At 39.0% G+C, this 266089-nt stretch overlaps 3 protein-coding genes across 4 annotated transcripts in view; 2 read left to right on the top strand and 1 right to left on the bottom strand.

Moving 5' to 3' along the window:
* Positions 1 to 973, top strand: part of arpc3 (actin related protein 2/3 complex, subunit 3) — a 4139-nt gene extending 3166 nt beyond the window's left edge. Inside the window, exons 6-7 of the mRNA XM_084935024.1 lie at positions 244 to 338; positions 742 to 973. Of these exons, the coding sequence (XP_084791150.1) occupies positions 244 to 338; positions 742 to 804 (158 nt within the window). The 3' untranslated portion in view covers positions 805 to 973. The remainder of the gene's footprint in view (positions 1 to 243; positions 339 to 741) is intronic.
* A 147-nt stretch (positions 974 to 1120) lies between these two features.
* On the bottom strand, positions 1121 to 6011 carry LOC146383642 (ubiquitin-conjugating enzyme E2 G1-like). 2 transcript variants are annotated; one of them, XM_084935026.1, is made up of 6 exons: positions 5715 to 6011; positions 5236 to 5338; positions 5042 to 5139; positions 2652 to 2830; positions 2275 to 2381; positions 1121 to 2031 (listed from the first exon to the last, which is right to left on the bottom strand). In XM_084935026.1, exons 1-5 carry the CDS (start codon positions 5755 to 5757, stop codon positions 2286 to 2288), a joined length of 519 nt encoding a protein of 172 aa, XP_084791152.1. In that variant the 5' UTR covers positions 5758 to 6011; the 3' UTR covers positions 1121 to 2031; positions 2275 to 2285. The 2 variants fall into 2 exon arrangements, with proteins under 2 accessions (XP_084791152.1, XP_084791153.1); XM_084935027.1 differs by having other exon boundaries at positions 2275 to 2385; positions 5715 to 6003.
* A 48532-nt stretch (positions 6012 to 54543) lies between these two features.
* LOC146383641 (transmembrane protein 132C) lies at positions 54544 to 241024 on the top strand. The gene is made up of 10 exons (XM_084935022.1): positions 54544 to 54978; positions 55430 to 55621; positions 116761 to 117682; positions 158005 to 158148; positions 198727 to 198916; positions 216737 to 216880; positions 224164 to 224372; positions 228694 to 229003; positions 237944 to 238135; positions 238748 to 241024. Exons 2-10 carry the CDS (start codon positions 55573 to 55575, stop codon positions 239828 to 239830), a joined length of 3243 nt encoding a protein of 1080 aa, XP_084791148.1. The 5' UTR covers positions 54544 to 54978; positions 55430 to 55572; the 3' UTR covers positions 239831 to 241024.
* The last annotated feature ends 25065 nt before the right edge of the window (positions 241025 to 266089 follow it).

The following is a 266089-nucleotide window of genomic DNA, read 5'->3' as shown; positions in this document are numbered from 1 at the left end:
ACTCCTGAAAATATCGAGTTATTTTATTGAACTCCATATCCAAGTGAATCCTCTCAATCTTTTACAGCAATCTTACTCCTAAATCTAAATGCCTGGATCTTTTTTTTGTTTTGTTTTGTTTTTTTTGTTTTGTACAGTATTATGTGGAAGGTCGACTACTAAAGCCATGCCTTCCTGCTGTTAAACAGTAGTTGTTGCTGTCTGTGGCTGGACTGATAATATTTGCTCTTCATCCTTCTTTAGAGACTATGAGGGCCTACCTCCAGCAGCTCCGACAGGAGACTGGCTTGAGGCTATGCGATCGTGTGTTTGACCCCCAGACAGATAAACCCAGCAAGGTAAGTCTGGCATGTCCAAAGTGATTGGCTGTTGCGGTCTGTAAACATGACAAGTAAGGGAAATGTCTCAGGGCTAATGCACCCCTTGTTCCTTAATTACTCTGTCTGATGCATCCAGTAGGATTTAAGTTGCAATACAGAAAAGAACTTGCATAGCTCACATTTGGATCAGAGACGAACGAAAATTAACTGTTGTTCCTGTCTTAATTTCCTGCCTCCTTTATCTGATTTATACAACTTAATATCAAAACTAGGTCACCACACAGCCAACCCAGGAGGGATACAGGCTCAAATGCTAGATTTAAGCTGCTTTCTACAATCTAAATATGTGCAGGTTTCAGCAGTTAACACTGAAACATGTCCTTTTGACTGAAAAGTTTAACAACTCTTTTTTTTCTTTCAGTGGTGGGTTTGCTTCGTCAAGAAGCAGTTCATGAACAAAAGCCTGTCAGCCCCTGGACAGTGAGCAACTAGGACTGTTTTCTACACTTGCAAGATGGATTTTTGGGTGGGGTGGTAAAGGAGGGTCTGCTTTTGTGTTAAGATTTTATACAGTTTATGTTCAAGCATGTCTTCACTTGTTGATTATATTGAGCTGGTGCTTAATTCAATAAAGCAATTATGGAGACGCGAAACTAGTGCAGTTATTGCCGTTTAGTTTTTAACCAAATGTGCTGTATTCAGATTGTGCCCCTAGGTGTGAAGATAAATTTCAGTGACTTGAGGTCTGTTTAAGGATGTGTTGGTGTACAGCGGAGGGAAGAAAAGGTTTCTACAGAAAGAACAGTATCTGCACGACTTTATTCACACTTATATCAATACAACTATATTTCATTTGACATATCCATGCTATTTTAACCATAAAAAAAAGCTGTTACATATAAACTTCTGTAAGAGGTATTAAAATAACTGCTGACCTGTGACCTCTTCCATAGGAATGAGAGAATACATTTACTCTACATATGCAATCACAAGGATAGGAAGACAGTCTGTTAATTTAAAAAAAAAAAAAATTAAAATCACAGTTTCTCTTTGGTTTGTATGAGACACCTTTTTCCTTGAGTTAAAAAAAAAAAAAGGCTCTTAAATAGTCCTTGCTGAAGATGGCTGAAGTTAAGGCAGTGTTCAAGTTCACCAACAAAAGAAAGAAGCACCTGAGAAAGAGGAAGATGTTTCTAGATTTCCATCTGATCAATGACTGTGATTAATGAAAAACTGCATATATAGTGAAATGAGTGGCTCAGTGTTGCAAGTTGAAGGGAAAAAAAAAAAAAAAACGAGCAGTCGACACGCAACAGCTTCACTACAAATAAATAGATTAATATAAACAAGCTTTAGAGAAGGTGCATTTATCCCGGTGCCTTCTCCAAAATCTGATTTTTTTTTCCATACACAGAATTTAACATTACACTAAATATTTAGGATGATTTCCATAATTTATATTAATACATTTACTTTGAAAAAAAAAAACCCTAAATAGCAGCAGTGTACTGTCAAATTCCATAAGTATGCAAGCCACACAAAAAGGCTGCACATGTCCTGCTAGTGAAATGCTGATAAAGTGGTAATGATATAAAACTGCAGCATTGATGTTACTGCTGTTCAGCAATATTCATGAAGAAGTTTCTTCACTGGCAAAAAGTTGCAAAGATCTGCCAGCCATCTCCCTCAACGGGCAATCCACATCCAGCTCCTACCCAAGAAAAAAAAATAAACATTTCAGTTTCTGTTCTAGTTTCATAAGGAAGTAAATCACTATGGTAGAAGGCTGTGAATTCAGAGGGCTCTAAAAATCAAACAAACAAAAAACACAAAATTTGTAATGCATGAACAATAAAGCTTCTTCTTGTCATTCCTTAAAATGCAGCTAATGCCAAACTTGCTCAAAGGCAGCCTAGCAGATGTGAAGAGGTTAAATCTGGGTGATTGTACTTACAGAACTGATGATCAGACTGACGCCTTAGTCAAAAGCAGTGTCTTGGCTTTTCCGTACACAACGCGCCACCTTTTTCTTAAAAATTCCTGTAGGATCTTCTCTCCACTCTTTCTGCCAGGTATAATAGACACAGTGATTGTATACAGTGTCATTTACTCCCTCCATCACTTCTCATTTCTACATCTTGGCCACACAAGCTGCACAAATCAGAGATGCCTGTAACACGTTTACTTCATTTCTCTTAGAGCTTACACGTTGTCTGAAGCTAGCATCTCTGAAAAATGTGATTTCATTTAACCAAACTTAGAGCAGACAGATTAAGATGTTTCCTGTAAACAGACAGCATCCAGTATCGCCTGGAGAACATGAGCACTTACAGCTGCATCCACATTGGCAGGAGAATCTACATTGGGATCTGCCAGCATGGAGATGACACTGATCATGATGGTCTCCACTGTATGGATCGGTAGCCAGCGCTCCTCAGGCTTCTCGTAGCCGTACTTGTCCTCACCAGGTTCGTGCAGAATGGAAATGCAAACTTCGCCATTTTTTGCCACTGGCATAAAAGAAAACAGGAAAATAAACAGACTGTTACAGTGCTGCAGATATAAAATAAAAGGTAAAAGCTCATTAAGAGGCTTTTACCACAAGTGGTGTGGTATAGGCTTATTCCATACCACTTGTGATAAAAGTGGCTTATGTCATACCACTTAAAAGTGCACGATTGATGGATCTATTGATCCTCTCCCTACTGATATAGTTAACATACACAGACTACCAACTGAAGAAGCAATCATAATAACAAAATAATGATAATAAAAGCAAAACATGTTTCTTCTTAAAGTGTTATTGGTTATGTATTTAATGTCATTTAAAGTTTTTTTTCCAGATTTACAATTTATTTATTTTATAAAATGAAAATTTGAGTAATTTAATTATAAATATAATTAATTAGTTTTTGTCCCAAGTACAATCCACATTATTACTTAAAAAGCAGATTTACCATTCCTTCACTCTGGTATCACTCAATTTCAATCATTTCAACTAAATATTAATTGTGTTATGTATATATGATGAAACCAATCAGCCAGCTGAGAGACATAATCTGTCTAGTGTGTATTGAATCAGCCCTGGGACCCAAAACATGTCACCTAGAACGGGCAAAGGAGACATCCTGGAAGAGAATAGCAGCTCTACTCTGAGGTCCTCACTCCATTTCTAAGGCTGAAAGATGACACCATTCGGAGAAAACTCATTTCCATCACTTGCACTTGTGATCTTATTCTTTCAGTCACTACTCAGAGCTTGTGACCACAGGTGAGAGTAAGGACATAGATCAGTCGGTAAACAGACAGATTCACTTTTACACTAGTCTCCTCACCACAACAGACCAGTACAGCACCCACACTGCTGCCAAGACTGCACCAATCTGCCTGTCACTTTCCCAACTCCCCTCTCTTGAGAACAAAACCCAGATATACTTGAACTCCTCGACTTGATGCAGCAACTTGTCCCCTACCCAGAGTGGGCACTCTCTTCCAGCTGTGAACCGTGGCCTCAGACCTAGAGGTGCTGATTCTCATCTCGACTGCAAACCACTCGGGTGTAACCTGAAAGTCATTTCTCAATGTAGCCAACAAAACCATATCATCTGCAAGAAGCTGAGACAAAAGACCCGATATCCTCCGTCAATTAGCTGTGTCTAGAAATTCTCCCCATAAAACGAGTCTGTGACAAATAAAAGCCTTGGCGGAGACCAACACCCACTGAGATCGAGTCTGATTCAATGCTGGGAATGCAAACCAAACAACTAAAAATACCTAAAGCTAAATGAATACTACAAGTAGCTATAATACACAGTTTGCCTCTTGCTTTGCTCAGGGCATGCCCGCATGTCACAGAAGATAACAGTTGCTACTTTCCCATCTGTGTTTTGGGAGCAAAGTAAACATTTTTTTTATGTAGGTCTTCCAGTTGAGTGTTGGACAGCCACATCAGGTGTTTTCACTGTGATTTAGTGGTCATTAAAATGGGTTCAGAAATTGCAAAATGATAATGATTAATCTTGTAAATCACACACGCTGCTCTCCGGTATATAAGCTGCATTTATAGGGTAAAAGTAGTGGTATTGGCAATGCTGGCCCTGTATTTTCTTCATATCTGGGGCGATCGTGGTTCAAGAGTTGGGAGTTCGCCTTGTAATCGGAAGGTTGCCGGTTTGAGCCCCGGCTTGGACAGTCTCGGTCGTTGTGTCCTTGGGCAAGACACTTCACCCGTTGCCTACTGGTGGTGGTCAGAGGGCCCGGTGGCGCCAGTGTCCGGCAGCCTCGCCTCTGTCAGTGCACCCCAGGGTGGCTGTGGCTACAATGTAGCTTGCCATCACCAGTGTGTAAATGTGTGTGTGAATGGGTGGATGACTGGATATGTAAAGCGCTTTGGGGTCCTTAGGGACTAGTAAAGCACTATATAAATACAGGCCATTTACCATTTACCATATCTGATCAATACTAAAATCTGCAGTATTGCACAGCACTACTGTACATACCTGAGTGGTAGGCTAAGGCTCACATATTCTTAAAACTCATAATTATTGTATTTTTTTAAATAATATAAATTACCATCTAAGCCATTGGCTGTGATTAGAAGTAATGTTTGCATAATCATAACCACAATTTAAGACCCCCCCCCCCCCAAAAAAAATGCTAATTTCCTATCCTTTGATGTAGATTACATAAAGAGGAAGAGGTTCTGAGATGCTTGCTCTCACCATTTGGATGCCAGATTTCAGTGACGAACTTCATCTTAGGAGGCTTCAAAGGATAGTCGCGAGGAAACGTTAAGATAGCTTTGAAGAAACCTCCTTCACTGAAAATGAGAAAGAGGATGGTGTTAACAAGACCTGCTTTAGCTTCAGATGGATATAAATCCATTAGTTAAGATCAATAAACAAGAATCACTCACTATAATGTGTCTTGAGGTCCAATAACGACCACTTCCCATTGATAGATGTTATCATCGTCCACGAGCCCGGCAGAAAAGCCGTCCACTGGGTTCTTGATCAGTTCTGCAGATTCAAAGTGATCAAACGTGTTTAAACTCACCACACTGTGTGTTTCGAATAACGTCAGGTAGACATGGAGAGAGTAAGCACATGTAATGAATGGGGGTGTACTGACTTTTAAATAGTAGCTGTTGAGCAATAGCAGCTAGCCTTACTTATATGTCCGCTAGCTGTGTGACACGCTATCTACGCGCGACACGTGCATTACAACTACATTTTCAAGCTTTTATATATAAAACACACAGGTCACATATGACAAACACTGCTACTACTAAACAACAACCAAACGAAACACGTCTGCTTCTCACTTGTGACAGACAATAAAACAAAGTGAAATGCTAGTGTCCACAGACTTAGCAGCAACAGTTAGCTAACTTACCTGATAATTGTTTACGCAATAACAACGAAGACTGTCCCGTCATTTTACAAATGTATGTCTTCGAGTAAGAAGCAACTAACACAAACTAAAGCTGTGGAAACGATTTAAAGTACACCGTCCACGTTTCTTCTCTCTCAGACAACGCCGTCAGTGACTTATAAAAAAAAGTGGTCTGAGGAAGTTGGTGAGCTATTTTTACCCTGAGTCAGATCTCTCAGGCAAATCTTCCTCCCAAGGTACATAGCATACCACAAATGTCAGGGTAAAACTAAGCTAAAACTGTGCTAAAATATTAAATCGAATAAAAATACAACTGGGTTTTAGAAAAAATGTAACGTAAATTAAATCATGTGCACATGTAATGACAGTTAAACAGCCAAATGCCGTGCATTTAAAAAAAAAACAAAAAAACTCTGTTATCTGCTAGCTTAAAAAAACCTATCATTTTTACCTCTAATTTAACCAGGGAAACATTAAGACTACAGATATTAAAAATCTCCCTAACGAACATATAACTGACTAAAACACTTTGTTTCTCCTTTATGCATATTAATGTATAATAATAATATAATAATAATGATAATATTAATACATTTTAATTATAGGCGCCTTTAAAGATCGTCAAGGTCACCTTACATTAGTACAGCAAAATAAAAACATAAGGCCCTATATATATATAAGCCCTCTGATGTGTAACCTTTACTGTTAAGAGATATACAGTATGCATAAAAGCAACCCACAAGCCTGTTAGATCATTTATCCTCATACCTGCTTGAGATTTAAGACATTATTAAGTACAGGTAAGTATGATAAAGTCCTGTTTGCTGTTGCATCACTCACTATACACTCTTACAGACACTACACAACAGTATGGGCAAAGTTGACAACTTAGCACAAAATATATTGACACAAAGAACTTTAGAAATTTATACTCTAAATAATATATTCATACAATAAAAAATATTCTCAGCCTTATTTTGATATGAAAATTTTTAATAAAAATCTTAATGCTCGACAAGAAAAAAATGAGCATGGATTTGTGTTATATGGAGAGCAGGTAAAAATCCCGTGTTTGTCTTGTCAGACTTACTCTGGATAAAATTGTCCACAGTAAATTCAACCAGTCAAATGTAGGCAAATGTTGCCACAGAAGACTGAATTACAACTGTTCTGTCAGGGCTGTGCAGAGAGGTTTAAAGGGGCGTGTGCTCAAAGTTAAAAAGGGGCACATTGAACCAGGCTGAATAACAACAACACACATTCATCAAGAATCTAATATGGGCAACAAGGCAAAGCAAACGTAGCTGATGTTTTACCTGATGGGTACAATGTTGCTGTGGATAGTGCTGGAGGGCAGGGCTGTGCTGATCTGAGACTGTAGACAGTAAAAAGTTCATAGGAGAGATGGTAGCTGATTAAACAAGTGTTATGAGATAATAACAAAATGCAAAGATTAGTGACAGCGCTTGGAACCATAAGGCAACAAAAAACTGTGAGAAATAAATTAGGCTCTGCCTGTGAATCACTCTTTGCTTCTCTTCTTCCTTCCATCCCATCATTTCATATATCACTCTCCACTTGCTGTCTATCTGAGAACAAGGCACAACTTGCTATTGCAATAAACTATAAGCTAATTATCCACACCTAACAACTCTTGCACTTAATCTATAATAAAATGATGACAGAAAAATGTTATAGCACTGCCTTTAGTAGCCTCACACAGCTCCTACTGTTTCCTCCTCATGTCCTTACCAGGCATGTCTGGACAATGTTATATCATGAGTAATTTTTTTTTTTAAATCCATCTAAATAAAACACACATATGCACACACACACACAGTGACATTTTAGACCTTCTTCAGAATACTGTATATACTATGGGCATCACGGTGCTGATCCAGAATCCTTACATTATTATTTATTACTAGAGCTACAATAATAAAGCAATGAGGAGGGGGAAGTAATAAATATGAAATCATGTATTTATGATGATTCCATTTGTTTCACTATCCACTCTTTGCAGGGAGAAAGCTTATTACATTTTTAAACTGTAGAGATACAATAATTTTACTGTTGTAAAATCCAAATTTTATCTTATTTAAAATATAAATCTAATATAATCTGCTTCTTTTGTATGTTCTTTAAAATACAGCGTGTGTTTTTTTAAAATATTATAATTATAATAATGCATAATTATGTGGACATGCATATTAGATCGTTTTTAGTGAAATATAATCCCCCCAGAAAGGCAGGAAAAGCTCTGTAACTTACTTTAAAACTAAATATGTTCACTAAAACGGTGACGGAGCTACAGACCCATGACAGCCTTACCCAGGTAGCCAGCAGCTATTACCAGCACTACTTGTGCAGTTAATAAAAGAACAGGTAATGTTTGTCACGCTGTTGCACACACAGCACGCTCGTTTGTTTCAGTTCGTCAGTTGCAACAAGACAGCTTACCAACGTGTACATAATAAGCTAATACTCCTGTGTGCTATACACTACAGTGTACGCTGTACACCTACTTACTGGTTTTGTCGCGTCAGTCTGTGTCTCTGAGTTAATTTGTGTTCCTCCTACAGCTCCGGACTGCAAAAAATGCGCGTGCTCTTTGTGAGCTCGTTCCCGGCTCGTAACCAGCGCGTTCTGCCGTCAAGGGTGATCATTGGTTAAATGTGATCATGTGACTGATGCAAGCCAGATCCTTTTATTTAGCAAAACTGTGATTAATAGTTAAATATTATTGTTGAGGGGCACAGACAGGACTCCGCACGCACACACACATTAAAAAAAAATAAATAATTTTTTTTTAAAAAGTTGCCTCAACAAAAGGGCACTTTGGGCACCCATCAGGAAAGGGGCGGGTGCTCAAGCCCCTCTAGCCCCCCCCTCTGCACGTGCCTGTGTTCTGTGATATAAAAAAGTGGAAATCAACACACAGAAATATTAGTCAGGGTTAGCAATAGTTGGAAAGCTTTCGTTACATAGTGTTTATACTTACTACATAAAGGCCATTAACAAGAAGACTGTTTTTTCTATGGTACTTTGAAGACTTTAAAGCCTTTATATTTCTGTATTGGATGACTGAATTCGCAGAAATGGCCTATATAAAAACTTTGCTCTATTCAGGCCTTTTAACCTGAACTAAACTCCATATAGTGGGATATAATAGTGCTGGTTACCATCATCAACTCTTATCTAGCATATATGTCCCTTCTCTCCTCCCACTCCCTCTACTGTCTCTTTGTTACTTTCCTTTATGATTGACCGCTTTTAAATCCCTTTAAGTCAGATTTCAAATACACTGATCTCATTTTGCTTCTTTACTTGCTACAGCAACATCTTCATAGCATTACACGCCTACATGTGCTTTGATCTCTAAAAATACCATTACATTCCAAAAACACCCAATACAGATCTTCAAAAAACCTCTAAAATGACTCCAGGCTTGACCAAAAATTATCCCTTTATCATGCTGTCAATGCATGGGCTTAAAACATCATCTGTGGTTGTAGCAGCCTTCTCTAAGAAATAGATATCCATGTGTTATACTGTGAAGGTGAAATGCTTAATTCTCTTTCAGTCATTTTACAGCCTCCACATATTTTGCCTTTTCACCGTCTTGGCTATTATTTTTCCTCTCTTCTTAAAGATTTATTTAAGGCTCCATGTTGTTACTCAGGGCATGTATCTTTAGCTTGCCATCATTTAATATTGTCTTCATTATCTTACACATTAGAGATGCTGGCAGCACAGCGGTGAAGGGGTTTGCACAATAAGAAGGTCAGAAGTTTGAATTGACTGGAAACCTTTTTGTGTGGGGTTTGCACTGGTTCCCTGAAGTCCAAAGACTGCACAATAGGGTAACTGGTGGTTTTAAAGTGGCAATAGGTGTGGTTGTCTGCCTATCTATGTTAGCTCTGTGATGGACTGGCGACATGTCCACGGTGTACCCTGCCTTGTTCCCAAGTGACAGCTGGGATAGGCTCCAGCCTCCTTGCGACCCTGAATTTGATAAGAAAATAGATGGATGGAAACTAGCTGTAGGTGTGAACATGAGTGTGAATGCTTGTCTGTCTCTCCTTGCTAGACCTGATTGAGTGGCGACGTGTCCAGGGTTTATCCATCCTCTCGTCCTATGACAGCTGGGATAGGCTCCCCATCTCTGGTCCCTGACTTGGATAAGCTGATTCATTAGGTCTGTATGCATGTTAGTATGTGGCCACCTTTCTTGGTTTGAAATTGAAAAACTGCATGCTATCCGTTGATATTTCACACTGCTTTGCTAGTCCCCACACCTAAGGCCATTCTGGTGTAGTAATTTATTGATCTAATCATTTTGTGCAATAAAATACATGTTTAGATTCCAGTTCACCTACTCTCCCTAATACTTATTACTTGCTTTCCCCGCTGATATTTTTGAGCCTATGACACTGTAATACAATGCAAAAAATTTTTTTATAGTTGACTCTATTGCTCTAACCATCTGCATTATCACATGAGTCATTCCTCCCTAGAAGAATGTGTGAAATCTGTGTTTATCTAAAAAGATATCATTAGATTCCCTGCCTACTGACAGAAACATAAGCACATTAAATGTCATGGACTTTAACTAACTAGCACCCTAACTGACATCCTCACTTTTTTAAGATCTCCCTTAATCTCCCTTGTTTTCCTTTCACATGTTTGTGCAGCTCCTCTAAAACTTGTGACTTCTCCAGAAACTTTCATGCTGCCTGAACCAGCACTCTAGTCACCCCAGGTGGTCCTTTACAGACTTGTTTGGTTTTGGCCCACAGGCACCCATTATAAATGCAGAGAAAAGACAGTTTTTTTAATCAAATATGTATCAGGAGGAGTTTCTACTTCAGTTGGTCTTAAGGGTGATTTTTTTTTTTTTGCATGCTCACAGATGCTGCTGTCATCCTGACTAAAAAAACAACAAGAAGAAGAAGAACTGTCATTTTACATATGCTGCTTTCCACAACTCCCACATTGCAGGAAACTGCAGAAAACAAAAACACATCTAAATGTCCAACATTTAAAATAGGTAATTAGATGTGTGCATCTTTCTCTGTGGTGGTTCATCCAAAGCACTGAAGTCAAGCTTGCACTAACTAACTGGTTGCTCAGTTCATGTTTTACATCCACAGTCTCATCCTGCAGCTGCTTAGCTATTTGCTGACTAGTATAGAATCATAACTGTGCAAATGTACAATGTGGTAACCCTAAACACACTACAGCTGGGTTCAGACTGTTACTGTCTATACCAGAAAGCCAAAAACTTAGACCTAAATTGCATTAGTCAGAGTGAGGAATGAAGTGGGATTTGGTTCTGGTCAGGAGTCAGTGAACAGTAGATTTCGAGTCATGTGAAAAAGAAATTTTTACAGGACTTTATGCAGTCCTGTGGAAAACTAAGCACACAGTTGGTAAACAGTCGATATGAGGTGTTTGTGCTCATATGCTACATTCGTTTTTGACCGATGTAATGGTCTTCATTATAGCCAAATGTTTCAAATGTTGGTCTGTTTAATAGCTCCACGGCAGACCCAACCCAATTTTCATGGTTTTCCACATACGTTATTATTACGGTTGCTGTTTTCACAATCAGCTGCAACTTTGCAGCTCCCAGTCAACCAACAAGAACACTGCAGGACCTAGTTCACCCTTTAAGCCAGCGAGACATGATTGCGGATGCCGCTCAGGTTAGTCCGCCTACCCCCCCGCGAGCGGAAGAGGCAATCAGCCCTGATCAAGGGCGCCCCCGGCCCCCGGTCCCTGGCCCAGCGACAGGGAGGTGTTAGTTCAGGGGGCCTGTTGGGTTTTTTGCGTTTTCTCTGAAAACTACATGGTCTTATCTTGGGGTGAACTTGATTAATTTGCAATTAATCAAGTGCATTTGATTATCATGACCTGTCTGCTATTAACCCTCTTGATTCAAGCTGAAGTAGAAAGGGTAAAAAAAAAAAGTCTTTTTCACATTTCTATATGCAAAAAAATAAAGCAATAATCATTCAATAATTAATAATGTCCACTGTCACATAAAAGGGGCATTTGAAGAATGTATCCACACACAAATCAAGCATTGGTGGTAGAGGGAGGAAATCCGCAAATAAGTTTATCTTTAAGTAGCGATCCTGGATGAAATGTCAGCATAGAGTGTATGTTCATGTTTTTCCCGACTTTCAATGTTAACCATAGCCTGTGTGAGAGAAGTAGACATAGTAGCCTGTTTTTTAGTCTTAGCACAAGGCAGCCAATACCACTCATGCCATTGTTTGCTTATAATTCTTGTTTCTTTTTGTCCAAAAGAGAGCAGTATTGTGCAGGAATCAATGTATAGTGTGTCAAATCAACACAAGAGTTAAAAAAAAATGTTGCAGTCTTATGTCAGTGCAAGTGGTTGTTTCTCTCTGTGTTAGCCCTGCTACAGACTGGCGATCTGTCCAGGGTGTATCCCGCCTCTCGCCCTATCGTAGCTGGAATAGGCTCCAGTCCCCCCGCGACCCTGACAAGGATAAGCGAAAGAGAATGGATGGATGGATGGCTGTTGTAGTCTTAACCCAACATAATTTGCAATTTATTATTTATTTAACTTAAATACAATTTGCATGTGCTGGTGTCAGCATCATAAAATACCCCCTCTCCGTTTAACAGTGCCTGGAATGTAAATGTAAGCTATGCTTCCTTTGAAGAATGATGCAATACTTTGATGGTTTTGGCCTGGTTGGGTATCAACTGTTATTTGCCTCTGACTGTGTGAAAAGATCCAAAGCTTTTACATTTTGCAACATTAGATGGTGCTGTAAGCAAAATGCAGATTAAAGCAATCAATTTCAGACACATTTATCTTTTACAATGAAACAGTAAATAAAGACAAATGCACAAACAATGGGTCCAGGAGGGGCAATGTTGCAACATCCATTTTATAAGTGAATGTAATGGAGCTCTTGGGAAGTGTGATATTAACTCAGCACACTAAAAATAACCATGGTATTAAACAGAAGCTGTACTTATTGTATATATGCTGGTTTGATTATTGTTATGGTACTATTAAATGCCATATCATTAGACTATGATATAGGATGATGATGGTAAAAATGCTGCATACATCTGCATCTGTGAAAGACTGCACTGGGAGAAAAGACATAGAGCCTAGGGCAGTGGTTATTAGAAAGTAATTTGTTGCACTGATTAGAGTTGTCTCAAAATCACAGTGGAGTTTGCACTGAGAAGGCAAACTAGCTGCTGACCTATACCTCTTACTTGATAATTTACTTAGACCTCCGTGACAATGGTTGAAAAGTGCCCACTCCTTGTAATTCAGCTGTGGATGGCTGAAGCCTGGAAATCAGATATACCATACTCACTGTGTTTCACTGAAATGTCAGCATGTTCTGATGAGGAAAACGATGAAGTGGCAGGTTATGAGTACCTCAGAGAAATGATTTTAATTACTTGTGTTTGTGCTTGTCTGGTTTATTAGATCTTATCGGAGCACCTCTTAACAATAAAAGCTGTTTTTTCCTTAGAAGTGGTTTTAAGCATTTCAGTCAGGTACACTCCTATCTGGTGGTGTTAGACACATCACACAAACAACTTTGTCTTTATGGTCTCAGGCTTTGGCTGTTTGTGTGATCTCTTTACCTTGCATGGCAAAGGCGCTCTAAACATCTTTAAAGAGTTTTCTTTTTTCCTCGTAGTCACGCAGTGTATCGCCCTCTGAACTCAGTAGGTAACATTGTATCTTTGAATGGTGAAAGGCAAGCACAAGTTTGAGCCTTAGGCACTCCTTCTTAAGAAAACAGTCCAACACTTGCTACTTCATGTGCTTCTCAACACAGATGGCAATGTGATTCCTGACAGTATTATCAAAGCTAAAGTAGACACCAAAGGTTGTGCACAGTTTCACACAGTTTCACACAGTGTTTTGGCCTGAATAGATCAGAAGTCTTAACTTTGAGTTAAACCATGTGCACTGTTGTTTTTGATGTGCTTTAAATGATCAATGAGCATATCTATATGCATGAAATTGCTTGTTACTAAACTTGTTTGTGCCAGTGTAACGGTAGCAGCAATTACTCTGCGATTACTACTAAACATGGTGTCTGTTCCATTATTTCACTATTTGTTGAAACAATTTGAAATGCACTGGTTCAGCAGACTGCTTTTTTTTTTAAAATATATATGTATATATATATAAAGAATGCAATTACAAGTTAGTATAACTTTTCTTAATTCAGTTATGATTGTGGTCATGGAACCATTTACAGTTTTGGGGAAAAAGGGCTAGATAAAGCATGAAGAATATCTTTGACCTTTATGAAACTGCAGAATACTGTGATGGAAAGTCGCCATGCTGTTGCTGAAGCAATTAGTGAAAAGGTTGTTCCTAGTATTGCACTGCAGAGCTAGTGGGATTACTTACTCTCATGCGATTCAGATTGCTGTTAAAGGTTCACAATGATTCACTGCCTCGAACAAGCAGTGCCTGTGCCTATGGGTAGATTAAACTTCATACACCTTATTATTTAGGAAACCAAGTGAAAGCTCTGCAATTATACACTTGCCTCCATATGTTTGTTTTTATCAATGCGCAACACACATTTTGCCAAGAAGTTTGCAATGTACCTTCAGGCACTGAAAGAAAATAAATCTGACCCCTTGACCCTCCCTCTGAAAGTGATAGGTGCAAGTTATAGGCTCAGGATGAAGATTCTCACTTACTGGCTCAACTGTTTTAACTGATAAGAACAGATTTGTTTCAATAGCTCTAATAAGTTAAATAAAGCCACAATAAAAAGCTGATTAATCTGCACTAATTCAATAAATATTAGTTGGGGTCCTTCTATAGCTCCTGGGTTTAGCAGGTGACCCATTTGCCAAAGACTACTGGAGGGGCTGGGTTTGAATCTTCACCGGACCCTTTTCTGAATGTCGTTCCCACCAATTCTATCTCTCTGCTTTCCTGTCTACTCTCTGTACTATCCTGTCAATAAAAGCTTAAAAAAGGGAGACATTAGTTGTATTCAGCACCGGAACAATCTGAAACACCGTTCCAGCACCTTAAGTTAATGAGCAATTAAATCTGGCAGGTTAATGCATATTACTGTCAAATTATTTAATTTTTTATGTGCTGCGGCCTGGCATTACTTCCAGCGATGGCATGAAGATATTTGCACTTGCTCACTAATAAGAAAATAATTGCATCCTACCACTCGCTTACACCTTCAACGCATCTCTTTTTTTCCTTCCCTTTCCTGCGATGCTTTCATAATTCAGAGGCAAACAAAAAGTTTTGGTTGTGCTACTCAGCGTCTAGCTAGCGCTACAGAAGAGGAGTAAGCGTGAATGGAATAACCTTTTTAGAAAATGCAGTTTTTCAAACAGCTCAACAAATTTCACCAAACACACAACCAATTTCTGCACAGATTGTCCCAAAATTTGCCTGCCAGCTAAATGTACAGTTGCGGTAGCCATTTCCCATAGAGAGAAAGTGAAATGTGCATCACTCAGAGATGGAGAAGCGTGAGAAAGAGAAGACAGGAAAGGAAGATGAAAGACCATTTTCAAATGTAAGGATTGCTTAGCAAGTGAAATTTTATAAACTGGAAATTTAAATCTTAGATGTATTGTAATAGTCAAATTAAAAGCTTTTAAATCAGATACAGGATCTACACATGATTGATGAGGTATGTTTTTTTTTTTTTTTAAATCTTGCAAAATAAAATTAAGTACGCTTATAACTATTCTGTTGTATGTTATATGAAAATACTATTCTAGGCAGTTTGATGCTGATTCAATTCACTCATCGGATTTCACCTTTATATTAGCTTTATACTGTCTAAGGGTTGGAAATCAGCCATATGGCTCATAAAACATCTGCTCACATCTTGTTGAATTAGAGCAATGAATATGTGAGTAGCAGCACAAGTCTGATGAGAGCCAAAATATAAAAAAATCTTTACTAGAACTCACAGTACAAGATATTATGCGACTTATTTCTGAGTGATTCTTTTCCTCAAACTGCACTGCTGCACCCGATCTTATGGTTCCCCACCCTGCCAAATCCCATTTTAACTCTTGTTGTATTCATCAAGGTGTAATGAGCCAATGATCTCCACTCAGAATACATATTTAATTGAAACATTAGCAATACTACAGAGGCAATGAAACACATTTTCATGTATAAAATTGCTTTAGCACAAGTGCCGCTGACACGCTCTTACTTTTTCTGATTACCCTTCGGTGATTGTTTGATTTTGAAGCGAGGTCATTTTATGAATCCTTGAACTTTTTGTACACCTGCATATAATCCTGATCAAGTTCTCTCTATTCTAACAATCTTTTCACATTTTAATCACTGTGTGAGTTTTGCAATGCAGCACTAGTCTATGCCTGTGGTTATTAGTTAAAGAATTTTTGTATTTATAATCACTGATTGGTTGCGATAATATTTCATTACTATGGAGAAGACACTGGGGAAGGGCATTATAGAACCAACTGCTATCTTTGTTGAATGTTTCAGCACCACAGGAAGCTACAAAAAGAGAATATGGATTGAATATGTAAGCACCGTAGAGAGATACAGTTTTAAGCACTCATCTCATTTACATTATTATCTGCATAATAGACAATCATTCACTACATGCTGGTTTGTTTGCTTGTAACAACAATGTGTAGTATAACGCAACAGGAGTTTTATTCATCCAGAACAAAGCATTAAAGTTTAATTTAAAGCAGTGGTAGTTTATATGGCATTTAAAATTTACAAGTCATTCTTAATTACTTTTTTGAATGACACACTGCAGTTTGGCTAACAACCTTCATTCTCATGAGACTGATACAAGGAATTGTTGCACAGGCTAGTTTCTTTATCACAACCCACACACAGCCCCAGCAGCCATCAGTCAGCGAGAGCCACTTTCTGCTGGATTAAGTAAACATTATTTTCTTTTCATTCTTTTTTTAAATAGTACCATCTTTCCAGGAGCATCAAATCACATTGGCTTATTTGCTATTTGCAGATTCTAAAGTGGTTAATAGGAGAATTCGATTTCCCTGTTAGTGAAATTATACATTTACAGTATGATAAAATGTCAGTTGCATAGCTTACAAGCCCCTATCAGGGACAGTTTGTATGCAACTGCCACAAAAGTGACTTTAAAATAACATTTCTAACAACATGCATAATACTTTATCGTTTTGGTGTGTAAGATTCATATTCAATTAAAAAAGCTTTCCTATTCTGAAAAGGTCCACATGTGGCAAGGGTTGATGTCACCTTTCAGTAGATGGCAGTGTGAACCAAATTTTACACGGGAAGGTTTTGCTTCCTTAGATTTACAAGTTTAAGACTATACAGGTTGAAACTTACGTGATTTAAATGATTTGACAGCTTATCTATTTGTCTGGTATTTTTCATCAAGAGAGAGGTTGCTTAGTGTACAACTTTCTGTACAATTTTGCTGGACAAACACACTAGAGAAAAGTCTGCTGCAACCACCAGTGATTCCTGTAAATGTTATAGATAAGAACTTTGGACTCCTCCTGCTCTTTTGGTGAGCTACAGTGTGAATCTTGCCATCCCAGAATAGATTTTCCTTTATGCTGTACAAATTTAAATTTTTACAACATAAAGGATTTCATCTTCAGTTCACGATGAGATACAGTGGAGCAAACCGAAAGAAAATAATAACAAAAGTCATTAAATAAAACTAAATGGATCTCAGTCTTTATTAGTTCTATGGTTAAAATGGGCCCCCTCCATTGATCATCAATAGGTGCACTTGCAGTGACAGCCCCCTCATTTCCATTATAAAGCAGAAAGGCAGAAAGGAATGTAAAAAGAAAAAGTAGAAATAAATTAGTTTGGGTAAATAAATGTCTCCATGACATAATACATGAATAAATGGATACATGTAGTATATACTTAACAGTAGTAAATCGGTAAATAGAATGCAAAATTAAATTAGGATTTTAAAAAAAGGTTTTAAAAAATGGAATGGCAGATTGGTTAACAGTGCCATTCAGTCCCATCCTGCATGTACTCCCTGCATGTGCCTGCATTGGTTCTTTACAGGTACTCTGGCTTCCTCACACAGTCTAAAGAAATGTATCTTTGGTTAATGGCGGTGATCCTAAATTGGTGTGAATGGTTATCTGTCCCCCTCTGATAGACTGGCAACCTGTCCAGGGTGTAACCTGCCTTTCACCCTGCGAAAGCTGGAATAGGTTCCAGCCCTGAACAGGATAATCAGTTAAGAAAATGGATGGATGGATAAATAAATACAGAAGTAATTGGAAAACAGGCATTTTCAGATAGCTCAGACTGATTCCCACCAGATTAACAATATAGGGCAACTCCAGTCACAACAGCAGCACAGTTGTAGATATGAGCATAGGGTGTTAATTTGGAAAGAGTGTGGATATGTTTTGTGCCTAAGCCGTTAAGACATCATTCAGAATGTGCGAGAAAAAAAAGTGCGCTTTGAGGAAAAAGAAAATGAAAGGTTACAGCAAACAAATAGTTTTTGTGATAAAAGTGTGAGGTTTTAAATTTTATTCATGGAGAAATGTTCCAGCATAAAAGTCATCACAAAAGATTAAATATTCCAGTTAAAAACACTAATCTGATATGTTGTCAAATTACAAATCAGGTGTTTTTTGTTAGTCTGATGTTTGACAGCTCGGTGCAACCTTTGCCAGTTTTTTGTTTTATTTTCACAATGATGGGGCCTTGCTTTAAATAATGAAGTATTAAATCCCCTCGGGGACAGCGCAAAACCCTGCATGGCTGATTACATCCTGCTTTGATTTAAATGCACTCATCCCTCACAAACATCCTCGGAGTCTACCCGTTCTGCCCGGAAATTAGTGAGCCAGTCAAAATGATTAATAAATGGCTGGTAAATAAATCTAATTTTGTCACTGTATAGGCAACACATCACACTGAGGTTTTCGTATTAGGGGTGCTTTACAAAAATGTGTATAATGAGTCACCAAAAAAAGAGAGATCCAACCTGAATTCTTGCTCTGCTGAGATAAAAAAACAAATACAAGAAGAAGTCAAAGAAAAACAAACGCCTTTCTTACTTAAAAGATTTCTTGTGAAAAAAGACTTGCAAATAAATACAGCACTTCAGCTCTGTAAAACTGCTTGACTTTTAAATCTAAGATAAATTATATATTAAATGCAAATACACACGATAACACCTCATACGCCCCAGACAGCAGACAGATTTCAGCTGTTATGCAAAACAGACTTCTAATGCGTTTTTTATTGCTTCCTGACATTCAGTACAGGACCTTTAGAACTGACAATGTAAATACTTACTGTCGAAAACCAGGGCAATACTCACTGCTTTGTGCTTATAAAAGCCAACTGCTCTATCGCTGAGCATTGTCTAGCAAAGTAATAGACAGGGGCCCCCTCAGGCATGTGACCAGGAATAGCTGCTGTCCTGATTGTCCTCTCAGCTGGTGACCGTGAATGAAAGGCTGCATGTGTTCAATGTTCATCAGTGTTCCTATTTATTTACTTACACGAATACGCAACGAGCTATGACACAGGAGAAAGCTGAATTGATTAACATGATTACAGGATGAAAACAAAATTGGCTCGGATAATGCAACATCTAACGGAGATCATTCATGCACGCAAATGGCTTGGGCAGCAGCCGGGTTTAAAATTAGTTTAATATCCCACTGAAAGAGCGTTACACTTTGAAATATTAATCTACTTTTGGGAAAAAGTATGATTATGCCGTATTATGTCTAGTTGAGGAAGAAAGCCCTCGATTTAGGGTGCATAAGTACCATTGATTTTAAATGGAAGATTTCTCTTTTCCTATTTCTTCTTCTTCAAGTGTTTTAAATTAGACCAGTGTTAATAGGGGAGATATTCTCACACTTCTGTTTTTTTTTTTTGTAGACGTTGGTTTTCGGTTGATGTTTTGAAAGCATTTTAATATATTGAATTGTTTTCCGTGTCATTCGCCGTGTGTCTGTAAAAAAATAGGCTGAATGACCAATTCTTTAAAATTCATTTACCATCGATGTTTCAGAGTGCACATGGAGGAAATTCTCAAGCATAACGAGACTCAGGAGGCAGAAACAAGATTACTAATAATCTCTGTCTGAGAAGCTGAGTTTTGATGTATTACTCCACAACATGACTTTAATGAAGGCAGGTGGTGCAATCAGAACAATGGTTAGTGTAATTGCATTTTACATATTGCATCAATATGTCTGAATTTAAAGTATTCTCGAGGATTGTAAAAAATTGTAAAAAATCACATATTTTTATATCACATCTTACAGAAGATCATGTCACTTCTCTCTTTTGGCACTTCTCACAAATGGCAAACACACTATCGGCATAGTATCACTATAGTGTTTCATTCATCTATGGACGTTTCTCAAAGATGGATAATATACTTGATGCTTTCTGTCCAATGTATACTGAACTTATAGCAATGATAGCATTTCGAAATTCTTCAGATAAATGGATAAATAGCAAACTATTTTGGTAGAAAACTGGTAATAGATGCAGTGATCTATTGAAATCTATAATAACACACATGGAAATAAAGTATTTCAGGTAAAACAGAAGTTGTACATTTGTAACAAGTTTGAAAGTCAATATTAAGCATGACCATCTTTCGTCTCCAGCACAGCCTGAACTCTTTCAAGCAAGTTTTCTTCTTCAAGCAGTTTTAGACTTCCTGTCCTCCTCCATACACATGAAGAGAATTTAAAACAAACACTCTCCATAAACCTGTTGCCACTGATTTTCAATTTGTGTAATTTGTTATACCTCAGCCTTTTGTCCCTGTTTCCTTTTCCTTAACTATGGCTACTTGTCAGCCACTCTTTCATTGAGACCATTTCTAATGAGGCTTTGGCAAACAGCAGATGGATCAACTGAAGAACTAGATGCATCTCTTAGGTCTTGTCTCAGCTCATTGCTTGATGTTTTCCTCTTTCTTAATCATGTAGGGTTCAGATACTTTTCTTTTGCTAGATAGTGTTTTTGAGGCCTCTCACTTTTCTTTTGTCCTCCACATGTCTGGTTTTGATATGTTTTTAGAGGACACACTGCACACCCTGCTAAGATATGCTGAGTGTTTTGATAATAGGTCTTTAAGAATCACCTTGTTGGTGCAAAAATGCCGTGTTTGTCAAACTGTGTTATCTTTGGCATCTTGTGTAGATTCAGATAAAGAAATGGGAGCAGATGATGTAGTAGTAACAAAAAGTGTCTAAAGTTTTTTTTTTACACTTGAATGATTCAACAGATCAACGTTAAGTGGCTCAACAAACAAAAAAACAAACAAAAATTCCTCTGAACATAGCCAGGCATGAGGAATAGACTACTACCTTTGTACGGTACCGTAGTTAAAAGAATAAAATAAGTAGATGTGAACAGCGTTTCAGATGGTTAAATAGTCCATCCAATTTTTGTCACTCAACTTATGGTACTATGAATTACCTGAGTCCATCCCCACACTGCTCAGGTCACCGACTGGAATTGTTGGAAATCGCTGACATAAAAGGAAGAACTGGCTAAATAATCAGTTTCTCTTTTCCAAAGACCAAGCTAACAGCATTCAGAATGTGCAAACGTACAAGTCCTCAGTGTCCTGAAGCCAGCTCCTGGCAATCATAAACTCTTTTTGTCACTGTTGTTTTTTTTTCTTGAATATTCAGCATTTCCACACGAGCCCTGTCACCCACACCAAGAGCGTATTTATTTTGCATCACATGCCCCGCTATGTGACATGGACTGAATAAAAACAGAAAAAAAACTTTAGAGACTCTCAAAAGCACAATTTTTGGGTCTTTTTTTCTGATCTCATAGTGTGCACAGCATACTTAGATGAGGAATGACATTAACGTGTCCTACCACACTTCCTTGTCCTCAATTCTGGTAGTTAAAGAATATATAGTCCTAATTACTACAGATATGTTCTGGGAGTTAACACAGAAGACTGTGCTCCCAAAGGCTTCTGGCAATTTTGGGTGCTTGACTCCTTCAAATTGAAAAGATGCATATACAGCCTCTGGATCATGGATATCTCCAGAGATTTCAATCAGTATGCTGCTGCTTTAGTGTAATTTGGAATCCAGAGAACTCGATCCAGGTACTTCAATCGTAATGACAGGCATACCCTCTACCTGACATCAATTCTGTAGATTTCTGATTGGCAACCAAAGTTTGACACATCTCCCTACTTAACAGTTATCCAGTGTAAGCTTAAGTCTAGAGGGAAGATTGACAGGAGGCTGAAGCGGATCCTTTGGTGCTATCTTATTTTACTACAGCTGAACCAGGCCTATCGATTGAGACATTTAATATTCCATGTATACCGCTGAGCAGCCTAGCCCCTTAAAGATGTTTTTATTGTCTTTTCTGCCATTCATGTAATAAAATCTGACTGTTGCTGTTTAAAGTAACATGATACGCTCGTGATCAAAGCAAACCTCAGACTTAATCACAAGCAAACAGAGCAATATTCCATGAAGATTAATTTTTAGAGTATCTGTTTTGCATTATGTGGTTCTTTCCCTTCATCCTTGTTTTTGCTATGGATTGAGGAGAGGACAAAATAAAGGCGACTGCTGCAATTTCATCCCTATTGGCCCAATGGCAAATTGGCCCTTTATCAAACAAGGACCTCATCTATCAAGCCAAAGATGGGTATTGAAATTGTTCTACTGGCTACAAATCAGGCCAACGGATCGCCCTTTATCTCAGACAAGGCCGTCATCACTCTGTAGTGGCTGGAAGGGGAGGAACCAGGCCACTTAAGAGTCTATCCTGCCTTCCTTTGCTGATGGATGTGGCCTACTTGACCTCTCCGTGACCAGGAGCAGCTGGACAAGGGCCAAGCCTGTGATTAACCTGCATCACAATCGGGCTGCATGTTTTTTCTACTTTCACACTAAAGCCCTGAGTTATTTTGTTGTTTTTCCTCATCCTGACATGCTGTTGCTATCTATTTTTTCACCTTTCTTTTTCTTTATTACTGTTGGCTTGAGTTTTTCTACCTTTCTAATCTTGACACTATGTCTTTGTCTCCCCCCCATCTCTTCTTTGCACACAGTTCCTCTTTTTTTTCACTGTTTTGCTCAGTCTTCTCTCTCACTGCCAACATTCATTTTCTGTAGCCAATCAATGCAAATTGAGAAAGACCATAATGAAGGACAAGACAAATGGGTGCTGTGTTCTTAGCTGTGCCTCCCTAGTTTTATATATTGTTCTGCTTGATATGATTGATGGAAGTCTGTCCTCAGGTAATACCTCACTCTTGCCAGATTGCACACAAGCAGCTATCCATAATGGTTAGATATCCAAACTCCCCGGCTAGCATAATCCAACTTTGTGTTTCTGTCAATATGAATAACATAGATTTTACTGTATATCTCTACCTTTATATTAAAACTGATGAAATGGTTCCCTCTTCACTACTGACTCAAACTGACATCAGCATCAATTTACCAATAGGTCAAAAGTTATGACAGCATTTCCAGCTGACATCTTTTGATAGCAGAAGTGCATACCATAATGATGCAGAGTGATCAGCCTGACTTGTGATCTATCATTCCCTGACATCCATGCTGGGCATCCGGTATCTTTGCTCATCTTCCCTAATCAATTTCATGACTTATGGGTTTAACTGAAAGCCCATCTACAACCAGATCCCCTTCTTAATTATGTTTTAACTGCTCTGCTTTCACTTGATTCGATTCAATCGCAGTGCAATTAACCTCCTCTGTTTTTATTCATACTCCATCATAGGCAGCAATATTATCTTTACGTGAATAGTCATTAACATAAAGCTGCTTTGTGTCATTGGGCTGATTGGAGACATTACCTGGGACATAGGAAGCGCCTATACACATCATGGAGGCAAGATGTGTATGTATGATTAACAGTAAGTTACTCCTTGTCATTATTACTTTTATAGATGACTTTGGTTTACCTGATTATTGTGGGGGGGGTTTGTTTTTTTTTTTTTTTTGCAGCACTTGATTCTTTTTAGCAATGTTGAAGAATTCTGAAATCTCAGAAATGAAAGCGGTTAGTATATTCTGATGTAATTATTCAACTCTAGCGATCCAGAATAGGATCATAAAGACAGCAGTTTACAATGATTTGTGTGGAAAGCTTGGGTTGCCTTGACATGCAGCACACATTGTTCACACTGTGTCCGATATTAGAGTAGTAATATTCTCTTTAAACATTACAATGCACCCAGTTCAGCCTTGTTTGAAGAACACTCAGATTTCACAATGGCCCCACAACTCACAGGTTCCAAAGATCTGCTGCCAAAAATGGTAGATTTAATGTTGTGGCTAGTTGTTATAGCCAAAGCAGCCCAACTGATCCAATCCCTTGCCATTTCTTCTTTTACCCCCTCGGGGTAGTCCCAGAAAAGAGCAGAGCAGAGAACCTGGAGGCCATCGCCAGATCCTCCGGTTTCAGCAAAACCATGCCCATCACAGGTGCACCACCTTTTTGACTTGTTGCCCTCTGGTCAGCGCCTCAGGTCAGTCAGGTCCCAAACCTCCAGACTCACAAACAACTTCTTCCCCTGGGCCATTCAGACTGTTAACGAACACTATCCCGTGGGTGGCCACACAGTCTGAATTGTAGAGTGAGTAGAGCAGTGGCGAGAGGACACATCCCTGTGGTGCTCCTGTGTTGATGGTGATGCTGTTAGAGACGCATCTACCCACCCTCACCACCTGAGTTCTGCCAGTGAAGAAGTCCAACACCCAAGCACACAGACAGCTGTTGAGTCCCAGATCCCTCAGCTTTGTCTGCTGGGCACTATTGTGTTAAATGCTGAACTGTAATCAACAAACAGCATTCTCACATAGTTACCCTGTTTCTTGTCCATGTGGCTGAGGGTGGTGTGCAGGACGTGGGCCATGGCGTCCTCTGTGGATTGGGGTTATGGCCAAAAGGTACAAAAAAAGAGAAAAATTCTGGTTTTGCTCAAGAATAGATGACACAAAGGTTGGTAATCAGGGAATGCTTTTTTAACATCAAGAATTTAAAAAAACAAACAAACATAAAAGAGTCAAATGTGTTAAAAACCATACATAACCAAACCATGCATCATACCAATTCAAAATGGAAAATTATAAATCGTAGTAAAAATCTAACCATCAGGTGAGAGAGTGTCTCTATCACCCCAAACAAAGCTCTTATCCACCTCAATCTCACATTCTCCTCTGTTATGGAGCAGTTGTGCCTGTATAACTAAGAGCTCCTGGTAAGTTCTCTCCTGGTCCCAGGTTGAGAAGATGGACTGCCCCCCAGAGGCTGCCAAAACTTCAAAAGACAAATCCAAATTATGACAAAGCAGAGCCAGCTACCATCCTGATACCCCTTCTATGACTCATTGTCACTAGCACTAAGCCACTGCCACCCCAAGCACTTTGAAATAAATGCAAAGTATTTTTGGCCAACACTACTTTTATGTGTGCCTCGCATGTGCGTAGCAGACTGCATAATCCCACGGCTTGCCCTTGGTGCAGGGCAAGAAAATTGAGCACTATGAAACGCTAATCAAATTTAGGGAAAACCATTTCTGAATTCTGAGAGACTTATCCCATCCCATCCCCTTGACTCAGTATGTGTGAGGTGTTATCAGTCCCTTGGGGGAAGCGGGGGAACCTCGGCCTGCACAGTGTTAAGGAAAGGGAAAAAAACTGAAGTCTTCCGGGAGAAGAACACCCACACACATAATGGACACCTGCAGAAAGTAAAACAGGTCAGGACTCCAGTGGTCTGATAAGGCAGAGGACTCATGAATTAAAGAGTGGTGGGGGGAAATATGACATTTTTCTTTTCCATTCTGTCTATCAGGAGTACACTCGCTTGCCAGTGAAATTACCTGGAGAGAAGCTGGTCCGATAATGGACTGGCAGAGGAGAGATTCACTATAGTAATTTCTCTCTCCTAGTAAGGGCAGATTGGCATTGAAATTTCAAAACACTTTCACCGTCTTTTGGGAAATCCGAGAGGCAGAGCAGTCACATTATCATAATAGATCATTTGTATCTGCTTAAATACCTATTTTTCTATCGTGTAATAGGAGCTGGTCTTCCACAAATCATATTGGGTGAATATTGGATTTACAAGACTCATTGTGCATAATTACAAGCGCCAGTGTTCATCATTTCCAGAAGTTATATATTGTTCAGGTTATATATTAAGGTTTCATATTTTACAGCATTTTAAAATCTGACCATTGCTTTGACTTCACATTAGTTTGAATCAACTTCGTCATGCAGACAAAGTTTTGCGTATTGTTGTTTTTGGGGGGGGGGTAAATTGGAACCTTTGTTCTCTTTGTCCTTCTCTTTGCAGATGATTAATATAGAAGTGGTAATGGAAGAGAAGGGCAGAGATGCAATGGCTCTTCTTTCTCTAATGATTGGTTTAAGTGACTGCTGTAATGGGCTGGGATGTCAGGGCCAGTGATTTACAGAATGTCGTGCCAGTGACGCTGCATGAAGGGGCAAACCAGAGATTTCAGCCTCTATGTTCATATATAATGCACTTTTTTCAGTCCTGCAAAGCCAAGTGTGGTTCTACATGCTGAATGCTAAATAAAGAGAAGAGGAGTGGCTGTGTGCCAAGTTAACCTTTCACTGACTGCGTGGGTGATGCCATGGAGGTGCGTACTGGCAAAATGATGAATGGGGCTCACAGAGAGAAAAGCTGGATGCAGTTTCTTACCATAAGCCTTGAAGTTGAAACTTTATGAAGAACCTGCCTATAGTGGTAAGCCGAACAGGAACTCTGAACTCTAGATTTATCAGATACCTTTGGAGCAATATTCATGAAACAGTATTATTTCTCATTTTGAAAAAAAAAAAAGGTTATTTTGCCCTCTATGGGGTCTTTTAGTGGGCAAACAAAGTGAAGGGGAGCCTGAGGGGAGGAAAGGTGGGTAAATAGCTTCACTAATGGAGTCCTAATCTGCAGAGGCAATCTGCAGAGAGATGCCCCCGGCTGTGCCAGTTGGGATGATGAGAGGTGAGGTGACAGCGTGGCAGTTATTATTAGTGGTATCATTGATCAGACGGCTGCACCGGCAGAGTTGGAGAAAGATGATGGATTCGGTGGCTCCAGCCCAGCTAAGACACGAAGGCTGTCAGAAGCCGGTCAGGGAGGGGCTCAACACATCCATGAAGGGATAAAGTGGATGTGGGGTGTTTATGGTGTTGTTCTGCACGTTCATGTAAATCAGGTGGGGTCTTGGCCATAGTTCAGATGGGGGTTGGCTCTTTTTGACAGAAGTCATCTATCTCAGGCAAGGACATGTTCCAGATGAAAGAGTTTGTGTTGTTAAGTTGGAAGTCTTACTACAAGGATTGTGAAGGAAAAAAAAACACTGATTACTATCTTTCCATTTCTCTGTGTGAAAGGCTTGTGTACTCTAATCCAAATAACTTTTCTCCTGACCTACCTTTGCCCTCTGTTGTTCATGATGAACAACTGGTAATGTTGTCTATCACTGAATTTTTACAAGAACTTGGAAAATGGTAACAAGTATGCTAACAGAAAAGGAAGGTTAAGGATCTAAGGTATGCAGACCCCCTTGTGTAACTATAGGAAAAATTCCCATTATTGCCAAAGACATGGTATTTAACCACTGAAGAGTTTGGGGAATTTTCACAGAAAGCTAACGACAGAAAGATCAACTTACATTTCCATTCATGCTGATCACACTGCTAAAAGCAAAAACTACTGTCTGTTATAAAGATCATTAGAGCGTGGGATATAGTTATACATTTTTGTTATTGTTGTATGTTTACCAGTTTCTGCCTGGCACCAATTCATCATGTCAGAAAAGCAGCTCTGTTGTTTCTGCTATCTTGGAGCATAATTCATGATGTCTTATTAGAGGTTTTTTAGAGAGCTTTTTCTGGAAGTCTTTTGATGCCCGAAGGTATGACGGCAGGTGATTCTCTTTGAAAGACTCAAACGCAATCCTCCCCAACTGAGACCAAAGACAGCGGGATGAGAAGCAAAACAGAAAATGACAAAAGGTAATGATATTGATTGTTCTGCGTTTATATTCATATGCCTACATTTGGCAGTCATATTCAGTGGTTTCGTTTACTGAGTAATAATACAGCCTTTGAAAGAGATGTTATGGGGTCAAAGTGAATACACAATTTCATTTACATTTCTTTTCTTTGCTCCGTTGTAATGTTATGTCTTTTTCATGTCTCGAATTCAGTCTTCCGCTCCATCTTGGGCACTTACAAATAATATAGCTGCAATGGTGAATTGACAAGTGGAATTCAGAGCCATAGAGTCAGACTGTTGCCTCAGCTCAAGTGTAATAAACACATTACTTCTTGGAGCTTTGGCATCTGTTTGAGTTTCATTTGAAACTGCTATTCTGCTAGCAAAGAAAAAAAATATGTAATGTAAGTGCACAGCTATTTGAATGATTACAACTGACAACTGAGTATGAAAGCGGTAAGCGACACACATAAACTCATTGCACTGCATCTATACTTGCTCTTAGGCTGCCTCAGGCTTGTCTGTTTATTAGACATCAGTCTGGGAAAAAAAAACCACACATTTCCCCTGTTATTAGATTTTTCTGAATGATTTTTGATTGCTGACTGTAGTCTTGTATCTAACTATTAGGTGTGGAAAACTGAACAACAGCTGATGTGTTTAGAAACTTAATTTTTTCTCTTTTTCAGTAAATTGTACCACTATTGAAACATGCAAACAAACAGCAAGAAAGTAAAGTATTTGGTTTAGATGTTTCACAAAGTGTTTTGATATAAAATATAAAGTGAAAACAGATGATTTAGCCACATCTAGAGTTTTTTAAAGGGAAAATTCAATGAAAGCAGATGTTCAATCAATCAATATAGTTTTTTGTGCCAACTGGGGCAGCTGGTTATACTAGTGAGGGCGTCACACAATTAGAAAATGCAAATAAAAGGGCACATTGATGATGATGGATCAGTGATCAACATTAAAAAACACATATGGGTGAGGAAATATTCTGAATGATAAATAATATGATGTACTAGAATATTTGCAATTTAATAAAACAGTTACTAAAAAAAGCAGATTTTCAATTATTTCAATTTTTTGACCAATGACCAACACTTCTGAAGGGATAAGCTCATGCCTGCTTTGGTCAGATAGAGAGCAGAGTTGCTCTGGAGCTGACGCTGGGCCAACTCAAGCAACTCAAAATTCCCTATTGAGATGCGACACATCAGAGTCAGTCCTATTCATTTTGCTGGCTCAAGCCCAATAACTATAGGTCACTATGATGTGATTACTTTGTAATGTATTTTGTCACCACAGAGAGCAGGAGTAAAGAGAATGGAGCAGATCTTTGTTTTCTCTTTCTCTGCTGACCCCTCCAGTGATTTTTGCTGCACCAATCAGTCAAAGCAGGCTGAATCCAGCCTTGTTGAAACACTGTCCTACGCTGATGGCACTCTCTGAAACAGGGATGTCAAACTCAAACAGCCCAATTTGATCTTAAGTAGTACTGAAACTACATGATAAATGTGTAAAATTACAAAAAGTTGTGATTGTTCAATGCACAGGCTGTCTATAAGTATAAAACATCTAAGTTTTTTTTAATTTACTATAACATTTAATATAAACAGAGTGTCCTGTAATTACAAAAGATTAAGTTTTTGACCCATTAACAGATGAAAAACAGGAACTTTCCTTTCATTTTACTGTTTATTTGTTACTTTGATGTAGAATGAAAAACAATAGTGGTTGGTTGTTTTTATCATCAGGAAAACATGTAAAACTTATGAAAATAGTTCAAAATCTTTTCACTCCTTGACCTAAAGCTGTCCAATTCTGGTGGATTTGAGCCTCCACCGGCTTGATCCTGGCCCCCGGGCCTTTTGTTTGACACCTCTGCTCTAAACTGTCTCTGCTTCATGTTCAGTCATGCTGCGTTCCTTCTTCAGGATGCTTTAGTTATAAATTGTTTTCGCCATAAGAGATACAGTGGAGATGGGACTAGAAATCACTTCCTAACCTACCCTATAAACTAGGCATTTTGATAGTAATAACTATGATTTTTGTATTTCCTTTGTGTCAATTGAACATTTTGGAGTTTGACCATGCAATTCCTGCCTTCACTTCTTTAGACCAGCATAATGGCAGATTGTCATATAATGCAAACCGATGGTGTGCATGACTACTGAGAATAGGAGCCAAATTGTTTTCGAAAAAGGAAGAAATTTCATTTTACAGTTCTTTAACACCTCTGTGCCCTCAATTAATCCTTTGTACCTCTTTCTCCTGCCAGATCTCCTAAAGCTGTTCCTTGTCACTCATGTTCTTCACTGTCTTTCATTAAGACAGCTGGAACTGTTCTGCATACTTGACTTAGCATTTGCTAAAGGCTTAAGTTGTAATCCCATCTCTGGGTCCGGTTTACATCATATATTCATAAAGTTTCTTTAGTAAAAAATGTGTACAGTTATGCAAATATTATGATTTAAACATAGATGCCCTGCTGGATGGAAGGAGCAATGTCTTTTGTAGCCTTTACTCTGGCTCAAACCCATGTGGTGCTCTAATGATTGCTGCAGGGAAATTGTTCACTCCATCTTGATGCCTTTCTGCAGATGCTGCCCTTCTGTAGTGAACTCTGTTATTGTGATGCACATTTGAATATTTTCAAAATATGTTATGCCTTTACTCATTTTACTGTAAAGTCCAAAGCTCCTTGTAAGATGTTAGTGAGCCGGAGGCGTTTGCAAACCCCACCACAGCGAGGCATTTATCTTTCCTTCACTCTGGCTGACTGAATGTGATGGCAAATCACATGTTTATATGTCATTATACTATCATAAACCCTCTAAACATTACCTGATTACATGCTAGAGAGGCCTTTCTGGGCAACACATATTCTCACTGAAACAATTTTTTGGCGTCTAAAAAGTTGATAATTTTCCTTTCCTGTTTAATTGCCACATGATTCCCTTAAACGCTGTACCTGCATTTTTGTTGATGGGGGTTGTTTTCTTTTGTAAGTTTATCTATTAAGGATGAATTCTGGATTTTGCTACTAAACATTTCTAATCTACAGCATGTTGTGATCTTCTTCAACCAAGATATGAAGAGTATGCAAAAAATACACAGAGAAAAACTCAGCTAGGTTATTAGGTTATGCTCTTGTTGTAGCCTCAACTGAAGGATGCATAACATTTACATATTGCTGTCTACAATATACTGTACTTATTTATACAAAAGCCAATTTCAAGTCAGTCACCCAAGGATGTTGTACAAATCACAATTAAAGGTCAACGCTTGCATACAAGTAGCAAAAAACACTGAATAAAAGCATTCCTTTATTCAGTCAGGGATGGCCAGATGAATTTGTATGTATGCAGGTTAAAAACCAGGCAAATAAACAAGCACGCACACACACACACACACACACACACACACACACACACACACACACACACACACACACACACACACACACCCAACACTACAAAACCAACAAATAAAGAAACAGATGTATACTGACACAAGAGCCAGAAGGAGAAACTGGACAAACCACACGCAAATTTAGAACCTATGAATAACCTCTTACTTAGCCACACAGTTATCATACATTAAAAAATGGCTTTCAGGACAAAGTCTGGCAGAACAGATTAAAGCAGCTAGTTTTAAGAGCACTTTTAGGATTAATTTTGTGGAAGGGTATATTTTAAACCAAACAATAGTCTGACCAAGTAATTTTTGGTCCTTTAAACCAGCCATGGTTTCCACCTGAAAGGTATCCCATGGTTTCCTGCCATGATGCTAACTGTGTGGCACAAACAAAAAAACAGGACTGCACAGGTGCCACTCACGCTGTAGGTGATACCACAAAAAAAGAGCAAGAAAGCAAGAGACACTGGCAGTTTTTTCCCCAGGATAAGGATTAAGAAAAAGCATTTGATTTCTGGGGGTTTTTCTGTATTATTGTAGGCTCTTTACCTTACAATATAAATAAAATGAACTTGAATTGAACTGAACCTAATAAAGCTTCAAGCAAAATGAAAAAGCAAGTGAAAATAAATTAAGCGACACCCAGCACAGCTTTTTTCGTGACTTTCCCCGTTCAACATCCATTTCAAGAGAGAACCATTATTTATTGGTATCTAATAATACCCTCACTTTATCTCTGAGACACCAATGACATCTGTAAAAACAGCACTATTTGAAGCCCTGTGATTACGAAACATAATCAAAATGTCTTTAGTTTTTAGTCTTTGTCAATTTTGTCAAATGTATGAGCATAAACGGGTGTTTATATCATCCATGTGATTGTTATTCCCATTTTAAACATTTCTAAACAATAAAAGCTAAAACTCTTTCCCAGAAAATAGTTGGTGCAATAGGACATAAGTCATGATATGACTCACCTTCATCTTTGTTTCACTGTAATGAACCGCTGTATTAAGAATCTAATATTGTGTTTGAAAATATCTTCTTGAGCACACAGATAGATGAATCCATAAGTTAGTCCACATAATAATAATTGAATGTAGGCAGTGAAAGGCCAAGTATTATCGGTGAAGATAACTGTATTGGATGGTGAATAAACTGATTAAAGCTTGCTTTTGTGCTTGTGTCAGTCTAAAAAAGCAGACCTGTTTCATCTTTTCCCACCAAGAGCTTCTGTTTACAATTCAGCATGATGCTGCTAATGAATGATACTCTTAATTGCCCCGAATCCTCACGAGCTAAATGAATCATAAAATACTTATGTGACTGTGTCACCACTGTGCCAACTAAACAATAGGCTAGGCTGGCCTGCATTCATGTCATGGTGACATAGTAAATAACCTGTTAGCTAATGAGCCAATGGTGCTTGTGGACTGCTGATCTGTGCATACAAACCAAGTTTTAGATTATTTTACTTTTAACATGCTACACTAATTTTATTTTTTCCTTTCTAATATATCCATTTTCTTCTCTTCATCCAATTTAGGGTTGCAGGGCATACCGTCGGCAAGTTGCAGGGCTGACACATAAAGACAGACAACCATTTATACTTATGGGCAAATTAGAAGCCAATTAACCTAACCCCATGCATGTCCTTGTACGGTGAGAGAAAGACAGAGTACCTGAAGAAAACATGCAAACTCCACACAGAGAGGACTTGTGGAGTACATCCTGATGATGTTTGTTATAGTGTCTTGTTGCATGCTCAATCATCAACCCAAAAAGTTGATCCTGTTCATCTGGACGCAGTGTTTTTACTGGGAGAAATTTTTCATCACTCATCCAAGTGACTTGAGTCTCAGCTGCAGGTTTCCCAAACCTTTTAAACAGTACATTTGCATAATGATTCACCGGTAAGCTAGTACCACTGGCAAACAATGGGCTGTGAGGTCAGTTTCTTCATCATTCTACCACTCAAAACGCCATGTCCAGAGGAACAGAATCAACTTTTGGGGGTGTTAGTTTTAGCCTTAAAGTGCAACAGCCAGTGTGTATCTATCTATCTATCTATCTATCTATCTATCTATCTATCTATCTATCTATCTATCTATCTATCTATCTATCTATCTATCTATCTATCTATCTATCTATCTATCTATCTATCTATCTATCTATCTATCTATCTATCTATCTATATCTATATATATTATTGGGGTAAACCTCAGTGATTGTACACGGTCATTGGCTGACAGATAGTGCACTCCTGGTGATTGTGATTAGCCGGGGGCTTTATTACCCTCTGTAAAACATTCCAGACCTTAATGTGCAATAGAGCTCTTTCTTTATACTGCTGCAGTGCACCCTGTTCTTCTCATTATAAACATGCTGCTCCTGCACTTGAACACCTTTTCAACTTTCTCGTGAATAGCCACACCACCTCCTTGGGTTTAACAGGGTTTAAGTACTTTCATATGTCACTTTGACACAAGCAGGGACTGCAGAGTAAACACTCTGTCAGGCATTTCTTCCACAGTTAGACATTTCATCTGATACAGTTTGATGTCATGATTAGTGAGGTGGACAGCAGGCATTGTATTAGCTTGTCTAGACATTGTGACACAAATCTAGACGACACAATTTTTCCCAATAATATCTTCTTTTTAGAGTATTTGTTGCTCAGAACACATTTTGTGGCTTAAGGTCGATGCAACTGCCATCATGATGAGACAGCATAAAAAAAATTACATTTTTAGATCTGGTTGTTCTTTTGCTCCAAACCACCTTTAGTAGACTAGCTTTACAAACCATTAACATGGATCACGTGTGACTGGATTGCAGTAACATGTGACCATATATAATAAAAAGCACCAAAAGTAGAAAATGTGATCCAGCTGCATTAACTACTATGTGATCAAGGACATAATTTGGCAACGATGAAACACTGTAAATGTGTCTCTGTTGTTGTCTAAGAAGAAAATTAGAATGCCCACTGAGGGACTCTTGTCCCCAAAAAGTCTTTGAATTAAATGATTATACATATAAGAGAAAAGATGCCTGCAAAACTTGATTGATTGCATTGTCACCATTAACTTTCACTACAGTTACAGACATATTAGGGGAGAATTTGAAGAGCTTAGTGTTATGCGGCTGTCCTTTGATCAAATCAGTGCAAACAATGGGGATGCATAATGATGCCAAGTTCAAAGAAAACAGTCTGATTATGTGATGGAGTGATGGAGTCTTACACCCCGCTTAATGACTTAAAGTGCTGTATTTAGATGAAGTCAAGTTCAAAAGAGTTTTAGCCAGTACTGACTGATATTAAATTTTGTCTCTAGTTGTCAGTTTATCTGCCCAAAATTAATTTGCAAGATACCAATTCAAGCAGTTATGCTTGAACAATGAAAGTTTGGCAAAACAGAATGCCAGAGTTACCAACATGGTGATTAAAATGGCATGAATAGCTTCGGAAAATCTATGGAAAATGATCCATCTGCTCTCTTGATTTCCCTTGACCTCTTTATAACGTTTCCTGATGATGGTCGCAGTATTAATAAAATAAGTATTAATAAAAAAGAATTAGGTTAACTGGTAGGAGTAACATGACTTCTTCACTACATGATATCACAAAAATTGGAACTCTATAGAACACAAGGGACAAGGCTGAAAATCAGCATCGGAAATCTGAGATCTCAACTCTGTATTAAAAAGGTGCATTATTGACTGTCTGTGAACACAGTTCACTGCAGCGATAAACAGAATTGTGAAATTAATTTTGAAAACTATGGATGCTGCATCATCCATACTATAGAGAAGAAGGACGTGCAGCTGGAAATGGAACTAGAATTGGTAACGTGTACATCTGGAAAGGCACCATCAGTGCTGAAAGTTTTTTGAGAGCAACATATACTCCCATCCAGACAATTTATTTTTCATAGAAGGCCTTGCCTACTTTAGCAGCTATAGTGTCTTTAGATGCAAGACATTTAAGTACTATTTATGAAAGGGAGTAAAAGTAAGCTAATATTTTCTTTTAAAAATTGTTTATTTAATCAGTTTCAAACATTTGAGATGTTATATTGAGAATAAATTATGGGTCTGTAAGATTTACAAATCACTGCTTTCTGACTTTATTTAACTTTCACACGGCACCACAACTCTTTTTTTTATTAGGTTTGTACTAAATACAACTTGGAATTTGTTTTGTAAATGATGGTCTTCGTATAGTCAAATACGGGCCTTAAACACCCACCATATAAATGTGAAGATTTACCATGATCGTTGTCTTCAAAGATAAAAGTGTTATTCTCAGAGAGAATATAATTGTTTGGTATAGTTCAAAACACAAACAAAGCGACAGGCAGGTAAAACAAACTTTCATGAAAGTTACTGAAGAAGAAAGGCAAAAGATGCCTCAGGGTTCAGGCAGGAGAAGGATAATGAAGAACAATCCAAATCATGCTAAAAGAACAAACTCAGGAATAAAGACAGGGAAGGATGTTAGCAAGCAGACGTGCTGACAACTAACAAAGGGAGGGATGGGATATAAATATACATAGATGCAGCCAAGCCTAATGAGGGAGGAGCAAACAATCCAAAAATGAAGGGAAAAACACAACGACAGGAAGCAAAAGCATTAGAGACACAGAAAGTAAGTGATTACCAAAATAAAACACAATGATAAATGGAGTGGTACTTATATAGCACCTTTCTACTCAACTGAGCACTCAAAGTGCTTTCTGCAGCAGTCACTTTTTCTGTGCCTAAGTGCTTTCTAACAGTCACATACATGCTCACATTGGGGGGAAACTTGGGATTCAGTATCTTACCCAGGGATACTTTGGATTGCGGCAGGACGATTTGGGAACTGACCCATCCTATCACCTGAGCTACAGCCTCCTCAGAAAGCACCAATACCAGATAGAGACATAAGATGAACACTGTTGGTGCTTTTCATTATGTTAAGCTTTTGTCTCCTCCTATGACCTGCAATGTTTGCTCATGGACAGTATCATGCAATCATGGACAGTATTCCAAGGTGCATCTAATATATAGGACATTGTGGCACAAAGTAGCCAAAACCTTTTGGATGAATAAGAGTGAACAAAATCACTCAGTTTAATATCACGTTTCTTTGCATATAAATGCCAAACTTTCATACTCACTGTTTTCACAGGCCTAACTTTGCACTGCAAATGTAATACAAACACATATATAAAGGAGATGCAACCATCACTTTGTATTTTATAAATCTAACACTTCATAATTGCATCATTTAATTGGCTGGTTGTGGCTGGGGTTGATATTATCAATATTATTAGCATTATCTTTTGAGCTCTTTGCAGACTCCTCACTTCACAGATATCACGGATGCTTTGAGATGGGTGTCTGTGATCCTCTGCGCAGTTTTAATCACTTGCTGCACAGCCTTCAGGTCATACCAGTTTGTGACATTTCCCGTTACGATGCTTTCTATTGCTTCTTTGTGAAAGTTAACTTCAGATGAAGAACTTGACTTCTGTTTAGCCCTTTCAAGTTTCTTTCAGAGGTACAGACATATAGCAGCCTTCTTCACCATGGTTAAGATGTGCTATGGCCATAGCAGGTTCTTTGTGATGTCTCAAAAACACTAAGGGATGGCTTCCAAGACATCAAGTCAAATCCTAGACTAAAATAACCATCTAAAAGTTTTCTCAATCATGCTTTGAAATTCTCCTAGACTACGCTTAGTCCTGAATGAAATTGGCAATTTTCTGAAGGAAGATTGGTGCTTCTCTAGGATTAAATTGAAGCTTAAACTAAACCTCCAGGGATGCAGGTTAATGTTTGTCGAAGAAAACATATGGATTACTTGGACTGCATTAATTAAGATAAACAAGAATTTGATGAAAGGAGTTTTCAAGATCATTTTCAAATGCATGAAGGAAATACAGCGGAGATTATTTCACTTCTGTGAACCAAAGAGGACAGCCTGTACCAATTTGTCACCAGGTGCCTCTAAATTTAAGGTGTTTTTTGGTGGCATCAATGAATGATTCGTATGTGAAGTCATTCACAGTGTATCCAGTGCTACAAAAAGGACAAGCCATAGACTTCCTTGAGGCTAGCTAGAAGTTAAAATGAATATCCATGAATATGAGAGCTTCCCAGAAGTCATAGCCTCATAGAATTAAAAACAAACAAACAAACAAATAAAAAAATGTATGCACCCTTCAGTTATAGTTTTCCACTGTTAAAAGGTAAAGTGGACATTGTAATAGAGTACTGCTCAGTGACAGTGGGTGTGCTCAGACCACCATGCTTGCACCCCATGACAGTTGAGTAATGGCACTATAACCAGGCTCATGCACACACTTCATTGCAGCAACTGCACTGACCTCCCTCCCTTCATCCTTGGTTTAAAACAGTCTGATCCAGTCCAGATGTAGAATTAATTACCACAGAGAAACAGAAAAAAACCCCAGAAATCCAGCATCAGTAATGAAAACGTCTACGTTTCTGAAATGAGAGGTGCATCTCTCGCCTTCATTTCCAGATCTACTAGCAGTATCTTTATTTTTTCATTTCCTGCTCCTCCCTAAATTACCTTAATTTAAGTTCATGAAATTCAATAGCTGGGCTTTCGATGGATAGTAAATGACCAGCACTAACCTTGCTACCCTTGCCTCTGAGGATTTGAAGTTTAAACTGCTTTGCAACCCTTTAGTTTCCTCCATGTGTTTTGTCACCTGAGAAATAGAATAATTCATACAAATTTCAAATAAATGTAGATTAAATGAGGAGATGGGAACACACATAAACAACAGAAAATTTAACAGGAGAAAATGTGTGCAAACTATCTAGATGGACATAACCTGGTGTTGTCCAAAGGTTGCTGGCACTCCAGTATTCCTGTCAGTAACTCATCCAAGTGGTCTTCATTTGCAGGTCCCCCACCAATCTATAATGTCTCTATTGAGCCTTCAGCAGCAGATATCTTTAGATTAATGTTTATATTCTTCCCCAACAGCTGTGTGGCATAAGTATTATAATGTGAACATATTTGTTTCACAGAAGAATAAGGAGATACTTGAAGTTGTTTAGCTGTTTGATCTCAGTGAAGTCCTTACAAATAGACATCCTGGCTTTCATTTTCGTTGTTTCTACAGCTGATGCGTGCAGTTTATCTTCCATAGACTGTGCAGTTTTTTTTTTTTCAAATAGAATTGTTCACATTATGGTACAATTTTAGGCTTTTCTAAATTCGTTCATTGTTTTATAAGAAACCTTGTTCCACCTCATTCAGATTAGCATAGGTGGTTTTAGTTAAATCTTCTTATAATTCAGTACTCTACAGTCCAGAGCGGTGTAGCTTGAAGAAACTTAAACATGGCTAGACATTCTTTACTAAAATAATGGTGTCACAATTGTGAGATACTTGCTGCTGCCTATCTTGGCCAGGTCTTCCTTGAAAAAGAGGTTTTTAATCTCTGTGGGATCTTCCTGGTTAAATAAAGGTTAAATAAAAATAAAAATAATGGTGGTTACCAACTGTCTTTCTATACACAAGCTCTTTGCTTCAGGTTATGTGTGAGCTTACAAGAAGGGAGGCTTGACTTTGACTCTTCTTCTGTACACAAGGGAACAGCAGAGCATCGTTCACTCGAATCGGGACATAATCAGATGATTGGGTGATAAAGATCAAAAACAGTCAAATGCAACACTGTTGCTGCAAATAAAGGACTAATGCTCAAAATGATTTATCTTGTGAGTTTATGATCATCAGAAGCACACTGAGTGGAAAACATATTATTATCTCGAGTTATATTTTCTTTACTGCTCAGTGCTGCTGTTTAATATCAGAGCTACATGTTACAGTTTGACACTCAGTGTCTTCAGGTCTGTCACTCTCCCACAGCCTAATAAAGGAGATGTGGAAATCACTGTAATTCTTCAACAGAAATTAATTTTGAATTGTTAAGAAGGAGTGCTTCCTGGATTTGAAACACTTCAACTTCTTCTTCAAAAAAAAATCCACTGCACTTTCATATAAAATGAAAATATCTTTATTCTCCATAGTGTGGTTAGATTTCACATAAAAGTCTTAATCGGGAAGAAAACAGAGTCCAAGAACACACTAAATCTATTCTCGTGCTGTTGCACCAGTAGCAGGTAACTGAAATTGATTTTATTGATAGTTAATTTGGGTGATAAATAGCCTACAAATGTACAAATGTGCTAACCCATTAATATTGCTTCATATTACACCTCCTCAGGAGTCAGTAGTCAGCAATTGTCTGTTTGATAAAGCTATTTTTATTTTACCCTCGAATTAAGTTTTCGATTAGGACCTGTTCCTGGCTTACTTCGTCCTCTCTGGAAAATCGCCCCAAAATTTTCATCTATTCCCTCTCAGCTCCACTGATGGGGTATCTACTACTTTGTAAAATAATAAAGTAAACTCCCTAGTTGTGTTTTTATGTTGTGCAGTAGGCTGTAGATACAGCTAACATAAGTTCAAACCGGGATGCAAATGCAGATAAACAAACTTGGTGAATGAATCCAAAGTTGAGCTTTATTTACTGAATAAAAGGAAGGGGGAAAAAGCTAATAACCACAGTCACATAGGACATACTCACAAACCAGATGATCCTAAAATAAAAAAGACAAGGAAAGACAAGGTTAAATGTACTCGCAGGGCTAATTTGGAAATAAGACACAGGTAGAAACAATTAAGGCATAGCAGACAATCAGGGAAGAAAGAAAAATAACAAAGGTAAGACCACAACGAAACATATAAGAAAAAATTACCATCATCATCAGACCAAAAGGTATATAGCTAACACTGAAAAATGAAAACAGACACAGAGGAACAAAGAAGAGCAGAAGGAAGATGCTAGTAGCAGAGAGAGGTTCAACAACCCCAACAGATAACAAGGACCAACCACTTTGTGGTCTAGTATAGTCTAGACAAAAATGTTAATGTTTAACACTAATCCAAAATCAATAATCTAATGTAATCTAATGTAATATAATATAATATAATATAATATAATATAATATAATATAATATAATATAATATAATATAATATAATATAATATAATATAATATAATAATCTATTTAAGACACTGCATGAATTTTAATCATAGCTGGCCTTGGAATCAAAGTATCCATTGTAAACATTGTTATTAATTACCACTCAAGCAGAAAAGTATTTTATTACATTTAGAAAAGAGTGTTTGTGATTTGCGCTCAAGGTTACAGGCAAAGTGTGTTACAGTTAGCCTCCTAAATGACTCTGAGTGGATAACTGAGGCCTTTATTACCAAAGGTAAATGGGCTGCAGGGCAATCTGTTGCTGTCGGTCCCATTTAGCCAAGCACTGCAATGGGGAGCTCATGTTTGGCGGCGCTACAAAAAGTGAGATTACATAGGTGCTCAAGGGGCTTTAGGCACCTTGGCAAATACAGGGCTATTCTCCATATCACAAAGCTGAAAAGGAAAATCTCCTCACTCTCAGATAAACCTTTTTTTTTTAAAGCACCAACATTAGAAATGCTCTTTCTGATATATTTCCAGACATGTCTGGTATTTTCCTGCTATTTTCACATGCTGCATGATGAGAAAATAGTGTGTATTCCTTCTTTCAGTGGGACAGGCTCTTTCGTGATAGTGTCAGGTTGTGGTAACACATTGTATATTCCCCGTAGCTCTTCACTTCTGTGCTTGCAGTAATAATTTCAGTGTATCTGACTTGTCTCGCATGCAAATCAAACACCAATGATTATCTCCTCCTACCTGATGTTATAAAATATAAAGTTTTTTAGTTTTTTCTGACTACAAATGACTTTGTGACAATGACTCATCAAGTACTTTCTAATTGAAGTGTAAGTCTCTGTCTCAAGGTGTATGAAAATAGTCTGAAGGCATAATTTTTTACTGTCTGGAAGATTATAAGTTAATTCAAAGGTTGCGGGTGCTGTGTGCTCAAAAGTAATGCCCTTCCCACTGCAGTTAATGAAGCCAGGTTTTCTTTAGATGATTTATTTTTAGATGTTTTTTTTGTGTAAGTGACTCAAAGTGTATGCTGTTTATTATTATTTGCAAGTGAATTCTGTGTGATTTTGTGGAGTCTGTGGGTACACAGTGGCACGTTTCTCATCAATTCTTACACTTCCCATCCATCTTTCCAAGAGCAATCACTAAAAGTTAATGAAGCAACATTCACCTGAGAGCTTCCCATCAAATACAGCTTCACTTCAGATGTAAAATCGTTTATACAGCCAGAGGAGCATCAACATAAATTATACACTTTTAGCTTTGCTCACAGCTCGCCTACATCTTTTTCTTGTTTTTCTTGTTGTTGTTTTTTTTTGTTGTGTTAAGCGATATGACAGTGTTTTACTCTTTGTTTCATTTACACTCCACTGAAACCTGAACCTTATGATTTTGCTAATTAGCATTCATGACAAATGGTCTGAACAATAGCAATTCAAGGTTCTTACAGTTTAGTGGTGTGATATGTTGACATGTCACACATTAAGTCTGAACCATATAGTATGAAAAGGTTTCCTTTTGGGACTTAAATATAGAGCAGAAGAAAACAAGACTGGAGAAACAATTAAACCATTTTATATTTAGTATTTTGTAATATTGCATGTACTGGTTTCTTGTAGTTACAGCAATAAAAAATCTGTTTGGAAAAAGAAGAAAAGGAAAAAATGGGCCATTTGCTATAATTCTCCCTTTTTTCTTTGCAAGCTATTAACACCATTTTCTTAAACTAAAAATCAGGTATGCACAAACTACACTCAAAGGCAGCTAGCATTTTAAGTGGTCAGTGCCCATAGAAGAAAAGCAGTGTGTCATGTTAGGTTTTTGCTCTTTTTTCCCCCTGTTTCTTAAGGACATGATTTTCAGATACCTTTGGTCTGCTGCAGACGGGTTTTTTTAGGCCTACCGCTTTTTCTTTTGTTTTTCAATTAATCAATTTTTTAGTTTATTTTAGTTATCAGGTATCTTTGGCATTTTTCATAGATTCAAATAAATTGGAAGTAGACATTTTTGCAACAGGCTGCTTGCAACAAATCGCTTAAAGATATCATTTTAAATTTGTTCTTTGGTAAACTGTATGTTACGTGTAGACACAACACACATTCAATAATACAACTTTTACTCTGAAAATGCTGAAGTCAAGGGCTGGACTGAAAATGAGTTGAAAAACAGTCAATAAAATGTCCAATTAAAAAAAGCTTTGAAGGACCTTTTGAAAGCTAACTAATGATTTACACAGCTTTAAAAAATTACAACAAACTCTGGCTGCTTGGAAACAAAGTATAAAAAAAAAAATGAGGGGTGGCTCAAGACTTTTGCACAACAGTGTAGTTTTCTCTCGAATGCTCTGCTGTTACTCCACAGTGCCTGGAGCTTTCAGTGTACGCTTGATAATAAACAGCATGTATATTTGAACAGTGAATAAACTGCAAAACAATGAATAACATTAAAAGGAGACATACATTGTTAAAATTAAGCAAAACGCAACAGCGAGCTTCTCCAGTTATCAGGAGTTATATCCACAGGCTAAAAGTCTGAAAAGTCAACAAGAGAAAATCTGAGAAATCATAATGCTTGTATCTTCATAATTTATATATTTATTACTTTATTTAAGGTTTACTGTCTGGTTACATTTTATAAATATTCATAGATGTCAGGAAATTTGCTTTTTCTAAATTCATTAACAGATCCTCAGTGCAGACCGACATACGTCATGTTTCTACTGTTTTTATCTGGAATGCAGCCCACTGTAGTGTCGCACAGAGTGAGCAAATCCAAATTAATCACCACAGTCACCTCTAATCTCTTTATTGCACTGTACACTGTGGTTTCTGCTGGAGTATAGATTCCTAGCTTTTTCTATATTATCCAGTTGCAATCTTGCAACCAGCTGAAAGAGAGAGAGAAAAGGCTATTCAGTTCCCGTATTCAAAACAAAACTCAGATATAATGCAGATAACTGATAAGACTCTCTCATATATAATCATAAATTCATCCTCCTGTGAAAGCCTGTCTGTCAGTACTTTATGGTAGCCAGCACATTACCAGATGGGATCAACCTATTAACTGCACTCATAACAAGGTGAGTATAAAGTGAGGTATTTTCTTTTTATGCAGGGCTGGTAATGATAAGGCAGTTTTAATAATATTATATTTGAAATTTATCACTACTTGTATCAGTGCACATTATATCTGATGGCTGTATTGCTGGTCATGAACTTTCCAAGTAGATCTCACCATATCAAATTGGCCAGTCACTCAGTATTAGCAGCTCTACAGAATATAATGGCAGCTAATGACAGTTCAGCCTTGATATGAGCTCTTTCCCTGACCGTCTGTTGTTAGTAATGGCTGAGGGAGTGGTGTAGTGGGCAAGTAAAGACCATGGCAGGTTAGACATCAATCTCCTCTTGTGGGGGAAAGGTCTCTCTTTGAGACTGATAAATGTTAATTACTCAATCCTGACATCAGTCAGAGAGCGCAACCCAGGCAGCAAATTAAGGAGCTGGTGATGGAGAAAGGGGAATTACTTGTGAGTATGAGGCATTTTTTTTCCATATTAGTTTGTATTTTAAGTATTTATTTTTTTTATTACATTTTTATAAATCTAATTAAAATCACATTCTGGGTCCAAAGGAACTGAATTAAAATGCTGGACGAGTGCAGTAAAATATTCACTTTGGTCTACTATCTATTTGGTTTATTATCTGGCAAACTTTAACAACTCGTCTTTACCTCACAAAGTCCCGTCTGAGTTTTTAAAGGCCAGTCTTTAAAATGCACTTTGCATTAGTTTCAGCAACCAAACTTAAGCCATATTTAAACTGCCCACTCTGAACAATGCATGCTTATGTGGATGCTTGTGTAACTATAGAGCTGTGCGACTGACAGATTTAAATAACTGGTCACTTTGTTAGGTGACGCTTCTGATAAGCCAATTACATGGCAGCAGCTCTTTGCATTTAGGGACGTAGACTCTGAGTGTGGCTGGTCTGAGTGTTTCAGAAACTCCTGATCTGCAGTAACTTCCCCACTCAACCATCTCTAGGGTTTACAGAGAACAGACTAAAAAAAGAGAAAATGCCCAGTGAGTCACAGTTCTCTGAGCAAAAATATTTTATTGATCCTAGAGGTCAGAGGAGAACGGCCAGACTGCTTCATGAAGCTAGGAAGGCAACATTAACTCAAACTTGTTACAACCAAGGTATACAGAAGAGCATCTTTGAATGTGCAACATACTGAAGCTTGAAGCAGATGGGCTACAACAATCAAGAACAGGAAACTGAGGCTACAATTCACATGGATTCTGGCCAATAGATGAAAATTTTTACCTGGTCTGATTGGTCTTAAATTTTTGCTGCAACATTCAGATGGTTGGGTCTAAATTTGGTGTACACAACATGAAAGCATGGATCCATCCTGCCTTGTATCACAATTCAGGACTGTGGTAGAGATGAAAAGGTGTGGAAAATATTTTCTTGGCATACTTTGGGCTCCTTAGCACCAAATCGAACATCGATTCAGTGCTATAGCCAACCTGAGTATTGTTGCCGACCTTTTCGATATTTGCCCATGGCTGCTTCCAGCAGGATAATGCACCACATGACAAAGCTCAAACTGTTTTTTTGAACATGACAGTGAGTGCACTGTATTTAAATAACCTCCACAGTCAAGGGATCTTATTAGAGCACCTTCGGGATGTGCCGGAACAAGAGATTCTTATCATGGATGTGCAACTGACAAATCCACAGCAACTGTGTGATGTTATCATGTCAATATGGACAAAAATCTCTGAGGAATATTTCTGGTACCTTGCTGAATTTAAACTCCAGAGGTGCATCTAATAAAGTGTCTTCTAATTGTGTATTAAATTACAAAAATTGTGCCCTAGGATTGCAAAAACAAGAGTGGTACATTATTCAAGATAAAACATTTATTTCTTTTCATAATGGTGCTCTATTTTTTTATGTGTGTTATAAATCCAAGGCTCCCCTTTAAATTTATACACCTCTTTAAAAGGTAAAACTGACAGAGTGGCTGTAGCGGGTTTTCAGCTAGAGCTTTTGAAACAAGAGTGTCAAAGGAACAACAAATATGAAAAGTATTAGGGCAGGAAGTTTGACAAACGCGTGATGTTTTAGAAGTTGTGCTGCTGTGTTAGTATAGTCATGGTATTAAAACTGACAGAAATAGAAGATGTGAGGAATAAAAGTGAAAGAAAAGAAATTTTCACCAACATTGAAATATAAAAATAATAAAATCGATAGAGCTGTACTGTCAGCACTTGAACACACTGACTGTCAAGCAGTCTACATTGGAAACAAACAACAAGAACTGGTTGACATCTACATCTACTACTGGCTATGGGTAGCCAGATCTTAATAAACCCATGCATATTGTCAGAGAGCAAATGATAGAGGTATCCTTAAAGGTTTTGAACAATGGTGGAGCTCTGTGGCACAAACCACGCTTCTCAGAAATACATACAAAATAATCAAAAATGACCTTTCAGCATGTCCCAATAAATGATCATAAAGCAAATTAATCAGGAGTAACTATGATTTGAGGTTTATGAACCAGAACCACTTAAGTCAAAGGCATAAAAAATGAAACAAGTATTAACCGGGGGAATTAAATAAGTATTTATTTGGTGCAGGGGCATATCGTCCATCTATTTGTCCTCATTAATCAATATAGCAGCTAACAGCCTTGCTCTGAGTCTGCCCAGTGGAAGTGGCAAGGATGTGATACAGCTAATCAATACTTCAGTGATTTTGCCTCGAAGAGAACACATGCTCTGTGAGTGAACCAGCTGATGAGTCCTCAAGAAATTCTAACACTAATCACCTGAAAAACTAGAACCGCTACAGGAGAAATCTTTTCTTCAAATTAACACACAACTTGATGCAGGCTCGACATTTTTGTGCATGTGAGCTAGAAAAAGAGAGACACAATTAGAGAAGAGCAGACAGCCACAAGGATAGACTACAATTAGAGCTCACTGTATGTATAGCAAAAATAGGATCAGGACTAAACTGATGTTAATGATATTAAGATAAGTGTGTGCTAATTGAGGTTTCTTTGGCAGTGTTTGTGGACATCGCCCACATCTGTGCAAGCTGTTTAAATTGGTATCCTGTATATGAAAACAGCAAATAAGGGAGATGCGTCTCTTATATTTTATTTTATATGATGTTTTGCAGCCTGTGTTAATTCTCTTCTACCATGGAAACGCGCTACAGTCAAAAGGAGGGTTGTGCACTGATGCGGTTTAAATGTTGTCATCATTTGTTAAAAGTCTGTTCGTGGGAAGTTTCATCCTTGCTTTCTCTTTTTAGAGTTAGCTCTTTTCTGTGCTCTGTGCACATATATGTTTTGAAAAGAAAAGGCTCCATCGTGTCTGTGTAGGTTCTCAGTCATCCAGGTCATGTTAAGGAGCTTGGAAAGAATGGACAACTCCCACTAGGGATTAAATACTTGGGACTCGCCACCATTTGGTTTTAGCACTGAAGAAGCTTCTTCAGGAAACTTAAAGAAGTCCAGCTGATTTCTTTCCAAACTCCTTACACTAAAGGCTTCATCTTTTTTCTGAACAGACAAATGTGGGTGACTTTCAGTAGTGATTTGGAGTATATCCAAATATTGTTTGCTTCAAGATGAGCAATGAAGCTGGAAAATATTGGATGCACTTACAAAACTGTGCAAGCAGAAACCTGACAGAGGAGTCAAGATAGATTTCTAATCAGGCCATCAGTAGGACTCAGCAATCAAAGAATTATGGTTTGTAATTGAGAAATGTGTTTATTTGTATTCGTGCAACCTCACAATGACACCACACCTAGCTAAAAAACACTGCTGTATGTGTCCCCACATTCAAATTATTATTTTTTATTTTAGTTTTTTTTTCTTCCACTAAACAACTGAATGAGGCGCTCCTACAGAGATCACTGTGAACCAGGCTATTCATTTCTTCAGTTCTGTATACTGAAACAATACAATAATTTGCAGGTATTGATCTCACCTAGCTTTACAAGACAGTGAGCAGTCATTTTGCCTTTGAAACCTTTGGCTTTCAGGAGCACTCTGTTATTGTCAAAGTTCAAGCTGGCAGGAATCTTCCAACATGCCGTTAACTTCCAACTAAAAGACGGCTGGATTGCTTGGCGGTAACACTTTTTCTGAGAATGAGTCTGAAAAAATTTGACCCCATCCATTCGCACCATCACATTATTGCATCAGGTTGGAGGTATTTTCCAACCTAGCACAGATTTAGGGGAAACAAATCCCTGTTCTAGTAGTAGTAGTGGAAAGCATTGTGATGAGATAAATCAGCTTGACAATATGTTTCCTTCACTAATGGTTTTCCTCTATCTCTTTCTCATTCTCAATGAGTTACATTGACACTCTGTCTCTGAACTCTTCGGTCCTTCATTTGCATTGAAGAATACCTAAAAGGTGCATCTCAATGTGAAGGAAGACGGGTTTCGCAGCAGCATCTGATCTTTTATTCATAACGCATCGCCGTCATTGTGCGTCTGTCTTTCCACTCTCATTCATCAGCACATTATGATATTGTTTTGTTTGTGTTGCCCCTGCTGCAAGAAGGGCATAAAACAATTCTCTTTTTAAATCCCTAATCAGGTCAGCCTCTGATAATGACCCTAAATTGTGTGTGTGTGTGTGTGTTTATGTATGTGCATGTATGAGAGAGATATTGGGGGGGATATTTAATCATATCAGTGCTTACTGACTCACTCCTTTTGTCTCCCCTTTACTCTTTAAGTAGGAGGGTTCAGGTTTTACTGCATTATGAAGAAAATGCATGAACTGCGGTATCTTTTGTTGTAAAACCTTAACAATGGAGCTGGGCTCACAGCTAACCAGCTCAATTTAACATTTATAGAGAAAGTGCAGTGCGATTAATACTCCACTCAGCCTTTACACTCACCGTTTAGGATTCTTTCAGCGTCGCCACTTATGCTGCTCCGTTATGATGTATGGGTCACTGACAGAAGAGATGCTTTACTTCATTCCACTGCTGCATAAGAAGCCACACAGACTTACCTGAGAATGGAACCGCACCAAAGAAATACCACATAAGTGTTTACCAATGGATCCCATCTCACAGGAACTTTAGTTGTAATGCCAGCAGTATAGGCAAACAGATCGAACACGGCACATTATCCAAGGCTGGCAGAAAGCTGTCAAATACATGACTGCAAGCAAATTCGCACTGCAAGGTCTGTGCACTTTAACGGTGCCCATGCCAGACGGACGACCCTGTAAAAAAGAGATGAGACTCTGAGTCGTGTTTATCAGAGTTCACTTGAAAACTTGTAAGGACTGCTGTAAACCAGACACAAGCATCTTAAGTGTCTTGTAAAAATGATAATTTAAGACATTACATTACGATCTAACTCGGGTTGGAGGGAAGACCCCCTCCATCCCAGCAGCAAAACAAAGCTCTGCACAGTGTGGCTCCTGCACTTGCCTCCTAAATGTTGAGAATATCTGCAATTCTTTAGGATTGTAAGCAGAAAAAGAATCATTTATTTAATTATTTAATTTATAAAAGCCGATAAAATGCCACTCATACATACTCAGACAGGAGTGTTTCGTTTTTGCTTCATAACTGGGTCTTTTTTAGGCAAGAAAAAAAAAACTATATTAATATGAATTATGAACTCATACAATGACTCACTCTTTTGCAAAGGTAATTATCCCGCCAGACGCAAATGCTCTTCTCCTCTGATGCAGTGTGCATGGAGTCAGGTTGATAAGCATGGAGGAGTCTGAAGAGAAAAGGAGGTTGTTATATTAGGACATTATATGGATATTATTACTTGAGGAAAGTAAGAATTACAGAATGCTTACTGCTGACTTATGTGATATTCCATTACATTGTGAATTGCCACCTTCTGCCTGTATTTCGTGTGTTCCATGAATTGACACATTTCCATAATATATCGATGTGCACATATTGCATAAATTTGTGCGTATCAATATGCGATAGAAAAGTCTTACTGAGATTACCTCCATATATTTTATGCACAAATCGCATAAAAATTTGATGCACAAATTGTATAAAATTTTTATGCACCAATTTTAGGCACAAATTGGTGCATAAAAATGAGCCATAATGCAGTAACTGAAGGATATGATGCTTGAAATATCCACGAGGAGCCCCTCTGGATGCCAGTTTTATGCATCCATGCCAATGTTCCATTAAAACCTACACAAATGCATACTGCTGACAGGACATAAAAAGTTCCTGAACTTAGTGGATAAGGGAGCATGGCAATCATACAGAGATCATACATATATCTCTGGACAAAAGTGTTGAGCCATGCCTCTTAATTTTAATAACCACAGGAACTCAGACACCAAGTGGACGACCAAAATTAAAATTACAGAGCAGGGTCGCCAAGCACTGAGGTGCATAGCAACCCCCCCCCCCCCACACACACACACACACACACACACACACTCACACAATAACTGCAGAGCTGTGAACTACCTCTGGCATTAACATCAGCAGAAAAACTGAGCACCAGGAGCCTCATAACCTGTTTTTTTATGGCTGAACAGCTCCAGTGTGCAGGTGGCCCAGTACTTTTGTCTGTATGTTGTAAGCAACTTCAAGAAAAATGCAAGATAACTGAGAGGCACAACTAATCACAAATACACAGTTAACAAAATATACACTTAAAAAAACTAAGATATGAGTAAAATAGTTGTGCCTCAATAACTACAGTTGCTAGTGACAGGTAGATCTTTTTTGTCTCCAATCCACAGAGATCATTCGTCGTGTCACTCTTGTCTTGATGATAATTTAAATGCATAGCTCCACTGCTGAAAGGCTCTGTACTGTTCAATGGTTAATGGGTATCCACAGTGTGTAGGGGTGGATTGGATTTCCCTGAACCACCCTTTGGTACTATATACTATTTTCTACTATAGGGTCAGATTGCTGGAGCAGTCCCACAATGAACTGAGCAGTTCTTCTCCACTCATCTCTTTTTCTACTTGGTCCCATAGTTTATGTTTTATCCTGGTCTCCCAAATGTTCTACTTTTTTTCTCATCTCTTTCAGCTGCACCCTCCCACCCCCACCAGCCACAGTAGATGGCAGTGATCTCTTCCTGTTTAAAGGGAATTCTTCCTTTCCACTATTGCCACCTACTTGCTCATAATCATCTGTTTGTCTCAGATATTGCAGGGCCTTCACCTTGCAACTTAAAGCACAGTGAAGGAACTGTTATTGCCTCGAGGTGAAGTATAAAAGGTAAAGTGTGAAGTATATAAATACAACTGACTTGAACTGAATACTTAGAGTTTGTCCTTCTGGTCATGCCTGTTGCATGAGACAAACATCACAATTTTTGCTGCTCCTTAGAAGAAAGGGAAAAAAGAGAGAGAAATGCTAAGAAAGTCAACCCATTCAGTGAACCTCTCACCATTTTGCAAGCTGAGCTGATGCCTTGAAGCATGCAGCATAGCAACCAGTCCCAGAACAAAATCAGGAGACGCTCAGAGCAAACAAGTGTCATCTCATGGGACTCATGCTCACCAGGAGGAAAACGGCAGTCAAGCTTTCTCCTGGAGGCTGTGTGTCTGAGCAGGATCATGCCCAAACTCGTCTCTTGCCTTACACTGGCATCAGATAATCTGTTTAAGTGTATTTTTGCCTCTTCTATCATTTCTTTAAACACTCACTGTGCAAACTGTTTTAGGTGAAACCGATGACTTTAGTTCTGTAAAATCCACAGTAGTTCAATTCTTCCTAATGCAGCTATATGCAAAAATCCAATTCATGAACACCTTGCGTGTGAGTCGCACAGTTGCTCAAACCAGACGTTTAACATGTGATATGTTCTCATCAACTTGCAATGCAAGTGCAATAAACTTCTCACAAGCAGCCATAAATGATTAGTTTAGGTCGCAGCCACGATGTTTCAGAATATGTCTGTGACTGTACAGGGAGTGCAGAATTATTAGGCAAGTTGTATTTTTGAGGAATAATTTTATTATTGAACAACAACCATGTTCTCAATGAACCCAAAAAACTCATTAATATCAAAGCTGAATGTTTTTGGAAGTAGTTTTTAGTTTGTTTTTAGTTTTAGCTATTTTAGGGGGATATCTGTGTGTGCAGGTGACTATTACTGTGCATAATTATTAGGCAACTTAACAAAAAACAAATATATACCCATTTCAATTATTTATTTTTACCAGTGAAACCAATATAACATCTCCACATTCACAAATATACATTTCTGACATTCAAAAACAAAACAAAAACAAATCAGCGACCAATATAGCCACCTTTCTTTGCAAGGACACTCAAAAGCCTGCCATCCATGGATTCTGTCAGTGTTTTGATCTGTTCACCATCAACATTGCGTGCAGCAGCAACCACAGCCTCCCAGACACTGTTCAGAGAGGTGTACTGTTTTCCCTCCTTGTAAATCTCACATTTGATGATGGACCACAGGTTCTCAATGGGGTTCAGATCAGGTGAACAAGGAGGCCATGTCATTAGTTTTTCTTCTTTTATACCCTTTCTTGCCAGCCACGCTGTGGAGTACTTGGACGCGTGTGATGGAGCATTGTCCTGCATGAAAATCATGTTTTTCTTGAAGGATGCAGACTTCTTCCTGTACCACTGCTTGAAGAAGGTGTCTTCCAGAAACTGGCAGTAGGACTGGGAGTTGAGCTTGACTCCATCCTCAACCCGAAAAGGCCCCACAAGCTCATCTTTGATGATACCAGCCCAAACCAGTACTCCACCTCCACCTTGCTGGCGTCTGAGTCGGACTGGAGCTCTCTGCCCTTTACCAATCCAGCCACGGGCCCATCCATCTGGCCCATCAAGACTCACTCTCATTTCATCAGTCCATAAAACCTTAGAAAAATCAGTCTTGAGATATTTCTTGGCCCAGTCTTGACGTTTCAGCTTGTGTGTCTTGTTCAGTGGTGGTCGTCTTTCAGCCTTTCTTACCTTGGCCATGTCTCTGAGTATTGCACACCTTGTGCTTTTGGGCACTCCAGTGATGTTGCAGCTCTGAAATATGGCCAAACTGGTGGCAAGTGGCATCTTGGCAGCTGCACGCTTGACTTTTCTCAGTTCATGGGCAGTTATTTTGCGCCTTGGTTTTTCCACACGCTTCTTGCGACCCTGTTGACTATTTTGAATGAAACGCTTGATTGTTCGATGATCACGCTTCAGAAGCTTTGCAATTTTGAGACTGCTGCATCCCTCTGCAAGATATCTCACTATTTTTGACTTTTCTGAGCCTGTCAAGTCCTTCTTTTGACCCATTTTGCCAAAGGAAAGGACGTTGCCTAATAATTATGCACACCTGATATAGGGTGTTGATGTCATTAGACCTTCTCATTACAGAGATGCACATCACCTAATATGCTTAATTGGTAGTAGGCTTTTGAGCCTATACGGCTTGGAGTAAGACAACATGCATGAAGAGGATGATGTGGACAAAATACTCATTTGCCTAATAATTCTGCACTCCCTGTAAAGTGAACAAGAGAGAGCAAAGCTTTGTGAAGAGACGCATAAGCAAAGAGGAAGGAAGCTAGACAGAGAGGCTTATGTAAGAAACAATTCAAGGATACTTCTTTATAGCTGGGGACATTGTTTTGATTGCTGTGGTTCTAACATGAATATTGGCAAACACCTTCCGCCACTTAGCGATCTGTAAAGCATTAATTTAGCATCATTCAGGCATCCTTTTTTTCTTTTTAGAGTAATAACATATTACAGGACATATAGTGGCTTCTGTAAATAGAGTGCAGGAAATGATAATTATATGTTTGGATTTGCCGCTTGAGAGAAGATGTGACACGCCAAGATCCTGAAAGCAGCTGAAGCCGTACATCATCGTGGAAGTCAGCATAAGACTCCAGCAACAATAAAATGTGCCGTTCATCTTTTATGTTAACCTCAAATCAGATGTGTGTTATGGGAAGATCTCCTCTGGCGCTGTGCTTTGCGGGGGAAAAGCACAATTTGTTTCTCTTTTGATATCTTATTCTACTTGAATGGTGCTATAGGAGCAGAGAGCAAGAAGCAGGAAAGGGGATAAAGGAGGGAACTTTTCTCCTTCAACCCCACAGGGTCCCTCCATTGCTCTGCTGATGGTCTGTAATCGGTGTTTGGCACTGATGTGAAGAGGCTGGAGCTGCAGGGTCACCCTTTTGATACTTTTCAACATGACTCTGGTTTGTGTGCCCCATAATGGCCTGTTCACTTTTCTCTTAAAGAATAGTCAATGTGAACACTGACAGCTTGGCCATTGGGCTTTCACCCAGCAGGGAACGCTGACTTTAAAATCTTCACTAGCTAACCTTTTTACATACTAACAAGAGTACTGTGGCGAGATTTTGGGATAAACATTATTTTTCTTTATTGATCGGCTCCATCCACTGAAAAAGGCAGAATAGAAAAACACGGTTAAATGCGCCATCTTCTAAATGTCACTGATTTCTTTAACCCAGAGCTCAAGCTCTGATAACAGTAGTGTTTATGGTGTCGTTGTGCCATGTTAGGTTGGCCATCATGTTCAGCCTGCAGCTGATCTAAGACACACTCATAATTATGCAGCACTCTCAAGGTCTGAGTCACGAAGCTGAGCCAGGGCAGCTGTTTGCAGTCAGAGGTGTCCCATAGAGGGCACTGTTGGTTCTCATGAACGACCTGTGGCACAACAGGTTGCAGTGCTCCACTCTCTCTTCGCCAAGTGTACATTCGCTGTCCAGCCAACTTGACAGGCACGAGCGGAGAAATGTAAAATGATGCGGTCTGTTTTGCCATAATTAACCAGCTGAACCTGATTTTTTATTTTTAATAAAATGCTTTAAACGTAAACGCGTGCCTCAAGATGTCTTTTCCTGCAAGGCAGTGCACATGACATTGAGCTTTTCATGTATAAATCGGTTTATTCCAAACAGTGTTAAATAATTCCTATCTCCATTCCCCACTGGGACAACTGTAATTAGTGTCTATTCCGCCGTGAGTCACGTGTATATGTTCATTTTCGACCCGGAATCAACAGCGTAATTACCCTGCATCGTGAGGTGCCAAGCTCCTTTCTAATGTGCCAACTTTATTTATTATGATTACTATTATCTTTATTTCCAACGATGTGGGACAGAAAGCACAGTCGTCTCGTGATCTGAGCTTTAGAAAACTGATGGGACTATACTTGCTGACGTGACTCCCGCAAACCCGCTAATTTGCCAATTCAGCCAGGAGTGCGCGTCCCATTCCACCTCCCTCCACCTCCACCCCCTCAGTTTCTGCACCAACACTCTCCGGTCCACAACTACAGGCTACAGAGCGGCAACAGGATCCGCTTCACCACCGCCTTTCTCCCGCGCTCGCTGTCATCTGTGCATGCGTCTTCGCCGTGCGCAAAGTTGCAGGACTATTTGTGAGATAATACAAGTCCTGTACGACACTTAGCCCTCCGCGTGAACTACAAAGGCGATCTGGACCGTTGTAAATCCACCACTATGTGAAATACAACAAGAAGAAAACAGAATGTCTTACAAAGTGTTTGGAATTTTTTTTCGAGGATTGTTTTTTTTGCTGACCTCGTTGATTTAGGGAAAACATTTATATATATACAAATTGCAGCCTGATAAGGAAAAGCCGCTCGAATTTCAAACCACATGCCAACATTGGATGAGACCGCGGCGCCCGGATCTTGTGCAATAAGAGAAATGGTAAGAAGCCACAGAGAAACACCGCATCACTTTCACACACTTGTTCTTATTTCCTTTGATTGACGTTTGCGTTGCTTTATTCGCTGTCTCCCACTCGACAGTTGTTGAAAGAAACGTGTTTATTTTCTAGAAAGATAGTGAGACTCTAAGCTGTTAAAATTATGGCACAAATTCAGCAGAGGTCTGCCAAATATTGAGCATCCTTTGGGTGCTGGGTGCGATTTGTGGCAGACGGTTTGTTTTCACACGTCCCAAAGCACCTGTTTTGTCCTGTGGGTGAAAAAAAAACCTTAAGCTGAAAGAAAAAAGAAGTTGATTAATATAAATTCTCCATTTTGGGAGTGAAAACGAAAAATGCGGACTTTACTTCCCTGCTGTTTGCCCTCTGTCAAATCAGACATGCTCTGTGTTTCACTGGGGTGACGCTCTGTGTTCATGTCTGTGATGGCAGGTGGTTTCGGACGGAATACAACAGTTTTGCTTTAAATGGAGAACTGCTCAGAGGGGATAAATTGTGTGCAAAGTTGTGCTGCTTTCTGCTGAGGGAGCTATCCACCCGGCTTCCACCGAATTACCACGAGTCCGAGGAGAGACATGGGGCCGCTCCGGTGGATGGGACTCACCGCGCTTCTCCTGTGCACAGGTACGACCCCCATGCGAAACCACAGTGAGCACTTGTGTTCATACATCTGAACAAGATTTATGGAACTGAAAGTTAATGGTCATGAAATAAGAGACACTATAAATACATCAACCTTTGCTGAGTGATTTCATTCACCTAATGAAATGCAAATGATGTCCTTTCAGCCAGCAGGACATATATAATTTATGAGACATATAATTAGCTGTAAGCTGTTGTGGCAGAATACAAAATGACGTGTAATATTAACATGAATGAACAATGACAGTTGCCTAGAGAGTGTGTGGGTTTGGTTGTTGGAGCAGGATGCAGTGTGTGAGTGTGGCACTGCAGAGCACCAGGAATAACAACAGGCTGCAGACACAACCCAGCAAAGCAGAAGAGATGCATCTTTTCATTAAGTTTGAGCTGATCTGCTCTTGGAAAAAATAATATATGAGGGTGAATGTGTACTTGTGAGCGACTGCCATTGTGTTCAGGATGCCTAAGTGTATGCATTTTACTGTGAGATGAAGCTTTGTGTGACTTTAAAAATTGCACAGGCTTGTGGAGCAATTCGATTTAAAATGCCAATCCAGGGAAAATCTGTTTAATCCAGAGTGTTTAGATGCTATTTGAAGCTCTATGTTGAATATCCTCTCTTACTTTGCTATAGGTAGAAATCATCTCTAGCCTCAAATACAAAACACTTACTCTGTATTTATGTGTAAATTTATGTGCAGATTTTTGAACGCAGAGAGCTTAAAGTTGGATTCATTAACACACAAACTTAAAAATAATACACTAGTAATTTAACCTCATTATCCAAAGCATTCATTTGCATAAATACACAATGTACCCAAAGACTATATTCAGGTAAATTAGGTTACGTTTAACTTTTAATAGTATGTAATGCTTAAAGAGTCACTTTAAGTTGTTGGACATAGCTAGGTTTTAGTAAAAGTTAAAGTAGGCTACAGTATTGGAGACAAAGTTAAAGGAGGCAAGGGTGAGATGGTCTGGACATGTGCAGAGGAGGGATAGTGGACATTAGTGAAGAAGGCAGGTGGAAAAGAGGAAGACCACAGAGAGGAATGCACTGAAGGTGGACATGCAAAGGGTTGATGTGACAGAGGAGGATGCAAGGGATGGAGTGAGATGGAGGAAGATAATCTACTGTGGCGACCCCTGAAGGAAGCAGCTGAAAGTAGACAGTAGGTTAAAACATGTTACTGAGTCTTCCTGGTTTTTTGTCACCTTCAGAACGAGTCAAATCTTTCTGTTTCAGTTTTAATCCAAGGCAAATCACATCTTTCCTGGAATACAAAAGACATAAGCAGAGGCATTTATATTGTTTTAGGAGAAGAAATATAACTTAGAAGTGCAAATAGTGATAAATATTCATAATGTGACCTAAACTCTTGCTGTAAATATCTCTCAGATCTACTGTATCAAAGCTGCTTTTTTGCTGAACCTACTAGAGCTGTGCGTTTTGGTTAAACTGTGAATTTGCTTTAACAAATCTCTGTGATCATGTAACGGCTTTCCTCATTTGCTCTAATGGACTCCTTTCTAGTGATGATGCCATCTGTGAATTGCTGATTAGAAAAAAAAAAGTTTTTCGTTTTACTGAAAATTGTTTTGGGGGGAAAAAAAAATTTCTTGAGGGAAGTGATTCTCCTCACAAGCTGAAAGCCGCTCCAAAATATGAAGGTATCCAAAGATTGATCCATTTCTCATCAGTTTGGTCAGCCTCTTCAGGTGAAAGTGGAAAGGAAGAAGAAAAAACAGATCCTGTCCTGTCAGTCAACCTCCTGCTGTTCACAGTCTCTGAGGATATTATGTCTCCAGCCACCTGATTGCTTTCACCCAGAGGTTGTCTCTGCGAGACGAGCACACTGACAGGCACATACTGTAGAGCATACCTACACACACTCACATACTGTCAGAGTAGCCATCAGGACATTTGGAAATATCTACAGCCTGGCATGCAGTAGGATGTGGTGCTGGCACTTTTTGCAGATTGGAGCTCTTTGTCAAACAGAAAAAAGTATTGGGGTGAAAAATTACCTTTACAGGGATGTTTTTTTTCCTTCAATTTGTCATATGGCACTACCATTTAAATTGCCTTATTTGCACAATGTACAGTTTTTATTATCACTTACTCATCATAGCACTAAAAAGATACCTAAGTGCCTGGCATAAAGGGCACTATACTAAACGTGGGAGGATTCTCACTTGAAGTTTGCCTGCTCTTTGTATGTGTGTGGGCCTGGCCATAGTCGACGGGGAAATTGGAATGGACAGTTGAAAAGTTACAAAACCAAAACTCATTCAGCATTAATTCAATAATAGCTCACTTCTGCTCTCACTTAAACACAGACACACACAGACACACACACACACACACACACACACACAGACACACACACTTGCCTTTTATATCTTAGCAAGGACATCTAATTGACATAATGCTTTCCCTAGCCGCTTACCCTAACCCTAACCATCAGAAATGAATACCTAACCCTAACCCTCCACATTTTGAGCCTCAAAATGCCTTCGAACTTGTGAGGCCTGGAATTTGGGCCACATAAGGGGCCATTGGTTCCCTCAAGTAATGTAACAGTCGAAATTTTGGTCCTCACAAAGATGTATAAACATGAGCACACACACAAACACACACACAATATTGTGCTGAAACAATAACAGTAGAGTTGATTTACTCATATAAAGTACATAATGCCAGTGTAAACACAGTTTATTTAAGTCTATTCCAGTCTATCATCAAACAATAATGTTAAAATTATATGATTCCGTAAAGATCATCGTCTTTGAAAATGTCACATGCTTTCTTTCAGCATTATTTGTCCATAGCAACAAACAGAATAGTCAAAACACAACAGTCAAGTTAGTCATAAGGATTAGAAATGTTTGATTAAGGTAGGGACTGATAGCGCTTCCAGCTAATAAAAATAGAAGTGTTTCTTGCATCTCTGAGATGATACAGGGAAGCTCCGTCTGAATTGTTCAGAATTTTAAAAAATGACATAGAAATTGTTCACATATTTAAGTGCAACAGTTCTCAATGTAAATAGAGCATGTGGGGGGCTCTGTAGTAGATAATGTTATTAAAATATTTGAGAAAAAATGTAGAAATCTCTGTACACAGGGGACAAGGCTAAAAACCAATATTGAGTGGCCGTGATCTCTGGGCTCCGAAATCACTGAGTGGTCTCAGGTCTTTAAGAAACAATTTCAGTTTGTTGCTATGGGAATACAAGTTACGTTATTACCGTACAAGAAAAAATATGCAAAAAAAATCTTGGAATACCGCTAACTTTTCCTGGCCTTTTTTATTTTTATGAGCTTAATTAAGATGCACTTTCTGATTTCTTTCTGGAAATCGTGGATGACACGTTCTTTGAGCTGATAAGGAGAGCAATCATTGGCTTGTTCAATAATAATATGATGCTACAGAGGTGTATTAGTGGGTAACTTAGGTTCCATTAATGCTGAATGATATATAGATGTTTGTCCTTTTCAGGGGCGGTCTTGAAGACTTTATCAAGGGGACGAGTGCTAAATACCATAAATATAATCCACTGAAAACATTTAATCCATTGTGGAATTAAAAATTTGACAAAGAAAGCTAAAATTTTATAACGAGTAACAACAGGAAGCACTGGGTTCATTGGTTTCTGCGGTTTTCAAACAGAGCTGTTTTGGAACAAGTGCATCAGATTTAAAATGTATGTATCATATATTTTTCAAATAAAACACACACAAAAAAGTGTTTTCAACACTTGATGTCTTTATCTGCTTTATTTATATTTTACTGAGTATCCGAACTATTTGGAAAAAGTTGTTGTACATAAATATTAAACTCACTCGTCTTTTTGTTAGGTACAGTTTGCCCTTGCTTTCAGAACCACCTTAATTCTTTATGGCATAGATTCAACAAGGTTGCTGGAAACATCCTTCAGACATTTTGGCACATATTGATGTGATAGCATCACACAGTTGCTGCAGATTTGTTTGCTTAACATCCATGATGACAATCTCCTGTTCCACCAAATCCCAGTGGTGCTCTGTTGAGATCTGGTGACTTTGGAGGCCATTGGAGTATAATGTACTATTTTTCGTGTTCAAGAATCCAGTTTGAGATGACTTGAGCTTTGTGACATGTTGACACTGTGGTCATAAAGGACATGGTTAGCAAAAATGGTACTCAGGGATCCAGACTGTGCCAAGAAAATATCCCCCACACCACCACCGAGCTGAAGCATTGATAAAAAGCACGATGGATAACTGCTTTCATGCTGTTTACACCAAGCTACTACTGTCTGAATATTGCAGGAGAAATCGATGCTCATTATACCAGGCAACATTTTTTCATCTGGTGGCACCTGGTGTGGTTTTCTGCTGCTGTAGCCCATCTGCTTCAAGTTTTGACGTGTTGTGCACTGAGAGATAATCGTCCACAAACTTTGGTTGTAATGACTGGTTATTTAAGATACCGTATCCTTCCTATTGGCTCGAAGGAGAGAGTGAAACAGGCAGAGAAGACTTCTCTGAGGAAATAATCAGTTTCTGAAATATTCAGCTGGTGGCAATAACCATGCCACACCTTCTTCCACATTCTGATGCTCAGTTTGAACTTAAGCAGGTCCTCAAGACAATGTTTACATGGATAAATGCTTTGAGTTGCAGCCATGTGATTGGCTAATTAGGGGTTAACGAGATCCGCTTTGATAAACAGGTGTTCCTAACAAAGTGCTGGTGACTTCATGTTCCTTTTTTGCCTTCTAGTTTGGCAACAGGCTGGAACCCCTATAAAAGCTTAAAAATGGTTCTTGGGCAAACATAACCTCTGTACTCCTATAAAAGGTTCTAAAAAGTGGAAGGTTTATGTTTGAAAGGTGATCCTTAGTATGTAAAGTTCAAAAGCCCCATTAAGAAACTCTACATGTGCCCCCAGAGGCAAGAGATTATCTCCACATACTGTAGCTCAGTGAGTTTCGATGCTGTTGTCACAATATATTCCATCAGGAATTTTAGTCAGTTCAGCTTCATTGACAGTTGTTGTGATAGCATAATTAGAGTTTGGTGACGTTCAAGCATCAGTTGCTGTTGCCTGCTGCGTCAAATTTCACGGATGCGTTTTTGTTACCCTGATAAATTTTTATCTTCACGTCAGAGGTAATGCTTTTACAGCACCCGCGCCGACTTGCTCAGTCAACGTCTGTATATTCTTTTTTCCACGATTTTGAAATCGCAAATTAAAACTCGTACTGACATCAGCTGATTTAAGCAAACAGTGTCTTCGCCACTTTTGGATGCCAAAGTGTATTTGACAGGGATTAAAGTCATTCTATGGGGTGTTTTTAGAAACAGGCCAAAAGCTGAGTTAAAACTGATTATCTCATGCCACTGTGAAAGAAAGTGAGAGAGGAAGAGCCCAAAGTGACCCTGCACACACATTAAGGCTGTGAAATCTAAACTGGCAACTACCTCCAGGATAGTAAAGTCTCATGGGATATTACTTGTTGGCTCTTAACATCTCCTGGATTAATTCTGGGAGGGAGTTGGCAGGGATGTGTGGTTCTGGGCAGTGATTTTACTTAAAGAAACAGCAGAGGCCTGTGGAATTAGCTGACTTTGTCGAAAAGTCTTATATAAAATAACCTCTCGTCTTTTCTTCTCCGTTTTCTCCTGTTTTCCCTCTAATGGGTTCTAAGTGCTATAATGGCGATAACCATAAAACAAAAACGTAGGTACTTTTTACTGAAGGGTTTTGTCCAGGAAGGAAAATATTGAACGAGTCTTATTGAGGGTCTTTCCTGGGGCAAAGTCAACATTTACCACACTGAAAAAAGACAGACTGCATTGTTTCTAAAGCTATAAGTCAAAGGAGAAACATAGTTATTAATAATTTGATAAATCCATTTAAAAAAAGAAAAAGTACAGTGAATGAAATGTTGCATTGTAAGTTGATGGATGGAGCTTGGGTTATCCTGCGTGGCACTGTAGTTACACGAGGCTCCAGAGAGGAGCAGCAGGAAATGTTACACCAGGGAGCCATATGTCATTTTGTATGGATCATAACACAGAGACAAAAGTCATAAAATGAAAAGAGATGTAGAGTTATGTTGAGAACAAATTGTAAGACAAACCATCCAAATTTGTATGCTTCAAAAAGCTTCTGCGCACCATCGTCTCGAATAAAGCAAATTGAATTTTATACGAATCCTTCAGAGAGCAGCAGAAAGGAATGCTACAGGAGGGAGCCATAAGTCATGATATAAGTTTTATATGGATTACAGCACAGGGATGCTAGTCACAAGATGAGAAGTATGGTAAAGGCTTGTTGCATATTTTTATCATGAAAAGATGGAATTTTTATTTTTTATTATTTTATTTTTTTAGCTCTAAACATAACCGGTGCAGTAAAAAGGAAAAAAACAATCAGCTTATGACCACTCTTTGCTAAGGTATGCTTATGCACAATCTTTTTAAGGTACTTGGCAGGTAGGCTGTTCCCGACATCGTAGAGGACTTGTCACAGTTCGTCTGTGGATTTAGGCTGTCGCTCAGTTGCTTCCATCTCCTCATGTAAACCCAGACAGACTCAGTGATGTTGAGATCAGGGCTCTGTGGGGGCCACACCATCTGTTCCAGGACTTCTTGTTCTTCCTGCCGCTGAAAAATATTTTTTTATGACTTAGGCTGTATGATTGGGGTTGTTTTTCTGGTGTTGCAGAATGGGTGGGACCAAGTAAACATGTAAATGTGCGCCAGTGCTACTCTAATGGGAAAGTAGTAAATTATGATATAAATGATTAACCATACTATAACACTTAAGCTGCATTGCTCTTGCTTTGCTTTCATCGACATACATTTTGGGTCACGATGTTCAGATAAATGCAAGTCTTAAACTTCCTTTAGCTTTGTTTTAACCTCTGCCAGTTTCTAGGAAAACTTTTGAGTTTTTAAACTTTTTGCGTGTTTTTTTCCCCTTGTGTTTTCTGCCTGTCACATTGCACCATGGCACAATATACAAATATTTTTACGAGGAAAATTATTCAAAGATATCACAAATGACAAGTTTGAATTCAGTTTGTGCTCTGTTTACTTTACCTTCGCTCACTGAATGGTTAGTTTTGGGTGCCAAAACTTCTTGGTTAGGTTTAGGAAAAGATGCACATTGAACAGTCACTCTTAAAGTACAGATATCCAGGAATACCTTGTGTATGTCCCTGCAGCAACTATGACAGATTGGCAGTATCTGATGCTCTAGAATAGGCTGACATTTTGTAAGAAACACAACTGAATATTCACTTGCAATGATTTTTCCAGAATAGAAGGTCCTAAGATTTTGTACCACATGCAAGTCATAGGGTTCACAGGGACATCCAAAGTGCAGGACTGAATAATCATCAGAGTCAAATCTTCAAATTCTGAAGGCTTGTGGTCCTGGATATGAATCCACCTGCTGGCCGGTGTCTTTCTGTGTGAGATTTTAAAGTTCTTTCTCTGCCTGTGTGGGCTCTCTTTAGGTCTCTGGATTCCTCTCACGGTCCAAAGAAATGCTTCACAAGGTCAACTGGTGATTCTAAATTGGCCGTAGGTGTGAATGCGTCTCCGTGATAGCCCTGTGACTGGCTGGTGACTTGTTCAGGGTGTACCCCACTTTTTGCTCTAAGACAGGCCCAAGCCTAGAAGAAAACAGTTGGCTCCTTTGCTTATGATAGTTTAAAAAATGTATTATGGTTGCATAATAAAGTATGTAGCGTTCTATCCAAAACCATAGTTACATGTTTCAATGGTAGAGCAAAGCTCCCAAATCTAAAAAAAAGTGCATGTGGAAACATAATCATAAAAAACCACATCTACTCTTTAACTGTTAAAAAATTGTGTGGACCAAACAATGTTTCTATGCATTACAGGCAAATTATTGTTTACCATTTTCCCCAACATTTCCACACATTATATTTATTGCTTATTTAGGCTGTTTTGATGGCCGTCTCCTGACAGTTAAAACCATAGACACTTTAATGTTCTCTTTATCGAAATTCTTGTTTTTCCTTGTTTTCTTCACATCTTACATGCTACTTTAACAAATAATTCACTTATTTCTATCAAAGTATATGCCTACTGTAACCTAAATCCCTTGGCTTTTTTGAACTTTTTCTCCTCCTCCTCCTCATCATAACACTCCGTAGAACTATCCTCACTTGCCGGCTCCATCGCAGTGCTGCCTGAAAATGATTTCCTCCTTTTCATCACTGGAGTCTGTGTCTGAAGAGCATGCGGGGATTACTCTCATCCTTTCTTTTGTCGAATAATGTGCTAACAGTGATGGCCTGCAGGAAAATATATGGCGCTGTCATCGTTTGCACAGAGTACCTGAGCATGATGTTAACATGTCTTTTTATTGCTGAATAACACGTGCTGACCAAGAAGAAAAAAAATGTTTTCAAACCTGAGTTTCATGAATTTAATTGCATTGCTTTAACCTTTATGGCTGGACTCAAACACAGGAGCTTATTGCTGTGAGGCGGCAGTGCTAAACACTGCCGTACCACCCCAGTTTACGTCTCCTGGTTTTTGCACTCTAGGTGACCTGAGCTCTCATATTCTGTCATAGAAACGTACTAAAACTTGTGCCCAAACTTATTAAAAACAACAATTCAGGGTTTAATGCAATGCTTGTATATTTTCTTAGTTATGAATTGAAGATATGTGTTACATAGACTGTAAGGTAAATATTAATCAGAACATAGATTAAACACAAGGTTTGTGCCTTTTTTCACGTTATGCTGTGCGCCACGTTATTGTTTACATGAGATGAATTGCAGAATGGCAGACAGAGACAAAATACTGTTAATCTGACTATCTTCAGGTTTTACACGCTTACATATACACACGCAGTTACTGTCCCTCCATTTAGAAAGGCAGAGGCGTCACGGGATACTGTTTGTCCGTGATTTGAACCGGGGGAATAAATTGTGGCAGGATCAGCCTGATATTATTTGTATCCCGCTGTAACCTTACTGTATAAAGAGCTAACATCTCCAAAATGTCAGGAGTAGTTCGTCATTACAACAAGTGTTTGTGAACTAAAAATCAACAATGTGGGATACTGTTTGTCCGTGATTTGAACAGCCCAGCGGTTCTCCCGACAAAGGGAAAACCAATTCTGCAGGGGAGACCTACCTCGGCACTTGTGCAGGTGAAACCAAAGGGAACATATGCTTCACCATATTTTCTAGTCTTTGGCTTAGAATGAAGTTGGTTTGGAAACATATTCAGCTATGCTTCATCTCCTGCTTTGCGTTTGTGTAGGTGCCCGTGCTAGCAGTGTTCAAGCGTTTTGTTTTGTTTTTCCCCCTTTTCATCCCGCGCCCCCCCCCCTGCCATGGCTCTGCGCCCCCCCTAGGGGGCGGGCCCCACACTTTGGGAAGGTCTGTATTAGGCAATGAATGACTTTTCATTTAGGGAGTTTTAGTAACATCATATTTAGGTTGTTCTTGTCATGTGGCGCATGCTGTATAAGATTTTGACACATTTATAGTAACTATAGCTGCTGCTTAAGAAAAGAAAGTTATAACAGCATCAGGCTAAGGATGCTGTAATTGAAATTGATATTGACTTTTTTTCCCTTTAGTTAGCTAAAGGCATTAGCTAATATCATTAGCTGTGCATGCTAAGTGATTGACGAGAATTGGCTTTGCTTTTGCATGGTGACTTTACAGTACAGTGACTTTCCATCACATTTCTCTGTGCTGAGAATTAAAGCTACAGGAGTATTGGTGACTCTTGTTTTTCCAGACTTGTGTCCACTGTAATTGCTCATTTAGTTGTATTTTCTCATTAGAACTTGTACAGTAATGACAGAGAATTGTGTTGTTCTCCTGACCTGATGCTCAGTCTTGCCTGACCCTATCCTGCAACAACAGCAGAAATAGCAGAAAAAGTGTTTTTCTTAAGCAATATATTTTGGAATTAGGAATAGGATTTGACAAAACAGTTTTTTAAGGTTACATTGTAGGTGCTAAGTTTTATAAATAATTTAGCTTAATTATTTGCAGATGGTAAGTGGTAAACTATATTTTAGAATCTACTAATTACAACTAACACATTACTTAATATTACATATAAGTAATTTAATTATTGTAGAAGATCATTATGGAACTGTTAAAAAATGAATTTTGGATAATGTGTTGTTTTCGTTACGCAATAAAGAAGAAATGAAAAACCGAGGGCCCGCTGTTAAACAGATTGAACGGGTCATTGCCTATATTTTAAATTTGACCTCACAGTTGGCTAGAATAAAATAAAAAAACAAATTTTAATGAATTAATTATTGTAATAGTAAAACAGTCAAAGTTTACCATCTTGCCCACGTCTGCCTCCACTTCTGCAGCCGCTCTCTCATCCACCGTGCACACTGCTCTGCCAGATGTTTAATTTATGCCACTGCGGTTGTGTCTGTTTGCAGAGGCATTTGCCTATTTCTCTCATGTAGTCCTCCAAAATCCCACCTATATGGTGCTCAGTGTGAATGATGCTGTGCGTTGGCCGAATGCTGATTTGTTTACAAGTGGGCTGGAATAGAGAGGGGAGCGACAGCAGAGTTCATCACAAACACAAAAAATGATCAAAGATCAGAAAATGTAATATGAAAAGTACAGACGATAGCTGCAGTGGACACTGCCTATTGTTTTTAACACTTAATTTCAGTTAGTTCTTTGCATGTTATGAATTTTGCTCTTCTTTTTGCTGATGCTGATGGAACAATAAGCCCACACACTGATCGTCCCATATATTTTTGACACTTCACCCGCAGTCTCACCACTGCTGAACCCCATCAGTCTGATGCCCTTCTCAGCTTTGTTCCTCAGGCCCTAAACACTTCCAATTTGGCTGCTCTAGGTTTCACTCTTACACTCTCACATGAGTTTTAGACCATCAAATAAGTTTTAACATTAAAGGTGAAGATAACACAAACAAATACAAGATGCAGTTTCTAAATGATGATTTCATTCATTAAGGAGAAAAGGCTATTTAAACCCACCTGGCCCTGTCTGAAAAGGTAATTACCCCCTAACCCGAATATTTGGTTGTGCTACCCTTGGCGATAAGAAATGCAATCAAGCTTTTTGCAGTAATTGGCAATGAGTCTTTCACATCGCTGTGGAGGAATTTGCACAATTGTTGTAATTCAGCCACATTGGGGATGGGGGGAGGGGGGTGTTTGAGTATGAGCAGTGTGTTTAAGCTCATGCTAACGCATCTCAATCTGATTTAAATCTGGACTTTGATTAAGTCACTGGAAAGCCTCCATTCTGTTTTTTTTTTTTTTTTTGTTTGTTTGTTTGTTTATGTCTTGGATCACTGTTCTGCTGCATAAGCCAAGTGCACTTGAGCTTCAGGACACAAACTGGTGACATTCTCCTTCAGGATTTTCTGGTGGAGAGCAGAATTCATGGTTCCATCAACGGTGGCAAGTTGTCCAGGTCCTTAAATAACAAAGCAAATCCAGGCCATCACACTACCGCCACCATGTTTGACTGCTGGTGTGATGTTCTTTTTATGAAATGCTGTGTTAGTTTTTCACCAGATGTAATAATGCAACAAGCGTGGCAGTAATCAGGCCTGGGTGTGGTTAATCACAGTTAAATCATGATTTAATTACTTTTTGATATAGGGCCAGGTATTTTCACTCAAATACATGACATCTTAATTTAAAACTTGTGTTACTCGGGTTATCTTTGTGCGATATGAAAATTTGCTTGGTAATCTGAAATCAGTGTGACAAATATGCAAAAGAAAAAGAAATCAGGAAGAGAGGAAAGGTAGCTCTCACTTATGTCATAGCATATATCAAAATGTAAACAACACGCATTGCTAGGCAACCAGGCATGCTGCAAATGTTGAGCGCAGCATTTTACATTGATGTGTATTGGACGGAATCGGCCATATTTTTTTTATCCCATGTACCCCAAGAATAAAACAACTTAAGGAAAAGTCGATGGGGTTTTAATTTTAACAAAGTCACATGATTTTTAAAAGAGTCTTTTTTGGCAGTTCTAAAAATCGAGGCTCCAGAAAACATGTCATAAAGGGATTTTACTCCTCTGTGATTAACTCCACTCTTGCAGCATTGTCGTCTCCTTTTCCAGAATTCCACAGAAAATTCGTTGAAGAAAAAAATGGATGTGAAAAAATTTCTCTCTTTTCCCACAGGTTTCTCTTTACTAATGGGATGAAACACAGCAAAGATGAAAGGGAGAATAATCGATATATGACAGCGTAATGATGAAATGCTTCCCTGCTTCCCCTCTTCACTCTTAGTGTTTGGAGGATTGGGATTACACCATGCCTAACCAAAGCATGAAGATCTGTGCTGATTCACCTCGACACACATAATCACACACAGATGCGTGTGCACAGAATCATTAAAGATTTTGTGTCACATTGTAGCTGTGCACTGTAAACACACACACAGGCACACACAGCCTCATCTCCTTGGGCAAACAACTTCACAGCCATCCAACTAGGAAAAGATCGCACTCTGCGGGAGGTCTAGAGACAATTAGCATAACTAACAGAACACTCGGCACACACACAGCAAATCAGAAGGAAATGGGAATGAACCTACCCACTCGGAGCATTGAAAGAATTTTAACAGCATTTTTGGCACCTCCTGCAAGACAGATTGACAGCGAGAGATCACATATTTATCTCACTTCACCAGCTTTGGTCCCATAAGACAATGGAGGTACAGTACGTGCTTTCCTCTCTTGCAAGTCTGTCGCCTGGGTTTCATCCCCCCCACTGAGATGTCCTCACACTGCATCACTTGCCAGAAGAGTAGTGCAATAAGTTGTCAGAGAAAGCCAATAACCGCTTTTTCTTTTCTTGTATTCTTGAAGATGGTTATATCATTTTTGCCAGTTTTTGTGTGTGTCAATGCGGCAAATATGGAGGTAGAGGAAGAGGGGGTATTACGTGCCTAGGTCAGAAAAGGAAGCAATTCCCTGTGTTATTTTTCTTCTTCTTCTACTTCTATTAGTGTGGAAACAGTGCGGACGTGTGGCAACGTCAAAAGATTTTTCCTCTTAAGTCCCAACGCAGTTCATCTTTCGAAGTCTCCTTTCGTCTTGTCTGTCTGCTGCCTGTTTTCATGCTCATTATTGGCTGCTTCACCTGAGTGTCAGTCTGCGGTGAAGAGCTGATCCTCATTATTTAATTTACCGCCCAGTTCATTAAACGTTAAGAGACAGAAAAATAACCACTGGAAAAGTTCAGCCTCAGCACAAAAAACACAAAATACAAAAAAAGAAAGAAAGAAAGAGGAAGTGGAGGCAAATTTTAATTTCCAACTTGATAGACACTACAGAATTGAAACCTAAGGGCAAACTATTCCACACCTTTAGGAATGTGGTTCCCAAACCGGGACTCAATTCCCTTACCAATTTTCAGCAACACTGCCTCAAGAGAGGTAAACATTACTGAGAGCCCTAGCCAATAAAAAAAATGTATTAGCAATAGGACTTCCATCTTCCCAAACCTATATCTGTATAAGTGCTAATAGTTTGATCCAGTAAGCAAAGGGGAGCTCAGAACACTTCAACCATAGTGATGAATAGATTTAAATAGTCTGGCACTTTTCAGACTTAATAATTGGGTACTATTTGCTTCAGATTATCAGAAATGTGCACTAGTGCATGTAACTTCTGATAGCCAATGCCAACTCAAGCACAGATACGGTGCATTTTATATGTTAATGTGGTAACTATGCACAGTTAATTGTGTCAAGACGGTTCTTCAGTATTACTTTGTGCGGGAACAAAGTATAAGGTCAGAAACAGTTTTATATAGTACCAAGGTTTGGATTTCAGTAGCTGCATCTATGTGTATCTGTGTTTCACTTGGCTGGCTGATACATTGGCCAGGAGAATGAGACACAGATATTGATCGATTTGTGGGCTTCGGGCCAGACCTGGGCTCAGAATTGTGAGCAGCCTTAAAAACTGTTATTGGTCAATTTCTTGTTAATGTTAAATGTGCTGATGGCCAATTGGTAGGCCCTATTAGGTCAGAAAATTGCAGTCTGTGCAACAGTGGAGCAGATGCCATCATGAAATGAGAAAAATCTGTTTTTGAGCAGAACGGTGTGTGTGTGTGTGTGTGTGTGTGTGTGTGTGTGTGTGTGTGTGTGTGTGTGTGTGTGTGTGTGTTTGTGTGTGTGTGTGTGTGTGTGTGTAATAGCAACGCTGACATACACATGTCTGCCTCCCAATTTCGGTGTAGCCTTCCAAAGAATGAATCTGATTTGCAATAATCAGATATGTTGATAAGCACATATGGCCCTTATTTATTTTATCCCCCCATGTATTCTCTTCCTCTCGTCCTCCTCATGCATCCTGTGCTCAACCCTCCTTTCCCTGCTTACTAGATTTCCCCACCACCTTCACATCTTACTCTGAGTCCTCTTATCCTCTGTGGCCTTTTCCCGCTTCATTGATGTTTTCTCTTTTCCTCACATGAAATAACATGTGCAAATTAAAGTGAAAGATTAAACAGCAAGATTTGTGATTTTCCTCAATGCACTGGAATATTTAAGACTGTTAGGACTGCAACTGTAATTTCAAGGAAAAAACAATTAAAAGACCCCCCCCAAAAAACAGGGGTAAAGACATTAAATGAAGTTCAGCATTTTGGTAAATAACTCTTAATTTTTACTCTGTTTCTTGTGTGTCTATTTTATATAAGAAGCTCCAGCAAGCAGCTAGTTAAGGTAGGATCAGGACTGGAAACAGGAAAAATGGCACATCTTGAAGCCAGTTACTAGTGAGCCCCTTGCTCCCTTATTTGAAACAAATAACCCACTTTGGTGTTGCATGGGTTATATGTACAGCCTTCATCACTGTCAGGTTGTTAAACCACCAAGACCCACCAGGAATACAAGTTTAGTGTGCTAAAGGTTGCCTATTTCAGACAAAGACAGGCTAACCTTCTACCCCAACCTGGGCTCATGGCAGTTCCTGATATAGTAACAAGCTTTAATCTGTTTATTTGTGTTGCTGGACGGGAATTTTCTAACATTGTTTTGGTCTGCAACACAAAATTTTCCAGCATTATTTTATTTTTTGAACTCCAACATTCATCAGTTCCTTTCATATGTACCGATCAAAAGGAAGAGAAAAAAAAGTAATCATGTAAGTCAGGATGGCTATCACACCAGAGACCCACGTTTGAGTCAGACACATTATTCTTTGTAATATGTTATTATTTACAAATATGTTACTTGGTTAGGTGTATAATTATACGAGGATAGGCATTCAAACTGAAATAAAAAATATGGTTTGGGTCCAAATGCAACAGTTGGCTTTAAAACTTTGTTTTTCTTGTTGCCATGGTGATACCCGCCCTACTATCGGCATAAAAGGTACGTACATAAAATATTTGCATTAATCACAATTGCTTTCATTAAAAATCCCTGATTTTTTGTGACAATATCATGAGCTTCCATGAGACTGGGTTGTTCACCCTGAAGTCAGTCTTAATGCTAAGCAGAGATGACTGCCTGCTGACTACATCTTCAACTTTTTTTTAACATGATTCACAAGGATAATGCCAGTTCTGTCATTTAGCTCTGTGAATTAAAAGTAAATAATAATTTACACCAGGTAAATACTAAACCACTGCATTAGCTTCAATGAAGAGATAAATAAAGAGTTATTGTCAATGCACTGACCCCTTAATATTCGACCTGTTTATTTAATATACGTCATCTTTGGTACTATAATATTAGGAAAATGTCATATAGACATTATAAAATGATCACAGATGTTTGCTGGGTTGAGTCCTTGTCTTACAGGATCTGTAGACTTGTACATCTTGCTTTAGTACTGTAATCCATGCTCAGACCATTTACCCACGTTTTCACTTTGTCCATTGTGCATCCACCAGGCCGTCTCCATGAATTCATTACCTTTACCAATTTACTCAATTTAGAATGTAATTACCAAAGGTAACCAGACCAACTAACATGCATTCTCACCAGAATCAAAGAAGAATAGCCAATCCACCACCTGCTCTGTATGGCTACAATGGCTCCATTGACAGACAAAGTGAAGAAGACAGAACTTGTTTCATTGATATTGCAATTTCCTTCCTGTGTGCCTTCAGTAAAAATAGACCAAGTTATCTCTTTCTGAGGCCTCTGACTCATCTGGATGCTGTGCTAGCATTTGTCAACAAACAGATTTGAGGGCTTTGGAAAATTGGTTGATCAGATTAGCCTACATATCTGATCAGAGGCCATAATGTGCATTTCTATTGCTTTAATCTATGCTTAGCGTGTGCCTGCACCCTATCCAAGGCCATAACAGTGATTTAATGATGCCTCTTATTTAGTCGTCTTGTCCCCATTTTTCACAAGAGTGATACACAGTGCTGCTCTGAGCATGCCCAGGGCCAGATCTGGGCACAGTGCTTCAGTAATAGAGGATAAATCAATTCCTAAAATGTCCATCAGAGGGAGAAGAAAAGTATCCAAAGCTGAAGGATTCAGAGACGTGAAATCCCCTTTGTTTCACTGTGGGTATGAAGCTGAGTATCTGAGCCCTATGTGGGCTCTTGGTACCAGTCTTGGATCTCTTTGGTGGCAGCATTTTCTAGCAGGTAATCAGGAATCTTTGGGTCAGTGAGTGTAATCTCCATAAATACAGTAAAGGCGCACTCCTCATTTTCCAAAGATGTGGAAGGACACGTGGCACTTCTATTTAAGGTAACGGATGAGGTAAATATCTGGAGTGACATGGTCCGCTCAAGTCTTAACACCGAGGGCCTGAGGTGCGATTTCTATCTGCACTTTAATTTTCTTTAGCTTCTCGTCCTGTTTTAGTCCCCTGTGGTTTTCTTTGCTTGATGGTCTCCAGGGAGATTCAGTGACCGATGTTGACTTTTGCTTTAAATAATTCCATATAAAATAGGTGTATCATCATCCTTTTATAATCTTTGTGGAAACCTTTGTGTTTTCTCGAATGTAACATTTTGCCAAGCCAAGATTCGACTGACAACTTGGCATCTGTCTAATTGCTTGTGTCATGAATGTTTTTGGGAAAAGAAGCATCCTCCGGAGCCAGAAAATGTTGAGAAATCCTAAAATACATTTACACTCAGTACTCAGCACAGTACGCAATACGATTGTTAGCCTGGCAGGAAGATGTTGTACACTAGGCGTGTATTGTGTAGGATCAGGATTTCCATGTAGTGACTGCCTGTCCTACACGATTATCTGCAACAGCAGATGTGTAGCCTTTGTTTAAACAACCGTCTGTCAGTTTGCTTAAACAATCTGTTCGAAAAGACAGACGTCAGTGAAAAAGAAAGATATCAGTGAAACATACAGTATAGATCACATTGCAGAGGTTGTTTAAAGTGGAAGGACTGTTATAAGTCATCAAGTGTGGTTGCAGTGATTTTTTTCAGTATTGATTAGGTGTATTTTTAGAATCTCCTCCCCTCAAAGGTGTCCTATTGCAACCTGCAGTTATAAGGTTGAGCAAACTCTAGAGAGTACAGTACCGGTAAATACTTCAAATGCACTCGCATTTTGCGTCCAAACTTTTGACTGGAGTTATAAAGGCTTGTAAATTGCGTGCTGCAACGATCATCTTTAGATTGTTACTCGGGTTACCTGGGAAAAGGATGATAAGATCTTAAGATCTTATTCAAGTAGTTCTGGTATCTTAAATAAAAAGAACAAAAATGGAAAGTTAAGGTTAAGAATTGTCTCAGAGGACAGTTAAAGTGAAAAGTCGGGTGCGTTTGAGGAAGTAATGCTGTCAAGAGCTTGTGCCCTTTACACAGTTTATGATTCTGACCTCTTCTTATTCATGTTGAAGGACAGGCAGTCAATGAATAAAACAGTCATGCAACAATGGCTGAAGCTTGTTGAATGCGACCACTGAAAAAAGGGTTAATTAGAAAGCTGACTGGGTACAGTTTGTTCTTTAGCCTCTTGCCACACTAGCACACAGCTTATGATGTCCCGCCCCCTGGTTACTGCTACAAGGCTGTGGCAGGAAGTAGCGGCCTGCTTCGAAGATGGCATACCTTGTCCAGCAGCTCATTATGAAGGTTCATTTGTAGATGATTTCTTTCCTTTAGCTCTATTTGGCAAAAGAAGGCGCAAACAACAGTTGCTTTGACATCTGTGTGCCGTACAAATTAAAGAAAGCTGTGCTAAACAACGGAGCATTGCTTATGATCTAAAGCAGATGCTGCATGCCATTGTGGCAAACCCTTCTAGAGACAGGTATGTTGCCTCTATAAGGTAAAATAAAAGGTAGTGAAGCATAAAAAACAGGAAGGAGCTGAAGCTACAAGTAAAGATGTGAGAAGGTAAAAAAAAACCAAAACAAAATATGCATCACCTTTTCTGAAGAATCTTGGCACTGAAAAACTGCATTTTGATTACTTGAAGGTTTTTCATTAAACACTTCAAAACCCGTTTGCTGCTTCTTCGCTCTTCTAAAGTGTGTTCTTGGATAACATGATGTAAACTTTTATCTTGAGATTCTTATGTTGGATTTCCTCCAGCCTATAAAACGAAATACCGCCACGTCCATCATGACGCCGTACAGGCCGTACAGACGCTCTTTCATATGTAGATATGATTAAATTATGCCACGGGGAACTCACTGGATTGCATTTACATTTAGAAATGTTTTTGTGCTCCATCCCCCCCCCGAACCCACTTAAGGCGGGTACTACAATCACAGGATTGTGATGACCTAACATTTCCTGGCTGGTTTTCTACCAGCGCAGCACTGCATGCTTACAAAGTCTTGTCTGCTCATCAAAGCTAAGAAATGGCACCATGCTGCTTTTAAATTTATGGCTCACTTTGCTATATTAAACACTCTCATAGTTTTGTAATGGGTCTGGCTGGTTAATTAAGTGGGTCAGAAAGGAGATCAAAGAACTATGGTAGACAGTCAGTATTTTGGGCCACATCAGCTGTGTAGAGTCAGAATACCATTTTTGTAGGTGGGTCACTTCATTGATCTTTTTGAGAAAATCAGAATGCTTTTTAGTTTAGAAGCAATCAACTCATCCTCAAACTGATTGTTTTGAATTTAAATTTGATGAATGGGATTTAATTGTGAAATTAACAGATTCACAGGCAAAAAGCTTTACTTTGTGGATTCAGAGCAATAGTCATTACATCACAGTTTCTATTTGTTTAAACTGTTTTTGCTGAAATTGCCTATGAATGGATCGACAGGGCGACTGACTGTTTTAAGTTAGCTTGTTTAAAGAATACAGTGGATCTAATCGTGAGAAAAAAAGATTAGAGAGGTAGCCATCAATCACGAGCCCCCGTTTTTCCTGCTGTCAAACTTCCTCTGCACCAACACCACCCCCGACTGCAATTTTATAGGGGAAAAAAGGAACACTTTATCTTTCCAGCTGTCAGAGGAATGATCGGCTAGCTGATTATGATGTTAGTGATGCAGTATGCAACACTAACATCATGCAGTAAGAGGTAAGTTTACTGTTAAACATTTACGGATGAATAAGCTGCCGCACTCCCTGCAGTGCTTCCAGCATCCAAAACATGCAGGATGAGGTGTGTACATGAATATTAGCATCACAAATTGACACTGTATTTCCATTTGCCTGAAGCTTTTCTTTCATAATGATTTTTTTTTTTCAGTTTTATTTTCCTGATTTGATAGTGCGCTGAAGAATAATAGTGGTAGAAATAAAAGGGAGGACTGAGGGCTTATCTAGCTCTGCAGGTGAGGTATTACAGGCTTCTCAATGGGAATCAGACTTATGGTGTGAAGTATAAGCTCCTGCACTGCGCACAGAATTCTGTACATAATCCCAATGCACTTTCCCATAACTGGGAGCAGGGACAAAAATGAAGGGCACACAGTTCTGTTGGTAGTATGACGCTGACAAGCAGACACTGAGAGGGGGCATAAGTGCTTGTCGAGCTTTGTGCGGCTGTGATGCTACTGTGGCGCAGCATAGCCAGGGAGCTTCAAATTTTCAGTTGAATGTAAAGGATGTTTTTCCCCTTTTCTTCCTCATACAAAAGGAAACGCATACAATGATGGGTTGATGATGTTATTAAAGGACAAAGGGCTTTGCAAGCCTAATTTTACTTTACAAAGATATTAGTTTAATGCGGCTTAAACTACTAAATATAATGTAATCATCAAACAAGCTTATTATGTATTATTAGTGATATAATACTTTTGGATGGGTCATCCTTCAAAGCTATGTATGAAAGGAAAATTAATGTATTTTCATCTAATTTTCATTATGTATACTGATCTATTTTGGTGCACCGCAGTGTTGTTTGGCTTGGCTAATCAAAAATCAGTCCCAAACTTGTGTTATGTACTCATCTATTTTCATGCACATTGTGATAAAATGAGACAGTGTATCTGGACCACTGAATATTCAGTGAGTCTTTGTAGACTAATTATAATGTGTGTCTTCATAAACTTGGGGACTACATGCGGTGACTGAATAAGGCAGAGCAGAAAATAAATTGATTTCTTGCTTTGATGCAGCTGTGTTGTGTGCACAAGTGTCTGATGAGGGGCTGCGTGAAATAAGAGAATCTTATTCTATATTTCTTTTGTATGGTAATGTAGGTACAATGCATCGCATTGTCCTTGCCTCAGCACAAAGATTGCTGAGAATCTATTCTGGGCTGTGATCGAATTAATGGAACACTTTATTGGTACAGGTCATGTTTGTGGTGTTGCAGAATTGTAATGAAGAAGAATGTTGTGGGATGTGGGAAGAGGAGGAACATTAAAATGCCCCCCGGCAGGTTCTGAATGGGAAATGAGTCCATCATCGGACAAGGTCACACAAAAAGAAAAAAGTGATGATCAATGGGTGTTTGGGTGTGTTTGCGCAAAGGGTTGCTCATTATGAGAAGCATATGGATACAAATATCAAAACATCAAGATTTATACAGTACAAATCAAAATGTCCACTAATATAAACAAATGTGCTTAGTAGCTATTTAAACATCCAGACATTTTGCCTGGATTTATGCACACAATTACATACACTGTAAAAAAAACAAAATAATTGCGAAAACTTAAAAACTCAAGGCAACCCACTGCATTTACGTTTTTAGGTTCTGATGGATAACTTATAATTTCAAGTTTAGGAGAAAAGTTGCTTCAACTAATGTTTTTGTGTTTACAAGATTAATAACTGTGCTTTTTCTTAACTCATATTTTATTGTTTTAGCAATGTATTTCCTAAAGTTTACACAAGGTATTAGTTTTAATTTTGGCAACATATTTCCTAAAGTTTACACAACATATTTTTTTTGTTTTGCCAATCAATTTCCTAAAGTCTAGAAAAAGTATCCTTTATAGTTTTCATAAGGTGCTCCCTGTTTTATTAATGAATGTTTACACAATGTTGATTTTCAAATAACTTTATTGTGTTCAAACACAACTGCACCACTGACAATGCTTTGAGATCAGCCATTTTTAACATACTGACAACATTCAGCCACAAATAAAGTCCTTTTCCAAAAACAAAAAAAAAGTCAATTTTTTGTAATAAATGTTACTCATCCAATTTTAAAGGTGTGGTATTGTCAGTCAGAATATCAAACCTATCTTGATTAATAGTCACTAACAAACAGATCAAAACATCAGATGGCAGGATATGAACTCTTCTATCTGGTTTCCATACAGCAAACAAATGTGTACTTGAGTTCTTTGGGAAACTCCATGTTGAGCCCATAAAGTAGGCCAAACAGGAAGGCAAAGGCAGTGGGAAGGTCTGGCAGATCATCAAGAATAATGTCCTCTTCCAAAACAATGGCAGTGTTGACCCCTGTGGACTGCAAGTTGGGTCCCACGCAGTCCTCCAGAACAGTGAGGATGCCCACCGTAACACCTCGGGTTGCCCTCTCAACTGGATCTGTATCCTATTCAAAATTAGCAACAGTACATATAAGTCTCTGTAAACCAAAACTGAAGATTGAGTAGATTTGCATACTCACCAGACATGTTAAGAAGAGTTTGGTCTCGTCGTCGCGAACAAATATCAGCAACCCTTCCAAACTGATGGTTCGTCAATGCTGGACTATGTTTGAGACCTAAAACAAGGAAATCAAATAAGACTCAGTCTCATTTATAAACCTACCATTTTGTTTTAAAAACGCATTAAGTGTTGTTACTAAAAATACAGCCTTAAGAAATAAGATGTTAAAATTAATTCAATTCAATTCAATTCAATTTTATTTATATAGCGCCAAATCACAACAAAAGTCGCCTCAAGGCGCTTCATAGATACAGAGAAAAACCCAACAATCATATGACCCCCTATGAGCAAGCACTTTGGCAACAGGGGGAAAGGAAAAACTCCCTTTTAACAGGAAGAAACCTCCGGCAGAACCAGGCTCAGGGAGGGGCGGCCATCTGCTGCGACCGGTTGGGGTGAGAGAAGGAAGACAGGATAAAAGACATGCTGTGGAAGAGAGACAGAGGTTAATAACAGATATGATTCAATGCAGAGAGGTCTATTAATACATAGTGAGTGAGAAAGGTGACTGGAAAGGAAAAACTCAATGCATCTTGGGAATCCCCCGGCAGCCTACGTCTATTGCAGCATAACTAAGGGAGGATTCAGGGTCACCTGGTCCAGCCCTAACTATATGCTTTAGCAAAAAGGAAAGTTTTAAGCCTAATCTTAAAAGTAGAGATAGTTTCTGTCTCCCGAATCCAAACTGGAAGCTGGTTCCACAGAAGAGGGGCCTGAAAACTGAAGGCTCTGCCTCCCATTCTACTTTTAAATACTCTAGGAACAACAAGTAGGCCTGCAGAGCGAGAGCGAAGTGCTCTAATAGGGTGATATGGTACTACAAGGTCATTAAGATAAGATGGGGCCTGATTATTTAAGACCTTGTATGTGAGGAGCAGGATTTTGAATTCAATTCTGGACTTAACAGGAAGCCAATGAAGGGAAGCCAAAACAGGAGAAATATGCTCTCTCCTTCTAGTCCCTGTCAGTACTCTTGCTGCAGCATTTTGGATTAGCTGAAGGCTTTTCAGTGAGTTTTTTGGACATCCTGATAATAATGAATTACAGTAGTCCAGCCTGGAAGTAATAAATGCATGAACTAGTTTTTCAGCGTCACTCTGAGACAGGATATTTCTAATTTTAGAGATGTTGCGCAAATGGAAGAAAGCAGTCTTACATATTTGTTTAATATGTGCGTTGAAGGACATGTCCTGGTCAAAAATGACTCCAAGGTTCCTCACAGCGTTACTGGAGGCCAAGGTAATGCCATCCAGAGTATGAATCTGGTTAGATACCATATTTCTAAGATTTTCAGGGCCGAGTACAATAACCTCAGTTTTATCTGAATTAAGAAGCAGAAAGTTAGCGGCCATCCAGGTCTTTATGTCTTTAAGACATTCCTGCAGTTTAACTAATTGGTGTGTGTTATCTGGCTTCATGGACAGATAGAGCTGGGTGTCATCTGCATAGCGGTGAAAATGTATGCTATGTCTTCTAATGATGCTGCCTAAGGGAAGCATGTATAATGTAAACAGAATTGGTCCTAGCACTGAACCCTGTGGAACTCCATAATTAACCTCAGTGTGTGAAGAGGACTCTCCATTTACATGCACAAATTGGAGTCTATTAGATAGATATGATACAAACCACTGCAGTGCAGTACCTGTAATACCTACAGCATGTTCTAATCGCTCTAATAGGATATTATGGTCAACAGTATCGAACGCTGCACTGAGGTCCAGCAGGACAAGCACAGAGATGAGTCCACTGTCAGAGGCCATAAGAAGATCATTTGTAACCTTCACTAAAGCTGTTTCTGTGCTGTGATGAGCTCTGAAACCTGACTGAAACTCTTCAAATAAGCCATTCCTCTGCAGATGATCTGTTAGCTGTTTGACAACTACTCTTTCAAGGATTTTTGATATGAAAGGAAGGTTGGAGATTGGCCTATAATTAGCTAAGACTGCTGGGTCTAGAGATGGCTTTTTGAGTAAAGGTTTAACCACAGCCAGCTTGAAGGCCTGTGGTACATAGCCGACCATTAGAGATAGGTTGATCATATTTAAGATCGAAGAATTAATCAATGGCAGGACTTCTTTGAGCAGTTTTGTAGGAATGGGGTCTAAAAGACACGTTGATGGTTTGGAGGAAGTAATTATTGAAGTTAACTCAGAAAGATCAATTGGAGAAAAAGAGTCTAACTTAACATCAATGGTACTAAGAGTAGCTGTAGATAATATTACATCTGTGGGATGATTACTGGTAATTTTTTCTCTAATGATAAAAATTTTATTTGTGAAGAAGTTCATGAAGTCATTACTAGTTAACGTTAAAGGGATGGTTGGCTCAACAGAGTTATTAATCAAATTAGTTATTCCAGATAATTGCTCATGGTTTTGTCAGTTTTTTTAAAGTAATTTTGATGCAAAACCAATGTAGCACACTTAAGACAACATTTATAACAAAAAGTGGTATGAGTGGGATGGGAGCTGAACTGTCCGTCTGCCAAACACACAGCGCTGCTTATTATCTTATAATCCCATTCAGGAGGACACTTTTTTTGAAAACTAACAATTTTTATATCAATTTGGGAACTTCATGCACAAGTTTTGCAAACAAAGTTATATGGTACTATTTACCTAAAAATGCAGCCAAGGCCTCAGGCGTTTTTTATATAACCATTTAAATCTATTTACAGAACAATCAGGTGTTTTGCATCAAATAAGAAGGCACACAAATTATTTGTGCCAGTCCAAAAAATAGTTTGTGTTCAGTATCAGACAGAGGAGAACACCACAGGCCTAAACCCTGCAGGTCTGACAGCAGGAGGTGCATCAGTCCAGTTTTCCATGTGGGAACAGCATTTACACTGGAATCTGCCTTTGATGGCTTTTTTGGAGCAAATGTGACATTCAGCAGTATAACTGACACACAATACAAAACAATAACTACACAACACACTAACTACAGCCTCCAAACACGCTAAACGTCACTAATGTCTCACATATGAAAACTCGCGCTCTCTTTCTTTTGCTTCCCCTTCTCCCTAAACAACCAAGTGCCACATGTTGCCATATCATTTTTTTTGATTGGCTGACATGGTAAATTCTAACACCAATAGGGAAGGGGTGTTTTTTCTGTTTTCACTCGCAAGCGGAGAGTGTTTGCTAGCGCGGTCCGTAGAAAACGTCGTTTTTGCCGTTCTTCCCATTCTTCCCGCTGTAAACACCACTGTTTTGTTCAGAAAACCCCCCAAAAAAACCCCAAAAACAAAACATAGTGTGTATTTTTTTATCATAACTCTGGTTTTACGTGGCCTATCGACACAATTCAAAAACTGGTGTATAGTTTGAAGTCCGTACTTTCGACTGAGTCGCTGCATCTTGTAGCTTAAATTGGTCATGTGATTTTGGCGTGCCGGCTCGTCCGTCGACCCTAGAGAGTTAAAGTCTGTTTTGATATGACTCTTGCAGACTCTAGTCTGCCTTCGTATTTAAAATACCCCCATATTTACTGCTCTGCTGCTTGTGCTCTGTAGCTGCTTCTCTGATCTTCCTCTCCCTCCTGTTTGTGTGTTTGGTGGAGCTCGCTGGCCGTGAGGACTCCACCACCCCGTTCACACAGAAACTAAACCACATATTTTATTGGCTAAATATGATTTGAACAAATTAAACAACATGGCAGCGGGCGCCCCCGAAATAAATTTTTTTTAAAAAAAAGGCGGCGGGGGGGTTTGCCGCCGTTGGTCGTCAGCCATGAGCGAGCAAGCCTATTTTGTTGGGTTTTTTTTCGTTCGGTGGTATGGTGGCCACAACCTGCACTTCATGAAATACACGTAGGGGATGTCGCAGACATGAGCGCGCCTGTTTGGTAGGGATGCTTGTCGGATTTACATTGTTTTGTGACATGGCGATTTTTATTCGAAAACTTTAAAGCACTATTTTATGATGGAAAACATTCAAGTTGCTCACGAGGGCATTCAAGCAGCACGATTGAGTAAAACAGTCTAGGGGGGATCTTAAATGAGGTAGTAAACACATATAAATGCACAATAAAAGAAACATTACTTGCCTTCAGAAAGTTGAGATGAACACCTTAGCTACATCCAGCTTCCGGTGTAAAAAGCCTCGTGTTTGCATTAAGGCAGACAGCCAGTTGGCTTTCAGTCCTTGCAAAAGTGCAAAGTAGACCCCGTAGTATCCACAAATATGAGATGCGCATGCGTGCTCAGGCGCAGAAAGGCGCCAACAGCTTCAACTCATGTAAAACTTGAATTCATTCATTTTGCCAGCAATAAATTTAATCTGAGACCAACTTTTGCTCCAAAACGTTAAAGGATTAGTTGAAACCCTTAATGTATTTGAGTTTATGGGGCAACTCAGCTTTTATTGTGAAAAGAAATGACTCTAAGCTCAGCAATTGCAAGTTTGATTTTTTACAGTGTATGATCACAGTCTAAAATGATAGCCACCGAGAATGTCTTCTTTATAGGAAAAATAAAACTTTTTTTTCCTATATTTTCACGTTTCTCCCAAACATAAGTTGCATTTCTGCTACCCGTTCACACAGAAAGATAGTCTGATGGATAAAAATACACTTGGGGAACTGCTTGTGTATGTCAACCGATGTTAATGATCATACATTTGTACTTAAATTGAAACAAAAATTTTTAAAAGTGCTGTAATTTAACATAAGCATATCATTTGGCACATTAATATTGGGACATTGGTGTAAGTAATGCAAACAAATGAGACCATTAGATCTCAGTGAGTATTTGATTTGCATTTTAAAAAGTGACAAAAATTCAATGAAGAAGACGGTTTTGTCTCAAAAATCATTAGAAGGAACAAATACTTAAAAAACAAGTGTCAGCAAACAATAAAGTGATAAAATCAGTAGTAAATGAGACAACGTGTAAGGTATTTAAATCCCTAATGGAGATGGGACCCTGCATCAGCACCATAGCACTCGTGCAAGCCAACAACCCACAGTATGAACTTTTCTCTACCTTTTGTTGGTACTTTTATATCAGAGAACTAGAGACAGTCAACTTCATCCAGGCATCTTACTGAGCCCTGGGGCTGCACAAAGAAGCCACACTGTTTGTGACAAGGCCTTAGGGAAAACTGTTTGAAAACTAAAGTCAAAGAACTATTCATGCAGCTGCTCCTCATTCAGTGACGACATGACCTTGGATGTCTTGCCTCAGCTTGTAGAGCGGGCAAGAAGCAGTCCACAATCTGCATTGCATCAAGTTTCCCACCAGCCATCTCTCTGAAGAAGATACATAGTACACGTATCGTAAACAGCCCAATGACCAATAAACACAGAGTAAATAACACCTGAAACAGGGGGATCAGGCCACTTTCAACCAATCTTTAACATACTTTAAACTCTTTGTGAACTTCCAAGACTACATCTATGACTCTGGACAGAGTTAAGTCAAAGTAAAAATCAATTTCACTTGGCCAGTCATGCCACTGTCATTACTGCACAAAGTAAAGAACGTTACAAATTTGAGTCTGAAACAAAACGTAATCTGTTCATGGGTTTTTTCATTATTAAAAGAAATACACCTAACTCACTAACCAATAAAAAATCAGTAGCAGGTTGTCTGTACAATACAGAACAATAGCTGAAGCTGGAGTTGGGCTTCCCAGCAGACTGTGGTTGCTGAGTCAGGTCAGTCTGTATTGCCAGAGGGCATCCCATCAGAATATGGAGGATGTTCCTGCGTTAATGAAGTTACTGTTCACCACTTTTTCTTAAAGAACTTCTTGTCACACTTCCTGTCACAGTGCATATATATATATGTGTGTGTGTGTGTGTATATGAGATGAAGAAGTACTGAAGGTAGGGTACAAAGGTTTGAGTCATGATGACCTCATAGAAATGTGAGAATATGTGTTTTTCCCAGTTTTGTGCCATATGGAGCAATAACAGTGTTCTTGGCTGTGTGTTGTATTGAGCGTGGTATATGACATAACTATGTTACAATGGCAACAACAAATTCAAAGCAAACACTAAATTAAACCTGTAAAGTCAGGTAGCTGTTAGGTGATTATCAGAAATGTATCCTATTCTTGGACATCATATTAGGGTTTGTAGAGCCTGCTTGCTTCAAGCTACTGTTTCTGTAGAAACTTGTGAACTAATGCTTCTGCCTACTAATCACTTCTATCATAGGTCACTGCTGTCACCAGCTGGGAATTAAATAAACAACATTTGGCCGCTAATTTTCCTCATTAAGTGTTAAAGATTACATCCTAACCTTTTAGTGTACGACGACAACAACAAGAGCTGACCCTGCATGTTCAAATCAGTGTGTTTGAAATACACGCGCACGCTAACACATAATCAAGCATCCAGTTGCTGAACGCTCACTGCAGCACTCGTCCCAGCTGATAGTAATTGAAATAGTTTGTAAATACCATCTGTGTCCAGGTGCGAAACCCTCGCCTTTACAGGTGTGTGTGTGTGTGTGTTGCAGGGAAATGACCAGCATGCTGCTAACAGACAGTAGATTAATGCCAAGGAGCTGCTCAGTGACCCATGAAAAAATATGACAGTGTCATAGCAGCCATCTGCTCTGCCTCTATTGGTTCTATGAATAAATATCCTGACTAAGCAGAAGGGAAAGCCAGTGGGGCATACAGAGCAGTTTCATGTCAACATGTCAAAAAACACTCACTTAACTTTTTTCTTCCCAATGTCCTTTACCTCTGTCTCTCTCTCTCTTCCCCTCTCTCTCTCTCTCTCTCTCACACACACACACACACACACACACACACACACACAAAATTATTAAATTAAAAAAAATTACAATGTCAAAAATTCATGAAAATGAATGATTACTTATTAATTATCACTACTATCTGTTATTTAATGGATTATCCACATGAAATTCAGAGGCCCATTTTCAATAACCTCCACTTCTGTGTTCAAATGACACCCTACGTTACCTAAATCAACTTCAATATGTTAAATGGTTAATTGGTCATTAGAAAAACTCTTTTACAGCTATGTCAGTGCAGTCGAAAACTGTTGCGCTCATCAAAGAAGCAGTAAATTTGGCTTTGTTGTGTGGAGCATCAGCCCTTGTGGGTTTGATTATACACTCAAAATGGTAACAAAAAGAACTTTCTTCAAAAAACTCATTAGATTATTATTGGTTTTAGAAATGAAGGCTGGTATGTATAGAAAAATGCCAAAAACACTGAAGCTTTTATTAAATTGTGTATGCTACTCACTTCACAGAACAGCTCAGACTAGCTTCTAACCACAAAACATGCAGAGATCAAAGTTTCAGATCACTGAGCAGTGCAAAACTAAGCAAGGGGACAACTACATCACTGTCTTGCAGTTTGAGAAACAAATGCCTCGGAGCCGCTCAAATGGTACCCGCAAAGCACCAGTTTTAATGGATGCTGGCCTTCCAGGCAGTTGCAAATGAAGTCATCTGAGACTAGCCAGTAAGAAAAAAGGTCAAAATGGGTAAAATAATGCCCGCGCTGAACAAAGGAGGATTAGAAAAAAAACATGTACAGAGAAATCTTGTTAGTTGTAGTTTGGGTTATAACAGCCAAAACCAAGACATTTATAAGACATTAAACATATCAAAAGTAGCATTCACCCAGTATTCTGTCAGTCACTGATTTCACAACTGTTGACCTGTTGTGGGAATGGCTTAACCATACGGCACCTGCAGGCCCCATCAAAAAACAGTACAACTAGTCGGAGGTCCTTTTTGGTGAGCATTTGGTAACAAAATGTCTTTAGATTACTTCTAGAAACTGACAATTAAAATGCCAAAGATCTCCGTTGCTATAAATGGACAGCTCATTGGCACATTCAAAATTTAAAGGACGAAATTGTCATTTCAGTTACTTACCAATCACCTTTGAAGTCATCTGATTAGTTAAATTTTGCATAGACACTGCTGTAGTTCATAGAGTTGAGCACGTGACCTATATGTCCTAACACTATTGCAGAGGCTTGGGTTAAAATCTGCCCTGAGCTGTTTGGCTAAGACTAAAAGGTCTCAAAAATACTTTAAAAAGAGGCATATTTGGCTTGATCCCAGATTTGTAGTGAAGTTGTCTTTCCATCACTCTGGAAGCTATTACCACAGGTAACATAAAATTGACGACTGACACCAGCTGTCAGGTGTCCTTGCTAAGTTGGAATAGTGATTCAAAGAGGCACAAACAATAACTCAGGCCCCCAAGTTGACACCCGGAGACAAAAGTCCTTCTGACTCCAATTTTATTCAGATCTTTATATTTCATTCAATTTGGTGCTGCTTAGAAATAATAATAGCCATTAGCTCTATCAGCAATTACATTTACTGCATTGTTAGGCTAGAAACAGTTCAGTTACAGTTTATGGTCCTTATTTAAACTAATTCAGAAAGGGTTCTCATTAGTTTTATTATTTTGCTTTGAGTCAAACTTTTATCTTGATGTACTGGCTTATAGGCCTGTCACTGGAGATTGATTTCAGCGGGAAAGCAGGGCAGGGTGAAAAGGATTGTAACAGAAACCAAAACAGAACTGTGTTTTTGGCACACCATAATTATATTTCAATCATGCAAATGAGCTTGGTTTTGGTAGTTAGAGGGCTGTTGGAGTGTGTAATTGAAAATGCAAAAGATTGTCTCGCATCAAAATGTCGAGGAATGCGCTGGCTGGCTGCTAATCAGAATGGCCCCCACGTGCCACGCGCGCTGAATCGCTGCCTCAATCTCTCTAGAATTGAATCGTTTTATCTTAATTAACTGCACAGAATCCATCCAGGTTTGTTTGAGTGCCAATTTCTTTCACCCTTCTCCCTCTCGCCTTTTCCAGCGTGCACATAGTAAATAAAAAATAAATAAAAATCTGCTCTTCCTTTAATAAATATTTCTGGGGCCGACTGTGATATTGACTAGGAGCAGTGATCGAAGGATGGGATGCTGTCAGTTTACTGTAGCTGCATAGACTGTATCTTAAACAGATTGTCTGCTCTCTGCTGTCAGTGGAGCTGCAGTAATTTTGCTTGGTGGTGTGTTGCGCTACAGCCCCGCTCAGTTTCTTTTTTTTTTTTTTTTGCATTTTATTTTCTCCACCAGAAATTTCTCATGTGGGTGATTTAAAAAAAAAAAAGTTTTGACCTGTTTAGAAGCTGATGAAAAAAAAAACTTTCTACAATTCACATCATTATTACATGTAAGCTCCATTTGTTTTTGCGTGTTTGTTTTACAACTTCACTTTGTCTTCTCTTTATTCTCTCTTGGTAGCAGCATCTTCCATTAATATCCCCATCAGTATGGTTTTAGAGCTGCAGGAATGTGCTAGATTTGTGTTTTCATTAGTGCGTTTGTATCCCTTTGAAAGCCCAAGTCTCCCACTGTGGAGTTCAGCAACTGTTTCAGGCAGTTACAATAAAACAATTTTGGGAGATAAATAAGGGAAAGTGACACAAATGTAAAATGTTTGTTCTTCTGTGCAGATGTGAATAAAATTCTTCCCTTCTTTCATATCGTTACTCATTGATAACCCCGAGATATTGCAGATAAGTTCCTTAATAATGAGCAGTTTAATTAAATCATGTTTCCAGTCTGATCCCACTGCCCAAAACTATTTGAACATGTAATTTCACAGCTTTAATTGCTTCCAGCAATTAAGGAGTCTCTGTTAATTGCTCCATTATTGAGACATTGAACATGAATAATGAGGGAATTAATTTAAATTCAGTTTTTACTTTGCCCATTAGATAAATTCATTGAGGTGATTTTGCTATAGCAAATTGGGCATTTTCCCCCAAGCATCTATAGACCTACTTCTAATGCCCACGGCACTTATCTCAATTAGAAAAAAAGTTAATTTGATTTCAAAAAAGGGAAAACATTAGGTCTTTGTTGGTGTAGTGTTTGACAAAAAAGAGACGGAGAGAGAAAAAAGGGAAAAAAGGTGAAGGAAGCTGAAGCCCCTGCAAACTCAGCATGATTATTACATACCAGAACCCTCCCATTTGTGCTCTGAGCCAAGGTCACACCAGATGGTTTTAACAGTAATTCTACACCTGACTTGACCATCCTGGCATCCTGTGCAGATTATTTTATAGTGTGAACAGGCTCTGGAGAGCAAAGCAATGCACTGTGGGCTGACAAGATATTTTCAAAAGTGTGATTTTATCTGTTTCACGTAGAGTGAAGTGGTACAAGACTCACCAGGGCCAAAATTTGAGAGGGGCATTGACAAAAGATGATCAGAGTTTAGACGCAGGGACAAGAGATGAAAAGGAGAACAAACTGGAAATTGACAACAACACTGTTCACTCAAGCAGGCAATCACCAAGACTCCAAACTCTTTGTTCTACAGTCAACAGGTTGCAGATTTCTTGCAACTGATTGCAGGTAGTTGTCGAGACTAAATGGTCACCAACAGGTTTAGCGATGCCCTCAGTCATTGCACTTTTCATAGCGATTGCAGGGGTCACCTACTGGGAGGCAACTTGTCCTTAAATAATTGTCTACAGTCACACTTGGACAGATTGGAGAAGGTCTGCAAGTAACTGCTAATTTATAAACACAGACAGATTGCCATCATGTTGCAGTCAGTCTGCACCAGTCTGCAACTCATCTGAAATGCATCTCTTCACAGTAGGTAACACAACCAACTAGTGTATTCATGTTGTATATAAAAGAGAGGGTTGCTAACAACCTTTCTCTTCTTGCAGTTACAATCCTGTTCTGTGGATTTCTGTGTATTTAGCCAGCAGATTTCCAGTTTTATGTCAGTGTAACATACTTCATCCTCACATTATCACAAACAGATGGCATGTAGTTGACAACTTGACCCTATTTAATTGAAAACTGATTTCAAACTAACTCATCTTTTTGCTTTTTATGCTGCTGCACCAAAGCCACTTTGAAGATGGCCACAACAAGACCTGATCCCTGTCTTTGAAGTACACCAGCTACTTCAAAGACAAGTTCATTGCACAAAGTCACAGTAATTGTGGTTTCCAACCACTGTTTTCCCTCATGTCACTGTAGCATTAGTTATACACCCTGAATATTTATTTGTGTCATATGACTCACTTATGTAGGTGGTAATTTCCAGTGAAAACATTATTCAAGCTTCGGTACATGTGTAGCACCAAACAAAGAATGGTTGAACAGAAACACTTCACTGTGTCAAATGGGCAGCTGTTTTCTAACAAATTAGCCAAAATGTAGCCATATCAGTATGCGTTGGTGCGTTGGCGAATTGCATAAACAACCGATGGAGTGCTTAAAAGAAATTAGCAAAGTTGTCCATTCATCCTTTCACACATTTTTTTCCACTTAGGTGGGTCGAGTCACAATAGCAGCAGCCCTAGCCACCTCCTCCAGGTTCTCCAGGGGAACACTGAGGCGTTCCCAAGCCCACTTAGAGATGCGGTTTCTGGTGGGACATGCCATGAGGAAGATAGTCAAGATAGTCAAGTGCTGTGAAACTTTCACCTATGTTTATTTTCTGCTTATTCGCTAGAACATGAACATCGAACAAAGCTTTGGCTATCGTCACAGACTGACAACCAATTTACCAGATTTCCCTCACAAATTCAGACATGAAGAAAGGACCTAAAAAGTTGTTGTTGATGTTTGTTTCTTTTTTCTTTTTCTTTCTTTTTTTTTTCTCAGCTCGAGTCGTCGAGTGAAACTGAAAACGACGGCTGCTGCTTGCTTTTCTTTGATGGCTTTCCCACACTTCAAGCTTGGATAAATGAAAGACAAATGTGTCTAATTAGCCAAAGCAGCAGGTGCAGTAAAATGGTTGGTTTTAGCAACGGGGATCATCTCCACTGGCTGACTGTAAATATTGACTGTTGTAGATTGGGTTTATAGTGAGCAGAGCACATTGAGAAAGGCTGACCGTGACAGTAGCTGTGACAGCCACTGTACACTTCCTCTCAGCGTGCCATACAAAGTCTGTTTTCGTGTGTGTTTGAGGATGAATCCACTCTTACTCAGCGTTGGTGTATGGATGAGTCTTTGTTTTGCTTTGTCTTTCTTTGTCGCTGTATGTATACAGAGTCAATTTATGATACTGCCCGTCGCATTTTGTTATAAATAGGGGGATCTATAACATTGTTTAGTGTTCTGTGTATACATGTTCCCTTTATATCCAGAGTCTATTCGTGTACACGCATGAAACTATGCATACAATTTTGTGTGCTTTTGTATGCATGTGACTGACAGGATGTCAGGCTATACTGCAGAGGGATGTCACTACACAGTCTGTGTGAAGTGGTGCTGATGGGAACCTGAGGAAATGTTTCTTCAGGGTTTAGTTATAGGCTGAAACCGAAAAGGGAAGAAGAGAAGAGAGACAAATAGAAGAAGTAAGGCTGAAAAAATTTGAATTCATAGGGGGCTTATGGAAAGAACATAGGAGAGAGATAACAGGAGGAAAAAAACTGTTTTGATCAAAAATACTCATATTTACTGTGCATGAACTCCTAAAATGAACTTTATTCCATGATGAATAAAAACCAGTGCACCTAAAAAATGAATTAAATGGATTTAATTAAGTGTCAGCTGGAAACTCGGTAGAGTGTAAAGATTTATACATTTGTTTAAAAGAGCAGCGATGCTCGAGACTATGCTGGGTGCGAATGCCATACTGGAGGCCTATCGGTTTCTGTCTTCTTTAAACAAAAACAGTAACATGTAAATTGTCCCTGTATAATATACATGTCAAAAATCCATTGGAATATTAGCTCTTTGAATTCAACAAAGCAACCGAAAGACAGAGAAAATCCTTCGCTTTTACTATAGCTGCCAGAGTGCTGCCGCAATCACTTCCAATAAAGACTCAGGTGCACGTTAATCTGATGTTGAGGTTATATTTTCATTAATCCACTTTGCTCGGTGTTGAATAGTGAAGGTTCTCTTGCATCACTCTTTGATGTCAGGAAACACTGGAGTTGTAAAAATTTGCTTTAGCGAGGAATAGAGACTGACATTTTGGCTTATAATTAGAGTAAAGGCTGTAATCTCAAGTAGAATTAGTTTTTATACTTTCTTAGCCTGAATGTCACAGATGTAGCAGTACTGAAAATTATTTCTGATTAGTCATTCAGTCTGCCCAAATGTAATTAACAAATTAATTTACATTGGGTTTTTATCTGTTTTTATATCGCTTCACATCTGTCTTATGGTTTAAAGAGTGTAGATTTTTAAAGTGTTCATTCCAACCAGTACCCATCATCACACAGTGGCATCCTGTAACTCATTAGCTTCTCGCTAACCTCAGTGCCTTCTGTTCAAGCTATAACTGACTATATCGACTCCTATCCAGTCTTTATCACCAAAAGCAATGTTTCTTACATTGTTACATTGACTACAACAGCGCTCCAGTCTGTGGTACTAAAGCAGATAACAAAGGGCTGCAGGAGTCTTTAGTTCCCAGAATTTGTCCCTTGAACTGAACACTCCAGGATCTCTGTGTGAAGACTTACATTATCTGCATTTCAGTAAAATACTTCCAGTAACAGTCATATGTGTTTTGGAAGGTACTAACAAACGATGTCATTCTGACCTTATGTTTTCTATAATAGCTACAGATGCTATGCACTAGATGAAAAGGACAGTTCTCCAGAAGACAGTAAATGATGCATGAAGGGAAAAGAGAGAATTTGAATACGAATTTGAAAGAGATGGTGAATAATAGAAGGCAGCACTACAGGTTTGGGTAGTTTCTGGGAATAGCTTTGAATTGTTATATCGAGACAACTGAGAGTTTGTAAGCGAGAGTTGTAATCCAGAGATGCCCGCTGCTAATTTTGTGGCATCTGTAAGATCAAGAGAGACAATAGTGGAGTGACTTGGGACCGTGCGTTTCGAATTCTAAGACCGCCTTAAGCTGCCCAATATTCTTTTTCATACCCAAGTCACTGAACAGTGTGCGCTGTCAGCTCAGCTTCAGCGTGTGCTGGTAGGAACAGACACTCCTCTGCATGCCCCACTGATCTCTACAGGGGGCTGTATGAAGATCTGGAACACACACATACATACATACACACAAAAACCCCACTCAGATAGCAGGTCCGTGTTTTGTTCTGAGGTATTCATCTACAGCTGCATCTGCAAACACAGGTACAGATACGTAATACACATTTAGTACACCCACTGACCTGTATACGTTTACGCACAAAACACTGGAGGCTCGCGCACTCACGATTTCTATTTGTGAGCCCAGCAGACCTCTCATACAGAAAACAGTGTGACCTTTGAAACCATGTCATCTCTGACCGAATGAGGAGCGCGAAGCATCCTGTGTGGCTTAGAAATGAGTTCACAGTGATGCTGAGTTGTGAATGAGAGCCCTGGAGACATTGCCCAGCTATGAACAGCATCCTTGTGGAGGTTTTGGGTTGCGTTCGGTAGCCATTAACGGACTGCAGTGTGCTGAAGGAGACGAGCAGATCAGCTTTGCACTGGAGTGCTTTCAAAACCAGTTTTGTAAAGCGTCTCTTTAAAAGGCGCTTCTACTGTTTCTGTTTTTGATAGTGTGTTCTGTTCGGGGCTTTTCATCATTATTTTGAAGACAAAATAATTATTTAATTTAAGTATTAAAATAACTGACTGTTAAAATTGACCAGATATGCAACATTCACATAATTTATGATGCAGAAAGGTTAAAGATTTATCAAATGTGGAAATGAGCTGATTATATATGCGTTTGGTGCTGTTAAGGTCAGGCAAAGCAGACAACTGTAAGATGAGGAATAAAGTGCACATTTCTTAATGACTTGGTAATGTTACTTTAAAAAAAATACCTGTAGAAAAAAATTTTCTTCTGCCTTGCTGACCAAGGTCAATTCATTGTCATGTTTTTGTTGAAAGATGAGCAAAAATACTGCTTTTTGATTTTTTTTTTGCAGTAGTAACGCAGTACCATGCCTTACGGAGGGAAAGGGAATAGGGAAGCTGCTGTATTGTAAGCAGGAAAAAAAAGTGATGATTTGAATGACTTTAACAAGGGTCACATTATGTTAGGTTGATGTCTGGGTCATAGCTTCTACAAAACGATAGGTCTTGTGGGGGTTCTCAGTCTTCAGTGCCTACCAGAAGTGGTCCAAGGAAGGGCAACCGGTGAACTGCCGACAGGGTCACGGGTGCCCGAGGGATCAGTGGACGAATGTGACCTGATGTGATGAATCACGTTATCTTTAACATCTTGTGGACAGCGGGTCGCATGTGTATAATTTGTCTGGGGAAGAAATGGCAATTGGTTGCACTATGGGGAAAAAGGCAAACAGGCAAAGTCATAGTGATGTACGAGACACTTCCTCATGGCATTGATATTATCTGATGGCGGTGTCCCCTTTCAGCAGGGCCGTGCACCCTGTCACGCTGCAAAAGCAGTTTAGAAATGGTTTGAAAAACATGACAAAAAGTTCAAGGTGTTGACTTGGCCTTCAAATTCCTCAGATTTCAGTTTGATCAAGCATTTGCCGAATATGCTGGAAAAAACAGCTTGCAGCTTGCAAGACTTAAAGGATGTAGAACTCGTGTCTTGGTGCCCAACTTCAAAAGTGTTGTGAAGACTTTCAAACAGGGATGTTTTGAACCTTCATATTATTTGATGATTTTAATGGATTTTGCTTATTTATGTATTTTTTATGTTTTCTCCAGTCAATTTGTTTGTATATTATATTTAAAGAGTATGCATAAGAGACGCTGTAACAACCCCAATCTGTCCACTAATAGATAGTCTTATATGTTTTATTTGCCTGAATCTGTGCCATTGAATTTAAGTTCTGCTCAGGGAGCATTTTTTTTCTCCACTACTAGATTGGTACTTCTAGCTTTTAAAATTTCATGACTGTTGTCTCTGTGTGACAAAGAGCAACTGTGCTTTTATCTTTGATGGCTCTTGCTGCTGAAGTGAGAATATAAAAAAACAACAAGAGCTTGCTGGTGGCCAGGGGAGCTATGCCAGACTGCCAAGTTGCAAGGCATGATGCCCAATATGAGGCTCATGAACTGCTCAGCTGGGCTGTTAAAAAACAACTACCCATTCAATGTGAAACTTAAGTTAACGATACTGCGCGCAAAGTCATGAAAAAATAATACATCTTTTTTTTTTCTACAGTGGATTTCGGCTGTTGCTTGGCTTGCCACATGCTTGGAGGTGCTGATCACAGTCACAGTCAGAGATTGTTTTTGGTTTATCTGGACCGATATGATTACAAAGAACATGTTCAGGGCCACACAATCTGTGTCAGATTGATCTAAGCTAACATAAACAGGCCAGGTCTCTTGTGCTGATATTTAGGAAAGGTCATTAACTTGTGAAAATCATTTTTAGGTTCCCGGTTTGGTTGGAGATAATAATAGACAGCTTAGATATTGATCTGCTCTCACCAACAGAGTGGTTTTCTCTGAGAGCCTTCTTGGTTTTCTGGACTCCAGGACATGTGATATGAATACCAATGCATGTAAGAACAAATGCCCTCGTGCAAGCCCTAATAGAGTTAATTAAAAGAGGAACTATATAAGTGTAGTCATTATAGCCCTTGCTGAATCACAGGCCATTATGGCTGTGTGCCCATCTTCTTAATGCACAATTTTTTATTAGTATCAACAAAAGTGTCCAGTCAATTATCCCTTATGATAAACAGATTAATGTTAACATTAAGAAGTAAAGAGAGGGCAGGTTTTGACCTACATGGCATTTGGATGATAAAAAGTATGAGAGCGATTCTGAGTGATTTCCAAGGACACCAATCAGTGTGGAAGTGCTAGGCTGTGGCATAAATGTCAGTGCGGCTGCATGTTACTGTATATGTCAGGACATGCGTGTAGTTGAGGAGGCTATGGAAAGAATGATGATGTAAGAAGAAAGATGAAGTGAACGTATGACAGCAAAGCTAAAAATAGATCTGCGGTAGATGTACACATTGCCACACATAAATTATAGCTTTCTCCTATAATGGTTGTGCTGACCTTTACTGGGTCTTTTTACCATACAGTACAATATATATACTTTACTGTATATAATGTAACTTTGTGTTATTGCATTAAACTTTAAATCTTTTTCCTACTTTGTCACAGAAGAAAGACACTTACTTTATAATCTCAGACCAGTGTTTTATTGTGTTTTGTTTCTCACCCCATATAGCAAAAAGGTCAGTTTTATTACAAGTGACACAAACATATAACCACTTTAAGATTCAAATATTGTCTATAAAACAATATCACCTCATCAACTCACCAGTCAATACTTGTAAATGCTCAATTGGTGTCACAGAAAGAAAGAAAAACACAACCAAGTGCCCTATAAAACCCAACATCATTGTAATGGTGAGGGGAGAAATGAGGACCCAAATGCAGAACATGCGTAGCAGTTAGCCAGGATGGAATGCAACTAAATAAATAGAGAAAGGAAAGAAGTTTAACGTAATGCAATTTATAGAATGTGATAACAAACACTGAGAAAAGTAAACCAAAACAAAAACAATATTGAAAGCTCACACAGTCCAAACAAAGTCCAAAGAGTAATGGAGTAAAGAGTTGCTGCATAACACAAGTGGGCGTTCTACCTCTAACCTTAACCAACCATGTATGTCTAGCTGTTGAGGAACACCCACTCCTGCTCAACAGTGGAGCAAATTTTTATAAGGTTGGTCAAGCTGAGACAATCGGGGTGCCACAGAAACTGATATCTTGTTATATATATCCATCCATCTTCCTCCATTTATCCAATTCAGGGCTGCAGGAGCCTATCCTAGCTGTCATGGGGCAAGAGGCTGGACAGATCACCAGTCTGTCGCAGGGCTAATGCAGAGAGAAAACATAGGACAATTCACACTCTCATTAACACCTGCGGCCAATTTAGAATCAGCTATTACCACTAACGTCATATCTTTGGACTGTGCTAGCCACTGCGGCACTATACTGCCCTAGAAAGAAAAAATATATATCATAATAAACTTTTGTAATGTAGCCCTCAACTGATCAAAAAATAGTGCAGTATAAGTCCTTGTTGAAAAGTATACCACAAGAATGCAATACACAAATAAATAAATTGTTTCAAAATGCAAAAATGAAAGCAAAATTTATGGCTAAATTCTTTGAAGAAACACTTTGTGTGTAGTCTCTCTGTCCTTGGGACAGACAATGCTCATGCAAACAGTAAGGCTGTCAAAGGTCATCCTGCTAATGTACTGCATGATGGTCAAGCTGGTTTAGGAACTCTACTCACCCACAGGCATGATGAAACAAGTGAAATCTACTTTCATTATATAGTTTTAGTTGGAGTTATGGAGTCGATGGCTTGAGCATTGTGAAGAGTTTTAAAGTACTTTGATCCTTTTTCTGAATTGAAGCTTCATATTTTTAAGCTTGCAATGAGACATTTTAGATGCGTGTGTTGTGAGCAAGCTGGGATAGGCTCTAGCCACCCTGCGTCCATTAATTGGATAGGCAGAAAAGAATGGGTGGACGGATGCGAATGGATGGATGAATGGATAATGTGAGCATAAGATGAGCACAAGACCCTCATTCATTCATGCATATGCTCTTTATCCTCAGCAGGGGGATAGATTTAATTGAAAGTGCAGCATGATAAGTTATAGTTGTCCTCTCTATACCATAAAACTTTTCAACTTTTTCAAAACAAATTCAAGTCAAGAGTGTTTGACTTTTTCTAACTGAAAATTCTCTCGCCACATGTGCCTCCTGTAGTTTCCCACAACCTGTTATTATGGAGGGCCCACAGAGTTCTCCTTTTCGTGCGTGTGAAATGACTGCAGGGGGCAAATAAAATATAACTTTCTCATAGTTTTGCCATCTGGAAGAAGATGAAATAACAGATTTTCAATCACTTACTTTTGATTTATTTTACATTTATTCTGTGTGCCCATAGAGCGGGTGACCTTGGGCCTCTGTATTTCATCCATGAGTGCTACCAAAGAGGGACAGCTTTTTTTAAAGAGAACCACAGTGATGTAAAGACATTTTATGATGTGCAGATTTTTAGTTTACGACTGGCTATAAAAAAATGAAGAAACTTTCTAAAAAGCTTTTTCTCAGCAAAAACCTAAGGCGGTTGTGAGGTAATTATCTGACTAAACCTTTCACAGCTTCTGTTAGTCACAAAATCTGGCAAGAGAAGGATGGAGCTGACAAATAAAACTAGGTCTGAGCATTGAGTGAAAATGATAGACAGCTTTCTCTTGGCATCTTTATTTCCATTTTCTGCTTATTCCCTTAACCACCAAGCTCACTCAAAGACTCAAAATTCTCCGTGGCACTTTGGGGGAGGATATGGATAAAGAAATGCATGCCGTGAGCATTTCTTGCTGCAAGGAGAGACCTCTGAGTTCATCTCATTTCAGAATTTCTGAGCAGCCGCGAAATGACTGTCTGTTCTCTCCCTCGGCTCCTGCTGGAGCGTGCAGTGGACTTCCTCGGGGCCATGGGGTACCAGGCTCCTCTGTTCCACGCTGTTTACCACCTCACTGCTGTCAGAGGCACACAACTCTCATCCAGTGCCACTGATCAACACAGTCCACTGTATCTCTGCCAGAGGCACCGCACGACACACATTCCTTAACTCTCAAAAAATACATCTGGGCTAGACAGATATTATAGTTAGGCCTTTAGAGGCTTACCTTCTGATCATCTGGAGTTTGACCAGTGGGGTACATACTGGCTCTAATTCCAAGTATCTGTTGACACTGCTTGCCTGAGGCTATATGACAGTAAGGCAGGGGTCGGCAACCCTGGGCACGCGTGCCACAGCTGGCACGTGAAGGGTTAACTGATGGCACGACCATAGCTGGACTGGCCATCGGGCATCTGCCCGGTGGGCCGATGGTGATTTTTCGTTTTTATGGGCCGATGATTTTTTTATTTTTTTTTGTAATGGTATAAACAACGAAAGGTGGTGGATTGGCCAGATGATGGCTGATGTGTAAAAATAACTCAGTTGTTTGGTGGTGGCTATGGCGGAGCTGCCACAGAGGCCAGCAGGTGGATGAGGGAAAGGGAAGGCATGGGGAGGAGAGACCCGAGGCGGCCGCCGGTCCGAGTGTCAGGTGAACTGAACTTCAGGTAAGAAGTTATGACCTGCAGTCTATCTGGCTCAGATATAAACCAAGTTTAGGTGGTGTTTATTTTCATTGTGCTGACTTTTTACAGTCAGTTACAATAACTCGTACTGCGTACTAGCTAGCATGACGGAGTTTCTATACAGCTGGGTGGGTGCTATGATGTTACTAGTGAATAGTGAACTTTATTTTATTCATAAGGTTTGTTAGTAGAGTTGCCAACGTCCCGTAAAAAAACGGAATCGTCTCGTATTCAGAGAAAATATTACGTGTTTCGTATTGAGCTGAAAAGGAACACAGTTTGTCCTGTACTTCAGCTAGGATGAAAAAAGACACAAAGCTGGAGTTATTCTGCGTCTTTACGCTGCACAGCTGCCTCTTCTTCTCTCATTCACTCCCCTCCCTCTCCTGTTGCTACTTCAATCATGAAACTGATCAATGATCAGCTGATCGGTTTTTCTCTCTTGTTTGTTTATCGCCCACTTTGCGCCAGAAAGAGGAAACCAGCGGATGTCGCGCTAAACAACAGCAGCATGTTTAAGCTTGATCAGCTGTTGTTAGAATTTATTTAATATTAATTTCTAGTATCAGCTGATGTTTGCTTGAGCCACAGCTGTAAAAGCTGCTGGTCATGATATCGGTTTGGATATGTGGTGAGAGGGAAACATGAAGATGAAACCAGATGTCCTTACTGAATCATCAGAGCTGAACAGGTGATGGAGAAACAGATTTACCTTTTAGGTGACACGAATGAGTTGAAGGGAAGTTATGAACTGTTTCTGAGAGACAAATAACACCAGGATCCTTTTCTATGTAGCTGACAACTGGTAACTGTGCAGGGGCGGGTCTAGCAAAGCTTTGCCAGGGGGCCAGGTAGGGCATTAACAGGGAAAGGGGGGCACTAAGAAATACTTTTCTTTCTTATTCTCATTTAAAATGTCTAGCTTTAAGTAAATAATTATCTGAATCTTACAACCAAAGTTTTCAGCTGATGTAAAATGTATAGAGATCATACATATATCAACAAGACTGTACATCACTGTCACAACAGCGTTCGTTTTCATTTAAAGGCTTTATGGCTTTTCCTATAATACCTGGGCGGCCGGTCTCTAGTCAAAATGCCTGGGCCGATTGTTTTTTGTCCCAGTCCAGCCCTGGACACGACACGCAGTGAATTAATCTGAGAAGGTGCATTAAAAAATAAATGGCCGGGCCAGCGGTGCACATCGCAAATTAGCTCACATAGACACATTAGTTGTGCCGCTTCTTAATGATGGTATCTTAGCTAACAACTCCAACTACCAGATTCAACATGTAATTGGCTAAAAATCACTTGGCCTACCGGTGAGAGGGACGTTGCTTGCTGGCAGTTTTTTCAAGCGATGTTGAAATTCCCACATTCCAACACTTCAAATGCTTCAGCAGCTGTCCGCTCAGTGCAGCAACAGCGATGTGGAAATACACGGACACATCCGTAGACTCGAGACAGAATTCACAATGTGTTTTCAGGACTTTCAGGTGTATGGACCAATGTTTTCTTTTCTGATCAAACCAGAAAGCTTTAATGAGCAGCTGGATTTCTCTCGTATTAACTGGCTGGACATAGAGGACATCGAAATGCAGCTGATTGAACTGAAAAGCTCGACTCTGTGGGGGTCAAGGTTTGCAGAACTACGAATGCAGCTGGTATCCATAGCTGTGCGTGTTCATGGAGTTTGCATTTTCACCTGCTGGACATCACTACCTGACAAGTTTAACTGTCTTCAGAACATTGCAGAGGCCTTATTGACAGTATTTGGCTCTACATGTCTGTGTGAGCAGATTTTCTCTCACATGAAGAGTGTCCTCAGGTAGCCGTCTGAATGCTGGACACTCGGAGACCTGTGTCTCTGAGTGGGAGCCCAGACATCACATTAACATGTGTATCCCTGTATCAACAAACATGCCATATTGGCCCAGTTTATTTTTCTTATCATTGTTGTGAGGAGACTATAAATAGCATTTGCATTTTCCGTTGTACAGTTCATTTGCTGTTCTTCTTATGGATAAAAAGTGTCTTTTTTTTGTTTCAAAATAGCTGATAACTATTCGCTGATAGTTGCCAACATCTACGAACAAATATAATTCTATAAAGTTGTTCTATATAGTGTGTAACTGTTAATATAGAGCGTTATTAAATTTATTGCTATGCAGTCATATGGCACATTGAATTCTGAGGAAATTTTAGATGGCACTCATCATCAGAAACGTAGCCGACCCCTGCAGTAAGGTAATCCAAGTGTGTTCATGGTCAGACAGTCGCACTCACTCACTCACTGGCGCACATAAACAGGGATATAAACATGAACTCTGACACACAAAAACAGCAAAAAGCAGCACATGCATGCATTTTATGCTATGGATGCTGCCACACACACAAATACACACAGGCATTATAACCATATCTGTCTTATCTCTCTTCACCCCAACCGATTGAGAAAGTCGTCAGACCCCCTGAACCCTGAATAGATCTTTCTATACTATTGTTTAAAATATCACAGTGTATTTGCATTATGTATATCTTTATTATTGCTACATAAATGCAATGAAATAGAATTGAATATAACTGAACTATCTTTTGAGGGATCCATCTTTGTACACAGTCTAATTGTAGGATATTACACTTTGAGCTACACAAATCTTCACACCAACTGTTACACAAAGAGCACCTCTGATATTGTTGCAAACACCTCCTAATAACTGTCCAAGTCATGTTTAAATCCCCCCTCCAAAAGGAAAGATCCTTGAGCTGTAAAATTGCTTCTGCAGTAGTTATATTACGAAATATGTTCCTTTTTTTTCTATTGTTGTTTTTATCTTTGCCTGAAATTCAGTTTTTTAGAGTCACTTGACGGCCCACATTTCTTATACTTAATCACAAACACTCAAGCAGAATATTTGTATATCTCAGCTCTTTTCACCTGAATTTCTGTAACCCGGTATCATGGAAGGCCAAGTGCAGTTGTCTTTCTGCTTGAGCGAGAACATGAAAACAGTGACACTTGTATTGAAGAAGACAAAATAACAGACTGCCATCCTCCACCATTCTACCTTTCTAAAGTATAAATAAAACTTGTCAGAGTATTTCTTGGAACAGACAGCTGTTCGGTGTTCAGGAGACATCTTTGTTTTCTTAAATTTAAGCACCAATGCCTTATCTTTACTCTCAGAATAGCACTCTTCAGTGAAAAAAGTGCTTTCTGGACATTGATCTTGCAAAGTTTTCTCACGTCATTCGCTCATCAAACCAAAGGACCAATGACCTTATGCAGTGTTGAGATTAGTGAGATTAATGAAACGGATGAACCAGAACTGGTTTGTAAAAATGCTGCAACTTCAGTGGTGTGGAACTGGTTAAGCTTTTGTCCGTCAGATACACAACAAAGCACTATTTTTGGTAGAGCATGCTAGCGGGCCGTCGTTATTACCCTGTTTTTTGGAAAATGCGGCACACTTAAAATCAATCCTTTGATTTGTCTGAAAATCGACAGTGCCCCTTATAATCCTGTGTGCCTTATGTATGAATTCTAGTTGTGTTTACTGACCTCAAAATGATTTTATGTGGTACACGGCGCTCGAAAATCTGTCAAATGTTTTAGTACGACTTTGCTAAGCTATGAAGCCGCACCGCTTGATGGATTGTCGGAGCATTACGGCTACCGTAGGCAGGAGCCTCACGGAGTGATACGAACTGTGCTTCAACATAATATTACCGTACTGTGTGTCTGTATAACCTCTTTTTAAGTTTTGTGGATATTATACATGGTTATGCTGAGGATATGGCCACTGGAAATGCCTTTTGGTTAAACTGTCAGCAAGGAATTTGCATTTCCACTGTAAAATTTTTATATAACGTTAATGCACATAAAAAACAGCTGTTTGTTTAAGTGAAAATACATTGATGGGGTTTTTTTGCACTAATAAAGTTGTGGAGTTGTAAAGTATTTTGTCTAGCGTCAATTATATCGTCAGTTATATCGTTATTGCAAATTTTCAAATGTATAATATTTTTGGTCATATCGCCCTGCTCTATTCTGTACTATGACTGACCGATGACAAAGTAGAACTTTATTTCTGTACTTAAGACATTACAATAAGAGTTGCAGTGATTTTGTCTTTTGCTATCGCCTAATAATAGTTTCACAGTACAAAAGACTACTGAAGCTATGGTTTGGCTTTAATTGCTGACATCAATAAACACCTATCCCATCCCAATCTTTAGTTCACAATAGTCACCTGGATGTTCTTATAATAATCTCTGCCCCAGTTATTCCTTTAAATGTATCATAAGTCATAGCACATGAAGCATATTTAACAATGTATTGCAACTGATCTTCATTTAACTGATATGTAATGTAAGTAAAGTTTGTTTATTAAGCGCTTTTCATAGACAGCCAGTCACAAAGCGCTGTACACAAAAGGCTAAAATAAACAAAATGTTAGGTACCAATATAGACAATACCAAAGGTTAAATAAAACACAGTAAGATTTTTTTTCGGTTTATTCTGTAATGTAAAGCTGTTAAAATTATATATATATATATATATATATATATATATGTATATATATATATATATCTCCTAGTGTAAGTAAAGTAAGTAAATGTTGAACTTGTGCCCATCCCCTGTCCTAACCATAATTAATATTGTGGTTTACATTATTTGAGATCAGGGAGCAGCTGCAGTGCCTGATGTCCAAGGCCTATTGACTTTCTTACAGTATAACCCTGCTGGAAATGCCAGAACATTACTCACCCTGCTCGTTTTTGCCAACTCAATGCATTATTCTTACCCACTTAACTGCATCTGATTGTATATATTTGCAAAAAAGCACCCCTGGTGTATAATATGCAGTATACCTCAAATGGATTCACTTGAATATGAATACCTGAGTACTGAGATTCGTTGTTATTTATGACATGGGACCCCCTCCATCCAGGCACAATGCCGCATCATCTGTCACTGTCACTGCTTTTATTTGACTCACTTTCAAAGTGTGGTTACTTCAGATAGGGAGAGAGCTGGTCACATTCATAAGTGCACCGAGGCAATCTGTGAGCCTAAATGACAACAGCAGAGCACACATAGTTAAAGTTGAAGCCTTCGATTACCCCTGTGGGTGCCCTCGTAAGAAGGCTAACTGCTGCTCTGCTCTGCTCAGCACATTTCCCGTTCCTTCAAGAGCTCTCGTCTCTCGCTCATCTCATCTAAACAACCGGCGGCTCCTCTGTGACTCCCAGTGCCGCCATTCTCCTCCTCTCTTTCTGACACTGTACAATGCACAACACTTGGCCAAAAGGAAAATGGACAGAATTGAAGTGTCATAAAAAGCCCATTTATGTCCCAAATGTGTCTTCAAGGCAGAAAGCTTTGAGGTTTTTCTTTTTTTTTTATTTCGGCACAACTGGCCAAGATATGTTGATTGCTGTTTCTCAGTGCTTCCACCAGGGAGATGTGATGCCTTGCAAAATGACTGTGAAAAAAAAAGTTTTTTAAGCAGACAGAGAGATGTTTGGAAGCTAGTGAAATTTCTCCCCAGTCAGGCATAACTAATGCTCAAACAGGAACTTTAGCTTTTTTGTTTCCATTTTGTTAGGATTCCTGTGATGCTAAAATACATTATTCTCACGCAAGCAGAGAAGGAGGATGGGTTTTAAATGCCATTCTCTGTAGCAGTCACCTTTAGGATCTAATTGAGGCAGGTTGTGTTGCAACACATTCGTGGTTGAAGATATGGCAGCCTCATTTCCATGACTGCTTTGAGCATGTTATATGGAATTACATTTTCGTAATTGGGCGACCAGTGAGCAACCTCCAGTTGCTACGGAAGAATGTATTGTAACGGCTCAAGGGGAGGGGTCACTAACCCAAAGACTCATGGGACTGTTCATGCTGGTGTTCATGTGTCATAACAGCTATTCCTGTCATTTTGTGTTGATTTCTCATTGTTATTGCTGTGAATCGCAGCTGTAATTGTGCCCTAATAGGCTGGCCAGTGCTAGATCCTAGGAGAACTGGTCACAGAAACCTCCTTGTGATTACTTTGGTTGTTAGCGTGTTGTCAGAGTTGCCTGTAGATTGCATGGATGACAGTGACTTGTCTGCAAAGTTGCTTGATAACTTACCACAGAGTGACAGGGAAACTTTACAAAAATGCAAATCAAAGTAGAAACGAAGACCACAAAGTCTGAAACCAATAAGTATCAAATGGCGCAAACTTTAGTTTGAAGGTTAATTATTTTCATTTACAGTTTGTATCGCTCTCCAAACAGCGAACTTCTCAGTGAGTAGTTGATGAGTGTTTGAGGACAAGTTAGTGTCTTCCATGCAAACTACAGAAGGCTACAACCAAAGCAATCACAAGGACGATTCTGGGCCAGGACCGCATAGCTCTTTGTGACCATATATAATTTTTGCCTAACAACCGTTGGTTATCATGAGGTTACTCATCAGTTTTGGGAATGGGTCTTAGCAAATGATTTCACAGAAGCTGCCAGCAACCTCCAGCAACCATTCTCAGCCAGTTGGGTAATACTCATATTCTCTAGCTGCGAGGTGGTTGCTAACTGGCCTCTAGTCTGTGCGAATATGCCCTGGGAGAAAATCTAAATATATATTTTTAATATTTGAAAGAATATTTATTCCTTTATGATGGAGACTTGTTTAGAATTGCTGTTAGTTTACCTGTCTGTCTTTCTAAAAGTAAATATCTTTAAATCTGTTGATGTTCGATCTCATGTGTATGTTGTGTGTTTGAAAGGTGAGTTGAGAAAGACAGTTTTTTTCAGACTCAGACTTTATCGACATAAATAACCAAAGGCCATTTTGGAACTAAAAAGTCTATATGATTTGTCAGAACCAAAAACAACTCAAGTCACGAACAAACACAGGGCACAGACTTATCGCTGCTATCTGTAGGGTATGAAGCCATGCCCTATCCATCTCAGTCGGGTCACAATACTTCATTTTCCCTCATTTTTCTGAAAGGGGAAAATATGATTCCACCTATCGATTGCTGCGTAAATGTGTTGCCTAGTGATGAAAGATGAGGTGTGCTTTGCTTTTATGTGATCCAATTAACCTCCAGCTAGGAGAGGGCTTTCTGCTGTGCCCTGCTTCTCCTGCAGTGTCGGAGTGCATGTGATGGGCACTTGGAGTGATTAGTGTTCCTGTGTGTTTGGATTTTGTTGACATATCATCCATGTCATTTCTCTAATCAGGGGATTATAATTCTATGGAGCTTAGCTTTATATCTAGTAGCCAGCAGTGAATGGAAGATGGCAAACTTTTTTTCTTTGTGGCTGTAAAAAAATAGGCATTTGTAAATTAGGTGATTGTTTTGAGCAATAAACAAATAAATTATGGGGTGATGATGCATTTATGTAGCTTTTAGAGCGGTTGGGTGTTGTAATAGCATAACACTCGTTTATAACAACTCAAATACCTTTCTCCAGTAACTTAGTGTTACTTAAGTGGTGTGCTGCTTAGTGGTTTTGGACACATTCAGCCTATTTCTCCCCTTTATGTGTTCATAAGGCTTTATCAGAAGCTGTCTTTGATAAGGTTTAAACTTCTTGACTTTGCCAGTGGCATTTTCTCTATCTGAGGAGCAGCTGACATTTATATCCAGCCCTCCATGAGCTCGAAAATACCTTTTTTTAAAAAAAATTTCATTGTTCTGTGGCTGAGAATAAGAAAGTTACCTCTCATGCTGACCGACAGTAGGTCCATTGATAGTGACTTCGAGGTCCCTTAAGCAGTTTCTCTACAGTCGGAGCCTGCACATAGAGCAAATGTTTAACCAAAGGAAATGCCATGTAAAGATCACGTCCTAATGTTTTACCTTGTGGACTTATGAAAATTTGGGATTTCAAAAGCTTTTTAAATGTCAGTATTAGAAGAGGAAAAACAAGATGTGCCATCTTCTTCAAAACACCATAATCAGTAAAGTAAAAATGTGGGCACCACCTGATGCAAAAGTGAGCAACACCATTAGCAACCATCAAAATAACATATTGTTGGTTTTTTATTTGTTTTTGGGGGGGGTTTTTTAAAGACTGTTTTTTGTTTCTCAGAAATTTTGAATAGGTGCTCAGATTTTCTTTTTGCATTTCTTGTAGAGTTCTCTGAAAAGCTCGACTGTGGTTTGTTTGACAGATTTGTTTAAAAGTGGACTTTGAAGATATATTTTTAACACTAAACATAATTACACCTAAATCATTTATTTATACATTTTGCAACTAGGGCTGCCACAAACGATTATTTTGATAGTCGACTAGTCACCAATTATTTTTGCGATTAGTCGACTAATCAGATCATGCATCCACTGGACGTAAAACATACAGCTTATTGCACCAGCAGCATCTGCTCTTATATAACTATCATTAGCTTACAGCTTTAAGTGTTTCAGGTATGTGCTAACTAAAAATAAAGACAAGATGATAGTTTATTGAATTTAAATGAAATTTGCAAATTGTTTCGGTGAAGTTTAATAAACGCAGCCATCTGCTCCTTGCTATCTAAAATATAACAGGACACCGGAGTATATTCTCGAGCGTCTCACACTTCTGATAATCAGTTGTCTACTTGACGTTTATTCAGTTGTGTAAAAACTATAACTTTGATCTCAGCCAAACCCATTTACTGAGGAACAAATAAAATACTGAAAAAAGCCAAACAATATAATTTTTAAGTTATCTAAGTGACTTATATATTTTATATATATACCTGAGTAGCGAAAGACAGCAGTGGGTTTAAAAACGATTTGCCAGGAGTCCGGTGTTCTCACGGCTCTAGTGAGCCTTGAACCCCGGCTAGCTATCGAGCTGGTGGGTAACAGACGTCTCCGAAAACGTCGGAGCGCTTTTGAAAATATGTGGTGTCTTGATAAACTGAGCAGATATTTGAGGTTTACACAGTTACATTCTCGCCTGAAAATATGTTAAACGTTTATTTTGTGACCCAGAAAGAATAATAAGAGTAATATTAAAACTAACTAGCTGCCGCCATTGTTGGAAACTGAGCTGGGCTGCACTACGAATTCTGGGACACAGTTTCTTCTTCTTCGGGGTTTAACGGTAGCTGGCATCCTTGTACATGCAGTGCTGCCATCTTCTGTTTCAGTCCGTTATTACACTCTTAAATCCTACTACTTATTCCTGCGTCTTTTGGGATCTTACAAAGCTTCAAACAACGCGTCAACTATTAAATTAGTCGTTGACGATTTTGATAGTCGACGTAATCGTGACTAGTCGACTAATCGTGGCAGCCCTATTTGCAACAATGCTCAGTGAGTAGTTGAAATGCAGTTATTTCCAATACAAATCTATACAGTGAAGACCGACATTAAAGGTGTAGCCCAATTGTCTAAATGCATCATCTGTTTTTCTTAGACTATTCATTGAAAAAATAAGAATGGAAAAACAAATGAGCATTTTTGCATTGTTAGTCCTTACCTTTCCTTTCACTATATTAAAATAATACAATAAGGTTGGATTTAGTCTGAAAGCTTGAAAGTCAAGGCTGGGGTGACTCATATCTCCTCCATTAATATAAAAGGGAAAGATGTTATGGCATTATAGGCATTTGGATTGATATTTTCTGTTGAAGTCTTTTCCAAGTAAGAAGACAGCTGACGAGCTTTGCATGGTCTAGTTTCTTGTTTGCAAAATATCCTGTGAAATCAGTCTAACCTTAAAACAGTTTGGTTTGAATTGTCTCTCCTGGGCTTTCCTATTTGTCATCCTCAGTACTGAAAGTTAATGTGTGGAACCCATGGTAATGGCTGAAAATCGCCTCTTACATCTGGCAGATTTTGGAAGTGCGTCTTAATGGCTCTTCAGAGTCTCAGGAGAGGCTCCTGTGTCTCCTGTAGTTTACACCCTCTGAAATCTTCAGTCACTTTTCTGGTCAGGTTGCCAAGGAGGTCATCTTGTGCACCCCAGACTCATCAGACAAGATGAGCTCTTCATGCTTTTATAGGCAACTAGACCTCTTAAGGTGCCTCAGTAATTGAACAAGGTTGTCAGTGAAAAATTGAAGCTATTTATTTTCCCTGCTCTCTTAACAATAATGCTTACACCTTAAAACAAGCTGGCTAAAATATACCGAGCCTTTGGGGTTGACTTGCAGCTCTGCATTTATATAATACAGTCAGAATTTTCTATTGTCTATTGTTTATGGCAATAAATGAACACGTGTGGTTTCAGTGTCTTTTTGTAACTACTGCCACTACTCCATTGATCTGTTATTTAGAAAAATGCATTGCTGGTGCTTTGTCACCCAGTGACAACACAAAGTCTATGCAGCTCAGCAGGAACTTTATTCCATTTTACAATCCTTTATATACAGTCACAGGTCAGTGCCTTTCCAGCTATGGTGTTGCTTGTCCAGCGATCATCACTTTCATCAAAGTGATGGCAGATTTCCAGCGTCTTTGGCCCTCATGATGATTTGCTAACCCACAAGGTTAAGGAAATAATGCTATAATGCTGTCTTTACAGGCAGCAGCGAAAACATCATTAAAAGCTTTACAATATTACAAGACAGTATCAGTAGGGGTACATGGGCAAGTAGTAGTAATATTTTTTCTGTATATTTGGTATGATGACATGCAACCTTAAATACCGTCTTTTTAAATCCCTTATTACCTGCCTCATTCTGACCTCCTGAACGTCTCCTGTTTACTGGCTATCATCTTGACCTCCCTCTCCTTCTTCAGGACAACATCACATAATTATAAATCTTGGCATCACCTATACCGTCCTGATTAATATTAAGCCTGCACCACAGCTGCAGAAACTGCAGGCAGCATTATTACTTGTAAATAGTTCAATGAAGTATTCATACATTTGAAGTAATACAATTACTGAGACGCAAGGATTTTAATATACTTCAATTATCCTCAGGCAAGGCCTAATTTTAGCCAGTGTAAACAATAGCTTTTGTCTCTTAATAAAATGTTATTCAGGAACTCTGAAGGTACAATAGTGTAGAGTACTAACTAGTTAATTACCACCAGTAGTTAATTTAAATGCTTCACTTTAAGAGTGGCTGAAATCACATTACAAGAGTCTTCCAGGCTTAAGCACCTCTGAGCCCCCGAGCTGAATAAGCAGTTTAAAAAAGGAAATATTTGTTCATCAAGTGGAAGAGAAGACATTTTTGACTTTAGGATTGCACTTGAGATAAAATTAATTGATCATCATTCAGCTGAATACAGTTCATCCCAAGACATGTGGTGGGGTGTAGTTTTAGCCAGCTGGAGAGGGAAAGGTGGGGCACGGTGATTCAGGGACTAGTGCCAGGTGGAGCAATTTGCACGCCTGCTGTGAACGTTCTAATCAACTTCCCTTCTTATTCGGTAGTGCACTCGGACCTGAGAGACACACACACATGCTGAAAAGTCACAGCTCCGGTTGCCTGCCACTTACAAGAAAGCAGCGGTTGGAGTAGAGTAGAGAGTGCACCCACGGTAACTCATAATTTTGAGTTATTCTGTGTGTACCTTGAAAAATAAACATGTGTGTCTTAAAAAAATACTTTAAAAGTCTGTCTGTAGACGTAGACGTAGTGGTGTGACAACACAAATGTCTGAATGACACTTAATGAAAGTGTTTGCTGAGACATTTCAGGTATAGTGGCTAAACTGTTAGTGAGCTTCCTAAAGATTTAATGCAGTTGTTATACAAACATCCCACATAGCAAGCAGGTCTGGCCCGGATCTGGTATCAAGCCGGCACTGCTAGCTGACTTTTGGCATGATAAGACATATGTCATCCATATATGGGCCAGGCCTGCATAGATGGCACTGTCTATGTGATGGTATGCCATATCTGGCTCGATTGTGTTTTGGTTTATGTGGCCCAGGCTCACAGCAGACAGGTCTGGCCCGGATCTGGCATCAAGCTGGCACTTCTGACTGACTGGTGTCATGGCAGGGTGTATGTCAACCAGATGTGGGCCAGGTCTGGCAATGACGGCACTGTTTATGTTCCTATTTTCCTATTTTAGTTAGAAGACCCAAATGCCATGTTGCAATACTGTACTGCTATAGGTAGCCAACGTTTCAAATGCAGATTTGACAGGTTTGTGAGTGTACACTCTATCCAAAACCTAGTGACGGTTTACTCATTTTTGCCAGTGGGTGGCTGTAGCTCAGGAGGTAGAGCAGTTCACCTACTGATCGGAAGGTTGGTGGTTCGATCCCTGGCTGCATGTCAAGAGTGTGAATGTGTATGAATGTAGTTAGGAAGCACTCAGTTTAGAGAAAGTGTGAATATGGCATGTTGGATAGAGCACTTTCAGTAATCCCAGACAGTAGAGGAGCGGTATAAAAGAATCAGTCCATTCACTGTCTGAATAGAGTTTTGTCATGTTACTTTTGCACTATTATCTTCCGGCACGTGTTGTTATTACATGGCTTGATTAAGGTACACATTAGGCTGACATCTGGGGCCAGAGCTGAAACTGTTCTGGGCCAGCACAGGACCACATAGTGTGTCTGCAACTGGCCTTGTGCTGGCCCATGTGTGGGCCACATCTGGCAAACCAGATCTGGGCCACCAAAGGGCCGTCATTCTTTGCGGTATGTGGGCCATGTGTAAGCACATTGTGTGGGCCATACCAATTTTGCTTTGTGGGATAGGGTTTTTATTTGGGTTTACATTCACCTGTGTATTAATCTAATGTTGATAGCTGCTACATGGGTGTGACACACACCTTGATAAATTTTAAGTATTGTTTAAACAGGACTTGAGCTTGATGCCATTAATAAACACGCTGAAAAAAAGACTGGCACTTGTGGTCTTTTGATGATAACATTGTCTTAGGACATTTTAGAACCCATCATGTACTAAAGCAGAACCGTTTGAGCTAAACAGGGAATTAGATCAGATTTAGGACTGGATTTACTAACCGTTCGTGCCATCGTTAAATCCTCTTTTGGCATTAAAAAGCTTCTGTAGGTATTTACTAAAGCAGGGGCAGTTTTCCAACTGATAGACGTGGATGCAGGTAATCTTACTTACTATAAGTTTCCTTTTCAGAGTGCAAAATTCTGGGAGGAGAGTATGTAAATGAATCACACAAATATGATTTACAAAGGTTGCACCACTGTTTACTCCAAGTTGTCCTGAATGTAATGCCTGGAAAAAATCATGTATTATGTGCCCAGTGTAGCTGAGATATCTGCCAATAGGAAAATTCATTTATTTGGAAGGAGAAGGGGAGAGTTTATCAGAAAGAGCATATAATTGGTGCGAGTTGATGGCTCAGAGCTGTCCGTGCACTGTGAAAGCTTTGGCCATGTCCTGTAACTCTTCACTGACTCCTCCACCCTGCATGTTTAAAGATGAATCCTACATGCTTCTGGTCCTCAGTAAAACTAGCATTTTGATAAAACAGAGCCTAACTTAACTGGACTGAGCCGAGCGTCAGAGAGAAGAGGAGAATCCCATTACGAAATGCATAGAAGGTTGCTTCTTTTTTTATAGGCAGCCGGGTTTCTTTACAGAGATGAGGTTTGCAGTGTGCCAGGAATTTAGTCACATTTATACACAGAGAAAGCTCCTCAATGAAAAAACATCTTTTCCCTGGTATCAGGTCTGTTGTCAGATTAAAATATTGGTCAGAATGCAGCAATTAATGAGACTGAAGCAGACTTGAAGTGTTAGATCAGTGTGTGAATGTTACAATATATTTTATTGACTTTAATAAATGACTGCAGCCTCAGACTGCTGAAAAAAAATTAAAGAGGGGTGCGCTTGGCGCGGTAACGGTAACTTCATTGACACTGGGCTGGTTCTATATCTGATGCTAAATAATGTTTGTCACATGTCCGCAGTTATACACTGATTTCAGCTTTATATGGTGTAACAGACTGCAGTTTTCACAAGCAGTCTTTTTACCAGAAGACTCTACTTTTGTACCAGAAACACTGATTCTTCTTCAATTGTCTCTTATTGATATTTTGTTAGCAGATATAGTGCAGCCTCATCTCATCCCATCATCATGGACCATTTAATTTCACTGTCCCTTTAAGAATGCTGCTCTTTATTTAAATGAGCTATCTACGTGTTTGTTTATAAATTAGAGCAGCGTCAGGAGATCACCTACAGGACTTTCTGTTCCCATGGGCACAGTTATGATTGGAGCCCTTAGATTTTACATGCCAGTTTTGTCAATGACCACTAATTGTTTTCTTTTCTGTGAAACATTAGTCTGGGAGAGTAGCATCAGCTTTTCTTAACACAAACAGTGCACCACCACCACCACCCTCTTGCCCTGCCCCATTCCAATCTTTGTTGCTGTTCGGGTTTTCCTACCTCTTACCTCAGTCTCCATTTATAAATCTCATTTAAAAAAAAAGCTGTTTGATTAGTGACTTACTGAAGTTGGCCAGCCTAATATGTTTGATCAGGGAGTGGTTGCAAGATGCACACATGGTGGAGGATAAAGATAGGATGAGAGGAGGAGGTGTAGGAGGGAGGCTGAAGGGAGATGAAGGGCTTATATTTCTTGGGTGAAGTTCTACTTAGGTCGCCAGGGATAAAAACAGGTGATTATAAGAAACGGTTTGATTTGGAGCCACACATGTCTGTCTTGGGGACACGAATGCATCAATACCATTTTGGGGTTTATTTTAGAAGTTGCTTGCTGCATGGTGTGAAATGATATGGGAAAAAACATTTTAATCTCCATTCCCATTGCTGCCATAGGCCTTTTGCCTCATACTGCATGTATATAACATCAAGTCAGTAAATCCCAAGTTTCACATCTGTCTAATGATGAGGTCTGGTTCAGCTGTTTGTTTGATATGTGATCAGATTCCTCAGGCCACATCCTGAGGGATTGGCAGTGCCCAAAATTACTCCTGTAGAGTTTACAGCCAGGATTTAGCACATGGAGTTAAGCTATCTACACAAATCATTCCCTTTTTCATTTGCAGAAACAGTCCTACAGACATGATTTACAAGTACAGTGCTGCTTACATGAAATCCAAGGGCAAGTCAAGGCTACAAATCACACCGACTTTGCCTCTCTGTTTACGATGTCCTGTTGGTGTCATAGAAAGGGACATATTCTAAATCTCAAGTTACAAATTACAGCATTTTTTTTCCTGTTGTATTTAGTTTCATCTGTGTCATAGTAAGTGGAAACTAGGACAGTGTGTCACATCCCCCAGAGAAAAGGATAGACAGGAAAATCCTTTCACTCGGCTGTAAGCGTGATCCAGCACCGACTAAGCGCCGGCTCGCCCCTTGACCGCGGTCTCAGTTTTGTCACTCGCAAACACAGTTTTCTCAGTAAAAGCTATGCAGCAGCAGTCACTGACTGTACGCTGTCTCGGCACACAGAGGGTGACTAATTTTAAGGTGTGATTAGCTTGAAGGTGTGCCACATGAATACAAACATGAAAGCGACTGCTTAGAAAACTAATTCATATTTATGATTCATTCTTATTCTTATTCTTTTTCATTTATCAGAGGCAGACATTTAACTATTAATGCATATGATTATAAAGAAGAAAGACGCCTGTAATTAGCTTCAGCTGTGTGGGTGTTTGTTATTTAGGCAGCAAACACAATTTTATTTAGCTGGGGTGGTGGCACAAGCAATATTTAGAACAATACTTAATTATTTCAGAATAAAATGGAAGCCGTGTGTTTGATTGCTGATTTTTTTTTTCTTTTTTTTGCCATTGACTTTTCAGTCCAAATCCTGACCTGCATTTCAATAATGCCACAACAGACCAAACTGTTGTGATTCCCAGTCCGAGGGTGTACGTTCCCAGGGGGTTGGTTAGGCTAGATGGAACTGGTAGTTAACTAACCAACAGCCAAAGGCAACAGATAAATGAATTATACAGATACATAACAGTGAAATGCTTGATAAATGAATGTCCTTGACATATTGAAGAAACATTTGTAACTTTTCTCACAACATAATGCATGACTTTGAAACAGATTAGTAGATATAGAGGTAGAAATGAGGGGATAGAGGGCCTCCTGGTTTATCAATAACCCTTAAACAGGCTCATAATTTTTTTGCTGTGTTATTTGAAACAACCTATGCAAGGTTAAATACAAATGTGAAAGCTCGATTTTTCCCTGTCGCCCAATTTAAAGGTGTAAATGTTAACACTTATTTGGCAGCTAGAGGATGCCTACCTTTAGATTTTATCTACGGCTCATTAAAGTAGCTTGCACAGCCTAGAAATTGGTAGTTTTTTAATGGGGCAGCTCTTGCATAAACAGTTGCTTAACTATAAGTTTTAAATGGGTAATCTGAAGGTATATGCTAAATTGTAGCTCAGGTGTAATGTGAAAGAAGTTAAAGACCGGGAATATTATAAATCATTCACTTATGGATTTGTTTAAAAACGAACAATAGACATTTCACTGTAGGGGGAAAAAATGGATGAATACAGCAGTCTACGTGAGAGTTGGGTGACCGCCAGGAAAGATGTTAGACACAGTGCTGATTAGGAGGTTAACACCTGTGACACCTGCAGTGTCCACCTGCAGTACTGCATAGTCTGTGGCTAAGTTGGAAAAACAGAGCTGTGTAGTTGCAGCTCTCACTTCTCCAGACTCAAGATACACTGCTGCTGGTGCGAGAGGAGAGAAGCAACAGGGAACGATTCACAGTGGGGTACATTAGCTGAACAAATTCAGGTAAATTGTGTTTATTCACAACACTTGCCTGGTTTACCTTTATCTTTAAGGCTTATTTAAAATAAGAATTTCATTTTGCAGTGTAAAATGCTGTGTTTATTTTTACTGTGCATATGACAAAAACATTTCTTCAAGGAAGAATAATCCCCCTACCCCCAAACTCCCTCCCTCATCATTTCATGTAAGGTTTTGGGAAGCTAGTTTAACCCTTTACTGCACTGTTTCTGAAGTGTTGTTCTTCTGTCTGGTGCTGTTCGTTTGGCAAGCTTGTCATTGCTTTTTGGGCCATGGATTGTCACAAATCACCACCATGCCACATCTCCCACAGCATGCAGGGTCCAGGACAGAAAATCAATGGACTCTCATGGGCAACTCCATCAGTGCACTGATGGTGAAGAGAAGAGGGTGGGGGTCAGGTCTGCAGAATGAGGAGAGGGAGAGATGGAAGCAGGTTTTATGGTGTTATTTTTGTGCCACTATTCTGAGCGCAAGTAAAAAAAAAAATTGAGCGCATGTAAAATAATTTGCAGGTGCAAGTGTTGCGTTTTGAGGAGAAATTTATTTTGAGCAAAGAAAAGCTTAATTTGAGTGAACAAAATTCATTGCTGCGTGCAAAAAATGTATTTCAGTGTTTTCTGTTATCCACACACACACACACAATAGCAGCCCCTCTCGCTCAGTTTTTGCATTTGCGCTTGCTCGCAATGTGTTGCTTGCGCTCACAACATTTCTGCCCGTGCGCGTTCAACTCTTTCTGTACACCGTTATATTTGTGTCACAAAACCAGCCAATCACAGACTTGGATGCAAAAAAATCTGATTGGCATTTTTGGTCTCCAATCAGCTCGAAATGACGAAAGGCAATATCCCAGGCATCTCCAAAAACGTTAGAGCACTTATGCAAATATGTGATGTCTTGATAAATCGAGCAGATATTTGAAGTTTACACAGCACCATTCTCACCTGAAAATATCTTAAAAGTTTATTTTGTGACCCAGAAAGAGTAATATTTCAAACTCCGCCACTCTGTGTTCCTCCTCCACTGCCTCGTTTGAGTTTTGGACGAAATGGATTCTGGGATATTGCATTTCGTCATTTGCACGCAGCAATGAATTTTGTTCAGTCAAATTCAGCTTTTCTTCGCTCAAAATAAATTTCTCCTCAAAATGCAACACTTGCACCTGCAAACTTTTTTTACGTGCGCTCAAATTTTTTTTAGGTGAGCTCAGAATAGTGGCACAAAAATAACGCCATAGGTTTTAGGGGCATGTGAGGCCCGATTTAAGAGCATGTTTATCCAAACAACGACAATAAAGAGAAATACTGAAAGAGATGAACGCCTTTGTATCTTTTGAAATCGAAAGGGTTTTGTCACCAAAACCAAGCAGATACTGAGCACAAACATATGACAGAGCCATGCTTTTCCAAAGATGTGAAATATTCTGTAGATATATACAAAGTAGGGTTCATCCAAAAACCATATGTCACATAAGCTGACAAAGGCAAACAGCTGTTTTCTTCTTTGGTTAACCCAGCTGTTCTCCAACGTTTCTCCAACGTTTCTCCAACACCTTCCATTATCACAAAGTTGTTCACTCTTTGTTTTTTATCTATGGCACATCTACATACCGAGTCAGATCAAATATTTTCAGTTTGGAAGACTTCAACTTTCCATATCTGACATATGTGAAATAGGAAAATGAAAATGTTGGAATAACATACAGGGGTGCAGGAAACAAGAAGATGACAATGTATGAAAGTTAAAATAACAGGACGGAGAAATTAAAGGAGAGTGGGGGTGGGGTGGGAGATTGAGTTAGCGCACCATAATGAAAAGGATTGAAAGCAGGAGGGAACATGGACAAGCCTGATAAGCAAGTGACTGAGAAAGACGTAAGTGTTTTGGATTGTGTCGAGCAAATTCTTTTAAATAAGAGCAGTGGCTCATGAAAGTGATATCATATGGAAATGTTTCCAACACACCATTTAACATTCACTGCTGGAACTGACTGTAGATATGATTGCCTCAGGTTGCAGGCAATGCATGCAAATGTTATGTAAAATATGAAGTGTTGGCTTCCCTTTTCTGAATTATTTCATCCAAATTTTCTCATTAAGGTTTTAGATTTCACACCTCAATTTGATTTTACTGATACAGTTTGCAAAATGAAGCTTACTTTCACAGCTACTAGATCCCTGGTAGAGATTTTTTCCAGTCTGTGAAATAAAGGCTAACAGGTTATTGTTATTTTATGTTTCTGTTTCAGTCGTGGACACCAAGGTGATCCTGGAGGGTTTGCAGAGGCTTGGCCCCACACCAATATATCTACCTGTCAGCTACCGGATCCTCAATGCAGAGTCAGCGTTCTTTTTACAGGAGGCAAACCAGGACTTAATGAGGAACTCCAGCCTCCAGGCTCGCACGGAGTCCTTTTTCATCCACCAGGCCCGGCAGATGCCCTTTGTCAATGCTAGCTATGGACCACTGTCAGTCCAGCAGCCTGTCCCCCTGGAGCTGCTACAGACTTCGCCAGGGCCCTTTAGCACACCCTCTTTCACTTCATCCTCAACAGCATCAGCGTCGACATCGCCTCTCTTTACATTCAACTGGAAGGTGCACACTTACATTATCAGCGAGAGGATTCACCCTAGCTGGCCGAAAGTTCAAGTGCTGTTCTATATTGCAGGCAGGGACTGGGATGATTACAGCACCATCCACAAGCTACCCTGTATCAGGATGTTTGCCTTTCATGAGACTCAAGAGGTGCGTGGAACATGCAAGCTAAAAGGCGATCTGGGGATATGTGTTGCCGAGCTGGAGCCCCTGGCCAGCTGGTTCAGCCCACCTACTGTCAGGCCTGGTAGGCAGAAGGTCTCCGAGGAAGCCCAAGGCACTCCGGTGGAGCTCTACTATATGGTTCAAACCACAGATAACGGAGACTGCACTTCAGAGGATTCAAGAAAGGGCAGCTCTGTCCTCACAGACCAGCCGAGGCCGTTAGGGTACTTTGCAGGGCATACCCCTATGCAGCGCATTGGAAGTGTCAGACTGTTTCAGCCACTGTTGGAGCTGAAACTAGACAATAACTTTGTGGTGATGGCACCCTCCAAACCCATTCGGCAGCGAGAAACGGTCTCGACTTTTCTGGCTCTATCTGCTCTTTCTTCAGTACAAATTTTCACCCTCAGGTGAGTCAACCTCCTCCAGGGAGAACACAGTTTACTTTGCAGATGTACTAATGTTTTCTCATTCTCCATTCTCCAATTCAAACAGAAATTGTTTGAAATGCACACAGTTGAAAAGAAGGGTTTCGTTTGAATTTTATAAAAAGAACAAATGATATATAAAACCCTTTGAGAACACTAAACATCCAACCCTTCGATAATATACAACATTTACAATTTATCCATGTTTGAAATTGTGCTTAAGCTTATAAAACTTTTCTTAAGAAGTTCTTAGTCATTGTTACACTGTAAAAAGCATCAGACAGAGTAGAACTAATCTTGCAAAATAACAAAATATTATTGTTTCTAAAACAGTGTACTGTCTGAGTAGTTATATTACACAGATAAATGTGCGCTCTTGTTCATGAAACCATATTCTACAGGGAGAAAAGGTGAAGTGTAATTATCATATTTCCTTTGGCCAGAAACTATGGTCTGGAAAAGCTCTTTTCCCCATAAAGATGACGACCTGCGCTTTACGCTTGATGACAAGTTTTGAGACCTCAGTACATATCAGTAAAAAAATGTAAAAAGTTAAACATAAATAAGTAAATGAAATTAATAACTTTTTTATGTAACACTTTTTGAAACAGAGTTACAAAGCACTTCACAGTTTGAATAAAAGCTACATATTGAAGATAGTGTACGCCAGGGGTCGACAACCCTGGTCACGCGTGCCAGGATTAACTGATGGCACGACCATAGCTGGACTGGCCATCGATGGTGATTTTTCTTTTTTATGGGCCGATGATTTTTTTTTTTTTTTTTTGTAAAGGCATAAACAATGAAAGGTGGTGGACTGGCCAGATGTGTAAAAATAAGTCAGTTGTTTGGTGGTGGCTATGGTGAAGCTTCCACAGAGGCCAGCAGGTGGATGAGAGAAAGGGGAGGCAGGAGGAGGAGACGGCCGCCGGTCCGAGTGTCAGGTGAACTGGACTTCAGGTAACCTGCAGTCTATCTGGGTCAGATATAAACCAAGTTCAGGTGTAGTGTATTTTCGTTGTGCTGACTTTTTACAGTCAGTTACAATAACTCGTACAGCGTACTAGCTAGCATGACAGAGTTTCTATACAGCTGGGTGGGTGCTATGATGTTACTGATAGTGAACTTTATTTTATTTTATTCATAAGAGACCTCTACTCATGCTGGGCTCCTGGGAGGACAGCATGAGAACAGGAAACAAAAAAACTCCTCTGCAAAAAAAAAGCACATAAATGTCCACAACACAGCATTATGGAACACGTGACAAGCCACAGGGTCGGGTGGGGGGTGAGGAGTAATCCGAAGCAAACACAGCAGCCATCCTGCCCAGCGCTACTATTTCAGCGCAGGCTCAGACCCGCCGTGTTCCCAGGAGGGAACAAGCATCGAAGGCGTTTGGAAAGGGAGGGGGGATGAGTGTGTGCATATCAGTGTATATGTATGTGTGTGCGTGTCCAGAGTTCAGCTGAGACAGTGTCCTTCGCCCTGCTAGGCTAAGTAAATAGTCTTCCAGCCAGCCCAGGTGGCCTTGCATGGAATGGGAAGGAACAGTCTAAACACAGTCGTTATCAGGGTGTTTTTGTTCGGCTCCAGCCTTGCGACCGCAGCTGGCGCCGAAAGGGTATCCGCATGAAGTGAAGGCATGAAGGTGCTTTTTACTTTAGTGCGAACAGCTCATATGATCATGAAACTGATCACGAAACTGATCAATGATCAGCTGATCGGCTTTTCTCTCTTGTTTGTTTATCGCCCACTTTGCGCCAGAAAGAGGAAACCGGCGGACGTCGCGCTAAACAACAGCAGCACGTTTAAACTTGATCAGCTGTTGTTAGAATTTATTTAATATTAATTTCTAGTGTCAGTTGATGTTTGCTGGAGCCACAGCTGTAAAAGCTGCGTGATACCGGTTTGGTTATCTGGTGAGAGAGAAACATGAAGATGAAACCAGGAGATGTCCTTACTGAATCATCAGAGCTGAACAGGTGATGGAGAAACAGGTTTACCTTTTAGGTGACATGAATGAGTTGAAGGAAGTTATGAACTGTTTCTGAGAGACAAATAACACCAGGATCCTTTTCTAAGTAGCTGACAGCTGGTAACTGTGCAGGGGCGGGTCTAGCAAAGTTTTGCCAGGGGGCCAGGTAGGGCATTAACAGGGAAAGGGGGGCACAAAGAAGTTCTTTTCTTTCTTATTCTCATTTAAAATGTCTAGCTTTAAGTAAATAATTATCTGAATCTTACAACCAAAGTTTTTATTTGATGTAAAATGTATAGAAATCATACATATACCAACAGGACAGTGTACATCACTGTCACAACAGCGTTCGTTTTCATTCAAAGGCTTTATGGCTTTTCTTATAATACCTGGGCGGCCGGTCTCTAGTCAAAATCCCGGGCCGATTTTTTTGTCCTAGTCCAGCCCTGGACACGACACGCATTGAATTTATCTGAGAAGGTGCATTAAAAAATAAATGGCCGGGCCAGCGGTGCACATCGCAAATTAGCTCACATAGACACATTAGTTGTGCCGCTTCTTAATGATGGTATCTTAGCTAACAACTCCAACTACCAGATTCAACATGTAATTGGCTAAAAATCACTTGGCCTACCGGTGAGAGGGACGTTGCTTGCTGGCAGTTTTTTCAAGCGATGTTGAAATTCCCACATTCCAACACTTCAAATGCTTCAGGAGCTGTCCGCTCAGTGCAGCAACAGCGATGTGGAAATACACGGACACATCCGTAGACTTGAGACAGAAGTCACAATGTGTTTTCAGGACTTTCAGGTGTTTGGACCAATGTTTTATTTTCTGATCAAACTAGAAAGCTTTAATGAGCAGCTGGATTTCTCTCGTATTAACTGGCTGGACATAGAGGACATCGAAATGCAGCTGATTGAACTGAAAAGCTCGACTCTGTGGGGGTCAAGGTTTGCAGAACTACAAACACAGCTGGTATCCATAGCTGTGCGTGTTCATGGAGTTTGCATTTTCACCTGCTGGACATCACTACCTGACAAGTTTAACTGTCTTCAGAACATTGCAGAGGCCTTATTGACAGTATTTGGCTCTACATATCTGTGTGAGCAGATTTTCTCTCACATGAGTGTCCTCAGGTAGCCGTCTGAATGCTGGACACTCGGAGACCTGTGTCTCTGAGTGGGAGCCCAGACATCACATTAACATGTGTATCCCTGTATCAACAAACATGCCATATTGGCCCAGTTTATTTTTCTTATCATTGTTGTGAGGAGACCATAAATAGCATTTGCATTTTCTGTTGTACAGTTCATTTGCTGTTGTGGAGTTCTTGTTATGGATAAAAAGTGTCTTTTTTTTGTTTCAAAATAGCTGATAACTATTCGCTGATAGCTGCCAACATCTGCGAACAAATATAATTCTATAAAGTTGTTCTATATACTGTGTAACTGTTGATATAGAGCGTTATTAAATTTATTGCTAATGCAATCATATGGCACATTGACTTCTGAGGAAATTTTAGATGGCACTCATCATCAGAAAGGTTGCCGACCCCTCGTGTACGTGTTCAAACATACAGACACATAATCAACCATATGCTCAGTTATTCATTCCAACGCATACAAATAGTGACATACAAATAAAGGGGAAAAGATTAAGGGAAAACTAACCTGTAAAAATGAGTTTTTATCAGAACAAATAACAGAGTCAGCTGACCTGATTGACTAAGGAAAGCTGTTCCACAGTGTAGGTGCAACAACCTCAAAAGCGATCCCCTCTGGTTTTAAAATCAGAGCGAGGGACAGTTAGGGGACCCTGGTTAGAGGATCAGAGATGCCGGGTGCTATGATAAGGTCTCAGAAGCACTGCTATATAAGCAGGGCCCTGTCTATATAGAGCTGCATGTGTTAGTAACAGAATTTCAAAGTGGATTTGTAGTTTCACTGGAAGCCAGTGAAGGGATGCAAGAACAGGTGTAATATTTGACCGCTGGCTAGTTTTTGTCAGCAGTCTTGCTGCTGCGTTCTGTACTAATTGGAAACTGGCTATGGAGGACTGACTGATGCACGTGCTGGGAATTACAATAATCAAGGTGGGAGAAAATTAAAGTGTGAACTAAAAATACCAGATGATTGAATGACAGCAAAGGTTTGATATTTGCCATATTTCTTAGGTGAAGGAAACAAGATTGGATGAGCTTTGAGATGTGAGTTTCAAGGTTGTGGGGGCTGATATACTGACTGACCCCCTTAGAAAAACTGTCTGGAATCTCAGTTTTACCAGAATTGAGATGAAGGAAGGCAAATGCGTACTTCAAGTAGGCTTTCAAAGGGTAAAAATTTAATCAAAATCTGCATTTACCAACTGGGATTTAAAGACAATGCTGTCAATACAGTACTGTCCAGCAGCAGTTAGGTGTTTTGGCTTGGACAGTCATTTGTCTACTAGGCAGAAAATGATAATAGAAAGAGATAAAGCTAGTATCACAAACAAATAAAAGTAAACAAGGCAGTGTCGTTATGGAATTTGATTCTGAACACAACATAAACCACACCCACAGATCCTTAAATTGCACTGCTTCAGTGCAAATGCTAATTTCACTTTAAACAACTACTGACTCCACAACAACTTGAAATCGTTTTCTGTGTGTGTGACTGTGTGTGTGACTGTGTGTGTGCGGGGGGGGGGGGGGGGGGTGAATCTTATTTTGATCATGTAATATACAGGAGATCATGTAGCAAAGAAAATGCTTTACAAAATAAAAGAAAATACATTTCACCTGTTCTGATTTACTTACATGTCTAAAAGGAGTGGGAAGAAGTGCACACTTATTTAATCCCACTCCTTTGCCATTATCAGTTAACATGGTCTTTCCTCCCCACTGCTGTCAGACTCTACAACAAAGACTTTTGCAGGTGATCAAACACACACAAACCGCACATGAGCAATAAGACTAAGTGCAATACTCTTTTCTGACAACGTTGTATTTTTACTCAGTTGTATATAGCATTTGTATTCTATTTTATCCTATTTTAGATTTTATTCTATTTTATTCTACTGTTTATAGTATTTTATTTGATTCTATTCTGTACAGTTGTGTACAGCATATTATTCTTATTGTATTCTAATTTTTTTGTATAATTTTGCACTGTCCACTTTCTGCTGTGACAAAACAAATTTCCCACGTGTGGGACTAATAAAGGTTATCTTATCTTAACATTTATTTAGCTTCCTTACTGATATAATCTGCAGTAATAACAATGAACATATTTCTAATATAATATATACACCACATAAAATATTAATTATTCATATCAATATGTTTTTGTAACTCCATAACTTTGCCTCCTTACAACAAAGCCGGTACCTCCAGTTTTGAAAAGTTAACTGTTCAATCCAAATAAGCACCAAATAACAACTTTCTAAACAGAGACATAACAACTTTCTAAACAGAGACATTCACTGATATTCATCATTTTCCATTTCTTTCTATCTCATGAAGATCGTATCTTTATGACTCTTTTTGAATTGCTTTATGTTTGGACATTGCTCTGCACTCAAACTGTTCCACAGTTTCACTCCACGCACAGAAACACAAAAGCCTTTCCTGGCAGTACGCACATTCACAGTTTCGAAGTGACAAAAAACCCTTAAATTATAACTTCTTTCTCTCAAAAAAAGCATGCTTTGAATATCACCTGGATTATTATTCGTTTTTCGTTCTGAACAGATTTTGTGCTTGATTTATTTTATTGATGCTCCAGAAAACTGAAAAAGCAAAGCATTTTACACTTACCTTCCAGCGAACGAGACACTGTTTTCTTCTGAGTGAACAGAACTCCGGAAAAACTATATTATTTTTTACAAAAACTGTGATGGATGTGTTTTATACAATCAGCTTGTTTGTCTTGTGTGCCTACAAACTTAAATTGAAGGATATTAGATTTCCCACAGCGCTTACGTCTCAAACTGCATGTATAGGAGTTTGTTTGCAGTGAAGTGGATAACACCTTAATTACACATTTGTGCTAATTATGAAGACTGTTTCATGTGTTCGCACTCAAAATTATCATGATTTAAAAAAATAAATGAATAAATCTGAGTTGAATCTGCACAGTAGCAGCAAAAATGTACTTGATTCATTGAGCTTTGTCTCATACAAATGACTTTTCAAAGAGACTGTAATTGCTGCATGTTGCGTGATGCAAATTAAGGTGTAAGGAATATGCACTTCCATCAAGCTACTTTTATTCGAGATCTAAATCATGGCAGATGAAACGGTTAGTGGCCTCAAAGTGGAGCTGTGACAGAGAGCCTTGGCAATTTGTCAACCCTGGGTGAGCAGGAAATCTGCCAAAAAAGCCTCATTGCTTTTTCTCTCACTCCAGTGATGATGAACTCCCATGAAGTATTAGCGCTCACAGTGTGTGTTTATCACATTTGTCAGCATGTGTGTAAATGGGAACTTTAAAGGCGGTATTTTTTCCTTTAGTGCCTCTTTTGCACCAGTGTTGCACCCCAACTGTTCAGAAGTTCATCTTTTTTATGTTTTTCCATAGGGATAGCAAAGACTTAAAATTCAGCCAAAATACCTAATTAGCAACCAAAAGATTAAGCCTCAAAGTGTTTAAAAAAATCACAGGCTACTTTAGAGTACTTGACTACCAGTATGTCAAGCTGAACATCCGTATGCTGATGATTAATCTCGCATTTGCTTTGTTGTGCGTTGCTTTTATGTTACAGGACAAAACCTGTGGTGCTATTCAGTGTGGTGTTCTCCCAGCTGCTGGATTTTCTGATAATACAAAACTTTCTTTAAATACCCTTTAAGGATTTGAAATGCCCATGGTGAAGGTGTGAATTCAAGTTCGGCATCACCAGTGGGCGGTTGCTGGAGTTTGTGTTGATCCTTATTTTAAATTGCTATGTTGAACAAAGAGGTTTTTCTTCCCTCTCGCTCGAAGCAATGTTTGCCTATGCAGGCCGTGGGTGTTTATGAGAAGCGTACTTTACAAGTAGCTTTGGTGTGTTTCCCCCAGCCACTGATGCATCATTAACTATTTATAGGGTCATTCCTTTCCTCTCCGCATTATCGCTTTCTCTCCTTTTTAACCCCCTCCTCCTTTTCCTCCACCAGTTAACTTTTGACAAAAGAGTTGTGGGACTCTCCCAAGATAGCATTTACTCCTAAATGTGCTGCTGTCAGCTGGAATCAGTGTTTATATGCCTCCACATCAGTGACAGCTATGACAGGAGGCATTCTGTTTTCATGCTGTCCATCCCATTGTTGTGAAGGTGATTTTTGAAGGTTTTTTTTTTTTTCAAATTTGTTCCCAGCAAAGTCACAGTGACTTCAATTCCCCTCAAAAATGTATATTTTCTTTTTAATTGAGAGCACTGTAAACAATCAGCAGGCTTACATTTGATAAACAGGGGTTACTATTCTATCTTTTGGTTCATGAAGGTCTTCACAATTGTCAGTAGGGTTGTCAAAAATGTAATAGTTGCTAATCAGTATCGAAATTGCTATTTGATTAGGTGCTTTACTCTAGACAGGCAGGCAACAAGCCCCTCCCCTCACTAGCAGCTAAACACATGAACAGTAGTTGACAATCACAATGCTGAACACCACTTAATGAGGAATTTTATGGTTTTAGGGGGCTAAAGATCCCTTTTTAACAACAATAAAATATTAAACAGTTATGAATGTTAATCTGGCCAGAGCACATCTGATAGCCACATTATAACTAAGGTAGTGGCTATGGTTAATAACAGGATCGGGCTAATGTTGGAGCTAGGCAGCAAAGTTATCAGTCCTTCCTGTAACTTTGATAGACAGTGTTAATTGTCATGATAACAATATTATTTGTGTCTAAAAGGTGGTGTGTTTCTCCTAAAGCCTCAGATTGAAGCTGAGAAAAGTATACAAAGAATCAACTGATTTCCAGTGTTCTCAGCCAATTAGCCTCACGTATGTTATGTGTTCGTCCCTGCAGTACCTTTGCAACCCACCAGGGGGCCCTGTCCCAGATATTGGGATTTACTGCTCTAGAGTAAGTGAATGAGTATTGCGACAATTAATCTCCATAAAAGTGTGTAAAGCTTGGCATGTTGCTAATAATCTAGTGTATTCTTACAGACTAGTTTATTTCTCAAATGAAATATTTGTAATATCGAGATCAGTTAGTCTTAAAGAACGCCAATTTTCACTCCTTTAAAACTTGTATTTTGATTTTAATGCTTCGCATAAATCATAGACTCACTTTTGGCGTCCTTGAGATAGTTTTTTGCATCTCAGTGTTACAGCTCTTGGAAAAAGTTTTTATCCTCTAAAGTAGCACAGTGATTGTAATTTGATCACATATATTGATGCCTGTCCTGTTACTTTAGCTCCACAACTAAATTAGCACACTTACCAAGGGCTATATTATGTGTGCATTTAACTCCCTCTGCTTTATTATATAATTGGCTATGTTTGATCTAATCTGAACTAATCTAATGTAATTATTTTGAATGTAATTATAGGCTTTAATCCAAGCAGCTAAAAAAAGAAAGGAAAAACAACGCCGGCATGAATTTTCACATCTACACTCCTATTTGCAGACAAATACATGCACACATGTATAGTGACACCCACACACATACATATGTGGACCTTCTCTCTGCCAGCTGTAAAGTCATGGTGTGTTTGTCATGCTGAATGTTCCCGGTGGAATCAGTAATTCACTGCTCCCTGCCTCATTAGCCATGGAGAGAGTGGTGTAACAGGTTGGTAAAGGGTTCTCCAGCTACTCCTTATTCAACATGCAAATGAAAACACTATTTCCTCCTGAACAAATTAACAGGCTTTTCAAAAGATAAATTGCCCCAGCTGTATTGTAATTTTGACTAAACAATTCAACATATTTCCACAGATCCCCTCGGGGGCGGTGTTGCTGATGAATGCAAATGAATTTCTAATATCTGAGAGTGTGAAGGTATAAGTACGAGATTCTTCAAGCTGCTGTGCCAGCCAAACAGCCAGCACGAGCGGTTTTGTTTTCTGAAGACTTAGGAGGTGAGAGAGGGCAGGTTAATCGCTGCCCTGTGAATGAAGCAGCTGATTTAGCTAAGGCCAGTTTGTTGTTGCTCAGACGTTACGCAGAAATGATTCAGTGCTGTGTGTAGCTGATTCTGATCTTTAATACAGTTCAGGTTTACAGGTCTTGTGCTTTGGCTGTTTGTTTTTGGCAATTGTTTGCTGAAATATCAGCAGGAGAAAAGGCAGGAATAAAGATGTCCTCCTCAGTGTATTCAGCTTATCTTGACTGCTTTCCACCGTGATTCAGTTCCTGGTAAAGGTCACCCAAGATAGGTATGTCTCTTTTCCATTTTCATTTCTATACTTATCTGTACTCTTTCTTGTATTTTATCTGCTGCTCTGTCTTGGTTTCCCTCTCTTCTTTGTATTGTTTAACCTTTCTCTCCTGATACACGCTCTCCTTTTCTTGGTTTCCCCGAATTTGACATGTTTCTCTTCTTTGAGCTGCTCTGTGCTGAAACACTGGGAGAAAACCCCAGAATTCTGTCTGAGAAAGACACGACTTGAAATTTCAGAAATTTGAATAAAAAACTAATTGTATTTAAAGCTGTCTGGTCTTCTTTACCTAGCTCCTTTTTGACATTTAGCCCCGTTGGCCAAAGTTATTTACTTTGACAGCACCTCATCTACTCATTCATAAGTTATACAGCATTAGAAATCCAGCGAGATTCACTATGGAGATTTTACTCTCTGTAGGGTGTTGCAATACAAAGCTATTGCCATTATCAAATAGCAGTCTATTTAAGTCATTATATTTCTAACATAATGACTTTCTGTCATTGCTCTTTTCTTGAATTTGTCTTCTTTGTTTTTGCCTTCTCCCTTCACCCTCGTTTCTTTTGAAAGGTAGTGTATTGCCAAGGAATGGATTTCTGTGAGAGCCATACTGATCTGCTGTAACATTCAGCGCGACACATGCTTGAAAATGGCCTCATAACCCTTCTCAGATTGATGAGCAGTAATGACTGTTTCTCTGCAGTCATTGCTGTTGTCTTTCCTCCTTGGAGTTGTATAAAGGTTTGCTGCAGATCAGCAAACTAAAACTCCTGCCGTCATAACCGTTGCTGATAATGAGTTAATAAAGTGCATTTAAGTAGAAGCGTTGGGCTAATATTTATACTCTACATTTCTGGAGAAGTTGTCAAAGCCCGACCAATATATGATTTCTTTTGTGTGTTATTTTAAGACCGATACTAATATTGATATTTGATGATTTAAGAATCTAATATAACGGTCAATATATTTTCCTTTTCAGACACACAAAACATAAGCAGATTATCTCAACATTTACTATGTGTATTTATTAATTTCCTCATTTTTAATGCTCTACTTGATCTGCCCTCTGACGGGCAAACTATGCAAGGTCAGTGCTCATAAAATAGTTGATGGGTGTTTCTCTTGTCTTTTATTTACTTTGATTTCAATTTAACAGCTGCTATAAATGCAGATACCAGCAAATAAATAACATTGGCAAATAATAATGGCCTGATGATAAACCCATAAGTTGTGCATTAGATAATCTTCATACCTAGGCTTTTGTTCTTACTACAGTTATAATTGAATAGTATTTCAAAGTTAAAAAAAAAAAACACATATAAACTAACATTAGTGTGGGTCATGAAGTAAACAATAGAAAGATAATATACTTACACTACAGTAAAACTGATATTTTTTCATTATACATTTTTAAAATGTCAGCTTCAGATTTTGTGTAAATATTTGATTTTGGTTTAAGATGAACAGTTTTTCATGTCTCTGCAAGGCCTCTATTAGAAAGTACGTCTTAAAAAAAGAGAAGTAAAAGAAAAACAAAACAATAATTGGTAGAGTTTCTCACATTTAACTGTTACTAAAAAGTTTTTTTCCCTAATTGATTCACACTATCCACAAATAAAATATTAAAAATCCCTTGTAGTGAGAGTGAGAGTTAGGTTCACATTGTTCACAAAGTTTCAGTATTACTTTCTGGAGTTCAAAAGTGAAATACAGTATGTGAGCACAGAGCGGAGGCGGCAACCCGATGTACAGGGAATGCAAATATGATGCATCGACCTCGTGTGTTAATTGGCGCTAATTACTGTAGTACGTGACATCATAATACATAAAATAAAACAGAAAAATGCTTAATAGAAATAAAGTCACCTTAGATGACTTCAGCAACTTTCCGTTAAACGCTGGATAAACTTTTGCATAATGGGGGAAAACAGTAGATTTTCAAATACATATGGGAATCCTGACTCAGTCTGCTTTATTAAAAAAAACTTTAGAACTGAACATTTAGAAGATGCTTAAACATATATGATGTATTGCTATTCACCCAAAAATAATATAGAGCTGAATATATCTCTGAACAATATTGCCAGCATCTTTCTCCAGCCATGATGCTAGTTTTTTCATCATCAGTCAGCTGAAGCATGGTTGACAGATAACATTTGAATGCTATAGAATTATTTAGACTGTATTCATTAACAGTGAGTAATGATGTATTAATCCAGAAACATCTCATGTGATTAAAACCCAAATATTCAGAATTCCCAGGGGGACCACAAATACACTTTTCTTGATTTAGCTGTCATTGTGGCAGCTATGTTCTGTGTGTGCTGTGCAATACAGAACGAGCCTTGGCAACTAAAATCTCAGTCAAATCAAATCTGGATAGCATCTGGATGAATTTTCTTACATTGTGATTGATCCAATGGGAACATAGCTCAACACATTTGATCATAAATATGTTGTAACAACAAAATGTCCCTTTAAAGAAGCAGCCAAGGTTGTCATGAAAGATTACTCTTTTCTTTAGTTTCTTTTTTTTATCTACTGCTGCAATTCCTTTACTTATCCTGCAGTTGCTAACATCTTCAGGCAATATTTTTTTGCTACAACTTGTACAACTCCAGTTTTTGCAATCTGAGTTGAAGATGATATATATAGGACTAGAGGGGATGACAAACAGTGTGAGATTAGGTAGTGAGGCAGTACAGGCAGAATAAGCTCTGCCAGCTAACTGTGAAGGGATGTGTCTCTCTTTTTCTGTCTCTCTCAGACAATCATAAGCTTGGCCTTTTAATCACTTGTTTATCCTTGATGTTTTTTTGTAGGAATTTACTTTGAAAGTTTGATTCCACAGACTCGACAGCTGTAACACAAACTCAAAATCAGAGAAATTTTAATGTGGACTTGTGGGAACAGAATAAAGACAGAGATTATGAGTTGGCTGTCATAACTGCAGTCTTTTTATAGAGGCTGATAGCTAACAACTAAAAACATAGAAAATGCACTTTACTCATCCTAGCTATATGCAAAATTTCTTCATGCACTGTGGGGTGAGAGATGACTCTGAAAGATTGAAATTTTGTCAAAGAATATACTGGGAATGAGAGAAACTAGACAGCAAAGTCATTGGTAAGCAACCGGGAGAATAATTGTCACTAGTAAAAGGAAAAAATGAAAATCAAATAGGTCTGAGTATGACTTATTTGCCATGGCTTTTTGCTTTCTTCACAAAATTTCAAATTCAAATCGTTAAGACTCGCTCTCTACTGTGGAAACCAGAAAGATGAGCTTTCATTTGAACTGCAAGCCTTTGCCAAGGTGACACAACTTAAACTTCAGTTGATGCCTTGCTTTGGCTGAAAAAAGAGGGAATCAAAAAAGCTATGTCCAAATTAGCGAGACTCAGTTTGTGCAGTAAGGACAGAGCTCACCAGGAGAAACTGCAGCAGCTGACCTGGTGTTATCTTTGGTAGCTTTCCACATTAGGATTTTTTCCTGCTGCATGTTCTGTTGCTTTTTTTCTCTTTTACAGCATTGCCTTTCACCTGCCTATAACAAAAAAAGCCTCTGTATTCTTCTCTTCTTTAATAAGTCATAAAAAGACAAGTATTCACATGGAAGAGTGAGTTCTTTTCAAAGGAGGTTTGTAATAGTTCATTCAGTTGTCCGTGAACACTACTTTACCTGTGTGTTGAGCTTTGGGTCATGCACGTTATGTTGAAAAGTGGACCCAAATGGATCTGAGACTGAAGTAAAATAAAAAGTGAGCTTTTTATATATAATTTATAAAAAGTCCATTAAAGGCAACACAAAAGGTAACACAAGTAAAAAATTGCAGAAAAATAACAAACAAACTAGGAATATATAAAACTCACACAACAGACAATATGAAACATACAAAGTACAATGTGCAAAACTCTTGAGACACCCCACATTCCTTTATGTTTTACTTTCAAGGAACCCGACTTTCTTGTAATTTTAAAGTGGTTTAAAGCAGCAACTCTTTAACTGTTCAAGTGGTTTTAAGCAATAGTTCTCCAATAGTTGAATAATAGTTCACTTGCTATCTGAAGATCTTTTAAAGCTTTTTGCATTTTTTAAAGCCACATAATTCAAGGAATAAATTATTGTTCTGTCTACACTAAACAGAAAACTCAGCAAAGAACTGATTGTAAATTGTGTCTTTAGGCTCAGTTACTGGAAGTCTGTCTCAAAAACACGTAATTTGTCCTTTAGCTGAATCTATGAAAAATCCCAAAGATAACCCAGTTTTACAGGCATAACATAGTATTTTTGCACCAACAAGGTGATTTCCAAAGAGCCATTATCTGAAAATCAGACACAACATATCTTATAGATTGATGATCCAAATCTTTGTTTAAAATCAGAGGGATCACAAAAGATGTAAAATAGTGTGTGTCTACAGACCTCTATAACACACAGTGGAGGAGAATGTCCTTCAAGCAGCCTTCCTGAAGAGCAATGAAAAGAAATGATGAGAAAGTCTGCCCAAGAATGTTCAGGCTATACTAAACAATACAGGTGCTCATGAAGTACTTACTTTCAAGCTTGTTGTACTTGTGCAAACTCTTTTTTTCACCTTAAATACAAAATTTCAATTTATGTTTGGAGCATTTTCAATAAGTTGCTAAACATGGTTCCAGTTTCCCAGCAAAATACAAAAATTAGGAGGAAGAAGGCACAGTTGAGCATAATCGAGACGATCAAGGAAGTACAACCCAGATATAAGAGAAAACTAGTTAACAGAAGAAAATGGGAAGCAAACTACTATAACTGAAAAAAACAGACCCCCCCCCCCCCAAAAAAAAAAAAAACAAACAAACAAAAAAAACAAAAAAAACAAACAAAAAAAAACAAGAATAAACTAATTGAGGGGGTAATTCAGATGAAAAGACAAACTCCATAGACATTAAAGGATAACAAGAACTCAAATCCAAAAAGATCTAGTGCTCAAGATAACTGGAATGATTGTGAAATTAAAACGATGAATGAAAAACTCTGACTAAAAGACAAGACATATTAGACAAAGGATGAACTGAAACAGAAAACATTTAATAATAAACAGCACAAGAAGCTGGCTGGGCCCTTTCTGTGTGGATTTTGCACTGTGCTTGTGCTGGTTCTCTCCAGGTACTCTGGCTTCCTCAATGCTCTATGCATGTCAAAAGACATACATGGAGCTATGATTACGTGGTGAGTCTAAATTTACCATAGTTAAGAATGTGAGTGAGAGGGTGTTGATTGCTCTCTATTAGGCCTACAATAGACTGTCAGCCTGTCCAGGTGTACCTTGCCTTTTTTCCCATGACAGCTGGATGAAAAGACAAGAATCCAAAAACTCCAAAGCATCTGGTTCATTTCATGTCAAATCATCGTTGGCTTCGTAGTCGACTGTCTCTGACTTCCATAAAAATTTCTGGAAAGTTTGAACAGATGTAATGATTACTGTGAATTTTTAGCTTCATATGTCAAATGCTTCCATTCAATGCAATGATGTTTATTTTTTTTAAACATTCACATTTAAACACATTCACATTGCAAAGGGCAACAAGTGACAATTTCTGAAAGTTATATAGTTATAGAACTTAACAATAACGCACAATAATGTTTGCTGTTCATTTATTTTCATGCTATATTAAGCAAATATTTTACCACAAAAACAAAAAAATATCAGTAGGTAATCTAATGAAAATAAAACCCTTAAATTTTTACATGGTTCATATTTTTCCATTTTTGAGACCTAGTCTACCCAACACTTTAAGACGTAGTGCTCTGGAGGAGTCTAGAAGAGTGTGATTCAACCAATTCAAACTGAAAATACTTGCATATAGGTATGGAAAACATAAAGCAACAATGAGTAACGATCATTCAAAAAAAGCACAGAAGAAAAAGTCAGGCATCCAAAAACAGATGGGTAAAATGGTCTTTGACATTAAATGTCATTTCTATTTGAATCACGAGTGTGTTATTTTGTTTGTTTGTTTGTTTATATATTATTCACTGCAGAACTAAAATGCTAATGGTTATTCATCAGTTTTGTTTAGCCTCCTGCAATTCAAACACAGATCTGTGCCAAGAGCTGGACTGACTGAAAAGGGGGATACGAGGTGCCAAATTCCATCAATTTCCTGCCTGACAACGGCGCAGACTTGGGCTAGATAGTCTGGTAGGCCTGGAATCACTTTCCCTAATAGATTTAGAGAAAATTACAGTTGTCTCAATGCTGCAAATGAAATCTGAAAGTGTCTGAAAAGTATGTTAATCCCTAAAATACTGCGGTCTCCTGCAGAAACATCCCCACTAGCCAGTATTAAAAGTTAAATCGCTGTGTTTTCATGCAGCAGTAGTAACAGAAGCTGCTGATGAACACAGAAAAAAACACAACTGATTCATCTAAAAAATCTAGAAAGAAACTTGATAAAAACCTTATTTATTTATTGAATCTGCATTTCTCTGTTATTCAGAACATGTATTTTGACTTGTACCTAATCTGATCACCTCTGTCTTTTCTATATATACTATATTTTGTAGCTAGTTAGATTTAAAACTGTATATGCTGTTTGTTCTTGCTGACCAACAGCACTGCCTTTGGCTGTGAAGGTTTGAGGCATCTTACTGTTTGTAGGGGTGTCAGTTATCATTCCTGCTTTCATACTTTTAAAAGCATTTTCCTGGAGCTGGCTATGATAGTTGCATTACTGAACGGTAAAATTCACCTTCTGCTCCCCCAGAAGTATTGCTCTTTTATGTTTTTTGCTTTTACTCCCAGAACAGGTTGCCTTTCCCTCACAGACACAGGCAAAAAATACAGAGTTTGTGGCAGTGACAACAACAACAAAAACAAAAAAAAAAAAGCAGTGACGATGACCTAGAGAAAGAGGGAGAAAAAAAGAACTGACAAGCTGACAGAGTTTGGGCTTCTGGGGTGAATCATTAGACTGATATAACATTCAGCATGCAGCTTGGAGCAGTGCCTTTGGCTGGGCTTTGAGCTACGTAGTGTTGGTCAGTCTGGCTGTAGCTGGTTGGGAGGTCAGCCATTGATCTGAAGATATAAGCTGGTACTTTGGATCCAAGCCTTCATGATCCTGCAGAGCTACCACTGTGTGTGGATAAGCCTTGATCTGCTCAGGGGTTTCAATCTGTGTGTGTGCCAGTGTGGCTGCGCTCTGTTTGCGTGTGTATACTGATGCATGTGATCTGTACGATTCTTGTTTTGTCAATCGCAGTCCTGCAGGAGAGAGTTAATAAAAACAGTGAATATAGAGATAAATGATAGGTAAGCTAGAAATAAGGTGGGCAGCACTCATGAATACAGTTATGGTAAAATTAATTATTATCTTACAAAGCATTACATTAAATAACTTCTAGGTGAGCGGTGGCAGCATGAATCGCTATAGATAGAATTAAAAAAACCTCATGAGTGGTCACACTCATTGGCACGCTGCACTTTAATTTTACCCCAGGTGACAGCTTCTGTATCTGACAGCCAAAAATCTGAAATCTGGAATATTTCAACATGAATTTCTGTGCAGCGATTTGAACAACTTGAGTATTGTTCACGTCTATTGTTTCTGAAAAGTGACATCAAGTTTTTCTGATGCCCGACCATTCGGCTCAATGACTCAGCTGTGTGGCTGCCTTTTAAAATGTGAGTTAGTGACGTTAAAAATGAGCGGCCTTGTCATCACTTTGCTAATTCCACCTTATACTTAAAAACCTGCCACATAAAACAGTCTCTTTCCATTATTATTGCAGTGTAGATTTTCAAGTACTTGTTGAAATAGAAAGTGAGGCAGGTTTTATCCTATAAGGAACAAAAAAAAAAATACAGATCCTGGGTAAGATGAGGGCACCTTGTGGAGTAAACAAAGAAATACAGATAGTTTTTCACCCGCAGTTTTATCATTGGAACGTAACCAAATGCATCTTCTTCACTTAAAAAAGGCAGATTCTTGTTTCAACTGTATTCATTGTTTACTTCTACATTTTCTGGCTCTGTCTGTCTGGTTTTTTACCTTGTTTTGTTGGCACATTGCCACAAAGAGCAAAGTTTATTGGCGCATTATAGACACCCACTGACAATCAGTTAACGCCACACTGAAAAGGAACGTGTATCTCACTGCATGCTGTTGCATGTGTATCCTTCCTGTAGAAGTGTGTATGCAGACTCATAAAAGCATTGCTCTATAGCACTGCTACTTGTTACAAACACCACAGGGCTGTCAGCACTGCCATAACAATTGACTAATCTGACAGATTTGTGGTCTGTGTAACTGAATGTGAGGAAAATGACTGGGTAATGGCATGTGTGGAACATAAAAGAAATGCAATGTTAATATTAAAACTTTAAAAGTTTTCATTTTTTCAGAAAAGCCAAAGCACTGATTTTTGTCTATTTACCACAAAAGGATAAATCAGTTGTCATTATATTAGTCGGACTCGGAAACACCAGGATTTTATTTTTACACCCCCCCAATCTCCACCCTGGTTTAGTTGCAGAGTAAAATTTAAAGTGGATTCTCATTAACAATGCATGGAATATGATGCAACAATCCCTTGTGCTAAAAGATTAAAGATCTCGAGTATTTCAAAGTTGGGAACTAATTTAAAAACTTTAAGATTTCTTAGAATCACTCTGGTAAGGCAGCCTTGTTTGCTCAAGATAAACTAATATCAGTACGTCATTCTGCTAAATTTCTCATTATTGAATCACAAACTTCCCTTTCAGGAGGTGGATCAAACTAATTTTGTTCATGAAATGTCATGGGGCTGATAGTATAATTAATCTTTATAAAAATAAATAAGCCTGCAAACAAATTGAATTATTAATGCTTATTTTTTATTTACTTAAACTCTTAATAGATTAGAGATTGAATGCTAAACTGTCACAGTTTCCGTGCTGGTTGATTAAGGTAAAGCTGTAGAAGAATGCAAGAAATGATTCATCTGCTACAGCTATAAATGACTAAGTCTGGGGTAATAGTCTAAATCATTTTTAAAAAGTGTTTTGTTTTGATTCCTGGTGTTACAAACTGTTACTCTCTATGTGCGTACAGGCTGCACAAGACAGCACCTCCTCAATTTTCAGTATAATCTAAGAGAAAAGGGTGCCTTCACTCTAGGGTGAAACGCCCTTTATGTTTTGCAAAGCAGCCTTCACTGTCATCTGCGCCTGGCGCTTGTGATTCAAATGCTGCTGCAGAAACCCTGCAGCAAGAATTTACAATGCCGATGTATGTTTGCTTTCTGCTCTCCTGTCGTTTTTGCCAATTATGTAAAGGCCTGTAAAGTCCTGGATGATCATTTCACTTGGTTCACTCACTAGTCGGCTGTATTCGAACCCATAGTAATGGTGACTGGAGGAGATCTGGCAGCGTCATTCCACTTCTCTCAGCACAGATGAGCTGTGTTATGGCCCAGAGGACTCACTCTGATTCTCTTTGTTTCATTTTTGTGACACGCAAGCCGACACAAACGCACCAAGCAGTACACTGACACAAATGTCAAATATCTTTCTCTGCTATTCCTATTCCTTTAGTAGCTGCTAAGTATATTTGTGAGCATCGTGAAATGTGCTCCAGTCCATTTACAAACCCTCTTCCATACAAGGTCACATTTCCATGTCCATACTGGCATGAGGATTCATGGTGCACATCATAGCTCTGTGAGAAAACCACTCAGTGGAACAGTTGTTGTCATTTTTATTCATGGATCAACTACAATAGTTTTGTACATTTGGGGGTCACAACTGTGCAGGTTGGGCTCAGTTTGCTCCAGTCTGAGTTAGTTTGTCCTGACATGCGATAAAAGCGTATTGCTTGTCATCTTTCTGATCTAGCTGTTGCCTATTGTTGCGATAAGGACATTTTTTCTGACTAAGGACAGATTTGTTCACGGCCAATATCAATAGTGATACTGCCAATTGCAGCAAACACTTAGATGATGGTTTGTGCCATGAGCATTACATTGTTATTAGGCCTGAAAGAGGTGTTAAGTGATGAGCAGCAGGAAGCAAAATGAATTAAATGCAGTCTGCGCAGCTGAGGCTTCAGTGTGTTGTTTGAATTGCTTTGATGTGATTGATTTGCTCAGTGAAAGATTTTTCCAAGCATGGCACTTGTGCAAAAAAAAAAAAAAAAAACCAAGAAAAAAAGAGAAAAGAATAGTTAAAATTTTTGGCTGCAGTTGACTGCTTTCTCACTGCTTAGCCAAATGCTACTTTGTGCTACATAACAGACTGAAGAGCATGTGTCAGTTTTTATAACTGAAACTATCTCCCTCAAAATATGATTATAAAGGTGAGTGTAGCTGTGGTACAAGATTAATTAGGATTAATTTTCACTTTTGTGGAAAGTTGGCCAAGGTAAAGAAAAAAAGCAAAATAAAAGAAGACAGCGCTGCCTTTTACTCCTGTTTCCTTAACTGCCATTGAGTATCATTAGCAGTACTTAGACCAACATAGTATAATCAACAGAAGCATTTACACCTTATATATAGTCATATTTATCTCCTTTGATATTTTTTTTTATTTAAATATGAAAACATATTAATATTCTAAATCTGAGAAGAAATATTTGCACTGCAGTATTAAAAGCGTGCAGCTGCTATATTTTGTTTTTTGCTTTATATGTCAAGGTAGTTTAATCGAATGACCTGTTGTCCTTGTTCGTTCTTTCATCACTTGTCCTTTGGCACACACGGCTTGACTGTGGTCCGGAGGAACAGACCCAGCATTGTCACTCCACAAAGCTGAATGCAGACACACTGTGTTGTGGCCCAAGGGAGTCATGCAGATACACACAAACACACAAACAGAGAGAGCAGCCCAAGGGAGTCCTCTATGAAGGGATCAGTGTAAACATCCAGTGGCAGTTGAGGTGTTGGTGGCCCTGTGAAGTAGAAGCAGTGCTCAGGGCATGGTGCTTGGTGATAAGCTCCACTAACATGCAGTAAAGAAGTGAGTTGGTCATACCTGTTAAAACACCGCCAACCAGCCATTCCCCTGCCACCATATTACTGCTGATAAACACTAAGAGAAAGCTCAAACTCCTGCAGGGGAAGTAAAGTGGGGCGGAAGGGCATGACGTGTTCTGCAACCTAGGTACAAGACTGTGTGTTTTCAGGTGTGTACATATAGGGCCAATCAAATCAATTATACAGTATCATAAGCTGAAAGGTATACTAAAGGTCGGCAGGTCAATTATAAGAAGATGAAGCACAAGAGCAGCAGAATTATTACATAACAAAAATACTGGAGAGATGTTAGGGAGAGATCCTATTTAATACCAACAGCCACATAAGTGTTACTTATATATACTGTTAATATTTCATGCCTTCACAGTATGGGATTGATTAGTTTTAACTTGAACTGCAGATATATTTAGAAAGTATAAATAGCCTATCTAACATTAATAAATGGATAATCCATCCTTAATTCATGTTTCAGATAGCAGGCAGAGTTTATTTTTAAAGGTTTTTCAACACTCATTTTTGGAGAAAAACCTGTACTGTCACACAACTTAATGCCCTGTTTTACCTAAGACATGAAGAGATGAAGGCATGATAATTAAAATATATCTTATTGAAATCAAAAACAGATGGAATAATCTGGAACTAGTGGGATTTAATATATAACCATGCACCAAACCAGGGCTCTTTCATTTATTAGTTAAGTACATATGTAAAACCACTGCACTGTGGAGCCACTGCTTACATATTATAACATTAATTAACACTTAGAACACACGACATTCAAAAAAATGACTCATTGCAAACTTATCTATGCCTTCAAAGCAGTGCTAGGAAGCTTTGTTTCTATGCACATGTGTTTCCTACACTCACCAAAATGATGATTTTATCCTATGCTGTTTTACTATTTCACTATTTCAAAGGCCAGCAAGTTCCTGTTTCTGTGAGAACCTGGGCAAATGTAAAACTAGAAAATACACACAAATGTGGCATGGCAGGCTCAGAGTTTCAAGATTTCTTAAAAGCACCACTTACCTTGATTTGATCTATACTCGCAGATCTGAAATCCTTCTGAATAAATACAGGATGAAATTGACCCTGAACATCCTCAGTGTGCAAAATTTTGTAGCGTGTCTAAAACAGTGTAAAATGTTTAAAATAGATTATTTTTTATATATTTTGTGCCATTTTAGGAAAGTGATCAAATTTCAGGCAATTAGTTTATTTTTTTCATCTCTCAAATGTCAACTTCACATCATATTTGAAGCAGATAGTATGTAAGGGTTAATTATTTTTAATAAAATATTATATCCAGTCCATAATCATAAAGGACGAAGTTTGTAAAACACTATTTAACATTTTTAATAGGACTGATAAACAATGTTTAGGACAGACAGATTAGATCAGAAAACAGTCATATGTGTAACTTTCAATGGATATGAGAAAATGATTTTTTCCTTGTCACAAAACAGTATGATTTGTGACATCAAAATTGTGTCCCCGTGGCTGGTAGGGGCTCAGAGTGAAAACCCATTTTTCATAAGTGTCCTTGAGCAATATAAAGTGGAAGTAGATGTCTTTTCAAGGCATTATGGCAGCCTAGGCCTAGCCTATGACCAAAGAAAACCAAAGGATTTGAAAGTGGAAATACTGAATTTTGCACAAAAGGGGGCATACTTGGCATTAAATAATTTCTGCTTGAAGCCTGGAAATGTACAAACCAGCTGTGAAAAGATCATCTGTGAGATCATGTTGTATGACTCTCATCTTTCTCTTTTCTACATGCTTCTTGGCACAAAGCTTAATTCCGTAATTCATGAACACAGTCACATTATCAGCACATACTGTGAGATACTGGGATGGAAATTAAAGTTTGGGTCCTCTGCCAGAAGCCTGGGAGCTTGAGGATCCTGTGCAGTATCTTTGTTGTTCCTTGGACTGCATGGATATTGTTCCTGGGATCTGCTGGAGCCACTCGCCCAGCTTAGGGGTCACTGCACCGAGTGCTCCGATAACCACTGGGATCCCTGTTTCCTTCACCCTCCACATCTTCTGAAGCACTTCTCTCAGCCCTCTGTCACTACGTCTGTCTTCCACTGCTTGTCCACCGCTACTATGACCGGTTGGTTGCCATCACCAGTTTGTCTGTCTATTTGACCTCGGGACTTCCAGGCCATATTTGACACAGATGTTTCCATATATTATGCCGGCCACTTGGTTATGGCGTTCCATGTATGCCCTGCGTGCTATCAGCTTGGACCCTGCTGTTATGTGCCGGATTGTCTCAGGGGAATCTTTGCACAGACTCGGCCTCGGGTCTTGCCTGGTGCGATAGACCCCAGGCTCTATGCATCTTGTGCTCAGGGCTTGTTCCTGTACTGTCATGATTAGTGCCTCTGTGCTGTTTATCAGTCCAGCTTTGTCCAGACACTGGTATGATTTCTGGATGTCAGGCACTTCTACTGTCTGCTGGTGTCTGCTGATGGTGCAGGGCCCATTAGCCTTCTATGATCGTGTTTCTCCATGCTCCTCTTCTTGCTCAGGTTTGTACTGCCTAAGGTATTGACTAAGCACACAGTCAATTGTTGCCATCTACCTGATGGATGGATGTTTCTTGTCTCATCCTGGATGGTGGTTCTGACACTCACTAGGCCTCTTTCCGCTTAGGATACAGTCTCAGGATGCTGGATTTGGGGTGAAATCCTCCATGCATGGTAAGGAGTTTCCTTGTCTTGATGTCAGTGGCTTCTATCTATCAGCATTCAGCTGACTCGTCAGGACTTTCCTTACTCTGCAGGTATTTGGCGGTTGTGGCTTTCCTAGCGGGCTCTTCATGGTTCCCACATGCCGGCGGATTCCCAGGTTCTTGTAGCTGTCCTCCATGTCTGCAATGTTACCTTCTGGATTTGCTATCCCCTCAGTTCTGACTACTTTTCCTCTTTTCATTACCATGCGACTACACTTCTCCAGTCCTAATGACATTCCGATTTCGTTGCAGTATATCCTAGTGGTATGGATCAGTGAATTGATGTCTCATTCACTCCTGGCATACAGCTTGAAGTCATCCTACTTTATGTGTCCTGATAATCTTGTATAGTTCTAGACCTTCCAGGATTCATGTGTGGGGCATTGAATCATAGGCTTTCGTCGATTCAGGTGGTGCACAGGTTGGTGAGCCTGGTCTTGCAGTGTAAAGCGACTGCTCTGTTTACCAGTAGCTGATATTTTGCCACTCTGTTGTTCCTGCCAATGCTTTTCTGTGCCCTGCTTATGTATTGAGCCATGGGCCTGTTCATCTTAGCTGCTATGATGCCTGACAGGAGCTGCCATGCAGTACTGAGGTTGGTTATTGACTGGTAGTTAGATGGGACCGGTCTCTTTTGGGGATCCTTGGGGATCCAAACTATCCGGCCTTCAGTTAGCCATTACAAGTGTGTCTCACTAACAGCAGCTTCGTTTGTGCTGCCAGATGTTCATGGTGTACAGTCAGCTTCTTCAGCCAGTAGGTGTGAATCTTGTCAGGTCCTGATGCTATCTAACTTTTCATACTGGAGACCCTTTCTTGGATATCTGCCACTGATAAATAATATGTCTATATATATATATATTCTCATCCCATAAAAAGAGTAAGTGTACTGTTTGTTTTTCTGTGCAAGTAAGCGGTTGCCTTGCTTGTAAGCCTTAAACTTCATTTAAATTTCACCCTTCCTCTTCCTTGAAGATGTGAGGCATGGACTTTCCAGCGGGTATAAAATATGCTACTCCGGCGTCTCTGAAATGCACACCATGAGCACTGCATGATGAAACCATTTTGTAAGGATAATGTTCCCTTGCAAGGTTGTTAACAGTAAAAAATATGTCATTAAGTTTACGTTATTTGTGTTTAACACCTGCTACGCAATGGAATGAAAGTATCTGTCAACACATTTGAGAAGGTTTTAAATTCTTAGTATCTAAAATGTCCTGCACTATACAAATGGCTGTTAGAAGTCCAAATGAAGACTACAAAGGTACCAGTAAATGCCTGTTTTCATGTGGGCAGTTTGAAAAAAAAAAGATTTTTTTAGTATCACCAGTATTACAATGTAAGACTTTCCACTTCTTATAAATCACCTATAAATTCTTCACTGACGAAATATATAATGCAATCTGAGTATCCCTTGCTCCCGAGGAAAAAAAAAAAAAAAACTACTTACTTTCACACAGACAGAGTGATGAGGAGACTTTGTTTTCCTTTGTCTCAGATCTATTATCAGAGCCCTGAGAGGGGAAAATAACAAGATTGAGAGGATGATGAGGGGAAGAGTGCCTACAATTGGGAGAAACACTAGTTTTGAGAAGTTTATTATTGGTGATGCTAATGATAACACAGCACCATGTTTGACAAATACTTCTAAATAATACAAAAATCAAAGGAAAATATATGTCTGTATATTCCTGTAAGGTTTTGTTTTTATTTCCTTTTAAGGAGAGCTGTAGTGTAGCTTCGCTGAAAAACGAACACTGCAGCAAAAACATGTTCAGTGTTCTACTTTGTCTATACTTTTGTGACAAAAGCAAAACAACAAATGCATCAGCAGGGGTTATGTATTGTTTTTTTCTTCCCAAGCCTTCATCAACGTCAGTTATTCAACCCCTAAATCAACAATCCATCTTCTCTTTGATTGCCTTTCTTTCTCTTTGTCACATCACATCCTTCACGTCCCTCATTTTCAGCCACACGATATAACGCATGTCTTTGGAGTGACTTGGGCTTCTTTCCTGTCTCCTGTATGTAGTGGAGCTTGCTGATGTCGACTGTCCACTGGTGCATATAACGAAGTGAAAATTTGACTAATGGGCTGGCTGACATACTAGCTTTTTCAGCCCTGAATCAATTCATCTGCAATTTTATTTCTGAATTTTTGCAAGGTGCTGAGGAGAATCTGTGGTAATTTCAGACATATGCCTCTTTTTCTGTCCCTGGAGGAAGTCTGAAACAGTGAATGAAACCAAGGTGAAGTTTGTATTTTCTCAGCAAGAGCCAATTCTCTCAGATTTTGTGACACTATTATGACAGACTGTACATGGACATCATCTGAAATGTTGTCTTAGTATGGTAACTGTCATCTACCTTGTCACATTGCCACTCCAGCACTTACGATACCTCCTTCCCACTGCTTCACAGAAATGTCACAGTACTGACAAGTACAACAACACATGACATTTAGACCAAGAATGTGTCTACTCTTGGCAGGGCTCTCACATTTCACTCACACCAGCAGGTAGCATTTAATCAATTACATCTGGAATATTGATTCTCTTTAACCTCAGGGCAGCTAAATGACTTACTGACGCATCTGACACCGATCACCTGATCACACATCTGCAAGCTCAAACCTTCAGTGAGCCAGTCAATAAATTACTCATAGATGAAGTCAGGAGGGAACAGGCATTTAGTCCCACCTCAGCAACCCTAGTTCCCAGTGCCATTTATGCAGCACACTTCATTAGTCCTAGCTGGCTTTTGTGTTTGTCCCCCGTGTGTCACATCCTTCAAAACCTCCCACAACAATGTGCTCATACAATTTATGATCTAATTAGAGGGCATAATGAATAGTCAACCATTTGTAACGATCGTGATTAAAATGTTTTAGTGATTGCCAAAGATTAATTGTTTCAGTAATCGCTTCAGATTGATGTAATTTGCATACATATGGCAATTAGGATTTTTCTGCTCTTCATCTGCTTGATTTGCAAAAACTGTTTCTGACACTTCTGTCTAGAAATAACTTTCTGCCAAAGTATATGGAAAATATCGCATCTAAAACATAGTTCTTATACCTTTTTAAGGTTACTGACATATGAAGTTCACACACACACACACACACACACACACACACACACACACACACACACATATATCTATATTTATATAGATATATATATAGATATAGATATATATACATATATGTTAGTCCGATCTGTGTTTGTAGGGAGTATGGCATTCTCACAAGGACATTGACATGATATATTTTTACCCTCTTACAATGACAACAAATGTTGTAGACTTGAACAAATTTCACTGAAATTGTGAAAACTACAGATAATTTCTCCTGTATCCATTTCCATCAAATTCCATCCAGATGTTGTCGTGAAATTTCTGCATTTAACTTCATACAGGCAAAACAGACCTCTGTGCTTTAAGCAATTTGAAGACCATTTATGAGAGCTTTATAAATGTGATTCAATTTGCCATTTGTAAATACTGTAAACCAGTAGGTGGTATGTAGGTGTGATGGTTGGCACTGTTGCCTCACATTCAACGGCTGGCTTCAGTTTATGTATAGTATGTTTTCCCAGTGCCTGTGTGGATCTCCCACAGTCCAAAGACATGCATGTTGGGTTGACTGGGGATTCTGAATGGGCTGGTTATCTGTCTCTCTGTGTTAGCCCTATGATAGACTGGTGTATCCCACGTCTTGCCCCGTGACATCTGGGGTAACCCCCAGCAACCCCATGGCGCCAAATTGTGGAAGTTGAAAATGGATAGATGGATGCATGCCAGTAATATGGCTTACAGCCATACCACCCTGTGCATGTCTGATCCCGGAAGCTAAGCAGGGTCAAGCCTGGTTAGTACTTGGATGTCAGACCTCTTGGTAATGCCAGGTGCTGTATGCTTGTGTGTGAATGTTAGAAAGTGCTTAGGCATACGTAAATGGACTGTGTGAATGCGTGTGTGATTGGGTTAATGAGACTTGTAGTAGAAAGTGCTCATCTGAGTAGTAGTGCTATGCAAGAACTAGTCCATATAATATTTATCCTCTCTATATAGTAATCCATCCTTTTTACTCTGGAGCAAAGTATTAAATCAGCTGAAAAATACAGTGAAAAAACTAAAGCATGGCTTAAGAGCGAATGTGAGTGGGTTAATAATTCTAGCCTGAAAATGTGCACTATCAGTGATTAAAATAAATTTAAGTTTAATGCCATCTTTCATCACCCTGTTAAGGATAAGTGGAAGAGAATACATGGATGGACAGACACTATCCTTCATCCTTCATTGATGAGGGACTTTTCTTTATTGAACCACCAGTCTAAGGATAGAAGACATCATTTGGTCATTAAACTGTGCAGCCATTTGATGCTTTGATTTGTGATTTTTGACAAAAAAGCCAATAGACTACTCATTGCACTGCATTTGTATGTGCCCAATGCTTGGAGCAATGATAGCACCAGTGTTAATCAGTGTAACCCTTTCTCCATCAGGTCCACCAGTCTGCCATAATCTGACCTACTATATCGTGAGATTATACTGTGTACCAATCCAAATATTGGATCAGTGCTGGATCATCCGTTGAACTCAATGGAGGAAAACGCAAAGTCTAATTTTTATCCCGTGAACGCAACCTTATGTCAGATAGGTTTTACTGGAAGCAGTGTTTGCATGTGTTTGTATCCCCTATTTCCTACCCTATTTAACTGGCTAGGCTTCTTTTCAAATGGCAGCCATAGGGATCAAGCTTCTGTCTGCTACAACATGACCTCATTCCTTCACCTATAATCTACAGCAGCAGTGTAGTAAGTTCCTGAAATCCAGCATTAAAGCAAATTGAAAATTGGAAGTTTTTAGTATCCTGCATGGCGTACATTTGCGCAAACATGAAATATGAAAGGAAAACCCTCGTGACACATATTTCAAATTTGTGTGTCTGAAATCCTGTGCTTGCTTCACAATCCCATGACTCAAGTAAGGATCAAAATATGCTACATGTAGGGCACCAGATTGGTAATGTTCCTGAATTTTACATTTCAAGCCTTGCATGGTGATGAGAACCAAGCTGTGATATACTGGAGGTGATTTGCTTTTGGCCACTGTGGGTGTTGCACTGTCACGCCCCTTGGTGTCATCATCCCGTTGGCCCGCTTTCATGTACACAGTCGCTGCACACACAAGGATCTCCTTGTCATTTCAGTCAATACCCACCCACATATAGCCTTTTTTCTTTATTTAGAATAACATATTCTTTGTTACATTAAAAATAATGTGACTTAGGGAGATAATGAGAGCTTGGGGGAGATTAAAGAAACTCATTGATTGCTCTAAGCTGTAAGCGTTTGTGAATTTTATTTTTAATGAGCTACAATTTCTACATTTCCTACATTTTTAAAAGAAATAATGCATTAATTACATCTCCTTTCCTCGCTTTTATAGTATGGCTTCTCTATGGATTGCACTGTGGGCCAAAACAGCAGTCCTTTATTGTACAAAAATTGGAACATTAGTGCTATCTCATCATATTACAGTCATAGCACTCTTGAGGCCTTTGCTCAAAGAGTCATGTTTTTAGAACCCAATTTGTCTCATTTGTTTAAGTATGTGGCTGGTTGAATTTGCTCTTTAGCCATCACATTGGGGATTTTCCTTTTTTCATTGCCTCAGTTATAGGAGCCATGTGCATTTTGATCACTGTTCAGATGCTGTTTAAATGGTGCTATTTGACAAGTGAAAAGTATACTTGAGAATGATAGGACTGCTCATTGTGAGTGTAAATTATATCAATTCAGCTGTTCAAGGATCAAAGGCCATCATGACCTTGGGATCTTTGCTATTTGCTGCAGGAAAATAATGATTTTATTAGTACTAAGATGTCCTATATTTAAGATTTGCTGTATGTATTAAACCTGGGTTTTTAAATTAAATGTTCCTTTCCCCGCTCAGGGGCTTCTCTGAATTTCACTCAAATTCATTTCTCAGTGCTCCTGCCCATGTGATTTCTCTTGATCTGTCATGGATTCTTTCGTGTCATGAGGGTATGGCCAGCTCACATTTCTAACCTCTTCTCATTTGAAGTCAGCCACACTTCTCTGACAGTTATTTCATCATGTTCTCTTTTAAAGGCGAGAGTTTGTTCCCAGAGCTCAGGTCCAAGCTTCATATGTCAGTCATCTGCCTGCTTTTCCCTTTAATTAAAAAAAGACCGAAAGAGATGTTAGATGTTACTGCATATGAGGCATAACCACACTCTGTGTGTTATTCGGGGATGAGCTATGGATGAAGAAAGATTTTGGCTAAAGGCAATCTTGTGCTCTTCTCTCCTCTACAAGTGAAAACTGATTTTCTTGGGTAGTGCAGACCTTGTATAGCCACATGCACAAATGTGGGTAGTGTTTAGTGAAAGACAGCATCTACTCAATTAAGTAGCACTCAATACAATCCACCACAGTTTGAAATTACTGAGTGGCACTTTAAGTATTACTTCTGATCATCCTTGTCCCTTGATAGATTGGTAGCTTTTAACCCTCGCAGCTAACACGTCCTTATAACTAATATATATGCTGTCTAGTTTAGGATCGTATTCTGTAAAGAACAAGGTGGTCAATGCATATGGAAAAAGAAGTTGAAAAGTTAAAAACACATTTTATATGTATTGTAGGATTCATTAGTTTTACATATCTTTGATAGTGTGATTTACATATGAAAGTCCACCTTTGAATTTTTCTTATAATTGTTTCATAATTTCATAATTGTTGTAAATGGCTTGGGATTTATTTAGCACTTCTCTACATTTTTATATACACTACTACATTTGACACTATGAACACTATATACACTACTCCACTTGACAGTACAAGCCAGCTTCACAGAGTTCTATAGTTTATGCAAACAGTACGTGTGGCCTCAAGTGGAATTTATCCTTCAGCGAGGGTAGCACGTTTGCAGTCCACTGGGAGTCTGCGGATGACCCGTGTCCCTGCAGAGAGCTTCATTGTCAGATGGCGGCAGTGCATGTGGTACACCTGGTCTGTGGGCCAATCTTATTTGTGTTGTTGTTGGTCTATCAGAAGAAGAGCGGAGTTATAACAGACAAAGAGCTGAAGTGAAACAAGGGTTAACAACAGTGAAAAATGTCGACTGCAGCCACTGTCTGTGATTTTTGTGTTGTAATTTTTGATCTTTTAAGTTTTTTCACAGTTCTACTGTACCATTCCCATTGAACTCTGCTGTTACTCCTTTCCCTTTTCTCATCAAACCAATGTCAGCCAATTATCAGTTAGCATTTTGGAGGACTGCATGGGAGCATGTGTGCGATGGATAAAAACCCTTCTTCTTGCTGTCTGAACAGAAATGTATACGCAGATGGACACATTTGCACAACCCCAGTTTATGCCTAGAGACTGTTCGGTACCTTCCTGGCTGCCTCTAGGTGAAAAAGGTTGTGGCCAAATGATTGGCGATTGTTTGCTGGCTGTCACAAGGTGAAATTGGTCACACAGAGATGACAGCAGAGGTGCTGCAGGAAAAACCTCGTTGTGATTGCTTTAGTGGCTAGCAGATTGCCAAAGTTGACAATTTTCTAGCAAGATGCCAACAAGTTAGAAGACCCCCAACTTGTCTGCAAACAGTCGCCAACTATTCGTTGTGCAGTAGTGTAACTGAAAAAGTGTAATGGAGAACATTTGCTTTCAAAGTAAGAGTTGTGTCTAACCATTACAGCCAACATATAACAATAGGCATAACTTATACTTTATGGTGTCTGTTTCTAGTTTCTTGCACTTTTCAATTTCACAACTCCTCAGGAAGTATTAGGCAAGTGTTTGTAGACAGGTTGGTGTCTTCAATGCAACTACCACCGACCGTGGCAATCTACTATTTTTTTGTCATCAATTTTACCTAACACTTGGAACAACCATTCATAAACCATTTTTGAAATACACATTTTTTTTCCCTAGCAGTCGTAGGTACTAGAGGGTGGCCAGCTGGTTTCTAGACCTGTTTAACTGGGGCTTTATCTAAAACGGACACTCATATTCCTTGAGAACATTTTGGCATTCAGACCGGAGGAGTCACTAGCCTTCCAGCTGAGGGCTACCTGATCTCCTGATCTCCTGAGCTGTAGCAGTTACCCAAAGAACTAAAAAAAAAATTAAGCATAACTCACGAAAACATGTTAGTTTTTTTTTTCCCCGTATCTTTCGCACATGGAATGGTAGAAAGAAGTGAAAATAAGAAAGGTAAAGTTAGAGGCTATTTAAGCCTTTAGTTTCAGCACTTTTCAGTTTTCACCTAATCATCATGGATGCAGATGATTAGGTGAGCGATTGATCACGTGAACAGATAAAGATGTCAATCATTCATGTCTGAATTGTTTTAAAGTCCAAAACAAATATTTATTTTTTGAACCAACAGACGTATTTGGTACGTCTTTTGGTCCCAAAATGTAAAGGTTATGGATTTGATCACCAACTGATTTTATGCACAATGATTACAAGAGACAGCAGAAACAAACCTGTGTTGGTTTTTAATACTTACCATAAAGAAAGCAAAGACAGTGCTGACAAATTGAAATGTAACCTACTGTAGTAATGGCAGAAGATGTAAACTAAAGCCACATGAACATGACCAGTTACTTAATCAATTCAACAGCTGAGACATTGCTACTGCTTGTGGTATATTTCTCATCAAAGCTTGGACCACAGTGGTAGAAAGACTACCTCTGAACACTTTCAGCAGCATTCTCATACCCTGTGAAGTCCTAATTACAGGTGTGCTGGACCAAAACACTGCAAACTAGGAAGGAGTTCCTGCAAACTGTCGGCTATTTGTACACGCTTTTCTTAATTAACATGTTTCACTCATTAGTGCTTCAAATTGCCTGATGAAAATTTATCAACCAAGATAAGGTCATTACATAAAACTAATAAGCATGACCGATTCAAGGGTCTGTGATTCATTTTTTTAATGAATAAATGCAGAGCACCAAAGACAGATGGAGAACTCTAGAGGTATGGAGTTGAGGTGAGGGAGGTTTGGGTGTGTAGATGCAGTGAGGAGGAGCATAATGTTTCAAAGGAAAAAGATAAAGACAGACAAAAGCAGATGGGAAAAGAGATGTGCTGGGTTGAGATGGAGAGAAACGCATCGGCATGCATGGGTGGAGATGAACATGGTCTGGTGTGCACTCTTTATCTGGATAGTGGTAATCTTGTCCTCAGTTCTCAACATTGCTACGCACCAGCACTTTTAACTAGCTTTGATAATGGGAGGAACAGCATCAAACTCATTAATTGAATTAGCTCTCTCTTTATCTCCACATCTGCCTGTGTCCACTCGCCCCGAAAAACACTCCGCCAACAACTACTCCTCAGCTAATTGACTCAAAGCTCCTGTGCAGTCCTGTTTCATTCTCCTAATTTATTGGTCCAGGTCCCAGCCTGGTTGTGCTGTCAGGGGCTACTTTCTAATTCAATTTTACCCCGTGCTGGTGAAGATTATTTCGTTTTTGAGGACAGGGATATAGAGCAACAGAGAAAAGCCTAAAGAAAATCTAGGCTGTTATACCCAACAGCTTGCCTGTTTATATTTCATAACAGGATTTAGCTGCAGGTGTTTGAGAATTATGGAACACAGGCTGACTAAATAACCTAAATGCAATTTGGCCAATTTTACCCTTCTGTTGGTAGATTAAATTCAGCTAAAATACCTCTTTAAAATCAATTTGGAATATGCTTAACAATGAGTTTACCAACCAGAGCAATTTGCAATCTATTTTTTTCCTTTTCATTGGTTTCAAGTATATATAGGTGATGTAGTACTTTTTGTGACACAGCTCAAATCAAAACTGTTGTGCTCACGTTCATTTATATTCACTAAAAGTTTTCTTTTGATGCTGACTTCCCCTAATGTGTTCATTCTTAGAACAAAAATCAAAACCCTTACCTGTTCTGCGATGAAACAATTATATTATTAATAATCTCTGGCTCTCTTCCAGAGCATGATTTTGTCCTCTCTTGCTCCCCTCACCCCAACAGGTCGTGGCAGATGTCCACCCCTCCCTGAGCCTAGTTCTGCTGAGGGTTTCTTCCTGTTAAAAGGGAGATGTTGTTTTTTTTCACCTTAAGGGTAATACAAGGGATCATTTCTCTCCCTTTTCTTTTCATTTAAACTAAAATTATTATAACTTAGAGCTCAAAACCTTTCAGGTAGCCTCTTGATAATGGCACTGACATAAATTTCTGTCTCTTTTGGTTGAAAATGTATGATCAGAACACACAGCAAATGCCATTGCTATATATATAATATTCCAGTTTCTTATCCATCATCTCTCACTTTAGCTTCTTTCCACTGCTGGATGTTTTCCCCATACTCTGGCCTTTTTCACCCACCCTGACACAACACCCTTCTTTTCTAATCCTCACAGCTAATCTGTTTTCCTGCTCACATACGTTTAACACCAAGATCTCCCCTGATGTTGAGACCGTTACGCTCTCAACATCAGCCCCACCACCTACCTAACCTATTCTCCTCCATCATTATCACCTATTGTCATGGAAACCAAAAGGCCATTTACACATCATGTAAGAAAGGATGCTTTTGAGTGACAGCAGGATATAATACCTGAAAGTGCAATCATTTGCTAAATGCCGTCTAGTCGTTATTATCTTGAAGTGAACTTTTCCTTTCAAGGTAATATGCTGTTCCTCATTTTCTGGGTCCCGGGTTTTTTGTTTATTCCAAATCTGTCCTGCCTCAGAGTATGTGTGTACTCTATTAAAGGTCATTAAAGGCAATTATTCCTGCATTTTTAATTTTTTCTGTCTCAAATCCTGTGACTGTCTATCCTGTCAGAGTGATTAAAATCGACCTATCGTATCCAAAGCAAGCTTTTTTTTGAAATCTTCCCTGCTACTGCCACTGGAGGATGTTATATTACTACTGGGATCCTTGTCTTTCATTAACGGTCTTTTTTTTTTCTTCCTTTTTATATGTTTTTAAAATTCATGAATAATTCAATTCAATTCAATTTAATTTCTTTATTGTCCCACAAGGGGAAATTAGTTTAGCAGCAGGATAAAAATAAACAGAGCAATAATATAAAATAATAATGACAATAATAGTGATAAAAGTCAAAGGACAGTTATTTGCCATTAAGGAGACAAGATGCCATCTCCATCCATCCATCCATCTTCTTCCGCTTTACACGGGGCCGGGTCGCGGGGGCAGCAGCCTAAGCAGAGAAGCCCAGACCTCCCTCTCCCCAGCCCCCTCCTCTAGCTTGTCCAGGGGAACACCAAGGCGTTCCCAGGCCAGCCGAGAGATATAATCTCTCCAGTGTGTCCTTGGTCTGCCCTGGGGCCTCCTACCGGTGGGACATGCCCGGAACACCAACCCCAGGAGGTGCCCATGAGGCATCCTTGTCAGATGCCCGAACCACCTCAGCTGGCTCCTTTCGATGTGGAAGAGCAGCAGCTCTACTCTGAGCCCCTCCCAGATCCGGATGGCTGAACTTCTCACCCTATCTCTAAGGGAGAGGCCAGCTGCCCTTCGGAGGAAGCTCATTTCCGCCGCTTGTATCCGCGATCTCGTTCTTTCGGTCACTACCCACAGCTCGTGGCCATAGGTGAGGGTAGGGACGTAGATCGACCGGTAAATTGAGTGCTTTGCTTTTACACTCTGCTCTCTCTTCACCACGACGGACCGGTGCAGCTTCCGCAGCACCAATCCGTCTGTCAATCTCCGGCTCCCTTCTCCCATCACTCGCAAACAAGACCCCGAGATATTTGAACTCCTCCACTTGGGGCAGGAACTCATCCCCGACCCGGAGTGGGCACTCCACCCTTTTCTGGCCTCAGATTTGGAGGTCCTGATCCTCATTCCCGCTGCTTCACACTCGGCTGCGAACCGTTCCAGTGCGAGCTGGAGGCCATCACCCGATGAAACCAACAGAACCACATCATCCGCGAAAAGCAGAGATGAGATTCTGAGGCCACCAAAGTGAAAGCCCTTCGCCACTTGGCTGTGCCTAGAAATCCTGCCCATAAAAATTATGAACAGAATCGGTGACAAAGGGCATCCCTGGTGGAGCCCATCACCCACCGGGAACGAGTCCGACTTATTGCCGGCAATGCGAACCAAGCTCTTGCAATGGTTGTATAGGGATCAAATGGCCCATAGCAATGGGTCAGACACCCCATACTCCCGTAGCACCTCCCACAGGACACCCCGAGGGACGCGGTCGAATGCCTTCTCCAAGTCCACAAAACACATGTAGACTGGTTGGGCAAACTCCCATGCGCCCTCAGGTATCCTTGAGAGGATAAAGAGCTCGTCCAGTGTTCTGCAACCAGGACGAAAACCGCATTGTTCCTCCTGTATCCGAGGTTCAACTAGCGGACAAACTCTCCTTTCCAGCACCCTGGCACAGACTTTCCCAGGGAGGCTGAGGAGTGTGATCCCCCTGTAGTTGGAACACACCCTCCGGTCCCCCTTCTTAAAGATGGGGACCACCACCCCGGTCTGCCAGTCCAGGGGTACTGCCCCTGATCTCCACGCCCTGAGGCGTGTCAACCAGGACAGCCCTACAATGTCTAGAGCCTTCAGGAACTCAGGAGACAAGATGCCGTAGGGATAAAAGAAAACTGGAGTCTTTTAGTCTTCCCCCCAGGGACTCTTTAAAACGGCGGCCGGACGGCAACAACTCAAACTCACTGTGAAGTGGATGGTTCAAAAAATGAATAATAGAAAGCGCCTGTCTAAGCACATTTCTATTGTAAATGGCCAAAATTCCATCTTGCCAGCGCCCTGAAATTTTGCTAGCAGTTTTTACCAGAAGTCCCAACCGATTCTTATTCTTCACCGTCAGGTTAGCAAACCAGGCAGCGATACAAAAGGACATCACAGATTCAATAAAACTTCTATAAAACAAAGACAACATCTCAGATGAGACATTAAAAGATTTAATTTTCCTTAAAAAGAACAGTCTTTGTTGAACTTTTTTAGTAGTGGCATCAGCATGATGCCACTACAGTTTACGGTCAAGTACCACACCTAGATATTTATAACTCTCAACGATCCCAATATCAGCAGTTAAAATAAAAAGATCTCCTAGTTAGTGATCATCAACTGTGTATTACCAGGGTGTGTGCTTAGGGAGAGAGGGATTTCCCTCCCTCTGCTTGATTATTTTTTATCTCCTGCGGGGATAAATATTCAACCCCCTCCCTCTGATTTTTAGCTCTTGAAACAGTCAACAGCACGAACATCAGTCAAATCAGAAACTGACTTTGACTTTTAGCACTTGCAATCTGTAAGAGCAGAGATGACGCTGTTTGGGGAGATCATCCAGATCTCGTTCTGCTTCACCGTTTCATGAACTCACTAAGCACCGCTGTTTCAGAGTCAAAACTATCGTTAACTAAATAAAAGAGAAGTGAAATGTATTCAGAGTGGCAGGAGGTTCACCAAAAATCCTAGAAGTATTCCTGCTGTGTGTCAAACTGTTGCCTGTTCGCTGACATTCGAATTCGTGACAAAGTTTAGTTATGCAGCTTCTTCTTTCAAATTGTTAACTTCCAGCACCGAAGCTTCTAACTGCAACATCCTGCAGTTATAAAGGACATCTCTAGAAGAAAATACATTCACATTTTGTTGGCTTTGTTGGCAGCTGCTGTGAAGGGCTGAAAGAGATTAGCAGCCACACCCCTGTGTTTAAAAAAAAAAAAAAAGAATAGAAAAAAATAGTCATTCACAAGTTTGAATCTGCAGTTTGTGAACACATAGTTATTCCATTTTTACAAATATATTAAGTCATAAACTCTAAAGTCCTGCTCCTGATATTAGCAAATGGATGTTTCCTTCTTCCCTGTATGGAGATCTTCAAATGAGAGTTAAAAAGGGGCACTTTGTAGGAAAGGCTGTTTTCTCCTGAATCTACTGTAGAGGAATATTTATTATTTTTTAAACGGCAGCACATTTTATTTTGACAATTTGTTTCTCATGTCAATTTCACATATTTATTAACTTCATTAACAGGCCCCTCCCTGGGCCTGCTTTCTAACAAGGTTTTTCCTTGTTAAAAGGGAGTTTTTCCTTCCCACTGTGGCCAAGCTTTTGCTTGAAGCGGGTTGTCTTATTGTTGGGGTAAGGTGGCACTTTAGAATTAAAATTGAATTGAATATGTATTTTATTCAGTTTTACTTCTCCTTGTCACAGTACCTTGACTGTTTGCACATGTGTGTTTTCCCCAGCTGTGTCCACTTCCCCTAATTAACCCTGTGTGTATAAATAACTTCCACCTTTCTTGTCAGAGTGTCTGTGATCCTGTCCCCCTGCCCCGCATGTGGATTTAGTTTTGCCTTGACTTTGCAAACAGCTTCAATAAACAGGTTTGCTTTATGCTTAATCCAGTCTGTCTCCTGGGGCCTTTACCTGTATGTCAGTTATGGCATGTTAAACTGTTTGCACTGTTATGTTTCTCTGGATTCCTTGTGTCTTAAGAGGAAATCGTGAATAGTACTCATAATAGTATTTATTTATTTTTTAAAAAAGGAAATAGCACCCCTTTATTTTTTATTTTATCCTTTTTTTATATTGCACTGAGGCAAAACCTGCATAATTCCTTACAATAAACTGGAAATCGGAGTTAATGAAAAACGATATACAATTTTGTTGCAGGCTCTATAGTGAGTAGAAAGTGGTCCTAATAGTGTATGAAGGTGATTCAGCCTTTACTGGTGGGGCCGCTAAGCTGGAACTACTGGCATCTGAAAACATAGATGCATGCATGTATATTTTATTCATTGTGTTGGTTTGCCTGTCTGCCACCCAGTTTGGTCCAGCAGAGTGAAAAATCTCAACAACTGTAGGCTAGATTGTCATGACATTTGGTGCAGTTGAGCTCAAAGGAGAATTCTTAATGACTTTCTGCAGCACCACTATTAGATTTCTGTTTTTGAGTGAAATATTAGATGAATTCCAATAATATTTGAAACAGGCATACTTCCCCAAGCCCCAAAGCCACAATAGTTATCCACAATAGCTGGTAATTCCTTACCTAATCATCCAGGGTAATTACCAGATTGAAATACGTAACGTACAACACCTGATCTTACAGGATGTTTGCAATGTGTTTTTGTATTCTGTTCAATTTCCTGCTGTGTAAAGTGCATTAATATTAATGCACATAGGTATTTCTTTCAGTATGCAAGATGGATGTAAGAGTGGAAGGTGTGCTGACATGTTATTTGGACTATGGCCATTCTGGTGTGTCATTTCTGAGCCTCAGTTGGGTGGAGTTGAAACCTGTCTTTTCTGACAACCTCATCTCATCTGTAAATACTCATCCCACTGATGCACGGTTTCATGGAATTAATGAGGCAGCTTCATGTGCTGATGCATGTGAAAGGAGAGCTCCCTTCAAATTGCTTTCCTTTATTGCCTCCCCCCCTGTTTGTCCTCCCTCCCCCAGAAATCACATTAGCCAAACCAATCTCATTTACAACATGCCATTTGTTAATTCAGCCCCCTGCTCCGACCCTATAGGAGATGCTTTGTTTTTTACGTCAAAGAGTGGATGAATTTCAGGAAAAATAGAATATTATAGTAAGAAAGAAAGAACACAGAGAGCACATCGACACTGTAGTGGAGTGTAATTCATCAACTACAACGTATTGATTAACTGATCATTTACTCTGAAATGCAGAAGCATATTGTAAAAGTTACGTTTGGCCAACCGCCCCCTGTAAATGCAGGTATCAGCATAAACAGACAAATCAACTTGTTGTTCAAGTTCATTTTGCACCAGCTATAAACTGATGTGGAAAAGAAGGAAAATGCAGTGCATTTATTCTGTGAAATTGGAGTTTGAGATGTGATCAAGCAAGCATACAGAATGCTGCATGAAATTAGTTGATTATTGGTCCTTTTGTAGTTCTCTGTCAGTGCTACATCTGCTTGCAAGTTTGTGGTAATTACTGTGCTGTGGCTAAGGTGACGACTTGGATACAGGGGGGCAGACAGCAATCAGCTGTCTCCTCCTAGTTATTGCCTGCGCCTTCCACACCAGCGGCCTTTATCTTTGCTCGTCAGAGGCAGCAACCAACACAAGGCCAGTTATTACCGCAGCAGCGACCATGATAAGATCAAAGGAGACTGGTTGAACATGGAAGATGTAATGACTGTTCTCTTCTAAGCACTGCTTCACAGAATGTCATGTCATCACCCCCCGTTAACGTTCATGTTTTTTTTTCTTCCTTTACAAGTCTTTCAAAGATGCAGAATGAGGACAGTCTTCAATTATTTTGATGTAGGGGGAAAATTACCCAGCGCTGAAATTTTAGTGAATGAAAATGTTCCTTTCACCACACTTTTTTTTCTTTTTGTTCTCTGGTGTTTTACTTTAGAGCAGCTTTCACGTGCCATCTATCTTCCTCTTCTGCTTCCTTTTCTACTTGATACATACGGCTACATTTGTGCCAAAGGTTTGAAAAAGAGCGGCTTGGCATGTTGTAAAAGAACTGGAAGTAACTTCATGTGACAGACGAGAATGCAGAAAGCAGCTGCTGACATACTGGAAGAAGGGGAGGTCATGGTTTCTCACTATCTCAGTATCCTCCCACAGACTGTGACCATGAGTAATGAAAGCGATTGCAGGGGGGAAAAGGGTGGGACGCAGGTAGAAGTGGCATGAAAGCTGTAGATACTGGAGAGGGAAAAAAATGGACACAATTTGTCTGAAATGGTGCTTGGTGCCAAGTTGTTGCCCTTATTTTTGTTTGCAAAACAAGACTTGCCATAAAAGATACTACAGTGTGTTTGCTAATTCTGTTTAACTTTTGCAGAATTTAATTTAAACTCACTAACCCTGACTCCTTAGTTCAGCTAGCATGCCATCTGTCATCCTGGTGTTACAACTGCTAATAGAATAAATCTGACTTGTAAACTTTTTCAAGCATAGACCATCCAGCAGCGTTCGACGGTTCTTAAGTCTTGTGCTTAACCTTTACAGTCTCTAATGTTTCAGCTGCTGATTCTTCTTATTTTTTCCCCATTTTCCTTCTTCCTAATTGACTGTATGCGGGAGTTGCCACGTTTTCTTCCACACACACACACACACACACACACACACACACACACCACCATTCTGGGATAGGCTCCATCCATTCCTTGTCATGCTCATGGATGGATGGAGTTTTGACCAGTATATTTCTGTGTTTCAGGGTCAAGCTGAAAGATGGAGTGGCGTTCTTGGGAGCTAGAGCCAGTAACCCAGTTATGTGGACGGTGAGTCAGGATGTCAGAAGTGAAGGTCACAGAGTTGTCACCCTGCACTGCCACAGGAAGGAGAACAGCTTCAGTCAAAGGTCCGTCTGACTCCCTCCTTCTACTGAATTAATGAGTGTGTGACTGAAATAATAACCTTACATCCCTGCTGAACAACCAAACAGCAGCACCCCGCTTGGTTTCTCAGGTGCTGAAAGAGTGATTGCAAAAAAAAAAGAGTATGAAGGAGAACATGATTCTGCATGGGAAATATTAATCTTTGGCACTGCCATTCATGCAGGTTCTCAGCTAGTCCCAAGTGTAGTCAATAAAATGAATTGTTTGAGGAACATAAAGTCTCAGGTATGCTTGGACTTAAAGGATAATTTTGGTAATGTCTGATATTTTTCTTTCTGTCTACATACCATTAGATACTTAAAAGGATATCTGAACATGTAGCATTGTAACTGCACATTAAAGTCATTCATCAAAATACATATACTTTGCCTGCAAATGCAACAGAAGCAAATGTTACACTTAAGTTTATTTTCAGCATGTTTTGCATAGGTACAATTTCTTTTAGAGAGGTTCAGGTACTGAGCACTTCGAAAAACCTCAGCCGACCCTAAATTGGACTTAAACACACATACATAGTCACACTGAGCATCTCAGCACACTACGCCTTCTGTGTACGCACAGCTTATTGAAATCCACTGTTACATAATGCATGATGCGTTAAGTATCAGTCAAACATGAACAGTCCTGCTATGGGAAACCAAATGCACAGCTGAAAACGGTGAACAACAAATATGGTTTTCCAGTTAACATCTTGTACTATAGCAAACTTTCAAGTCTTATAAAATTAATTGAATGTCAAGTATACATACATTACATTAACCCTTTAGAGCCGGTCGGAGCGGGCACGCTCTGTTTTGCGTAACTATTTTTAAATCCCGGTAGCTCTGCAACCACGTAAGCTAGCGCAATAATTTTTTTTGCATATGAAACCGGAGGAGTTGTACTTACATCTTATGCCATCAGCTTGTCCTAGGTCACGGTTTCCTTCCACATAAAGCTTTGCAAAAACTGCATAAAAAGCGCTTGCAGCAACAAAAACATAATATTCCAGAAACACGCTTTGACGATCCAATCAGCTGTTCATAACACTTCCTACGTTGGAATAGACGTCAGCGCGAACTTTTGCATGTCTGCCATTACCTGCCCGAAACCGGAAGTGACGTCATTTTCGCGGAAATGTAGTCTTTTTTACCATCAGAGCCTCAGGGCCTATACTGGTGTTTTTAAAAGTTATGTTTGACTTTATGACTTTCTGTGTCGTTTCTGGGATGCTTAGGACTCATATTGCACTGCTGGAAATAGTTTATTTTGATGCATATGCTGCTTTTTTGCAAATTTGCATTATAATATTTATTTTCGTTTTTCCTGCAGTGTATAAAAATTGGTGTATTTCAAAAATAAAACTATGAAGACACTCAAAATAAATTTCCTGTGGTAGGAAACTATTTTGTGCAACTTTTTTGTATTTACAGTTTTGAGGGATAAGCCTCTTAAATTTCTCTAACTAGAAATATATGTTAAAAAAGCAAAAACGATTTTCAATTTTTTTGTAGTTTATTGCACTTTTTTGCAATTTATGTAATTACTATGCACTTAATGAATACATATTATTAAAATTTGGGCTATAATTGTTGTATTGATGTATAGCAACTTGAAATGCTCCCAAAAATGGCACCACACCATGTAAAAATATAATATAAGCTCTGGCGGACTTGGTTCTATGGTAGGTCTTAAAGGGTTAAGCAAGTTATTTAGACTTTGTTTTACTGCAGACACCTCTCGAGATTTCACGTTGTTGCAGTTTGGTACTGATACTTGATCCTTTGCAGCTTCTATCCAAAAATGTCTATAGCATGGTGTGATACTCTAATTACAAGCAGAGACAACTAGTGTTACATTTAAAGAGGATTCAAGAAATATCAAAGAGCTGTTAGTATAAAAATCAGATTTCCAAGACAATAAGATAAATTGACACAGATGTGTAAGTATTATTGGACGTGTTAAAAACATTTTGAGATTGTGAAACCTTCATGTGCTGGTAACTAGTAATTATGCTACACTTAAGTGGTTATCAGGTAAAATGTATATAAATATTATATACTTTATATGCTGAAATCTAGCAAACCTCTAGTTTACAACTATACAATGCAATTACTTAAAAGTATTTACAAGAACAAACTTAGTTAAAGTCATTATGTGTCAAAAGGATTTAAAGCACTGCATGTAGGTGATTGTTGCTCAGAGGTCGCTGTTTTCAATCAGTGAGTGATAACTGTGTGCGTGTCTCTGTGCGTGGCAGTCTACAGTACTTGACATTCTCTTCTGCAGCTAAATGGCTTTAGGAAAAGACAAAGTAGCTCCACACAGGAAGTGACACACCCCACTGGCTGGGTTGTTATTTCCTCCTGGGTGTCAAGGTGACGGCAGTGATGAAAGACAAGTCATCTATCATTTACATGTTTCTCTTTCACAGCCCTGCTGAGGGGAAGATACAGTGAATTATACAGGACCGCTCATATCAAGGTCATACGTTTTGACTGCGTACTATACCTTGCAATTCACCACTCAGCAAAAGACTGCCTTGAAGTATTGAAATGACCACAAACCTGGGCTTTCAAGTTTTTTGGGTTATTCATCAAATTGAGTAATGTGGAAAATCTGTAACTTATTTAGTGTTCTGTTATTTACTACACATGTGCATGAAATGACCATAACTGTAATTAAGAAAATCTCTTTGAGGGTTGTAAACTGGTAGATGGTACTGTCATGTTTTTTTTCTATTTTATTGAAAAGATAAAAATATGTGGAATACATAAAAAATAAAGTTGAAGTTCAAATTTTATTCGCCACATGCAGTGGCAGGTTGCCCTGCAGTGAAATGAACCCGCCCCCGACCTTACACACACAACACAGACATCACATGGGGATACAAGTCAGAGAACAGTTGCATTACAGAAAAAGGTATGTAAATAACATAAAATACACAAATCACAGTATGCTTCGTCTCCTGAGCAGGTGGATCCTATTGTCCACTGTCTCCCAGAGGTTTTTCAAATAAACTTCACTGGTCAGAGTCCCAGCTGGTGGGCTGAGACTCTATAACAAAAGAAAAAAAAATCTAGAATAATTTTCACTTAAATACGTATCTAATCATTTAACTCTCGTACTTGCTTTTGACATACTTTTTTTGTAGTCATCAGTAGTATGTTCATAGTCAGGGAGACATTTTATTTGACTGCATTGACTAAAAGATATTGGTCAGATGTCCGTCAACCTACTTTGCTGAGCATTAAAACAGAATCAGTAGGAGAGCTTCAAAGATGTATACCCCGAGGATGATGGTGGGGCAGTTCGATCTCAGTAGAGAGTTTGTGTGTTTTTGTCACTTCATCTGCCCACTTTCATTGGAGGTCACGAAGCAACACCACATTGCCTCCAGCAGTGTTCCCTGTCTTTTCTTGTACACATTTAGCTTTATTCTTTCCTGCTGTTATAATCTGTGTCATTGCATACTACTGTCAGTAAAAGTTATAAACATTTGGTGCCTAAAGGAGCAACTTTAATCCACCAGTTGATTAAAGTTGGAAAGTGTATGCAGATCTTCCCACAATATTTATTTTGTGCCAAAGCCAATGTAATACCAATGTCAGTGCACAGGGGAGGTGAGTCCAAGCGAGGTGAAGAAGAGAGTGCAGGCAGGGTGGAGTGGGTGGAGACGAGTGTCAGGGGGGATTTGTGACAGAAGGATGGCAGTGAAAGGAAATGTTTACAAGATGGCTGTAAGACCTACTATGATGTATAGTTTGGAGGCAGTGGCACTAAAAAGAAGACATGAGGCTGAGCTGGAAGTGGCAGTTAAAGATTTTCACTGGGAGTGACCAAGATGGACAGGATTAGAAATGAGTATATCAGAGGGACAAATCAGGTTGAGCAGTTTGGAAGCAAAGTTAGAGAGGCAAAGCTGAGATGGTCTGAAAACATGCGGAGGTGAAATAGTTGATATGCTAGACAAAGGATGTTGTTATGTAGCTTCCAGGTAGGAGGAAAGACCACAGAGGAGACTCATGGATGTAGTGAAGGAGGACATGCAGAGGGCAGGTGTGACAGAAGAGGATGCATGTGATAGGGTAAGATGGAGGCAGACCCCTAAAGAGACCAGCGGAAACAAGAAGATTTAATGTAATATAAAACCTTACAAAAGTTATAATAGCAAACATAGATTTTAGGGAATTTAGATGAAAGCATTTTTCCCTCTTAGGTAATGAAAACTGACAACGTAGCCACAAAAGAGGAAGAGAGAAATCTCTGCAGCGCCAGGATCTATTAAAGTCAAAGGTGGACTTGGAAGCTATTTGGAGAAGGCACAGATAATCGTGATCAATAGAGATTACAGAAATAAGCAGTAACTGTTAATGTGTCTACCCTAAACAAGTAGGGTAGCATCATGAGGTCTCAGGTCCAGTACATTTCAACTCACCATGACAAAATAACTGATATACATCAGACCTTAAATCAGTTTAAAAACATTTCTTTTTCTTTAGAGGCACATAAAGTTGGCATCAAAGCATTCAAACAGTAAGCAATGTGCTTGTGTGCAAACCACTTTAGACTAAAAATCACATTTTAATCACACGTTCATACATTACTTTGTTCAATATATGTTTATCCTTATGTTTATCCAAATGAGACCAAATTGTCATGACCTGAGCAAAATCCTTATGCATTATGCACACCAGTAAGGACTAAAGTAAAATATCACAGCATTATAGTCACTGGGGGACTGTATGGAAAAGGTTTACAGATCAAGTTAAAAAAAGTACATCAAAACATAACTTCACCCATTTGTTCAAAACCAATAAATTGCATAGCTATTGGAAATGTTCCTCTCACTGTGTTCTATTCAAGCCTTGTTTTCATTTCTGTTGATCAACGTGAGTAACTCATTCATTAAAGTTCTTCTTTTTTGGTTAAAAAAAAAAAAAAGAGTTGGTCTTGATAAATGTTAAACTTCTATCTGCTCCTGTCTGGATAAAGTACGTACAGGTGTAAACTTTAAGACAATAACCTTCTTCATGTGAGTTGGCAGTACTAACCATTGCCCTGCTGCCCAAAGCAGGTTGATGTGTTAGAAAGTGTTTCTTGTTTTGATTTTAAGAAAAAAAAAGTATTGATTCAGCTTCTCTTCTTAAGGTAAGAAAAAAAGAGCAGCTGTGGAGCAAATAGAAAACCCTTTAAAAATATCATGTTTTTTAAAAGAATTTCAACTTGAAGTGACGCTACTTGATGTACATAAACTATCATACTTCCCTAATACCATAAATTGATCTTTTTTTTCTGATAAGAAATAAACTGTACTTGTCAATCTGTGCAATAATCTGTGTGATAAATCAATTTTTTATTTTATAGGTTTGTATGTTTTTGTAAATCATCACTCAGCCGCAGCAGTAATCTTCATACTTCAGTTTACCTCACTGTCACAACTGTCACAACCCCTTCAGCCACTTTTTGAATGTAAATCCCAAGTGGAAAACCTATGGATGTTACTGCTTTGTAACTAGGTCTTACTCTCCACAGCAGGGCTCTCTATCTCCAATAACTTTGCGGGAATAGTCCCACACTATGTTCATGAAATTAGGAAAAAGTGCCTCTAATTTATGATAGGTTTGTAGCTTAAACCCATTCGCTGAAACGTTGAAGACAATTTAATTGCACAGCAAAGCAAGACACGAGTAGGCAAAGTTCTTCATGTTTCTCGTGCACGGGAGAGAACTGGACAAACGCCGTTCCCTCGATTGATCCCAGTTTCTCTCGTCCGCTCTCCCGTAACACTGCTCTTTTATTGAGGTTACATGAATATACATAGGTTCATTAATATATGACGTCTACATACACACAAAGAGTACCTTGCCTGTGTGTGTGTGTGTGTGTGTGTGTGTGTGTGTGTGTGGTGAGTCCCATATTAAACTATCCCATAAACACTGCGTCTCCTATTTGTTTTCTCATGTCACTTGTCTGTCTCTGCTGAATCCTCTACATGCACTCTTAGAAAAACAAACATTAGCAACATACATGGATCATCCTTTTGGTCAGGCGTAGGTCGACAGGTCCCAGAGGTGCTATAAAAGACCATAAAGTTAACCATCCATAGCTGTGGAAAGAAGTGATACTAGTTTCAACACAGGAAATATCTCACATGTTATTCACATTGTCAAAGTAAACCTTCAACATTTCCCAACAACACAGTTTACAGGTTATGAGTTGGTGATGCTGTTAAACACAGTTTTCTTCACACATAAACCCAGAAATCCTGTAGTAGGAAAAAACATCAACCAGTTGTCCTGTTATAAATCACATGATCAAATCACATGAAGAACTGTAATGCTGTAGAAAAGAAAATGCAAATGTTAGCGCTGCGCAGGTGTATACACACTTTCTCACAGTGACCTCAGTGAGCAACACAAGGTAGTGAATAACACCCTTCTGGTAGATGCACAGACACAGAAAGTGGCATTTAAAAGGTTAAATCGTCACGCAACCTAGGACGTTGCTGTCATCTTTCTGCTCCTGTAAAAAGAAACACACATAGATTCATCCACACCTTTGTCAGGTGGGGGTTAACTTCGCACAGTCGTGTTACGTCAGTCAAGTCTTGTCAGCTTTTGTTAGCTTATACCAGTCAGTCAGTTTTTTCCACTCATTTTCCATTCATTCATTCATTCTTTCTTTGCTGATAGTGGAACCTATCGTCGCATTTCGTTTCCACCCTCAGCAAAATGACGTCATTTCAAAAGAAAAAGAAGAACTTTAGATCGGATTACCTCGCTGAATCCTTTTTAGGCAGGGACTCATTTTCTAATTGTCCCAAATAAGTGACTTTCTCCCGAGCCCATTTTAATGTGGAGAAACTCACTTGCAACAGTTTTCTCAACGACGTATCATATAGCGCTTTTGTTGTAATCGTGCAGATCTGCTCAAACGACAGAGATTATCAAACAAAACTTTCAGTGCACTGTGAAAGTATCAAAATAAAAAGGCCTTGTTAAGTCATGACACATGCTCCTCATCACAGGAGGGTAAATCATACCAAACCTAATTGGCAGGCTCAACTTCACAAGAAAAGAAAAATCATCAGCTAGATTCACTCCAAACCGTCCATCCGCAGCCACACAACACACAACATAAGCCTAATGTCTTATTAGATATGAGTTTAATCCCCAGGTCTGTGCTCTTCACTCATTTAGGCCACAGACCCATTTTATTCAGTTTTCCTTTTTCCCCTTCATCATAAAACATGTGACATGTTGTCATGCACTTCACAAAAGAAGTTTGTTCTTACGTATTCAGAGTTGTGTATCTGGGTGCAGGATTCACTCGCACATCAAAACAGGAAACTCAGTGTTTTAGAGTCTCCACTCTAACAAACTCCAACACATCCTAGTCACTCGTGCTAGAATTCAGTCACCTTTATTAATCTAAGAACAATCAACTAATTTGCATATCAGCTATTAACCCACTAAGTTGACAGGACAACAGAAATGCATGTTCAAAATATTATCACAAAAATAGAATTTCCCTCATACAGTAAATTACTTGTGCTGCACCAATCAAGCAGGAAGCATCTCCCAATTTACTATATTAACAACTAAATTTATTGTCTGATCGCTGGTTGGTCAAACCAGAATCTTTTTTCCCACAAAAATTAAACTGTTGTCCTGCAACCTAGAGAGTCAATTGTCAGCATTTGATAACAAGTGTCTGTTAAATTCACACTATTTTAACACTGATGAGAGATAACAAGCTGATTTTTATTGCATGTGTGTTTGTTATTAGGCAGGTTTAATGGATGTCTGTGGAGCTGCATATCCAGCAGGGCATGTTCTTAAAGCTGCCTTTCCTACACACTTCTCTGCCATTATTTGATCATTTTTAACTACTTTGCTATGAGTCCACTGGTCTTTGCATCACTTCTCATCACACTAAGTGACTCGGACAAGATGATAAACAGACTCACATGCTTAAGATGCTGTCTAATCTTCATGAGCTCTCTTGTGTTTGTGTTAGTAGGGTTAATGCATGTTCTGCTTGTGTGTGTGATTTTGTATATGTTTCTTTTTGCAGTGTTTCAGACTCCTTCACAATTTTCCCACTTAAGCAGTCAGTTTTCTTTTTCCCAGGTTTGCTAACCCAAATTTTGATTTCCCACATTAAACAACAGCATTCCTCTGTGTTCTCACCTACTCTCACTCTGTTGTCCTCTCCCACTTCAACAGTCCAATAGCCGGCAGTTCTCTTTCAGCTTTGTCCTGTGTTTCACTGTCTCTTCTTGCCATTTTACTCCAAAATTGGCAAATGTCAAACTCCAAGTGAAAAGTTCTTTTCATAGGCACAGTGAAGTTGCAGCTTGTTGGAAACACAGTGCCATTCATCCAATCAGTCAGGATGATGGGTTTGCTTTTCTTCTCTGATGCTGTTTGTCCACACTGCTGCTCCTTGCTGGGACTCTTTGCTCAGGACTCTGCTGCTGTCTCTTTATCTGCCATGCTATTGCTCTTTGGAGCTGCATTCCTTGTCTTCAGGGAGGAGTGAGAGCTTGCTTGTTAGGTTGAGGGACACATGGCGCTGTAAACAATTCAGCCAGAAACTTGGCCTGAACGTTTCCAATGATGTTAACCTATAACTTTCTTCCGACCGCTGCATGTGGAAAATTGATCCAAGTCTGCTTTTCATCTCAAAGTGACAAACTAAGACTTTTTCATTATTATCATCACTGCTTAACCAACACACATCTCTCTCTGTTTTTGAACTGTCCTTTCTTAAAAGCAGAAAATGAGATTGTAGTTGTTCTTGGCTGATAAACACAAAACCTTTTTCCTATTATTATTTTTCATCTAAATTTTGTCTCTTTTTATTCTTTTTTTCTCTTTACAATAGCTGGTGACCTGCAGAATCACAGCTCTCACAATTGGAGGCAATTACTTTTACACAGCGCACACACACACTGTGATGTCAGGCACATTCACACTCACTTTTTTCATCTGCATAAATAAATCATATGGCCAATGGCATGTGCCATGGTGATCCATAAGTATGATCACAAGTTTATTTAATTATTTTTCAACCTAACAAAACAAATAAACAAAACATGATGCTAATGCTATGAACACTCTACACACATGAGTCAACATACAGGAAAACTGCTGCGCATCTGAAAGAAGAAGCTGAACTCACGGAAACACTGCACACTCCAGTTATCATAGTTATCATACTTTTGTTTCCCTCTCTTTGATGAGTTCTCAGCCAGCTCTCAATCTGATAATGTGTAGCTTGCTCATCAGCTCAGAAGAGACCGCAACGCAACCTCACACAGTGGTTGCGTGCTTTGCCCACAGTGGCAAAGACTTGCACTTTCATATTCAATTCAACTTCTCCATCATGTAGTTTTCAGCTGTTTCATACAGGGTTCAGCATATAAGTTGTTTTCATAGGTGTGCTCTATATCTCAACAATGGCTCATATTAGGATGACAGTCTTTCAAACAGGTCAAGTGCCGCTATGCACGTCATTAGTTTAAATATTTACCTATTTTACTTCAGCTCATATGACATCGTACTGAATTTGAGCAACCCAAACTTAATGCAGATTACTTTTAACAACTGGTTAAATTAATGGTCTGGAGCACAGGCTGTTGTTGATCAGGGCAATCTGAAGAATCATCTAACCATTTTGTTTCAGCAAGGGGTGGGGGAAAGCCATTCACCAGAGCATATCTTAACTGCTGCTGATGTGGGCTGGCCTTCTCCACACGCTCTTTAAGGCTGCTGTGTTTTCTGAAAACTTCCAACATTTTCCAGCAAGCAGTTTACACCCAAAATCATATTTTTTGTGCCAATATTCTAAATACTTCGCGCTGCCAAGAGCGAATTCCATCATAAACTTCTCGTCACCCTCTGACGCACTCTTGGTTGCTTAGGAACCCATGATAACAACAACAGCCGGTGTCACAGACCACGTGTTCTACTCCACACTCACTCACACAAACACTACGAACAACAACAAAGAATAGGCCTATTGTCCAGCACATCTGGACCCCGCGGAACTTCTCAACTCCCCACAAAGCGGCGGATCCCACAAAGCAGTCTGTATTTCGCCCCACTAAGACGGCGAACCAAAAAAAGTTCGAACTGCGCAACTCTGCGACTTAATGCTTCTGAACAAAAAAACCCCACTGAGCAGCTTTGTACATCGCCCCACTAAGACGGCGAATTTTATCCCCACTAAGCGGCCACGGACAATGCCCCACTAAGCGGCGAAGACGTACAGTTATAGAGTTGGACTCTAAACTTACTCGGTGTTGCTTAGCGTGTAGTATAGCCTCGAATCCCGCCGATCGCCATTCATCGAAGAGAAAAGACAGACAGCTAATCCACCGGCCCGATGACAAATTCTCACGTCTCGGGACTTTACTACAGGAACTTCCTGGCTGACGTCAGTCTTTCAGCGTGTCTCTTCTCCCCTCGGTGAATGTCGACTCCAGGGCTCCGGCTCGGAGGACCAATTAATGATAGGTTTGTAGCTTAAACCTATTTGCTGGAACGTTGAAGACAATTTAATTACACAGCAAAGCAAGACACGAGTAGGCAAAGTTCTTCATGTTTCTCGTGCACGGGAGGGAACTGGACAAACGCCGTTCCCTCGATTGATCCCAGTTTCTCTTGTCCACTCCCCCGTAACACTGCTCTTTTATTGAGGTTACATGAATATACATAGGTTCATTAACATATGACGTCTACATACACACAAAGAGTACCTTGCCTGTGCGTTGTGTAAGTATGTGTGTGTGCGTATGTGTGTGTGGGGGGTCAGAGTGTGACCCCATGAAGACTCCCCAAAGCTGGTGCCAGGAGTCTAGCGGTCTATCTAAACAAAAGGCTCTTACACTCAAACAGATATACGTGTGTTTGCTATACCATATATCAGCAAGAGAAGATGCGACCTCTCCTAGAGGAGTGAACGCACCCCCTCTTCATGCTACACAGAGTTGTTACAGACCTCCTAGGATGAGACATTCTTTCAATCTACAACTGATTATATACTTCTAAGCATATGTGAGTAAATATTTCTAAGCATAAATGACAATGAACAATAAAAATCTAACAATTTACCTCTGAGTGAATATCTTATATGTAAATGTAACTCACAGAATGGTTTTTATCTTTATTTCTTGTATGCTCACTTTATCACGGATATAAAACTAGATATGAGCTCTAGCTTATTTATACTTTTTTGTTGTTGTTGTTTTGTTTAAATTGACCTTTTGGCTATCTTAAACTAACTAAAACTATTGTTTTTACTACCACAAATTTGTCCTTATTACTAGGAAATGCAATTTAAAAATAAAAAATACCTTTTGTCTTCATGTATTAATATATTGTGTATTGATATTGTTGCAGACTCTGTACTGTATGAGTGAAAGAAATCCTACAGAGAACTGTTCCTGAGTTAACTGTACCTAACTTAAGCTCAGTCAGCAACAGTTTCCTATACAGTTATACATTTTTCTTTAGAAATACAAACAGCATAAAGTACATCCAGCATGTACAATGCTTTCTTTTGCTGTTTTAACAAGTGTACAAAATGACTTAGGTACTGTATATTAAGACTAAAACTTAATATCATATCTGCACTAATTGATATGACATCATTTGTGAACAACTAAACACTGTTGGCAAGATTTAACTATGAATAGAGTGAATTGAGTGTTCAATCAGTGACCATAAAATATATTACCTGATCTAATCACTAAAAGATAAATGCTGTGTCATCTGCCAGTTCTTTATTTGTGTGTTTTTACTGATAAGTTGGATGATAGCTATTTTTTTGGCTAAATTTATGCGTGCTGTTTTTCTCAATAGCCATTCTATCTGGAAGTGTAGTGCCAAATTTGAAGGAGTTTGGATGAGCAGTGTTAAATAACAAACAGAGAGTAATTAAATGTCACTCAGTGTCTAGGTTAGAGCGAGGACAATGACAACGTCCTCGACATAATCAACGTCAAAGATTACAATATTGCTTCACAAAGATGGATGCGCACTGTCAAAGAACAAACTGAACAAGCTTCAGATAAAAACCTTGTTCATGATCTTCTGGTATGAGAGCATTTTACAAGGTGGATTCCTTTAGTATGGTTTTACCCCTCAGTGTAAAAGTCTGATGTTGTCACTCTGCTGGTTGGACTGGTGGGGCTGGCAGGCTAGCGGGTGGCGTGGACACCCAACTTTGTGAACAACTCAAGAATGAAGCAATGTAGGAAATTGATACTAGAGATGGACCGATCCGGTATTACGTATCGGTATCGGTCCGATACTGACCTAAATTACTGGATCGGATATCGGAGAGAAATAAAAAATGTAATCCGATCCATTAAATATCAAAAAAGCACCTCACAAAACTTGCAACACGGCGTAACTCAGCTCATAACCGTAGCACGTCGGAGCAGTGTGGTCACGTGATAGAGCGGCTGTGTGTATTTGTAGCCTGCTAGCAAACATTTCATCTCCGAGGAAGTTGTCAGAGAGAAGTAAAGCAAGTGTGTAAGTTCATCTCTGAATGTTTGTAAAGCATTCCCACGTTAAGCTTAACAACCGATATATAGAGCAACTGCCTCTTCTCTCTCTCTCCTGCTGCTACTTCAATCGTGAAACTGCTTAATGATCAGCTGATCGGCTTTTCTGTTGCGAGTCCGTCTCTCTTCTTTGTTTTTGGCCCACTTTGCACCAGAAAGAGGAAACCAGCGGCTGAACAACAGCAGCACTATTAAGCTTGATAAGCTGTTGTTAGAATTTATTTAATATTACTTTCTAGACCAGGATCTTTTTCTATGCAGCTGACGGCTGGTGACTGTGCAGGGACGGATCTAGTAAAGTTTAGCCAGGGGGGCCGATAGGGCATTAACAGGGAAAAGGGGGCACAAAAACATACTTTTCTTTCTTATTCTCATTTAAAATATCTAGCTTTTAATTATTTAATAATTATCTGAATCTTACACCCAAAGTTTTAATCTGATGTAAAATATATAGAAGTCCATTACTGTATATAGTAACTGTTAAGTCTAATATACCCTAGTAAGCTCTAGTACTTTTTCCTTTGGGAAAGTACCATCTGTGAATTCTGCAATTCTGTTGAAGAAAGATGTTGAATCTATTTAATTATTCTTGAAAAATAATTTATTTCTGTGAATTTTTTTCACCCTGCATCAAATTAAAGTTGATTACATTGATTAAGCATCATGAGGAAGAGGCTGGTTCCCTATTTTCTTTGCTGGGAGTTTGCAACCCTATTAGTTAGGTTGCTTAATATTTCTGCTAAGTACTCTTTAAAATACCAGAATAGGGAGGATGGAGTAAGTTTAACTTTATTAGATTGATCAGTGTTGCTGATCTATGAAATATTTTGGGTGCAGTTTTTTTTTTTTTTTTTTTACATACAGGTATAACAGAATAGCTTTAGTGTTGTTGTTGTTTTTTAACTTGAGTATGAACTTATACAAAAAGCAGCAAGATATTAAAAAAACAGTTTTATTGATTAAAAAACACACTATATCGGATTCATATCGGTATCGACAGATATCCAAATTTATGATATCAGTATCGGTATCGGACATAAAAAAGTGGTATCGTGCCATCTCTAATTGATACCACAGGTACATCTACTAAAAATCTCAGACGAGTTCGAATCTCTGTGACCTTCAACTCAAGGCCAAGATCAGAGGTCAATTTTTCTGCTTTCCAGAAAACTTATAAGAAATATAAGAACCAAAGAATTAATTGGACTTAACCGCTATACATCAGGCACTGATTGTAAAGGCCAATAGGCCATGACACACACAAAAAAGACTGATCCCTGTTTGAGGGATACACAACTATACGCTGTTTAAGTAATAGTGGATATTTTGACACAAGGTGCACAAGGGTGGAAACGACATCTTCAGTGTTCGGCTCTCACATCTTTGGTTTATCCTGTGTGGCATCAGAGAGCATATGAGAGCTGTTTCTCTAATTAGTTACTTATTAAGTCTTTAGTTTAGGGCCACGGGTTAAACTTCATTGCACTCCTTGGGGTGTAGAACTAGGCTGCTTGACGTTTCCCAGGCTGTGTGGATGGATGTGTGTGTTTGTGGAGAGAGAGAATTAGGGAAAATGGGCTGGCACAGCAGGGTAAATCCAAAACTGTTTGTCTTTAGAATAGAGGCACTGATGTTGTTGGAGCAGACGGGATTACATTCATCGAAGTGTTGAAAGACATTGGCAGTCTGACCCTCTGAGACTTCCACTCTATCTTAAGCCCACTGTTTTTAGACTCCAGCACCTCAGCATCTTTCTGGGTTTTCTATGGTTTCAAACCTGGAGATTAAAAAAAAGTGTATTTAGTTATGAATGACTTGTGCCTCATACTTGACTTACCTGTTTTAATGGTCTTCAAATTTCTGGAGGTTACCAGCCTTGAATGTCTCCTTAAACAATTCTTAAAGTTGCATTTATTCACGTTTCTCAGAAGAATGGTACAGGCATTAGGGCAATTCTGTTTTAGATTGTTGACACATTCTGCTATTAAAGCAGAGGAATGCTGTACTGTGTAGTTTAGGGGGTATAAACAAAACAACTGAATCAGATTATCTGGACAGATGAAATGGTCTTACTTAGATGTCTCTAAGTTCAAATCTCTATTTCTTGCTTACTGTTTTATTTTTAAGCTTGTACGGGTGACATCCCCACCCATTTATATCAACAGAAATGTACTCTCGTCATCTGTTTCTTAGTTTTGTTTTTGTCTGAGAGCATAAATGAACGTCAATTTATTTCACAGAGTGAGTCAAGAGCAGCAGCATGTAACCACTACTTGGTACGGCAAAGAAAAACAGCTTCAAATGAATGCATTGCACAGACTTTTATCAAATCAATTGTGTTGGTGAAGTATATATACAGTACACACACACACACACGGTTTTTGTATTGTATAAAGAAAATGGGGGCATTTCTTCATCAGTGATTTCCATGACAGAATCATAGCTGTTTTTAACGCAGTGCCCCCTGGGGGCCCAACGATCATGGACATCTGGTATTAATTTTCAGCTTTGTTTGTTGCGCACAAAGATTTTTCTTGATTCTCTTTGGAATCTTATGATGATATTAATAATGCATTTTATTATGTGCTATAGATGATATTTAAAGTCATCATAATTTTACATTGCAGAACAATTTCAGAATAATTGTCACGGTTCTGGGTCATGTTGACCCAGCTTTCTGTTTTTCATGCTTTGGTGTTTTTCTAGATTATGATTTGATTTATCAGTGATACTGTTTTGATTATGATTATTATTTAGTAGGCTTGGTCAGTGTCAAGTCTGTCTCTCTCTGTCTAGTCCGTGTCTTAGTAAAGTGTGTTTTGTTTCCTGTTTTACTTTGAAGGTTCTTGTTCCTGTCTGATGTCAGTGTTCCGGCTTTGCTCTCCCTGTCTCGTTAGGTCTTATTCCTCCCAGCTGTGTCCCCCTTCTGTCTCTAATTCCTTGATGACTCCCTCAGTGTATTTAAGCCCAGTGTGTCTTTGTGTCAGTGTCGCGTCGTTAACGTCTGTTCACCCTCACTTGCTGTGTGTTCATGATTTCCGGTCCTCCTGCATCTCAGTTTAGAGTTTTGTTTGCTTTTGTGAGTTTTATTTTATGTTGAAGTTTTGTTCCAGCAATAAAGCTGCATTTTCGGTTGAAACCTCGTTTCCTAAGAGTCCTGCATTTTGGGTCCACCACTCCTGCCTGCCTGCTACACAGCCGACCATGACAATAATAAAGACTGAGTATGATACTTGCTCTTATTGGTCTGTTTTGTCTGTTTTTCTAGTGTCAGGCAAAAATTAAATGCAGAAAGTGAATCAACCTAAGTAAGACTATTCCCCTCTTAATGGATTTTTGATTAACTCTATCTGAGGTGAAATATTGTTTTTCCCTACTATGTTGTGTTTTCAGTAGCGCTGAAGTGTTCAGCTATGCAGGTTTGTAAAGATGGTGATCCAATCCACATGGAGATTTAAGTATATACAAGGTTTTCACAGTAGAACACAAAATGACCTTTTTTTATGCTGTATTTCTTTCCCATTTAGGGGGTGGATGAATTAGTTTTATATGTGAAATGGCATCATTGGCAATGACCACAACAGAATGAGTAAATATGAGTGCGATGGAGTGGGAAGATGCGCCACCCAACATGTTACATAGGTCAGGAGGTCTTTTGTGCACCGCATGAGGGTGCAGAAAAAAACACTGCTTAAGTGCTGGATCTGTATCAAGAATGTGCCAGCTTTTTTTTTTATTACATTTTCTGAAGCTTTTGAAACCGCTGAATATTGAAATGACAAACAAATAATTCTAAGTTCAGTTCCTTTTCAGTGGGTAGCAGCAAGGCATTCAGTTTGTGACAGGTAGGGAAAAAAAGTAATGATGCACGTTTTTATTCAAGCCTGTGTATGTTCTTTTTGTCTGATGTGATTTTCCAGATGCTTGGCTTGGGTGAAGAAGTCCTCATTCAAACCTCAGATTTATCTAATTGAATGCAAAAGGATTTTTTCAGGGAAAATAAGTATTTAAGATTTTGGAGGGTTCGTTAGTTTTACAAATATTTGAGATTATTTCATTTCAGATCATAAAGACAAAATATGTTTTAGAATTCACTAACGGACAAACAGTGCCATAGAACAATATACATAACATATCAAAAACTATGATTGTAAAATTAAAACAGTGACGTTTTATCAACTTGTCCACCTCTGCCTCCTCTTCACCAGGCCTGCAGCCAAGTCATCCTCTCTTATCCACCGTCCACACTGCTCCACCTCAGTCTGCAGACCTTCAGCTCCTCAGCTCTGCTCCTCAGGCCTGAAATCTGTCCGATTCGGTTGCTGTAGTTGGGATTTTAGTTTTTATTTCCTCAGATTAGTACTTTTCACACTGTTCTGCACAGCCAGCAACCTGCCAGGCTCTCTGCTCTGCCCTGACTTATGACCCGTTCAGTCCTACCTTTTAATTATTCATGTTTTAGTCAACTGCCTATTTCTCTATCAATCGCATCTAGCTACCTCTGGCTCCTGTCATATCAGCCTTCATATGAAAAAGCATGTCAACAATATGAATGTTGACTGCGACATTTTACATTGATTTCTATGGAGGTCAAACTGACATCCTTGATGGTGCTCAGCTTTCTTTTCTTTTTTTTCTCTTTATCCCACACACCCCCAAATTCACTGCGTGATAAACTCATTTCAGGAAAAGTCATGAAACATGAGATTATTGGATGTTATTGTAAGAGTTACTCAATTCTAAAATGAAAAGGGGTCAAAATGACCCCCTTGGTGGTTCTAGTATTATGGAATACCTGCAACATAGCCTATGATCCTTTCCAAATAAAGTACACATTATTTTGATAGCTGTCATTTGAGGTGTAGCAGACAAATTCACTGGTCTGGTGACTGAAAATCAGTTCTTATTAAAAGACAAATCTCAAATTTTATCTTCCTTCAAAGGAAAAAAGATGACACAGGTTATTCAGAGTGCTGATAAATGAAGGTCCATGGTCATATTAGATAGGATGTCATATGATTGGGAGATGAAAACATCTCACTAATGCTGACTTCTACAGAAAGTTGGACTACAGACCAACTTCACAAGTCAGTGCTTTCACAGCAGGGTTAAAACCTTATTTGAATGAGGTTATTAATCTGAACATGCACACAAATGGAGTTCCTGACTAGCTTCAGTTTATTTATTTTTTTTGGCAGAAAAATGTATTCATTTTTATAACCACAGGTAAAAACTGTTCTATTGAACACTTCATCAGAGTCATGAAGTTAGCACAGGAAGTTGAAACCACACAGCACTTTTCAATGGATGTTGAATCCCTATATATTCAGGCAGGCACCCCTTTGAACGGTGCCTGCTAGCTGCCATATTCTTTTTAAATTGGACTTCAATGCTACAGTACACAGTTTTGGATGTGTAATTACTTCTATTTTCTGTTATTATTGATGGGAATTCATTTTTTACCCAGTACGTGTTAAATTGCTGAAGGCATTTTACTTATTTTATACAGGATCCGATGCTTCGTTACAGGAATTCCATAATCTTATGAACTAGGAAAACATGTTCGGTTCACTGTTTCAACATTAATTTCATAGATTTACAGCTAATTAAAGAAAAAACTAAGGCCATTATTTATAGTGTGAGCTCACAGAAACTTTATTATTCACAGTGAATTTTATCGTCCCACTTCGCTTAAGACATATTGTGTGTCCTATTTTAATAGAATTAAGTAGCTACGCAGTTCCAGTGATTACTCTTGTATCCAAACTGAGGCCCTGGGATTTTGCTATAGACAATACAGAGAGGTATAGATACATAGAGAGAGAGAGATAATAAAATAATTTTTAAGAAATGTATAATTCAATATCAATCTAGTTGCCTTGCTAAAACCCACTCAAAATAATCTCACATTCCTGATATGTATCTAGCAAATAAGAAGTGTTTTTCTCAGCCTTCTTCTGCTTTTCTAAAAGGCCTTCTAACCTACTTAAGATGCTGTCTTCCCTCTCTATTGCCCTCACATTTCCTTCATTATGTTCAGCTCTGTTCCCTCTCAAAATTACCCTTGTGGTCTCGTGTGTCAATTCACCCACCCTCTTATGGGAAAAATACAACATTAAAAGGGTAATTTCATGTTCTACTGCCAGTGTCATAGGCGTGCTTAAATGTCCACGTGGATTGGTATACACTGGTTAGACAAGGAGATCTTGAAAATCTCTTATAGCTGAACACTGCAGCACAATCAGAGACAAATTTAAATCTAACCCTGTGGCTATACATGTATTTCAAGGCATTATTTCCACTCTCAGATATGCGGTGGAGGAGGTTAGCAAGAAGGTCCTGGGCTTAAATGTCCAGGGTCCCTCTCCGGACATTTTTAGTGGTTGATATTGAAATGATCAAACTCCGCTTGCTTAATTCGATCGTGATCCCAACCGCCATTTATGCCAGCGAGACTTGAAAGGTGTCGACCTGCATCAACACCAAGCTCGACGTCTTTCAGCAGCGATGTCTTCGCCAGATTCTGAAGATTCGCTACACCAACCAAATCACCAACGAGGAGGTCCTGCAAAGGAGTGGCACGGTCAAACTTCACAAAGTCGTCGCATGCCGAAGACTCCCACTGGCCGACCATATCTTCCGCGTGGATGACGCACAGATTCCAAAAACAGCGATGCGCTGGCAACCCCTGGGCGTTAAAAGACCACGAGGACGTCCCCGCAACACCTGGCGGAGGTCATTCCATCAAGACCTAAAGACATCGAATATATCGTTGGAAGAAGCTGAAGCCCGGGCACAAGATCGAGCCCGATATGCCACATAAGTCATGGGAGGATCTAAGTCTAAGTAAGTCTAAAATATCGAAATGAACTAAGACATGCTTTTTTGGCGCATTAAATATTGGTGCACTTAGCAATAAATTGCGAGTTGCAAATGATAATAAATCATTTTACATGCATTTTTAAAATATTCTGTATATTTTGCATGGCGCAAAATGTCTCTTTTTATGCAACAGAATCAGTCCCACCTTTTACATGCAATCTTGTCACTGCACTTTCTCTGTAAATACCAACAGCACTGGGTTTTCACCAACACCTGTTAGCAAGTCATAAACTCAACAAACAATACACACACAGAGCAAATAACCCGTTTGTTGTGCAGATCAATATGTTCTCATAAAAACATTTTGAATGAAAAAACTGACACTTAAACAAAGTCATGCTTTTTTGTTTATTGACCAGTAATACGCACACAAGCCACATGCTTTGCATTCCTAGGAAAGTAAATTAATTGATAAAGAGTTACATTAAAAGTAATTTACAATGGCCTTGTTCATTGGTAGTTATGTGATTACTGCGCCTACACTGCAAAACCAGTGTAATCTATTTAAACTGAACGTCTCCTCATGCGTGACATTTGTTCATTGTTCATGGTTTAGTAACAGTTAAGATGCAGTCTTTTTATACCGGCAGACCAGTTTGTTTTGGATCCTTCTCCTTTTATCTCATCATGTACTGCTTTAAATTATTATGCTTAAATTCAGACTTGTAACCAATGTGTTGTAATATAAATAATGTCCAGGTATAACATATGATGTGACTTTTGCATAAAAAGGGGCTCAGGTGTTTATTCAGGCTTGACAGATGTAAAAGTAGAAGCTCTCTTTATGTAAACCAGTACATCTCTAAATGAGGTTATGTGCTTTGATATATGCAAAACTTCATGGTGCTGTCTTAATGTAAATATTTACAGAGTCCCGCCTGTACTGTATGTGTACAACTCAGCATGGGCACTATCTGAAACACTTACCCAAACAAACATCACAGAAGGAACAGAACCCTCCAGCATTTTTTCACCTTCAAAGTCTATGGGATCATGACACATGTCACCACATTCAATTTGTCTATTGTTGCTAGAGAGAACCCCTGCTGTAAGTGTGGAGGAGTAAGGTTTAACCTAAAAGATTGACAAGACAGCCTTACAACACCTACACAATGATGCAAGCCTGCAAACCAAAGTTCGTAGGGCCGCTATCTACAAACAACACGTCTCGAGTGAGAATGCAACGAGACACCGGGATAAATGGAATTAAATTCGAGCCAACAATGTGTGCTTTACAGTGTGTGCGTGTGTTTCATCATGTTTGCACTTGTTTCAGCCATTTAATGGAACTTATTTTAGGGGTAAGATTACAGGGAAGTTGCACAAAGAGTCTCAGTGTACTGCTGAGCCTTTGATGACTCCGCTCAGTGTGCAAACTCCGGTGTGAAAATAGGTTAAAGATTCAAATTGTTTTCCGACAGTTGATGAAATCATGTTTTAAGCATTGCTGAAATCGAGGCTTGTCATTCTGTGTTTGCCCCAGCCATCTGCTGGGGAATGTGACATGCGCCTCTAAGGGTCTTTATGTGAAACAGAGGAAGCAAGCATCATTGAGGCGAATGGCAGACTTGTTTTAGACTGAAATGATTAGCATACTCGGTTCCCAGGAAGGAGAAAATCACAATTCCCGTATTAAAAAGTCCATAAAGGTTTGAGATAAAATAAGATTGCCTCTGCTAGGCATTCCTTTATCGCTCTTCAAGACATCACTTGAGTCCTGTGAATCACATATGGTGTATTATTACGCTGAGATCTATGGATAGTTGTGGACCTTAGGGACAGTAATTGTATATCGACTTTCCACTGAAACATATAATGACAGGATCTCATCATGTTATGTTGTTGATGTGGTAATGATGAATTTGACTGTGTAAATGTTCTTTGTGCCTCAGCAGTGTTATGGCTCCTTTGATGGTAGCGTTTGCTTATGGATTGTAATATTTGAAAAATTATTGGATGAAATCCCCTGATGGCTATTTTCTCTTATATAAAAACAATCATATTCTAACATATGATTCAAACATATCATATTCTATAAAGGACACTCCCAGCAGCAACACCATGTTGAAAGAATATGAACAGATAAATATTTAGACATCCATCTGTCTAAGATGACTCTAATGCCTAAGATAGATAATAGTTTATCAGTTTATCTCAATAGACAGACATCTATCTCAATGGAGAGGAAACTATGCTATAAAATTTCAATAAAAGCATCTCATCTATCAATCTAATTTAAATAGATAAGAAGATAATCATAGACGACAAGGATCGAAAAAATACACGGAAGGTTAAATGATCCTTGTATTGCATGCAGTCTTCAATCACACATAGGTTACTTGGGGCCAGGGTTTTGAGCAACCCACTCTGTTCCCCTTATATGAAAGCTGTGCTGTATATATAATATTGTTACGCAAGCGACCCTGAAACCGCATGTACATTTTAACACAATTTGAATGATTGTTCTCATGATACGGTAATAATAGCCTAAAGCCTTGTCAGGAAGGAGATGATTGCGCCTTCCCCTGCTCATCACTTCCCTCACTCTCCATCCCGATGACAGATTCGCTCACTTTCTCTGCGCCTGATATGAAATGCGAGCCACTTATTGTGTGACTTCTCTTATGTAAATCCTGTCATTAGAAAATAGTAGACATTTGTCATTGGCATATGATGCCATTTTTTATTTTGAGCAATATTGTCATCCCACAATGGATATAATGATAATATTCCTTATGTACAATTTTAGAATTTGTGTATGCAAAATAAGGCTGCAGAGTTTCAGTTTGGGAATATATACATATACAAGAGCAAGAGTTTGCATAAAGAACAGTGTGTTTATTCACCAGTGACATTTGACTGGACCTCTGCCTATGTACATTTGCATTGTTTGGGTAAGAGAGTGTGTGCGTCTATAAGCCAGCTCCACTCCATGCCAGAGAGTTGTTAGTAGCTGGTGTAATTGACAGAACAATGATGAGTGAAGATTGAGCGAGAAAGGAGTTCAATATTCAGTTCTCCTGCTTTCACGAGAAGAGGTCAGAGGGCCTCGAGCTGTTCTTTCTGATTGCACTGAGCTTAGCTCACATGGCGAATGAACAAATATAATCAATGGCCAGACCAAGCGGGAGCGGTGGGACTGCATTTACAACTGGAGTTAAATCAAAGGTCCCTTCAGTGCAATCTGATTACAATGAAGGAACTCTCAATGCATCAGCAAGTCGCGTGGATCTTAATGACCTTCCTGCAAAGGGTCTATCGTAAGCCACGTAGACACTTATTTGTGTGTTTTTGATTAGGTGGGAAATTTAAGGATTGGATACCATTACAAAGAGCCTTGGAGGAGTGTAGCAGTTTTCACTATTTTTGTAATGTGCCCAGTTAACAGTGGTTAAAACGGTATCCTCTACTGTAAAAGGCCCAGCAGAAAGATTTAAGGAGCTTGTGTAGTGCGAGACAGATGAAAAATCCAGTGTAAGGAGGAGATAAGATGCATTTGTGTGTGTAGGTGTGTGTTTGTGCATGTGTTTTCTTCCATGTCCTTGGATATGCGAAGGGTCTTCAAAGTGCAATGTTATAGTTGATGGATAGGGGAGACGAAGCAATTACCCTCCCAGGTGGTCTAATTTGTATGTTTGTGAACTGCTGTTTTCTTCAGCGGGCTTATCGCAGGTACAGGTAGCTTACAATTTAGTGTGAAAAATATATGAATACGTGCCACGATCCTTTTAAGCAATCATTCGGATATCGTTTTGTACCTGCATTTGCCCATAGGGTCACTAATGCATTGATAAAAACAGGCTCTTCTCACTACCTCTCTTACATTAAGAAGATCCCTGCAGTGGCCCAAGCCAGACTGTCTGTGAGATTGTTAGCTGTATCTGTAATATTGACTGTTTAGAATTTAATTTACATGAGTGGCAGATGAGTCCTATGTGTTGCTGGGCTTTCTCATGCTTTAATCATTAAGACTCCCTCCTGAATCTAATGGGATAAAAATAAAAACACAAGTCCTATTTATTCTCTCCAATCTGCCATCATTAATGGAAATCAACATGACAAATGCCACTAATGAAATATAATTAATTAAATCTCAGGGGAATGATTTATGCCCCATCCTCGTAGAAGCACTCTGCCTTCTCCTCCATCTAACCTTCTCCATTAACCACTTAAGACATGAATTTAGATGTTTGCTGTGGATTTGCTCGTACCCTTGAACTACACAATATCAGTGAACTACTGTATCTGCCTGTGTGAAGTAAATCATCTGTGACTGAGCCTTCAGAGGCTTTGAATGTGGCCTTGACTATGCACCAAAAAACACTGATGCAGAGAATCTGCAGGAGAAGAGGAAGGAGGATAACTTCTTCTGTTATCTGTCTCTACTGTGCTCCTTTATCATTTGTTTGGCGCTTGCATCAATTTCAGTCTTGTCAAGTTAACATTGGAGTGCGTGACTTTTACTTTTATGTCTGCTACATTCAAGCCCTTGCTAAACAAGTTGCACACAGTGCAAATTAATCAAGCCTTTTTCTCCGACAGAAAATGACTCCATAGCTTATTTCTGCAAACTGTTCCCATGAACTGTACTTGTGTTTCTGAAGTTAAGAAACCCATAGCTAGGGCTGGGCCATATTATACCGTTATTATTGAATCAATGGTACAGAAGTGGAGGAAGCAAGAAGAATGAATTGAACTGAGTAAAGTTAGACTTATCTGACCTTATTGCGCCTTATAGTTCTGTTAGAAAAATACATATTTGATTTATTTATTTGGCACACTGCAGTTTCATGTTGCAAAGCACCTCTTTTTAACTTCAGTGGATATTATACCTGGTTATGCTCAGGTTATGTCAGCCCATTTCCACTGAAAATGCCTTTTGGTTAAATTGTCAGCAAGGAATTTGCATTTGCACTGATAAATTTTTATATAGCGTTAATGCACATAAAAACAGCTGCTTGTTTAAGTGAAAATAAATTGATGGGGTTTTTTTTGCACTAATGAAGTTGTGGAGTTTTTTGTCTCGCATCTATTATATAGTCAGTTATATCTTTATTGCAAATTTTCAAATATATATCATGATAAATATTTTTGGCCATATTGCCCTACCACACCCTACCTGCACACCCATAGTTTCGTCAGCTTTCATCAAGTTGTCCACCGAAGCAGTGCTGTTTTTCTCATTTTTGTGCCAAAACTTAACCAAACAGCAAGTAAAAATTTAACAAGTGAAAGTTTGGTCCCGGATAAGACTGAAACTTCAGACTTCTGCCCCAAAATCAGCAGTGGTTTCAGCAAGCTGTGGTTTGCGTGTGCTGAAAGTGGAAGCAATCATAGAGACGGAGCAGGATAAAGCAACGCCTATAGAAAAACCTAGATGCATTCAAGCAAAGTTTCTAAGGCTCCAGATAAACTCAGCATTCAGAAGAAGGATTATAGTCTCAGAAAGAAAACTGTTGTTGGCAAGGACACGGATTACTCTCAGTAGAGCTTTTCGTCATTGGAGAGCCCTGTGAGAAGAGAAGTGACTATGAGCAACACAGATATCACCTTAAGGCTCTTTAACAGGTTGGTGTTTGTAAAATATTTGGAGCGGGATCTGCCTAAATAAATGATTATTGTCCAAACAACTGTGGAAAATTTCACTGTATATTGTATATCTCATAAGCCCACATGTTAACGTTATTGCATTCACTACCAATCATGAGCCCTACACTGTAGGTTTTATCAAAAACCCCAAATCAGATCAGGCATGCTCCTTGAACTCTTCCTGGAGTGTTAAAATTCAAGTTAATAGAAAGCTTGTGTAAAGATCTTCATAACATAACCTCTTCCTGATAATTTAAGAGCATATTTATTTAGGAATGAAGAATACACCTCATTCTGAGGTCTCCTCTTCTCTCCTCCTAACAAAGCTTTGTAGTTCCTCAATCTGACTTATCAGCAACCAAAGCCAGGGCTGGTGGGGTGTTGCCCACAGACAAGCTGGAGATTGGCAATGGAGCCTGGTGGTGTTTGATAAGGCAGGCCTATTGGCATTGGGACCCTAGGCTTAGACCCTCTGATCCACTTCATCTTCTAATAAATCATCCTCTGAAACCTTGGCCCCTGTCAATGCTTTAGAGTTCTCTTTGAGGTGGTGCAGGAAGATGTCAAGGGATTTCCAGCACACAGCCCTACTCCAACTTAAACATAGCGTATGGAGTGAAGTTAGCAGACCTCATCCTTTTCCACTTATCATAAGGGTACTCAAATTGTCATGTATCACCAGAATTCCCAGAATGTCATTTAAAATTCAGTGGGATGTGATGAAAGAGTGAGAAAAATTTAGACAAGCTTGAAAAGTTGTTTCCAATGAAGTGCGACCTTTAAAAAAGCAGAATGTACAGGATGGGGGGAGGAAAAAAAGCCTTTATATCTCGTTCTCCCATCAAATGCTTCTCATATCCAGAGGCAAGGATTCTGTTTACTTGACAGATTAATGAGGCAGGGGAGAAGAAGTAAGGGCCCAGATCAGAAAAGGGTCACTGTGGGGGTCAGCATTCTTATTAACCCTGGCCAGATACACCGATTCAGTTAAACTCATCCAGGGAGGCGTCTGCCTGTTTGTTTATGTTTGTGTCAGACCTGAACATTCATGTGCGTCTGTTGCCAGTGTTTACATTTGTTTGTACTTCAGAGAGTGTGTGAAAGAGAGACAGAGTATGAGATTTGTGGCCAGAAATCACGCAGGTGTCTAGAGTGGTTCAAGGTAGCATAAAATATTAAAGGCTGCCTTTGAAAGCATGCACTGCATACAAGTCGATGATGCATGTAAAACCCTCAAGATATAAACAAGATTTCCACTTTGGTATATTTTAATGAGAGAGCAATACAAACCAAGATGTCTGATACGTGGCTTAGTGCCACTGACAGTTTGTTCAACCATTTCTCTGGCATGTACCGAGGCAAAAAATGAAGAAAACAGAACAAAAATGCACAATTTCCGTCAAGAGCAATTAATGCTGTGTTCATATTGATTTCCTGTGTCAGATGCAGCCAAACAAGTACAACAAAAAACAGTCTAATGATGACCCATGAGTATAATAAAATAACCCACAATGGCACTAATACTACTTTGAATGAAACATGGACTTCATTAGAATTTACAAGTAAACAAGGCTAGGACAAAGGGCTCCCAAAGAAGTCTACAGCACTACACCAGGGGCACAGTGCTACCACCACTGGCTATACTTTAAACACAAATGACTGAATTCCCAATTTTTTTTTCTTCTTTTTTTAAAAACACTTTTGCAGATCACCTTCTTTACAATGTATGGGGCCCTATCTGATTAAAAAGCAATGACATTTAAGAGAAAGTGTAGATATCTATTGTAGGCCAGTTAATCAGTAAAACTGAATCAATGTAACTAAATGCGGTGGTGGGGGGGGAGTATTTATAAGGTGTAGATGTGCTGAGCAAAAGTAAGGAAAGAAAGAGAAAAAGTGAGGGTTGCATGGCCTTTTATTCACTACTTTGTCATGTGTGTGTGTTTAGTTAGCGTACAGCCCAAATTCCTCAAAAGTTGACATTCTGTGAACAATGCATGTAAAACAATGCAGTGATTTGCAAATCTCACAAGCCTTTATTCTAATCTAATTCTAATCACATCAAATGTTTAAATGCATTTATGCACCACTTTAAGGAAGCAAGAAATCATTAGAATCATTTTGATGGATTTGATGGAAGCAGCATCTCTCAAGATAGTTGGGACAGAGCCATGTTTATAGTTCCACTGTGTAGCATCCCCTCTTCTTTAAACAAGAGAGGAGAACAATGTTAAATGACCTTTGGCCCAGAGATGATGGCAGTATTTCTGGAGCTTGTTCATATATGGGTTCGTCTTTGCATGGTAGAGCTTTAACCTGGATTTGTGGGTGGCATGACAGTGATTTTTTTTTTTAACTGTTCCTGAGCCCATGCAGTGATTTCCATGACAGAATCATGCCTGTGTTTAATGTGGCCCTGCCCGAGGGCCCGAAGATCACAGACATCCGATATTGATTTTCAGCCTTGTCCCTTGCGCACAGAGATTTCTCCAGATGCTCAGAATCTTTTGATGACATTATCTGTGCCGCAGATGATACTATGTTCAAAGTCTTCACAATTGTGAAACACTATTCTGAAATTATTCCACAATTTGTAGCTGCAGTTTTCTGCTGATTGGTAAACTTCTGCCCATCTTTACTTCAGAGCAAGTCTGCCTCTTGAAGATGCTCTTGTTATATCACCTGTTGCCAATCGATCTAATTGGTTGCAAAGCGATTCCCCAGCTATATCAGCCCAGCTTTTTGTTATTCTCAAGCCAACGTTTTTGTGATGTGTTGTTGCCAACAAATTTGAACAAACCTGATATTTTTCATAAAAAAAATCTGAAAAATTAATGAGTTTAAATATTTGATTTCTATGTTCTATTGAGAATAAAATATGAGTTTATGAAATTTGCAGATCATTGCATTCTATTTTTTCTGTTTTATACAACATCCCAACTTTTTAGCAATTGTGGTTGTAAGTTCAAGTACCACAAAATATACATTAGTCTAACAAAAAAAGCAGTTTGCACTGGAAACCCTACAAGAGCTGAGACAAGTATCATAAATATTCATGATTTTAAGCAGTATTTATTACAGATTTTACTAGACCCTCAGTGTATTCATGGTAAAAGTATAATACTTGCAAGCTATGAGGACATACATTTTATTGGCTCCGTTATGCATCCCCATTGTATTCACTCCTTCTTCTCTCCATTTTTGGTGTCTTCTTGTTTGTTTGTTTTTATCTGTTTTAGCTTTTCTCATTCTCACTTTTGTCAGGAGGGAGTAATTGATTGTTTGCCCCTGTTTAAAAGAAGCCAGCATTAGCAAAAGCATCTCTTGGTCCCACAGACCAAGCTCCTCTGCAGCACCATCAGTTCTCTGTCGCTTTGTGGATTTTTTATTTTTTATTTCTGGATGGAAGCCTTGGCGGTCCTTTTTCTTCTTCTTTCTTTCTTGTGCATTCACTATTTAATTAACTTAGGGTGATAAGCCACTATAACCTATTGTGAGGCTGTCCAAACCTGCTGCCACCTTTTTGTGTTTTTGGCCAGGCCTCTGACCTTTATTTATCTCCAGGTTCAGATTGGTTTATTTGTAGAAAGATTTGGTCTGCAGCAGTTGGGTCATTTATCATCAAATGCACAGTCTGAGAAAAAAAATGCCTTAGTCCAAATGAAAAAAACTTGCATCCTCTGTATATTGAGTTCAAGTTGTCATTTAAAATCAAACCAGCCACCCACTGTAACTTTTCTACAGCTACATGGGAATTGGGGTTCCTTTTGCAGCTCACCAATTAGCCTGTTAGACCACTGATTGAATGATATCAAGGAGAAGAACAAAACATGGCATGTTCTTTATCTGTTTAGACTATTTTCTTTCTGTGATCCAAACAGCTCTAACATTGAGCAGTGTTTGTTGCCCATATTGGCCTGTATTTGCCATATTGAGTTCAAACTTGGTTGTCTTTTTTTAGCCACCCGACCTTTGTTTAAAAATCCTGTATTACACATGCAAAGCAAATACAGAGAGGTAAAACCCTCCACAAAAGTAACCATTGTCATTTTCAATTTAAAACTTTCCAAAGTCAGAAGGTGTATTGACTTTCTAAACTACAGAAAATATAAAGGAAGGTGCAGGACTCTGACAGAAACATGTTAGCAAAAGTCTATACTTTAGCATCTTTGTAACACATTTCCATTTGTTAATAGAAAGTCAAAAGTCACAACGTCATTTCTGAAGCTTTTCGCCTTTTGAAAACACCAATTCTGCTCATATACACAAACCAGTAAACATACAGGGCAATGACACGAACTGGAGATTGTTCAAGTTGAGTCATAAGGCAGAAAGTGATGCATACAGCCTGCAGTTATTGCTGATTTCTGAACATAAAAACTAAAAAATATTATTTAACAGAACTAATCTAAGTTTAAACATGAACTGTCACATTTTTGGCATCGTGATCACAACTTTGGAAAACACATCTGTGCAAATTACACACTCATTACTCACATTAATGACCACTCATAGACACCTGTAGTATTACAGTTATACTTACTTTCAGCGTTATGTGATGCAGTAAATTGCCTGCCGCAAACTTTGGCGAACCATTTTTGCACTGTAGTAAACTCTAAAGTTAGAGGAGGTTTTTCAGCATTAGATGCTCCATTTGATTATATATAAACATTACAGCCAAATATAACTACTGAAGTTCTAAGATCAGAAGAGGAAAGAGAAGTGAAATGGGAGGAAACTTGTGATTACATGCTAGATTCCCTCTGTTCTCACATCGTTATGGCCCACTGAGAGATAAAGTGACTCAAAACAGGGGAAAAAAGAAGAGAGGCAATGTACGAAGTGGCTGGAGCGGTAAGCCAAAATCAGAAAAGCAAGATGAAAAGACAAAAGTACACAAGAACACTGTTTAAATGTGATGCCTTTCAGGCCACAGTGCACAAAGCCTCAAATCATGCTTCTCACAAGCCTTAACAGTAGGAAGGACCAACTCAGGGGCAAAAAATGAAAAGGACAAGTTAATCTAATTCTTGTCATCTGTGTGTGTATGTGTGAGTAACAAGGAAAAGGGGAAGTGCCATTTCTGGTGGAGAGTTTAAGCTCCAAGGGGGAGATTAGGCAGTCACGCTGAGTTGATCTCATTGTCCAGGATAAGAGGATGAGCACCATGGCCCTCTGGAGATTTTTACCAACACTGCTACAGCTTTCTGAAATCAATAAAGGGAGCGAAGATGGTGTTTATACACTGATTGATTGCGTTGTATCATTTTCACTGTGTTCAGCATGGCTTACAACCACCAGCTGGTCCTTGAGAGCGGTTTAGTGGCCAATAGTTACAAGACGATGAGAGCTGGTGTCTTTCAGTCTGGCACTGTGTGGCCTTTGATAATCTGATAAACTGAATAAAAATGAATTTGATTTAAAAAAAAAAAAAAAAAAAAACTGCTGTACTTCAATATGCTACTTCCCCAGCTTTCACAAATTTCTTTAATCTTGTATGCTACACTTGTAGGTGTCTCAAAGGACAATGTTAAACGCTTTACAGAAACTGCATTTATTTGTTGAAAAACAATTTAACTTGTAAAGAGTTTGCTAAAATATGTAAATGGGATTTGCTGGATGGTTAGGTGAACAAATCTTTCATCTATACCTCATGTGTATTCTACTAAACCAGTTAGTTATGATTAAGATAGGAATAATGTTTTGGATAAATACTTAAAAATCAATATGTTTCATCTTTTGCTTCTGATCTGAAAAACTGTACCTAGAAACAGTGTTGCTTTTGAAAGACAAATGTTAACATCAACAGGCTGTGTGCTGACAATGGCACATCTAACATTCAGTTGAGACAGGGTCGATCAGGACAGTTTAATGCATTAACTTGTATTTGCTAATTAGCTCTAAACACAAGGTACAGGGTAATGGGTGTGTCGTTAGTTTGCCAAGTAAATTTAAAAAAAAAAAAGCAGAACCTGCTTTTGTCTTGAGTCACCTCTCATTCCTTTATAATTTGCTAGAAAATATTTCTCAGTAGAATCTTAAGAAAGCTTTCTTATTATTTATTTAAGTAGTCCTCGAGAATAATTGTCCAGGCTTATTGAAGAACATTCAAAGCTCTTCTTTGGATGATGAATGTCTTTTGTTCCATTTTAAGATGATCCCTCACTGCTTCAATATTTTTGAGGTCCGGACTCTGGGGAGGCCAATCCATGACTGGTAGTGCTCTATTGTGTTTTTCTATCCAGCTATGCTTTTACTGCATTTTCATGCTAAAAATAAAGCAGTAGCCAACAGATTCTTTTGTAAATTCTTTCTAGATGGTATTGGATATTGAATCACAATCTTCCATCACTTTCTACAAGATTCCCAACACCAGTGGCTGAGATGCATTCCCAAATTACGGCAGAACCTCCATACGACACTGTTGTACCTCTATCCCGCCACCCTCCCCCTCCCACTGAGATCATTTCTGATCAGGCTTGGGTGAACAGTAGATTGACATTATCAACATCATCATCTTTTCATCTTATTTTGTCTATAACTTGTCCAGCTTCCTCATGTTTCCTCATGTGTGCTAAAGACACACTGCACCAGCATGTTGCCAACTTCTTAGGAATTAACATATAATTTTTATAAAATTCAAAGGAAGCAAAATATACAGAAATGTCAGGTGGCTCAAGATCTTTTACACAAATCACAAATGCTTGTGCAAATTTTCATGGCCATCCATTCAGTGGATGCTGACATTTTTCTTTAGTTCCAACTGGTGAAACAAAATGGGAAATAAACTGTGTTATAAGTAATTAGAAGGACGTACTGCAGGAAAAACTAATTAGAGATGTTTTTTCAGAAAAAAAATCAATAAAGGCTATGGTTCTAAAAAAAAAACCACATTTAGTTAACCTCCTAGGACCTGGCGTCCACATATGTGGACATCACATTTTGGGTTATTTAGCCCAAAATACTCAATTTTGCTCTGCAAGGGCCTGATATCCACTTACAAGGACATTATACTGCTACTGTTCTATCAAAATTTTAAACGAATATCCTCAGATGTGGCTCTTATTTTTCTTAAAAACAAAAATAAGGTAAAAAAAAAAATTACATTCATCGGGCCCCAATGGGCCCAAATATCAAAGAGGAGGTCTCAGGAGGTTAATATTACAATTAGTTTGCAAAGGCATCAATATAAAGAAGCATTACGTTTTCTGTTTGATGTTTAGATTTTAATGAAAGGGTTCAAAATATGTTTCCCTTTAAATGTAGGCACCATCATTGCTGTGTAATCAGGAGGTCAATGCAGACCTTTTCTCTTATTTTTTTTAGAAAAAAATTCCACTTATTTGACATGAGTGGAGTTTTAAACACTACAACACTGAATACCATCACTGGTGTCTTATTGTAATGCACCAACTTTCTGTCTGTCTGCTTATCCTCAAATTCCTCCTACATAATCCTGAGTTGAGCAACCAAATTTGACACAGGTACATCTTAGGCTCCTTAAGGTTCTCATCTATGCCAGATCCTAGGTTGTCATCATGTTGCCTAGCAGCCTTCTTCAAATAGGCTCAAATTACCGATTTTTAGCATGTATGTGCCTATAAAACCTATAAGAGCATTGTATCAATTCATTTCACACCAATGACATTAAATTCATATCAACAAACTATAATATAAAGATATATATTATTTATTATCATGCAGTCACATTGCCTGGTGACCACCTAACAGTCTAAAATCACATTTATATAGTAGAGAAGGACATGGCTGTGGGTACACACAAGTTTAAAAACGTTAATAAGGCTTTCTGGTTATTGGGTTCATATTAAATTCTTAGAAGATGAGCTTGAGGGTTTTTTTTTGTTTTTTTTACACTACGTTAATATTTTCAATTTTCCAAGACACGTCTCTGTTTCCCCGACTGCGTTTTTAGGGTCTGATTGCCTTTTGTTACAATATGGTGTAGAGTGGCAACAGTGCCTTTTGATTGGCTGATGCGTGGAGCCACATCTGTTTCATTTCACACAACATTTGGGGAAAAAAATATATGAAGAAATGCAGCATAGAGAAGGAGAGAGTTGAGACAGCAAAGATGAGCTAGAGAGGGGAAAAAAGAGAGGATGAAAAGGAAGAACAGAGGTCAGTGAAGGAATAGGCATGCGAGGCAACAAAAGACCAAAACAGAGGGGGGTTATTTCAGAAAATATTGAAGAAGAGACGAACCAAAAAGGCAATTTTGGAGAGGGACTCCAATATTTCTCTTTCAGTTTTTCTTCTTCTCCCCCCCCCCTCCCTTTAGTCCCCACCCAATCCACAGTCTGCAGTCCTACTGTGAGAGCAAACTAATCTGTACTGACAAGGACAGGGCTGACGTGGAGTGTTTGATAGATCCTGAGGGAAATCTCCCACATACATAAATTGGTTATTCTACGTTTCATCTGCCTCTTGACATGGTTTCATTTTATGATCTCTTTCATTATCTGTCTGTCATATGCCAGTCTTTATCACTCTTTAAACTTGATGAGTTTAAGTGATACCAGATGAAACAGACATCACTGTATGGGAAGCCACTAGCTCCCCAGACACCATGAGTTTGGGGTTTTAGAGTGGATTTTCTGTGAGCTCCATACATTTATTACTGGCTGTAACCTGGCTCAGTGAGCTGTCATCTATTAAGAATGCTGGCGCTTTTTTAAGGCAATTAATAATGCCATTTCCAAATTTGAGCTATATTTTGACACTTAAACACGGTTTACACTCCCCTGTCCTTTCTAAATAACTCAGCAGTTCTCCAAACAGTGACCTACTGTTGCCTTTCAGTCTTTACAGAAGGCATGTTGTTGGCAAGTTAACATTTCAATAAGATAATCAGAGTGAAAAGGCAAATATTAGAAGTGAAACTCATTAGAGAGGAGCTTGAACCCCCCTAGGAAGCACACACGCCATCAGCACACAAAAATTCTGGTATCTCCGCCACCAGATCCTGAGTTAATCCCAATAGTCTAATGACGCCCAAATACATCAGGCTAAATGACCTCATTACTCACACATTTAGGTTAGCTCCAGGTGAACTAGTAGAGTCAGAGGTAGTCTCTACTATTAATATTCTACGGCCTTTATAGCTGCATCACAGTAAGAAGCAGATGGAGCTCCTGTTGAAACCAGCTTTTATTCATTGGAGCTATTATCTGATTTCCCTTGAAGTCTTCGAACCAATTAGAATCAAAATGTATTTCAGTTTGAGAGACATCTAGACTCCGACACAGAGAACAGTCAGCCACACAGCTGGAGAGTAATTGAACTACAAATAATTAAAACAGCTGCAAAAGTAAATCGTTCATGTCAGTGCACCATGACATTTAGAAAGCAGGGAGGGATACAGTTCTTAGCATGATAAGGACTGCATTAATGGAATAATACAGCATTGTTTGGCGCTCCACTTAATACCCTCTCCATCTGAAGAGCAAACATGAGCCTTGTGGCTCTTGTTTAGCTCACTATTGACGCTCATTTATCTAATCTGTGTCAGAAAAGAGAGATTAAAAATATTTGTTACATACACGTTATTTCTCACTTGCAGCTGCCACTTCCTGGATTTTGTCACAGTCGGGCAACCAGCAAATTACAGGAAGCCACGACACCCTACTGGCCGTTACCAAGAAATAATTCCAGTACGTGACTCCTCATAAAATATGCCTCTGTCACATTTTGTTTGGTTACACATTGTTCCCATAATGCCAAATTATTCATTTGATGTTGCTTTATATTGAATAATAAAACCTTGTCGCTGTAACTTTTATCCACCTTGTGCCTGTGAGGTCCATGTGACCCAGCTAACACACTCCAGTAACCAGGAGAAACTAGCATTTAGTTTTCCATTTCCACACCACAAAGCCTTCATGACAGGCGCAGAGGACATTTCGAAAAATCTCCAGAAGGTATTTTCAAGAAATAAAGCTAGTGACTGAGTTGATTGAAGTGCCTTCTCTGAATTTAGACCTTACTTTTAATTTATAACTGAAAATCTGACTACTAACGGAGAGAAATCCAAGCAAGATTCATGCAAGAATAGATGGACAGCTGGGGGGTTTTCATCCTACCCATCATCACATTTTTAAATTAACGCTGGTCTCACAAGTCAGGATTCAGTTATGGCCAAGACAACTGTGCCCACTGTTCTCCATACAATACCTCCATCTGGTCATTTTTTCCTGCTGCCAAAAGGTCTATCATGTCCATCTTGGAATGCATTTTCATGCAGATGTCCCGTTCTCTTGTTAGTATGACCCAGTAGACAAACACACAGGAAATCATGTGTGCTGGGTCACAAAAACAAGCGCTCTATCTACAGCACATCAAACAAACAAAACCAAGTTTGAAAGGAAATCTATCATTGAAATCTGACTACACAAAAAGTGCCACAGCCATAGCAGAGCATATCTCCACACCGGCTGCAAAAGTCCTGCTTTCTTTTTGCTCACATAGTGAGTAAAAGAAAAATTATGTATTCACATTTACCTGGAAGAAGGTGTTTTACATAACAATCTAATACATAAAGACACACACAATCTCTCCTTCTATTGCTGGACTCACTGTCAATTTGTGGTGTTGAAACAGATTCAGGTCTTTGATGTATCATTGTTGTCAGTGCTAACCAAATCACTGCTGTGCATGAAACGAACCCCCTCAGGTCTCCAGAAGAGACAGCAGACTTTTCTTTCACTACTTTTCTTTTTTTTTTTTTCCAAGACAGATATCCACAGAGGTTTTAAGAGTGAAAAGAGGAAAACATGACTGTATGGTTAACAGGGCTTTTGTGTTCCTTAGCTCCACTTTTATTTTCCTATTTACGAACAAAAGGAATTTCATTCTTGTCATTTTTTTTTCCCAGTTATACTTTTTTTTTGACAGAGTCCTTTTGTTGCTACAAGGATGTGTTTGAAATGTATCTTACAGAATTGAAAGTGTGAGCTTCTTTTTTTTCCATCTAAGTGGATTCCTTTACCTTGTTCTGTTTGTGCTTTTACATCCAACAATAGGACTGACAAATGGAGATACCTCAAAAGCCTTCTCAAATTGACATGAGCGATTTTCTACCTCATTTTGCCACAACAAACCCACTATGATACCAGGGCATTGTCACTACTCGCTTTTATAGTGGCAGAGCCAGTTTTGTGATCCTTGTAGACATTTTGCTTTTATCTGAGCCCTTCTAACCCTGTTTCTGCTCTGTGTTTTTTTGTTTCTATCTCCGTGTCAACCTCTTGCTCTTATCCGCATGCACAATTCAGGGCAAGAGCAGTGATAGTTGCCAGTGAGTGTATGAGTGTATTAAATTGTATGGTAATCGCAGTGAGAAAAGGGCACAGTTATGTTTCTAATGAGACACAGAGAAGCGGCCTGACCTCTCCAGCTGGTGCGCTGCAGACATTCATCATCCCAAACACATGCTGGATGAAGGGGTGAGGGGGGAGAGAGAGAGAGCACTGCCCTCTATTGAGAGTAACACCACACTGCGGGTCAGCAAGAGGAATAAATTAAAGATGAAGAAGGGATGATGAGAAGAATATTAGGGGAAAAAACCCACCTTGTAGAACCAACACAAAGAGGAACAGGCTGGAGAAGCGGGGATGTAGTTTTGTGTTCAGCACTGAAGCTCTGACTGCTTGCAGTTACATTGTAAAGCAAAACTGTCTGTTCCCGATAATTGATTTGGCTGTAATTATACACCATAAAGCGTAAATCACATAATCACTACAGTCACTACCGCTGAGCCCAGTATGCTGCCAGGCAGTAGAGGATACTGTGGCTTTGTAGCACTCCAAATTTTTGTCTCTGAAAGAAACTGAAAAGAAAAAGAGGTAATGGATGGGCTTGAATAAGCTCCAACAAATGACTGATACTCTGTCCGCAGACAGAAGTAAAGATTTTCAACAAATCTGTTAATACAGCTAACCAAATAGAACTAAAATCTACAGCATGGCGTTATGTGGGATGTTTGCGCTCATCAGTTCCTCTCTTTTGCTTTTGATGTTTTTACTTTAAAAGGGAAATCAAAGGGCAAAAAATAGTCAAGAAATTGCTTAAGTGTGCCCTTCATGAAAGCATGTTTTTTTTATTCATATAGTATCAACACAACTCTTTTATTCTAATGTAATATTTGGCAAATCGTGTGATTTTATTATTTTTTATTAATCCCTCATTTTAGTTAGTTAGTTAGTTAGTTAGTTTTTCCAGTGGCACAGATCCAACCTCAAAAATACTGATTGAACTGTTTAGAATTTCAACACAGAGAGTAATGAAAGTAGAAAGATGTGATAGAGATGGGGTAATTAATTCAAGGAGAATGTATTTCCTTCTCCCCATCTTTTGTACAAAGCGGGGTACATTGGCCTTACTTTACACTGAATACATTACAAAATTTAATGACAATATTTTCCAACTGTTCTCAAATCCTATTCCGTGGAAAACCAAAACAGATGAGTGTTAGTTCATCTTTCCAACTTGCCACAACTTGCAAAGGAGCAGCACTGAGATCAAATGTGTGAGTTAATAACTAAATCGCATAAATTTGAGTTCTTTTCTACACTACTTTTAATGGAAAAAACTTTCTGATGAGTTGTGGATTGTATCAGAACCCTGTTACATTTTATTATTTATGCACACTTGGTTTAAACGTTTCATTTTATCAGTTCTTTACTTAACATTAGAATTTGTTTGCCATACAGACTTTGAACCAATATAATAATAAAGCTAGGACATAGCTAGTATGCACGTCTTTCCTAAATAACTTAAGGATTTAAAAGGCCTTCCTGCATTTAACAGGGATTCTTTCTGCCTGGCTTACCAAAAAATGTGAAAGTGATGGATATATTTAACTGATGTTGCCACAAAAAGAATGCTATCAGACTCCATTTTGCATCAACATGATTTAGTTAGTTGGGTGTCTTTTTGCCTTGCTTGGGCCATTTACCCAGCTCTGTCAGGTACAAAACTTGGTTTGTGATTGTTGCATCTTGCACAGAAACTTCTACAAATATCCATTTTTCTGCCATCTGCATCCTGATTATTTATTTCAAAAAGCAAAACGCTTTTATTCTGTATTCAGACAAAACAGCCCAGCATGGCAGGCATTGTGCACGATCCATCTTTTGTGTCTAACCCTGTCCCATGTTATTGCTATTAATATATTTCAGGGCCACCTGTTGTAGGATCTTTGCCATCAAAGCTGCTCTCTAGCTAGGTTGAACACTACTGAGAGAGTGGGGATAGTATGCTAATAGCAGATCTTACCTACGTTTGCTTTCAAATTTACCAGCATTTCCCATGATATTGTGCATCACAACAGACACTTCATAAATTGCATACTGCTTTCAAACAGACCAAATTGCAGCTATCCACCGATCCGTAGAGTGGAGCCTATTCAAGCTGTTACTGGACAAAAGAAGGGTTACACAATAGACAGGTCGCCAATCTATGACAAGATTAACAAAGCATTCAGATCTTATCCGTTCTTCTTCAGTTGATATATATTTTTATTGTGCAATTTCAAAACAACTTTATACGAGTTTGGAAGCCTGTAAACTTCTGTAAAGGCGAGTAGAAAACAACCCATATGGAAAAGAAATAGTAAAAACTTATATGATTTACTCATGAAAGTGGCCACTTTCTCATTACTTTCATATATTGTTTTAGTAAGTATCCAAAACATACAAGTTTCATTATATAATTTTTCAAGGGATCTTATATCTGTTTTCACTCTTGTATGCTTTTCATACAAGTTTCACACAAGACAGATACAAACTTTATAAGATTTATATATATCTTTTCCATATGGGAATAGGGAGGGGGACGGCAGACAGTAAAAGGCCTGAGGGCAGATTCGAACCCAGGTCTCTGCAGTAGCCTTACAGCATATGGATTAACCTGGTGAACCATACTGGCACCAAAGTGTGGCACATTTTTGATACATTTTTCTCTTTAAATTTCAAAACCTGTATTTAAATGGGTGTACAAAATAGAGCAATGCAGCAAAAAAGTATTTGTCTTATTTGTTTGTTTTTTGTTTTTTAAAAAAATTGGGGATAAAAGAAGGGAAGGCAGATCCTTTGTGTAAAAATCTCACGACTTTTAACTTTGTGAATGTTAGTACAGTACAAAGAACAACCGCTACCTTTGGCACAATGCTACTCACCCGTAAAATTCTGCTTTGTTCAAACGGAAATGCACCTTAATATTTCTCATTGTGGGGTCAGATTCATAGCAGTGCTCCTCTGTGATCATCCCGAGCCAAAGCTTCTCAATGGTTATTTGAAAGCATGTTTTTGTATAATTCAGAATATTACCCACTGAAACTGAGAGGCTTTTCTGCCTGACCTAGAATTGCTATTTAAGCAGTTTTCATCCACACTGATTTCAGTTTTCAAAACTGTCCTTCCTTGCATTTCTTTCTTTTTATTTTTTTTAAACCGGAGTGGATCCTTAAATCTGCACTTTGAAATGGGGCTAGCGTCTGAACTGTGAACATAAGGGAGAGTTGGGGGATATTTAACTGCAGACTTGGCCAAAATATGTTCAAGAAAAACCTTGGATCTTATCCCTCAAAACCTCCTGAACCTCAGTTTGGACTCTATCCAGCCTTGTATTGATTGCGACACAGAAAAAGCAAGCCTACTTTTTAGGCTAGAGATATAATTAGGATAGTACTCATCATAAACAGATGCAAAGCTAACAACATCTTGAATTTTCATGCTTATTATCTTCTTTTTTTTTTAAATTATAGGAAGCATCTGAGTTGTTTTTAGCTTTTGTTGTCGCTGTGATTTAAAGTAGCAGACTCTCACAACCTCAGCACTTACCTCTGTGAGTCACTTCCAGACTTCCAATCTGGTAAACTGTATTATTCAAGACAGTGCGTACTCTGTATATCAGTCTCAGGTTGTTCAGAAAATGGTGCGGCATTGATTTTTAGCTGTGACAAAGAGAGGTGAAAGGCAGCAGCTTGATCAAGGCAAGCATTCAGCAAATCAAATAAGTTTGATGGGTGTTCTTTGACATTCATTGTTTTTCTGCTTTGTTTGCATCTCCATCGGATGCTGGAAAATAATTTGCATGGCCCTGGCAATCTGCAAGACAGACTTCATATTGCAACAATTTATTTATTTATTTTTTGCACACATCGTGGTTCATGGAATTTTAATGGTTTAATGGTACCATCAAAGTGTTTGTGCTACATAACTTTTTAAATAGGTGATTAAAATGTAAAGTGTAATTCTTCTTTTTTGGTAGTTTTCCCTGAATGGGCTGACCGATGTTTTATTTCCCCTCCTGTTAATCCTTCCATCATTCCTGTGTGTTCACATTATTTCTAGTTCTTGTGTTTGCTTCTTTTTTCCTTGCTGTACCTTATTTTCCCTGCTACCTTCTTATCCCTTTTGACTCCAACCTTTTATTTAACCTTTTATCAAAATCCACTCCTGACATACAAATTTTTATCCTCTCTCTGCAGAATGGAGGCAGTGGGCTACCAGCGAGTGCTACAAGTAGACTTGGAGGTAAATGGGCTGATGGTAACCCAGGGGAGCAGGGAGGTGGCATGGCAGGTCGAGTATCCGCTCACGCGCACCCTGACCAGTGAAGTGCAGACTGTCATCCGTCTGGCACCGCAGGACCTGGGTGGCATCGTGCCACTGGCCATGGTGAGGAGTGACTGGTTGGAAATTGGAAGCATGTGTGCGTAAGGGAATATGTGTCTAAGTTCAGCGTTAAGCTAACTTAAAATAACCCATCAACACTACATGTATTTGTTTTTTGAGTGTGTTATCACAGATAGTTAGAGCCACAGTAAGTTTGCAAAGTTGTTACTTCCAATGTTACAAACTGTTTTACTACTTTGTGTCTGATACTTTACCCCAAACCAGTCGTCAGCAACCTTCAACATCAAAAGAGCGATTTGAGTTACTCCTACCAAACAACGAGAGAAAAAAAGCAGCAGACACGGGTCATTTGGGGTTGACAGAGGACAGATGAAACTGACTGATGAAATTAGGAAAGGATAAATAATGCATATATTATATGTATATGTATAAGGGTTGTGGCATCCTGGTGATGCTTTTTATACTAGTCGTCCGTGTATTCAACTTCCAGTGCAGAAGTCTACATGAGACTAAAATGCCTCAAAAAAAGCACATCAACAGATTCGGTCAGACCAACTTTAGCTCTTGGACACTGACATACTGAGAAGAAAACAAAAGATTTATCGAGACACATAAGATAAACCGAATCTGGGGCAGACCTTACCTGGTAGAAACAGAACACACTTTGGCATGTGAAGAGCTCAAACAAGGGTAGCAGGCGATATATAATCCTACACAATGGTGGAAACTTGAGCTAAATGTGACCCATGCAGCAGGACAGTTGTCTTAAGCAGATGAGACCGCATTTAAAAAAAAATGCATCAATGAAGTGCTTGTTGAAACAAGGTGACCTATATCCAACAAAGCCTGTTTTGCAATTGCAGAAGACAAGACTAAAACATAACTAAGAAGGATGATCAAGAAGGTCTTGAGTTAGAATCCAGGGTGGGGTACTCCTAGGTTTACTGCTGAATCTAAATTGTGAGTGTGAAAGGTTACCTGTCTCAGTGTGTTAGTCCTGTGACAGACTGGTGGAGTGCCTGTGAAATCAGGGATAGGTTCCCCCTACTTCTACCCCACAGCCTGACATTGGTTAAGTGGTAGTCTGAAAGCAAAAGCAAGAGATTATATTAGATGTCTAGTAGCTTTTGAACTTATTTCCACCCAAAAAGTAATATTATATTAATAACATAACTCTCTATAATGTAGTGGTTTATGCATTCAACTATCAACATCACCAGTTTCATCCTGAAAGGAGAAACAGTCCCTTTGGGGTTGTATCAGGAAGGGCATCTGGTGTAAAACTCTGCCAAATCAATGCGGAGCTACCCGCTGTGGCAACCCTGAATGGGAGCAGGGAGCAGCTCAAAGTAGCTATTAATAAGATAAACTTTCAACTTGGTGGCCATTGCATTGAGGCTGGTGTTAATTCAGGCAGGCCAGAATATCAGCTGTTGGCTCAGCTGATTCCTTTCTACAAATCTAACTGGCAAATCTCATATAGCCAGTGCTTTTTTAGTTTATAGTTACTGCTGCCCTTTTACAAGCCGCTTTCCACTGACGTCTCCTCTGTTCTGCACAGGAGTGTTGCTCTTCTGGTTTTCCATATAACAGAACAGAACCATGTCAACAAATTAAACTAATTTTGAGTTTGACATCATAAAACCCAACACAATGCAAAATGTCTCGGCATCTTAATAATGCTGAGATGTGGATGCACTGGAAAGTTAAAGAGCAAAAAGAGGGCTGTAATGAAGAAAACCTCACAAACGCCATTAGATTTGTGAGATCAACTTAAAGCTAAACATAGTACAAGATGAACACCCACATTCAATCATGTCTTGTAAGAAGATAGTTTTGGCAGTTACTTGGCAACTGCTTCTTTTACTTGTTTACTATGACATTCAAGGTCCAGTGAAAATACTTTAAAAAACATGTTTCTTTTTAAAGAGATTACAGCTCTCCCACACTAAAAACATTTTTATATGATTCCCAAGATGCATTGAGTTTTTCCTTTCCAGTCACCTTTCTCACTCACTATGTATTAATAGACCTCTCTGCATTGAATCATATCTGTTATTAACCTCTGTCTCTCTTCCGCAGCATGTCTTTTATCCTGTCTTCCTTCTCTCACCCCAACCGGTTGCAGCAGATGGCCGCCCCTCCCTGAGCCTGGTTCTGCCGGAGGTTTCTTCCTGTTAAAAGGGAGTTTTTCCTTCCCACTGTCGCCAAAGTGCTTGCTCATAGGGGGTCATATGATTGTTGGGTTTTTCTCTGTATCTATGAAGCGCCTTGAGGCGACTTTTGTTGTGATTTGGCGCTATATAAATAAAATTGAATTGAATTGAATTGAATTGAATTGAATTGAATAATGTATAAATGATAAAAGGGATAAAAGCAGCATGTCCTGTTCAGTGAACAACAATATTGTCTAATTAGGAGCCACTCTGTATTTCATTTATTTTCATTTTACATTTTTAGTCTTAAAGTTTCTTAGCAAGGCCATTGTGCATTTTTTGATTCTGACTTTTAAAAAAAAGTATTTAGCCTCTTTATAAAGAATAATAATTTGCCATATGAAAGTGTGGCAAAGCAATCATCATTTATTAGTCCTGAAAAAAAAAAAAACAGACCCAATTATTATTTTTAAAACAAAGCTTGGACTAACTTCTAATCGTCATGAAGCTTTTAAACGCCGCTCTCAATTTGCAGAATGAGAAGTTAAATTGAGTTGGATTTTAACAATCCAAATGTGGATGAATTGGCAAGTGGCTTATGATTGCTAACTGTATTATGATAATGACTGTGTAAACATAATGAATTGTTCTTAATTGTTTTTGAGGAAAATCGCTCTGTATGCTGAAGAGAGATTAGGGCAGTTTTAATTTTTGTCATTGATTATGTCCATGTACAAATCAAATGCTTTCAAGCACTTCATAAAGTTTTATCATACTCACTTTGTGAGGCAGCGGTGCACTGCTGATTTATGGTTTGTGGCAAGTAGAGTAGTTTTAAGGCTTTGGCTACATTTCTCCACTTTTAGTGGCTTAATAAAAGAGAATGCACACTCCAATTATATTGTATTAAATAATAGTAATACTAAAAAGTTTAATGGACAACTAATTGAAAGAGATATGGAAAAAATGCAAAGATGTATCGTAATAAAGATTTCAGAAAGTACTGACAGCGTGCAAACTTTGATTTAAGAAGAAAATGTGTCTTATTAAAGATTCAATAATTTGTCAATAGGTCTAATTAGTTAGCTGTTATTAAATTAATAGTAGTAGTAGTAATAAACATTTTCTGTTCAAGTCTTATTTAAACATTATTTAAATGCCAATTAGTGTTAAAGTAAGCATGGGTGGCACAGGGGCAACAGCAGGAATCTCGGGAATGCAGGCAACGGAAACGGGAAGGAAAAAAATGATCTGTCAAAAAAAAGAAATAGATATATACAGAGGGCTGGCTGGGAAATGAGACAAAGGCATGCTCAGGTGAGGCGGGAATATAATCAAGAAAGTGAGGAGAAGAAACAAAGGCAGGAAGCCACAGGAAAATAACCTTCAAAGTAAAATAGGAAGTTACTCTAAGACAGATAACACATTGGCAAAAAAAAAAGATAGAAACCGGTTAACAGAGAAGGCGAGAGGAAATGGGAAACTCAAGGAGTAAAGCAAAACCAATATGTGTGACAAAAAACAGAAACAATAACATTAACAGTATGCCTCTGTAATCCCCCCCCCCCCCCCCCCCCCCCAAAAAAAATAAATAAATAAATAAATAAAATACAAAAAAATGCAAAAAAAAATATGAGATCAAGAATAAAATTCTTCTTAGTTTTTGTTTTACATATGACAGCTAAGAAGCATGAACAGCCAGCATCGGGGGTGGTACCTAAATACACCAAGGCTGAAGACCTAAAATGAACTAAGAGCCCACGCAACAAGAAAATGAATTTTTATGAAGAACTTTTGGATAACGTAAAAGTGCACTGCAATAATGAAGGTAAATCTTAGAACAACAGTACTTTGCTATCTTTACTAGTGCTGTAGGTTAGTTAAAAATTGTGATTGTGTTTCTGGCCACACCGACACAGTGTTCACACACTACCTGCACCACTGGCAAGTTGGCCCACTTTACAAAAAGTCAAACTGAAGGATCAACTACGTTACAAGGGCACATAATGGTACTTCAACAGAGTGATCTAAAAACAGCAGCCCCATTTAAAATATTTAAGCAATACAAGAGAAGAACATGTGAATTACTCTTAGCCGGTTCTCAAAACGTTTTGCTCACTCCTCATATGTAGGACACTGTCTTGGTGCAGTCTTCAAGACGTTAGTTGTCTCTCTGACTTCTGAAAACAAATTCTGCTCTCTAAAGGGCACCCATGCTTTGACAGCACATATTGCTTGTTAAGTGCCAGCTAATAAATTAAAGGTAGACGAGTCATTGTCTGAGCAAACTGCGCCTTAGATGGCCATGTCCAGGGTATACCCCGCCTCTCGGAGCAATAACAGCTGGGATAGGCTCCAGCCTCCTCCAAAACACTGAACCCGATAGGATGTGTAAAAAATAGATGCACGGATGGATGGGTGGATATATGACATCAGCCATCACCTTTGCGGCAGTATGTGTAGGTAGACACCAATCATTCCTGGCACTTAGCAGTACTTGTCTGGGTACAGAATGCCAGACACCCCTGTTCAAGAGAACTCTCATCTCTCCGTGAGTGCTTCTGGCCTTAACTCCCACAGAGAAGCACACGCATGCTCACACTTACCCAGTACCTCCTGGCTGCCAAACATGAAGTGCAGAACTTGTTTGTTTGTTTTTTCCTTCCTTTTTTTTTTGTTGTTATTACAGGGGTTTTTTGAACAGCTGAAAAATGCCTAGAATTGCTTTTTAAATTTGTCATTTGTGTGTATGCACAAAAAGTTCAAGAAGAAACGAGTACGAACGAGTGGATAAGAAGGCGCATGTTTAAACAGAAGATGGGTGAGATCAGTTTACGCATACCCTGACATTTTTAATTTTCTTTCATTTTTACTGAATTCTGTGAATTCTACAGGTATAAGCTTTCTGCAGTCAGTGTTTAAGAGAGCGAGAGAGATCAGTATTGGATATTCATCCCGCAGCAATGGTCAAAGCTCATAATTTCAGAGGAGATGCATTTTCCAGGAAAATTGAACAGAGCAATTTGTAGTTCAACCGATGACTCGCAATTTTGTGCCTTTTATGGCAGGACAGGATATTATAGAATGCTAGATGAATACTGAAGACAATGAGGAGCTTGTGTGAGTGCGCTAAGCAAGTAATTTAGCATTCAAAGCGTGTGTTTTTTTTCTGGAAATGAAAGGAGAATTCTGACGTGAAGATGAAATAATAGACTTGTAGATATATGTAATCTATTGCTACCCTTAAGAAAGACAAAATCATAGAGAGATTGCATTGCTAATATTAAGTGGCAGTTATTATTGGAAAATTTGTGAGTTTAGTACTACTGAAAACTGCTTTCACGAGAGTGCAGTTTTTAGGAGTTAATACTAGATTGTATGGCTTGTTTAGATGAGCAGTTTTGTCTCCATTTAGAAACCCTCAGTGGCTCTTGTCTTCAGTTTGTAACACACTCCTGTTTGAAATCTCATAAATCAATACATTTAATAGAGGACAAGCGCAGAGGAAGTTGTCTGCACTTAAGACACTGCTATTTTCCTCTTACTGTGTGAGAATTCTCGTGCATTACTGAAATACTGAACTGAACTCTGGACCTGTGAATGCCAGCTCGACGTCACCAAGACAAATGGCGCTACATTGTTTGTGTTAAGTGATATTGGCTACTCTGATTTTAACGGGACAATCAAAGAAAACTGCAGGACTGAACACAATCTGGCCCGGGAACAGACACGAAAAGAGAGACGATGGTGGTGTTTCATTAATAAGCTTGAAAGACGGTACATGCAGAGAACATGCCAGCTGAGTGTGCACTACTTTTACTGCATCCTCCCATGAATTTTTGATCCCTCTCTTGCTGCTCCCTGCCTCTCTGTTCTCTCATTAGAAGAGACAGCCAGTTGGCCCCCATAGCTCTTTACAGTACATCCCAAATGTAATCATTAGCATTTTATTCATAGCTTCTGAAACTCACTCTATTTCAAACTCAATAACATTCGCTTTGTGCTTACAGTCCCATAACATTATAATCAGCACCATTACCAGGAAGCTCTGCATTAACTGTATTTGTGGCCGTGGTTAAGCACCTTTGTCTAGAATTATAATCACCAGGGCAAATTCAGATTTATTCATTTTGGCTCCATTCAGTGGTTTAAAGTGACTTTTTTTTTTAAAGAGGGTTTTCCTTTTTTTTAAATGATTTATAGTCCCACGCTTAAGCAGTGTGTAAAGTTACAAAGCCCAAAGTCAGCACCAGAGAGAGTATTTCTCTGCTACAGAACTGAGAAACTTTCTTTGTAGTCAAGGCTTCTCATCTGTTAGCCTACCTGTCTTTGTCACTATGTAGGAAAAACAAATAAAAAATGTAAAATACCCGCATAGCGGCTACTTTGGCACACTCTCAAGGAACGATGCAGTCTGTCATTATTTACTTTGAACAGCCGCTTCTGCTTTCAGAAAGTCTCATCTGCGATCAAAGCACAGCAAATGTTCTTTTGTTCACTTCAATAGTGAACACAAGAGTCTTCATCCTGTCCAAGCTCTTGAAGAATGCAAGTTAACCAGCAGCTCGGAGAGTGCTCTTCCCATACTCACAGAAAACTCATTACTTTTGCAGACCAGGTGAGCAATCAGGGTATAGTCTTTTTTTTTAAGGGCGGAGGGTTAACAGGGGCTGGACGTACCCCCAACTTAAAATGATTTTTCATTAACAGATAATGATACTCTGAGCCAGCAAGACACCTCCCTCAGCGAGGGGTGCCTAGTCCTAGAACAAATTCCGTGTCAATACATGAAACAGTTTCTGAGAAATTTAACTTTCGGTTTGTCAGATTGGTCAGAATTCGTAGTGGTGTTTTAAAAAAATCTGAAATTCCTCAGATAACATTGGTGAAGCTTGGCGGGAAGTTTATCTGTGCCAATAATGGTGAAGATTGAAAGAAAAAAAGAAAGTGTTTTCGATAAATCAATTAAGTTGCCATGACTAGCTGCCATCTATCAGCCTTCAGGCTCCTGCGAGTATTACAAGTCAAGAAAATAATTTTTTTGGTTAAAGCAAATACTGTAATTCAGCAGCTGAAATACTACTTGGGTGACTGGTGAATGCATCGAAGTTTATAGTGCTTTTGAATAACAGGGTCCTGAATCCATATACAGTAGAACCCCGACTTACGAATACCCCGTTAAACGAAAAATTCAAGTTAGGAAGGCACTGAACTTGAATATTTCTGCCCGTGTTACGAAATCCGCTGGCTCTGATTGGCTGAGCCCAGAATGCCTACAATGCCCACAATGCCTTCCGAATCATGTGACAACCCCTTGGCTTTCGTACTTGCGCTTCGCTGTTCCACTTGAACGACGTATTGTTGTTGCTGTTAGCAATTAGCCTATCGTTCAATCAAAAGGCGCGATGGCTGCTTTGACTTACGAAAATTTTCGACTTACGAAAGACCCTCGGGAATTAATTAATTTCGTAAGTCGGGATTCCACTGTACCCAGTTTGGTTTTCTCATTTCCTGTCCTTGCAATTTTAAGTTGGCAATCAACTTTGATGGACGAATGCTTTCGAAAATCAAAAGAACAAAAGAAGAAGAGAAAGCAGAAACCCTGTGTGTTCCTATGCTGCTTGGCTGCTTAAACCAAGTCCAAAATAAAAGGTCGCATATCTATAATTTATACAAAGTGCTATCAATCGGGAAGCAGTGAGGCTATCCATTGGCATGCTGAGTGCCCTCAGGGCAACATTAGCCATCTGCATGCAACTATAATGCCCCTTATAGCTTAATTAAGTCCTCTTGTGTATATATGGGTCTCTAATTTTCTGCCTTATCTTTATGCTGTGCTTTTTGAATAAATGAATTCTCTTTATCACCTTCGCTCTGGGAAAAATGTTCCTTATGCATCAGGCTTGTTTGTCATTGTTGATCCTGATCATCCTACAGCAAGCAGGAGAGGGAGATGAGACAGCAGACAGTCAGGGAGATCAAAATGAGCAAACTCTATTCAAATAACAATGTTTCTGTTATTTATTTAGTTGTTTAGGACTTTAATTTCTTTGCTTCTTCTTTTTTCCTTCCTTCCCTCCTTCTGTGTTATGCACATGCCTGCATTAGAGGCCAGCTGACACCAAAGCTGAGGCTCTAAGGAAACACTTTATAAAGATCCTGCGGGGGGGAAAAAAACAAAAACTGAGTAATGTCATACCAGTTTCGAAATCCTGCGAACGTCTTTTCTGTATAGCAATTTCTGCATGTGCATGCTTCACTGAATCACTGAATCTATATCCTATGCAAGAACGAAATGAAGGGTGGCTCAAAACCTTTGCACAGTAGTGTAAAATAGCAGTGTGTCAGCAAGTACCTTCATATTATTGACACGCAACTTCTAAATCTAAAGAATGTGAATGATCACATTGGTTGGACTCAAAAACTTTTTTTTCAGGGTGGGTTGTGTAACAGTGAGCATGAAGCAGAGCGGCAGAGAATGAGGATGACATGTGTGCATATCCTCTGTACTCACACACAAACTATTTCACTTCTGCCGCCCAGCATGTCTCTCTTGCCTCTCTCAGGGCCCAAGATATGTATGTCAGTCAGGCTTTACTTTGAAGTTAAGCCTGTCCGTTCTGTCATTTGTTGTGGTTTGTTTACTTTTTTGCTGGCTTGCCTTCCTTACCCTTTCCCTCATTCTGTCAGGCTGGGTTGAGGGTCTTTTATTTGGCCAGCATGGGCCATGGTCCAGTATAGTGCTCTCTGGTTTATTCTAATCAAATGGCCTCAGCCAGAGACAGGAGAAAGGTCCTCAGAATATGGACAGGCTTTATCAGCGACAGCCAATTTATCACTGCTGACTTTGGCATTTCCCCTCCTTATGTTAAAGTGAGGAAGTATGAGGCAGGAAAAAACAACAGACGCTTAATATTTAATCTTACTAAAAGTATTTAGAGCTCACAGTACACAATAACAAACCCAACCCATTGCCAGGACAAGAAGTTATAAATCAATATCTAATTAATGAGGAGAGTATAAATCACTGTAGGCCCCAATTTAATAATCAATAGTGGTATTTCTTACTCATGGTCAATGCAGAATGGCCCCAAACTGCCTTCAACTCTTTATTTGCTAATACTGCAATTATAGCTGCTATGCCAATTGAGGTAAATCAGCGGAGACGCAGAAGCTGATTATTCAGCTTATTTCATCCTCACAAAAAACTCCAGATTCAATTGACTTTCAGTGTGTTTTCATCAAATACCTAGCTAACTAGAAAAATGTAGGATTTCTGCATACTCCGCTGTAAGTACTATGGAGTATTTTTGTTCACTCCCTAAAATGAAAACTCCAAACCCTGACGATTTGCTAAGTTTCAGCAGCTACACGTAAAATGACTGTCATCTTCCTAACTTTGGGAACAAAATAGTAATTTCCCTCTTTTGCTCGCTCCATCACATCACTCATCACTTCAGTTATCAGCACCTTGCTCCGGTTTTTCTCCGACTATAGCATTGTAGTGCAGAACACCTTGCTGCTGTGCCTTTTTTCCCAAGTCATAACCGTAAAAGGATTACATTGTATGAACACCGCTCTCTCCTTCTGTTGTATCACCATTTCTAACAAAAAAATAGTGGGAAAAAAGAAATTAAATCCTTAGAGGCATTGATTCCCCTGCCTTTGCTTTCATTTTATCTCCTACTATACACTTTAAGATGTTCCAAAGTTTTTGAGTGGCAGGGGGAGACTATATAGGTGCTAGAGGGAATAGACTTTTTGATTGATAATTGATATGAACTGAATGGATGGAGTGCTGCAGTGGCAATATAAACCTACTGTACTGTTGGCCAACACAGAACAGGACATGTGAGCTTCCTGCCAATCTCAGCTGCTTAGAAAACAGTTGAGCTGTGGTTTTCTGTGGGTCAGAAGCATCTGTTCAGTGACTGAATAATAAACAGCTAGCCATGGTTAAAAGGTGTTCTGGGCCACATCTAAGACCAGCATATCTTAGATGTGTCCCTACCCTGCTCGTTTAAACCCTTTGAATAAGTCTATATGGATTAGTAGTCACTTATCATTATGCTGTAATTTCTTTTAACTCCATCTTTAGACCTCTTGTGCTTATAAGGTGTATCGTAGCAAGAGACTACACACAAAATCACAATTTTATGATTTTATTAGCAGTAGTTTTTGTATATTGTTTTTTTTTTCATAATAATAGTATTTTACTATTAATACTACCCTATTTCCTAGTGTTTGCTCTAGCATCCAAATACTGTTACTGACAGTGAACAAGTTTGCAAAAAAATGTGAGGAAAATAATACGTTATAGGGGTATAAACATTAGTCATTATTCACACAAGCCTGCCATACAGAAGAGGGACTCCACTGCAGAGACTGGGAGGTTATCCAAAAGTGCAGGAACTTTAGGGGTTTGTTGTGCGTAGTCATTATGTGTAAAAAGAGCCATCAGTTCCTAATTTTTCATTGGACTTGTCTGATCTGCGCAGGTCTTGAAACCAAAGTGGCAGAATAATAATGCCCTCTTGCAATAAAGCATATATATTAAATCAAAGTTGGGTAACAACAGCAGATTTTGTCCTTGAGCGTTTACACATTTACATACAGTAACTATTCTCCAAGCAGGACTTTTGCAGTTTGTCTGCTACCTTACACATCATTCATCCGCAACCATATCAGCCCCCACACACTCTATGCTTCTACCCCCTGCTGCTCAGAAATATAATGGCCTTTTATCGATTCTCCCTTCTCTCGCCTTCTTTCTTCTCTTTTCTTGCCCTGCTCTCTGCACTGCAATGAGAGGTTGTTAAGATAAGCTGCAGCATGAGAAGGGGTGAGACATGCCTCTTTTTCTTTTTCTTTTTTTTTGAGCTGGGCAAAAAAAGTAGGGTGTCTTTGTGCTTGCAAGTGTGTGTCTAAGTTAATATGTTTGCATATCTATACTGATATGTGGGTTGCTATGCAATATATGTAGCACTTTTATGTGTTTAGCTGTTTATGTGTATGTGTGCGCATTAGTCTATAATATAGTCATTTTCAGTCATAAATGCTGGTGTGTACAAGTATGCCTCATCAATGAGGAATACACACCAGACCCTCTCATCCACAGGGGGGATATTGAACAGCCAGGCGGTGGCTGATGAGACGTAGGTGGGTTTTACAGACGCTGCCTCGTGCATCATTAATGCTCTCTTATTAAATTTCACTTTTTTTGTCATTATGTGTATTACATTTGATCTTGTTCACTACTCAGTTCAGTTGGACAGTCTCCGCAATACATGCTGAAGATCATTAAGACCTCTTTTTTATCATGCTGTTCCAGTTGTAATGGCTCATTAAGCAAAAAAAAAAAGGTACTTCCCATTACATGTAGAAGTAGTGATCACCAAGGGCCCCCTTGCCCTGGTGGGTTCCAGAGTGTGGGGGTGCCTACTGGGGTCAGCGGGGGAGCTGGCTCCAGGGAGGGGCCGCTTGCCCCTCCCTTTCTTCCCTCCCCATCCTCAGCTGCCTCCCTATTCCCGCTCTACCACACCCACCCACACACGCAGGGCTTGGGGTGCAGGTACGTCACCAGGGTGCAGGGGAGGCACTCCCCCTCTGTCCCCTTCTGGCCGCCTGTGCCTCAATTTTATTCTGCAACCTAGACATCCACATTACTCACACTCTCACATAACACATACATATAGGGCCTTGGGGGTGGGCACGTTTTACAGCATCCAGAGGATGGTCGTTGTACTCCAACCCACCTCTGGCGCTGGTGCCCTACCCTCAATTTTAAATGCATTTAGACACTGAGGGTTTTCGGGAGGAGCCGTGCTGCTCTCTGAGAGGAAGCTAGTACCATGCTCTCCTGAGTTTTAAATGCACTTTAGAACAGCACACAGCAACACTACATATGAGCGGGCGTAGGGAGGTTTGAGGTCTTCACTCACCCCGGTTCTGTTAGCCATCAGGGCTGGGGGGCTGGGAGGAGGTGCTGGCCGTCGGACTGGGGTCTGGGATGCGGGGCCCCCCTGCTACTGCAGATAAGGAGGTGGTCCGCTTGCCTCCACCCCAGAGAGAAGGGTTACATCTCCTGGGTCTAGGTGCGGCTTGCCCCTCTGAGGGCGGGGGTACCTGGACCTGGGATATAGAGTATGTTTGGGGAGTGCGACTGTCTGTGCAGTGTCTATTTGTGTCTGCCTACATGTTGGGTGAGTGCCGAGTATTTGGTTGTGTATATGGGGGTGGGAATGCACGTTTGTGTCCGCGTGTGCCTGTTCGTCTGTGTCTATATGTCAGGTTGGGTCTTAGACTCAACCTCTCTGGGTACATCTCAGGCCCTCGAAAGTACGGAGGCCTATCTCCCCTCACCACACTCCCTGCCGGTGGCTGATGCCCTCAGACGTTGGTGTGTTGGTGGTCCTTGTCGTCTGGGGCTGGGCGCTCATGTATGTACCGGCTCACTCCTGGTGGCCGATTGGCGGGGCCGGGCGCCTGCGGCCCGGCTGGGCTCCTTCCGGGGGGTGGGATGCCCTCAGGCCTCTGGCCTCTGGGCCTGAAGCTCGGTCCTCTCTGGCACAGCTGGCTGCCGGCAGAGCCCGCGGGCACGCCACTGCAACCCCCTCTGGCCTCTGCTCCGTAGCTGCGGGGTGACCTCTCGTTTGGGGCTCTACTCAGCTCTTCCCAGGAGGGTGGCACGGTTCCCCCCCCTTTGGTGGTCCTCCTCGGGTCCTTGTACTCTGGGGCCTCTGGATATCTGGGGCCTGGATCTCCTCCATACCTGCTTCATACCCTGGTGGACGGGGCTATGGCTCCCCACACTCCCTAGCAGATCATTACATGGAGAAACCTTTGGAATACAAGCATGCTGATCCACACAGGTATGCACACAGGTGTACACACGGGTGTTCACAGACGCGGACTACACCTTTCTTGGCTGCTGCCTCAAAGCACATTGTGCGCTGTCTATCTTGCGTGCTGCACAATATCGTTTATTATTTAGTATCTACTGTTATCTACTGCTAGCTAGTTTATTGTGATGGTGCTGTTTTTTTTTATTATGTTGCTCTTTGTTGTTTGCTTTCTCTTCTGTTTTTTTTTCTCCATACAGGTGATCCAGGTGTTTTGTTTGTTTTTTTTTCTTTCTTCCCCCCCTTCTCACCGTCTCTTCTCCCCTTTGGTTTTCTTTCTCTCCCTCTCTTTCTTTCATTCTTTCTCCCTGTCCTATCCCCCAGTCATGTCTGTCCCGTTTGTAGCAACCGAAAATAAAATAAATTCATAATTATAATAAAGGTCAATCAAATGGACCAATATGGCAAGGCCATGATGATCCACTTGGTAAAATAAATCCGCTTGGCATCTTTCTTGGCCTTAAGACAACAATTCTGATGGCTAAAGATCCAAACGGGACACACAAAAAAAAAAAAAAAAAAGAAGAAGTAGTGATCACACAGAGAAGACTTTTTATAGGTGCTTATTATCATCAGCACCATACAGTTAGCAGCAGATATATTCATCATTCACTGAGCAACAAGGACTAGAGTTTATATGGATGTCTCACTTGTTGAATGTTGGCTTTACTGGAATGCTGGAGATTTAAATATGCTTGAATATCATTTGAATCTGTGAGAAACGAGCCTCACTTTCAAATCCATTTCAGGAAATGAATTGTGCGCTGTATATCCCATGCTTTACCATCAATATACTATAAATGATCTGAAACTCAAACAAGGCAGACTTGCAAGTTTGTTTGTCTTTGTGAAACTTGAAACGTACAAGAGGCCTAACAATTGTGCTTGTAAAGGATAGCACTAAATTGCTCACTTGCAGGAATTTGCCCTCTGTTCATTCTAACTTTCGGGTTTGTTTCCCTTGTGGCAGGCCAAACACATCCCTTGAGAAAGATCTATCAGCCAAGCAAGAAATATTTAAACAGAATAGCATGGAATCACCACCACACATTTCACCAAGGTTAAAAAGCAGTTTCTCTGTGTGTATGTCTGCAGATACTGGGGATAGTTAATGACAAAGAAAAACAAAAAGGCAACCGTTTTAATGAACAAATAGATGCCTTTGGCATTCACAGGCTCTTAGTAGTCTTATTTAAACTGAACAGTGATGAGAATGATCTACTGTTATAGCAAATCTTCTATACGACGAACACACTGAGAGCTCAAGGATTACCAGGCATTGTCTTAATTGATCTCATTATCTTCTTCCTGCTCTTCTGTAAGGGCTGTCATTCTCAAGTGAATCTAGCTATAGCTTTGGAATGACTGCAATTTGGTGTGAAGCATTATTGTCATTGTTTTGTATTTTTTCTTTTAATTAAGATTGGTTCTGGGGAATAATGGTGAATAGCTGGGAAGACTCGAATAACTGTCATACTGTGACCTCACTGCAATGTAAACCAGTAGAGGGAACAATATTAGGCATCTGTTTACTGATCTGAAGAATTACCACTGTATATGTGATGTAAAGCCCTACGTGGTTCAAGAGGGGGCTGTTCAAAATCGATTTAAACTAATAAGTGATGTCTCTTGGGGCGGTATCGGCTGGGCTAAAGAGTAGACATTCAAATTAAAAAAAATCAAGGGGAGAATTAGAAGTGAGCTTACAACATTTCTGTAGCCCAGAGCTGTGTTAGCTGCTTCTAATCTTCGATTGAACCATCACACCCATCATTGAATATTGTATTGTGGGGATGTAGGTATCAGACTTTAAGAAGGTAGGAAAAAAATGCACGGAATAAAGATTTATATATATTTTCTTACATAGAAATGTTGCATTTTTGATCGTTCAGAGATTTGAGAATCTTGTAATCATTCGAGTTATTTCAGGATTGTTAAATGTGAAGACTTGCTGCTTCATACATTCTATGCAATGTAAACAAAATGAAAAAAGCATGCTTATTGACTGATGCAAAAGTCCATTTAAAAAATTGTTACTATTTGCTGTCAAAGATCTTTAAGTGAACAGTCACAAAGCCTCACTTGTGCTTTGCAGGATCTCTGTAGCAGTAAATAGCACTTCTCACAGCTGCTGCTCATCGTTACTGTATGATGGGCCACTTGAACGCGGAGGTAAAAAACCTTTGCCAATAACTACAGTCTATAGTTGCGTGAGGTTTGACCTTCGGATAATAAATGGCATTTGAAACCACGTTCACAGTATATAGAAGACACATTAGGGATATCACTATAAATATAAAACTTATATTTTTTTTCTACAATACATGTTTTTAATGTATGCAAACATACATGAAGTGTTGTTTGGTCTAGCTAGAAAACAAAAGACTGAGCACTAAAGCCTTTTGCCTAAATATTATGACCCCCAACCCCCACCCCACAGGCCAAAAGCTTGCCTATACACAGTGGGCGTTTCTAATAACCCTTGCCCTGCCACCACTGAGATTTTTGGTTGCTTTGTTTTACTTGCACTAGTGTGCAGAAAGCATTTAGGTCATTTTGAAACACACTGGTATTCCTGCTATGTATTTGTATTCTTTTTTATTTTAGCCAATTGTTATCCTGTTTATGTTTATGTATATAACTTGGAAAGCTGCCAGTAAGTAAATCGTGTTTTTCCAAGTCTACACATAAATGTCATATCAGCTTACATTTAATTTGCCTGCAGTATTTGAGTATTAGCGTTACCTTTATCGTTGATATTGTTGGAAATGTTCTGCTCTTTGATGGAGCTCACAAAAAATATTCATAGCAACAAAGATGATGGTCGAGAATAGAACCTTCTCTAAACACAAAATGATCCTGTGTATTTGTAAAATCAACAACACCAAACGTTTGGCTAATAAGGAGGATGAAGGTGTCAGTAGAAAGTAACAATCAAACGTCGTCAGATCATTGGTTTCATGCTGGTTCAGTATTCCAGCATGAAAGTGATATTATCCTAGACTCAATTATTAAATATGGATGTAACTGCTGTTGGTTTTTAGAGCCGTTTTTTGAAGTCTTGGATGCATTATTGCATTGTTTCCATTGGCATCTGTAACCAGAAGTGACAAGAGGATGGAGTGCCAGAAGTTATCAGATACAGTAATGCTATAGCAAAATTGGTTAGTAAATTGTATCCATGGACTTGAGGGGTGCATCCCATGGAGACGGAGACCTGAGGGGGTATATTATGAAGAACGTTCACTAGTGTTTCTTTGCATTAGCTAGCTAGACAAAATGTGAAACCCCAGTCAGAGGTGACGAGTATCATGATGGTGGTTATCAGCATCCTCTGTTAAACCAGACTTTCTGCATTAGGCTCGCTGCATGCTTCCATTGAGGATCACCTACTCCAATCAGAGACATCATCACACTGATGAATAATAAAGATCTATGAACATTATAAAGATATATAGTGAGCAGTAAAATGCAAAACCGGTGCTGAAAATAAGACAAAAAAGTAATGCTGCAGATGATCATTAATCTTCTGATTCCACAATCATTACAAACACGCTGAGCAGGAAGAAAAAACAAACATTATTGACTTGTGTTTATTTTACCACTCTGTGCACACTCGCTGCTGCTGGGGTTTTTTTTCCTAACAGGAAAGCTGCACAATAGAGCTCCGAAAATTATGATACATTTAAGGATTAAATGTTAGTCGGTGGAAAGGAGATGTGGAAATCCCTTTAGTTTATCAATGCAAAATTAATTTTCATGATTGAAAATTACTGGTGATAAAAAATCTACTAATCATCTTTCTAATCAGAGCTCCAACAGCTGCAGTTTATGCAGTTTATGCATCTATAACATGCATTCCAGAAAATTCCTGATCATCCAGCCCCATTTAAACCGAAATACTAAACACCATCTGCTGAGAACCAGTTTGAGTTGAGCACATACTACCATGGTGATTATCAAGGTAAAAAAAAGTGACACTTTTGTGAAAACTCTGACCTTGAGCTCAACAGTCCTGGCTAACCTAATCTCCATTCATAGTACACCTCTCTGCTGATTCGTACAAAATAAAAATGAAAAATAAAAAAAACACCAAAAGTGAAGCACAGACTTTTTGGTCCAGCTTTCATTATAATAAAGACACAGCACAAGCCTTGTTATTTGTCAGATATTATATTGTCAGATAATAATAAGGCTTGCTGGCACCAATGCACCAACACCACAAACACTATCAACACGCTGTCACCAGTTAGTTGAGGTGAAGGCTAGCAGATTTAGAGTGGCCTAATCAACACCCACCTATCCCTCAAAACAGCCACACGCCAAAAGGGCTAAAGTGAAGTAAATTAAATCCTTAGTAAAATATAAACAGATGAGTTATAAAAAACAAACAAACAAAAAAAATCATCCGTTATTGTCAAGGGGGAAATCAACTCAAGCAATGAAAATTATTTGGTGGCAGGTTGTAAAAGCATATTTTAGCTGTATTTTAACATTGGAATCTACAGTGAGCCTCGAGTGGCCTTTCAAGAACATACATGTTTTTCACACTTTCATATTGTCTTGATTTTTTTTTTTTTTACCCCTGGAGATTGCTCTTTGAATGTTATTGGTCATCTTGTAGAAAAGCTGTAGCCAAGTTTTTCATTGCTGCTTCACTTTCAGCCCATCAGCTGCTTTATCTAGTAGAAAATCAGCCAATGGATTCTTAACTAGGGGTAAAGCAGGATTGAGGCAGCAGCAAAAAAGTTTATAATAATAGTAATATTAAGAATATGTGTGTTTCTTTCTTTTTCACCTTACAGGACACTGAAATTCTCAACACGGCTGTGCTCACTGGGCGTACTGTCGCTGTTCCGCTGAAGGTCGTCACTGTAGGGACGGATGGTGCGGTCTCTGATGTTACAGAGTCAGTGGAGTGCAAGTCAATGGATGAACAGGTTATCAAGGTTCGTGCAACATGAATTCTTTTTTTTCCACTTTATCTCATCCTTAATGCTCAGCTTTCAAGTGGCATGCAGGTATGTTAACAGGAAGAATAACACTTCTGTTTGTGGGCTTCAAGAGTTTTTCGCACAGTGAAATCAAAATGAAGGTGCTCGTTTTCTTCTAGCAAAACATCAAAACATGTACCAAAATACATTAGTTTAATGGCAAGGGAAAAATAGAAAGCTGTTTGAAAAAGTCAGATTTTAAAACAGAAACCCTAGAAGGGGGGGGGTGAGTTGGTTTATCCTTTTCTCGTGCTCCAATTCACCACCATGAAGTGCAGCTTGGCAGCTTTTTTGTGTAATCTTGGTGAGAAACAGACAAAAAAAAACACTGATTACATACTCTATACTCTGCTCTTGTTATAAAGGAGGAATAATTAACAATCATCATGCTGAAAGAGAGTCTGTATCCATACCACTTATATATTACATAACACCATCAAACTGTCAAGGTGACAAACTGCTCACCATGACTGAATATAGCAAGTTTTAAATCTCTGTAAGTTGATTTTCATTGGCTTTTAGAGGGCTTACATAATTAATCTGAAACCTTACTGAATTTTTGGAAAGTGCTGCAAAGGATTTATTGTTAACATAAAATAAGGAAATAATTGTGAGCTGTTTACCGCCACAGCAGATTTATTATCCGTCTCTGCGGCATTATGTGAAAGGAGAAGCAAGAAAAATATAACTGGGGAAAAATAAGAAAAATAAAAGTGTTTATTCTTGATTGTGAGTAGGCGTGATAAAAAAAGAACAGTGCTACAAGTGTGTTGTGTTTACTATACATGCATATCAGATAGAAGAAAAGAGGGAGATCTCTCAAAGGGTTTAATTATCAACTGAAGTAGTACCACATATTGTGACGCTGACCTCAGTAGTCTACTCCCCTGCCCGCTCGTCGGGTTTGAGAACAGTAAGCAGTACCCATCTTTTCTTCATACTATTTTCAAAGGCATCTCAAGATAAAACAGCTTTATTTTTCCCCACTTCACTGTTTCTTTGAGACTTTGAAGTTAAATCCTTCTTTTCTTTATGTTATATGTAGACAAAAGGAGGACCCCAATGCAGACACAATCTAAGTTAAGCAAACAAAAGATGAGCTTTATTTCACTAAGCTGATGCTTCAAAAATAAAGTCCAAATGGTGATAAGTAATCCAGATACAATACACAGGGTAAATGATCTAAAGTTGATTGCTGCAAAGTGATGAGCCAAAACGGGAAGCAGAGGAAGGCACAGCGTACTATAAAAGGAGAGCACAGGTGAAACATGAGCAAAGGGCACTTCTCTGACAAAGATAAGTGGAAGAGCAAGGCAATGAGGAACTGATGAACACAATAAGGGCAGAGCAGATAATTACAAGGGACAAAGAGAAGGAGTAAAACAACAAAAGAAGCCCAAGGAAATGTAGTTACCAAAAGAAACCCAAAGTGACAACAGTGGCACAAACATAAAGTCATTAAAGACAGGAAACTGGGAAACACTGGGAAACATAAGAGAGTTATATAAGTGTAGTGATCAAAAACACACATGGTGAGCACTGAGGCCTTGATCCTGCTCTTACAAACTTCCGGTCAGGAGATCATGCAGGGACAAGTCCAGAATAAACGGGACAAGTGATCAATATCAGCCAAAATGTATACAATTTTATTATTTCAGAGAGTTTGCAATCAAATTAGACTATCATAATAAAAGACCACTAATGATCCACAATGTACCTTTAATGGTGCAGCTCGTCAGCAATGTAGCAATCACATGATAACTCGCTTTCACCAACAGGAAACTTACAGGTGCTTTTTTTTTTTACCAAATCCACCCCAAATAAATACGATCCCACAGGGGTATTTATTACATGCACTAAGTGTACCCCTAATAAATAATTGATACCACTGCAACCAAGTTATAATAAACACAGCAAATCAGTTTGCCATAAAGACCTATGCAAGGCCTGATTCCTGTGAGGTGTTAACCCCAACTCAGGGACTGCACATTGCCCGACTAACATTGCGCCTGGCCCAGTTAACATAAAAACAAACCCAAGTAAAAAAGAAATTTTAAAATACATCAAACTAGGGAGAAAAAAGTGGAGCAACACAACCAGATGTGCAGCCCGTCCTGCAAGACACGAAAAAGTGTAAGTAACCTGTCATAAATAAAACATTTTTTTCTGCCTAACATTATATTCAAATATAGTACCTTCAACAGACTGCTGTGTTTACTGCACTACGTGATTAATGCCATGTTAATCATTACTAAAAAAACAAAATGCAATAATCATATACATTTTTATGAACTTCAGCAAAAAAGTTACCTTTACAAAAAACATTCAGTCTATATTTTGAATCTCTACTGAAGGGCAGTATGATCACAATATGCTTAAATAGCAACTAGATCTTCTAGTGGGAAGAAATTTTATACCAACTGACTTCTGCAGCGGTGGTACTTGAATTCAGTGAGCGCTTTCTTTACAGATGCTGCATGCATGATTAGGAGCTTGATTTTACCTGTGAAAATAGGACTGAAAACACCTGAAGTTTAAAATGGACCAATACCTTTGTCCATGTAGTGTAACTTCCAGCCTCAATCACAGCAAGTACTCTTCTTTACACTTCACATATAATAATACTGTGTTGAAGTTCACCCAGTCATCTGGCTTGCTCTCGACATTTATAGTGTGTTGTATTTAAGAGTATTTCAATAGCAATCCAGACAAAAACTGCCATTGAACCCATTTTAAAATGCTCATTGTTTCCAAATCCTGTGAGCCCCCTCATATAAGTCACAGCTTTAGAATGGGGGAAAAAAGACAATAGATCCATCATTGCTGTACTGCACTGCAAGTTTTTATTTTCTGATGATTATTTTCTGATTTAAAGTGTTGCGCTACAGTTTCTCCTTGTATCCCAATAATGTAGAACACTTGACGGATCCAGTAAACCACTGAGCTTTAGCTCTTTAGGTTTTAGGAACTTTTAGAAATTTTGCGACCCCCAAAACATAGTACTTCATAAATGTTAAATACAGTGCTCTCTCATGAGTCGGTTTTAGTCAGGTTAGTCAGTCAGAATTATTTCAGTCAGTAACTCTCATGTGTACCCTCTAAGTTTATGAAGTGCCTTTATCTGTGATTGCATTATCAGTAACAAAGTGACAAAGTAATCTCTGGCTGTTTTCAAGACAAACAGATGAGTCTTAATTTCGTCTTCAAGCTAAGTTTATCATTAATGGTTATCATGAACTATACTTTATGTAAGTATAGACATATATGGAGCTCAAGCGTTAAAGTGGAACTAGTTTAAAAACATTGCGGTAAAAAAGAGAGCGAGCGAATAAACATGGAACCAGTTATTACATTTGGTCACCATCTGTACTCTGCTGTAACAGTAAGAAAACAGTTGTTTTTACTTTTCTTTTCAGAACATTATGATGTCACAGTGAAGTTAACCTATAAAATGTTATTAGATCCTATTAGTATGATGCAGTGTTTTGTGTGCTTGAATAAAGCACAATGGAAATAACAAAAAATGCTACCAAAGCAAACCAAGAATAAAAGCAAAAGAGCAAAAGTTTTTCTCCATTAAAACACCAATGCAATCCTTGGCATGTTTTGGTTTCTGTCACGTTTGGATCTGTTCCATCATATTTTGTTCAATATCTAGTGTGTTTTATGTACTTTTGCAGTGCAAGGTAGACTTTTGTATGAGGTTTATCATAATTTTGCAAGTGAATTATTCGGTTAATGCCAAAAAAGTGCTGTGTAAGGTCACAGTGACCTTGGCCTTTTGCCACTAAGTTTAATCAGATCATTCTTGAGAACTTTGCAGTCTTTAAGTTATGTTTAAGTATTATTTAAGAAATACCACGTTTGCTAGAATTAGACCGACAGATGGATGGACAGATGGGGAATCTGAAAACATTATGTCTTCAGCATTGAGGCATAATAAAAGAGCAAAAAAAAAGTGAGACTAAAAAAATGCAGAAGTAGATAGATTGAGCTTACTCTCTGGATGGTTGCCTTCTATACTTTAAAATCACAAGAACAAAGAAATTATCCTTGTGTGAGTTTTGTGACTGTATGCAATCCAGTATCAGCCTTGCATTCCTTGGTTTGCACTCGTTAAGACAAATAATTTGGAAACTTTAAATGAAAATGAATTGCATTCATACCGCTTTACATTTCCATTTACAGTTTGGTACTATTTTCATAACTAAAGTGTGCATTTTCAAATCTCTCAGTACAAAACTCACATTTGATCGCATTTGTAACACCACTAGTCATTCTTTCAAATCTGATATCATGATTTCATTGTATTTGCACATATTTTCATTCCACTTAATCATTGTTTCAGAACAATGAACAGAACAGTACTTTTACCAATCATTTCATTCAGGAGCAAATAATACAAGGTAAGCATTTCAAATTGTCCTTGGTGATGAATGAGTGTAACTGAACTGTAAAACTTTACACAGCAAATATTACACTTATGTTCAGACATAAAAAAATATATATATATATATATATAAAAGGGAGAAAAAAAAGGGAGAAAAAAGTCATTTACATAAGCAAAATATATTTTTATCACTTTTACACAATTAATCAAGCTGGTCATTAACATTGGGCCATAGATTTTCATCAACATCACAGTGGATGTCTTCGTTGTTCAGGCACCGTGGGAAAAATCTCCTGGCATGACGAATCCAGGCTTGACATTGCTCAGCAGTTATATCACCACAAGCTTCACACATGGCTTGAAGAAGGGAGACATGCTCATGGGGATGGCGATCATACACCTTCCACCTCCATGTAGAGAAGAATTCCTCAATTGGGTTGAGGAAAGGGGAATATGGTGTGTTTGAAACCATTCCTGAACCAGCTGTGCATGGTGGAAGCTGACATTGTCCCACACAACAACATAGACGATGTCTTCTCCCTGACAGGCCTGCTCCAGTTCATTTAAAAAAAACTATCAGGTGTTCGGTGTTGTATGACCCTAGAACTGGTCTACAGCCTACCACACCATCTTCAGATATAGCTGCACACATTGAGATGTTCCCCCCACGTTGTCCAGGGACTTGGATGGTAGCCCTTTGTCCAATAAGGTTACGTCCTCTGCATCTAGTTTTTGCCAGATTGAAACCGGCCTCATCAACAAAAATATACTTGTGATGATTCACAGCAGTGTCCAGCTCCATCACCCTCTGTTACAGTAATTGCATGCCAGTTTAGTGTTGTACCTGAATATATTCAGAACGCAGTTGTTTCACCCGGACATTGTTCCTCTCAAAAGGAACTTACAAATGACCAGACAACAATCAGTCAAGTTGAAAATCCATGGACATAATGAATGATTCATTGATTAAACATTAAGATCAGTTGAATTAAATGACAGAAAAATGTATTAAACTGAATAATAAGAGATGCAAATCAAAAATTTTATAGTGATAACATTATGAAAGGCAGTAACTGTGAACGAAACATTTATTTAGATGAAACACTTATTTTGTGTAGTGAAAAGGATATTTTGTCATTATGTGTATTGTACTAACGCAATTGAAAATATGCTGAAATGTTTGAAAAAGGTGCACTTTTGATGATCTGTTGTGATATAAGTACTAAGAGTTTTGAAAATGTACCAATTGCTTGTGAAAACTGCGCCAAACCAATTAAAAAAAACTGTAACATACATCGAGGTGAAACCCTAAACCTCCCCTCGCTTTGATTGGTATCTAAGAATCCTCCTTTCAGAGTTGCAACCTGTTCTCATTACAGGAAGACGAAATATGTAGGAGGTGCAGTAATGCTGGAGAAGGCTGAGGGTGAGAGCGAAGGAGTGGGAGAGAAAGAGAAAAGGGAAATGAAAGGGAGGAGGAGGAGAAAACTGACAGACAGCAAGCTGTCACTTTTGTTCCTCAGAGAGAGGGCTTGGTTTGACATCATTCGAGAGTAAAGCTGCCAAGTTATATGCAAAGAAGTGGCGACAGATGACAGTCTTCTTGTGACTGGTTTGTTATAAAGAAGCAATTGTCAGTATTGAGGACATGTGCTGAAATTACCAGTTGTGCCAATCAAGCTTATATGGTATTTGAGAGTGGAAAAAAAATGAAATGCAAGTGATTACAAACAAAATTCAATGACAGACTGTTAAATACATTTGTTCGTCAAGGGGAAAATGTTTGATAAGGAGATTCTGGGGCTTTGGAGATAATGACAGATACTTCTGATGTTCATGCTGTATCAGTTCTTTATGTTGGAGATGTATTAGAGTAACTTTGGCAAATGACTGGTGGTGTACTTTATCCAGCCACTTCATAATTTGTTTTGAGCAAGTGTTTTTCTCTCTGGCTAGATGAATTAGGTTTGTGTCATTTCGTAGCTCCATCTGTTAAGTTGGACCAAAGTCACATAAATTGTGCACATACTATGCTTCACACACAGGCATGCATTAAGAATAGAGCGGTTCTGAAACAAACACACACAGAAAAGAAACTGGAAGAAATTGAGTAATCCAAGCACTTAAATCTTTTTCAATGCAGCCTAAATGATCAAATTTACTTACTATGTAAGAAAAAAGGTGAAATAGAGCAACTTTACTTCTACAGTGGATTTTTGTATCTTCTTATTTATTCTTATTTTTTCCGGGTTAGATTGTTTTGGCAATCAGATTCTAGAGTACTTTGCAATCTTTAAGTCATGTTTAAGTATTCTTTAAGAAATAACATGTTTATTAGAGTTGCACAGACAGATGGATGGGCAGATGGGCAATATGAAAACATTATGTCTAATTATGCTTTATTATTTATTCCTATTTTATTTTATTATTTTTTGTTGTTGTTGTTTTTTGGCAGTGAGATTGTTCTTGAGTACTTTGTAATCTTTAAGTCATGTAAATTGTTTTGGCAATGGCAAACTCAATGTGCTTAACACAGAAGAACATAAAAACCTGTGTAGGTTTACAATGCCAAAGGCAGTGAAAACATGTGCTGAGTGTAGGCCTTTGTTAATAAAAAGGTTTCTAGTCTGTTTTTAATGTATGCACAGATGTAATTGATTTCAGGTCAGCAGGCAGCTTGTTCCGAAGAACAGGACAGCAATAACTGAAAGCACCTTCATCACGCTTAGATCTAATTATAGGAACCGTTTAAAGATCTGCCCTGATGACTTGAGAGATCTGACTGAACTGTAAATAGTGTTTTTGCATCTTATCTTCCTCTCACAGCAATTTTTCCTTTATTCTTTAGGTGTCAGAGCGCTGTGACTATGTGTATGTCAATGGAAAGGAGACAAGAGGAAAAAACAGGGTGATGCTTAACTTCACCTATAGTTTTCTGAATGCACAACTCGAGATGAGCGTATGGATGCCCCGCCTGCCCTTGTTAATTGATGTGGCTGACCCTGAGCTCAGCCAGATTAAGGGTTGGAGGGTCCCTGTTAGTATGGGCAATAGGAGGTAAGTCATGACTGTCTGTTGTGTCTGTGTTGTTGCATGTTGTAAAAAAAAAAACACATCATCACTTTCATCACTTCAGAAACTGACTCCGATGGGCCGAGGGGGCTTTATCCCACATCTGTATATCACAAGAAAAGTTGGCAACTTAAAAAAATCACAAGAATCAAAAATCTAAATTTCTCTGTGTAGGTCATAAACCTGAGAAGTTCTTAACAATCCCTTTATGACAATCATATTTTTCATTTGGTTAAAAAAATAAAAATGGAGGCCACGTGAAATTGGCTCAGTAATGATGGTGCAGACATATGAAGCATAATGCAGGTGCAGCTGCATAATAAGTGTCTAATAATTCACTGGACTGGTCTACGGGGGGAAAAAAGTACTTATACTGAATGAGGAATGACTAATAACTTTGAACATTACAGAGCTTGAGCATATTCCTGAGGGTGTAAAGAGATATAGTGTACAATGATCTGTGCAGTGCAGCGTGAGTTGTACAAGATGATCCTAATAAAAATATTTAAATTTATGATCAATCTGCTAATATGATTTCTGCTGATTGAAATAGAACTAACCCTTTTCAATATCAAAGATCAGTGAAGCACAGTGACTAATTTACATTTAATAATAGCTTTTATAATTATGATTTACTGTGATCATATTTATAGTGTCTATGTTGAAGAAACAATAGAGCACTGTTGTGTTTATAAAGTGAACAAGATTTAGATTGTTCCCTGCGCCCCAGTGTTTACCATCTTTGTCTTTGTGCCAAGATATACATTCATGAATTATACTGTGGAATGAAAGAGGGGTTACATGAGCTAGCAGATGACATACACGTCATGATTTGTTGCAGTGAGTAATGAGTGATAGAATCAGTTGTCACAGTTAGAGCCCCAGTTTGCTGTGAAACTCAATGTGCTTAACACAGAAGAACATACCTTACCTATTCTGATGCTTTCAGAATAGGTATTGTCACCTTGGATGGAAGGGTCAGCCCAAATCAGTCCTGTGTGGTTTGATATGATGTAGGTCATATGGCATGGCCTTCATAGGCACCAACTCAACCATCAGAACACTCATGGAAGTTTTTGGACCAATGTGAAAAAAATCATGTACTCTGTACTGATATGGACTTGGTCGTGTGTTAGAAATGAAGGGTGCCACATCATTTGATGGAAATGAAAAGGATCAATCAGCAGAGGGCTGAATTCAAATACTCCCTGAAAATTAAAGTGAAAAAATGATTCAGCAAGATATAACTTTAATGGGAGACACTTAAAATACTTACTCAGTACTCAGTAGTAGTCCTGACAACATTGGAGCATGCTTCTAATGAGACGACAGATGTGTCCTTGGGGATCCTCCCCCCCCCTCCCCCCGAAGTCCCCTGGGACTAGGACATGATGAAGGACATCCTTCATCAAGTCTGATGATGGGTCAGAAGATCTCATCTTAAAACCTAATGACAGTTGGGTTCCTGTTGCTAACGTCTGTGTGTCCCTCCGTGGATATACCTCCCCAGACCATCACTGACCCACTAGCAAACTCGTCATGCCTAGTTACAGGTAGCATAACATTCACACCTGTCACGTGTCTCAGTGTTGGACCTGCCAAATCTGGTATTCTATGACATACCTCATGAAGTTTGTTCCTGTGATCCTGGCCAAATGCAAAATCAGTGAAATAACAATTAGAAAAGATGTTTGTGCTTCTTCCCCCCAATGAAATTCCAGAGACTAAGAAAAAAAGCCAAGGGTCAGTGAAGTTCAGCATGTGGTGGCCCAACTTCTTATGAAGACAGTTTTTTAAAATTTGTTCTTTTTTCAGTAATAGTGACGCCGCTTTCAAAATGGCCATGTTTACTATTTCTGAACTGGAAAACATGTTATGTAGAATGTAATGATGAAATATGTCAAAATAATGCCATTCATTATTGCAGCAGGGGTAGTTATGGTGTATATATCATGTGTAAAAACACTTTTTAATTTATATTTATGTTTTCAATTAAAGAAAGCAGTGTAAATGCTAACTAAGGAGATTATTTCAACTCAGAAATACCTCACATTTCCTCACGTTAGCGTACCACCCACAGGGTGGCACTCTAACACAAATGCCCCTGCTACCTAAGCAAGATCACATCAATCATTTCTTTCAAGCGCATCACTGTGTGAAGAACATGTGTTATGTGTACTTTAACAGGGGTGGCACTGGGTTATTAATGCTTTCATGGGTCAGTGTGCTTATGTGTACATTGACAAAAGTGCTATGGCTGACCTCTCACTTCCTGCTACAAACGTGTCCTGACCTCCTGTTTCTGATGCCAGCAAATAGTGTCACCTTGGTTTAAAGTGCCGTCCTTTTGCTGATGTGGAATAAGAACCTGGGAGGGGATGGGGAAGGCAGGTTATAACTAAGCCAAGCCATTGGGCCACATCATGTTAACCTGTCAGCCCGTTTTCCTGCCAGACCGGCCATACCTCATTAAACCTAATGGGAACTGTCACTGTCACTCCCCCCCGGCCACCTGACCGGTAAAACGAGGCAGGCAGAGCTTGAAAGAATAAGACAATATGAGGTGAGCGCAAGGAGAAAAGAGAGAGAAAAGCAGAGGAAGAAAGTTGGAAAAATAGATTACAAGGAAGTCCAATAACAAGTTTATGTTGAGAATATAGAATGAGGCAGACACACAGTGTGAGAGCGATGATGATGGCATAGCACAGGACGAAAAAAGAGAGAAGAAAAACAGATTTATAGGCGAGTGATATATACTAATGGAATATAGAGTGGAGATGGATGAGAATAATGTGTGTGTCTTATGCCTTAACAGGAATAGTAAGACATACCAATAAGAAAATACAACACAGACAGGCCAGTGGGATATTTACAGTATTTTAGAAATGTACATTTTTATTATTACAACAGCATTTCCAGTTGGTGTGTAAAAAAAATCCTTTGCAAATTATTTAAACACTGCAATTAATTCAAGTACAGAAGACAACAAGTAGCACAAAGACACTTTTAAAAAAGTTCAAATAGGGGCATGTTTACCACTGTGTTGCATTGCATTTTTTTAAAATACTGCAAGCATTTGGGTCCATTTTTGTTTCATATGTGATAAAAGTTCAAGAGAGCTCATATTTCTCATTCTACTTATTAGAAATGGGTGACAGGTATAGACAGCAGGCCAGTTTAATATCCAAACACTTTTAATTAGGGTTGGTGTAATAACAGCAGAATGTGATTTGCCATCGACCTGCTTAAATTAGCAAGGCATTTACTGAAAAAAGATCCTCTGAATGACAGGAAATGTTGCTCCAAATGTGCAGGTTACTCATGGCATGTGCACTGATGCATGCTGGTACCATAAGGGATGCTTGACTTTGAACTGTGTGTTGATAACAGGTAAGCGGTCCCTCTCGTCTTTAGCCCTGAATGGAAAAAAAGAATTTCAGGAAATGAAAGTCTTTGATCCAAAAAATTGGCCGTTAGCAAACTAGGCAAGGAGGAGCTTCAGCTCTCTGCTAAACCTTTTTTCTTTAAGACTCAACCTCTTTTATAGGCCAAACAATACTGATTAAGACAATTATTTGTGAGGTCTGGCAAGTATTGCAAATACTTCAAAAAGGAATAAATACTTGTCACTCTGAACATTTCTGGTGTTTGTATTTTACTGCCATCTTGGGTCTGGGCTAGGTGTGCACCTATTAGCACGCAAATAAAAACCGGATTTCTGTAGTTGCTACCATTAAAGGATTATTTCTCCTTCATTCTTTTCCAGCATGTTCAGATTTATCTGTGGGGGATTGGTTGGCTTCTTTTTTTAGCTAAATAAAAATAAAGGGCTGTATAAGCTCCACTTAAATAGGAACAAGAGTGTAGAACAAATGCTTTACAAATATCCAGCTGTGAGTTTAAAAACATTGATTTTTTTAGGAAACATATTTTCTGAGATGCCAAAATTGCAGAGTGTTTTCTGTGAGCCAAATAAATAGCAGGTACACAGAAAAATATCAGTTGCTCTTGCACGCAAGCCGGGTGGCAGTTTCTCTCTGCAAGCTGTTTTTAAGGGATTTTTGAAAATAATGGGAGGCTATTACTTTTGGAAAGTCAGGCGAACTTGCAGCAAAGCACACAGCAGATGATTTGACAGCAGTAAATACTTTACATCAGAGAGTTTCTACTTCATGGACACTAATGGTGACACAGAGTCCACACAGAGAGCTCTCAGTGCTTTTTGCCTCAAACACAGTCTGACATGGGTTTATGATATCCCTGCTCTTCAGCCTTACCAGCAGTTGATCTTTTCATTCTTCATTAGGTACGAGAGGGTCACAGATGATAAGGACGGTGTCAATCCAGTAGAGGGGAGGACAGAGACTGCTTGTGTTGCCCAGTACCAAAGCACCACTCTGCGCATCCTCACCCACTTTGTGGCTGACATCAGTGAAAGTAGAGGAGCCATGGAGGAAGATGTACTGGGCCAGCAGACCTTCCTGCTGGGCACCGACTGGCAGGTGGATGTGACACAGTTGGTGAAGGAGTCTCTGAGGGTGGAGGACCCAAAGGTTGCCCAGCTTCTGGACGACCAAGTCGTAATTGGGCTGAGCACTGGAAACACCAAACTACAGGTTGTATTTATGTATATTTTATCACAGTTTCTAAAGCAGAAGTTGTACTGCATGTCTCTGCAGCATGGCTGTCAGGATTGTTTTGCCATGACTGATCAGTGGGGATTTACACGTTCATCTCATAGACCTAAATTGTAGCTGCAGAAGCTGCAGTAACTAATGCTTGAATCAGCCACTGCAATACAGTCTTTGTTGTTACTAAGGAAACATGCAGCTTTACTCGATTAAATGACCTGACTGGCTTGGTTGTTTTGGCAGCCAAACAAAAGGTCACAAGTGAGCACAATATCAGACGTATTTGAACTGATAAACTGACATAGACACAGCAGTAAAGTAACCTGGCAAGTGGATTAGGAAAATTACAATGAGAAGTCTAAAAGCAATAAAGCAAATCCAGTCATCTAGACTCTTTTAATGCAAAGTATTTTTGATTAGGTTGGCATTGAAGTATTAGAAATGTATGAATTTAGCAAAGCACAAGCATGATGGACCAAAACAACTGAATAGAAAAAGTCGGACCACTGTTGACTCTGGTCTTATCCATCTTATTGTCACAGTCAATATTACCCAACAGGGTTTCAAGTTTTTTCAAGCTGAAAAGCTGCAAACTGTGCTCAGCCGCTTTGCTTTGTCAATGCGGAGCAGAATGTGGCTTTCTAGTTTGTTTATAAATGCAGGGACAAGACACACATAGAAAGCATAACTTTAATTCTCCACTAAAGATACCATTAGTCTACTACATTTTTAAAAAGTTAATGGTCATCTGTTCCAATATTAATGTTCAAAATGTTATTTGAACTTGTAAGCCACAGATAAATAATCATCATATTATCATATTTAAGAGGCTAAGTTATATGAGATAGATGGATAGAAAGTAAGGCAGACAGACAGACATAAAAGGTTAACAATAAGCTGATGAACATATGGTGAAGCAGTTATGGACTGAAAGAGTCTGTGCAGAGTATGGTAGAATGGTTTTTTTAGTCTAAACGGAATAAGATATAAAAACAACTATATTGATTGCAGCATGGCACAAACACTTAAGCCTATCATGAGTTGACAAAGAAACATGCCTTCATGGCACGTCTTGTAAAAGCTTGCACCTGTGCAGCCTCTCATTCTGTGACCCTTTCACCGTGTATCTCAGAATACTATTTATCCAATAATCCAATAAGGCGTTTCTCAGTATAGCACATGTTCTCACACACTAAATGAACATCAGTTGTTGAAGCAGTCGAATGGCGTTGTGAAACCTTCCATTTTCTTTTTAAATTCAAGGTTATGTTCAATCAGCTATACTACAGTATTACTCTAAATCCACATGGGTTACTATTGTGCCACCACAACAGATCCGACTTTATTTATTTCACTTGTTAGTATCGTGGCTGCTAGTTGTATGTGAATGTGTGAGACAAGAACAAGTGCTTCTTTCACCGCTGGTCACAGCAAACTTTAAATTACAGATAAAGCGATATAGGAAAGAAGCTTGTGTTAATTAAATCAAAATGCAGAGAAAGTTTAAAGAGTCTGCAGCTATCCAGCTGTCCATTTTAAGTCAACGTTGTTGCCTGTGTGCTATCAGTTTATGTATTTTTAGTGTAGTGCTTGGCATGCCATGCTGGCCAGGTCAAAGTTTATGGGCTTCATCGAGTGAAATCATGTTAAAGCTTAGTGTAGTAGGTGGACAAATGACAGAATCAGCTCCATAAGCCCAACAGTCAGCCTAATGATGTCATGGTCGTGCGACCCAGTGTTTTGAGTTTTAGTCTATTTTGATGTTTATTGTTTGTTTAGGTTCATTAAGTTATTCTAGCTTATTTGTTATTGTATCACCCTTGTGTTAAGTCTCCCTTGCCCTTCATGTGTTTATGTCTGTGTGTCTTATGTTGTCAAGTTCATGTTGTCGTTTCTGTCATCTTTCCCTGTACTCGGTCTTCCTGGTTCGTGTGCCTACCCGTTATGTGTCATGTCTGTGTGGCTCTTGATGTCTAGTTCGTTTCATGTCTATGTCTCTGTGTTTCCTGTTTTATTTTGAAAGAGTCTGTTCTTTGTTCACTGCATTTAGTTTACTCTCCCCTGTGTTGTCATTATGTTTCATTCTAGTCAGCTGTGTCCCCATGTGTCTCCACTTCCCCTGATCACCTCATGTGTGTATTTAGTCCTCAGCCTTGCTGTGTTCAGTGTTGCGTCGTCTGTGTTCTCACCCACCATGTTTGCATTCATAGTTTTCTGTGGCATCATAGTACCAGTTCCCCAGTTTAGTTATAGTTTAGTTTCATCACTGTGCTTCTGCCTTGTTTGACGCCCATGTCATCAGCCAAAATAAAGGCTCGCTTTTCGTTTGAACTCAGTTTCGTGTCTTCGCCTGTGTCTGCACCTGAGTCCTCCACACACTCTCCACTCGGTCTGCCACTGCGGATCATGACAAATGAACTACTGGTGGTGGTATTCAAGCCTTTTTATGTTTTATTTTCTCTTAAAATCAGCACAACCTATTTCAGCATCACTCTTTCTATGACTTGTGCTTCTCAGTTATAAGCAGAGATGGGCAGTAACGCGTTACTGTAATCCGATTACTTTTTTCAAGTAACGAGTAAAGTAAGGGATTACTATTGCAAAAACGGTAATTAGATTACCGTTACTTTCCTGTAGGAACGCTGCGTTACTGCGTTACTAAAACCGTGATTTTTTTGCGAGAATGTCTCATGACAGTGACGTAAGCGAGTGCGACGTTCGTGACAACAGCTGTGTGCAGATCAACAGTGGATCATATATCCAGTACGGGAGAGAGTGTGAGCATGCAGCGTTTAAAGCGTGGAAGTACTGACCTTACTTTGAGTTTGATTCCATAAAAAGTGACAAAAACATTAGTGTCCGTTGTGCGTGGGAAGAAAACTTCTTTTTACAGCGAAAAAAACCCCTAAACTTCCAAGCAAGCACCGAGTGCGCTACGACGTAATGGGAAACTCACAGAGAAACTCGCGGATTCTTCCACTGACCGCTGCGGCACACCTGCACCAGGGTAAACCTCCGCCTACCCACTCCTGCTTTACAGGTGAAAATAGAGCAAAAGGACCGCTAGTCTTTGATTTTATTTATTTTCTGCTGTGTTTTACTTGCATCTGAAAGAGTGAGTGTAAACACAAAAAAAAATATATATATATATTTTATGTGCTGGAATGTGCAGAAAATAGGTTTAAATATTAAACAAATTTCTTCCAGTCAGAGAATGTTGCATATAATTAAATTTTTTGCTTGATGCATAAAGTTAAAAGATTAAAACTAATAAAACAAGTTTTAAAAAGGGACTTTTCAATTTGATTACATTTTGTATGATGGATTATGCAGAAAAAGTAGAATTGGGCTTAAAGATCTATCGCTTTATCACCTATTCAGGTTGTAAATCGTGTTTTTAAAAAGTAACTAAGTAACTAAGTAATTAATTACTTTTGAAAATAAGTAATCGGTAAAGTAACGGGATTACTTTTTTGGGAAAGTAATCAGTAATTAATTACTGATTACTTTTTTCAAGTAACTTGACCAACACTGGTTATAAGGTCCATAATTTGTTGGACAAAGAAACAATTTTTCTCGTTTTATCACAGTGGATTTTAAATCAAAAAATCAATTGAAGTGCACTTCCAGCTTTAATTCAAGGTTTTTTTCTGTGGAGATATTCTTATCCATGGTCTCCCATTTTCAGGGGCTCAACATTAATTGGACATACAAACATAATTTCAAAATGTGAGGATTATTTTTAATACTTGGATCAAAGTCCTTTGTAGTCAATGACTGTCTAAAGCAGTGGTTCTTAACCTGGGTTCGATCGAACCCTAGGGGTTCGGTGAGTCAGTCTCAGGGGTTCGGCAGAGCCTCCGCCTTGACATGCACGGCTCATTTTGTGCACCAGTAAAAAACATATCTATGTCTTGAATTTGAAAAAAAAAATCATATTTTATTTTTCACTAAAGAGGGGTTCAGTGACTGCACATATGAAACTGGTGGGGTTCGGTACCTCCAACAAGGTTAAGAACCACTGGTCTAAAGTGTAGAACTCATGGACATCACCAAATACTGTGTTTACTCCCTTGAAATTTTCTGCTAAGTCTTTACTGCAGCCACTTTCACTTCTCTCTCTCTGCCTTCAGTTTTGTCTTCAGTACCAAAAAAACATTTTATGTCTTTGCCTTGACTAACCCTTGGGTTGCATTTGGCTGAACCCTAGAAGATTATAATGTTGTACGTTTCAGAAAATGTCCTTCTACATCTATCAGCAGTCACATCAATGCTATTGAGTCTTACATGTCCATCCCATAACATTGTCTCCACCGTGTTAGACAGGTAATGAGGTATACTGAAGCTGCTCTTTTCCTTTTCCGTACTTTTTCCTTCCTTCACATTATTCTGGCACAAGTTAATTTTCATTTCATCTGTACAATGTTGTATTTTGTTGGGAAACCAGTGGTTTGCACCTTGTTCTGGATTTCCATTTATTAAGGTTTCTCTTGATTGCAGACATTGCAAATGAATTCCTACCTCCTCTCAAGTGTTCTTTACTTGGTTAGACTTGGTTAGATCTCATGAAGTTGCTTTTCTTAACCATGGAAATAAGTCTGTCGTAAATAATAACTTCGTTGTCTTCTGTAGTCTTTGAGGCCTTTTGGTGTTTATAAGCTAGTCAGTGCATTCCTTCTTTTCAAGAATGTACTAAATTGTTCTGTTGGACACTAAAGTTTTTTGCTAAACTTCTGATTTATTTATTTTATGGGGTTTTTTTTCTCCAACCTAGTAACAGCCTCCCCTACTTGCACTCACATCTGTTAGGCTTTCATATTTAAAATTACATTGCAAAGCAATAAAATACAACTTCAACATTTTGAGTCAACTTTAGATATGCCTAATTAATTTGTCATGTCTCACCTGACCATGAAACCACTTTTCAGTCGACCGTCCAATTAATTCTGAGCTTCCAAAAATGGGGAACTGTGTATATTGTATGTGCATATGTGTAATTCCTGAAGTGTTAATGGAAAAGTTTTGTGAAACCCTTTGAATTGAAACTAAAAGTCTACACTACAATCACAAATTGATTGTTTGATTTAAAATACACTGTGGCAGTGTACAGAGGCAGAACTACAATTTTTGGTTTGTTATATTGGTTCATTCCCAACATCTTAAATGCAATTTTAAAAATAGTATTTATACAGGTGGACATATTGTAGTATTACACTAATAACCCGCAAGTGTAGCTTATTAAAGGAATGTGCAAGAGGAACATATACTCATTATTTTCAAATATTTTGTCTTTTTTGTTCTTCTATTGTAGATTTTATTCAGATATGTAAAAAGAAGATTGAAAAGCAAAGTTGCAATGGTTTTTTTTTCTTTTCTTCGTAAATACACGAGCCATGGACCCTGAATAGGATAAGTAGTTACTCACAAATGAAAGCCCATTAAAAAATATACCCAAGGTCTTGTTAGACTTAGAAAGTAGCATTTACAGTTTTACATCTGACAGTTGTGTAGGTTGTTAAATCAGCCAATAGTCTGAATTAATTTAGGCCCATTCCACATAATAAAGTGCTGTGAGTATAACCTTTTATCTTTTCCAGTGCTACCATATGATAGAGTGGTAATACAGTTTCATTTAGATTCAGCTTTGAAGCATTATAATGGAAAACTTTGATTATGTGCAACTAAAGGCAAAGATTTCAAAAGGTCATTGATTCTAGAAGATTCTATATCAGGTAGGGAATTGGAAATGTGATCACCGAAAGTAACAAATCCATTTAAGCACTGCCTTTCTCACATGTTATGGCTAGAGTGCTTACATGCAAAACACATTAAGCTATTAACCTTTGCAAATGTGTTAGTTTGTAAATCTGAGACTCATTGTGTGAGCCTCAGTGGATTTTATATATTAGTATCGGTTGCACCAGACTAGTTCCAGGTGCACATGGGATTTCAGGTTCATACAAGACAAGGCAGCTCTGACAGCTGTGAATAGATAGTGGTAAACCTGAAAGGAGTACTTAATTGCTCTCTCGAGGAAGAATGAAGGAATCTGTAACCTCTAGAGCCAGAATAAGGAAGGGACTTGACATCTCTGGAAGTCTTCTGGGAGACTCTCACGAATATGGATGTAGGCCAAAAGCAGTGTTTGTGGTTTCTCTAATGGTGTGAAGCAGAGACAGAACATTTCTAAAAAATGGACAAAGGAGACTGATGAAGGGGTTAGAAGAAGGGATCTGACTTCCATCACAGAACTGGGGAAAAGAATCTTGACATCCCAAGATGAGAGCAGTAGAAAGTGTGGGCATTGTTAGTATGGAGTTGGGGTTTGGTGGAGAGGAGTATTGTTCCTTTTTGAGCGATGCTAAAATCACTTCTGACATCATGTGGACAGCTCTATAGTAGGTTTATAGATTATACCTTTAGAGGAGAATGATACAGGTCATTCTTATCCTTCTCCAAAATGGACTTCTTCTTAACTTCTCAAACTTTGCCTTACATACCAATTTCCTTGCTTCTATTTTAATATCTTAAGTTCCTAGCAAGTATGCGTCATTTCCGAATCCGTTTTTATTTAATTTTATTGTAAACTGGAATAAAATGGATCTAAGCATCCAATGTTGGAGGAAAAGAAAAGATAATGATGGTGGATTTACTTGAAGAATAAATGGCTGCTGCAAACTCTAAAATAATATAACAAACCAGCAGCTGTATTTTTTTTTTTTTTTTTTTGCTCATTTTGCTTTCCTTTTTGTCTGTAAAAAAGAAAGAAAACCCAGATTTCACATCAATTAGTGTGTATCTTTATTTTTATTATTCTTTATTTTTGAAAATATTCAATAATCTTCATATTTACCAGCTGTCTGGTTCTTTAATGTTTGCTTTTACATCAAAGATCAGGTTGAAGCCTGTTTTGAGACCATGCTCATTTATGCTGTTTAACATTCAGATATCAGTTTCATTGTGTGAGTAGCGATGCAAAGAAAAAATGCAAAGAGCTAAACCAAAGAGAAGAAAACATGGAATCGGTCTGTACAAATGAGGCAGTGATCTGTGCTGACAGTTCATTATGGCTGGTAAATGCAGCCATGTGGGGGCGGCAGGAGGAGAGACGGGAGCCCTAATTGGAGCGGATGGGAGGGATTCTCATATCATAACAATATCACAACTATTTACATGCTTACACCTCTGGCAACTCAGAGACTTAGAGAGTGTGCTATTAGGGAGGAGATCGTTTTTGCCATGTGAGTTTAGGAGCACTTCATGTGTTAGTATGTGCCTGTTTTTATAATCACAGAATATAAAATCATAAAATACGAAAGTTTAGGCTAAAGAATACAAAAGAATAGTATTTTTTTTTTCTACCAATCAAAAGCATACGTTTACTGCATTTGTTGTTCCAGGGCTGAAAAAGTATGATTTTTTTTATGTGTTCAAGAAACTAAATCTGCTTTGACCACAATCATCATCATCATAATGGCTACAATGAAGCGCTTTTAGACCGTAGGAAGTTCTTATAATTGTGGAAGGAAGAACCGCCTTTCTTCGTGCTTGCACTGCAGGATCTAAGAAACATCAAAGGCCTTAGAAGTCAGTTCTCAGGGCTTTTTCTGAGCTCCTAGCTCCCGGTACGTATTCTCCTGGCACACCAGGGACCTTTGATTGACACAGCATCAGACTGACACCAGCTCTTGCTATGATAAAAAAAGAAGAAAAAAAACAAACATTGGTAAAACATTGGACTGACAGTGAAGCCAAGGCTTTAATAAGGCTATATGTTGTGGAGGAAATACATCCCAACTGTGACACATACCAAATGCCAGACGGCTGTTACATAATTTCAAATGTTTCTACTGGTGATGTGAATACAAACAGAAAAATAACCCTTGAAGTTATGTAGTTCTTGGGGCGCTACCCTTAGGGCACAGTTCTCAAAGTTTTGATGACTTAGTGCCAATTTAGGAAGCCAACGTATACTTGAGGGCTTCACAGGGAAGATAAATCATTAAAACGTTTTTTTCTTTTGGTGTTTATAATGTGTCTGTTCATAGGATGGTGTTTTATGTTTGTAACTGTGGTTTTTGCTCTAGTTTATAATTTCCTAAGCATTAGCAAGGTCAGTTTTTCTATTCCTTTAGTAAGGAGTCAATTATATTTATTTATTCCAAAGTCAGGAATGTTTAGTGTGAGCCGTGGCTACAGTTGAAATCAACGATAAAATCTCCCTTAGTTTTATACTACTGTTTTTTGCTAATACAAAAACATGGACAAACAATGTCTTCCTGGTGACCAGGTTGTCACAAAATACTTTTATGACAACCTGGTCATAAATCGTGGCTCAGGAGTTGGGTGTTCGTCTTGTAATCGGAAGGTTGCCGGTTCGAGCCCCGGCTCGGACAGTCTCGGTCGTTGTGTCCTTGGGCAAGACACTTCACCTACCACCTGGTGTTGGCCAGAGGGGCCGATGGCGCAACATGGCAGCCTCGCCTCTGTCAGTCTGCCCCAGGGCAGCTGTGGCTACAACTGTAGCTTGCCTTCACCAGTGTATGAATGTGAGAGTGAATGAATAGTGGAATTGTAAAGCGCTTTGAGGGATCCCGAAAAGCGCTATATAAATGCAATCCATTATTATTATTATTATTCTGTGTCATTTGGGACACAGAATAAATATGTGGTGATTGCACATATATTGTACCGACTTAAATTTGATAACAGTTGGCGTACTCTGTAAATATGTATTCTGAGAAGGAACTACCTTTGCCAAAACTCCATTTAAATTCCAGGATTTAGCAGAAGGGCTGTGGGAAAAGACATCTGATCCTTTACGTTGACACCACTATAAACAACAAAATCCTAATTCCTAATGGACTACCATTAGTAACAAAGCAATAAGGGGTTTTTTTTTGTTTGTTTTTTTATGTGTTCCAGGTGCTGTCCCCTCTGACATCATCAGTCCTGGCTGAGAGGAGCATCAGAGTGGTGGATGATAAAGTGAGCGTGACAGAGCTAGGGGTGCAGTTGGTATCTGGATTAACTCTGTCCCTGCAGCTCAGCCCAGGCAGCAACAGGGCTATTGTTGCCACTGCAACAACACAGGAAGTTATTGAATCTCTCAAGCAGGTATGACTTCTATAATAATATATAATATAGGTAATATAGACATATAAATATTTTACATGGCAATTTGACTAATAACTGCTTATCCAACAGTAAGACTAGAGTGGACTTGTTGATGCAAAATTAGCATTTTTCTGTGAGTCTGATTTGGCTTCATATTTGGCTTTATGCTCGGCCCAGTCATAATAGCTTGCAAGTTTAGAAATGGATTAGGTTGTTTACGAATTCTATGGTATTCATTGTTGTTTAGAATTAATTCACTTTTCATATACAAAGCTTTCTCTTTGATTTGCATCTCTAACCATGGAACAGCTCTGTTATTCCTATAATTATAATTTCAAATGAAGGTAGGCTACAGTCTCTTTCCCTAGAGAGGATATTTAGCTTTCAGGAGAATAGTTTTGTATCCATTCTATCCAATTGTTTCAATGAACCTTTGTGTTATAATTAACACTGACTTTTCTGTCCTCCATGTTCCTCTACTTTATTTTTTAGTGTCTGTTTTTAGTTTATGGTCCTTATGTATTAATAAGAATTTTGAAGAATATTATTTTCACTGTGTAACGTTGGGGTTTTTTTGGGGGGGTTGTTTGTTTTTTTGTTTTGATTTCTTAGGAGTCCCTCATCAGTGCTTGGCTTCATTTCAGTGACGGATCCATGACTCCTCTAGATAACTACAACCCTGCCCATTTTACCCTGGCAGCCACCTCATTGGATGAACAGATTGTGGTAGTGCAGCAAAGTCCAGCATGGAAGTGGCCTATCATTGTTGCCAAAGGAGAAGGTCAAGGTTTGCTTGTACGTGTTGAAATGAGCCCATCAGAAATGTGCCAGAAGGGAAAACGACATACTGTTTTAGCCACAGGAATGGCGAGCACACATGTAAGACTTGGTCAAACAGAGGAACAATTCAGACAACCAGGTGGCCGACGTACACGCCCTGACCCTCCATATTATGGCGGATCTATCTCTGACATGGAAACTGGGTTAAATAACCGTGGAGCCACTACCATCAGGGGCCATGTTCCAGTAAGGCCAAGTGGGGGCCGTCTTTCAGCAGAAGTTGGAGCAAGGGCTCCAAATGAATTCTCTGAATATCCCGATCAGGCCGAGCTGCCCCGGAGCCGCAGCACCGATGAGGACTTGTTGACCTCCCGACGAGGCCTGACGGACTTGGAGATCGGTATGTATGCCCTGCTGGGAGTTTTCTGTCTGGCCATCTTGGTTTTTCTCATTAACTGCATCTCTTATGCATACAAGTACCGTAGCAAGCAGTTCTCCTTGGAGGCTCCAGAGGCAATGCCTCATGCACATGACTGGGTTTGGCTTGGCCAAGAGGAGGGGCTATGTCTCCAACAACAGCAGCAGGACGAACTGGGCGGTACCCTAGAAGAAGGTAGTCAGCTATTAAATGGAGGCCTCCAGCGAGGTAATACTGGTGGAGCAGGATGTAGCTCAAGTGGGAGGGATCACAGGAATGAGTCACTTAACTCACCCACCACCAAGAGAAAGAGGGTGAAGTTCACCACTTTTTCAAGTGTCAAGTCCAGTAATGGGTGTCCTGCCCTCAGCCCCTTAGCACTAGTGCAGACCAGTGAGATAAAATGGGTATGTCCAGACATCGAGCTCGGAGATTCAAAGGATCTTAGGAACTACATGGAAAAGCTTAATGAGAACGCAATTAAGAACATTGCATAGGGGGTACTGGGTGTTTTCATTGAACTAAAGAGAAACTCACCTGAATGCCTTCAGACTAACAAGGGAAGGAGGATTACGAAGGAGAGGTGAAGAAGAGACTGAAGCCGCTGTTAAACTGTACACCTTACCATAGCAAGAGGATAGTGCATTCAGCCTCTGTTTTTTCATGAAAGTACTCAGAAAAGGTCAAGCTATGGACTACAAAAAGATACCACAACACCACAGCATCAAGAGGAAAATGTGAAATTAGTATTGTTGCTTAAATTAAATGTATGTTCTTTGTTTCTGGTTTTCTTTCCTACGCACCATCTACACCGCTTTGTTTTGTGTTTTGTTTTTTCAAATTGCCATGTTTTAATATCACGTTTGTTGTAATTTTTGCGACTTTCTGTTATTTTTCTAGAGGCTTCTTTCCCTGTCAGAAATTATTGAATCTAGGAGAGTAAGGTTAAAAGAAATTTTGTATTGTAAATAAAAGCAGAGTTTAATTTGGAGGGACTGTATGTATAGCAACATTTTTTAAAGTGATGTATGGTTTTGTTTTGCTTTAGTTTCTTTTCAGTTAGTTTTGTCTCCAGAAAGCAGATCCACGCATGATGTTATTTAAAAGGAGGCATGTGAGTCTGATCTGGTATGCAAACTGAAAATTTGTAGATAACTAATACCAGTACCCCTGGAGACATGTCATTCACTGTCGGTGAGTTTAGCTTTGGATTCAATATGTTGATGTTGGTTTAAGAGATTTATTGGGCCCTACATTTTCCCTCCTTATATTGGTTTATGTAACCTCCTGTTGCATAGTTCACATAAAACTGACTTTTTAGGATTCAAAAGGACAAATTTTGATTAAATCAGAATAGTCAATATAAATATACTGACACAACCAAAAGTATCAAAGACAATCACATTTAAAAAAAAATAAAAATAAAAAAAATTCTTCATTATAATTTTCCCATAAAACTTGTCCAGGTTTCAAGTTGTGTGGCCCAAATTAGGTGGACTTCAGAAAACACATTTACAGTGATTTTTCAAATTGCTGTATGACATTTTGAATCCCTGTAAACTGTAGAAGAAAGCCCAAATCTGACCCGTTCGCTTTTTGTCATAAGCAGTATTAGTCAGTTCCAACATTTTCTACTGTATGTCTGTTTTAAAATTGGCTGGTGGACTAATTAAACCTGAAGTTGACTCTTCCTTTTTCTTGTGGCTGCGTGATTTATTGGCCTAGCCATTGTTTTCCAATCTCAGTCCATCAAATACTGCTCTCACGAATAACCACAGAGATAATGGCTTCATCAGATATCAAAACGATGATTGGTGCAGCTTTTGGAGTTCTTCACATTTCTCTTCAAAAGGCAAAAGTAAAAGATATTTTTTGTTTGTTTGTTTTTCTATTTGTTTCACAAGTGAATACTGTTAAGGTAATATTATATATTGGCTTTACGCCGCACCATGATTTGAAATAGACAAACAGAAAAAAATACAAACACAAGAATATTTTTACCATCATAATGTCAGCCACGAGTTTTGATTCCATAATGTCTGTTTGTTTGCTTTGGAAGCAAACACCACAAATACAGTTAGAAGGTCCACTCCTGTAATTCCAATTAGAAGATATGGAGCCTGGCAGACAGCTGCTGGCTACAGCTGCTTGTGTTGGCATCCACCTGTCAGTCAAACATTTAAGCCTAAATAAAGCTCGCTCCATCCATCCATTTTCTTAAGCTCTTATATAGCTTAGGGCCACAGATGGGGCTGGAGCCCATCACAGCTTTCATGGGGCAAAATGCAGGGTATACCCTTGACAGGTCACCAGTCCATCACAGGACCAACACAGAGAGACAAATAACCACACGCTCTCACATCCACGCCTATGGCAAATTTAGACTCATTAATTAACCAACTCCATATGTCTTACGACTGTGAGAGGAAGCCAGAATACCAAAGGAAAACCCATACAGCCAGGGAGAACACACAGAAAGATCAAAACCATCCAGGAGGGTTGAACCGTGATCCGGGCAAAGCAGCAGCACAGTGGGCTATTACCTTTAAAGACCAAAACCATTCTTTGTACCAGCAGTACACACTCCTTTCTCTGCTATGATGCTGGGCATTTGAGTATGATTGTCTTTGGGGATTTATTTGGTTTTGGAGCCAGCCTAAACTGACCATTCTTTACATGTAATAATACCCGTGGGCATGATTTGTGTATAACAATTTCCTGATAAAAAAGGTTATAGGCTAAGTGCATATGAGCCCCGAAACACTTGTAGCATACTCAGAAAATTGGTCTTTTTCCACAGGATCACAGACATGCTCCCCTTTCTAAAAGGGCAACCTAATTAGGGATTACTTAGTTCAGTCTTATTACATGTTAATGTGGCATTTCCTATGCAATTTGTCTTGCCCACTTACTGTACCTACTCTGATATAATTTGCACCCTAATTAAAATAAACCCAGAGGACCTGTGCATATCAGGAAAGGATGTAAACATTTTCATTTATAGACCTCATGAATGATGTGCTTTTAGATTAATTCAATACATTGTAGCAGATGTACAAAATTGGGGGTATCATGCGCTTATTTTGCTTTTTTATATTTACCACTTTCTGGTTCTTTTACCTATCTTTAGGTAAAACAGAGGAACAATTCAGTCAGTCAGAACAAAATCTGTCTACCACATCAGAGGATACTGTTATCACACTGGACCACAAACAGCCTGCACTGCCACACATCTACCTGAACTTCCACTTCCGTATTCACTTTAGTCTGAGACTTATACTTCTGCCTTTGTCCTTTGTATGCTGAAGTGCCAGGTACTCTTCTTGCTGACACAGGAATCTCAGGGTCTCTACTCTAGCTAACTAAATAACTAGGAGCACCTGTCGGGTATAATGGAACAGAACCTTTTCACTATCACGAACCATCTCCACTGACATTCATTTTGCAGATACATCACTTGTTATCCCATTCCATTTTCCCCACCGTTGCTATGCCAACAATCCTCAACATGACCCTCTCTTCTTCCCTTCTCCTTACCATTTTGTTTCTTTGACATGTAGGCTGGCTAGCTGGTATAAGCAGTTGCACAGCGGAAAACTGCTCCAATACAAAGTCTGTAATATGAAGTAAGGTTTATGTTTGTCCATGCATGGCCTTGATTCCTATCCTAAATATATAAAATATTCCTGCTGACCAATCGTTTTGACTGCAAAAGGATTGACTATAACAAAGCAAGTCTATGATAAGAGTCAACAGAAGCCGCAATGCTAAAATTGTCATGTTGAGTGGGTGTAATGTAGCCCATTACAGCTGAGGATGATGGGATTTGTATGATTAGGTTTAGGTATTTTGTAATAAAGTAAGTTTAAACTGATGGTAAAAAGTCAGGGGATCAGCAAATAAATAAACACTTTATTCTGAAAGGGGTCTGATAACTGTGTGCATCCATTTTCATGATAATCTGTCCACCAGTTGTTTTATTTGAAACCCAAGATACCAAGTTCAGTGTGGCATAAATTCAGGGTCTAACCATGAATGCCTACACTGAGATTTGCTGTAATCCATTGTCAAAGAGCAGCTGGTAACCCACTGGAAACATGAGTCTTTGCACACATATGAGTGCTGTCTGCCTTTTTGGACGTGTGACAATCATTGTGACAAGGTGGTGCAAGCAGGTAAGGGCATAAGTCACACAGGATTGGTCTGCAACCATCTAGCAACCAACAGTTGTGAGGAAAAAACTTTTCCCCAACTGGTTGATGAGTGGTTGCTCGAGGTTCATGGTAGCTGCTGGGAAATCAGTTGCTAAAGCCTGAGTTACACAAGCCTAAAGACTGGTCAGATACATCACCAGACAACCACTGACTGCACAGTCAAATCCATTGTTTGCATGGTAGACAGCAAGTCATTACTCACAAACTATTAGCCAAAAAGTAGTAAAACTTGAAAGTGTTTTTCAAACTGGAAACAGAGAACGCTGCCTTCTAAGTTAAAAGGTGCATATTTAAAAACATGTTGGCTACAGAAAGAGGCCAACAAGTTTCTAGAAACCAAAGGAGATTTTTGGTGCAGCACCCTCTTCGTGACCAATTTCACCTACTGACAGCCAGAAACCTACAGGCAGTACTCACCAACCATTAGGGAATATACATTTCCCCTCACAACAGGTGGTGGTATCTCATCCAATATAGGGGACATCTCTCCAGCAATGCGCACATGATGTCATGGGACAAACTTCTATAAGTCAGGTAAGTGACTTATAACTCATAGTGAGTAGGTTTCATTCTAGACCATTATTGACATGCCTAAAGTCATTTAGGGTTAGGTAATTAAAATTTAAAGGTGGTGATCTAGTCAGCAGACTAAAAAAATGTAACGATGGCATGCAATTTTACCAGACATACAATTTATATAAAAAGATATTCAAAAATACCCTCCTGTAATGTATTTATTTACTTGACTGTATGTTTGAACACCTAAGTAAGCCTGTTGCTACTCTTTTCATTAATTTAAGCCAAAATTCTGCATCTATCTTTAAGCCAGAAGAGGCACTATGGTTTAAGAAACTTCTGAAGTACTATTGTTTGTGTGTACGCTGGCCCGTGTGCATTTCTAATGGTACTGTATAATGCATGCTTGCCTGTCGTTGTGTGAGTGTATATATTAAAAAAAAGAAGAATTTTCCACTGTGTGTGTATAAGTGTGTGTATCTTCCTACATGTGTCCATGCGTCAGTGTGATTTATGGGTTGCAGTGCTGCAATTAAGGCAGGTCTGATTGTGGCATTGTTTTCTTTATTCTGCTGACATTGAAACACAAGAAGTCTTTGACCCAACTCTGCCTGCAGTTGTAAACAATAAAGCCTTAGGGGATGTCATCATAAGTGACCTGGCGTAGCCCTGAAAAACAAACGAATTGTTCATTAAGACAAAATGAATCATAGCATTTGTAGCAATGTGAAGCTGATCATTGCAAATCCCTGTGGTAATGGTCTTGTTGAGCTCCGCAAACAGACAGGGCTGTGGTTTTTATGCACCTCTTCTGCTGAAAAAACACTTCTACTCTGCTCTGGAATATATGTTTGGTGGGTTTTTTAAAATCCCTAATGATATTTTTGTTTTTACGTCTGTGTTTTTCAGCATCCTAGGGGAATGTGTATTCTGGGTCCCTGAAGTGATAATGATGGCTTGCTAGCTGGTTTCTTTGTTCTGCAGCACAATGCCATACTGACAGGCTAAGAAAATTGCTGTTGGAAACAGTTTTTGTGGAGGGTGTTCAGAAATTGAGGGAAAAAAGTCACTGTTTGCTTAACAGGATTCTTGACCAGAGTGTAGTGGTTTACACATTCGCATAAAAAGCAAAAAATCCCCAGTTTAACCCCCAGGAGGAGACACAAGCCTTTGGGGTTGCATCAGGAGGGGCATCCAGTGTACAATTCTGGCAACTTAACACATGTGGAGCTATCTACTGTGGTGGCCCCTAGGGAATAAGGGAGCAGCCAGAGTAGCAGTGTTTCTGAGTGGAGGAGATTGTTGTTAAGGGGTCAAGTATTTATATGGCTTAATAGCTCCTGTGTTAGTTTCATTGAAAAAAAATTATATAAATTTTTGTTCATTTTAATCTAAACATCTTTAAATTTAAAAATTCATCTGCAATTATGAGTTGCATGAATCACTTTGACTGTAAACTGTTTGATAAACTGTCTGTACACAGTCTCTTCAATAACTTAGCCTTAAATGGGATGGCTGATGTGAACCCCTCAGTGACAAGAGCAGACATTAGTTTTAAAATGCTCTCTAGGCTCACAGTATCTCAGTGTGATGTGGAAGATGAATCATCTGACGATGACTGATTCCTTCTATAACAGACTGATGAGTCAGATGTGAACAGACACCTTATTACATTTGAAAGGGTGAGCTAATTAAAGCCTCCTGAAGCTCTGGAGCTCTGCGTTCATACCCAGAGCTTCACAGACAAGCTCAGGGACCAGCTCAAGTCTTTACTCTCTACCCTGGAAATTCAGTAGTGATAACTTGTGTGCCAGAGTCCAAATGAAACCTAAGTAGTTGAAACTTGCTTTGTCTGATTTCAAAACCCGGTTAGACTGCCTTCCAAAAGGCAACACATTCACCAGCAGTGTGGTGATGAGATATGTTGTCTCTAAAAGAGATTAAACCAGACTCCTGGGAAGGTAGAGTAATTGCAGCTGATGGGCAAGGAGAGCATTGTACTAATTTTGACAGTCACCGCTCTACCAGCTTGCTTCAGTTGGTCCTGCAGCCACCATTTTTACAAAATGCTCAGTAAATCACCATAGACACATGACTCCTGACAAGCAGTAGTAAACAGATGGATGGTTGGAACGTTTCGACTGAGACATTTTACTGTTTCGTGAAAAATAAAAATCTTAGTTTGAATCTAATGGCATCAACACATCTAAAAAGAACAAGTTGTGATGTGAAGCACAGCAAGATTGGAACAAGGCTGTAACTAATTTTTTATTTTATTTTTTTGGGGGGTAATTTGGTAATTTATTTCAACATGTGAACAATATACAGATACATTTAGAAAAGAAAATAAGAGAGAAAAAAATACTATACAAAATACATACAAAAAAACATTCTGATTAATTTACATGTTGAAAGGGAGTGGGAAGAAGTAAACACTTATTTAATCCCACCCCTTTGCCATAAATGATCAATTAATATTTAGTCAGCTTCCTTACTGATATAATTTGTAATAAAAATAGTGAACAGATTTCTGTCTGTGCACTGACAGAGGCGAGGCTGCCGGACACTAGCGCCACCGGGCCCTCTGACCACCACCAGTAGGCAACGGGTGAAGTGTCTTGCCCAAGGACACGACGACCGAGACTGTCCAAGCCGGGGCTCGAACCTCTCTCTATATACTATATGGTTTGTTTTTATTTTGTTTTATTTTGCGAGTTGGTTATTAGACACTGCTCCAGCCAGCCAGAGAATCCCCCGCCGCCCCCCACCACGATGCCGCCCCGGGCAACCGCCCGTGTTGCCGGTATCTAATACCGCTACTGATTAAGTGATAAGAACAAGTAATCTGATGTCCTGTAATCATTATGACGCTATAATTTGAGATACAATAAATAAAATAAGTTTTTGTACAAAGTATCGGTATCAGATCAGTATTGTCTATACCACCCTGAATATTACTTGGTATCGGATCGGAAAGGAAATCAGTGGTATCGCACATCACTACTGGTAATTGTGCAGGGGCGGATCTAGCAAAGTTTAGCCAGGGGGGCCGATAGGGCATTAACAGGGAAAAGGGGGCACAAAGACATACTTTTCTTTCTTATTCTCATTTAAAATATCTAGCTTTTAATAAATAATTATCTGAATCTTACACCCAAAGTTTTAATCTGATGTAAAATATATAGAAGTCCATTACTGTATATAGTAACTGTTAAGTCTAATATACCCTAGTAAGCTATAGTACTTTTTCCTTTGGGAAGTTACCATCTGTGCAGTCTGCAATTCTGTTGAAGAAAGATGTTGAATCTATTTAATTATTCTTGAAAAATAATTTATTTCTGTGCATTTTTTTTCACACTGCATCAAATTAAAGTTGATTACGTCGATTAAGCATCATGAGGTGGAGGGTGGTTCCCTATTTTTTTTTTGCTGGGAGTTTGCAACCCTATTAGTTAGGTTGCTTAATATTTCTGCTAAGTACTCTTTAGAAAACCAGAATAGGAAGGATTGAGTAGGTTTAAGTTTATTAGATTGATCAGTGTTGCTGAACTATGAAATATTTTGGGTGCAGTGTATTTTTTACATACAGGTATAACAGAATAGCTTTAGTGTTGTTGTTTATTTAAACTTGAGTATGAACTTATACAAAATGCAGCAATATATATAAAAAAAACAGTTTTATTAATTAAAAAACACACTATATCGGATTCATATCGGTATCGACAGATATCCAAATTTATGATATCGGTATCGGACATAAAAAAAGTGGTATCGTGCCATCTCTAACTATAATATCACATCATGAAATTTTTTTATGTATTTTTTTTTTTTAATAGAGACATTCACTTAATTTCAATATTTTCCCTTTCTTTATAGTTCGAGAAGATCTTATTTTTATAACTCTTTTTGAACAGTTTTATGTTTAGACATTGCTTTAATTCCATATTCAGACTGTTCCATAGTTTCACTCCATGAACAGAAACACAAAAGCCTTTTTTTGTAGTACGTACCTTCCTTGTTTTGAAGTTACAAAAACCCCTTAAATTATAACTTCCTTCTTTCAAAAAAGACATACTCAGAATATTACCTGGCAGTTCTTTATTTTTTGCTTTGAATACAATTTGTGCTGTTTGGAATTTCACTAGATCGGCAATTTTCAATATTTCAGACTGCAAAAATAGTGAGTTTGTATGTTCCCTATAACCTGCATTGTGGATGATTCGAATTGCTTTTTTTTTGAAGAGTAAAAAGTGAATGTAATGTGATTTTATAGTTATTGCCCCAGACCTCTGCACAATAGCTTAAGTATGGTGAAACCAGTGAACAGTATAGAATATGAAGTGATGTTCTGTCGAATATCTGTTTTGCCTTGTTTAGTATTGCAATGCTACGTGATACTTTGGAATGAATATATCTTACGTGAGCTCTCCAGTTAAGTTTTTCATCTATTATTACCCCCAGAAATTTATTTTCACTGACTCTTTCAGTGTCAACACCATTTATTTGAATCTTTGCATTTGTATTTAAACTACTATTTCCAAATAACATAAAAATTCAGTATAGGTCACCCACCCACTCCATGACATGCTGGTCAGTCACAGGAGCACGTTCAGTGAGAGACTGAGATTACCGAAAAGCACCACTGAACGACACAGGAAATCTTTCCTGCCTGTGGCCATCTCCCTGTACAACGCATCCACTTAACACACTGGTTACTGCTACAAATACACGTTTCTTTTCCAGCTATTTATTTATTTATGAGTGACTTATGTATGTATATATATGTATATATTGTACTATTCTTAGTTAGCGTATTGTCTGTCTTGTCTTAATGTTGGTTTATAATGGAGCACTGTAACAAAAAATAATTTCCCCCAGGGATTAATAAAGTATTCTGATTCTGATTCTGATAACATGATTTGTTATAAAAAGAGTTTCTCAGAAGTGAAGTTTGGTAGCTGTTTACCAACGTAACATCATCGAAAGATTCAGGCAGTTTGGAGAAATCTCTGTGTGCAAAGGACAAGACTGAAAATCAATATTAGATGCCTGTGATCATTGGCCACTCTACAGCACTGCAATAAAAGCAAGCATGATTCTGTCATGGAAATGACCTCACAGACTCAGGAACCCTTCCACAAATGCAGGCAGAAACTGTATCGTGCAAAGAAACGATACGTAAACATGATCCAGACACATCGCCATCTAGTGAGGCAAAGTGGGAAACTGTTTTGTTAAGCTAACCACATTTTGAGCCTCAAAAAGGCCTTCAAACTTGTGAGGACCAGTGAGTGTGTCCTCACAAGTGACTGTTGGTTCTCACAAGTATAGTAGAATGCAGATTTCGGTCCTCACAATGATAGCTAGACAGGAACACATACACACACACCTCAGGGTTACAATTAGGTTATGGTTAGGTATAGGGTTAGGGGTTAATGGTTAGGGTTAGGGGCTAGGGAAACCATTATGTCAATGAAGGTCCTCACTAAGATAGCTGAATGGGGTTGTGTGTGTCTGTGTGTGTGTGTGTGTGTGTGTGTGTGTGTGTGTGTGTGTGTGTGTGCTCGCGCATGTTTAAACATCTTTGTGAGGACAGAAAAACTGGCATGCCACTATACTTGTGGGGACCAACAGTAACTTATGAGGACAAAATGCCTGTCCCACAAGTTTGTAGGAATTTTTGAGACTCAAAATGTGGTTTTAGGGTCAGGGTTACAATTAGGTTATGGTTAGGTTTAGGCATTTATTTTTGATGGTTAAGGTTAGGGTAAGTACCTAGGGAAAGCATTATGGCAATTAGATGTCCTCACTAAGATGTGAAAATGAGTGTGTGTGTGTGTGTGTGTGTGTGTGTGAGTGAGTGAGAGAGGGAGAGAGAGAGTGAGAAGGAGACTGAGAAATATGTTGTTGCTTTGCGTCAGATTAAATGGCCCCGCACTGGGTTGCCAATTCTGCATTTGCCATGTTGGTGCAATGGTTAGTATTGTTGTCTCACGGGAAGAGGATTCCTGGTTCACAGTCCAGAGACATGGATGTTGGGTTAACTGGTGATTCTTATTGGGCTACTTGTGTGACTGAGAGTATAAATGACAGTCCGTCTGCCTCTCTGCGTTGGCCCTGGAGTAGTGCAGGATGTACCGTGCCTTTTGGCCAGTGACAGCTGGGATAGACTCCAACCCCCCTGTGGCACTGAATTGGATAAGCGGTTAAGAAAATGGATGGATGATTTTCTCTATGGCCCTTAAACTTCAACACTTTTTTATCTTTGCTCTCTCCCATGCCTCTTTCTCTCTCTCTCTCACTGTCAAGCACATTCTCTCACACTTTCTGACACTGTTGTCATTTATTTGTACAGATAGTGAAGGTTCTTAAGTACACCAGGGTAATTTATGTAATACTGCAAAATTATTGTTTTGGTTTTTAAATGGCTTCTGAACTTGTAGTGTCATTGCACTTGTCACCTGCTGACAAATATTATTCATGCTAATGTTCCCTGGCCCCCTTTAGCATATACTATGTCATCCCAAATTGCATTAATAATGGTTATTTTCCATTACCTGTCAAACATCTGTTAAATTAAAAAGAAAAGATTTGCCTGGAAGCTTCTTACCCTGTCAGTGTTTAATGGGTCTGATACTTACAAAAAAATCACCTGAGGTTTGAAAAAAGTGCTGTAGACTGCATCTCAGTATTTGCCTTGTAAGTGTGGACACACAAAACGTATTTCTAAATCTGCTTCAATTGCAACTACAATAAAAAAAAAAACAATTATACACAGCAAATTTAGTCAGCATTCCTTGGATAGATTAGGGTTAAAGCAGTCCAACAAAATTGGACGCAGCTAGTTTTCTTCTGTCTGCTATTGTTCACGTGCTAAGTCGGCATAGTTGTAATCCAAGTGTGTGTTTGTTTTGTGTAGAGTCAGATGAAAAAATGTTGGCCAACGCTTTCCCAGTCGAAGAGCTTCCAAATAAACAATGCCAGCAGGAGGAAACAGAAAACACACAAACAGTTTTAGAGTTTGTTATCAGCACTCTTGGGTAGAGCATATATTTCTATCACAAGCCTTCAGTGGCAAATACATTTCCCCTAACTCCATTATGTTATGTGAACAGTAAAATGTAAATATGCTGGCTTTAGATGTGAATATATTTATACAGGTAATTAATTTTTCCCAAAGCACAATGTCCACTAGAATAATCTAGTTTTCTTACAGTTTCTATATGTGCCACAATAGTAATAACCAGGACTCAGAGTCTATTTAAATGTATGTATCACCAACAACATACAGTATGTTGTGTTAAAGCATAGCAAGACTATATTAAAAGAACACTGCCAGTCGGTAATTAAATGGCATATTTTAAAAGTGAAAGATATCCAGCTGTTAAAATGCATAAAGTCCCTCTGATATTGCTTTTGTGTATGCAAAAGAGCATATTGTCCCTGCCATAGCCGGCTTACAGTGACAACCGAAAGACCCAACTGTTACTGGAAAACCTGTGCAGTATAATGCACTAGTTTCAAACACTTAAATCTTTTAACCATTTTTAAATAATATTTTCTTTCCCTTTTATTCTCGATAACGTTCAGAGAAATGTTGACTCACACGGTGGTAGGAGTTTTTAACTTGACTGCATTGTTTAACAGTCTTACAGCTCCGAGTAGCAAATATTTTACTTGTTTTTAAGGGAGATTAAACAAAATAGGAAAAGAAAAACTTCAATGAGCATCTACTGGCTTAAGTATCTCTGTATCTCTCTTCCAGCCCAGGCAAACATGCAGTATAGATCTATTGGCCACAATATAAAAAACAGTGACAAGTGAAGTAGAACAAGAGTGGCACCTGTCAAGAGAGGATATACCAAGCAACAGATGAACAGTTCTTGAAGCTGATGTTTTGAAAGCAAGAAAAATGGACAAGTGCAAGGAGGAACTTTGACAAGGGTCAAAGTCTAATAGGGATGTGAGTGGGTCGGTGCAGCGGTGTTAGTCCCTATCAAAAGTAGTCCAAAAAAGGAAAACTAGTGATCTGGCAGCAGTGTTTTGGGTCTCCACAGCTGAATGGTGGGGAGAAACGACTAGCTCATGTCTTGATCCTAAAGAAGGGCAAATGAAGAACAAATTGCTGACAATTTCAAATCTGGTTGTGTTAGGACATCTGTGAAAGGACATGCAAGTATTAGAACTTGCCCGTGGAGGAAGGTGGGCTGAATGAATTGTATTTCATGACCTACATTAGTCATGTGGGAAAATGGTTGCAGCAGGTATACTGATGGTGTTGCCATTGTTCTTCTGTGGAACCATGGGTCTTGGGATTTGTGTGGATCAGAGGTATCATGTGGACTACAACTAGGAACCAACATTCCTGGTTCCTAGATGAATAACTTTGAGCAATCTCCAACCTTTCCTTATTTACCACCTTATTTACATCCTATTTTTTATTTTATTTTTTTTTTTTTTTGGTGGCCTGGCTCTTTCCCTCTCTTTTTTTCTGCCGCTCTCTGTCTTTCTCTCCTCTGTCCCTGCTTCATGTACATGGTACCCACCTGCCTACAAGGTCTTCCTAGAAGAGGGTCCTACCTGCTGGCTGAAACACTGGCTGATGCACCTGCCTCCCATCTTAGGACCACATCTTGCAAACAAAAGGCCTGGATCAACACCCACTCACAGCAGTTTGTTACAGAAACTTTAGTAGTATCTAGTTTGGCTCAGTTTAGCTTTTTCATATATTTTTCCCCTTAACTTACCTTGGTCTTCTATCTTCCTGCTTCAGGCTCCAAGTGTATCAGCCACACATTCGAAGTCTCACTTTTCATCATCTGGAAATAATCTTGTCTTCCCGCTCTCCACACATCAGGACACACACGCACTCTTAATTGCCCCTTGGGGATCAATAAAATTTTTCTGATTCTGATCAGATTTTTGCATCCATCCAGAGAAGAAGACTGGTAATTGAACAGGTTTGGTGTCAAGAAGGTCGAGAATGATGCAGAAAGGCAGTTATACAACCCAATCAGGGCCAGGAAACAAAGTGGGAAAACCTGGAACATCGAAACTTCACCTAGAAAGATTTCTGGGAGTCATAATGAACCAGAATCAGCTTTATAATCAGAACCACCAATAATGTAATTCCTACACCCCCAAAAAGATCCTACTTGTGGTTTGTGCCAAACTCCAGCAACTCTAAGGCAGTAGTGATGGGATTTCCGGCTCTTTTTAGAGATCCGGCTCTTTCGGCTCGGCTCACTAAAAAGAGCCGGCTCTTTCGGCTCCGAACCGGCTCTTCAGGTTGTTTTGTTGCTTTAATTAATTTATTATTAACAATAATATAAAATTATGCACAAAAGGAATTATTAATGTAAAAAAAAGTGGTTTTATTTATATATGTTTATATATAAATATATGCAGTGGCCCCTAGAGACAAAGCACGTACAAACTCTAAAGCATATACAAAATCCAAAAAGCACGTACAAACTCCAAAACACATTTCTAGCGTTAACCGAACTTCCAAAACAGAGCTACCTAGATCACTTAAATTACACAATTGAAAGCATGTGTGTATTGTTTGTGTATTTATAGACAAGCACTCACATATATTCAAATAATTTTAAAAAAAAGTTCATTTACCTGTTACTACCACACACCAAATCCGATCGTTGATTCTTCCTGGCTTGTGTAGCCACTAGGTAACAAAAGCTCAACACTGCGCCTAGCATCCTGGAACACTTCTGTTGTCTTTTGTATGTGCTTCAGAGTTTGTACGTGCTTCTGAGTTTGTATGTGTTTTGGAGTTCGTACATGTTTTGGAGTTTGTACGTGCTTTGTCTCTAAGGGCCACCATAAATATACTTTATTTTTTCACTCCACATAAAATGTAATAAATAAATCATATAATACAAAAACCAACTATTTACATTTTAAACTTTTGACTATTTAAATTTTCAGCTTTTTCCTTTTAAACAAATTTAAAGTGAAACAACACAAAACACTGCAAACCACAACACAATTATGTCATATGGACCTGCATGAATAAGCTTTCTGAATCCTTTATCATCCGCAACTGAAAATAGTTGTGGATGATTACTATACCTTTCTAATGTGACGTTATTGTCCCTGGCTCTCTTTCTCTCCCGCTCTGTTCCTGTGCTACTGCGAGTGTAACTACCGCCCCTTCCCCCTCTTCCCAGTGCAAAGCACAAGCCTCGCGTGCGGAGTGAAGCAGAAAAAAGGGCAAGAGAGAGGGTGAGAGAAAGAAAAAAAAAAAAACCATGGCTCCCAATAAGGAGCCGGCTCGCATCGTTCACTTCAAAGAGTCGGCTCTAAGAGCCGTTTTGTTCGCGAACGGCACATCACTATAAGGCAGATCCTTACTGGCTGACTGTCCCAAGGCCACCATACCTGGAGAACAACCAGGTTTTGAGACAACTGCCATGTATCCTAGAAGGAACAAGATCTGCCACCAATGCCCTCCAATGCCTGGACTACCCATTACCATTGCCTTTGTGCGAGCAGGAGAATGCCCAGTGAAATTATCAGTAGGAGAAAGCATGACCCTCCTTAACTGGAAGTTGCAGGTCAACCTCGATGACAAACTAGTGTTTCCAACAAAGATAATAAAAACTAATCTCAGGTCAGAACTTATTTTGTGGTCATCTTCTTAAATACTAGAAAGAATTACAAGTGGGCAGTGTTATGACCACTGAGGGGTAATAGCATAGGGGGGCACATCTGGGACACCAGGTGTTGCTGTTGAGCCCTCAGGAAGTGTTGTGGGCATAACATCAACAAAACACTGAGGACGTAGGGTGTCCACCTAATGACCCTAATGAATCGGTTTACCCTTTCCCATTCATGACACCAGGCAGGAATCAGTGCTGATTACTCAAGGGATTGTACAATGAAGTCTATTAAAGTCTAATAGAGTTAAGTACGATTAATAAAGTCTACTAGGAGCTCTAATGTACATAATGCTGTACACCTGTGCCCTTAATTCCCTGTGGTAATATTCTTAACAACGTTTGTTAATAAACCTGTTTATTAATTTGAATGAATGAATTGACTGTGTGTATGCTGTTGGGCTCACTGGTTACGTTAAACTACAAATAATGAATAAATGGCCATTAAGCACATATTCACATACTTTTCCAGGATGAATATCCTTAACTTTTGTGATCTAATTATTTTAATCAGCGTTACAGTTTGTCTACAGATTTTAAGTCAAAGTACAAAAATCAACTACAACTAATGCTTGGATTTATTGGCGTTGCTGGATTCTGTGTGTTTAGGAATTGTTGAAAGAGTTGAAACTCAAAACTGCAGAGTTGTCATTTTTGCACATGTTTGATGTACAAAGTAAAGAAAGACAAAAGAAATGACTGCCTCAAGGGTTGCTTTGTTTCTTTTTTTAATGAACAACAACATTTTTTAGCAGACATGTATGTATAGTTACCTGAAAAAGTGCTAAAAGGTGAAAAAGGTATCTTTTATATATTTTATTGAATCAAGAGCATCAAATGAAAGATTTAAAATTCACTCAAAAGCTGATAAAGAAACCTTATCTAGTTTTCTCTAATCAGAGAATAAGTTGCCACTGAATCCCTCACCTAAATGTTAGTGTGCTATGACATTAAACTATAATGGAGGACAGCAAATCATACATCAACAGCTTTAGATTTGATTAATAACATTGCTCTTTAACAGTCACTTATTTTATCCAGATAATATGATCCGTGTGCATTTCTCACTGCGAACACATTCATTGTCATCTTTTCTGGTACTCTTTTCTGGGATCATGCTCTAATAAAAAAACAAAAATAAAACTCTGATGATGTGTTACACAAGGTTTGAAGGTGATGGATCACTTTTGTCAATTGTTTCAAGGCCAATTTAAACTGTTTCCAAATGTCTGCACTTTTCCTATCATTCTGTTGAGACAGCCATGGCCCCTTGCTTTTTAATCCTACTCTTTTCCTCGCAACACAAATTGTTATTATGTCTTAGAGCATGAAGCCATGGAAGAAAGAAGCTCTATTCTATATTTAATGTGCTGTAAAAAAGGATCAGATGATCGGTGTCAGAGGGTGGGAGGCCTCTGCGCTGTCAAGCCCATTTTCACTTCATCTCAGCCCAGCAATTTATCAAATTACAGGCTGGTTGTACAGTTGACAGGGGAGACTACCAGTACACAGAAAAGGAGAGCTGGTTTTCAAGTGGAGCCCTATGCCTTAGCCACTAATCAATGAAGCATTCTCTACTCACACCTATCCAACCTCATGCTTTCTCTCTTTCCGTCTTTATCTCAGCTATCCATTTCTTAAAGAGCTCAGCAGGAACCTCAAGAATGCATGTGGCACTTCTGTTGTATGTGCTGTGTATGGGACCATGTCAGCATGTGTACGTGGATGTGTTTTCTTGTGATTGTGTTTTGGTGAGGTGAAATGTAATGTGGGAGAGGCTCTGGCAGCTCCATTATCTGGGAGGTGTCAGCTTGTCTGGCTGTGCATGCTTCCTTTCTTTGGGCCCACTTTCCCATTCAAACATTTATTTGCTGCCCTGACATAACCTGTCAAGCCTCTTCAGCCTCTCTGTCAGTGAGCTCAGGCTTACTGTACTGATAACTCAGCAGCTTTAAGGTTGCCAACCCCATCCGGTGTTGCCTCACAAACCTTTGGCTGTCCTTGCAAACACAGATACATGAATAAAACCAGGCTTCTGCGGCAGATGAGGGGCATAGCAGATCAATTAAAAGTGTTAAATGTGGAAAGAATTCTAGGTGCAATTTTACCAACCGCCAGGGAGGATGCAGCAGCACAGAAATGTCATTTACTTATTCAGTAAATGGGAGCACGATTAATTGACTCTGGAGACTGAAGCAACCTGCTGTGTGGCTTGCTAAATGAGCCAGAAGATAGTCTTCAGTAGTAGCTTTTTCAACTTGGCAACAGTTGGTACTTTTCACTTGAATCTGTAATTGATGGCTGGCTTTTAATGTCAGGAAAGGTCAAAGTCTTAGATTTCTTTACAGGCATTTGCTGTACTTATAAATAAAAAGGTCATATATACTGTAAGTCACTGTGTTTGAAGTTACTAAAACCCCTAGTATGTGATCCCTGTACCTCAAATTGAGCCTTTAATTAAATGCCCATCTATCTAGTAATAAAAAAATAAATTAATGTTGGTGCAATGTGAACGGGTCCTAAACTATTCTGGAAACCCTATAAATGAATTCAATTTAATTTTCGTTTAACATCCACCTCATTTGCGGCATAGGAAGGTTGTTAAGTAGTACTATGTCAACCAGAAACAGTTAAATGTTTCACTGATGGAATATCATGCCATTTAAAAGGACAAATTTTAGACCAGCGGTCCCCAACCTTTTTTGCACCACGGACCGGTTTATGCCCGACAATATTTTCACAGACCGGCTTTTAAGGTGTCGCGGATAAATACAACAAAATAAAACTAGTACCGGTACCGAAAAAAAGAAGATTTATTCATAACACGCGTTAATGTTAATTAGAAAATGTTAGCAGAATAGCATGCAAAAATAAAACCATAATTCCAAAAATGCAGTGGTTTGCAAATCACAAAAATGAATTTCTTATTCACAGTTGTCGTGGTTCGAATTTTGAGGAAGAGACATACGACTGGAAGTCCATAGTGGGTCAACACAAATTATTTTATTAAAACACACAGTACAGTGTGGGAAGAAACTTGCAACAGCAATCTTACAATCTTCCTCGAGCAGACCGCTCCCCATCCTTATATTACCCTGATGACATCACAGCTAGATCTTACTGGAAATGATAACAGTTCCAAAGTTCTCCTTATATAGACATCCGATACTACTTTAGAGACAAACAAGTGTGTGATATGTTGTGCAATTTTGTGAGACTGTGTGTCCAACCGAGAGATTGTCCTGAGACGACCTCCCTGTTCTTAATACGTGCGGGAGTGAACGTGCATACTTTCCATGACTCTCTATGTGCATGTTGGTGTAGGCCTGAATATGTGTGTAAGTGAATGTAGCCCTACTGGACCCACAGCTTCGAGAGGTGTGAATACAATAATATGGATACCATTTGCAACAGCTTAAGCAGATAGAAAGAATGATAGAGAACAACAATAGACTAATTAAAGTGACGATAATATACATACATTAATATTTTGCTCAGATTACCATAGATATAATTCAGAGATTATTCTATCAACAGATTCGACAATGATGAATGATTGATCAATGATAGTTCTGATTATAAATTGTCACCATAAGAATACAAAATAAAATATCTCTTGTCCACACAGTCAAACACTGAAAACAAGTTAAATGGTAAAGCTCAGACGATGGGCCATTTTAGGGAAAAAGTGGCTCATTTGAATTTAATGACAGTAATGCATGTCAAAAAAGGCCCAAAATGTTGGGAGAGGGCCATATTTACCACTGTGTAGCATACCCTCTTCTTCTGTTGCTGGACTTTTGGGAGAGACATGTTTTTCCATTGCTCGGCATGGGATTGTAGCTGCTCATGATAAACCAAAAGTCTTCAGCAGCATTGATGGTGCCTTTCCACATGTGCAAGATGCCAGTTCCATAGGTGCTGATGCACCCTGGTACCATCAGAGATGCAAAGGTTTGAACTATGAGCTGATAGCAAGCTAATATTTTTTTGATCAAATAGCTAAATATTTCATTTGAAACATTTTATATGTTTTCTGTTTTATATGTTGAATAAAATATGGGATTATCTGATTTGCATACATTGCATTCTGCTTTTTATTTATATTTTGCACAGCATCTCCATGTTTTTTGGAATTGGAGTTGTAAAATGCAAGCATGTTAAAGGTCACCTAACATTAGCTTAGTGGGAATTTTGTTGCAAGACTTCCAATAATTGTTAATACTACTGATAAAAAATAGTTTATTATTATCATTGAAAATCCCCAGAAATGATTTTTTTTTAATCATCCTGTTTGAAAAGCACAAGATGTTTTTAAATCAAAGGATTTTCAAAGACTAGGTCTGGACTCACAAAGTAATCTCTTCACTTCAATTTCTCTCCCACTGTCCTCCTACTTTTTTCATTCATTTCCTACTACCTCCCTCTGTGTCCCTCCTGGCTCCAAAAGAAATCTGCTTCAAACCATCTGTCTCAGTGTAGCACATGCCTCCTCTAGTCACCAGAGAGAAGGAAAAGGACATGTGGGGACACAACAGAACCATTACAGGAGCAAATTCTCTCCATTCAGACTTCTCCTCCTTTCTTCATCCGTCCAGATGCCAGAGCTCTACAAATAACTATCAATACATAGTTGTATTGAGAAATATAAGCAACCAGCAAATGGCCACTGAATAGATGCAATCTTTCGTGGTACACAGGGACATTGAAAAGTACAGCGCTGATATGAAATCCAAGCACTGATAGTAATTTAACATAAGTAATGTAATAAAAACCTATTTTCTGCATATCGCTATATACCATAGCTCTGTACATTTTTTATTTGTTAATTGTATATCATATTTTCATCATAATATTTTACCATGTTTTTACAGATTTTCTTAATAATGTGCACACAGACAAATTCATTAATTTACAATCAAATATTCTTAAGACTGGGAATAGCAGTTTTTACCTTAATACTCACAGTTGGAAGAATTACTCTACTTCTTCTGCAGTAGTGTTTGTGTATGCTATTGTATGTGTTCTTTAATTTCTTATTTCAGGCATGTTTAATCTTTCACTTTGACGTGGCTAAAGGAAGTCAAAGCCCCTGACAAACAAGTCAGAGAGCTCAGCGGGACGATGGAGGCTCAGCAAGGTGATGGAGGATGAAGCCTGCATGGCACAAACCATGGTGTTTGAATTAATACACATTCGACAGACACATGGGTGTGTTTTCGTTTCTGTTTGTTCTTGGGGCAGTGGGAGTGGGGGTAAGGAAATCTTGTGGGAAATAAAATAAGAAAAGGAATAAAAGAAATTCTGGAAAAATACGTCTTTCTGAGTCATATACTTTTGATGTGTGGCTGATTTGTGTTGTAATACACATACAATCACACTAAAGTCAACATTTTTTCAATCTCATTATCATATATACACGACAGTATCATCATGGAGTGATACAAAATGGTTAATGTTCTTTTTAGATGAGACTTTTGACAGAAGACATTTTTTCAAGTTCCAGAAAATAGTCTCTGTCTCAGAGTGTAGAGTTTATTTTTCTGCAGAATAGTTATCCTGATGCAGAATCAGAAAATACTGACTGACAGCAGTCATAAGGATAGAGTCAGTGCAGAATCGCATTAAATCAAAGATGTCAAACCATTGTGGAACCTTCGATGAGTTAAAAAAAAAAAAATTTAAACAAAAAGCACAAAAGGGAAATATTAAAATCAGTCATTATCAATAAATATAGTCGATGTATAGAACTTTAAGGTCGTCTTCACAGGGGTGATTTAACATTATTACACCATGTTAAAAATACCAAGAAGGATGGCATTGATTAAAGCAAAAGATCAAGTACCTCACTGAAGAATAGCAGCAACTTATGAGGAGAGTGTGAAAATTACAAGCAAAGCGCTAAGTGGAGTTAGCTGATGTATGCCAAAGGGCACCATAATTTCTTCACATTGCTGCAGTAAATACATTAATCACAATCATACCTGCTGGATACCATTTTTTTCCACTTGAGGAGGTTATGTTTTTTGTAGCATTTGCAGGTCAATCTATCTGTAAACAAGATAGCTCAGAAAGTTTTGAATGAACTCTGATAATTTTTTTAGAGAGTTTGGGTTAATGTAAAGAAACCATTAAAATTTGGTTTACCAAGGTCTCCAAGGTCAAATTAGGTCTCCAAGGTCAAATTAGTGAGTTGTTGGTTGAAAATTAACCAAAAGCCTTACAAATTAAAAAATATGATTCCTACTTTGTCAGTGTATCCGGTCGTTAAGTGATGACGTGACAAATCCTACTTCTGGGCCTAAAGTAGTCTGCGTTTAATATGGCTTTTGTGTTGTTAACATGTTTAATGTTTTGTATTTTCTTCTATTTAATCTCAAAAAGCTCCTAAAACAGTCAGTGATCACTGTTGACCTCCCTCGACTTTTATTACCACTAATCATTTATTTAAGCTCAGTTTTTAAAACCTTAGGATGTAACTACAGCCCAGCCCATGCAGCAGTATATGAATGACTAACCTCGTATTGTGGATGGATTATCTCAGTTGTTCTCCTGGCTGAAGTTTGGTCCTTTTACAGCATCCTGCCATGCAATTACATTTGTTCCTGACCACTGAGAACACTCACGTTAACTTTTATCGAGTGGAAAAAAAGTTAGCTTGTTTATATTATGCTAACATAGCTGTGTCGCTAGCGGTCACGTAGCACATCATTATATACCAGCTAGCCAAACTTCAGTAACCCTACAAACGTCACTGCTGTTTAGTTTTCTGTCTTCATTTATGTTGGAAGTGATAACAGAGCTGTACATTTTAATTTGTTTCCAAAACCCCGCAGTCAGGACATGCTATATTGTATTTAGATAGAAGCTAGCGAGCTAACTTCCTGCTAACTTCTAACTCCGTTAAATGTCATAAATTCCGTTTTCATGGATGCCTGGATGTTAAACTCAATTGTTACACCTGGTAGAGCAGAACGCTGATCATTATATTAAAGATGAAAGACTTTAAACAGTTTTTCAACTCTCAGTAATGCCATAGTGATCGTTTGATATATGGACCTGCAGCGGAGTTTAGGCCCAGACACGGCTAGTGACGTCAGACTTAATGACCGGATAGAAAGTACTGCATAAAGTTTTAAATATGATGCCACATTTGACTTCTGACCTCTCCTTCAAGTTCAATAGATTGAGCTGTAGGTCAAAAAGGTAAAAACACTATATAGAGCTATTTAAAAGGACAATAAGTTTTCAAACTGACACGAACATGCTGGCATGAAATACTTTTGAGTATAGCTGAAAAATTTTATTATGACTGGTGATAGGCAGACTGGAGCCAATCCCAGCTGTGAAAAATTTAGAATAGCCAACTAATCACTATGTATGTCTTTGGACTGCAGGAGGAAGGTGAATAAAGACAGCATCTGTAAACTCCAAACAGAAGGCCGCCATCTGGATGGTGGAGGGCACGCTTGCTGTGAGGCTACAGTGTTAACCACAGCACTATGGTGCTTCTCCCAAATGTATTCATCACATTTAAGTGCAAGACATTTAGAAAACAGTGTGAAAGAAAAGAGAAACACCTTCACATAAAAGCCAAAGATTGTGTCCAGATTTAAAGCTACTTATTTCCTGCTACTACTCAAGTCTACTAGTTTTGCCTTCAGCACTCAAAAGGACAAGCTGTTCAGTGGACTGTGAGCTTTAGCTGCCACACTGATGTCTATCTAGCAACAAAACCACCACCAAAGTTCCTAATTCTTCTTATAAAACAATTCTTCTTCTAAAACAAAGAAAAGCAGCTGATGGAAACAGACTTTGGCCCCATAGATGAATACACATGCCAACTGATAAAAAGCCTGTGTTTTCACAAAGTAACATTTTTTTCTTAGAAAAAAAAAATAAATGGAAACTAATGAAAACTTTCAGCTGAGCTCAAATGGATTTTCCTTTAGAAAGACACGGGTTAAATGATTTCCTGGGTAGGATTTTTCAGGAAGCAGCAGAAAATTGCAATTACCATGTTTATTGCTAGTGTAAGCACAGATCATCGCACAAAAATAAAACATCGTGAAATGATTTTGCATTTTTAAGAAGTTTTTCACATGTGTATAATATATGGTAGTTAAAAGCCCTACAAAGGTGTGTTCAGTTATTCTCTTTAGAGCTTTGCTCACGTTAAAATAAAATGTGATGGAAACTGGGTGGAAAGAAGAGTAAGAGGCGTGTTAATCAAGCAGCGTTTGACCCTACATACCCACACACTCTTGAGAAGGTTCAACATGTCCAAAATAATATAAATCAACTTTTTTCTGCTTTTATGCTGGATGTATAACAGAAAACTGAAAAAACTAACAGCTCGGGTCAGCACAATACCATTTGAACTGAACAGGCAACTGGTTTTGACAGCGTGGCATTTGACTCAAGCAACTTTGCTATTCAAAAAAAAAGAGAATAGAGATTGTACTCACACATGCTACATTAGAAGCTATAAAATAAAATGCACAGCAATACCCATTAAATGTACATTTTTAAAGAATACTATAAGAGTTAGTCCTGTATGATTACTCAACCTCAACATTTACAGGCTACACAATTTATCTAAGGATAAACATGTTACTTTAAACCACAACAGTGTTTCAGTATGCATAATTATAACCATACGCACATAGCATGGTCGTAGAGAAATGCATGCACAGTTTAAACAATGCAGAAACATCTATAGTGGATTGCAGTGGCAAAACAGGAGAGCCATTTTCTCTAGGTGCAGAAATGAATCTGTGAACTCACCACACACTATCACAAAATATCCTCAATACATTTAAATTTGTTTTGCAGTTTTCAAGTAGGGTTGTGCTTAAAACTAGCTGCACAAGCTGATGAATGACCCCGTTTTAGTTTCAAAGAGACACGAGTGTTACTTCCCAGAGTCTGACCGGCTTAGGCCCATCCATGCAGTGTCCTCTTCTGTCGTTCTATCACGTTTGCTGCAAAACCAAATAATTAAATTGAGCTTCCACTGCAATAGCTTATCGGCCATATGGGTGTTTATGTCTTTCACGGACAAACTGTATGAATTAATGTAACTCACAGTTGAAATATCTCAGCAGAATTCAGCTGGGGGAGCATAGAGACTTTATTGGATGGGCCTGGACCCCCAAGGCTCACCCATAATGGCAGCACTGCTAATTATATACCAGCGATATTTACAGTATTTTGGATGTGGTTTAGTTTTCCACTTTGAATAAATACATAAGATATTTCCCATTGGATGGGTTACAATAGCACACAGTGTTAAAGTAATGGAGAAATCTCATTTTCAGAATCTACATATTTGAACTGAATGAGCCCCTAGCAAACAATGAAGTCTGAAAATACAATATAGGAGCTTCACCAAACTCAACCCACTGAATATTTGGAATATTTGGAACTGGAATATTTCTAACATTTTGAGTTATTTTCCAGTGTTAGAAAATCAGCACTGCTCAGCGTTAGCCTTTGTTAATCTTCAAAACTTACTAGGTTACTTTTAAACATATAACACTGTCAAAAGTGTTAATTTAACACTCAACAGTGTTGTATTTAACACTCAGAGGAGTGGACCCATATAGACAGTCTCTAGTGTTAATTTAACACTGGAGATTTTGCTGTGTACTTTGGGAAGATCGAGTACCCAGAGAGACCCCTACCAGACACTGGATGCAAACCTAGAACCTTCTTGCTATTAGACAATAGCACAAACCGTCAAACTACTGCGCTGTCAAGTTTCTTTTAATTTGAATTAAAGACCAGCTGCAGATCAAGCATAATGGTGAAAGCAAAGACGCCTGTCCAACTTTTAATGTTCTGTTTTCATCCTCCTGTTTTATTTATTCACTTTTATTAGAAGGAGACATTTATGTGTACACATCCGTCTCAATGACTGCTATTGAGGTGCAGCAAATTTAAGAGGATATAGGAAGCCGCAGGAAGCCAATGGGGATGGATAAAATCACTGCAGGTTTAAAACCCCTGCCTTAGAAAAATGAAAGGAAGTGCCAGTTCCACAAAAAAGCACAGTGTGAAATCAAGACTGCTAGTCGAATATATGAAACCCATCTCATCCTCTGAAAGCAGCATCCAGGTTAGATTCAGCTTAGCTAAATTATCACAATGATAGGGTGAATTAAAAGGAATCTGTGCAGCAGAGAAACAGTCTTAAGATTTGAAAGAGCTGCAACTGGCATTTTCTGTCCTTGACTGTTTGATTTTGTTATGTGAACCTCCTGTTTTCAAAAAAGAAGGGGAAAAGCCAGTGCTGCCCACTAAAACAGACAGAGCAGTTATATAAATAAAGTTAGTATGATTTCTGAGGCTTCTATAAAAGAAAAGCTGCTTCAGCTTGTCATGTTTCATTATGATTCCTAGAGGATTAAAGAACTCACTAACACATCAAGTGGGCTTCTTAACTTTTGAAGTGATTCACAGGAAAACTACTTGAATGCCACAGATACAATTTCTTTGTTCAAAACAATGTCTGCTGCTGAATTTAACAAAGTAAACCCCCCCCCCCAAAAAAAAAAAACAAAACAAAACACTGTGTGCAGTGTAGATGTAAGTACATGTAGTTAAATACAGAAAGTTCGGGAAGTAATAGAACAGAAGCAATACCTAAATTTAGATGACACAATAGGAACCCTAGAAAACATGTGAAGATATTAAATATCATGCGCTTGGTAATTTGGTTACCTAGGTAACCCCGGTTGTCTGGCAAATGAGTGACGATAGGAAGTATCCCTGGGCATGACCACTGGCGCTGCCGAAGGCCAAACCAGGAAAACTGACTTGATTTGCACGATACAGACGGAGGCACTGGTAAACGTGGTAACAAAGCTTTATTTAAAAACTGAGAAATACAACTGTGAAGCAACCATGAACTGTGAATTATAAGGTTTACATGAGCTATGAAATGTACGTAAAATTCTATGAAGTAATGTAGCAAACGTGAACTGTGCAATAAATGTGAAACTTTCGTGAACAATATTAACATGAACTCTGTGGCATGGAGCAAAGGGGAAGTCAGGCTGGGGAATGGAACCAGGAGTCTTTGAGTCACTGTAACTGGTGTTCCGGTGCAGTTCAGTCTTACTTGTTGCAGGTGGAGGTCTGGCATGGAAGGGGAAAGTGGTCCGAGTGAGACAGAGATGAATCCAGACGGGGATGATCCGAGGTACCCAGTAGCTCAGGCATGGGAGAGAAGTGAACATGAGCTGTGACTGAAAAAGCTGCCGAGAAGACCAGTGTCCAAATGAAGGTTAGTTAGTTGGCGAAGAGTAGTTACGAGCACTGGTCTTAAGTACCGGCAGCTTAATTG

The sequence above is a fragment of the Perissodus microlepis genome, chromosome 7, assembly GCF_051167445.1.
Source record: "Perissodus microlepis isolate ML-2025 ecotype Zambia chromosome 7, ASM5116744v1, whole genome shotgun sequence".
Taxonomy (NCBI): domain Eukaryota; kingdom Metazoa; phylum Chordata; class Actinopteri; order Cichliformes; family Cichlidae; genus Perissodus; species Perissodus microlepis.
This window is presented reverse-complemented; position numbering and strand designations above follow the sequence as displayed.

Bases quoted from the DNA above. Each gene is read 5' to 3' on its own strand.
- LOC146383642 (XM_084935026.1), bottom strand. From the start codon at position 5,757: ATGACGGGACAGTCTTCGTTGTTATTGCGTAAACAATTATCAG. The intron at 5,339-5,714 runs GTAAGTTAGCTA...TTGAATCTGCAG, and splicing joins ATTGCGTAAACAATTATCAG to AACTGATCAAGAACCCAGTG. The intron at 2,831-5,041 runs GTGAGAGCAAGC...CTTTTATGCCAG, and splicing joins TGAAATCTGGCATCCAAATG to TGGCAAAAAATGGCGAAGTT.
- LOC146383641 (XM_084935022.1), top strand. From the start codon at position 55,573: ATGGGGCCGCTCCGGTGGATGGGACTCACCGCGCTTCTCCTGTGCACA. The intron at 117,683-158,004 runs GTGAGTCAACCT...TCTGTGTTTCAG, and splicing joins GTACAAATTTTCACCCTCAG to GGTCAAGCTGAAAGATGGAG. The intron at 158,149-198,726 runs GTCCGTCTGACT...CTCTCTCTGCAG, and splicing joins GAGAACAGCTTCAGTCAAAG to AATGGAGGCAGTGGGCTACC.